The sequence below is a fragment of the Saccopteryx bilineata genome, chromosome 1, assembly GCF_036850765.1.
Source record: "Saccopteryx bilineata isolate mSacBil1 chromosome 1, mSacBil1_pri_phased_curated, whole genome shotgun sequence".
NCBI lineage: Eukaryota > Metazoa > Chordata > Mammalia > Chiroptera > Emballonuridae > Saccopteryx > Saccopteryx bilineata.
The window spans coordinates 15,150,886-15,433,467 of NC_089490.1; the positions used below are offsets into that span (position 1 = coordinate 15,150,886).

At 49.7% G+C, this 282,582-nt stretch overlaps 4 protein-coding genes, 1 long non-coding RNA gene, 2 other non-coding genes and 2 pseudogenes across 14 annotated transcripts; 5 read left to right on the plus strand and 4 right to left on the minus strand.

The window, feature by feature from the left end:
- Positions 1 to 3,626: 3,626 nt before the first annotated feature.
- On the minus strand, positions 3,627 to 4,159 carry LOC136319795 (cx9C motif-containing protein 4 pseudogene; annotated as a pseudogene).
- Positions 4,160 to 6,229: 2,070 nt separating this feature from the next.
- Positions 6,230 to 84,278, plus strand: TBC1D22B (TBC1 domain family member 22B). Its single transcript, XM_066239134.1, has 13 exons — positions 6,230 to 6,437; positions 18,404 to 18,460; positions 28,002 to 28,309; positions 32,010 to 32,189; positions 32,722 to 32,792; positions 34,073 to 34,201; positions 35,510 to 35,575; positions 40,275 to 40,389; positions 54,830 to 54,936; positions 55,802 to 55,877; positions 58,429 to 58,556; positions 58,793 to 58,888; positions 83,734 to 84,278. Exons 1-13 carry the CDS (start codon positions 6,382 to 6,384, stop codon positions 83,860 to 83,862), a joined length of 1,518 nt encoding a protein of 505 aa, XP_066095231.1. The 5' UTR covers positions 6,230 to 6,381; the 3' UTR covers positions 83,863 to 84,278.
- An 8,510-nt stretch (positions 84,279 to 92,788) lies between these two features.
- LOC136310708 (uncharacterized) lies at positions 92,789 to 101,510 on the minus strand. Its single transcript, XR_010726603.1, has 2 exons — positions 101,478 to 101,510; positions 92,789 to 93,623 (listed from the first exon to the last, which is right to left on the minus strand). It is a non-coding gene; the product is annotated as an uncharacterized lncRNA (long non-coding RNA).
- A 63-nt stretch (positions 101,511 to 101,573) lies between these two features.
- RNF8 (ring finger protein 8) lies at positions 101,574 to 147,546 on the plus strand. Of its 4 annotated transcripts, XM_066239267.1 has the most exons (9): positions 101,574 to 101,829; positions 108,479 to 108,607; positions 123,234 to 123,965; positions 126,116 to 126,175; positions 131,820 to 131,909; positions 133,538 to 133,645; positions 136,270 to 136,474; positions 139,772 to 139,823; positions 145,882 to 147,546. In XM_066239267.1, the coding sequence occupies exons 1-8, from the start codon at positions 101,719 to 101,721 to the stop codon at positions 139,804 to 139,806; spliced, it is 1,470 nt and encodes a 489-aa protein (XP_066095364.1). In that variant the 5' UTR covers positions 101,574 to 101,718; the 3' UTR covers positions 139,807 to 139,823; positions 145,882 to 147,546. The 4 variants fall into 4 exon arrangements, with proteins under 4 accessions (XP_066095364.1, XP_066095439.1, XP_066095531.1 ...); XM_066239342.1 differs by lacking the exon at positions 139,772 to 139,823; XM_066239434.1 differs by lacking the exon at positions 131,820 to 131,909.
- Positions 135,632 to 135,707, minus strand: TRNAV-AAC (transfer RNA valine (anticodon AAC)). The gene has a single exon. It is a non-coding gene; the product is annotated as a tRNA-Val (tRNA).
- Positions 147,547 to 162,828: 15,282 nt separating the features above from the next.
- On the plus strand, positions 162,829 to 162,904 carry TRNAA-GGC (transfer RNA alanine (anticodon GGC)). Its single transcript has one exon. It is a non-coding gene; the product is annotated as a tRNA-Ala (tRNA).
- A 4,324-nt stretch (positions 162,905 to 167,228) lies between these two features.
- Positions 167,229 to 218,036, plus strand: CMTR1 (cap methyltransferase 1). Of its 3 annotated transcripts, XM_066239971.1 has the most exons (25): positions 167,232 to 167,383; positions 168,647 to 168,690; positions 169,389 to 169,526; positions 181,963 to 182,114; positions 184,047 to 184,205; positions 186,691 to 186,783; positions 188,121 to 188,192; positions 189,546 to 189,640; positions 189,751 to 189,823; positions 196,950 to 197,148; positions 197,874 to 197,992; positions 200,020 to 200,116; positions 200,436 to 200,568; positions 201,584 to 201,763; positions 207,971 to 208,027; positions 208,773 to 208,830; positions 209,291 to 209,359; positions 210,301 to 210,432; positions 211,323 to 211,445; positions 212,089 to 212,180; positions 212,914 to 212,982; positions 214,303 to 214,350; positions 215,029 to 215,141; positions 215,765 to 215,873; positions 216,659 to 218,036. In XM_066239971.1, exons 3-25 carry the CDS (start codon positions 169,394 to 169,396, stop codon positions 216,789 to 216,791), a joined length of 2,508 nt encoding a protein of 835 aa, XP_066096068.1. In that variant the 5' UTR covers positions 167,232 to 167,383; positions 168,647 to 168,690; positions 169,389 to 169,393; the 3' UTR covers positions 216,792 to 218,036. The 3 variants fall into 3 exon arrangements, with proteins under 3 accessions (XP_066095985.1, XP_066096068.1, XP_066095902.1); XM_066239888.1 differs by lacking the exon at positions 168,647 to 168,690 and having other exon boundaries at positions 167,229 to 167,383; XM_066239805.1 differs by lacking the exons at positions 167,232 to 167,383; positions 168,647 to 168,690 and having other exon boundaries at positions 169,379 to 169,526.
- A 1,118-nt stretch (positions 218,037 to 219,154) lies between these two features.
- Positions 219,155 to 237,266, minus strand: CCDC167 (coiled-coil domain containing 167). 3 transcript variants are annotated; one of them, XM_066252922.1, is made up of 4 exons: positions 237,135 to 237,266; positions 221,027 to 221,121; positions 220,787 to 220,839; positions 219,155 to 219,463 (listed from the first exon to the last, which is right to left on the minus strand). In XM_066252922.1, the coding sequence occupies exons 1-4, from the start codon at positions 237,240 to 237,242 to the stop codon at positions 219,324 to 219,326; spliced, it is 396 nt and encodes a 131-aa protein (XP_066109019.1). In that variant the 5' UTR covers positions 237,243 to 237,266; the 3' UTR covers positions 219,155 to 219,323. The 3 variants fall into 3 exon arrangements, with proteins under 3 accessions (XP_066109019.1, XP_066109020.1, XP_066109021.1); XM_066252923.1 differs by having other exon boundaries at positions 219,155 to 219,468; XM_066252924.1 differs by having other exon boundaries at positions 219,380 to 219,518.
- Positions 237,267 to 262,721: 25,455 nt separating this feature from the next.
- LOC136321663 (U6 spliceosomal RNA) lies at positions 262,722 to 262,840 on the plus strand (annotated as a pseudogene).
- Positions 262,841 to 282,582: the final 19,742 nt, after the last annotated feature.

Consider the following 282,582-nt stretch of genomic DNA (forward strand, 5'->3'; position numbering starts at 1 on the left):
TACACTCTTCATTCTCTCACCCAATAAATATCAAGCACCTACCATTTGGCAAGCACTATTTTAGACGCTGAGTTTATAACAGAGAACAAAACAGGCAAAATCCCTGCCTTAGTGAAGTTTACATTCTAGGGGAGGAAGACAGGCAGCACCCTAGTACATAACACTGGGGAACAAAATTTTTGTTGCATCCACAAAAAACACTTGTTCTTATCTAATTTGAGTGTGCTGACCTCAAATCTGACATTAGATTTTTCTCTGTAAGGTACAGTTTTTTTGCAATTCAAGATTTTAGGTTTTCATCTTATTGTAAAATTTTCAACATTTAGTTTAACATAATGAAGTAGAATGTCTTCTTGGGCATCATCTTTGTGAAAATATAATAATTTATATAATGCAGTAAATACACTAATACACTAAATGATATGATTGCATCAGAATTTGTCTACAATTTCAAAATAGAACATATTAAAACATTTATTTGAATCATAAAATTTGCACAAAACTTATTTAAATTCTATTCAGGCAAAAATTTGTGTTTGTAGCTCTTGCATTTGTGTACTTGCTGAGGACAATCTCGTCTGATGCTCCAGCAGTAGTCTGCTCATCACTAACAGCCCCAAGATTTTCGGGAAACTTATCAAGGTGACTGTTCAGGAAGTGAATCTTAACGCTCATGTTACATCCAATGTCGCAGAAAGCCAACAGCATCCTTTGAACCAGAAGTTCATAATTTTCTGCTTTTTTGTTACCAAGGAAGTTCTTTGTAACTGCCACAAAAGACTGCCATGCTGCTTTTTCCTCCTTATTCATCTTCCTGGCAAATTCTTCATCACGTGTGAGGGTTCGAATTTGAGGTCCATCGAATACACCTGCTTTTATCTTCTTGAAAGACAAGGCAGGAAAAGCAGAAATAATATGTTGAAAGCATTCACTTTCTCTATTCAAAGCCTGAACAAACTGCTTCATTAAGCCAAGTTTGATGTAAAGAGGGGGGAAAATGATCCTGTCTCAATTAACTACAGGTTCATTGACAATATTTTGCATCCCTACTTCCAGAGCTTCACGTTTCGGCCACTCCTTCTATGTCCAGTGTTTCTCCTGAGCTCGACTGTCCCACAAACACAAAAAGCAAGGATACTTCGTGAAACCTCTCTGTTGTCCTAGCAGGAAATTTACCATTTTAAGATCCACACAAATGATCCAGTTATGCTCCTCATACTTCAGAAAGTCGAGGGCAATTTTTATGTCATTATAATCTTCTCACAGATGAGTTGAATAACCAATTGGAACCACTGCATAAACATTACCATTGTGTAGAAGAACACATTTCAGACTCTGTTTAGAGCTGTCAGGAAATAGCCGCCATTCTGTTGGACTGTAAGTGGTAACACCTAGCTGGCTGAGAAGACTACTGATGTCATGGCAGTAAACAAAGTGTTTGTTTTTGGAAACAAAGTCCACAAAAATTTGTTCACACTTCCTGAAATGGGATAGTTTAGCTGACCAGTGAAGAACATTCTTTTCTTGAAGCCTGGAGGCTATTAACTCAGCTGCTTTCTTTGATAGGCCCAAATCTCTTACTAAGTCATTCAATTCGGGTTGGCTAAACTGCTGAGGGGTTAATGACCGCTTGGCATCAGAAGAAGACCCTTCAGATTCTACAACCATTTACTCATGCATCTTATCAAAATACACTTGATCACCATGTTCACTTTCTTCGCCCTTAGAAGAAATAAAACCATTGAAAATTGGAACCGGGAGTGTCTCAGAGTGTGGGATAGGTCATATTGCTGAAGGAAAATTGGGATATGTGATCATATGCCGTTTTTTCAGATATATTTTTTATCAGATAATTTTTTACATTTAAAAACAACTACAATTATGTAAAAGTGATATTTGTAAAACATTTGTGGTTATGTTCAATCTAAGAGTCATTGCCCTTTAACTCCAATTTAAAAACCAATGCATGCCATTAACTGTAACAAAAAAAAATTACAATTGCATAAAAAGTAGAGCATGCACCAAAAAACAGATTTCAGATTTGGAATCAGCGATGCAGAAATATATAGAAACAGTTCTAAAACCTCATGCAACAGATAATGAAAAAAAATTGTTCCCCAGTGATATAGCAGCAGTGATAGTGCTTTAAAGCAGTGGTCCCCAACCTTTTTTGGGCCACGGACTGGTTTAATGTCAGAAAATATTTTCACGGACCGGCCTTTAGAGTGGGATGGATAAATGCACAAAATAAAATTATGCGACCGGCATAAAAACTGTGGTATTTTTAAATATAATTGTTGAACTTACGAGACAAGCGTCAAGAGTGAGTCTTAGACGGATGTAACAGAGGGAATCTAATCATTTTTAAAGTGTTCTTTCTTTCTTTCTTTATTCATTTTAGAGAGGAGAGAGAGAGTGAGAGAGAGAGAGAGAGAGAGAAAGGGGGAGGAGCAAGAAGCATCAACTTCCATATGTGCCTTGACCAGGCAAGCCCAGGGTAATCTGGTCATTTTTTAAAAATAAAACATCGTTCAGACTTAAATATAAATAAAATGGAAATAATGTAAGTTATTTATTCTTTCTCTGCAGATCGGTACCAAATGGCCCATGGACCAGTACAGTCCGCGGCCTGGGGGTTGGGGACCGCTGCTTTAAAGAAAAACAGTCCCTGGCCAGTTGGCTTAGCAGAGAGCATCAGCACAGAGTATGGAAGTCCCGGGTTCAATTCTTGGTCAGGGCACACAGGAGAAGAAACCATCTGTTTCTCCATCCCTCCCTCTTCTCTCTCTCTCTCTCTCTCTCTCTCTCTCTCTCTCTCCTGCAGCCATGGCTCAAATGGTTCGAGCAAGTTGGCCCCGGGCACTGAAAATGGCTCTATGGCCTCACCTCAGGTGCTGAAATAGCTCGGTTGCCAAGCAACAGAGCAGTGGCCCCAGATGAGTAGAGCATTGGCCCCAGACAGGGCTTGTTGGGTGAATCCCAGTCGGAGCGCATGTGGGAGTCTATGTCTCTGCCTCCATGCCTCCCTGCCTCTCACTTAATAATAATAATAGTAAAAACAGAGTAGCAGAGCTCATTATTTAAGATGAGTTGGGGTCAGGGAAGGCCTCCCCAAGGTGAAGACATTTGGGGACATACCTAAATGAAATGAAATCATCCAGATACTTGAGAGAACAAAATCCCAAGCAGAGGAAATGGCTAACACAAAGGCCTTGTTGTAGGAACATGCTTGGAGTGTTTAAGGAACAGCAAAAAGATCAATAAGTGTGGTTGGAGCAGATGAAGCAAGGAAGAGAGTGGAACCAAATCATGTAGGGTCTTTAAGGAGCTTGGATTTTATGATGGAGCCATTTCAAGGTATTGGGCCTAGAGAGGTGATGTAATCTGACTGACAATTTAAAAAACTATCTCTGGCTGCTGTGTGGGGAAAAGGCTGTAAGGGGGCCAGAGTGGAAGCAGGGAGGCCTACTAGGAGGCTGATGTAAGCATGTTGGTTGATTTAGATTTGGGTGGTCATGGTGGTGGTGGTGGTGGTAGTGGTCCCAACAATCTCAATTTCCCTAATAAAGACTGTCTAATAAGTTATTGCTAGATGGAGTGAATTTTTTTTTTCACTTAACGGGTTTATTTTAGCAGCTCAGTTTTATTACATTCTACATATTTGTTTAATATATTTCTATCTTTTCTGCATAGATGGCGTATTTATTAACTTTTATAGTTGGCTTTTTCATTTGCTATTGCTGCTACCTGGCCTGAAGTCAGGAGGACAAATTAAACTTCTTTGGTAGAAACATAGTGCAGCATTTAACTTCTCCGCAGAACTTTGATGTGGACTTCAGTGTCAGCTTTTCTACCTCTTCTTGTTCAAATCCTGAACAGACGGCAGATCTTCCTTTGGGATAGCAAGCACAACACTTACGAAGTTCTTGGATGACAGCTTGACACTTAGATTCCATGTAGTTGTTGGCTTGTAAACATTTCTGTATTTCACAGGCTTGTTTCTGGCATGGATCCTTCTGCAGCATATCCAGAAAAATGAATATAATGTTTCTTGGGCTAATTAATCCACCTCAAGATCAGCAAGGTAAAACTTCCAGGTCCCCCACCGCAGGCCAGTCAAGCCAGGATCAGGACGTGAGCCCAAGGCGAGCTGAGGGACATCCGGGGCCGAGGTCACACGAACCGAAGTTATGAGGCAAAGGTCTAGATGGAGTGAATTTTTAATGGGCTTAGATGTATGAAACAAAGAATAAGAATAATAGGGCTTCTTTGGGTTGAACAATGTTAACAGCACTCCTAGGGAATCTGTGTTATTTAACACTTCATAAACAAGAATAAGGAATAGTTTAAGACATTTCTGGGTACACACAGTGTACTCTGCTTTCTACATGTGAAATATCAAACATCAATAGGGAGCTCTGCTGGAACATTTCTAAAGCTATGTGAGTAGGCTGGAAAGTGACAGGTGACTTGCCACAGAGACAAGTGTAAGGCAGCTCAAGGGGGTGACAGTTCAGATACCTTTAAGATAATGAACTCTGAACTGCCAGTTGCAACCAAGGAAAGGGATCTAGAGATCGCTATAGATTATTCCTTCAAGACACCAGCTCTTGGAAAGTCCAAAAATGCCAGCAAAAGTTCTGTCTGTCCAGAATAAAGACAAAACATCAACTTCAAGAAAACCTCAGGAAACCCTTCCAGGCGTTCAGTGTGTAGTGCTGGTTACCGCATCGTAAGAACAGCTCAAGAAAGGCAGTGAGAATGATGAAAAGGTGATCAAAAAGATGGGAGGACCTTTTGTTTGATGGATTTAATGCCCATAAAGGCGGCTATCTGAGAGAAGATAAGACGAAAGTCTATAAAAGCATGAAAGAACCAGAGAAAGTAAAAATAGCCCTTTTTATATCATATAATCCTATGATTGTGAAATTAGGGGGCAAAAAAACTTGAAAATGAGGATAATGTCTATGTAGAAAGAGGCCACTGAAGGGCATATAAAAGAAGGTCTTTCTTTAGACAGGGTGTCCTTAGGTATTTATTTATTTATTTTAGCAAGAGAGAGAGAGAGAGACAGGAAGGGAGAGAGTATCAACTCATAGTTGTGGCACCTTAGTTGTTCATTGATCACTTCTAGTGTAAGTACTGCGCATTAACCGATTGCGCCACTGGAGGTCCATTGATTGCTTCTCATCTGTGCCTTGACCAGGAGGCTCTAGCTGAGCCAATGACCTCTTGCTCAAGCCAGAGACCTTGGGCTTCAAGCCAGACCCTGGGGTTCCAACCTGGGTCCTCAGCATCCCAGGTTGACACTTTATCCACTGCGCCACTCACTGCCTGGTCAGTGTGTACCCAGAAATGTCAAGAGAAATTAAGTCTGTTTCAAGGTATACCCTTAATCTTTGTGATTCATGTCATGGAGATATTACCTTGTTCTCGTAAGAAATGTACTTGGTAGCCTGAATTGGATGAATAAAATAAGAATAACTCCTTAATATTGTTTGTCAGCATCTGGTCCTTATGATCAGAAAGTGACAGTTACTGGTTGAAACGAATTAGATCATTCGAATTCCACTCACAGCACAAGTCTTTCAATAGTGTACAATTAACAGAGAGTCTTATGAACCAACCCTTAAACGTTACCCTCGTGTTGGACAGTGTTGAACCCTGGGCTATCGGATCCGTATTGATTTTCCTTCACAGATTTAAAACAAACAAAAATCCCCAACGAACGAACGAACCAACCAACCAACCAACTCATCAACCCATCAATCCATCAACCCATCAACCCACCAATCAAAAAACCCGAATCCAAACTAGAGGAGAAGGCGGAGGGTAATACCTAGGGTTGTTGAATTGGGAAATGTTAAAAATGGGCTGCACACAACAAATGGGCCCTTATTTTTGGGTCAAGATTCCTGTAAATCATAAGTCATATGCTCTCTTTTTCAAAAAATATTAGATGCAAAAACCTCATTCCCCGAAGAAAACAGTACCCTTTTCTCCTTCCCGTCAGTCCTTTACACGCTTCTTCGCCTCTCCTAGACACCAACTTTCAGCCACGCCTCCCTGCTGTCTAAGCGCCGCCTTCCCGGTCCACCTGTGCGCCCAGCCCCTGACGTTGCCGTTTGGCTTCAGCGGTCTGTAGGATTTTGCCTGCTGATTGGTTTGTCCGACCATGGCCTGTCCGCCCACCAATGGCAGCGGCGTTGGATGTGGGGGGCGGGGGAGTTGCCCACATCCAAGATGGCGCGCTCAGGAGGTGGACGCCGTTGACCGGCGGCGGGGAAGCGGCCTGGGTTGGCCTTCCGATTGCGGGGTCCTGGGGGCATCTCCCCGGGTACCCCCCTGGCCCGCCTAGAAGGCCTTCCCTGGGCCAGAGCAATGGCCGCCGAGAACAACAAGCAGTTTTGGAAGAGGAGCGCCAAGCTGCCGGGGAGGTGAGCCCAGGACACTGGGTGCAAGAGGGAATTGGACAGACTTTTCCAGATCCTAATCCCTAAATCCCGCGGGCCTGAGACGCCACCGACCCCGGGAGGCGGTTTTGAGCCACCTGGGCTGGGGGGGCTGGGCTGCTTGGTGGTGGCAGGGCAGCTGTCAGGCGGAGGAGAGGCAGCAAGCTTTGGGGATGGCTGGGTGTGGGAGCGGACTGGGGTCTGGGGGCGGTCGGCTCGGGAGGGGCTGCCTAGAGCCCCGGCGTGAGGGACAGTGGAGTTGGGTGAGTAGCCAGTGTCCGTCCAGGGTTAGGAGGGTCATCCCCAGAGCTGCCTCTCATTTGAAATAGATCTCCCTCATGGGGGTCTTCACCGCGCACAGCCGGTTGTTCGCACGGGGATGGCCCCTTCCCTTGCTCCGCCAGCTCAGCATGTCATGGGTTTGTTCCCTGGACTCCCACAGGGGCTCTGCTGGGAGCTTGGGACCTTCTGCCGGGAGGACAGAAGTGAGAAAATTCTCAAGCTTGACCTTATTTCATCTTGAGTTGGTCCTTTTCCATTAGGAACTCTTACAGGGTGACCACCCAAATCGAGGTTACTTCTTTAGCATTTTCCAAGAATTTGTTAAATGTTAAACCCCAAGTGACACTTTCCCCCCATGCGTTGTGACATTCCTTTTGTGCAAAAATTTTTTCACGCACTAAATTTTTTCATTCTTAAGTAGTTTGGTTGGAGAGGATAACCTTCTAAGCTGCTTTTTTTCATTCTTTTCTTTTCTTTTTGGTGTTTGTTGAGACCTTTAACAATTGTACATCTATCCATCTGCTGTTGGTTTCCAGTTTCAGTTTGTTTGGGGCAGCGTCCTAAGAAGTATAAGGATGGGTGTATGTTTCAAGTGTGAGTTTAAGATTTCTGCCAGCTACAGTCTAGTTGGTGATGAAATTCATGTTTAGTTTGCGTCCCACATGCTACCTTTCCTAACTGATTCTAGGATTATCCTTTGAACTGTGGCCTTTTTTTATATATAGCAAGAGAGCAATGAAAGTTAGTGGTAGCTATCTATATAGCATTCTTATTTTTCTGAAGATCCTATGAGACATCAGAATATAGTAGGAGTCAGCTTTGAGAAACACAGTATTAAAATAATGCAAAGGAAAGCAGAGATAGCTTCAGATTAACGTGCTGGGGAATTACAGTGTTAATATTAATGCTAAAGACTTTTATGTTTTTAGATAAGCACCACTTCCTGCCAACTGATTCCTTTTCCTTCCTGGTCTAGTGAGCTCTCCAGTCTCACTAACTGTTGTTCTCTGGGGTTTTCCATAGTGACATCATTAAAATTTGACATCCTAAGGTTATAAGCAGAATCAATGGGAAAACTGTTAAATCAGGAAGCAGTATATGAGATGTGAGACATGGCATTGGTCTTTTGTGCCTATTGACTGCTGGTTGTTACTAACAATCTTTTGTTTTCTGTATTGCCTCTTTTGGACTATAGAAACAGTCACCTTTTTCAAAGCACCACTTTTGTAGGATAGGAAGAGGGATCTCTTCCATTTCTTCAAGTTTCTGGCTTTTTTTTTTCTTTTCATTTTGAATAGGAGTATAGAGAGATAGAGGAGAGACCATTTGAGTTCAAAAGACTTGAATTGTTATTTGGACTCTCTTACCGGTGTGATCAAAGACAATGATTTGCTCAGTCTCACTAGGCCTTAGTTTCCTTAGCTCTGAAATGAAGATAAAAACACTTTCCTCAGGGTTATTGTGAGGACTAAATTAAACATCCTATTTGTAAAGAGCCATGGATAATGTTTACTTAGCATATTACAGTTGCTCAATAAATAATTAGTTATTAATTAGTATTACTGTTATTATTAGAGCAAGTAAACATTTAAAAGGATTTTTCTCAGATACTTACCCCAGCACCAAGTATTTACGTTCATTTGTTTATCCTAAGGCATTAAAATATTGCCACCATTCATAATATTTTTTAGTATTTGTTGAAGGGAAATATTGTGTAGTTGTGTGCTTTTAGCAGGGAAATCCCAGGAACCTCTGGTTATGGAAGAAAACTACTTTTAGATAGTGAGTACTTCGATTTAAGGAAAATGTTAGGGCATTTTCTCAAGAGTAGAATTTTTGCATTTGTAGTCTTTTGAGCTTAGTGAAGAAAAACTTTCTCTCGGGTGGTGAAATGACTTGGATTGCTGTGTTTAGCTCCTTTACAAGCTAGAAGTGAAACTAATTTACTTTTCTTTGCAAACTGGAAGGTAAAAATTCAGCATGATGGCAGGTTACTTTCAGTTTCTTTGATCATGGTCCAGCAACTTTAATGACAACGGATAGGAATTTAATTTAGTAAATAGCTTAAGTTCACAAGGAATTAAACATCCTTTTTAAAAAAAATAACAGCTTTTTTGAGATATAATTCACATACCATAAAAATTCACCCACTGTTCAGTGGTATTTAATTTATTCATCTGCAGTATGGATGATTTTGTATAACTCTCATCACTAATCTCAGAACATTTTTATCACCCCCAAAAGAAACCCCATACCCATTAGTAGTCACTCTCTAGACCCCACCCCAACCCCTGCCCCTGGCAACTACTAATCTTTCTGTTTGTATAGATTTATCTGTTCTGGACGTTTCATATGAGACCCTTTTGGGCTTCTTTTATTAAGCATGTTTTCTTTTTTCTTATAATTCAGTGAGAGGAGGGGAGGCAGACAGACTCCTGCATGTGCCCTAACCAGATCTACCTGGCAAGCCCAATAGGGGGCGATGCTCTGCCCATCTGAGGCGTTTCTCCGTTACTCAGCAACTGAGCTCTTCTTAGCGCCCAAGGCAGAGGCCATGGAGCCATTCTCAGCACCAGCCAGGGCCAAGTCACTCCAATCAAGCCATTGCTGCAGAGGGGGAAGAGAGAGAGAGAGAGAAAAGCGGGAGAGGGAGGGGTAGAGAAGCAGATGGGTGCTTCTCTTGTGTGCCCTGGCCAGGAATCAAACCTGGGACATCCTTACGCCAGGCCGACACTATACCACTGATCCATCCAACCAGGGCAAGCATGTTTCCAAGGCTTATGCATTTTGTGTCATGGATCAGTATTTTATTCCTTTTTTATGGCTGAACAATATTTCGTTGTTGGATATATCTCGTTTTGCTTATCCATTCATCAGTTGATGGGCATTTGGGTTGTTTCCAGTTTTTGGCTATTATGAATAATGCTATGAAATTCATGTGCAGGTTTATGTGTAGATGAATGTTTCCCATTCTTTTGAATCTGTGTAGGAGTGGAATTTCTGGGTCATGGAATTAACCTAATGGAATTAAACATCTTTTTAAGTTCTCTTCATTATTCATAAGAGCCCTATGTACTTAATACATCAAATAATCCTTGTATGGACGCCCAGGAAGATAGAAGGCAGTATGTACCTTGTGGAAACTTGCTGTTAGTAGATAAATAAGTCCTGGAGATCAAATGCACAGCATAGTGACTATAACCAAACTTCAAAGCTGCTAAGAGACTAGATCTTAATTGTTCTCACCGCAAAGAAGAAATGATGATTATGTGAAGCAGTAGAGGTACTACTAGCTCACGGTTTGGTGGAAATCAATTGCAGTGTATAAATGTATGGAGCCAACACATTGTATGCCTTAACCTTTCACCATGTTTATGTCAATTGAACTTTAAAAAAAAAAGAAAGAAAAAAAAGATACAGGCTCTGGGATCTCACTGCCTGGGTTCAAATTCTGCTACTTTCTAGCTGTGTGACATTGGCCAAATCACTTAACCTCTCTGTGCCTCAGTCTCCTCATGTGTAAAATGGGGATGGAGTATCTACCCCATAAGGCTATCATGAGGGTTAAATGACATAATGTATAGAAAGTACTTAGGAGGTACTCAGCTGTTATGAAAATGATAGTTGTAATTAGTGTCTCCTGTTTTTATTTGTTTCTCCCCTTTGCTCTAGTTTCTGAAACTGGAATTGGAAACTTTGATCAGTGCTGTGTCTGGAGTCCACAGTGAGTCCTGGGTGGAAAAAATTCCACCTATTATGAATTAGGCAGAAGGTTTATGGAAGCACAAAGAAGCCTAGTGTGGGATAGCTGTGGTGTTAGGTGTTCTTCAGCGATGAGGGGACCAGTTTTGAGCAGTGGTTCTCAATCTTCAGTGAGTCCCCAGGAGGGCTCATTAAAACACAGATGGCCAGGCCCCACTTCCAGAGTTTCAGATTCGGGAGTTGTAAGTGAGAACCTGAGAAACTGAGCTTCTAAGAATTTCCCAAGTGATACTGCTGTTGCTGGTCTGGGGGCTGCACTTGGAGAACCACTGGGAAAAGAGCCCTGAGCTGACTGCAGGAAACCCGAGTTCTGGTGCTGGTGCTGGGGGCTTTAGCCACACGATCTTGAGCAATTGCTGTATCTCACACTGAACACATCTAAACGGAATGCTTGATTTCCACATCTGCCCACTCTTGCAAAGCCTTTATTTATTTATTTATTTATTTATTTATTTATTTATTTAAAGTGAGAGGAGGAGAGATAGTGAGACAGACTCCCACATGTGTCCCATCCGGGGATCCACCCAGCAACCTCCATCTGGGACCAATGCTCAAACCAGCTGAGCTATCCTCAGTTCCTGGGCCGATGCTGGAACCAGCTGAGCTCCCCTCAGTGCCCGGGCTGATGCTCGAACCAATCGAGCCACTGGCTGCAGGAGGGGAAGTAGGAGAGAAGGGAGGAGAGGGTGGGGAAGAGAAGAAAATGGTCACTTCTTATGTGTACCCTGACTGTGGATCGAACCTGGGGCGTCTGCACGCCGGCCAGTGCTCTATCCACTGAGCCAACCTGCTTAGGGCAAAGCTTTTTTTTCCATCTCACTTAATGGTCACACCATTCACTAAGTTCCTCAGTCCCAAAATCTTTGATTTTTGTCTTTCCCTTCCTGCCTCATTCAATTTGTCACCAAGTCCTGTTGGCTTTTCAAATATACCCTGAATGGGAGCTGTTCCCACCACTTCTGCCCTTCCCACCGTAGACCAAGCTTAGTCTTCTCCTGCCTGGACTGCTGCTGTGGCTTCTAATTGGTTTTCCTACTTCTCTCCTGGCCCCTCTACAGGCCTCGCAGTTGTAGTTAGAATAAAATTCAAACTCTGAGTCCTCCAGGCCCATCGTGGTTAGAAAGCTAGGCCAAGTTATGGACTTTGATCTTTCTCCTAAGAGCAGTGGGATGCCATTGGGTGGGGCTGAGACGTGATCAGATTTACATTTATAAAAATAGCCGTTCTGGCTGCCCTGGGGAAAATGACTTGAACCAGTGTTGTCACCAGTGAGGAGTGGGGGACACATGGTTGCTGTTTCGGCTGGGTTAGTTCTGGGCTGTACTGAACTATAGGATGTTGAACATCTCCGGCCCCTGCCCACTGAACGCCAGGAAGGCCCACCAGTTACTGGGACAGTTCCCCTTTCCACGCACCCTTACACATTCCAAACACCCAGTTCCCACCCCACCCCGGACTCGCACCCATTCCCTCAGCCCCACTGGACCCAGCGTGAGTGTAGTCAGGGGCTAGTGCAGTCGGTAGGGGGAGAGGCCATGATGGCTTGGACTAGTGGCAATGGCGAGTAGAGGTCAAGTTTGAACATTTCTGCTGGACTTGGTAAATCATTGGATTTGGGGAGTGAGGGAGAAGGAGAGGCAAGGAGGTGTCACTCTCGGGTCCCTGGCTTAGGTAGTCAAGTCAGATTGTGGTGTGACAACCTTAGAGAAAAAGCCACATTTTAGGGCAAAGCGCTTAATTAAACACTCGTGCTCAGTTCCCTTCTCTGTGAAAGGAGAGGTTTGGATTAAGTGAGCCCTACGGCGCTCACCAGTTCCAAAGCTGGTGTTCAGTTCGAACTTACCAGCTCCAGCTCGTGTCACCGGCTCTCACCCCAGGCACGAGTCACAGGTGAGGGCAGTTTAGTGGAGGTGCCCGTGGTGGGCTTCTCTGTCTTGTGCTTTTGAAAGTAGCGACTTGCTGGTGCGGACAGACACCTGCGCGTCCTGAAATTGTCAACTTTTAGAATCGCCTCTTCAGACCACTGCCGGTGAGGAGGCTGAGGCCATAGAGCGGTGGTGGGTTGCCACAGATCACACAGCAGATTTCCTAACTCCCATCCCACGCTTGCTCTGCTGCCGCCGCCCCTCCCCCTTACCTCGCCTTCTGCTAAGATGAAAGCCCCCACTACCTCAGCCAGAGCACCTCATATAGTCCAGGGGTGTGGACACTCCCAGTGAGAAGATGTGGATGACACTCCAGGTAGCACAGACAGGTGTAAGCCACAGCTAGGCTCATCCGTATTGCCCGTCTTTCTGGAAAACGCTTTCCCTCTTTTTAAGCAAAGTGTTTGTTAAAGTCAAGGACTCTTTTCAGCATGAAATGCAATGGAGAAAGTGTCTAATCAGTTGAATTATTTAGCAGCTCCCTCTGTTATTTGGATCACTTTCCGTAGCATTGATGAGTCTGATCGCAGACTTCGCGTAATGGTCCCACTTGTCTAAGCAGGTGCATTACAACCTGTTCTTAGCTTGGAAACGTTTTACTAAGAAAGTAAGGGAAGATCCTGAATTAACCACTGAAACAGCATAGAGTCCCCTTTTCTGGAAGACTTTCATCTGGTGAGTGTGTGAACTTGAGTCAGCTGCCAACATGTTTGGTTTTAAATTGGATAGCTCTATTCCCGTATTTGCTTTAGCTCCTTTGTCAGCGCTGAGCAAACACATGTTGATTTTTCTGACCAAGGTTTTCACGCTGTTCCAGCTACCTACCTAATGATCTGCCAGTGCATTCTGTGCTGTCGGCTGTATTAAAGGGAAGGATGGAGGTTGGCCAGGATTTTTGCTCCTTTCTGTCTGCATTGCAGCACATTGGCTGGTGTCCTTTTCTATGTGTAGGTGATGGGATTTCCATGAGATGCGGTGTGCTTGCCGCACATTCTTAGTTCTCGAGAAACAGGAGTCAGCCTAAAGCAGAGGCCTGGGTTTTGTAGTTCTAGCCTCCACTCCGTCAGTTCTGTTAGGTGCCTGCTGTGTGTCGCCCTCTGCCGGGCGGCGAGGGGACTGCAGACAGAGACAAGCACCGCCCCTGCGCTGCGGAAGCCGAAAGTAGGCGTGGCACCGTGCCCCCCCCCCCCGCCCCCAACGTGAGGAAACTGTGTCTTCCTGGCTTTGATGGCTTCCCACTGAGCTTATGTTACTTTTGTAATCAAACTTCAAAGTGGAGCTGGGTGGAAGCACATTGTTGAGTGAGAAAAGCGAGATGTAGAACAGTGTATACACAGTCTCTTGTGTGAAGTTTTATAACATAAAGTACTGTATGTTGTTTATGGATATATAAATATATGTAAAAGTATAAAAACAAATGGGGCCTGACCAGGCAGTTGCGCAGTGGATAGAGCATTGGACTGGGATGTGGAAGACCCAGGTTCGAGACCCCGAGGTCGCCAGCTTGAGTGCGAGCTCATTTGGTTTGAGCAAGGCTCACCAGCTTGGACCCAAGGTCGCTGGCTCGAGCAAGGGGTCACTCGGTCTGCTGAAGGCCCGCGGTCAGGGCACACATGAGAAAGCAATCACTGAACAACTAAGGTGTTGCAACGCGCAATGAAAAACTAATGATTGATGCTTCTCATCTCTCTCCGTTCCTGTCTGTCTGTCCCTCTCTCTGACTCTGTCTCTGTTAAAAAAAAAAAAATGAGGAGGATTTCACACCCACTTTAGGATAGTGGTCATCTATTGGGGAGAAAGGGCAACAGGACAGGACTGGGGACCGCCATTGGATCTTCAGTAGTCTCACTCAAATGCTTTTATATTTTAAGAAAAGACATGAGACAAATGTTAACTTTTGTAAATTAGAACGTTCGTTAGTTTTCTCTGTATTTTTATTTGTGTGTGAAAATGTGAATTAAACAACAGTTTTTATACTTTTTTGGAGGAAATGTGTTTTAAATTTGTGCTGGAGCAATCAGACAGCTAACCATGAAATTAAGTAATATTTAAAGTAGCATTTATGGTTTAGAATCAAAATAAGTGATATATACAGCATGATGCCATTTGTGTAGTTTTTAAAACATGCAAAACAATACAATATGTAGAAAATAAAAACTTCAAAACAAAAAACGGGGGTGAACAATGCCAGATTCAATAAAATGGCTTCCTAGGAAGGAAGGGAGGATGCTGGCTTCAGCTCCGTCATGTCTTATTCCTAATGTGGGTGTTGAACACAAAGAGCCTTATATTATGGTCTAAATCTAGTTTATTTTTAAAAAATAGTTTATTTTTTAAAAGCAGTCTAAGCCCTGGTTTATGTATGTTGGGACTCAGAAGGCATGGGTCAGTGGATGCCGGGTCGAGTCAGAGAAAGTGTCATGGTTGGGGGAGAGGGGAAAGGTGGGGGATTTGAAGGGAATGTTTCAGGGTGGAGACGGTTTAGAAAAGGGGGTGAGGAGAAGAGCCTGGTTTAGTAACGTAGGTAGTTTGGAAGGCGGAGTGGAGACCAGCCTGTTCTGGAGTGGAGTTTGGATGTAGGAGGAGTAGAGATGGTATTAGGTGAATTATAAATGCCAGGAAGATGAGCCCCTTCGGTGCCAGGCTTTTGGCGTGTCTTCATTTAATCTCTGTGATCATGTCAGTTTCACTTCTTTTTCTGACTTCTTGCCTTTCCTTTCTGAGAGTCATTAAAAAGATTAATTGTACAGAGTGTTCCAGGTACAGATACAGCACTATGTGGTTCAAGAAGATGTTTTTTTTTTTTTTATTATTTTTATTTTTTTATTTTTATTTTTTTATTCATTATAGAGAGGGGGGAGAGAGAGAGAGTGAAAGAAGGGGGGAGGAGCAGGAAGCATCAACTCCCATATGTGCCTTGACCAGGCAAGCCCAGGGTTTTGAACCGGCAACCTCAGTGTTTCCAGGTTGACGCCTTACCCACTGCGCCACCACAGGTCAGGCTCAAGAAGATGTTTTAAAAATTCTGTTTGGGCTCTGATACTTTTGCTAATGAAGTCCATCATTTATCTTGGCCTTTCTGGCTGTGCCAGCACATTTGGCTGACATCTTTAAAAAACAGTCAGCTGTGATTTTAAATTCCCTTTCCTGGATAGCAACTAATGGCCTTTGGTCCTTGAGGCTGCATAATTAGGGTTGCTTTTTTTCTGCATAGATTACTGGAAAGTGGTAATGCTCTTTTTTATTTATTATTATTATTATTATTAGAGAGAGAGACAGGTAGTGAGAAAGATAAGAAGGGAGAGAGAGATGAGAAGCATCAACTTGTAATTGCATCACCTTAGTTGTTCATTGATTACTTCTCATATGTGCCTTGACTGGGGGGCTACAGCAGAGCCAGTGACCCCTTGCTCAAGCCAGCGGCCTTGGGCTCAAGCCAGCGAACTTAGGACTCAAGCCAGCAACCTTGGAATCATGTGGGTGATCTCATGCTCAAGCCAGCAACCCTCACTGAAGCTGGTGAGCCTGCGCTAAGCCAGATGAGCCCATGCTCAAGCCAATGACCTTGGGATTTTGAACGTGGGACCTTAGCATCCCAGGTTGATGCTCTGTCTATTGCATCATGACTGGTCAGGCTAGTAATACTCTTTTAAGGAGGGAATCTAAGGATCTAAAAATAAGAGGGGCCTGACCAGGCGGTGGCACAGTGGATAGAGCGCCGGACTGGGATGCAGAGGACCCAGGTTCGAGACCCCGAGGTCACCAACTTGAGCGCAGGTTCATCTGGTTTGAGCAAAAGCTCACCAACTTGGACCCAAGGTCGCTGGCTCAAGCAAGGGGTTGCTCGGTCTGCTGAAGGCCCGCGGTCAAGGCACATGTGGGAGGGCAATCAATGAACAACTAAGGTGTCACAACGGCAATGAAAAACTGATGATTGATGCTTCTCATCTCTCTCCGTTCCTGTCTATCCCTCTCTCTCTCTGTCCCTGTAAAAATAAATAAATAAAAAAAAATTTAAAATAAGAGGGGTCTTATTTTTCTACCCAGCACCTAACCTAACTGGCCTGTTGACATCTTCCTCAAATTTATTTTTTGATCGTTATGTATATATTTATTTATTGTATAAAGGTTCTGTTTATGTTGTGTGTGTGTGTATGTTTAAGTTATTATTAATGTTGAGAGAGAGAGAGAGAGAGAGGGAGAAGACAGAGGGAGAAGCATCAACTTGTAATTGCTTCACTTTAGTTGTTCATTGATTGCTTCTTGTATATGTCTTGACCAGAGGGCTCGAGCGGCACCAGTGACCCTCAAGCTGGTCAGCCCACATTCAAGCCATTGACCTTGGGGTTTTGAACCTGGGACCTCAGCATTCCAGGTCGATGCTCTATCCTCTGCACCACCACCGGTCAGACCATGGTCAGGCCATCCTCTGATCTTTATATTGTTCTACAAAGAGGCTTGTGACCTTGGAGAGTTCAAGTGTACTCATCTTAGGGTATTTGCTTATGTTAAAATAAAAATCAGTGGCCTCTTTGGTGTTTTTAATTTTTGTTTTGTCTAAGCCTTTTCTCTGTAAGGCAGACTTTTACATTATTCTTTGATCTTTCTTACTTTGTCTCTGCTTCCCTCTGCCTAAGAAACTGTAAACACATTAAAGTCACATTGCTTTTATTTCTGTATGATATATGCCAGGGGTCCCCAAACTTTTTACACAGGGGGCCAGTTCACTGTCTCTCAGACCGTTGGAGGGCCGGACTATAAAAAAAACTATGAACAAATCCCTATGCACACTGCACATATCTTATTTTAAAGTAAAAAAACAAAACGGGAACAAATACAATATTTAAAATAAAGAACAAGTAAATTTAAATCAACAAACTGACCAATATTTCAATGGGAACTATGCTCCTCTCACTGACCACCAATGAAAGAGGTGCCCTTCCAGAAGTGCGACGGGGGCCAGATAAATGGCCTCAGGGAGCCGCATGTGGCCTGGGGGCCATAGTTTGGGGACCCCTGGTATATGCAGTGGTTTGTTTACAGATTACTTAACCTTACAGAAAAGTTTAGGAAGTAGAGATTTTTATAGCTAAGAAGGTAGGGGACATATCTGTGACTAAAATCTATACACTAGAACAGTCCCTCTAGAATCTTAGTAGAACCCAATTTGAAAATGCTGCTTCTCATACATGCCTTGATCAGGCAAGTCTGGGATTTTGAATTGATGACCTCCGCATTCCAGGTCAACGCTTTATCCACTGCACCACCACTGGTCAGGCTGTTTTTTTTTTGGGGGGGAGGGGTTAGAGAGAGGAAGGAAGGGAGGGGGGGAGAGAGAGAGAGAAACATCAATTTGTTGTTCCACTTATTTATGCATTCATTAGTTGATTCTTGTATGTGCCCTGACTGGGGATCAAACCCGCCACCTGGGTGTCTTGGGATGTCACTCTAACCAACCAGGTTACCTGGCCAGGGCCAAACTGTCTTTTTGAAGCAGGTTGTATTACTTTATACCCCCGCCAGTAATGTGTGAGAGTCACCTTCTCTTGATACGTAGAGTTGCTATATTGTCTTTGAGTGCAAGCGATCCTTGGGGTAGGTGACATTCCCATTTTACAGATGAGAAACAAGTTCGGAGCGGTCACGTGTTTTAGTGCAACTCTGTAGAGGTGGTGGGCGCCAGAACTGGCGCTGGGGCTTGGTTCTCTCCAGCGCCGAAGACCGTTACCTCTTCACGCTGCCTTTTTTGCAGACAGGCTTCCTGATACCAGGTGTGTCAGGCGCCGAAACCTCACCAGGACAGATGAGTGTTCTCAAAGACTTTTTTAAAAGTAGGTTGCTGTCTTCTGGCGCTGGACTGGATATAGTTGTTCTTAGAGGTGACCATTTTCAAAGCCCTTTCCAATTTTGTGATGCAGATGCTACTCATCTGACATAGTGAGTGTCCTGACAACTTCTTTCTTCCCCTTGTCTTGTCTTTAGCATCCAGCCCGTGTACGGAGCCCAGCACCCTCCACTGGACCCGCGGCTCACCAAGAAGTAAGTCATGTTCTCCGTCACCCCCAGCCCCTCCCCTACTTTGTTGAAATGACAGTTTCCACTTTGACTTTTTCCTCTGCTCTCTTTTGGATCAGAAGATGGGCAATCTCACCTCTAAAAGGTCTGTTAGTAAGTGGGAAATTGACTCACCGTGAAGACTTTTTTTCTACATTGGAAGCAGATATAAGTAGGATTTGGTGTTGGAGTCTCTGTTCTGGTGATAAGGTCTTTATTGATTAAATGTTGTTCTGTGATTGGATGATTGAGGACTTTCTAGCAAGAGATCTGGTTTCTGGGGCTGATTGCGTCTGAGGTAGGTAGGTCTGCCCCCTTCTCTTCACTCGCGCTGAGACTTGGGGCGAACAGAGTGTACCTGGCTGGGCCCTCCAGGTCCTCTTCTCTTTGGGTGCTCAGGATACCCAGCCATGCGGTAGGGTTACGTGCTCCCTGGGGGCTGTTTCTCCAGAATATTGTAATAAATTATTTTCAAACAGAACAGAGACCTTCGCTAAGTCCAAGATGTGTGGATGTGTATCCACACCCCTAATTATCACTTTGTCACAACTTTCTCTAATGGGGCATCACTTAGCCACAATGAGGAGGTGGGCCATGGTCTCAGATTTTCAAAGAACTTTGGCCTCTATCTATGGGTATACTTGATCTTAGAGACTTATTTCTATGGAAGTAGTAGTTTGTCCTGAAAGCTGAGTGATTTGAGAGGTGCAGGAGACCTAGATTCTCACCCTCCTGGGGCCTGTGAAATGATATCTACCCTTTCTTCCTTCAGAGTCAGTGCCCAAAAACACATTAAAGTATTTTGCATACCAAGAAAAGTGCTATATCAAATACACATTTCCGCATTTTAATATTTTTAAAATAGCTGAATGTGTGGCAAAATTTCTATAGTTCTACCAACCCGCTCTTTTTGTAGTTTGGCCAGTATGTACATGGTACAGTCTGACTTCGGAAATCTGCCTGCTGTTCTTTCTGTGAGATGCACAGCTTTTCTATCAGAAGCCCCCAGGCTGTAAGCTCTCTGAGGGCAGGACTTTTGCTTTGTTCACCACTCTCCCCATAGTGCCTGGAACAGCATGTGGCACAGAGTGAACGCTGGGTAAACCTTTGTGGGATGAAGGAAGATAGTCCTTCATTTATTTACACAATGGGCTTTTCTTTCATGTTTTTTAGCTTGTACCTTGTATTAGCTCTTCTTAAGGGGAGCATGTTTTCTGTGATTCTTTTTCACTTTTCTTTTAAAGACTTTATTTATTCATTTGAGAAAAAGAGAAGTGGGGAGGAGCAGGAACATCAACTCCCATATGTGCCTTGACCAGGCAAGCCCAGGGTTTCGAACCAGCGACCTCAGTGTTCTAGGTTAACGCTTTATCCACTGCACCGCCACAGGTCAGTCTGTGTTATTTTTATTAAGTAGAGTGAATTCTATTGTTTCCTGGTTTCACAAACAACAGACTCTCTGGTCTGCTGGCTACTATAGCGGGCACTGTAGACCACTTACCCAACAGTCTCCTCTCTCGAGAACCAGGTAACAGGGCCCTTAGAACAGGTATGTGGGTTAGTTTCCAGTAACTCCTTGGTAATCCCAGTGACTGGTCTATGATGAGCTCATCTCACGGACTCTGGCCAGTGAGACATAGGAAAGTCTCCTGAGGGAGGTGTCTGGAAAGGTTTTTTTTTTTTTTTTCATTTTTCTGAAGCTGGAAACAGGGAGAGACAGTCAGACAGACTCCCACATGCGCCCGACCGGGATCCACCCGGCATGCCCACCAGGGGCGACACTCTGCCCACCAGGGGGCGTTGCTCTGCCCATCCTGGGCGTCGCCATGTTGCGACCAGAGCCACTCTAGCGCCTGGGGCAGAGGCCACAGAGCCATCCCCAGCGCCCGGGCCATCTTTGTTCCAATGGAGCCTTGGCTGCGGGAGGGGAAGAGAGAGACAGAGAAGGAAAGCGCGGCGGAGGGGTGGAGAAGCAAATGGGCGCTTCTCCTGTGTGCCCTGGCCGGGAATCGAACCCAGGTCCTCCGCACGCTAGGCCGACGCTAGGTTTTTTTTAATCAGAAAGATCATTTTGTGAAGAAAGCTCTTTTTGCCTCCACTCTCATTTCCTGCTTTTGAATGTGCTGGTGTGAAATTGAGATGCTGCAAGCTGTCGCAGCTAACCTGCAACCTGAGCGAAAGACCGAGAGAAGTGCGGAGACACCAACCAGCCCGGGGCCCCGACCCTAGAGGCACTCCAGCGTATTTCATGGTGACCTTCGGTAAACACACATCTCACATATGTATCTGTCTGTCTACCCATACAGGTGGCAGTGAGGTGTGCTGTCACATTTTATTCTTGAGTTAATGTCACCACATCTTGTCTGCACCTGTCATCAACTGAGTTTTCTCTGGTTCCGTATTTAAGACAGGTCTTGGGTCATATCACCATACCCCAGACTGCCAAGACCAGCTTTTTATACCCTTGTTTTTATGTTAATGATATAGAACCATGAATGTTTTCACTGATCATCCAGTATAGTTGCATTTACATACTTCCAATTGAGGTAATCACTGAGCTCTGCAATTTGGAAGGAATAAAGTTGTCACTGAATAAATTGCGACCCCTTTTCAGGAACATGGTGATTTGGTGTTAATAGTCGGCAACGCGGAACAGCATTTAGGTTTGCACCGGACTGCTTTACAATTCCAGATTGTTACTATAAAACATTTATTGCCCTTATTTGAGTGCCGTTGTTGGGACGTATTTATTACCTTCCCGCTACATGATTATCGTTCCACTTCAGACCGCCGTTAATTACTGTGTGGTCACCCCGTCGCACAGAACCCTTTATGGTGGGTCCTCAGTCACCGCAGCTGCACGGGCAAGTAAGTCATTCCCCATCTGTGTATATTGACTTAAATTTGCCAAATTATTACCATTAGTGATAATATTGCCTGCAATAATTTTCATAGCTCAGATAAAACTAGTGTTACTGTAGAGCAGCCCCATTAGCGACCTGATGGCCTGACAAGCTCCTAAATTTATTGTCTTCTGAGTTGATCACCTCGTTCCGAGTTACAGGGCTGGTTCCCACAGAGCCACAATCGCTGCCATGATGAAGGGATTCACTTGTCAATAACTTCCGCGCTTGCTTCACGTCCCTTACCAATGCAAACATCATTTTCTCAGTAAATCTGTGTTGTATTTCTATGGAGTGAACAGCCGTACCAGTAAAACAGTGTTGTATTTCGTCAGGTTACAGAATGATTGATCTTTTGTTTCCTAACCACCAGTATAACCTTAGTCACTCCTTTTCAAAATATCTGTAGGTGTTTGTATTAACATTTAAGAGGTTATTACTCGCCAAACAACTAAGTTTCTCTCAAGTGTGCCATTTATTATGTCTTCGTGAGTTTTTCGTTTCCCCTGCATGCACTTCTTGAGTTGCTTTTTCTTTACTACTTACTAGCTCCGTGATCTGGGGCAAAATAGCTTAACCTTTGGGGCCTTAGTTTCTTCATCTCTAAATAAAAATAGTAAGACTTGCCTCACAGATTTGTTGTGAGGCTTAAATGAGTATCTTTGAAAGTGCTTTTTATTTTATTTTATTTTTTGAGAGAGAGGAAGTGGGGGAGGGAGAGAGAGAAGCATCAACTTGTTCCATAATTAGTTGTGCGCCTATTTATTGCTTATCCTATGTGCCCTGACAGGGGCGCGAACCGGTGACCTTGGAGTTGAGCTGGCGATCTTGGTACTCTGGGATGATGCTCTATTCCAGGGGTCCCCAAACTACAGCTCGCGGGCCACATGCGGCCCCCCGAGGCCATTTATCCGGCCCCCGCCGCACTTCTGGAAGGGGCACCTCTTTCATTGGTGGTCAGTGAAAGGAGCATAGTTCCCATTGAAATACTGGTCAGTTTGTTGATTTAAATTTACTTGTTCTTTATTTTAAATATTGTATTTGTTCCCGTTTTGTTTTTTTACTTTAAAATAAGATATGTGCAGTGTACGTAGGGATTTGTTCATAGTTTTTTTTATAGTCCGGCCCTCCAACGGTCTGAGAGACAGTGAACTGGCCCCCTGTGTAAAAAGTTTGGGGACCCCTGCTCTATTCACTGTGCCAGAGACCAGGGCTGGAAGTGCTTTTTAAACTCTAATTGGGCATACAATTGTGAGGAGGTATGGTGAACGTATCTATCTGAGGCTAGTTTGGTTGTGACTTTGATATAGTTCTGTTTGAATAACCTTGGTTAAACTTCAAGTCACGCTGTGGCATTTTCGCACCTTGCATTAGGTATTACTTAGGTGGGACCATGTTAAAGTGAAACACCCCAAGCTTGAATCACCTGGATTGATTTTTTACTGGGACTACTGGAGTTCAAAGGAGAGAGAGACATTTCTCCTCCAAAGATCACATCCCTAGATGTGACTTCTTCCCATTCTGGTCACCAACATACACAGCCCCTCTGTGTTGCAGGAAGTTCTCCCTACAAGAAAGAGTTGGGGCCGTCAGCCCTTTCCAGTTATTCACGTGGAGATACGGCGGCTGTGCTGTTCCTGTGCTCCGCTTGGTGGCAGCCGTCTTCCCAGGGTGCACATCTGCTGGGCCCAGCCTGCCCTCCAGGGTTTCTGACAGGTAGAGAGCACGCAGGCTCCCTAGTCCAGTGGACCCGGATTTGAGCCCATGCCCTCATTAGCCTCAGTTTCCTCACCTGTACGTGGGAATAATAATAATAATAGTACTTACACATGAGCGCTAATAAGAGGATGGGTGTATGTGAGCATTATTAGCACAGAGCCTGGCCCCCCATAAATGTTAGCCATTATGGACGTATTGATTTCTATTACCCCTCTGGAGAGAACAGAATTAACTAACATGGCAAACTTCAGAGCCTTAAGTCCGCCCATCACCGTCGCTGGTCAGGGTGCTCCTGCTCTCGGGCTCCCCAGGGCTTCGCAGGCACTGCCCTGCCCTTCTGCCCCAGCCCCCGCGGCTCCTGGCAATGCCAGCCCCTCTGTGCAAGCGCCCTCCTCAGGGCAGAGCTGCCTTTTTAACTGGTTGCTTGAGTCTGGGGTCCTGTGGGGTCGGTATCCCCAAAATAATTCCTAGCAGCCTCAGAATGGTCTGCTGTAAATCTGTCTGTCTTCCGGTCGCGGGGAATGGCGGCCTCTCCTCCGCCCTTTCCCTGTGTGTGCGTGTGCGTCCTGGTTTCTCTGTGCACAGCCTTTGAGTCAAGTCCAGTTCTTAGTCTCGTTCACCTATACTGAATCTCCATCTGCTTCAAAACATATGATGAAATATTTTAAATTTGTAAACAGTGTAAAGAAAATACAGCAAGCACGTGTTCCCAGCACTCATTAATTTACCTCTGTCATTTGTAGAAGAGCTCGTGTCCGCGGGAACCTTAGGCCCGCGCGGCCAGCCCCGTGGGGCAGCTGCAGCCCAGCCAGGGGCCGCGTCCGCTCCACCCAGCAGTGTCGGTTCTGTGACCTGGCCTAGAATTCAGCTTCGCGATTTAATAGTTTATTTAGAGAATTCTCAAAATACCAAGAGGTATTTAGGAAACATCAACCAGAAAAAAGCCCAGTAATTGGTTAAGCTTGTAATCCAGAGCAGTGGTCCCCAACCTTTTTTGGGCCACAGACTAGTTTAATGTCAGAAAATATTTTCACGGACCAGCCTTTAGGGTGGGACAAATAAATGTATCATGTGACCAAGACAAGCATCAAGAGTGAGTCTTAGACAGATGTAACAGAGGGAATCTGGTTATTTTTTAAAAATAAAACATCGCTCAGACTTAAATATAAATAAAACGGAAATAATGTAAGTTATTTATTCTTTCTCTGCGGACTGGTACCAAATGGTCCATGGACTAGTACCGGTCCAAAGCCCAGGTGTTGGGGACCACTGATCCAGAGTACTCCACATCACGTTGTTGGATTTGTTCCCTGCGATCTTGAGGGACACGTGGCTTCCAAGAGGGAACAATAACAACCACATCCTCCGGTGCAGTACTTTACAGATGGCAGATCTTTCTCATATGGCTGCCTGTCTGTGTCTGCCAGACCGTAGTGCTAGGCCTGGGACCCCCTTTTACAGAGGGGAACGGCCGTAGTGCTAGGCCTGGGACCCCCTTTTACAGAGGGGAACGGCCGTAGTGCTGGGTCCGGGACCCCCTTTTACAGAGGGGAACGGCCGTAGTGCTGGGTCCGGGACCCCCTTTTACAGAGGGGAACGGCCGTAGTGCTGGGTCCGGGACCCCCTTTTACAGAGGGGAACGGCCGTAGTGCTGGGTCCGGGACCCCCTTTTAAAGAGGGGAACGGCCGTAGTGCTGGGTCCGGGACCCCCTTTTACAGAGGGGAACGGCCGTAGTGCTGGGTCCGGGACCCCCTTTTACAGAGGGGAACGGCGTAGTGCTGGGTCCGGGACCCCCTTTTACAGAGGGGAACGGCCGTAGTGCTGGGTCCGGGACCCCCTTTTACAGAGGGGAACGGCGTAGTGCTGGGTCCGGGACCCCCTTTTACAGAAGGGAACGGCCGTAGTGCTGGGTCCGGGACCCCCTTTTACAGAGGGGAACGGCCGTAGTGCTGGGTCCGGGACCCCCTTTTACAGAGGGGAACGGCCATAGTGCTGGGTCCGGGACCCCCTTTTACAGAGGGGAACGGCCGTAGTGCTGGGTCCGGGACCCCCTTTTACAGAGGGCAGCGGCCGTAGTGCTGGGTCTGGCAGGTCTGCAGGGCAGTGATTTGCCTTCTGGCTGGAGGGGATTTGTGACACTCAGATCCTCGCACTGCATTGCCGCAGCCTTGCTTTCTTTGGTTTGGGCTCTTGTTCGTTTCCAGTTATTCATAGTAAGTACTGTTACTTTGGGGATTGACGAAAGCCAACAAAACATTTTCCACTGAATAATAAAAATAATATGATCAGTTTAGAAGACATGAATAATTCAAAGAAGTATAAAAATGAAGTTAAATATCACTATAATCCCACAGCTCAAGAGATAAGCACTATTAACATTTTGACATATTTTCTTCTGGTCTTTTCCGTGCATATATTTTTTAAAAAATAAAGAGATCATTAAAAGTATATAATTTTGGTTTCAATTTTTACTTTATTTAGATCTTTTTAAAGATGTGATTTTCACTGGCAATGTAACATTCCATCTGGTGGCTGATTCCAATTTTAGGTGTTTATTATTTGCCATTTTTAACCAAAATAAATAACACCATTATAAACTGTTTTAGGTTATTTTGTTTGCTTTCTGACTGCGGGCTTGTGGTCAGAGATGCAGCGTTTTAGAGCTCATGGCATACAGGCTCCCAAACTGTCTTCTGGAAGGTTGTACAGCACACCCAACCTGCAGTATTAGGGAACTGGTCTCACTATTGGTCAGCCGAAAAGTATACATCTTTAAATCTTTGCTGACTTAGTGGGCGGGAAATGATATCTGTCTGCATCACATTTGAGCTTTTACATCTACAATGTTGTGTTCTCTCTTGTAGTCATGTGATGAGACTAGTGTTTGAAAAATAATGCCTCAGCGATATCTTACTCCTCCTTTGGTATCAATAATAGGGACATCCCAATGAGCTATGTGCATTAGCAGTCTGTATTTATCAATGTAAGTAACAATTACCTTTCAGAGTAGGTATTGGACTCATCTAGGGAGATGGGCTGGGTTATTGGACCACCCACCTCTACCCAAAGGAAGGAGTGTCTCTTGAAATTGGGGGACTTCCTTTCCCCTGGAACAGCCTTTTCACTCTTGAGCTGCCCTGCCTTCCTGGGGGGAACAGTGAGGCGTTTTAATGTTTTTACCCGTTGCGTTCCAGTCCCCGGGGGTAAACGTACACAGGGCCACCCCTCTGCTTCCCCATTTGGGGTGTGAAGGATGCTATGTAAGACTGAGCTGGCAATGTCCCAACCACGCAGTCCTCTGGAACTGGAATGAGGCCCCCAGTCCTGACGCAGAGACGGGAAGAGGAAGAGCTCAGGGAGGTAGGGACGGTCTACATGACCCTTAGGACTCGGGCTCCTTCCTTATGCACTAACCTAGTATTCCCCAAATCTTCACGAACCTCTTTGCCATTTTCTGTACTACTATTGACTAAATACGTGTAAAAAACTCATTTACACAATTAGATTTATTTTTTAAAATAACCCTTATCAGCCTGACCTGTGGTGGTGCAGTGGGTAAAGCGTTGACCTGGAACACTGAGGTTGCTGGTTTGAAACCCGGGACTTGCCTGGTCAAGGCACATATGGGAGTTGATGCTTCCTGCTCCTCCCCCTCCCTTCTCTCTCTCTTCTCTAAAATGAATAAATAAAATAAAATAAACTTTATCTCTTTAGTAAATGGAAAACCAATACCATTTGCCAAAAATAGAAAATAACCATAAAAATAAATAATAGTGAAAACTAAAACAATCTTATTTATTAAATTCTAAGCCAAGTGCTATTGCTTACACATTTGTTGGTCCTGGCCTAAAATTCAGCTTCGCGATTTAATAGTTTATTTAAAGAATTCTCAAAATATCAAGAGATTCTGAGGCTGCCCTCTCACTTTGCTGAAAAATAGTCTTATAGACAGAGGAGCACCAGACCTCACAGTAGCAGAAGGGCTTTACCAGAATGAAAAGGGTGGCTTGTTTGTTTTGGAACTCAATGTTTAATGCTACATATGGGCTACCTAAAGTTATATCTTGTTCTATCAATAGTTTACATCCTACTCTAAGGGATAGTTTAGGTTATGTTGCCATAACAGGGTAAGTCTGAACTTTCAGTGGATCGACACACCATAGTTTGTTACTTGCTCATGCTACGTGCCCGGAGCGGGGTCAGGTGGGAGTGGGGGATGGCTGTGCCTGGAGCAGGGTCAGGTGGGAGTGGGGTCGGCTGTGCCTGGAGCCGGGTCAGGTGGGAGTGGGGTCGGCTGTGCCCAGAATGGGGTCAGGTGGGAGTGGGGCATGGCTGTGCCCGGAGCGGGGTCAGGTGGGAGTGGGGTCGGCTGTGCCCGGAGCGGGGTCAGGTGGGAGTGGGGGGTCGGCTGTGCCCGGAGCGGGGTCAGGTGGGAGTGGGGTCGGCTGTGCCCGGAGCGGGGTCAGGTGGGAGTGGGGGGTCGGCTGTACTCCAGTCCTCCTGCTGTTTGCAGGCTGAGGGAGGCGCCACCACCTGGGCCTCGTCAGTTACCATGGTGAAGAAAGTTTGTAGAGAACTCACACCTGGACTTAGAAGTGATCGGCTCACTTCTCTCGTCAGCCCCTTGGCCAGAGCTAGTCGTGTGGCCTCCCCTAGGCGCCAGCGGGCTGGGAGGTGCAGAGGAGCACATGGAGTAGTTGGTGAGCGTTGCTGTCTTTGTTATTCCTGTCTGCAGCATAGCGCGGTCTAGATGCATCCAGACAAGGAATGGATATGGGTGGTTTCTGTTTGAAGAAGGTAATGATTGTGTCTGAGATTGTTTGTAATACTGTTAATATTACATTAGGCTAGTGGTGAGGATGTGTCTGACCACTCCTTGGTAATGGTGTCTCCTTTCTTAAAGCTTCATTAAAGAACGGTCAAAAGTCAACGCAGCTCCTCTGAAGAGTAAGAAGGCCTCCAGTTTTCATGAGTTCGCCCGGAACACCAGTGATGCTTGGGACATTGGCGATGATGAGGAGGAGGACTTTTCTCCCCCTGCTTTCCAAACTCTGAACTCAAAAGTTGCTTTGGCAACTGCAGCCCAAGTTCTAGAAAACCACAGCAAGCTGAGGGTGAAGCCAGAACGGTCCCAGTCAACAGCTTCCGACGTTCCTGCCAGCTACCAGGTCATCAAGTCGAGCAGTGATGCCCAGCTGTCCAGAAATTCCAGTGAGTCCACCCTGTGCCCTCCACAGCCTCAGCCGGTTCAGCAGACTACATTTTGAATACAAACATTTTTCTTTAGGACATCACTCAGATTTCCCATTAGATAGAAGAGCAGACTCAAGCCTATCGGGGGCGCCCTGGTCATCCGTGTTCTGGCTCCGCCCACCTTGATGGCTGCCTGGCCTGTGACCTGAGGCTTCACTTCCTGACATGCTCGTGTTCCCCGCCAGTCTCTTCTGTCTTTCCCTGTGCTGCGGTCCAGCGCTTCTGTGGTCTGATTGCTGCACAGCGTTAGGCCTGGTCAGGTTAAAAAATAATTGGCTAGTGTATTTAAGGTTGTTAGCTGCATTCCACAAAGGTTTGGGACTGTTGGAACAGCCCCTAGCGTAAGGTTTCTCTCTCCTGTCCCTGAGGCAGAAAGGAGCAGCTTGTGCCTGACGGCCCTGGGCACAGCTCCCTGCCCTCAGGTTGGAGAGCAGGAGGAGGTGCCCCTCTGTGTCTATTCAGGAGACTTAGTAACAGGTTGACTGGCTGGTGGCTTTGTCAGATATTTGGGGACTTTCAGTGCACACTTTTAAAACATGCATTGCTGTGTTTAATGTTGCCCTAAAAGGTCTGATGGAAGCCAGCCATCCTGAGCTAGAGCGGGAAGTGCCGTCATTCTAGTGGAAGGTCGAACAGTTGACTGGTCAAAGGGAAAGCGGGAGTTGAAGCATGTCAGAGCCCTAGAGCATGTCCTGGCTCATGGTTTTTGTGGGTTTTTCTTTTTCTTTTTTTTTAAGGTTGAGACAGACACACAGGAAGGGAGAGAGGTGAGAAGCATCAACTCATAGTTGTGTCACTTTAGTTGTTCACTGATTGCTTCTCTGCATGCCTTGACGGGGGGGGGGGGGGGGCTCCAGCTGAGCCATTGACCCCTTGCTCAAGCCAGCGACCTTGGGCCAAGTTGGCGAGCCCACTCTCAAGCTGGTTGAGCCTGTGGGATTTCACACCTGGGTCCTCAGTGTCTCAGGTCAAGGCTCTATCCACCGTGCCACCACCTGTCAGGCCTGGCTCATGTTCTTTTTTTTTTTTTAATTCATTTTAGTGAGAGAGGAAGGGAGAGAGAGACAGGAACATTGGTCTGCTCTTGTATGTGCCCTGACCAGGGATCGAACCGGCAACCTCTGCACTTTGGGATGATGCTCTAACCAACTGAGCTATCCGGCCAGGGCCTGGCTTGTGTTCTAAGAGAACTTCTTTCACAGTTTCAGGCTAAGCATGTGGTCATGAAATTAGGCAGGAAGGCCTTTGAAACCATTGCACTTTCGCTTTTTGTCACTGGTCTGGGCCCCAGCTTGAAACCTCACTGCCGTGTGCAGGTGAGCCTTTAGGGTTGATGGCCAGGTCGCCACAGCTACTGACAGTGTCTGTGCCGTGATCAAGTGTCACCAGTGTGAGGGAGACCCTCCACGGCCCCTGATGAACTGCCCTTGTGCAGCCAGGACTGCCCAGAGCCTTCCCTTTTGGAGGGTTCCTCCTGTGAGCATCTGTCTGTCACTGTCAGACGGGCACAGGGCCACGTGCTGCACTGTCTGGTCTGCGTTTTCTAGGCCTCGTGTCACACTAGGGATCCCAGCCAAGCACCGTGCGGCACTTGTTTCTGTAAACCTAGTTGTGCTGGTTGTCACTGTTTAATTCTTGTTGTGACTAATATTTTTTTTTTTTTTTTTTTTTTTTTTTTTCATTTTTCTGAAGCTGGAAACAGGGAGAGACAGTCAGACAGACTCCCGCATGCGCCCGACCGGGATCCACCCGGCACGCCCACCATGGGGCGACGCTCTGCCCACCAGGGGGCGACGCTCTGCCCATCCTGGGTGTCGCCATGTTGGCGACCAGAGCCACTCTAGCGCCTGAGGCAGAGGCCACAGAGCCATCCCCAGCGCCCGGGCCATCTTTGCTCCAATGGAGCCTTGGCTGCGGGAGGGGAAGAGAGAGACAGAGAGGAAAGTGCGGCGGAGGGGTGGAGAAGCAAATGGGCGCTTCTCCTGTGTGCCCTGGCCGGGAATCGAACCTGGGTCCTCCGCACGCTAGGCCGACGCTCTACCGCTGAGCCAACCGGCCAGGGCGTGACTAATATTTTTTAAGGCCCTGATATATACAGAATGTGAAACAGTCATGACAAGAAGTTGAAGGGCTAACATACTTTCTTTCCTTTGAAACCGCACATCCCCATCCTTTCATATGCACCTGCCCCACAGTGAGGGTCCCAACTCTCACACTTTAAAGTAAAGAACTAGTCTGACCAGTGGTGGCACAGGGGATAGGGTGTTGACCTGGGATACTGAGGTCTTGGGTTTGAGTATAGGATCATCAACATGACCCCATGGTCGCTGGCTTGATTGAGTCCAAAGGTTGCTGGCTTGATGCCCAAGGTCGCTGGCTTGATGCCCAAGGCCGCTGGCTTGAGCAAGGGGTCACTGGCTCAGCTGGACATCTCCCCACCACCTCCCATCAAGGTACGTATGCGAAGCAACCAATGAATAACTAAAGTGCTACAACTATGAGTTGATGTTTCTTATCTCTCTCCCTTCTTCTCTCTCTCTCTCAAAATAAATAAACAAATAAATAAAGTAGAGAACTAAAACCAGTTTGGCAGTATTGAACACTGGACAGTGTATTTTAATACATTGAATAAAAAGTTATAAAAATAAACAGAAAAGAAACACTCATGAAAGGACAGTCAGAATTTAAAAGTTTTTTTTGGAGTAGTGAAATAAATAAGGTTCTTGGAGTCAGAAAGATCGAGGTTGGCCTCTCGCCTCTCCTTTGCAGAGTACTTAACCTCTCTGAGCTGCAGTTTCCTCATCTGTAGAATAGTTATAAATTAATAAACTCCCGCTGTGTGTTGTGAGGATCAAAGGAGAGGTATGTGCATGTGACCAGCGCGATGCCTTGTACACAGTAGATAGATGTTAGTAACGTCAGTGAATGTTAGTCCTACGCAGCTTGTTTCTCTGCCTTACCTTCTAGTGTAGACATGTCTGCGACCAGACATGGAGTTCAGCTCGAGTCTGTGTTCCTGTTCTTTGAGATACAGCCCAGCAGAATTAAAAGCTGGTCCATTTGGTGAGATGTGAGGACCACAGAGGAACTGCAGCCACCTAAAGGGGCTGCTTTAGGCCAGATCTCAGCCGTGCAGGGCACACGGTGGGCCGAGAGCGGTTAGAGCTGGCCCAGGGTTACTGCCCCATGGGGCTGCTGGGTCGGGCTGGGGCTCAGGCGGGCAGCCACCAACTGTACTGTGGTGTGTGTCGTAGTGTCATCGTTTCTTATGTGCTCTGTGACGTGGAAAGGGAATGTGAACACAGCCTTATACGGTGTTGCCCCACACCCACTGCGAGGCACCAAGAAGGGTTGGTTCCAGGCTGGGAGAGAAGGGCAACATTTGATTGACCTTGGGCGCCACCAGAAATGTTTCTAAGTTGTTGCAGCACCCAGGTCTCCGTTAGCCCAGAAGGTGCTTTGTATGTATGATAAAGGATGCAGCCTGCTTTCTGGACAGGAGAGGGGAGCACAGCTGGGTTTCCACCCCCTGCTGCCCCTCGCAAGCCGGGCACACATCGGGCAGCCGAGGCCGCGGAGGAGCCCGCGCTGAGTCAGGGTTAAGATTGCTCAGGATCTGTGCTCATCACGCTGCCGCCTCTCTCTCCAATGACCTCAGGTGATTCCTGCCTGAGGAATGCTCTCCACAAGCAGCAGTCACTCCCTCTCCGCCCCATCATCCCGCTCGTTGCCCGGATCTCAGACCAGAACGCTTCTGGGGCACCCCCGATGACTGTCCGGGAGAAGACCCGGCTAGAAAAGTTCCGCCAGCTTCTCTCCAGCCACAACACTGACTTAGGTGAGTCCCCAGGAGCCCCGGGCAAGATAGGACCTCTTGATGACTGGAAAACCCAGAGACCTGGAAGCTGTTGCTCTTTATTCTTCCTTCTTTTACTTTTCCAGCATCTCCTGATCTGGTGCCCATTGCAGTGACATGTAGGTATTAGGTCAGAAGTATGTTGCTAGAAATTAGGGACCAAATTAGGCGGGGCTGGATTCTGGGGCCTGTAGACCATAGTGCAGTTGTTCTGGCTTTGTTCTCCCCCACCTAAGGCGCCTCGATTGAAAGCCACGCCCACTGGTCCTTCTCTTGGCCTCTAACTCTAAACCTCTGAACTGACCATCCTTGCCATAGACCATGTCCTTGGCACTTTGCCACTCACTGCTATCTTTGGGCTTCTCCCCTGTGCTTGTCAGTAGCTGGTGGTGGTGGTGATATTGGTGGTGATCATCTTACTTGAATGGTGGGAGGCGTCAGAAGGTGCTGGCTTAGGTTTGGCTAGGGCCTTGTGGGAAGAGCTGAGTCCATTGGCGCTGTTATCTGTTTGCAGATGAACTGAGGAAGTGTAGCTGGCCAGGGGTTCCCAGGGAGGTTCGACCCGTCACCTGGAGACTCCTGTCGGTGAGTTGCACCCACTGTGTAGAGAAGCGTGAGCCTCACACAGCTCTTCTTCCCTGATGAGGTTAGTCTGGACACAGCAGTCTTCCTCCATAGGCTTCTCTGGTCCTGCTGAATGTGACAGCACTGTGCCTAAGGAAGCACATTCTGGGGTGTTCATTCCCACGCGTGTCAGGGCACACGTTGGTTCCCACAGTCACGCTGTCATGCTCCTAGCTCTTGTCTGGGCAGGTGCCACAGCCCTGTGCTTCGATCTCTCCATAGGAGTAACCAAAGTGGTAGACACCCACTTTGTAACTGTGAAGAGTTGACGAATGGGCCTCCCTCTAGAGCCTGCATGGTCCCACTTTTAGTGGGCGCAGAGCACTGTGGTGGGGACACTTGGATGTCCTGAGCCTGTAAAACTCATTCATTTATTGAGCAAGGATTTATCAAGGGCCTGCTGTTTGCCCGGCGTGGTGCCAGGTGCTGGGAGGGTATAAAGAATGAGGCCACCACGGCCCCTGCCCCGTCTCCTGCCCCCTGTCCCCTGCCCCCTGGCACTCTAGGGAATGTGCTGCATCAGCACCTGTGAGAGGGAGGGTCTCCCCCGACAGCTCCCCCTCCATCCTGTACCCGTGAACCCCTGCTTGCCACTTCTAAGTTTGAATGCTGTGAAGAGTAGGTTTGGTCATAACGGAAGGAGAAAAGGAGGTGTGAGAATTGAGTGGGCTCCAGACCAGAGACAGGAATGTGAGCTGCTGCCAGAAGTCCTGTGTCTGCACGTCCCAGCTGCTGTGTCACAGGTCCCAGCCAGCTTCCCGAGCTGGTGATCCCGAATATTGCTGTGGAAAGAATGGGTAACGGGCACACACCGACATAGCACGTCACTGGGGTGGGCCGTGGAGTCGCCGTCTCCCTGTGATTCTCACAAGTGTTGCCTTGTGCACATTTAGCCCTCAGAGGTCCTGACTCGGGTCCATTTCCCTCCACCTGACCTACATTCACTGCTGCGTGTGCCGGCTCTGGGAGCCACGAGCGGTAGGAGCCCCAAGCACAGCGCAGGGCTACTAGGGTAGATAGCCTGGGGACATTGACGTGGGTTCATGGGGCATGTGGATCTCATTGAATGAGGAGAGGGCAGACTCTGGGTGGCCAGAACCAAAAAGGGATCTCCCCTGTTCTCTTGGCAGCTTTCCTGCCATTCATGCGATAGTTTCCAAGTCACTGCTCAGACTAAAATAAAAAATTAAGACTTCATCCAGCAGTATCTGTCCCCATCTGACCAGCAGTCCTGTCTGTAGGGCTACCTGCCAGCCAACATGGAGAGGAGGAAGTTGACTCTGCAGCGGAAGCGGGAGGAATACTTTGGCTTCATTGAGCAGTATTATGACTCTCGGAACGAGGAGCATCACCAGGACACCTACAGACAGGTATAGTCCCACCTGCTGCCCGTCCGCGTACAAGTCATGGTCCTAAGGTGTGCCCCACCGGAGTGCTGTTGGGGTTCAGGGTGGCCAGTTCTGCGGGCTTGGTGTGCTGGTTAGAAATTAAATTTGTTTGTGGGAGTACTCAGAATAGGTATTAGGGTCTGGGAAAAATGTATTCCCAGAACTGCTTCCCCTCTTTCTAACTCAGTGGTTCTGATTTTAGCCATTTTAAATAGATTCCCCCCTCCCCGCCCCGGCCAGTGGGAGTGCCTCGCAAACTTTAATGTGCAAACAGATCACCTAGGATTCTGATGAATCCTACCGAGGGATGTTGATAAAGCGCAGATTCTAATTCGGTGGGTCTTGGATGACCCACCTTCACTTCTAATGAGCTCCCAGCAGATGCCAGCCCTGCTGTTCCTCAGCCCTTACTGCGCGTGGTAAGGGTTATGGGGTGCAGTGGAAGATGCGTTCACTCAGGAGTGGTCTGGTCCCTCTGGACTGTGACCCCAGTGCCTGTTCAGCACCCATGTCTGTCTTTCTGTCTGCAGGAGCTGTGGCCATCAGCGGCCATGGCAGGTAGTGTTCCCCCATTGCTCATAGCGGTCCCCACAGTCTGTGGGAAGGTTGGTGGGGGGAGGAGTTGGGAGGTTGCAGAAGAGGGGGGAGGCTGGGGGAGGCAGCTGTCCCTACCAAGCCCTAAGCACTGGAGTACCCTCTGCGCTGCTGACGCAGGCCGGGCGGTTGTGAGACGGGAAGTCCCGAGGCCGACTAGCTGTGGTGACCTCTTTGGTAACAGGAACAGAACTTCTCGGTGCCAGTCACTGAAGGTCAGCTCCCGGGTTTTCCGACTTCTCATGCATCATGACCTCATGAGCAGGTCTCCCAGGGTCCGCTGCCCTCGCGTGTGTTTGCAGCTGTCCGCGCTCTTTTAGTTCCTGGAAACTGTTGATGAGTAAGATTTGGAAAGAGGGGTAACCATTTTGACCATAGTACTGACCAGCTCAGAGTGAAACAGGCTTCAGAGCAATAGGGGAAAGCACAGGGTTCTCTTAGGCTGTGAAGCCTGATGCTTTTTGAGATAAGTGGTTTTTGGGGGAGATTTCCTCACTGTTCAGTGATCTATTTCTATCATGGAGATGCATTCTGGTTGGACAAGTAGGTTTAACTAGACTTCGTGTGTCAGTTCTTTCTAAAGGTAAGTTACGCCCTCATTCTTACTCCCTTGATCCTAGTTCTTATATTAAGAAAATGACTTCTCAACAGAACGAAGTGGCATTTGTGGTTGTGGCCGTGGCTTCTCTTTTTCAGATCCACATTGACATTCCAAGGACGAACCCTCTCATTCCGCTGTTCCAGCAGCCGCTTGTGCAGGAGGTGAGGGAAGTGCTGGACGTCCTCGCCCAAGCCCCGCCCACCTCTGCGGGGCCTGCTCCGCGTGGACGCGCGCTGGAGGCCCCCCCCCCCGCCCCCCCCCCCCCCCCCCCCCCCGCCGCGGGCAGGCCTCCAGCCCGCTGTGACGGTACCTGTGTGCACGTGTGGAGCTCGGCCCCGCAGGGCACTTCCTGTGCACTCACATTTGAGTGTCATAGCAAACCGCGGGCTGAGCTTTGCTGTGAGGTTAAGGGACTTGCGGGGTCTCAGGGCATCCCTGAGTCCCCTGTCCTGTGTGTCTTCTCCTTGATCAAGCTGAGATAATGGGTTTCTTTTTGTTGTTGTTGTAAATAACACGTAACAAAATTTACCATTGTAACCATTTTAAGTGTACAGTTCGGTGACTATTAAGTACATCCACATTGTTGTACAGCCATCACCAGCACACAGCTCTAGAACTTCTTCTCAAACCCAGTGTCTGTCCCCAGTTAAACCAACTCTCTACCTCTCCCCCCCCCCCCCCCCCATAACCACCATTCTGCTTTCTCTCTCTGTGGATTTGACTACTCTCGGGACCTCAGCTAAGTGGGATCATACCATATTTGTCCGTTTGTGTCTACTTTATTTCACTCGGCACAGTGTCTTTGAGGTTCACCCATGTTATAGCGTGTGTCAGGATGTCCTTCCTTTTTAAGGCTGAGTGCTATTTTAGTATATGCAGGTAACACATGCTGCTGACCCATTCATCTATCAGGGGACAGTTGGGTTGCTTCCATGTTTGGGTGCTGTGAATAATGCTGCTATAAACATGGGCAGGCAGATATCTGTTGGGTCCCTGTTTTAAATTCTTTTGGGCCTGACCAGGCGGTGGCGCAATGCATAGAGCGTCGGACTGGGATGCAGAGGACCTGGGTTCAAGACCCCGAGGTCACCAGCTTGAGTGCGGGCTCATCTGGTTTGAGGAAAAGCTCACCAGCTTGAGCCCATGGTCGCTGGTTCCAGCAAGGGGTTACTGCTGCTGAAGGCCCGCGGTCAAGGCACATATGAGAAAGCAATCAGTGAACAACTAAGGTGTTGCAACGCGCAATGAAAAACTGATTGATGCTTCTCATCTCTCTGTTCCTGTCTGTCTGTCCCTGTCTATCCCTCTCTCTGACTCACTCTCTTCTCTGTAAAAAATAAATAAAAATTAAAAAAAAAATTCTTTTGGGTTATATACCCAGAAGTTGCATTCGTAGTGATACTTTGAGACCTAGCACGTCAGAAGCATGTGGAAGGTCTCAGTGGGACTGTTGTCTTTGCCGAGCAGTAACCATAGCTCCTGGAGGCTCAGCACTGCCTTCGCAGCTCAGAGTCACTAGGGCGCTAGGTGTCAGTGCTCTTTGAATTGCATTTTCAGGTATCTGCATAATAGGAAGGGGTAGTGGTAAAAATACTCAAAATAATTCATATTGACTTTAGATTATGTTCCTAAATCTGTTTGTTTGTTTATTTGAGAGGAGAGGAGATAGTGAGACAGACTCCTGAATGCACCTCGACTAGGGTCCACCTGTCACCCCTTGTGTGGAGCTGATGCTCAAATCCAGAGGTCCCCAACCCCCAGGCCACGGACCGGTACCGGTCCATGTGCCATTTGGTATCGGTTCGCAGAGGAAGAATAAATAACTTACATTTTTCCGTTTTATTTATATTTAAGTCTGAATGGTTTTTTTTTTAATGTTTCTTTATTTATTTTCAGAGACAGAGAGTCAGAGAGAGGGATAGACAGGAAGAGGCAGAGAGAGATGAGAAGCATCAATCATCAGTTTTTCGTTGCAACACCTTAGTTGTTCAGTGATTGCTTTCTCATATGTGCCTTGACCGCGGGCCTTCAGCAGACCGAGTAACCCCTTGCTCGAGCCAGCAACCTTGGGTCCAAGCTGGTGAGCTTTGCTCAAACCAGATGAGCCCACACTCAAACTGGCGACCTCCAGGTCTCGAACCTGGGTCTTCTGCATTCCAGTCTGACGCTTCATCCACTGTGCCACCGCCTGGTCATGCCAATGTTTTATTTTTTAAAAATGACCAGATTCCCTCTGTTACATCCGTCTAAGACTCACTCTTGACGCTTGTCTCGTAAGTTCAACAATTATATTTAAAAATACCATAATTTTTACGCCGGTCACATAATTTTATTTTGTGCATTTATCTGTCCCACCTTAAAGGGTGGTCTGTGAAAATACTTTCTGACATTAAACTGGACCATGGCCCAAAAAAGGTTGGGGACCACTGCTCAAATCAACCAAGCTATTGAATATTTTTATCACCTGAGGCCAGCAAGCTATCCTTAGCACCAGGGGCCAACACTTGAACCAACTGAGCCACTGGCTGTGGGAGGGGAAGAGGGAGATAAAGGTGAGAGGAAGGGGGAGAAAAGCAGATGGTCACTTCTCCTGTGTGCTCTGCCTGAGAATCGAACCCAGGATGTCCATGTGCTGGGCTGACACTCTTACCCACTGAGCCAACAGGCCAAGGCCTAATTCCTCTTAATTATAGATGTCTCTAGTGGTGGGATCAATCATGACTTAACAAGAGCATAAAGAAGATTTTGAGGGTGACACCTGTATTTTACCTCAGAGGGAGCTAAAAACCCACTCGGGACCCCCCAGTACCTCCCACATAGTTCCCCACGGCCCAGCCCTGCTTATTCCTCATTTTAGCTTGGAGATGTTCAGATACTTCTGCCTGTGCATGTTCACTCTAAACTTGTTTATAAAAGCTTCTCCTAACAGTGGAAGCTGACTACAGAGCAGGAAAACCAAACTGTAGTCTTGTCAGTTTTTCCCACGTCACCTTCCATCTGGCAGGCTGTAGTCCTCTTAACCAGTGAAACGCTACCCAGGCAGCAGAGGACCGAATACCCTGAATATTGAGAGATTTTCTTTGCCAACCTGGAAGGTCCTTCAGCATCACGTGGAGGCAGGCAGACCCACCCGCACTGGTGGGAGGGTGTGGAAACACCTGCGGTGCTCCATCCTCTGCTCTTGGCACGGCCAGGCTACCCAGACCTTCCACAGTGAGCAGCCTGTGGTCTCCGGTGGTGACCAGGTTTGGTGCTGTTCACTGTCCTTCCTTTGGCCTCTTCCCTCTACAGGGGGAGTGTGTCTGCACTGTCCTGTCATTGCTGTAGAGGGCTGGCCTTTGTGAAAACCAGTCTCCAAAGACTTAGGTATTCACAAGGGGCTGATGGTGTAGACTGAGGGCCCTTCAGAAGGACCAGCCTGGAAAAGCTTTTTAACAGAGACAGGCAGACAGACAGAGGCTCCGGTGTGAGGAGACAGAGTGAGTGGAGAATTCCTGGGACCTTCCTGAACACGGTGGGAGGGCGGTCTATTCAGTTCCAGGGGAGGGTGGGTTTAGCAGCGGAAAGGAGAGAATATGGGTGCGTTCCCGTCAGACTGTGGGGTCTGACACGAGTGAGGACATGCGCTCCTCCCTCAGCCCCAGAGGGCGAGTGGACAAGTCGCAGGGGCAAGTCCTGTGGGGACAGAGGCTAGCTCCGTCCAGACAGGGTTCCGTTCTTGCAGCCTGGAAGTTTCTCAGCCCTCTGCCATCTGCAAGGCAGACTCAGTGCCTGGGAGTGTCCTTTTTGTGTCTAAGATTCTCCACCTCTCCGACACCAGCTAACCAGCTCCAAAACCACACAACTGTTTCTTCTCCCCGTTCTCTCTGGGAGCTGTTCTCCCTCCGCTTGACCTCTTCAGCCTGCCCCCAGAGCCCGCTGTTTGGGGCCCTGCAAGCCCGCATGCACCGGAGGCCTTGCAGTCCCGTCTTTGTGCACGTCACCAACCCCTCTGCCACCCTCTGTGTGGTGCACAGAGTCGTGAGCAGCCCGCGTTGAGCCCAGGAGCTGTGGTCAGCAGGATGAAGCCGGGGAATGAGTAGTACCAGGCCGAGAAGATGGGGGCAAAGGGGAAGCTCAGAGGGCCTCATGAAAGCAGAGGGGAGTGGAGCTGAATGGGACATAGGCTCTGTAAAGGGACCGTAAAGGTCCCTCCTCTCTCCCCCTTCTAAGCCTCTGGCCCCTTGTGGCTAATGTGCTCAACCCCAGGGGCTTTCCCTGGAGGCCCTGGCTGGATTCTCTCTTCTCAGATCCTCCCCCCACCCCCGTAGGGGTCTGTAGGATTCGGTTTATTTAACTCCCTGTCCCCAGCAAATGTCTGGGTTGCATCCTGATATGTGAAGTGACTTCCTGCATTTATTGTCTGTCACTAGATCTTCTCCCGTCTCAGGGGGAGAAAGGAGAGGGAGGTGGAGAAGGTGTTTCCTGTCTGCATCCTGTAATGACAAAAAAGAGATTTAGCAAAAGTATCAGAACTTAGATGTCCTGATACCTGCTCCTGGAACTAGAGAAACAGTATCTACAAATGACATCCTGAGTCAGTGGCTTCCCTTCTGAGCCACGTGTCGCCATTCTTTCCTTTCCCGATTTTATGTCACAGAGACTAGATACTGAAAAGATGAAGGGCGAGAAGTATCTACCTCTGCTTAAAAACAGTGTCTTAGAAACTTTTAAAATTTCCGTATTTCATCTTGTACTATTTAAAGATTTCCCCCCAAACATTCCGCGTCCACTCTGAGATGAGTTGTGAGGTGGGTACATGGAGGGAGGGGTGTCCCGCGGGTTTAACAGTCATGTCTTCTTTCTTTCCTTCCTTCCTAGATCTTCGAAAGGATTCTGTTTATTTGGGCCATCCGACACCCTGCCAGTGGGTATGTCCAGGGAATTAATGACCTGGTCACTCCGTTCTTTGTCGTCTTCCTCTCAGAACATGTGGGTAAGAAGCACGAGTACCAAGCTGAACAAGTTGTTACTCTTTCTTGTCTTCGGTCTGTCTGCGTCTGCCAGTGCAGCCAGTCGGCGCGTCTCGCTGAGAAAGGACGGTGACCTTAGTGCACAGCTAAGCCTGTTTTCAGAGCGGCAGCCGCCGGGAATGTGTCTCTTGAGGTGGTCGCAAATCTCGCCTAAAAACACCTGCTTTGTCCCAAGGATGACCACATTGATGTGTTCTGCCATAAACAGATGGTGTGACGGTTTATTTGAGGTCATTTTAGAATTGTTTTGAACTTGTGTGAAACACAGGCCCTCGGCCGTGAAAGCTGGGACTTTGGGTTGTTGTGTGTCAGGCCTCCCGCCCTGCTTCACCCGCCATTTCCCAGTGGCAGGGTGTGGACATGCGGGACGGGGGCGGGGGGTTGTGGCGCCGGAACCGGCTCACCTGGGAGGTGACAGAATGGACCAGGGAGAGCTCCCGCACCTGGGTCTCGTATCTTCCTCCTTCGCCTCTGACCTCGCTAGGTTCTTGTCACTTGGGTAGAGTAATTAGGTGGCGTGGTGGCAGTTAGGTTTTCTCACAGCCCCAGCCTCCTCCCCTGGCCAGGCCTAAGTAAGGCAGAGTCCGAAAGGGATTTGAAGGTCTCCCCCCTCCCTTCTTTTTGGTTTGCTTAAGGGATGCCAAGGAAAACCCATCTGTCACGGCCTGGTGCTCTGTTCTCTTAATGAAAGAGCAGCTCATTTGGGAATCGGAATATGAAAAGGGCCTTAGAAAACCATTCATCTAATCCCCTTATTCACGGATGGGTTATAAGAGTCCCTGCCTTCTTATTAGTGGTAGAGCTAGGACTGGAACCTTTTTCTTTAGACTTGGGGGGGGTGGATTATTGTGGTTTTTGGAGGGCGCCAGTGCAGGGCGGTAGTAGGGTAACGGGAAGTGGGCCAGCGTGGAGACCCTTGATGGAGGGCTGAGAAATGTCCCACTGGATTCATCTCATTCAGGCTTTCTTTCTTTTTTTGACAGAGACAGAGTCAGAGAGAGGGACTGCTAGGGACAGACAGACAGGAAGGGAGAGAGATGAGAAGCATCGATTCTTCATTGCGGCTCCTTAGTTGTTCAGTGATTGCTTTCTCATATGTGCCTTGACCGGGGTGAGATGGGGGCTACAGGAGAGCAAGTGACCCCTTGCTCAAGCCAGCGACCTTTGGGCTCAAGCCAGTGACCATAGGGTCATACCTATGATCCCACACTCAAGCCAACAACTCCACTCTCAAGCTGGTGAGCCTGTGCTCAAGCCAGATGAGCCCGTGCTCGAGCCGGCAACCTCGGAGTTTCAAACCTGGGTCCTCCGCATCCCAGTCCGATGCTCCATCCACTGCACCACTGCCTGGTCAGGCCATTCGGGCTTTCTGATAGGGTTTAAAGGGGTGGATGGTGTTTTGGTCTTACATAGGCAGTCTCAAAAAGTAAGGCAACTGATTATATTGAGTGAGATACTTGAAACCATGTCAGCACAAGAAATTAAAAAAGTAATAATAATAATAGAAAGTAAGGCAATTGAACAGCACCGTGCTGGTTCCCCTGAAGTGGCAGTGACCGGGGCAGAGCTGGGAGTAAGGTGGGGGTCTGCTGCACAAGCAAGACTAGGGAAAACTTAGCTACTGGAAGCGTGTCTACAGCTTTGCTAGAGGATTGTTCATTTTCTGCTCACATAAATGTTGACTTTTGGAGGCAACTTCTGTGTGTTTAATTTTATCAAAAGCAGTACAGCCGGTGTATTGGGATTTTCTGGTTGCTCCTTGCAAGAGCACTTTCTAAAGTAGGGCCTAGGAAGGTGTTAATCCATTCATGAAGCGACATGTGACGTCTAAATGCTGGCACGAAATCTTGGTAATGGTATTCTGCCAGTTAAAAAGAACCCCCAGCAGCTGCAGCTCCAGTTGGATATTTAATTACCTTGTTAGCTGCCATTTATATTTTGTACCAAAATTGTCACAGGTGCCTATCCCCTCGCCTCAATGCTGTCAGTCTCCACCCCCCAAGCACTGTGCCCGCTTTGATAACTCGGCCTGCGTCTGGTCTCGGTATGTGGTTTGCCGCCCCCGCTGACCAGCGCCCCCTGCTGACCCACGGGTTTCTGCAGTGCAGTGTGACTGCTCGTGGTGAGCTTTCGAAGCGCCCAGTTCTGCTCTGCAGCGGACTTTGGAGTACCTTCTCCCAGACCTAGGAAGGTGGGGCCCACTCATCTTTTACAAAATTGTAACTATGTCACGTTCCAAGCAGTAAAAGATATCACACTATAAATCCTATGGACTCATCACCTTACTTCGTAGCCAGTCTTCATTCCATCTGTACCTCATTCATTCTCTGTCCCCTCAGCAGTGGGAATTATTTGAGAGCTAATCTCAGTATCAAGCATCATATCACTTCACCCATAAATATTTCCATGTGTATCTCCAGAATATAAAGGTTAAAGAAATCCACAGCCATAATGTAGTTATTATATCTAAAAGGTAATAATTGCTCCCTAAAATCTAGTTTAAATCTAGTTTCATATACAGCAGTATTTAAATTTTGCTGATTCTGCCTGACCTGTGGTGGCGCAGTGGGATAGAGCGTTGACCTGGAACACTGAGGTCACTGGTTCGAAACCTTGGGCTTGCCCGGTCAAGGCACATATGGGAGTTGATGCTTCCTGCTCCTCCCCCCCCCTCTCTCTCCTCTCTCTCTAAAAATCAATAAAAAAATTTTTGCTGATTCTCATAAATATATGTAACAGTTTGAATCAGAGTCCATGTGGGTCTCATCAGCTCCCATCGTCTCTTTCCCTATGACCTAGTAGTGCTGGCCCTTGTTTTTCTGTTTCCCACCTAGGGCTTTGCCTCGCCAAGCAGTAATATCACCCCTTTGCCATGTGCAAAGTACTTTGACGTACCTGGTTTCATGTAGTAGGCCCCAGCATTTCTTTAAGGTGGGCGTATCAACCCGTTTTGCAGATGAGAAATCCAAGCCTCAGAGATTTAATGAGCTTTTGAAACTCAAGCCCAGGTCTTTGACCTTAAGACCCACGCTCTTTATATGACTCGGTGGTGTCTCACCTCAGATCCTTGTCCTTGGACTTCTCATGGCTTCCTCTACTCCATTCTCTGCTCCAGAGCAGGTAGCACGTCCATTTCTTCTTCTTGCCGTATAAAACAATTGCATTAGAAGTACATGCTCATTAAAAAAATTGAAACAATTTATAAGTGTTATTACCTTCCCACCACTACCAGATATAACTGCTATTGAAGGTTTGTGAATTCTTACAGACCTTTTCCTGCATGTGGATAGATGTTATTTTTCTTTCTTGTGTTTGGAAAAATGGGATCAAACTGTCCATACTCCTCTATATCTTGCTTGTTTTCATTCACAAATACCGTGGCCACTTTTCCAGGTCTGAACATAGACATCTATCCTACCTCATTATTTTTAACAATTACATTTATTTTCACAACAAGGATTTACTATAGTTTATTTAACAATTCTATGGAAGGACATTTGAGTTGCTTACAATTTTTAGCTGTTATAAATAACATTGCAGTGAATATCCTTGCACATATTTTCTTGTGCATTTGAATTAAAATATACTTTTCTCTGAAAGAGAGTCCCTAGAAGTGAAATTGCTAGTTCCACGAGCATGCCTCATAGATACCACTAGGTTACACTCCAGAACTGTTTATACCAATTTATATTCCCTGTGGCTTCTCCCATCTAGTGTGGAGTGGTGGGTCACAAGCATGTAAACAAGTCATTGCAATAGGTGGGGAGGACCGGAGGAAATATCTCCCCCTTTAAGGCTTTTGGATTTGATATCTTGCTTGAGAGTCTTTCCTTCCCCGCCCCGATATTATAAAAAATACTCTCGCCTGACTTGTGGTGGCGCAGTGGATAAAGCATTGACCTGGAACGCTGAGGTCACCGGTTCGAAACCCTGGGCTTGCCTAGTCAAGGCACATATGGGAGTTGATGCTTCCTGCTCCTCCCCCTCCTCTCTCTCCCCCCTTCTCTAAAATGAATAAATAAAATCTTTAAAAAAAAATACTCTCCCATGGATCTTGTAATACCCTTGTGGGTTTGGATTTACATTCAGCTTTTAAAATTTCATTAGTAATTTATTTTCCTGTGTGGTGGGGGCAAAGATTTAAATTTACTGTTCCCACTGGATAGTTCATTGTTTTAACACCATTTAATTATTTATTTAATTCAGTGAGAGGAGGATGGGCAGAGACAGACTCCCACATGTGCCCCGACCGGGATCTACCCAGCAAGCCCACTAGGGGGCGATCCTCTGCACATCTGGGGCGTTGTTCCATTGCTCAGCAACCAAGCTCTTCTTAATGCCTGAGGCGGAGGCCATGAAGCCATCCTCAGCACCTAGGGCCAACTTGCTCCAATTGAGCCATATCTGCGGGGGGGGGGAGAAAAAGGGAGAGGGAGATGCCAGAGGGGGTGGGGTGGAGAAGCAGATGGGCGCTTCTCCTGTGTGCCTTGACTGGGAATTGAACACAGGACATCCACATGCTGGGCAATGCTCTGCCACTGAGCCAACCGGCCAGGGCCATTAACACCATTTATAAATAGTACCATATTTCCCCATGTATAAGACACTCCCATGTATAAGACGCACCTTAAATTTGGGGCCCGAAATCTGAAAAAAAATGTATTACATAAAGTTATTGAACTCAAGTTTTATTCATCATAAAATTCATACAACTCCTCATTGCTGTCAGAACTCCCATCTATTAGCTTGTCTTCATCTGTGTCTGATGATTAATCACTGTCTTCAACAGTGAGCACAAAAACAAGTGCGAAAAGCGAGAAATACAAGTAAAAAAACTATAACCATTGTTTAAGATGCACCAGTTTTTAGACCAAAATTTTGGGGAAAATGTGCGTCTTACACATGAGGAAATACAGTATATTTTTCTTCTCTGATGTGAAATCCCTCTTCGTAGTATAATATAACTTCCCTTCTTACATGGTTCTACTTCTTTCTTTCCCGTGTATCTCCATTTCTTGCATTGTGGAGCTTTCTAGTACATTTCATTATTACTCCAGGCCAGTGTCTTCATTGCCCTTTCCACACATGGTCTTGGCTCTCCTTTCAGATGAACTGCAGAACCAGCCTGCCAGGCCTGGATTGCTGAAATGGCCGAGTGTGTTTTCCCATCTCTGGTTTCATTCCCTTCGAACCCATCTTCGCCCCATTTACACACAGACTTGCCCACGCCGGTTCTCTGCTTAAAACCCTACAGTGGGCCTGACCTGTGGTGGCGCAGTGGGATAAAGCGTCGACCTGGAACACTGAGGTCGCCGGTTCGAAACCTTGGGCTTGCCTGGTCAAGGCACATATGGGAGTTGATGCTTCCTGCTCCTCCCCCTTCTCTCTCTCTCTCTGTCTCTCTCTCTCACTCCTCTCTCTCTAAAAAAAAAAATCAATAAATAAAATATTTAAAAAACAAACAAAAAAAACCCTACAGTGGCGTCACCAGCAGGTCAGTCGGTCCCGGTTCCCTGGCCTGTCGTTGTGCAAGGCCCTGGGTAGTCTGCGCCCTGGCTCCCCCACTGAACTCAGCAACCCAGCATTGACATTTGTATCAAAAGCCTTGTCCCGTGGATTATTCTTTTATCCCCTGGACTAATCCTTGCGCGTCCTTCAAGACTCCCCTTCCTCCAGGGAGCCTGCCCTGACTTTTCCGGCCCCTGCACCCAGCGTGCGCTCTCCATAACCGTACATTCCGTCTGTCACACTTCAGCGCAGTACAGGTTACTGTTTGTGCTTCCCTCCTGTCCTCTGCCGCCGGACTGCATGCTTCTTTGAGGCCAGAGACTATTTTAAACATCTTTCTATTCCCAGTGCCTTCATCTTGGTGTCCAAATTATGCATTCCGCACACGTAGATGAATGAGAAAGTGACATCTGTGGTCACTTTGCAAGGTCTCCAGGAAGCAGTACGGTTGTGCTGGGCTTGGCCACTGGAGGGCAGTGAATCACGTAGTGTTCTGGTGCTGTGCTGAGCTGGCCAGAAACGTTGCCTCCCCGGAGGGCTCCTCCGTGCCCTCCTCCGTGAGCACTAGCGAGTGCCTCCTGGGGTCGTGGGCGGCACCGGGAGACTGCCGTGAACAAAGGGGCAGAACTGTCTGCCTTTTACTTCTAGTTGCTTATTCAAGGAAAAGGAGAGCTTGTCGTCCCTACGAGTCTGTACGAGAATATTCACAGCCACTTTATTCGTACAGACAAAAATTGTAAACTACCCAAACATCTGTTAACAGGAGAATGGGTAACATTCAGTGGGAAAGTATTTAGCAGTAAGAGAGGAGGAACTACTGACACAGCCAGCAACATGGAAGAAGCCACTTCAGAAGCCATTATGTTGAACAAAAAAAGTACACAGGGTATGATTTTGTTTAGAGATTAAAAATCATCTGCGGCGATAGAAGTGAGACCAGTGGGTTGGCCGATGGGGAGTAGCTGGGGAGAGGCGTGCAGGCTTTCTGGGGTGCTGGGCGTGTTCCCTGGACGGGCGTCTCTTGCACAGTTGTGTACATGTGTCAAAACAGAACTGTGCACGTGTGTCTAGTCAGCTTTGTGTAAACTATATGTAAGAAGAAGTCTCCTACAGCTTAAATTCTGATGAACAGAAACCGACAATAAGTAGAAAGACAGGTATTTGTTGGATTGTGATAAGTGCCATCGAGAAAAACAAAGCAGGAATGAGGACAGAGCTGTGCCCTGTGGGACAGGCGCAGGTTCGAGCAGGGTGCTGAGCAGAGTCGCACGGACAAGAGCACGTCTGAGCAGAGCCCTGAAGGAGGCAAGGGGGCAAGCCGTGTAGTAATTCTTGACAGCGCTCAGATTTTCAGAGAGAAGTTCATAACGCCCACACACCCAGACGCTGTGGGCCCGCTGCCCCAGCCCCGCCCCATCCTGCCCCTGGGCTGCTGTGGATCGTGCCAGGCCCCGTGCTCTCAGTGGCTGGGAGAGGCTTCACTCTGCGCTCCTATCTGGCTCTGCACATGGTGTCCGCCCTGCCGATCCTGGTCTTCCTGGTCTTCCTGGTCTGGTGAGCTGTGGAGGCCAGAGGTGAAACTGGACAAACTAATGGTGGGATTTTGCTATCGTCTTAAAAGGACATTCCTTTTTCCTTTTTAAAATATAAATCTTACACTGAAATACGTACATATTTTTAAAAGTACATATATCAGCTTGACCTGTGATAGTGCAGTGAATAAAGCTTCTACCTGGAATGCTGAGGTTACCAGTTTGAAACCGCAGGGTTGGCCCTAGCTCAGGTCGGGAACCTATGGCTCACGAGCCAGATGTGGCTCTTTTGATGGCTGCATCTGGCTCGCAGACAAATCTTTAATTAAAAAATAATAACGTTAAAAATATGAAACATTCTCATGTATTACAATCCATTCATTACCTACTGCTCATGTTCATAGTTGCAGGTGGCTGGAGCCAATCACAGCTGTCCTCCGGGACAACACCAAATTTTTATTGGCTAATGTGTAACGTACACGGGTCGTTGTATGGCTCTCACGGAATTACATTTTAAAATATGTGGCGTTCATGGCTCTCTCGGCCAAAAAGGTTCCTGACTCCTGCATTGGTTGGCTCAGTGGATAGAGCGTTGCTCCAGCGGGCAGATGTCCCAGGTTCAATTCCCGGTCCAGGCATACAGGAAAGTGACCATCTTCTTGTCTCCCCTCCCTCTTCCCCTTCTCTCTCTCTTCCCCTCCTGAAGTCAGTGGCTTGATTGGTCTGAGCGTCATCCTCAGGCACTGAGGATAGCTCAGTGGGTCTGAGCGTCGGCCTCAGGCACTAAGGATAGCTCTGTTATTCAGCATCAGCCTCAGATGGGGTTGCCAGGTGGATCCTGGTCATGACACATGGGGAATTGTGTCTCTCTATCTTCCCTCCTCTCACTTAAAAAAAAAAAAAAAGAGAGAGAGAAAACCTGGCTTGCCTGGTCAAGGCACATATAAGAAGCAACTACTGTGAGTTTGTTTCCTGCCTCCCCCACTTTTCTCTCTCTCTCTATCATCTCTCTAAAATCAATTATTAAAATTTTTAAAAGAAAAAAGTATGTGTATCATATATGCACAGCTTGATACATTTCCCCTAAATAACCAGCACTGGAATGAGGACATGGAACGTTCCTGGTCCTACAGAGGTGCCCCGCCCCCGCAAGGGTAACTCCTCCACTGCCCTCTGACACCTCATTGGCTTTGCCCGTGTATACCGAGTCATACAGTGAGCACTTCCTGTTTTAATGCTGTTGGTTTGGAGGGAACTGGGGAGTGGAGCTGAGGGTGAGCTAGCTCGCCATATTGGGGACTCTCACCCTCTCCTCAGGCTGCCCCCAGCGCCGTGTTTAAAGATGAAGCAGGCTCAGGTGTGACAGGCAGTGGGGGCTGTCTGGGGCTCTTCCCAGCCGTAGACATGGATGTGGAGGCAGCCCAGTCAGGGTGCTGAGCACCTCTGAGGGCAGTGTGTGCGCTCAGTGGGGTGGCCAGTGCTGGCCTTCCTGTCCTGTAGCAGGTACGTTCTCCAGGGGCAACTTGTGGCTTGCCATCTCTGGGCCCGGACGACTTAGCGTGCTCTGTCCTTGGCCCGTGGCACCGGGGGCACGTGCGTGCTTGCTTTAGCTCGTTCACTCCCGTCTGACCCCAAGAGTAAGGGAGAAGTTACAGCGGAGGACAAACTGAGGAAGCCGACATGTTCAAGATGTTTGAGGAGTCCCTGGGCAGCTGACATTGGCGTCAGGGGACCCGGACTGCCCAGAGCTTGTTCACATCCACGGTGCCATGCTGCCCTCTGTGGGTGGCCTCGGCAGAAGGTGAAGTGTGTGCTGGACCTGCCCTTCCCTTGCCCTCAGGACCCGAATACTCACGGAGTTTGGGCTCATGTAACCTGAGGTCCTCCAGCCCGTTCCATGGGGCCAGGTTCACCAGTAGCCACAACGGCTGCTCAATAAGAGTAGAAGCAATGCAGAAATCTGTGGGAAATAGAGATTTGGTGGTGTGTTGGTTTTTTTACATTAATTTTACCCAGGGTATCATGACATATACGCAGGCTACCCCACACTGGCTGGTTGTTCTGAGTAATATCATGACATATACGCAGGCTACCCCACACTGGCTGGTTGTTCTGAGTAATATTTACCTTTTAGTCATTACTCTGATTGACAGGCACGGTGTCAGGAAGGGCTCCATGGTCAGCAGCTTCTCTGTGTCTTTAAAACGGCATGTCTCCTCTCACAGGGTTTGGGACCTGCTCTTCAGGAAACAGGACCGCCTCCCTCTGGGTCTCTGCTCTGTAGGGGCCTCAGGAGACCCCCCTTCCCCAGAGAGCAGGTCTGCGCAAACTAGTCTCCGTGCAGGGGGCGGGGTCCGCGTGCCCAGGTCCCGGACAGCCAGGGCTCCCCCGCCCCGCCCCGCCCCGCCCATGCAGCGCTGTCCTTGTCTCGGCAGCTGCCACCAGATATTGTACTTGCTTGAAATACTAGCTGAATAATACCCAGCAATGCATTTGTATGGCATGTGAACCATTTAAAAAAATAATTACATACTGGTAATTAGATCAGTTCCTTGATACTTTTCTTAAAACTTCTTTTGGTTGAAAAGAGCTTAAGTTTTTGTTTTATGAGGTTCTTTAGCTACATGGCAGAAAAGATTTACCATACTTTCCTTTTCTCAAACAGTTTACTTTTGTGATCAGAAAATATGTAAGGCATTCTTACGAGTTTGGTTTAAAGAGAAGAAAACAAAGACAGGAAGCGGGTAAGCCAGAGGTTCTGGAAGAGACAGGCGTTGCACTCTGGTGCCCTGAGACCCCCGGCCTGCCTGGTGGGCTGAATCTGCCCGACCCACTAAATCACAGGGTTCAGGAATTGCCCCACAGTCACAGAAGTTACTGGAAGACACCCAGATCAATGAGGGGACAAGTGACCCTGTAGTCAGTTTAAGCAAAACCTGCCTTTCTCCCAAAGCTGTCGAGGAGTTCCCAAGGCATTTGTGAGGCTGATTGTAGGCCCAGGACTGGAGTTCTCAGAAAAATAAACCCTTGACAGGAGCCATGATTCAAGTCCCTGTTATCAGCTAGTAAATGGGACTGTTCCCTTCAGGCCCAGAGCGGGCAATTCGATTTTTATAAGGAGCTTTGGGTTTCCTCTTCTTAGATGCTTTGCCTCCTAAAATAGACATACTGTATATATTTCTTAGAATCTCATTCCCTGCAGGGAGTCCTGGCTGCTGTGTGTCTGCAGCGGCGGCCAGAGCTGCCATCTGCATTCGGGACTGTGCCTGGCACGGTTTCCTATTCCAGCCCAATTACGTGTTGAATTTTCTCAAGTGGGACCTTTAATGGTCCTTCAGAGCAGACTGTTTATGCTGAATGAAGCCCTCCAGAGAGCGTTTGGGCTGCCTATCTCTGCTGCTTTTTGCTGGTGCAGTCAGCTCGCAGTGTTTGCCTGACTGAATTTCATCCTCCCAGCAGGCAGGATGCTAGAACCAACTCTCCCCACTCTCCGCAGTGCTGGGAGCTGTCCCGCTGTCTGCATAAGCCAGGGCTGATGGCAGGCCTGCTCTAGGGGAGCACGTAGGGAAGCAGCAGCCCCCAAGTCCGCAGCCCCCAAGTCCACACCCCCTAAGAGGGCTCAGTGTCTGCTCTGTTGGTCCTTCTGCTCCCTGGACAGCTAAACATGGAAATTAATGTATACAGTTACCAAGAGTGACATCTTACCAACTGAAGACCCCATGTTGTTAGATCTTCTTAAGACCAGATGGTGGAAATGGAAACTGAAAATTGACTTACTTTGTTTTTCTTTTTTTCTTTTTCTCAGAGAGAGAGAGAGAGAGGGGAAGGGAGAGAGATGAGAAGCATCAACTTGTAGTTGCTTCACCTAGTTGTTCATTGATTGCTTCTCATACCTTCTTCACTGGGGTAGGGGCGCTCAAGCCGAGCCAGTGACCTTGGGCTTCAGGCCAGCGACCTTTGGGCTTAAGCTGCCAACCTTGCGCTCAGTCTGACAAGCCTGCGCTTGAGCCGGATGCGCCTGTGCTCAATCTGTCTTATTTTTAAGGTATGTTTTGGAATTAGGGTAGGTTTGGCTATGAATAACAGGGATCCAAAATAACTGAGGTTCTGAAAGCAATGAATGAACAACAAGACAAACAAACAAAAACCCAGACACAGACAACACCCTGGTGGTTCCCAGGGGGAAAGGGGGTGAGGCAGTGTCCTGGGTGAGGGGGGTCAGATATATGGTGATGGGAGATCGGACTTTGGGAGGTGGGCACACAATGCACTATACAGATGACGTGTCTTAGCATTGTTCACTTGAACCCTATATAATTTTATTAACCAATGTCACCTCAATAAATTAAATCTTAAAAAACTGCAGCTGAAACAAGATAGGAGATTATGTTTTCCTCAATAACAATAATAATAATAGTTAACTTTACATAATGCTTATTTTGTGTCTGGCAGTGTTAGCATTTTTTATGTTAGCTTATTTAATGCTTGTAACATCCTATGACACTGGTAGGAAATTGCCACCTTCATAGATGAGGGAGTCAGGGTTTGAGCCCCGCACTCTGGCTGCAGAGTGTGAGCCCTTAGTCTATTCTGACTAAAAGCCACAGGTTGCCAGGGCTGATATGGCAGCTGTGCCCCCACATTGTTCTCGGGAACCCAGCCTCTTTCTTCCCGGTTACTCTACTACACGTAGTTCCCATTCCCAGTGACATTGCACTGCAGTGTTGTGGAATGCAGGCTGCCCAAGGTAGAAAAGACCCGTCAGATGCTTGTGGAGCGCTGGGTCCCGCTGTGGGCGATGTCTATGAGCAGTGGGAGCGGTTTTTGCCTGAGTCTTCCTTGTGGGTTTTACTGTTTCAGTACAGCGCTGTGTCCTAAAGAGGGCGCATCCGGGATGGTTAGTGTGAGCAGCCGCGCTCACTAAAAAGGAATGACACTGGTTCTGGCCAGGTAGCTCAGGTGTTAGAGCGTCATCCTGACACTCCAAGGTTGCGGGTTTGATCCCCAGTCAGGGATCAAACAAGAGTCAGCCAATGATGCATCAGTAGGTGGAACAACAAATCGCTACTTCCCTCCCTCCCTCCCTCCCTCTCTAAAATAAAAAATATATATATGTATATTTAAAAAGGAATGGTGTTCTTTCCTGATGCGCTGCTGTGAGCCTGGTCCTGGAGAGTGGTGTGCCTGCCCCTGTGCCCTGAGCATTCCCGTACCGGTGGGAGGGGACAGTGTCTCACGGCGTGCTTGTGGCAGTGGGGGTTGGAGGCACCTGGGTGTCTGTCCCTGGGGAACCGATGTGTCAGGTGGGGGAGGCACAAGTGGGGCCGTGAGCACGTGAGGACCACAGAGATGCAATACAAAGCAAAGAGGAAAAGGAGGATTCTGAGCTGGGTCTAAGAGCCCAGTATCACTTAACTAAATTACATAGTACGTATATGCCCCCCTCTACCCCGAAAACGCTACATAGTAAGTGGTTAAGTGAGGAAAAAAAGAAAGGTGATATTTTTGGAAGGTTTTTTTTTTTTCTCAATGTGATTTCTTATGTGGACCTTTATATATTATCTGAAATCTTAGTTTCTGTAAGCTTTGTGTTTTAGAAAATGTTTTTTGTTTTTTTTTAGTGATAAAAGGCAGGTGTAGTCAATTACAGCTCTTTTTTTCAAAAACAATGTTCTTTTTTATGACTATAAAAATTATGCTTATTGTAGAAATTTTGGAAAGTCTAATAAAGCTGAAAGAAAATAAAAATCCTCTATCCCCACCCCCGGGGAGTGAGCCCTATAAAGCTCAGGTGTATTTTGTCTTTGCACTGTGCTTATGTAAACACGTAAATACTGTCTGCACAGTAGTTGAGAGTGTGCCGTAAATAATTGTGTACCTTATCACAGTGACGCACTTTCCCATGCAATGGCAAAGTCCTAATAAATACACCTTAAACTGTATCATGCCTACCATGCGCCAGGCCCTGTCGTTAGCGTTATACATGTATTAACATGTATTTGCATGTGTTTTGTCCTTCAAGTTGGACTTCTAGGTCATTTCATTGTCACAGGTTTTCCGATAAAATGCCCTCCCTTCCCCTAAAGGGTTTTACAGCCCTTGATGTTCATTAAAAAATGCTGTGAGTGCAGGAGGAGAATCTGGGAGTTGCTACATGTTCACTCGAGGAGGTTCAGTCGTAGGTCTTGGTAATAATGCTCATAAATGGAAGGGCTGGATTCTGAATACATTCCGTCGGATGCCTGTGTCTCTCCGCAGCACCAGGGACTGCAGTGAAGGTCCTGTTTTCAAACAGGGCTTGTGCGTCTAAGGAGAGAAGCCACCTTTGGCGCAGAACTCAAGGGCCTGACCGTTTCCCTCTGTGGCCGCCGACAGGCATGCCAGGGGATGGCCTGTCTTGTTGGCCAAGGAGGGCCTTTCTTAGTGCTTCCACCCCTCTGGTAGGAAGGAAACATCGCGTGGCCTTCTCCGTCTTCAGGTTTCTAGAGGACTCCTTGTGTTCTTCCCACTGGGATCTCAGACCAGACAGAGGACTTCTAGTCCTTAGCGTGGCGTTTCCATGAGAGCTAATAGGTGGTCGGTCCTCTTTCAGAGAGGTCTCACGGCTAAAGAAGTTTTGAGAAGTGCTGGATAAGCAGTGATTTACTCGATGGGGAATTTTTTATAACTTCTCAAATCATTTTGTTGGCTATGAGCTTTGTGCATCTCCACAGTAGGGATTTATATTGAATGCAGCATCTCCCAAACGTGCTTGTCTGTGGACCCCTCTTTCGTGAGTGCCCCGGAGGATTCCACAGCCCATCTCAGGAACTACCGGCTCGGTGAAATTACACCCGAGCAGCTCCCACAGGTCGGGCCGTCTTTACACGCTCCCCTTCCCTTCTGAGCGGTGAGGCCATGGGTCCACTGGGCTGGAATTTGGAGATTTGTCTTTCACAGTGAACTGCAGGGGCTGATTCCAGCTGCTCTCGCTGCATGTGAGTGTGTAGCCAGCTCACCGAGCCTCTGATGTCACATTGTTTTTCCAAACCATGTCCAGGACGTTGGGTATATAGCTCATTGAACACGAAGCCTGAAGTACATTTTCCAAACTGACCAAACAAATGCAGGGAAAGAGAAAGATATTTCGGACCCAGCAGACGTGGTGTGAGAAATGGCCCATTCAGTGTCCTAGTAAGACCCTCAGGAACCTCCCTGGGCCTCGCTGGTCCACATGACGGGTTGGAGGGCAGCCCCTGTTCCCTGGCATCGGGTTAGCCTGGCTCTTCCCTGGCCGAAGGGACCCATCGAGGATACTAGACTCTATCTTTTCTCTCCATTTTTTAGAGAAGACCCTGGACTTTCTTCACCTTTTGTTTTACAGAAGAGGATGTGGAGAACTTCGATGTGGCCAGTCTGTCTCAGGACTTGCTGCGGAGCATTGAGGCCGACAGCTTCTGGTGCATGAGCAAGCTGCTCGACGGGATTCAGGTGGGCAGGCAGGGCCCGGCTGGGCGGGCGCTGCCCTCGTGGGTTGCCCAGCAGGTCCCGGGTTCCCCACTGCTCTTTTGCATCATACAGCCCCACCCCCACCCCGCAGAGCGCCTCCTCCATCCACCTGTGCTCTTTCATTAGCTTTCTAAAGAAAGTCAATGGGGCCCTGGCCGGTTGGCTCAGTGGTAGAGCGTCGGCCTGGCGTGCGGGGGACCCGGGTTCGATTCCCGGCCAGGGCACATAGGAGAAGCGCCCATTTGCTTCTCCACCCCCGCCCCCCCCTTCCTCTCTGTCTCTCTCTTCCCCTCCCGCAGCCAAGGCTCCATTGGAGCAAAAGATGGCCCGGGCGCTGGGGATGGCTCCTTGGCCTCTGCCCCAGGTGCTAGAGTGGCTCTGGTCGCGGCAGAGTGACGCCCCGGAGGGGCAGAGCATCGCCCCCTGGTGGGCAGAGCGTCGCCCCTGGTGGGCGTGCCGGGTGGATCCCGGTCGGGCGCATGCGGGAGTCTGTCTGACTGTCTCTCCCCGTTTCCAGCTTCAGAAAAATACAAAAAAAAAAAAAAAAAGAAAGTCAATGGTCTGACATCCCCTGCAGTCTCAGGAAGTCTTCATGTTGACCTGACCTTGTCACCAGAGCCTGCCCCCCCCCCCTCTGCTGGGCCCTGGGCCCCTGGGCCAGGTGGTTTGCTTGTGCAGAGCAGGCTCTGGTGGGTTCTCCCTCACTCTGCTATTCTGTAGCTTCCTTGTTCCCCCACATGCTGGCACTGGCTGGGGGAAAACAGCTCGTGTTTTTGAACGTGTTTCTCTGACCTCAAGGGGCAGTAGAAGGACTGTCTATTTATCCTGGGCCCTCTGTCATTGGCAGGACAACTACACCTTTGCACAGCCAGGGATCCAGAAGAAGGTCAAGGCGCTGGAGGAGCTCGTCAGCCGGATCGATGGTAGGTCCAGAGAACGCAGTTCTCTCGCCGTAGCACTGTGCTGTCCTGACGCACCTAGCCCGGCCACGCCCTTCCTCAGTCCCCTCCTCAGTCCTCTCCCTCGCTGTGGCCCTTTCCAGTGTACTCTGCTGTGGGCAGCCCCCATCCTCCCCGTCTCAGCAGGGAGCTGAGGTGAGAACACTGCTGTTGTCTCAGGTTCTTGTTTCCCTTAGTTTTCTGTCACTAGTTTCTGTCAGTTCTCCTTCAGCATCTCTCCCCAAATTCACCCTTTCTTCCCCATTTCCCTAGCCCCTGCCAGGGCCAGCCCTGCCTCCTCCAAGCCTCTTCTCTCCCAAACCTCCTGTCACCCAGCTGCACCTTTCGCCAGCATGTTCTGGCCACATCCCTCTCTGCTCTGCACCGGAGACTCCAGTGCCTTTAGCATCCACTCTGTAGTCTGGCCTTGTCCTTCAAGTGGCGGAGGAACTCGGGACACCTGGCTGAGCAGGTCCTCCTGCAGCTCTCGTGACACGTTTGGGTGGCTCTTCCTGAAGCAGAATGCGTTTGGGGAACAGAGCCTGACAGTAGGTGCTCGGCCCTGGCTTGGACTCATGCAATGTCAGAACCAGAAGGCAGCTCAGGAGGCCCTGCTATTGACAGGAGACTGAGGCCCAGGAGGGAAGTCGAGTTGGGTTTCATGAGGCCCACGTGGGACCTAATGCGAGGCCTACGAAGTGGGATCCGCAGCCCCGGGTGGGACCTCCCCATTTACTGCGCCAACTAGTGAATCTCAGTCCCTGGTTTTCTGTCGTGGATTTTCTGCGTTAGCTAAGCACCCCACCCCCGTACAGACACTGTCTGTCTCCATCTCCTTCCCCAGGTTCCCTTTCCCCAGAAACCTCCCTGATCGGTCCTCTCACTTCAGCTTCCTTTATGGCTCAGGATTTCAGTCCCCCTATTGGCTTATTTACAGTCGCTTCCTCAAGTGAGATTGTCTCCTCCTACCGCCCTGACCAGCAGTAGGCCCCATGGGGGCCATGTTTAGGTCTCTTGTGTCCCTCACCTGGGTTCTGGTCCAGGCTCGTGCTGCGGGGGCCGGGCACTCAGCTGGAGGGCGGGACGGCGGCTGCTGTCGCTGGTCCTAGAGGCCAGGGCTGTGGGTCCCCCCCCCCCCCCGCCCGCCTTCACACGTGCTGTCGGACGGGGGATTCAAGTGTGTGTCTTTATCCTTTTGAGTTGTAGAAGTCATACTTGTTACAAAAATTTAAACAACTCAGAAAAACACAAAATGAAAAGTAAAAATCCTCCCCCTTCCTTAAATTCTACTGACCAGAAATAACCAGTTAGTAGATATCCGTTCAAAAATTGCATTGAGTATTTATCACATGCAGGTGCTGGTATGAGCATGTTCATTTTCTCATTTTCTTCTTATGTGAGATGTGAGTGATTATCCCCATTTTGTGGGTTAGGCACCTGCGGAGGATAGTGATGCAAAAACATTCTATTCCGTATGATTTGAAGGCCTGTCGTGTAGAACGGATCAGGCTTTTGGGGGCGAGTCTGTGGGAAGGGGAGAAGCACTCTCTGGTGAGTCACCTACTCCGGGGAGGCTGCCCTTGAGCGGATTCGGCAGCCCTGTGCCGCTGGCGGGTTCACGTCCCTGCCACTGCCATCTGCCGGGGATGCCGCTCGGGAAAGCTGCCTGCAGGAGGGCGGCCAAGGTGACCCCAGCTCTTTCCCCTTCTGGCTGCTTCTCGGAGGAATAATGAAGCCACGCAGCCAGGCAAGCGCTGTGTCTCCTGCCCTGTGGCGGGAGCAGCCCTGGGAGGGAGGACAGGCCCCGCACCATCACTGTGGGTGGAGAAGTAGTTGTGTGGGGCTGTTCCCCGTGCAGCGTGGCTCTGCCATGGCGGAATCGGATGTGAAGGACAGGCCCTTGCCAGCGTGGCCCCTCTGTCTGGCTTCCCCTGGGGAGGGGGACAAAAAGAGAGGGAACCACCATTCCTGGCTCCTGGGGCTTTTGGTCGGGGTCCGGATCCCCTGGGCGTGGGCCTTCATCGGGGTCCGATCCCCTGGGCGTAGGGCTCCGTCGGGGTCCGGATCCCCTGGGCGTGGGCCTTCATCGGGGTCTGATTCTTCGGGTGTGGGACTCCATCGGGGTCCCAATCCCCCCAGGCGTAGGGCTCCGTCGGGGTCCGATCCCCTGGGCGTGGGCCTTCATCGGGTCCGATTCTTTGGGTGTGGGGCTCTGGCGGGGTCCCAATTCCCTGGGCGTGGGGCTCCCTCGGGGTCCGATTGGCCCCAGGCGTGGGGCTCCGTCGGGGTCCCGATCCCCTCGGGCGTGGGGCTCCGTCGGGGTCCGATCCCCCAGGCGTGGGCCTCCGTCGGGGTCCGATTCCCCCGGGCGTGGGGCTCCGTTGGGGTCTGATTCCCCCGGGCGTGGGGCTCCGGCGGGGTCCCGATCCCCTCGGGCGTGGGGCTCCGGCGGGGTCCCGATCCCCTCGGGCGTGGGGCTCCGGCGGGGTCCCGATCCCCCTGGTGAGCTCCGGGCCGACGACACTTCCTGTTTCAGAGCAGGTGCACAGTCACTTCAGGAGGTACGAGGTGGAATATCTGCAGTTTGCCTTCCGTTGGATGAACAACCTGCTGATGCGGGAGCTCCCCCTTCGCTGCACCATCCGCCTGTGGGACACGTACCAGGTGTGCCGGGACCCCTGCACTCTCCACGCCGGCCGTCCCCACGGCCCTCACCCTGCCCGGTGTGGGCACCGCTGCTCACAAGTCCCTGTCTCCTTAGCCTCACCTCCGGGCTCCGCTGCCCAGCCACGAGGGGGCGCTGTGCTGCCTTCCCACCTTACCGAGGGCCTGGACCCGCAAGGACTAGCGCCCCCTCCTGGTCAGGGCTGGGGCCCTGACGCTGTTCTTTGCCTTCCCAGTCTGAGCCAGAAGGGTTCTCCCACTTCCATCTCTACGTGTGCGCAGCTTTCTTGATCAAATGGAGAAAAGAGATCTTGGATGAGGAGGACTTCCAGGTGAGTGGATGGCGGCCCAGCCTGGGGTGGGGGTGGGCACCCGGCGGGGGCTGTCCCGCTGGTGGGGCTGCGCAGACAGAGGGGCCGCCCCAGGAGCCTGGCTGGGCTGTCCCGCTGGTGGGGCTGCGCAGACAGAGGGGCCGCCCCAGGAGCCTGGCTGGGCTGTCCCGCTGGTGGGGCTGCGCAGACAGAGGGGCCGCCACAGGAGCCTGGCTGGGTTGTCCCGCTGGTGGGGCTGCGCAGACAGAGGGGCCGCCGCAGGAGCCTGGCTGGGCGGGGGAACGGGGAAGGGCGCCACTCCCAGTGGCAGGGAGTCAGCAGCCCAGCGCTCTTCAGTGTGAAAGGGTTTTAGTGCCAGAAAGGCTGCTGCACACCTGCTGGGCAGCCCAAGAGCCCTCTCATTCATTCGCTGACAAGCATTTGCTCAGTGCCTGCCACATACTAGGCACTGCTGGAGGTGTAGGATACATTGGAAAGTGGAACAGACAGACATCTCTGTTCTCACAGTGTTTATATACTAGTTGGGGAGAGACTTACATAAACAACAGCATAGTAAATTATTAAAAGAATGTTAGAGGGTGATAAGAAAGAACTTTACTAACATAGAGCAAGATGAAGGCATGGCTAGGGGGTTGGGGAGCAGTAGGTTGCAGTTTCAAGCCAAAGTGTCCAGGCAGCGGGGACAGCCAGTGCAAAGGCCTATTTAAGGAGCCATTATGGGGCCAGTGCGGCTTGGAGCAGAGCAGTCCGGGGCAAGCGCAGGAGGCGGGGAAGCTAGAGGATGTACACGGATCCCGGATCACAGGACTTGGTGGGCACTGTAAGGTCTCTGGCTTTTCCTCTAAGTGGAAGGGGAGCCATGAGGGGCTTGAGCAGAGGAGGGACACAGCTTGATGTACTTTCAGAGGAGCGCTCTGTCTTCTATGTAAACTGTGGGTGTGGGCGAGTGTGGAAGCAGGAGACCACCCAGGAGGCTACTGTGGTCCTCCAGGTGAGACATGAGGGTGGCTTGGACCCGGATGGTGGCTGTGGAGGTGTGACAAGTGGCTAGATCTTGGGTATATTTTATAAGGAGAGCCAGCAGGAATTTCTGATGAATTGAGTGTACTGTATAACAGAAAGGGTGGAGTCAGCATGACTTCACAGTTTACGAGGAGGCTGCAAGAGGAACAGGTTTACAGAGGAAGATCAAGTCCAGTTCGGGGGATGCTGAACTTGAACTACCATTAGACATCCAGATGGAGATGTGGGGTAGGCAGATGAATCTCATGAGTCTGGGCTTTGATAGGCAGGTCTAGACTCGACATAGGTGTTTAGGAGCCTTTGAGTAGGTGGTCCTTGGAGCTGGGACAGTGGATAAGATCCCTAAGGCAGTGCGTGCAGAGCGAGGAGAGAGGACAGGCCTGAGCCTGGGCACACTGCTACGTGAGGAGGCCAGGGAGAAGCCGGGGGTGGGACAAAGGGCAGGCGTTAGTAATGGGGCTCCAGGCAGCTGCCCCAGGAGGCCCAGGCATGGGAAACGGGACTGAGGAGAGAGCCCCCGCTCTGTGGTCTGCAGAGAGAAAGGCCTGGGGGTGATTGTGGTCGTTACCTCTGGGGACAGTAGCGGGCTTTTGTTTTTCTGCTTTGTACATTTCAGAACTGAGAGTTGTGTTTTTCCAAATGGGCATCTATTTCTTCTAAAGGCAGGGGAAAGGAAACCAGAGAAGGCGGAGTGCTTTTCTAAGGTCTGACTAATAGCATAGGTAGGTGTTCTCAAGAGCAGCAGCGTCCCCACACTGTCCCCGAGTGAGACCACTCTGTCCTTCGGGTGGCTAACGGGCAGAAACCTGTTGAGCAGGTGGACGGAGAGCCAGGCCCGACCTGCCCACGTGTCAGGACTTTGGAAGAGAAAGGAAGAGCGGACTGCCGCCCATCGACGCTGGCTGTGGTGTCAGGGTTGTGGCATCAGGGTTGTGGCGTCGGGGCTGTGGTGTCGGGGCTGTGGTGTCAGGGCTGTGGCTGGGCTGTGGTGTCAGGGCTGTGGTGTCAGGGCTGTGGCTGGGCTGTGGTGTCGGGGCTGTGGCTGGGCTGTGGCGTCGGGGCTGTGGCGTCGGGGCTGTGGCTGGGCTGTGGTGTCAGGGCTGTGGTGTCGGGGCTGTGGCTGGGCTGTGGTGTCAGGGCTGTGGTGTCGGGGCTGTGGCTGGGCTGTGGCGTCGGGGCTGTGGTGTCAGGGCTGTGGTGTCAGGGCTGTGGTGTCGGGGTTGTGATGTCAGGGCTGTGGTGTCGGGGCTGTGGCGTCGGGGCTGTGGTGTCAGGGTTGTGATGTCGGGGCTGTGGTGTCGGGGTTGTGATGTCAGGGCTGTGATGTCGGGGCTGTGGCGTCAGGGCTGTGGCGTCGGGGCTGTGGTGTCGGGGTTGTGATGTCAGGGCTGTGGTGTCGGGGTTGTGGCTGGGCTGTGGTGTCGGGGCTGTGGTGTCGGGGCTGTGGCTGGGCTGTGGTGTCAGGGCTGTGGTGTCGGGGCTGTGGCGTCGGGGCTGTGGCAGCGGGCGGAGCTCTCCGCCAGCAGGCGGCGTGTGTGACATCCCAGGGTGCACACACTGGGGGTGCGGTGGCCATGGCTGGGGAGCTATCGATTTCGATAATGTGGCTGAGATGGAGCAGGATGTCGGGAGCATGGAGCCTAATTTAGTTGTCACGAGCCAGGCTCAGGGGGCCTTGTCATGTGTGATAAAAGTGTTTCCCAGATCAGCTGGGGGGAGAGGATTCCTGGAATGGCTTTTAGTGAGTCACAGTATCGACAGAGCGTAGAATAACAGTCTGTGACTTTAAAGTTGTTAGACATAGAGGTGTTCTTTCCTGGATAGCATATTCGATTATCTGATGGATCTGAGGTCTCTGCAACAACCTGCAGAATGACAATGGAGCCTCTGTCTGCGCAGTGGGGGCTCCGCAGTCCCACTCGGGAGCAGTTCAGTGCTTTCTCTCAGACAGATGGAACAGGCAGTGAAACCGGACAATCTGAGCAGTTCCTCCCAGCCCCACAGCTCTATACTTCTGTGACTAATAAAAGGAAAAACTTGGTCGGGCTGTGTGAGGATGGTCAGGAGGTGCCCACTAGGACAGTGGTCCCCAACCTTTTTTGGGCCATGGACCGGTTTAATGTCAGAAAATATTTTCACAGACCGGCCTTTAGGGTAGGATGGATAAATGTATCACGTGACCGAGACAAGCGTCAAAGAGTACGTCTTAGACCAGGGGTCCCCAAACTACGGCCCGCGGGCCGCATGCGGCCCCCTGAGGCCATTTATCCGGCCCCTGCCACACTTCTGGAAGGGGCACCTCTTTCATTGGTGGTCAGTGAGAGAAGCACATTGACCATCTCATTAGCCAAAAGCAGGCCCATAGTTCCCATTGAAATACTGGTCAGTTTGTTGATTTAAATTTACTTGTTTTTTATTTTATTTATTTATTTATTTTTTGTTATTTATTTCAAATATTGTATTTGTTCCTGTTTTGTTTTGTTTTTTTACTTTAAAATAAGATATGTGCAGTGTGCATAGGGATTTGTTCATACTTTTTTTTATAGTCTGGCCCTCCAATGGTCTGAGGGACAGTGAACTGGCCCCCTGTGTAAAAAGTTTGGGGCCCCCTGTCTTAAACGGATGTAACAGAGGGAATCTGGTCATTTTCTAAAAATAAAACATCGTTCAGACTTAAATATAAATAAAACGGAAATAATGAAAGTTATTTATTCTTTCTCTGCGGACCGGTACCAAATGGCCCACGGACCAGTATCAGTCCGCGGCCCGGGGGTTGGGGACCACTGCACTAGGAGACAGAGCATGGCACAGGGCACAGGAGCATCATGTGAGATAGCAAGGAACTAGCCCATGACCTCTGCAGAGAGCAGGGCCACCAGTGGGTAAATCACCATGAAGACAGCTCTGTCTGTGAACACAGGTGTCCCGAGAGGTGACAGGCCCGGCCTGAGAGCTGCCGTGACTTGGAGGAAAAGCAGATGCAGTCGCTGCAGAGGTGACAGAGTGGTGGCGGGTTCAGCAGACCAGCCCTGCATCGCTGTTAGAGAGCAGGGGAGGAGGGCGGCTGTGAGGGGAGCCAGTGGGGGTGTCGGGAAGCAGCAACCCTCCTACAGTTGGGACCATGCAGAATAGGACAGTGCTAAGCCTCAGTCCCCGGAGCCAGTCTGCTTGGTGTCAGATCCCTCTTCTAGGTGTGCAGCCTTAAGTAAATTGATGCTCAGTACCTCAGTTTTCTTACCTATAAAATGGGGTAAGAGTACCTGCCTCCTAGTGCTATTATGAGGATTATACAATTTAACACATGTCACGTGGTTAGACTGATGATGTACTGTATACATAGTCCTCAAAACCGTGGGCTTACTGTCATTGTTGCTTCCTGCAGTCTCCTGAGTCTGGGGACAGTGACGTGAAGACTTGAGTTTAGAAACCCAAGTCTGAGTGCTTTTTAGCGTACCTGAATAAACCATGCTGGGATCCTGGGTGAAGCCACCAAGCTGGATGGACAAGCACGGCTGCAGAGGAGGTGCCAGCAGTGCAGGGGCACAGGGGCAGTGCCCCAGCTATGGGGAGAGCCCCTGCCTTTTCCTCCCGTCCCCCTCCTCCCCCACTTCTCCTTCCTCCCCTCCCCCTTCTCCCCTTTCCTCTCCTCCCCTCCTTCCCCTTCCTCCCCTCCCTTCTCCCCTTTCCTCTCCTCCCCTCCTCCTCCCTCTCTCACTTCTCCCCTCCCCCCTTCCTCCCCTTCCCCTTCTCCCCTTTCCTCTCCTCCCTGCACCCCTTCCTCCCCTCCCTCCCCTCCCCTTTCCTCTCCTCCCCTCCTCCTCCCCTCTCACTTCTCCCCTCACCCCTTCCTTCCTTCCCCCTCCTCCCCTTCCCCTGTTCTCCTTCCTTTCCCAAGACCTCCCTCCCCCTCACCACTCCTTCCCCCTTACTGACAATTGCTAGCTGGCTTCCTTCCCACAAAGAGAATGTTTAACAAAATTTGGTGGTTCTGAAACTGCAAATAGAAGTCCACCAAGTCCTGCTTTTGGTCTCCACCGTTATGGCTCCTGGTTCCTCCCCTTCTGCTGCAGGAGGACCCATGACAGGCTGGTGCCCTTTCTTGCTCTCCACCCAGGGGCTGGAGACCGCTGCGGGTCCCTGGGGAAGGCGGGGCCCTAGTGATGACAGGACTGAGTGGGCACAGTGCAGGCTGTGGCCCGGTCCCGCCCCGGCCTGAGAGCTGCCCGCAGAGGCTGAGTGTCAGACTCCCAGGGTCTGGGAAGGGGACATCCCACTCAGACAGGTTTTTAAAAGGGCCTCTGTCTTCTCTTTTTTTTTTTCTTTTAACGTTTTTATTTTGAAATAATTTTACAATTACAAAAATGTTACAAAACTGCCTGACCTGTGGTGGCGCAGTGGATAAAGCATCGACCTGGAAATGCGGAGGTCGCCGGTTCGAAACCCTGGGCTTGCCTGTTCAAGGCACATATGGGAGTTGATGCTTCCAGCTCCTCCCCCATTCTCCCTCTCTGTCTCTCTCTCTCTCCTCTCTAAAAATGAATAAAAAAAAAAAAAAAAAGTTACAAAACTAGTACCTAGTTCCTATATACGTTGCCCATATCAGCTGACTATTATATCCTGTGCACCACGCTATAATTAACCAGAAACTTTGTGTCAGTAAAATGCTATTGATTTACTTTTTAAACAAATTTTTTTTTAATTTTTATTTTATTTATTCATTTTAGAGAGACAGAGAGAGAGAGGAGAAAGAGACAGGGGGGAGGAGCTGGAAGCATCAACTCCCATATGTGCCCTGACCAGGCAAGCCCAGGGTTTCGATCCGGCGACCTCAGCATTTCCAGGTTGACGCTTTATCCACTGCACCACCACAGGCCAGGCAATGCTATTAATTTACTGACCTTATTTGCATTTTTCCAGTTTTTGCATTAGTGTCCTTTTTTAGACCAGGATGCTCAGTCTTTCCTTTTTTTTTTTTTAATTTTTATTTATTGATTTTAGAGAGAAGAAGGGAGAGAGAAAGAAACATCAATTTGTTGTTCCACTAATTCATGCATTCATTGGTTGCTCCTTGTATGTGCCCTGACTGGGGATTGAACCCACAACCTGAGCATATGGGGATGACGCTCCAACCAACGGGGCTACCTGGCCAGGGCCAGCCTTTCATGACAAAAAAAATTCTCAAAATTTTTGAAGAGAGTTACCCTGGCCGGTTGGCTCAGTGGTGGAGCATCAGCCTGGCGTGCAGAAGTCCCAGGTTCGATTCCTGGCCAGGGCACACAGGAGAAGCGCCCATCTGCTTCCCCACCCCTCCCCCTCTCCTTCCTCTCTGTCTCTCTCTTCCCCTCCCGCAGCCAAGGCTCCATTGGAGCAAAGATGGCCCGGGCGCTGGGGATGGCTCCTTGGCCTCTGCCCCAGGCACTAGAGTGGCTCTGGTTGCGGCAGAGCATCGCCCCCTGGTGGGCGGGCCGGGTGGATCCCTGTCGGGTGCATGCGGGAGTCTGTCTGACTGTCTCTCCCCGTTTCTAGCTTCGGAAAAATACAAAAAAAAATTTTTTTTGAAGAGTACTGATGAGTTATGTTGTAGAATGTCTCTTAATATAGGGTTGTTTGGCATTTTCTCATGATGAAACTGAAGGTCACAGGCTCTCGGGAAAGACACCACAGAGGCAACTCCTTCTGAGGGTGTCGTGCGTGGTGTTGGCATGTCTTGTTACCGCTGCCCTGACCACATGGTTTAGGTGGGTCTGCTGGGCTTCCACTGAAAAGTTAACTATTCTCCTCTTGGGTAGATACTTTGAGACTATGTAATCACCCTGCTTCTCATCATCCTTTTACCCACTAAGTTTAACACCTGTTAATGGTTCTTGCCCATAACAAACACTGCCGCCATTTGCCCAGTGGCAATATTCTGTTTTCATCCTTCCACCTACATTCATTCATTGGTTTCTACTCAAGTATTTATTTTTATCAGTGTAAGATTCTCAGATATATATATATATTTTTTGTATTTTTCTGAAGCTGGAAACGGGGAGAGACAGACAGACTCCCGCATGCGCCCGACCGGGATCCACCCGGCACGCCCACCAGGGGGCGACACTCTGCCCACCAGGGGGCGATGCTCTGCCCCTCCGAGGCGTCGCTCTGTTGCAACCAGAGCCACTCTAGTGCCTGGGGCAGAGGCCACAGAGCCATCCTCAGCGCCCGGGCCATCTTTGCTCCAATGGAGCCTTGGCTGCGGGAGGGGAAGAGAGAGACAGAGAGGAAGGAGAGAGGGAGGGGTGGAGAAGCAGATGGGCGCTTCTCCTGTGTGCCCTGGCTGGAAATCGAACCCGGGACTTCTGCACACCAGGCCGACGCTCTACCGCTGAGCCAACCGGCCAGGGCTAGATTCTCAGATATTTATTTAACTTCATGGGTTTCCTGAAACTGTCATTCAGCTTGCTCTTCGTGTCGTCCCAGCCTTGAGTCGTGGCCGCCCCTTCAGGCGGGTCTGGGTTCTTCTGACCCCATCGCCTTTTTTTTTTTTTTTTTTTAAGTTTGGTTGTTTTTTTTTTGTTTTTTGTTTTTTTTATTCATTTTAGAGAGGAGAGGGAGAGACAGAGAGAGAGAAGGGAGGGAGGAGCTGGAAGCATCAACTCCCATATGTGCCTTGACCAGGCAAGCTCAGGGTTTTGAACCGGCGACCTCAGCACTTCCAGGTCAATGCTCTATCCCACTGCGCCACCACAGGTCAGGCCCCATCGCTTTTTAAATAAAGCGCTTCCTTACTTTCTGGGCCCACAAGGTGTTTCAGGCTTATCTTTCATTTTCTTTGCTCCAGACTGGGAGTCAACTGTTTCTCTAAGGAGCGCTGGTTAAGCCAGATTTTTGCCACTTAAACGTATTTAGAGCTGTCATGGTAACTTCGGAATAAGATGGTAAAAAGCATTTATGTGACGTTCAAGGACAGGCAACACTAACTGATGTTTAGGGTAGTTCAGGGGTCGTTGGGGAGTATCGCCTGGGGGACATGCGTCTTCTAGGGAACAGGAAGTTCTTCATCTTGCTCGGGGTGGTGCTTACCTATATGAAACGTCACCCAGCTGCACACTTAAGATCTGTGTAGTTACTGTATTTGCATTTAAAAGTAAAACAACAACGAGACGACAGGAGAGTGCGGGTGCATGATGGGAGAAGGGCACGGGGTTCCATCTGTCCTGCGGCCGCCGTGGAAAGGTGGGGACGAAAGCGGACGGGAGGAGAACGCAACAACACTAAAACCCACCTGTAGACCCTGTAAAAATTACCCAGATCCAAAGGGATCAAGACTTCCTCCTTCACAGGGAAAGGCTGAAGGGTAAATGGACTCGAGTCTTGGTATCAAGCGTGTATTTTGAAATTATTGGCAACTTGGGGGCTTGAAGGGAACAGTGTGGCCACTAGGACTCAGGGCTGACAAGTCACAGAACTAACTGGCTGTTCAGGAGGTGGTGCGGCACGGGGTGAGTTGGGGTCCTGGGCAGCAAGGGCGGCACCTCCCTGGCTAAGGGGACGCTGCAGTGGTGGTCAGAGCGGGGCTGGGCTTGGCACGAGCACTTTAATTCCCAACCCGCGGGACTCCGTGTGAGGCCTCTGTGTGTGAGGATGTGCACTAGTGCGGGAGAAGGTGGGCTCCTGTCCCCCAGCCCTGCGCCTGGAGAGGGCTGTCAAGGCCGACATGGGTCCTGAGAGGAGGAGGTGAGCGAAGGGACTCTCTGGGGAACCTGCCCTCCCCTCCCCGGTGTGAGAGCACACCAGCAGGGAGCCCTCGGCCGGCCGTGCTTGCCTCTCCGATGGCATGGCAAGGTTGGGAAGGCCATTGCAGCCCCGGACCCCCTGCAGGGGTCAGAGGTGAGGTGTTGTAGGGGGAGGGACGAGGCAGAAGCCGTGTGGCCAGGGCGCAGAGCCCGCAAGGGAGAGCCCTGCCAGGACTGCCCTGGAGGAGGCCCTGGCCAGGAGCCTGAGCTTGATTCTCAGGCATAGGGAAGCCTGCCCCTCCCTTTGCCACCTCTCCAGCCGGGCCTGAAGCCTGGCCCTGGGGTGCCTGGGCCCAGCCAGCTGAACCTAGCCAGGTTGCAACCCTCTGTTGACAGATAAAGTCACAGCAGGGAGAGCACACTTCTGACCTCCCGCTCTGCCAGGGCTCAGCCTGCAGTGTTGAGACTGGGAAAGCCGTGGGATTAGTCACCGGGAAACTTGATTCCTGACCCCCAGAGTGCACCATGGAGGCAGGTGTGGGAGTCAGACTCTGGGGGGGACTTCCCGCTGTCAACCCAGAAGGATGGGAAACCTGAGTGAGCTCTGTGGGTGTGGTGGGAGTCAGACTCTGGGGGGGACTTCCCACTGTCAACCCAGAAGGATGGGAGACCTGAGTGAGTTCTGTGTGAGTGTGGTGGGAGTCAGACTCTGAGGGGGACTTCCCACTGTCAACCCAGAGGATGGGAGACCTGAGTGAGCTCTGTGAGTGTGGTGGGCCTTCTGTGGTCAGTGCGCCCCACGTAACAGCCACCCAGAAGGAGTTGCAGGAGGGGGGAGGGAAACACCTCCCAAGCAGGGAACTCAGCGTACGTTTGAAGAGCAGGGACGAGTGTTCTAACCCTGCCTCCGGCCAGGACCTCACCAGATGCCGTCTCACATGGGACAGCCGTGGAAACCCGTGGTGGTCACATTTCATAACTTTGCTGGGGATAAAGGCTGCGTAACCAAGGAGGACCTGAGAGGACTCATGGGAAAGGAAGGCGTTCCCTGGGTTTTCACAAAGAATCACAAAGACCCTCTGACTGTAGACAAAAGAAGGGAGGACCTGGACTAGAGTCCGGCGGCAGAGTGGGCTTCCAGAGCGGCCCTGCTCTGACTGCTGGCTCCCAGCCCCCATCACCTGTGTGTAGTGCACGTGGGCAGCAGGGATAGACGTGGGCAGCAGGGATAGACGTTGGCAGCGCTGAGCAGTTAGTTACTCCGCCCTGGTAAGAGCTCCTTCCATTGGGTCCCTTCAGGAATCTGCCCCACAGCGACCCTTGTATACGGATTTCATGAGCTGATGGGACCCTTAGTGTACAAATAAAATCCCACCGCCATTCGACAAGAGAAAGGAAAGCCAGTTAAAGCCAGATAAGCTTTTTTTTTAAAAATAATTTTCTGAGTTGTTCTACTTTCTTTTTTTAATTCATTTTAGAGAAGAGAGACAGAGAGAGAGATAGAGAGAGAGAGAAGGGGGGAGGAGCAGGAAGCATCAACTCCCATATGTGCCTTGACCAGACAAGCCCAGGGTTTTGTTTTGTTTTTTTTATACTTTTTTTTTTTCATTTTTCTGAAGCTGGAAACAGGGAGAGACAGTCAGACAGACTCCCGCATGCGCCCGACCGGGATCCACCCGGCACGCCCACCAGGGGCGATGCTCTGCCCACCAGGGGGCGATGCTCTGCCCATCCTAGGCGTCGCCATGTTGCGACCAGAGCCACTCTAGCGCCTGAGGCAGAGGCCACAGAGCCATCCCCAGCGCCCTGGCCATCTTTGCTCCAATGGAGCCTTGGCTGCGGGAGGGGAAGAGAGAGACAGAGAGGAAAGTGCAGCGGAGGGGTGGAGAAGCAAATGGGCGCTTCTCCTGTGTGCCCTGGCCGGGAATCGAACCTGGGTCCTCCGCACGCTAGGCCGACGCTCTACCGCTGAACCAACCGGCCAGGGCCAACAAGCCCAGGGTTTTGAACTGGCAACCTCAGCATTCCAGGTCGACTCTTGATCCACTGCACCACCAGAGGTCAGGCCCAAATAAGCTTTTGATTTTTATATTGCTTGCATCCTCTTGCCCTCAAATTTCTTTTCTAGTTTCTATTTTTAAAAAAACCAAAACAACAAACATGAGCTTTGCCAAATTGTAGGCACTCAGAAAACAGTGCTGGGAAATTTGTGCAGTCGTCTGGTGGTGGTTCTGTGGGGGTGGGCTGGGCCTCCCGGAGAAGGCTCGCCTGCTCATCTTGAGCCCTCTGGGAAGTGGCGGTGACTGAGGGTGAAGAAGACGAGCTGGTCCCCAACAGCATTGATGCACATGTGAGGTCTTTGCTCTGATTAGCTCCATCGATGACCCGGGCGTCCACTGACACCGGAGGGACTGAACGTAATAGCGCAAGTTTGGGTTCAAGTGAGCAAGCCGAGATCACAGTGGCCGAAGTCTTCATGCCCACCGTCCTCAGTACAGCGTGGCCACTCTGGCCTGCCCATCAAGGTCGTCAAAGCTCATCAAGGTCAAGCTTCTGCAGTGCCTTCCCCGGTGTTTCAAGAGCCCGTTCCCCCAGAGCACGCAGTGAACAAGGAGCTGGCGGATGCGGGGCAGCTGCCCTGCAGAGCTTGCAAACTCGTGCCTGTACGCTCCCTCTGGAGCTGGCTTTTCCGCCCCAGCCCCACCTGGGCCTTGTTTTCTTGAATCACTGACGATGAGAAACTAATATTGTGCATTTTGTAATACCTATTTTAAATCCTTTTTAAAGAAGATTTGGACAGAATAAAGTAACCCCCAGGTAGCCTGGAAGCTACTTGACTATTACGGTGTGTCCAGGAAAAATGTGTCCTCAAGTCAGAACAGGCACCTGAGCAAATGCCTGGTCACCCTACAGTCTAAAAGGTCATCTCAGGACAGCATCTGTGGGAGCCCAGAAGAGCCAAGGACCCCACAGAGATGTCAGGGCATGTGCCAGCAAGGCCCCAGGTGTCTGATTTCGAGGGGACTCCAAGGATCAATAATCAAAATTCCTCTCACTACATGAAACTGGCAAGGAGGTCACTGGAACCCGGTGATGACTCTAAACCAAAGTAGCAGCTGGTCTCGGAAGCCTTTCCTTTCATCTTATAGAAGGGAACCTTGGAGAGAGTCCCACTCTGAAAGTGTCTTTTGTAGGAGACAGGCCAGTTTTAAAATGAAATAGTGCTACGCCAATGGGACCTCTCAGGCCTAAACAACAAACTAAATGTAAATGCATCCCTTGACCCGGATGGCGTCAGGCCACCTGTTGTACGGGAACTCAAGGGTGGAATAGTGGGATGTTGCCCGAACGCGGGCCCCGTCTTTACAGATATCCGACATGCCAGTTTGAGTCCTGGCCAGAAGAAGGGTTCCGAGAGAGCCCTGGGAGCTGAGCAGCTACAGAAAGCAGGCTGGTCGGAGATCAGTGGCGATTCCTAGACACATAAACAAAACCTGCCATGGGGGGGGAGGGTTTGACATGGCTTTCTCTGAGGGGAAACTTGCCAGATGCACTAGGTATTGTGACACTGGGGAAACCAATGAATAAGTTTGGCTCTCAGAAAGTTTACATAAAGGACACGTTTTTATTTATTTATTTATTTATTTATTTATTATTATTTTTTTTTACAGAGGCAGAGATAGACAGGGATAGACAGACAGGAACAGAGAGAGATGAGAAGCATCAATCATCAATTTCTCCTTGTGCGCTGTGACTTCTTAGTTGTTCATTGATTGCTTTCTCATATGTGCCTTGACTGTGGGCCTTCAGCAGACCGAGCAACCCCTTGCTGGAGCCAGGGACCTTGGGTCCAAGCTGGTGAGCTCTTTGCTCAAGCCAGATGAGCCTGCGCTCAAGCTGGCGACCTCGGGGTCTCGAACCTGGGTCCTTCCGCATCCCAGTCCGACGCTCTATCCACTGCGCCACCACCTGGTCAGGCAAGGACACGTTTTTAAAAATTTGTATTGAAACCTGAGGAACTGTTTTGCTACCTGACTGATTCTCAAAACAGGAAGGATTTGTTTTAAAGTACTTATTTGACTAAGAAAGTATTTTTACCTGCCTGACTACACTTTATTTACATTTGCAAAGAATGTCCCAGTATTGCTAAGTGATTCTACACCCAGAATCTTACTGAATAGTCGATATTTTACGTGGCCTTAAGTTTGTTTGCTGTCAGGTGTTTTTTTGTTTGTTTGTTTGTTTTACAGAGACAGAGAGCGAGTCAGAGAGAGGGATAGATAGGAACAGACAGACAGGAACAGAGAGATGAGAAGCATCAATCATTAGTTTTTCGTTGCACATTGCGACACCTTAGTTGTTCAGTGATTGCTTTCTCATATGTGCCTTGACCGTGGGCCTTCAGCAGACCGAGTAGCCCCCTGCTTGAGCCAGGGACCTTGGGTCCAAGCTGGTGAATTTTTCTCAAACCAGATGAGCCCGTGCTCAAGCTGGCAACCTCGGGGTCTTGAACCTGGGTCTTCCGCATCCCAGTCCAACGCTTTATCCACTGCGCCACCGCCTGGTTAGGCTGCTGTCAGTTTTTATATGCCGTGTCTTTGGTTGTGCTTGGCTCCTATCACTAGGTGAAGTTAATCAGCTCTTCCAGATTTCCGCCAGCCAGCCTCTTCTCCGACTTCTTTTCTCCTTGTCCTTTCTATGTTATGTCCCCTTTTCTTCTCTCTCCAAGGCAGGCAGGATGTAGGACGGTGGTAATGAGCACAAGTTCTCACTCACAGGCTGCCTGGTTCAAATTCCAGCCCAGCACTACTCAGTGACCCTGGGCACGTTCCTTAACCTCTGTGCCTCAGTTTCCTCATCTGTAAAATGGGCCTAATGTGTATCCCATAGAGTTGAAGTGACTTTTTTTTTAAGTGAGAAGAAGGGTGATAGCAACTGGGATCCACCCAGCAACCCCATCTGGGGCCACAGCTCAAATCAGCTGAGCTGTCCTCAGTGCCTGAAGCTGACACTGAGACCAACCGAGCTGTCCTCAGTGCCTTGAGGTTGATGCTCAGACCAACCGAGCTGTCCTCAGTGCCTGAGGCTGACGCTCAGACCAACCGAGCTGTCCTCAGTGCCTGAGGCTGACGCTCAGACCAACCGAGCTGTCCTCAGTGCCTGAGGCTGACGCTCAGACCAACCGAGCTGTCCTCAGTGCCTGAGGCTGACGCTCAGACCAACCGAGCTGTCCTCAGTGCCTGAGGCTGACGCTCAGACCAACCGAGCTGTCCTCAGTGCCTGAGGCTGACGCTCAGACCAACCGAGCTGTCCTCAGTGCCTGAGGCTGACGCTCAGACCAACCGAGCTGTCCTCAGGGCTAACACTCTAACCAGTTGAGCCACCAGCTATGAGAGGGGAAGAGGGAGAAATGGTGGCTTCTCTTGTGTGCCCTGACTGGGAATCAAACCCAGACGTCCATATTCAGGGCTGATGCTCTATCCACTGAGCCAGCCAGCCAGGGCCAAGTTGATGTGATGTTTAATAAAGAGTACATGTAAAGCATCTAGAGCTCTGGTATGTAATAAGTGCTAATAAATGATTATGTCACTATAATGATGGTTATCCTTGATTTCTCCCTCTTCATCTTCAGCTCTTCCATCTATTGGACATCCTCTAATGCAGCGGTTCTCAACCTGTGGGTCGCGACCCCGACGGGGGTCGAACGACCAAAACACAGGGGTCTCCTAAAGCCATCGGAAAATTAGGCGACCCCTGTGTTTTGGTCGTTCGACCCCCGCCGGCGTCGTGACCCACAGGTTGAGAACCGCTACTCTAATGAGTTTTCCCTGTACCTTTTCCTTACCAGAGTCTCTTTGCTTATTACCTACTATGCCTTCTCCCTTGGCCCCTTAGCTCATTGCTTTCTGTACCCCCCCCACACACACACACACACACACACTCGGACGCATGCCTGCCTCCTCTGCCACATTTCTGTTCCTTTGTGATCTGTGGGTTCTCAGCAGGTGCCTGAGCCAGGCCCTTTTCTACTGTTTCAATCACTTCCAGCTTTTCTTCTGTGAAAGCCATTGTCCCTCTCCGTCAATTTGGAGCCCTCCCTGCTGCTTGCCCCACAAGTTGTCTTCTCACCACTGTAGTGTTTTATCTGAGTGAATGTCATACTTTCAGCTCCCATGAGCTGGCTTTGTAGCAGATCTTCAATCGTTCCCCGCCCAGACAGTGTCTCCTCTAGCCGCTCGATGAAAGCACCCGATTTGTGACTAACACCTTCTTCCCTCGGCTATCATTATTCAGGTTCCATCTCTTTATCTCCTTCTCAAATTTGTCATTGCATTGGGCAGGTCTTCCCACTACAGCACTACAATGAGTGCATTCCTAGGCATGGCCACAAGGTGGCAGGGTGGTTCCTTACACCTAAGCCTTACTGCTGCCAGGGCTGGTGGGGATGTTCACGTGGCCAGGGGGTAGAATCATTTCCAGGCTCCTGAGAGGTTTCTAGCAAGGCTTGAAGAACGAAATTACAAGAAGATCCTACCTTAGCAAAGAATATTCTGTTCTAGAAGGATTGCCCCTTTGTGGGTTGCTTTTGTTTATCAATTGTATGAGTATGTCACCATTAAAGAAAAATTAGAGCCTGACCTGTGGTGGCACAGTGGATAAAGCATCGACCTGGAAATGCTGAGGTCGCCGGTTCGAAACCCTGGGCTTGCCTGGTCAAGGCATATATGGGAGTTGATGCTTCCAGCTCCTCCCCCCTTCTTTCTCTCTGTCTCTCTCTCCTCTCTCTCCCTCTCTGTCTCTCTCCTCTCTAAAAAAAAATGAATAAATAAAGAAAAATTAGAAAATACCAGTGTGTAGAAAGAAAGAAGTTCGGTATCTTAAATCTCACGAGACAAAGATGATATATTTCCTTCCAGACATTTCATTATGCAAATCTATATGTAGAAGTACATACATGTAGTATGTATGTAACTGTTAACGGAATCATTTTGTATACTTTGTTTTATAACCTCTCTTTATCACTTTACAAAATGTAGTGGATGTTCTATAATGTCAAAAAGCATAGATATACATATTTGTCACTTCCCCTACTTTTGTATTTTTTACACATTACATGAATACATACTTGTACAAAAATTTTGAAAACATTAAAATAATAACTTGGCTTCAGGGTATCTCATTTCACAGATTTACCATAATTTATTTAATGAAAGGCCACTCTGTGACGTCTAGGGGTTTCCTTTCTTGAATCTCAGGTGTGATTTTATTCCATCAAGAGGTTTTTTGGGGTTTTTTATTTTTTTATTTTTTACATTTTGTTTATTCATTTTTTTAGAGGGAGGAGACACAGAGAGAGAAAGAGACAGGAGAGGAAAGAGATAGAAAGAACAGAGGGAGGAGCAGAAAGCATCAACTCCCATATGTGCCTTGACCAAGCAAGCCTGGGGTTTTGAACCAGCGACCTCAGCGTTCCAGGTCGACGCTTTTACCAACTGCGCTACACAGGTCAGGCAAGAGGGGTTTCTTTTATTTTTTTAATTATTTTATTTTATTTTTTTAGAGATACAGAGAGAGTCAGAGAGAGGGATAGATAGGGACAGACAGACAGGAATGGAGAGAGATGAGAAGCATCAATCATCATTTTTTGTTGTGACACCTTAGTTGTTCATTGATTGCTTTCTCATATGTGCCTTGACCGTGGGCCTTCAGCAGACCGAGTAACCCTTTGCTCGAGCCAGCGACCTTGGGTCCAAGCTAGTGAGCTTTGCCCAAACTAAATGAGGCCGCGCTTAAGCTGGCAACCTCGGAGTCTTGAACCTGGATCCTCCGCATCCCAGTCCAACGCTCTATCCACTGTGCCACTGCCTGGTCAGGCCAGGCAAGAGGTTTTTAATACCTCGAGTGCCATCCCAAAACCTGGTTGCATTTGAAATCACTGGAAGTGTTTGTGAAAGGGGTGGGTTGCTGGATCTCATCCTAAGTCTGGAGTCTTTCGAGTCCCAGACTCCCGGAACGAGGCTTGGGCCCATATGTTTCTTCTAAAAGTCCCTGTGTTTGATGAAGCTCTTGCGGCCTGGTTGGAACCACTGGCTGAGATGACGGAGGGGTGACCGCGTGAAGCCCTGAGGGCCTCATTGAGTTCCAGGACCTGACTCTTCCTTGCTTGTGTTCCGGATGAGGCCAAGCAAAGGCCATTCCAGCAGAAGCTGGTTCTGAGTCAGTGAGGCATGTCCTCCAGGAATAGGACCGAGACGTGACCTCGCCAGCGAGCTGATTGGAAATGGAAGTGAGAGAGTCTATGCCAACAGAAAGCAATTGATGCAAAAAAGAGAAAATTTTCCAATGAATGAAGTTAAAAAATAAATGTTAATGTGGACTCTTGAGTGTTAAACCAGACTCTTGAGGGAAGTGTAAGAGTTCCTGTTAGCTGTGGCATGGATCAAGAGAAGGACAAGCCTGACCAGGCGGTGGCGCAGTGGATAGAGCGTCGGACTGGGGTGCGGAGGACCCAGGTTGTAGACCCCGAGGTCGCCAGCTTGAGCGCAGGCTCATCTGGTTTGAGCAAAGCTCACCAAATTGGACCCAGGGTCACTGGCTTGAGCAAGGGGTAACTCGGTCTGCTGTAGCCCCACGGTCAAGCACATGTGAGAAAGCAATCAATGAACAACTAAGATGTCGCAATGAAAAACTAATGATTGATGCTTCTCATCTCTCTCCTGTCTGTCTGTCCCTATCTATCCCTCTCTCTGACTCTATCTCTGTAAAAAAAAAAAAAAGAATCTGACAAACTTTTCTCAAGTTGGATTTACTATGAAAAAAGAAAGAGAGAGAAGGACAAGCTACAGGAAGAGCAAGAGACTTTAAACCGAGGGTCTGTGGGTCCGTGGGTCCGTGTTTAGGACTCAGGAGATCCCGGAGTGTGAATGGGAAAATAATTAGTTTTCTTTTCAGTGACCCCTAATTCAAAGTTAGCCTTACCTACAATAATGAGGATAGGCAACAAAGCACAGTGATAGTAGTCGTACCTGTCATTGTCACTAATTGTAACGTTATGTTCATTGCTACTTTAACATTATAATAGCTATTTAACTTGCCATTAGAGCTTGTTATAAAATATATTAATAACACATGGACATTGTAATATCACAGATTTGTTCTTAAAATATTTTGATACCTATATTTCAATTTAACTGGTCTCTGTCATGATTCTAGGTATTTTATGTTTTTAAAACCATTATTCTGCCTGACCTGTGGTGGCGCAGTGGATAAATCGTCGACCTGGAATGCTGAGGTTGCCAGTTCAAAACCCTGGGCTTGCCCGGTCAAGGCACATATGGGAGTTGATGCTTCCTGCTCCTCCCCACTTTCTCTCTCTCTCTCACTCTCTCTCCTCTCTAAAATGAATAAATAAATTAAAAAAAAAAACAACATTATTCCGAGAAGGGCTTCACCGGATAGCCAAGAGTCTGAGATACAGAAAAGGTTAAGACTTCTATAATAGAGAATTATATATAATATATTATATATCAGGTGTACCGGAAAGTTCTGTCCGTTTCTTCACAACAAGTTTCAACATGTAAGCACGTGTTTATTTGGCACATGTGTGCCTCTCTATTTTTTTTTTTTTTAATTTTTTTTTTAATTTTTTTTTTTCATTTTTCTGAAGCTGGAAACAGGGAGAGACAGTCAGACAGACTCCCGCATGCGCCCGACCGGGATCCACCCGGCACGCCCACCAGGGGCGACGCTCTGCCCACTAGGGGGCGATGCTCTGCCCATCCTGGGCATCGCCATGTTGCGACCAGAGCCACTCTAGCGCCTGAGGCAGAGGCCACAGAGCCATGCCCAGCGCCCGGGCCATCTTTGCTCCACTGGAGCCTTGGCTGCGGGAGGGGAAGAGAGAGACAGAGAGGAAAGTGCAGCAGAGGGGTGGAGAAGCAAATGGGTGCTTCTCCTGTGTGCCCTGGCCGGGAATCGAACCCGGGTCCTCCGCACGCTAGGCCGACGCTCTACCGCTGAGCCAACCGGCCAGGGCCTGCCTCTCTATTTTTATCACTTGATGTATACATACTGATGTAGCAAATTAACTAAAACAAAGTTGATTCACGTTAGTCTTATGTGTGAAGCAATAGTGTACCCATGGCTACTGATAAAGTTCATTTATGCCACTGTCATTTTTACGAATTTCAACAAGGAAGAAATGCTACAGAAGCATGTAGAAATTTATTGAAAGTGTTTGCTAAAGGTACAGTTTCTGATAGGACATGCAGAAGATGGTTTGAAAAATTCGAAACAGGTGATTTCGACCTTTCTGATAAGCCACGTTCTGGGTGACCATCTTTGATCGATGACGATGTTGTTAAGACCATGTTGGAGCAAGATCCTTTTCTGACAACATCAGAGATCGCAGAAAGGCTTAATTCAGCTCAGCAAACCATTTTGGACCATATTCAGAAGATAGGATTGGTGTGGAAATATTCAAGATGGGTGCCACATGAATTAAGTCAGAAGAATTTGGATGATCGAGTCGTCATATGCACATCTCTGCTTGCTCGGAACAAAATCGAGCTCTTCTTGAACCGGATGATAACTGGGGATGGAAAGTGGATTACCTACGAAAACATCGTAAGGAAAAGGGCATATTGTGAACCCGGAAAACCTAGCCCTTCCACCTCTAAACCAAATTTGACTCTGAATAAGAGAATGTTGTGTATATGGTGGGACATTCGAGGACCAATACATTATGAGCTTTTAAAACCGAACAAAAAGCTCAGAGAAGTATTGTCAGCAACTGGATAATTTAAAGACAGCAGTCCAAGAAAAGAGGCCGGCGATGTTCAATAGGAAGAACATCATACTGCATCATGATAATGCCAGGCCACACGCTGCTTTGGGGACTCGTCAAAAAATTGAAGAAGTAGGCTGGGAAATTCTGTCACATCCACCATATTCCCAGACTTAGCACCCTCCGACTATCACTTGTTTTTGTCCTTACAAAATTTTTTGAAGGGCAAAAAATTCAAAAATGAAGAAGATATCAAACAAGCACTGGTTCAATTTTTCGCATCAAAAGATAAAACATTTTTCAAAAATGGGATATACAAATTGCCCTCACGCTGGCAAGAAATCATTAATAATGCAATTATATTATTTAATAAAGTTTATTGACGGTAAGAAAAATTTGTATTTTGTTTTATTCCAAAAATGGACAGAACTTTTCGGTAGACCATATAATAGGGCACAGGAAGCAGGAGAGGAGTCAAAGGGGCCAGAGGTCAGGGAGTTCAAGGGGAGGGCCTCATACTCCAATGAAAAGAATGTACGTTGACGGGAGGGTGTGGGTAGGTAGAGAAGCACACAGACCGGTTGCTCTGTCTTTCTCTTCTTGTGGATCTGCCACCATTTGACTTACGGCTCTGCGTTCTTTTCTCACCTTGGAGATCGCAGGGACGGGAGTTAAGTGAACAAAGTTTGTTTAATGGGAGTACTCGGTGCTGGTGGCCATCTAGGGAAATGACCCTGTTTCTGGAGTGCATTTTTGGATGAGTGTTAAGTACTTTTAAATGTTCATACCCTTTGACACAGTAATTTTATTCCTAGGAATTTAGCCCAAGGAAATAATCTAAAATATGGCTTTATGCTCAAAGCTGTTTATTATCATTTCATTATAATGAAAAACCAGAAATAATCAAGTGCTCAAAACAGGCAGATGTAGAATAAATTATGGTACGTCTGCATCATGGAAAATTGTTTTGCCATTGAGAATGTCTATAAGGAGTTTTTAATATTAGAGGAAATGCCTGTGATAAATGCTTCATAGATTCAAAATGATAAAGAAAATATTTCAACTGTGTAAAATGTGCAGAAAAAGGACTGGAAGGAAATGTGCCAAAACATTTAAAAATAGCTTCCTCTTGATTATGAAGTTTTATTTTCTGCTTTTTTTTTTTTTTTTTTTTAATTTTTTTTTTTTTAATTTTTTTTTAGATTTTATTTATTCATTATAGAGAGGAGAGAGAGAGAGAGAGAAGGGGGAGGAGCAGGAAGCATCAACTCCCATATGCACCTTGACCAGGCAAGCCCAGGGTTTTGAACCGGCAACCTCAGTGTTTCCAGGTTAACGCTTTATCCACTGCGCCACCACAGGTCAGGCTGCTTTTTTTATATTTTACTAAACAAAACTTATACAGAATGTGCATTACTCGGGGAAAAAGTGTTCTGTCACAGATAATATGCAGACTGTATTGTAAAAATGGAAAACAGCCTGGCCTGTGGTGGCGCAGTGGATAAACCTTTGGCCTGGAATGCCAAGGTTGCTGGTTCAAAACCCTGGGCTTCCCTGGTCAAGGCACATACAACAAGCAAACAACAAACAACTAACATGAAGCAACTATGAGTTGATACTTCCCATTCCATGCTCCCTTTTCTCTCCTGTCTCTGTAAAACCAATAAATAAAGTATTTTAAAAAAAAAAGGAAAACAAAGAGCTTGAAAGATACAGCAATATAATGAGAAAGTAAAAGTCTCCTATTCCCAAAAATAACCACTGTCAACAGTATACCACCTAGCCTTCTAAAGTTTTTATATACATGTGTGCATATATGAATTATAAATATAGTGTGTTCCCTGGCTGGTTTGCTCAGTGGATAGAGTGTCAGCCTGTGGACACCCAGTCAGGGCACACAGGAGAAGCCACCATCTGCTTTCCACCCCTCCCCCTTCTCGCCCTCTTCTCTTCCTGCAGTCAGTGGCTCAATTGGTTCCAGTGTCAGGCCTGGGCACTGAGGATGGCTCAGATGGTCTAAGTCAGGGGTCTCAAACTCGCGCCCCACGGGCCGCATGCAGCCTGCCGAACAATTTTGTGCGGCCGCAGACTAATTCACGAAGTTCAAAATATTTTGGATAAAATTAAGTAAGCCTATGGGCCTACTTGTATTTTTCATTTCTCTAGCATCCTAGCTAGATATTAGCTTAGTTAACAGCAGTTGTGATGCGAACTACAGTTTCTGGTCGTTTTGTGAGACTGAGTAAACTGCATGTATGATTGTGCTTGTTGTACTGATTTTTTTTTGTTTTCAACTGCAGTGAGAAAAGTGTTGCGTAACAGTTGCCTTTTGTAGACCTAGTGCGGCCCGCCGAACGGCTGTGATCTTGCTCTGCGGCCCACATGCTGAGTTGAGTTTGAGACCCCTGGTCTAAGTGCATCAGACTTAGGCACTAAAAATAGTTTTGTTGATTTGAGCATCAGCTCTAGGTAGAGGTTGCCAGGTGGATCCCTCTCGGGATGCATGTGGGAGTCTCACTTAAAGGGGAAAGTGTGTGTGTGTGTGTGTGTATGTGTGTGTAGTGCTTTTTTTTTTTTTTTTTTTTTTTTCTGAAGCTGGAAACGGGGAGAGACAGTCAGACAGACTCCCACATGTGCCCGACCGGGATCCACCCAGCACGCCCACCGGGGGTGCCGCTCTGCCCACCAGGGGGCGATGCTCTGCCCCTCCGGGGCGTCACTCTGCCGAGACCAGAGCCACTCTAGTGCCTGGGGCAGAGGCCAAGGAGCCATCCCCAGCGCCCGGGCCATCTTTGCTCCAATGGAGCCTTGGCTGCGGGAGGGGAAGAGAGAGACAGAGAGGAAGGAGGGGAGGAGGGTGGAGAAGCAAATGGGCGCTTCTCCTATGTGCCCTGGCCGGGAATCGAACCCGGGTCCCCCGCACACCAGGCCGACGCTCTACCATTGAGCCAACCGGCCAGGGCTTGTGTGTAGTGCTTTTGCATTTACCTAAATGATATACATATTTTCCTGCAACTTACTTTTTTTTTTTCTCCTAAAATGTCTTAGATATCTTTCCACCTTGGCACACAGAGTCTTACTTCATTTGTTATAGGCACTACCCGCATTTCATGATGCGAATAACTTTGGCTTATCTGACTCTGCCTGTGCTGATGGAGACTTCTCTAGTGCTGTTGCCACACTGCTGGAAGCAGTGACTCAGTGAACACCTTTGCACAGGAGTGTGGCTGCTTCCCCAGGAGAGGAACCTAGGCACGGAGTCCGGGATCATACACCATGTGCTTCTCTGGTTTTGACAGCATGGCCTGTGTTCGTTAAAATAATGTAACCAAGGCCCTGGCTGGTTGGTTCAGTGGTAGAGCGTCGGCCTGGTGTGCAGAAGTCCCGGGTTCGATTCCTGGCCAGGGCACACAGGAGAGGCGCCCATCTGCTTCTCCACCCCTCCCCCTCTCCTTCCTCTCTGTCTCTCTCTTCCCCTCCCGCAGCCGAGGCTCCATTAGAGCAAAAGATGGCCCCGGGCACTGGGGATGGCTCCTTGACCTCTGCCCCAGGCGACAGAGCGATGCCCCGGATGGGCAGAGCATCGCCCCCTGGTGGGCGTGCCGGGTGTATCCTGGTTGGGCGCATGCGGGAGTCTGTCTGACTGCCTCCCCATTTCCAGCTTCAGAAAAATGCAAATAATAATAATAATAATAATAATAATAATAATGTAACCAAGATCTTAGAATAACAGTGGCTTCGAACAAGGTAGTCATTTACTTTTCTTTGAATACCAGTCTAAGTGGAAGCAGTCTGGGGCTCACACGCTGGCTCCAGGTGGCAAGAACTCACTTCTCCCAGCTTGTTGCTCTGCCGTCTTCAACACGCGACTCTAATCTCAGGGTCTGAGGCGACTGCTTCCATGCCTCCATTTATGTCTGTCTTCTAGGAAGGGAGAAGGAGACGTTTACGGCAGAACCTAGAATTCGCCAGGATGTAATCAGGGGGGCCACACACTGCAGCGACATGTGGCCAGTATGCCTAAGGCAGCTCTGTGGCCAGCTTGGTTTCTGTTCAAGAGGAAGAAGTCTCAGGAGACTCACGCAGGACCTTACACTATAAAATGTCACTAGAGGCGGGGTCTTCAGAGTAACCACCACACGCGGCTGAGCCACGGCCTCTGTACAGGGCCCCGACACAGGGCCCAGCATTGTCTGCCGGTCTTCCCGTTCTTGTTCCTGACTTGTAGGCGCCCCTCTTTGGTTATGGATATTTAACCTTTCATCTTTTAGAGGCATTATACATATTTTCTTATAATTTCTTAATATTTTTATTTTTGGAGCCACTCGACCTATTAAGGCTTCAAAATTACATGTAGTCAAATCTGTCAGTCTGTTTATGGCTCTGGGGTTTGTGTCTTGCTATTACTTTTATAATCAGAAAAATAACAAGAGTATCCAGTTCAGAAAGAGACACAGGAAAGAACTCCAAGCAGCAGCAGCAACAGCTGGATAACAACTACAGAGAGAACTAAAATCTCACATTTATTTTTATTCTAACGTCCTATTTAATAGGCTGTCCCCGTGGAGCTGTTTGAGGGACCGTGCTTTGCAAACTGAATAGGATTTAGATAGGCAGAGGAAAAAGAGAAGGTGTTCTAGGTGAGGGGAACGACACAGGCTACAGCACGGAGGCCCACATCTGGCCAAGGACGAGGACAGGCTGGCTGAGGCATGTGCGCTGGGGACAGTGGGGACGAGTGGCCTGTCGGTGGGGACAGTCTTTGGAGAGCAGGGCAGCAGATAAATGGGGTGATTACAAGTAACGTCGGTATTATGAGAAAGATGTCAAATCCAAAAGGATGTGTCGCAGTTTCCAATAAAGCTTTTTTTTTTTAAGGAAGCAAATTAAGTTACTAACAAAAGGAAAATGGTTGAGTAAATTAGGGTACAGCCACATGACAGAACATTAACGTCAAATATGGTCATTTTTGAAGGCTGCGTGGAAAAACATGAAAATGATAGGTAATTTTTTTTAAAGCACCTAAAATCCTAATTGTGATTACAACTATTTAAATAAATATGCATATTGAAAAGGCAAAATTAGGAGAGAGATTTGGATGATGAGTGATTGTTTTCCTTGTTTAAATATCCTTATTTATTGTTTCATCCTCTGTGATGTTTTTTAAAGAGGCAGGTGTTAGTGGGTGTCAGGTCAAGGCTTCCGGCAGCGCACTAGGGGCGGGGCGGGGGGCGGGGCGCGGCTTGGGCCCCCACGCGGTCTGCCGGTCCTGCGCTCTGTCTTCCCTTCCGGGATGAGAAAAGTCCTTCCTTGCGTTGCAGGGTCTCCTCATGCTGCTCCAGAACCTGCCCACGATTCACTGGGGCAACGAAGAGATCGGGCTGCTTCTCGCCGAGGCGTACAGACTCAAGTACATGTTTGCCGACGCCCCCAATCACTACCGCCGATAGGTGCTGTCTCCCCGCGGGGACCCGGACTGCCCCCATCTCTGATGGCAATCTGATCACTGTGGCCCCTGAGCGAGCCGTGGACCCCGACCAGGAACCACTCCTGCTGTAAAAAGCTCACATCCGCCACCCAGGTCTTAACTCTTCGGCGTGCCTGCCCGCCACTCCATGTCCCCGGACGGGTCTCCGGGGCCGCTATCAGTATTCATGCCGCGTGGAGGGGCCCAGCTCTGGGGGAGGACCGCGAAGGAGGTACAGGGTGGTCTGCCCTTTAACAGAAGCTGGCCAGATGAAGGGGAAGGCTCAGGGCCTTAACTGACATTGTCCCTCCAGGGACTGGCCTTCTCTTGCCTCCCAGCCCCACCCGATCCGTGTTGCTCATTGTGACTTAGTTTGATTTGATCACAGGTCAGAAACGCCTTATGTTTTCAAACACTCCTGGCCCCTCCCTCCCCTGGCCCCAGTTCCCAGCCCTGCACCGTCTGCCCTGCGCTGAACCCGTGAGGGGCAGTTCGTGAAGACCCTTGTTCTGGGGTGCAGGAGGCGCTGAGGCCTGTAACTGGGAAGAGGCCTGCACCCAAGGGCTAGGAATTTTATTTTTCCTTTTCTCACCAGCATGTGAGCCTGCGTTTCTTCGTGGGGGTGGGTGGGGATACACTCCCAGCATTTAGTTACTTGTCTGGACTCCTCTGTCCCGACCAACCCCATCACAACGACTTTGGAAAGGCCCCGCGCACCCAGCGTCCTTTGAGAAGGACCAGGCAGAGGAGGGAGAAGGGGCTTACCTAATCTCCAAGTCCTTTTTTCCCTATGATGATCCACTCCAAGATATTATGTGTAAATTGTGTTATTATGTATATGGGTAAAGATGTACAAATATACGTCCTCTTTGTAGCAGATGTGATTTTATATTTATAATGTGCATCCACATGTGAAAGCAATCTAGGTCCCTAGCCCAGATGATGTTGCCAGGCAGGTGGTTTCCGAGGGCCTCCTTGAGGGAAGTGAGTGGGAGTGGGCGCTAGAGCCCGCGTGGGGACCCGGCCAGCGGCAGCCATCCCAAACCCCATCGCAGTTTCTTCTCCTCCTCCGCCCCGCCCCCGGAGCGTGCTTACTGCTGCTTCCTTGTCTTCAGCTGATTGAGGGAGCTCCCCACCCTTCCCCCAGCAGCCTCGTAGGGAGGGCCCGCAGAGGGCAGAGGGGAAGCCCTTCTGCATGTTGATCCCCCTGCCCTTCCCCCAGAGTCTTGGGAGAGGGGAGCTTTTGTTTTTACATTTTTTCACTGTTCTCAAGACAGAAGCTGTGATCATTGTCAGTGCCAGGGAAAGGGTTTCCTATATGTCCCTGGGTTTTGGGGGCTCTTGTCAGAGAGGCATTCGGTGTCCCCCGCTGCTGCAATCACACCCCACCCGGCTCGTGAAATGTGTGACCCATGTTCTGTTTTTTGGTGTTTGGTCATGGAGTGGGTGACGCCCGTGAGTCCCCTCCAGGGGCGCCCGCCACGCAGGCACATGACCCATCTCATCTGGGGCTGTTTCTCAGGCATCTTTCCGCACCCCGCTCCGTCCCCTTCATGTGCCTCAGTCCCCTCCGCAGAGGGCTCGTGACCCGTCCTCAGCTGGACTGAAGAAAGACACTTGTGTTCCCAAGTGGTGGTTTTATTTTTTTAGTTTTTATGTTTGTATGGGAAATTGTGGGTAAAGTGAAAGAATTGTAAATAAATCATGTATTTCCTCCTCCGCTGCCCTGTCTCCCATGGATTTGTGTAACCTGGAGCCTAAGGAATCGGAGATTCTCTTCTCAGGGTTATCTGGTTGATACCAGTAAGTGTGGGGAACACACCTTCCGCAAGGCTGCAGGGGAACAAACTCTCCGAAAGGCTGTAGGTGGTCAGCAGATCAAAAGGCAGTCTCTTGCCTGACCTGTGGTGACATAGTGGTGAAGCACTGACCTGGAATGAGGAAGGATTAGCATCCTGTCCCTGGGATCATCAACATGATCCCAAGGTCACTGGCTTGAAGCCCAAGGTCACTGGCTAGAGTAAGGGGTCACTAGCTCGGCTGGAGGCCCCCTGGTCAAGACACATATGAGAAAGCAATCAATGAACAACTAAGGTACCACAACTATGAGTTGATGCTTCTCATCTCTCTCCCTTCCTGTCCCTCTTTCTCCCTGCTCTCCCCCCCCCCCACTAAAATAAAATAAAATAAAATAAAATAGAAGCCTGTGGTGGCACAGTGGATAAAGCGTTGACCTAGAACACTGAGGTCACTGGTTTGAAACCCTGGACTTGCCTGGTCAAGGCACATACAACAAGCAATCAATGAACAACTAAAGTGAACAAACTATGAGTTGATAGTTCTCATTCCCATCCCCCCTTCCTCTCTGTAAAATCAATGAAATATTAAAAAATAAAATAAAAGGCTCTCGGAGGACACAGTGGACCCTCACTGAGCACCGTGTTGGTGAAGGAAATGAACTATGGAAATGAGGGGTGACCTGGGCCCTCACAGCCGGCAGGGCACCTCACCATGTGCCCAACTCAAGCACTCTATGGGGATCCTCTGAAAGGAATATGTAACGTCATGGAGGTTAGAAGACAGATTGGAATTTCAGTGCTAGACCAGATATCTACTTCAACATCCTCACTGTTTACAGGAACCCCACCCCTCGGCCAAGCCCAGAGGATGGGCCTCGGGCTTGCCTGCAGTGTTTTTCCTACCAAACCATTTGGAACTAAAATATGTTGAAAGACTGGCCCTCATTTAGGGTCTTCATTAAGGTGTTTTTGTTTGTTTGGGGGGGGGGCTTGGTTTTGTTTTCATTTTCATTTTTTGGGTTTTTGTTGTTGTTGTTGATTGGTTTTTCTCTTAGCCACCTGACTCAGGAAAGGCAGCTGGCTACATTTTTACCTACAGTACAGATTGGAATGGTTTCTTCACCTGGAACTTCTTCCTAGGACTCACTTGGTTTCAGTCATTAGGATTAAATTCAGCTACATGTGACAGAAACCAAAAAGTACTAGCTTACACAACATGGGAACACTTCACCTTCATGTGGAAGTCCAGACGTGGGCAACCCAGGGCTGGGGTGATGAGTCTGTTTCCCAGAGCCTGTAGGAGCCTGGACTTCTCTAGGTCTCCATGGTCAAGGGGACAACTAGCGTCCTGCTACGGCATCCCCTTCCCAAGCAACAGGACAGATGAAAGAAGGGACAAAGGAGAAAGAATGTCTTAAGGAAGGTTCCAGAAAGCTGCCCCATAATACCTTCTGTTACAACTCACAGGTCAAAAGTCCCATGGTAGGTCACCCCCTACCCCAGCTGCAAGGGATTTGGGGGGATTAGTCAATTCCTGGAAATCATATCCCTGGCTCAAAATCAGGCTTCTGTTACTGTGGAGGAAGGGGAGGACAGATGTTAGGATTCAGGTAGCCATCTCCACAATAAGAGCTTAAGAAAATGAGTTGAAAATAGAGACCAGACTGTCCCAAAAGCATATCGAGGGGATCTGACTGAAATTTAAGTGACTTTTTCACAGTTAACCTTGAAATTTAACTATGGTCGTAAGACATGGACAGTATTTCCACTTGATATTATTTGGACTAGAGGCCATGAATTATTCCTGAAGCTGGTAGAAAAAATAACGAATTTGAATGTCTTCATTCAAAATTGTGTTTTTCATTTATGTAGGAAATCAAGCATTTTTCTGAACTAGGTCTGTTCGTGATTAGAAGAAAATCGATGAAAACCTTCAAATTAACTTCGGTATACTCTGACCTACAGTGGACCCGATGTCTCTGTAGTCTAAATCTCTGTCCTACTTAAACAGGCCACCCTCAGCTATTACTCATCTGTGAAGGGCTAGTGAGGGATTACTCAACAGTGGCCTCAATTGCTTCTTGAGGCGACAGCCCCTTGCTGACAGCATTTGGCTTGTCTCGGATAGGATTTTGCATGTCGAGCATCTTTGTAAAGCTTTAAGGATTGGAGTCAGAAACTGAGCCCCTGATAACCTCTCCTTGAGACTTCCCACACTCACTCAGTTCCCAGCTAGAGACTGTCAGAAGGTGGAACCAAGGTACAGTGACCACCGAGCCCAGAAGGTATCTTGAGACCAGAAAACGAGTCAAGAAAGTCCATTGATTATAACAGAATTTATTGTAGGGTGAGTTACTTACAGGGAGATTGGGTCAGTGCAGAAGGTGAGCTCACAGACGGCACAGAGACCTCCGCTGCTAGACACTTGTTACAGTGTTTTCTAGTATAGCTGAACTACTAATGATCGGCAGGACAGAGGGACAGTACCTCCTGGTGGTCTTGTGGTGGATAATTGCTTCCAGTTGACACCAGCACCTGCTTTGATATTTATCTAGGTTGCTATGGCATTTTGGCCTTTTACTGATGAATCTTTGTGGTTACATTGTGTAAGTTTACAGGACACAACTAACTTTATTAACTATGAGGCTTTGGTGCTGGCTGAGACTAGTTAGGTCAGATTCAGAACATGAAAACTGGAAAGAAATCAGGGGGCACACAAAGATGGGGTCAGCCTTGTTTACATCTACGTCTATCCAGAGAAAGTTTTGGAAGCTGCCGTAAACTCCAAATAGAGGATTTTAGACTCATGATGAAAAAGATGAAATTAACACTGAATCAGAACAGTTTTACAGTCTATCCACAGCTAATATTTTATCACCTCAAGTAAAATGTCGAAGCCTTACAACCCGTGTTTCCCAACCTTTTTTGTGCCATGCCCCACCTTAACCTTTCTAAAATTTTTATGTCCCCCCCTATGTAACATACATAATTTTTAACATTAAAAAATTGATTTGTTCACTTAATAAACATAAATGATAGGTTCTAGGAAGAAATCATTATGAAATTGTTAACAAAACACAGTAAGTAAAATTTCAAAACATATAATGAAAAACAGAAATTTAAATTCCAAATAATTTTAGTACAGATTTTTCTATATATTAATTTATTATTTTAATTTAGTGTGATCCTTGTGCTTGATGCTTGCTGCACAGAGATTTTATATTAGGTTCCAATTTGGTTAGCTTTAGTCTCAAGTCTCCACGTTGTGTTATATCCAGCCGATTTCTTTTTTTTACCAGTAAATCATTTACAGCACTAAATCCACATTCAGCTAAAAATGAAGATGGAAACGGTAGCAATAGTTTTCTTGCACATTTGGTTGAATTTGGGTATTTGATTTCTGTTTCCTCACAAAGCCATGCCATCGCTCCTTTGATATTAAATAAAGCTTTAACTGACTCATCATTTTGCAATTCTGCGAGTTCTTCTTGATACTGCATATTTGATATATCAGACAAATCCACTAACATTGGCTGCATCATCCATGTTGGGAAATCAGTTTGTTTTAAATCAGAAAATCTTTCTTTTAAATGAGCCGATAGAATATTCAAATGATTGACAATAACAAATAAAGCGGTATCAGTTACTTCACATTTTTGGAGCCAATGAAACTGTTTAAAGTTTTTGTTGTTAATATGTTTCTGACATAACTCAATATTGGTAATGAAACCAAATAGCTTTGCTTTTGCATCGACAAGAGTTTTATTTGTTCCTTGAAGTTGCTTATTTAATATATTTAGTTTTTCAAAGATATTGGCTAAATAACTCACAAATGCTTTACCATCTATTGTTAACAGATACTTCATTTCAGGTTTGTTGCTTAAAAAATCACTAAGAGTGTCAAACAGTTCCATAAATCTTTTCAAACAGTTTCCTTTAGATAGCCATCTCACTTCAGTATGAAGTAAAAGTCTCACATGGTCTTCATTTTGTTCTTCACAAAATAGCTTGAAAAGACGCTCACATTTGGCACTAGCTTTAATAGCATTAACACACTTTATTACTGTATGTAATACTTCATTCAGAACAGGCGAGATGTTTTTAGCTACCAAGTTTTCCCTATGAATAACACAATGCACAAGAATCATTTCTGGATTCGCATCTTTCATCAATTTTAAGCAGCCATTTTTCTTGCCCATCATATTGGGAGCACCATCTGCAGCACAAGATGTTATATTTTTCATTGGTATATCATTGACATCTAAGTAGTTTTTTAGCTTATTATATATATCTTTGGAAGTAGTGGTGCTTTCTAATCTTTTACAGAACAACATTTCTTCAGCAAAATGTCCTTTATCAATATATCTTACTAAGTTATCAATACTGCCTCACTGTCTCTCAAAGCTGATTCATCCATTTGCAAGGAGAATTTTCTTGTTTTCAGCTTTTCAATAAGTTGTTTTTCAATATCCTCACTCATTTCGTCTATTCTTCTGCTAACAGAATTGTTACTGAGTGGCATAGCTTTTACATCTTTGTCATCTTTTTCAAGAACCGTTTTAAGAAATGCTGATATTGACGGTTTTATTAAATTCTCTCCTATAGTGTGATTTTCTCCAGTTTTAGTGATGAATAAAGAAATTTGATAACTAGCCTCAAGAACACGATTATTAGTTGAAGTATGAGCAGTAAATAGAGACTTTAATGTTCTTTTTTCAAAATTTTTCTTTAAAGTTTTAAAGTAACTCAAATCTGAATTAATATGAGCACTATGTTTCGCCTTCAAATGCGCCTCAAGACGACCTCGTTTCATTGATTCGTTGGTCAAGCATTGCTGGCATAAAAGACAAAAAGGAATCCACTCATCGTGAACAGCGGGTATGAACCCAAATTTTAAATATTCCTCCGAATATTGACGAGTTTTTTTCTTGCTTGCACCACTCATTTTACTATGGGCTATAATAAAAATAAGATCAATTAAAAACTAATATTAAAATATGTGTTAAAATATATTCAATGTGACATAGAGTAAACGTATACTAAAAATTCATATTTATTTAAATGTATATAACACATTTACTACACTACCACCGCAAATCAAAAGGTATCTATATTTTTTCCACTTGACAAAATTTTCTGGAAAGTTATGCTTCTAAAATTCAAATTGTCATGCATGCACTATTATAGCCCCAATAATATTTATAAAATATTAATGCTTTCTAGCCCCGATGCAAGAAGTACTTAATAAAGAGTTTAATATTGATAAAAATAAAATCAAATACTTACCAATTATATCTATACAATATATATGTATATTTATTAAATCAATGAGCTTTTACAACAGTTTTGACTGACACTTATTTCAAATTAACACCAACTGAATGATGTGAAACACTACAGAAGTTGCGATGGGCCAATTAGGTGAGAATAACTGCGTTTTTTTAGCGAGTTTTTTTTTTTTTCATTTTTCTGAAGCTGGAAACAGGGAGAGACAGTCAGACAGACTCCCGCATGCGCCCGACCGGGATCCACCCGGCACGCCCACCAGGGGCGGTGCTCTGCCCCCCAGGGGGCGATGCTCTGCCCATCCTGTGCGTCGCCATATTGCGACCAGAGCCACTCTAGCGCCTGAGGCAGAGGCCACAGAGCCATGCCCAGCGCCCGGGCCATCTCTGCTCCACTGGAGCCTTGGCTGCGGGAGGGGAAGAGAGAGACAGAGAGGAAAGCGCGGCGGAGGGGTGGAGAAGCAAATGGGCGCTTCTCCTGTGTGCCCTGGCCGGGAATCGAACCCGGGTCCTCCGCACGCTAGGCCGACGCTCTACCGCTGTTTAGCGAGTTTTTAAAACGTCCGGTGCAGACGGCACGCTCCGCGGTGAACCCAGGACGAAGTTTACTTGACGACGCCAATCACCCAGTTGATATTTTGGTCTTGTCAAACAAAATTATACTTAATAATTATTTACCGCAATTATTTAAGAATTGCATTTTTTGTTAAATTTGGCACCGATATCTAACATTGCATTTAAATGGCCCGGGGCGAAAGAGTGAAAGTCCTGTCGAGTCCATTGTCAAACTCCCCTTAACTATCGAATTGCCCCCCTGTGGGGCGTGGGCCCCACGTTGGGAAACACCGCTTACAACCATATAGAGATCCTCTTACCCATCCCTTTATATTACACTTGTTATATGAGTTAAGTCACATCCATTGAAAACCTGACCAGATACTGTTACAAGGTTTGCTCTCAATAGTTACACATATTTAAAAGAACTTAAGAGGATACACTGACCATTTATGTTTCTCCCACCTTGTTTAAGTTCCCCTCTGCTATTATTTCCCTTCAGCCCCAAAGGCTTTCTTGAACAGTTCTCATAGAGCAGGTGTGCTAACAGTTCTCTTCATCGGCCTTCCTCTGATAACTGTCTTCACTTTGCCTGCATCCTTGTATATGTTTTCTCTGGATACAGTTATTTTCTTTTGGCACTTTGAAAATGTTCCATCGTTTCCAATGAGAATGCTTCCACAGTTTCTAATGAGAAGTCCAGAGTCATCGAAACCTTTGTTTGGTATTTGAGTCATCATTTTTCTCAAACTGCTTTTCTGAAAATTGTGGCAAAATGTGCCGTTTTAATCATCTTTAAGTGTACGGTTCAGTAGTGTTAAGTATACTTACATTGTTTGCAACTATCACCATTTTGCCTCCAGAACTCTTCTTCTTGCAAAACCGGAGCTCTGGGCCAGGTACACAGCAGCCCCCTATGACCACCGTAGGTCCCTCATGTAGGTGGAGTCATGAATTATTTGTCTTTTTGTATCTGGTTCGTTTCATTTAGCACGTGTCCTCAGCTTCATCCATGTTTATAGCGTCTATCAGAATTCCCTTCCCTTTTTTAAAAAATTTATTCATTTTTAGAGAGGAGAGAGAGAGACAGAGAGGGAGAGAGAGGAGAGAGAGACAGAGAGAAGGGGGGAGGAACTGGAAGCATCAACTCCCATATGTGCCTTGACCAGGCAAGCCCAGGGTTTCAAACCGGCGACCTCAGCATTTCCAGGTCGACGCTTTATCCACTGTGCCACCACAGGTCAATTCCCTTCCTTTTTTAAAGCTGAATGATGTTCCATCGTGTGTATACACCACACTTTGTTTTTCCCTCCGTCTGTCGATGGTTAGTTGGCTTATTTCCATTTCTGGCTATTGTGAATAATGCTATGCTCGTGGGTGTATAAATACCTCTTTGAGACCCTTTCTGTTCTTCTGGGTATATACCCAGAAGTCCACTTGCTGAATCATATAGTAATTCTATTTTTTAATATTCTGATGAACCACCGTATTGTTTCTCAGACTGCTTTTAAGATTTTTTTTACCTTTTTCTTTGGGTTTTAGAAGTTTGATTATATGTCTGAGTGTGGGCTGTGTGTGTGTGTGTGTGTGTGTTTTGGAGGTTTTTGTTTTTTTGCATTTATCCTATTTGGGATTTGCTGAGTTTCCTTTCTTTTTTTTATTTATTTATTTTTATTTTTTTATTTTGTTTATTTTATTTTATTTTATTTTATTTTATTTTATTTTATTTTATTTTACAGAGGCAGAGATAGACAGGGACAGACAGGAACAGAGAGAGATGAGAAGCATCAATCATCAGTTTCTCGTTGCGCATTGCGACTTCTTAGTTGTTCATTGATTGCTTTCTCACATGTGCCTTGACCGCGGGCCTTCAGCAGACCGAGTAACCCCCTGCTGGAGCCAGTGACCCTGGGTCCAAGCTGGTGAGCTCTTTGCTCAAGCCAGATGAGCCCGCGTGCGACCTCGGGGTCTCGAACCTGGGTACTTCCGCATCCCAGTCCGACGCTCTATCCACTGCACCACTGCCTGGTCAGGCTCCTTTCTTTTTTTTAAGAAGAAGGGAGAGAGAAACATCAATTTGTTGCTCCACTTTTTTTTTTAATTTTCTTTTTCCTGAGAGAGAGAGAGAGAGAGAGAGACAAGGAAATGAGAAGCATCAACTCATAGTTGCATCACTTCAGTCGTTCATTGATTACTTCTCATACGTGCCTTGACCAGGGGGTCCAGCCAAGCCAGTGACCCCTTGTACTAACCAGCGACCTTGGACTTCAAGCCAGTGACCTTTGGGCTCAAGCCAGCGACCTTGGGCTTCAAGCCAGCAAGCTTTGGGCTCAAGCCCAAATCATGTTGATGATCCCACACTCAAGCTGGTGACCCTGTGCTCAAGCTGGTGAGCCCACGCTCAGGGGGTTTTGAACCTGGGACCTCCTTAGCATCCCCAGTTGATGCTCTGTTTACTGCACCACTACTGGTCAGGCTGCTGAGTTTCTTGAATCTATAATGTTTTGTCTTTCACTAAATTTGAGAAGCTTTTAGCTATTATTTCCTCAAATATGTGTCTGGGTGTGTTCCCCCCCACACACACACACACCCCATGCCAATCTCTCACTGTTCCCCCGGACTCCGATGATATGAATGTTGGATCCACAGTCCCTCAGTCTCTGTTCATTATTTCCTCAGGCTTTCCCCCCCCCATTCTCCAGAGTATTGTCTCTTCATCTGTCATCAAGTTCATTAACTCCTTTTCTGTCATCTCCATTCTGTTATTAAGCCCATACAGTGATTTTTTTTAGTTATTTTTATTTCCAATATTGTGGGCTTTGGTTCCAGTGTATCCACTTGGTTCTTTTCAGTGCCACTGGTTCTCTGCTGAGAACTACTGTCTTTCCCTTCGTTTCAGGTATGCTTACTTTTACATCACGGAGCACAGTTATCACACCTGTTTTACATCTTCGTCTGATCATTCCAGACTGGATCCCATTGGGGATGGCCTCTTTCTAGCCTCTCATCTCATAGACATTCATCACATTCTCCTAGGTCTTTGCCTGTTGGGTAATTTTTTATTGTGTCTGAGATGTTTTGAATATAATGTGTGACACTCTGGGTCTTACCAAAACCCTCTGGAGCAGGGGTCAGAAAACTATGGCCTTTGGATCAAATCCAACCTTTCTACTGTTTTTAGAAATAAAGTTGTGTTGTCCCGGGTTTTGGCATTAAAAGAAAAAGGTTTTATTGGAAGAAGCCATGCCTGTTTGCTCACACGTGTGTGGCTTCATTGGCACCCCAACGGCAGAACTGTGGTTGTGAGGGACCACATGGCCCCCAGAGCCTGACCTACTGGCTCTCTGACCCTTATGGAAGCCATCTGCTGACCCCTGCTCTAGGAAGCGGTTTTGTTTGGTTAGCAGGCCATCAGTCCTGTTCAAACGCAAGTTCTGTCCCGTCTTCTGTGGGCCACTGTTCCAACGGCATTTTAGTCTTTCAGAGGCTTTGCTCTGAAGAACTTCGGGTTTGTTGTGACTGTGCAGACCTTGTGCCGTGTTGCACACAGACGAGGGGCTCCCCTTCCCTAGCTGGCTCCCCTCTGCGCTCCCCTGCACTTGGGCCGTTTCCTTGTCAACGAGCCAGAAAGACCGTGTTCCTCTTGAAGTGTCTGCCCATGCTGTTACCACCACTGCTCCGTAACTGAGGCCTGCCTTTGAGAAAGGGCTGGGAGAGAAAAAAAGTTTCATTGCAATTCCCCCCTCCCTAACTCTGACTTGTATGGGCTCTTGCCCCAAGTCCTCCATTAAAAAACAAACAAGACCCTGGCCGGTTGGCTCAGCAGTAGAGCGTCAGCCTGGCGTGCGGGGGACCCGGGTTCGATTCCCGGCCAGGGCACATAGGAGAAGCGCCCATTTGCTTCTCCACCCCCCCCCTTCCTCTCTGTCTCTCTCTTCCCCTCCCACAGCCAAGGCTCCATTGGAGCAAAGATAGCCCGGGCGCTGGGGATGGCTCCTTGGCCTCTGCCCCAGGCGCTAGAGTGGCTCTGGTTGCGACAGAGCGACGCCCCGGTGGGGCAGAGCATCGCCCCCTGGTGGGTGTGCCGGGTGGATCCCGGTCGGGCGCATGCGGGAGTCTGACTGTCTCTCCCCATTTCCAGCTTCAGAAAAATAAAAAAATAAAAAAACCAAACAAAAGAACCCTTACCGAAGAGGTTCAGAGAGTTTGTGGTTCGTGAACACACCCACGTGCCGGGGGACTGGGCATGCCGACTCCACAGGGGCTGAGGCTCCTGTGCTGAGGACCCTCCGGACCCCACTCTGTGTACCTGTTTTTTTTTTAAGTGAGAGATCGGGGAGATAGAGATGCAGACTCCTGCATGCACCCCAACCAGGATCCAGCGTCTGGGCCAACCTCATCTGGGGCCAATGCTCAAATCAATGGAGCTATCCTCAACACCTGAGGCCAACGCTGAGACCAGCCAAGCCACTGGCCTGCGGGTGGGGAAGAAAGAGAGAAGGGGAGGGGGGAGGGGACGAGAAGCAGATGGTTGCTTCTCCTGTGTGCCCCGACCTGGGACTGAACCTGGGACATCCATACGCCAGGCCGACACTCTTTCCACTGAGCCAACCAGCCAGGGCCCCTGTGTACCTCTTTATCTGGCTGTTCCTTTACAGTAAACCAGTAAATGTATAAGTGTTTCTCTGAGTTCTGTGAGTTGTTATAGTAAATTATCCAACCTGAGGAAAGGGTTATGGGAACTCCCATTTGTAGCCAATTGGTCAGAAGCACAGGTGACACTGTGGGACTCGTGACTGGCATCTGGAGGGAGGGGGTCCTATGGGCCTGACCTGTAGGGTCTGCACAATGCCAATGCCAGGTAATTAGTGTCAAAACTAAATTGTAGGACAGTTGATGTTCAGAGTTACACACACACACAGATGCACACACACACAGATGCACACACAGTGTCAGAAGTGTGAGTCAAAGAGAAAAAAATGAGAGTTGTTTTCTTTGAGGTTTTTCTTTTTTTGCATTTTTCTGAAGTTGGAAACAGGGAAAGACAGTCAGACAGACTCCCGCATGCGCCCAACCGGGATCCACCCGGCACGCCCACCATGGGGCGACGCTCTGCCCACCAGGGGGCGATGCTCTGCCCCTCCGGGGCGTCGCCATGTTGCGACCAGAGCCACTCTAGCACCTGAGGCAGAGGCCACAGAGCCAACCCCAGCGCCCGGGCCATTTTTGCTCCAATGGAGCCTTGGCTGCGGGAGGGGAAGAGAGAGACAGAGAGGAAGGCGCGGCGGAGGGGTGGAGAAGCAAATGGGCGCTTCTCCTGTGTGCCCTGGCCGGGAATCGAACCCGGGTCCTCCGCACGCTAGGCCGACGCTCTACCGTTGAGCCAACCAGCCAGGGCTGAGGTTTTTCTCCTAGAGTTTTTGCTGCCTCTGCTGCTATGCTGCCCCCCGCCCCTACTCTCTGGTCCAAGGCGGTGAGAGAAAAGAAAAAAGTTTGAGAATTGCCACCCCCTCCCCCCACAGATTCTTCAAGGTTGATTCCCCCGGCCACAGCTGCCCGCGTGTTTATTTTTTAGAGTTCTCAGGTGTTCTGACCAGAATGGTGTCCCAGAGAGGCTGTGGTGAGCTCTCTCCACCTTGTCTTAGCACCAGAAATCCTCCAAACGTGTTTGACCACCACCTACAGTAAAAAGCACATCTTACACTGAGCCCAGCGCACAGGCGAACAGACACACACAAACAGGACCAGCGTTTCACTCACAACACTTACCCTCACCGTGTGCCATGGCCCCTGACCTGTTCTATTGCGTTCCATTTTTCAGTAATGCTTGTCAACACTCATTACTGCGTGTTCACCTGAGTTTGAAAAACACCGCTCTAAACATTATCACCGAAACGGGAGAGAGAAGCCTGCCACCAGCTGAAATAAATCTAAGCACATTTTAACAAATCCCAAATAATAAACACCAGAGCTGATAGGGCAGTAAATGGGTAAGTTCAAAACTTGATGCGAATTGCGTTATAACCTTAGATTATAGAACTCAGGGTTCCCCCTATGAGAGACATTCCCCTGTCCCCCTTTCCCCAGTCCTGGACAAAGGTAGATCGAGTTAGGGATCTTTGTGATTTCTATAGTCCAAAAATAGCCAACTCAGAGCTGTGTGGTTCAGGTCAGTGGTGAGATTCAGCCGATTCACACCTGTTCAGCAGAACCGATACCTAATTTTTTGTAGAATTCTGTGAACCGGTTGTTAAAATGGAACTTGTCATCAGGGCTCTCTCTAAGGTGGGTGCCTGGGCAGCTGTCCAATGTGGAAATCACAAATTAACATTCCTGACTCTTCTTTAATGTTCATCTGCGCAACAGCGTATTCTAAGCACCCGTAGTCATGTTCATTCCGTCCATAGGTGAAAAAATTGCAAGTGAGGATGCCAATCAAGAATCAATATGGAGGCCTGACCTGTGGTGGCGCAGTGGATAAAGCGTCGACCTGTAAATGCTGAGGTCGCTGGTTTGAAACCCTGGGCTTGCCCGGTCAAGGCACATATGGGAGTTGATGCTTCCAGCTCCTCCCCCCTTGTCTCTCTCTCCTCTCTCTCCCTCTCTGTCTCTCTCTCCTCTCTAAAAATGAATAAATAAAATAAAAAAATAAAAAGCCTGAAAAAAAAATCAATATGGAAATATCAATAAAAGTTTTATTGTTTTTGTCTTTCTTATAATAATCTAGTTTTGTGTACCTTTTATTGTTCTTAAGTATTAAATGCATGAAATAATAAATACTTTTTGGTATATCAATTTTTTATACTTAAAATGGTCATTAGGGCAGAGAACCAGTTGTTACATTATTGGAATCCCGCTGCTGGTTCAGGTGTAAGTAACCCCGTGCCTAATTTATATTACACACTTGATACCCTGTATTGCTTGCAAAAATAAACAGCCTGAAGCCAAATCTGCAGTGAGAGAAAAGCAAGGCAGTAATAATTATTGATGCCTGATTCCCATGCCTTTTTCTCTCCCTCCGTCTTCTTCCCTCCTTCCACCCCCCCCTCCTCAATAAAATCAGATGGGTGATAAATATTTGAACTGGATACTGATCCTTGGCAAGTTAAAGGATGTGAATGCATAAAGAGACAGGAAGGGCTGCAACCAAAAAGAATGATGTGATTCCCTCCAGTACTAATTTCAAGTACCTCTAAATTTTAGAGGTACTTTAGAGTCTAAAACATCCTCCTTAATTACTGACTACAGATACCTCTACAATATGATAAACTTGATGACTCATTATAACTACTTCCAAAATATAATGAACTTGAATAAAGGTACCAGAAATATCTCACTCCATACTTGAAATCCTGTGTTTACAGAAAATAGCACTTAATACACAGCCTGTCCAAAGCAGACAGTCCATTTTCCTCTCCATGCCTACTTCTGTTTTTCTAAACCATTTCCCGTTAAATAAAAGACATCTTTCCCTGATTACCTCAGCACAGTCTTACATTTGGGGTGGGTGGAGAGGAGATGGTGGTAGAATAAATAAGGGAGAAGGTAGAATGAGTGAGGATGTGGAGTCGTGAGCCCCACCTTCCTACCCCCACCACACCCGTGATCAAGATGAACATAACAATGGTTGTTTCTGTTGATATCTTGTATCCTTAATATGACCTGATTAGAATGGCATTTTACCTTTGTGGCCCACCTCCCCAAAACCTATAGTCCCAGTCTAATGACAAGAAAAACATCAGAAACATCCTAGTTGAGGGACTGTAATGCCTGTGGCCAAGGCCAGGCAGGTCCACATTGGATCTAAGCAGGTGGTAGAAAAACTGCAGAGCCAGAAAAGCATCGGGCCATTTTAATAAAGTGTCACAGCGGCGGACAAGCACACAGGCAGAGGAAACCGCCTCTCAGGCAAACAAACAGCAAGACGGCCCCTCACAGGGACAGGCAGGCAGCCTGTGCATCCGCAATCTCCCATCTTTCATCTCTCTCCAGCATAAGCACCCGTAGCTTTATATAGGCTCTGCACACGTGCCTCTGCCACGTGCTCACGCACTAATCAAGCAAAGTGTTTGCAGCTGGTACACCAGCGAGCAAGCCTAACACAGCTGCCCCACAGGGATATTCTACAAAATACCTGGCCAGTTATTGTCAAAGTCATCAAAAGGAGAAAAGTCTGGGACTTTGTAACAGCCAAGAAGAGCCTAAGGAGATACACCAGGGAAATGCAGGGATCGCTTCTTGGTGCACTTGCTCTTCCTTAGTTCCAGAACACTAAGGTGAGGTGTAGGCACCTGCAGACACCCATCCAAAGCTTAGGGAAACGTCTGAGGGTGCGGTTATGGCACCCACCAATTTTTCCTGACCCCCCTTTGTGACATCACAGGCCGAAATCGTTGATCTGACAGCACACCCCATGGTGGGGAGTTGCAGCCATGGTTAGGAAATTATGTTCTGGAAATAGACCTACTCCACTTTTCTTTTTTCTTTTTTTTTTAAATTTTATTTATTTACTTATTTTTTACAGAGACAGAGAGTGAGTCAGAGAGAGGGATAGACAGGGACAGACAGACAGGAACGGAGAGAGATGAGAAGCATCAATCATTAGTTTTTCATTGTGAGTTGCAACACCTCAGTTGTTCACTGATTGCTTTCTCATATGTGCCTTGACCGCGGGCCTTCAGCAGACCGAGTAACCCCTTGCTAGAGCCAGCGACCTTGGGTTCAAGCTGGTGGGCTTTTGCTCAAACCAGATGAGCCCGTGCTCAAGATGGTGAGCTCGGGATCTCAAACCTGGGTCTTCCGCATCCCAGTCCGACGCTCTATCCACTGCGCCACCGCCTAGTCAGGCTCCACTTTTCTTACTTGGGAGAGATTTCTAAACCTCTTTGTGCCTCCTTTCTTATCCCTAAAGTAGGCATTATCATTGTAACCACTATCATCATGTTGGTGAGGTGCAAACTACTAAGATAAAGTATGTAGGCAGCTTGGCCCAGTACTTAGCACCTAGCTCTCCATAAATGTTAGCCATTTGGTATTGTACTTTGTATAATTTACTTAGTACAGTATGTGTATTTTCTCCCAATAGGATTTAATAAAATTGTTTAGCAGATACTGGGAAATTGAAAAGACAAAAGGAGGCACTGATTATCACAGATGAGCTCTCTACTGGGGCAGCTACCACGCACACTACATTGGAGAATCAAAGGGCGAGTTTGAGTGTTTTGTTTTGTTTTTTAAATTGATTTTAGAGAGAGAGAGAAGGGGGGAGGGGCAGGAAGCATCAACTGGTAGTGCCTTGACCAGGCAAGCCCAGGGCTTCAAACCGGTGGCCTTAGCATTCTAGGTCGATGCTTTATCCACTGTACCACCACAGGTCAGGAAGAGTGTGAGTGTGTGTGTGTGTGTGTGTGTGTGTGTGTGACAGCTTTATTGAGGTTAATTTACATGCCATAAAATCCATCCACTGGGAGTGTCACTGACATTTTAGTAATGTATACAACTGTGCAATCATAACTACAATCCAGTTTTAGAAAACTTCCATCACCTTCCAAAATTCTCTCTTCTACCTGCATTCCATCCTGGCTCGCACACCTAACCCCAAGAAACTGACTTCTGTCTCGATAGACTAGCCTAACTTAAGTTTCATATATTAAAAATAAAACAAAAGAGTCAGGTAGTAAAAGGTCATGCAAAATAGATGCTCTTTAGGAACAAACTTAACATTTAAAAACTATCACAAGCTTAAGGTCATTTAAAAGGTGGCTATAGGTTTAAACACGGAAATCGCCATAAAACAAAATGTAAAAATAAATAAATAAATAGAAAGAGGAAGGGTGAGAAGAGATTCACACATTAAGGCGGGTAGGACGAGGGTTAGTGGTTCCAGAAAAGGCGAGGGAAGTGAGACGAGGAAGTTAGATTGCTCCGCCCGGACCCCCACGCCCACCTCAGCCTGCGACCCACACACCTGCCGAGCCAGGCCGCCGCCTTCCTGCCGCGCAGGCGCAGTGGCTCCGCCGGCCGGCGGGGCGGGCAGAGCGCCGAGCCGAGCGAGAGTGCGCGTGGAGCGCGAGCGCGCAGCGATTGCTTCTGTCTGCTGTGTACTTGTAATGGAGTTGTCAAAGAGGCCGAGGGGCGGCCAGCCGCTGGGTCGGGTTCTGGCTGAGTGCTGACCGACCGCGCCCCAGGGCCGAGGGTGCTATGGGGGAGCCCGGCTTCCGGGCTCCGAGGGGGCGCCTCGGGGGCCGCAGCTGGTGCCTGCGGCGCGTGGGGCTGGACGCCGAGTGGCTGCTGCTGGAGGAGGGGCAGGAGGTGAGCGGGAGGCCGCGGCCGGGGCAGCGGGAGGAAGCGCGGCCTGCGGGGAGCCGGGCGTCCGGCCCGGGGGCGAGGGCGGGGCGGGGCGGGGGCGCGCCGCGCGGGCGACCGCCCTCCCTCCCAGCCCCGCCGCCGGGCCACGGCCGCCGCAGGAAGAGGTGCGGGGCGAGCGGATGGGGCGGCGGAGGGGCGGCAGGGTCCGTGGGGGAGGGAAGGAGACTTCGCGGATGGCGGCCCGGACCTGCGGGCGAGTCAGGGAGCGCGGGGCGGGAAGGGGGCGGGGGGAGGGGAGCGGAGACCCGGCAGCCTCCGTGGGGTCGCGCGGAGTCCCCCGCGCGAGCGGCGGGGCTGGAAGCCCAACTTACACGGAGAGCGTGAACTTTCTCCAGTTTGTTTTGAAAATGGTTGCGAGTTGTTGGTCCAAATACTCCAACTTTAACGGAGAAACGTCTTCCATTCCACCTCTTAAGGAAAATGGGCGCTGCGGGGTGGGGCCACGTTTACCCTGTGGGCCGCGGGACTGCCGAGGGCCACCCCCTGAGCTGAGCCGGGGGAGAGATTCAGCACCGGAGAGGCTGCTTGTATTGTTTTCCAGTGTGGCCATAAGTAAGAAAAAACAGAGGGAAGGTGAGGCAATTTCTTTTGGGGCCGTTTGGAATGGGGCAGTGGTTCTAAAGGGGGGGAGTGTGGAAGAGGAAGGAGGTGGTCAGCTTTCGGAGAACTGGGTGGGGACCAGTTGGTCGTAACTGGGAACTATTTGTGTCTGGGAAATAATTTATATGAAAGATAAAGAAGTCTTTTAGTATGTAAGTATGTATGTATGTTTAATTAGATTTTCCTATAAACTACACAGCCCTAATTCAGTCTCCCACGTATTTATTGAGCACTTACATTGTTTAGTGTACTATATATAAGGGAGCAAAGTATTAATAAGAATGATTTCTGCTCTCAAAGAGTTTATGGCTTGAATGGGTAAAGAGGATTTCATACACAGTGACACAGGCTGAAAAGATTGAGGCAGGTTGTATGATCAGGAGCCAAGATGGGGATTATTTAGTGTGCTCTTGGAGCAGTGGTTCCTCAATCCAGCTGAGGGCTTCACGTCCAGCCTTAAATGTTGCTAGATTAGAGGTTTATAAAGGGTGACTTACTTGTATGCTGTGATTTGGAAAATGTCTAGAAGACACCTCTTCTCACAGATCTCTCTTCTCTCCAGGTGTGGGTGCCTAAAAGTCCACATTAGGCGTTTGTTCTTTTTTTTTTTTTTTTACAGAGACAGAGTGAGTCAGAGAGAGGGATAGACAGACTGGAACGGAGAGAGACGAAAAGCATCAATCATTAGTTTTTCATGCGACACCTTAGTTGTTCATTGATTGCTTTCTCATATATGCCTTGACTGTGGGCCTTCAGCAGACCGAGTAACCCCTTGCTCAAGCCAGCGACCTTGGTTCCAAGCTGGTGAGCTTTGCTTAAACCAGATGAGTCCACACTCAAGCTGGCCTCGAGCCTGGGTCCTCCGCATCCCAGTCCGACGCTCTATCCACTGCGCCACTGCCTGGTCAGGCAGCATTCATTCTTAGAGAATGAGCATTTACCTTTACGTGCACTGCCCTTTCCAAAGTCATACACTTTGGGAAGTTTCACAAATGAAGATACTAACACCTGCATAATAGTAACCATATTTTGTATAAGATTTGGGCTTTCATGTCATTACCTAATCTGAGCCCTACATATACTATACTCCCATATACAATCCTATAAAGGTTGTAGAGGTTAACTCATTCTTCATATTAAACTACTGTGGATTAATTTATTACTTCTGAATAGCTTGGTACCACTGGGAATCTTGGTGATGGGGCGGGGAGGGACAGAAAGAATGAGAACAGCTGCGGCAAGGGCAAGAGGACTAAAAAGCAGTCCTGTTCACATTTTAAACTGTCAGATAATTTTGTGTGGGGTCGCCTCTTTGGGGAGAGACCCACAGAAACCCGAGTGAATGGCGAGGACAGGTGGGAGGTTTGGCTTGTCTCAGAGTCCTGTGGCAGAGAGGCTGGCCAGGTCTGGCAGTATGCAAGGTTGAGGGGTCTTAGGAATTAGTTGGAGCATAAATGCAGTATGTAGGAAGAGAGGCCTGAGTCAAAGCCCAGAGATGAAGTCTTACTTATTCTAATGGTCCCAGACCATAGCACAAGCTGATGTGCACATGATTTTAAGAGGTCTGCTGATGTCATTTAATTATGACAGAGGAGTAAGATCAGTGTCCTGCCTTGCCAGTTCCCTCACCGTCTCAGATTTCAGGGATAAAATAATAAAGCAAGGTTCCTCTCATTTCGCTATAGGGAATACTGTAGCAAATTATCTGCTTGAATTTACGTTTTTACATTTCTTAAACCAGGGAGTTTTCTGGAAAAACAAATTAGCTTTATTGCAAGCCAGCTAGTTTCTGGCCCTATGAGTATTTAGGCCTTTGGGAAAAAGCATAGTATCTTAATTTTCCCCTTTTTCTTCTGTTGTGTTTGGTTTTCATGAAACTTTCAGCACTAAGAGTGTTGTAAAACGGAAAGGATGGTTGGTTCTAGAATTATTTGCTAGTCCTCTGGGAAACAGGAGGAGAGTCATTCCCAGGAGAAAGGATTAGGGTTAGTGAAGGTTCGGAAGGACACGAAGATCTGGTTGACGGATGATGTCGGCAAACTCCAAGCCCTGCAGAACTGTGTGCAGCGAATGGCAGCAACCCCAGCCAAGGAGCTGGCAGTCTGTTAGCACTCAGCACCCATGGGAAAGCTCATTTTGTGTTAACGAATGATACTGGGGTCCAGGTAAGCTCACTGCAGACTGGTTAGCTGTGCTTTACTAACGTAAATGTTAGGGCCAGACAGTGAAGGGAAGGACATAAAAGAGTGTTTCCTTCCTTCTCTAGAAAGATCCAGTCTATTGAAGGCAATTTCAGAAAGAGGCACTCCCCTCCCTTCTCTAATACTTTTCCTAGGCTACTCACAACGGCAATCTGGCTGTCTCCCCTCAAGTGTTACAATGGAATATGGAAAATTTCTTTTGTTAGAAATAAAGCTAACTATGTCATATCTGGACAGCACAGAAACAAACATTTTGCCACACAATCAAGTAGTCAGATTAAGAAGTCTTTAATGGCTGCAACCACGAGTGGATTCACATCCTAAAGAACTCGCTGTCCTGAACGAACTCATGGGTTTGCTTTTAAAGGCAAAAAGCGAGGGGAAGGGGTGAGCACCTAGCCCAGTGGTTCTCAACCTTTCTAATGCCGTGACCCCGCAATACAGTTCCTCATGTTGCGGTGACCCCAAACCAAAAAATAATTTTGGTTGCTACTTAATAACTAATTTTGCTACAGTTATGATTCGGAATGTAAATACCTGATATGCATTATGTATTTTCCAATGGCTTTAGGCGACCCCGCTGGGGTCGCGACCCACAGGTTGAGAACTGCTGACCTAGCCAAAGCAGGTTAACAGAAGCAAAACAGTCATGCGGTTGTCGTCAAAACAGTCTGGGGAGAGAGTGTTCAGCGAAGCATGTTACAAAAAGTGGTTATTTTGGCCTTTTACAGAAGTGGTTAAGGCAGCATCCTGAGGGTTTTCCGGAACTAGACATTAGGCAGTATTTATGGCCTTTACAGAACTCTTTTCATTTACTCATCTGCAAATCTTACAAAACTCGTTTTGTGGTCAGAGATACGGTGTTTCTATATTTCACCTAAATGGGAATTCTTACTGAATATGGACTATGGCTAAGTCCTTAAATGTTCTATTTTTAACAGATATATATATATATTAACTCAAAGGGACTTCCATAGTTAATGGAGTTTCTGGCAAACTGTCAAAGAACTGAAAAGCTTTGGACTTAGGGTTTTGGTAGAGGTGTTACTAGAAGTTTAAAGGAGAACCAGTCAGATTGTGAGTATGTAGGCCTTTGGGGGAAAAGATTGTAAGAGGTCCTGGCTGTTTGCTGCCTCATAGTTTCTTGTAATAACCCAGTTTTCATCTTCTAACCTAAAAAAATCACCCATCTTAGAATTTGGGAGGGCACATATGCAAGGTCTCTATTACATCCTTTCACAGATACTTACAGAATATGCAGGTCCAGAAATGCAGTGGTACACAAGAGAGATAAGGTTTTTGTTCATGAAATTTATATTAAATAAAACACACAGGTTAGTTTCGGATTGTGGTAAGTGCGTGCTGATAACACAAAGTAATGCGATGAGGTGGGACAGAGGGCAGGAGGGAGCAGGCCGCTACTTTAGATAGGGTAATCAGCGTGGGCCTGCCAGGAGCTGAAACTTGGAAGATGAGAAGGAGCCCGTGTAAATGTCTGAGAGAAGAGTGTCCTAAGTAGGGCCTACAGGGAAAGAACTTGGGGAGCAGTGAGTGTTTCTGATCATCGTAGGAGATCCAGAGACTAGCGGTGGAAGGGGTTAGGCCATTCAGGGCCTTATAGGCTGTGGAAGGAAGTTTGGATCATTGGAGAATTTTAAGGAAAGGAAATGATCTGATTTCAAGTTATTACGTGACTACTCCAGCTGCTGTGTGAAGGACCAGCACAGGAGCTGAGCAGCATAACTGGAGGGGAGGCCAGGTTGTTCTGACTGAGGAAGGTGGTGGCTATAGAGAGAGAAGTGACGAGCTTGGGGCCATACCAAATTACAGCCGGTGGGATTTGCCCATGATTTGAATGTGGGGATGAGGGACAGAGAAGAATCAAAGGTGGCTCCTGAGTTTTGGGCTAAGCAGATGGTTGGATGATGGCGCCAGTTACGGAGCAGGGCGTCTGTTGGGAAGACTAAGTCTGGGTGGGAAGGGTCGTGGGGTCTTTGAGGGACTGGGAAGGGCGGACACGGTCCTGAAAGGTTTTCAGAAGGAGCAAAGAGGGCAGCTTTTCAAACGCCACAGCTCATTTGGCCTATTCCCAGGTAGGGCAGTGGTATGGGTCGTTAAAGAGGTGGCTTGTGCCCCAATAAGAACGAGCAGGGGTTCCTAAGATCTGGGTCTCAGAAGAGTTTTATTTTCCTCCTTGACGGGGTTATAATAAACTAGACTGGTCCCTCAGGAAAGTATGATAGACGTGAATTGGGGCTTCTTAAGCAACCCTTTCCAGGGGTTCTCATGCTGTCCTTGTGGACAAAGTGGAAAATGTGGGCTTGAAGCAAAGACTTTGGTTAAAGGGTGTATCCAGTAACAGGGAGCATAGGGCCAAGAAAAGAGAGGCCGTGGTAGACACTGTAGTTGTCGGGTGGGAGGGGAATTGGAGATTTTCTGGTGGTGCCCATGGCAGAGCCAGGGCCAGTGGATGGAATTTATAGTGAGAAAGATAAATGTGTGGTAGAATGTTTACTAGGCTTTCCTGGGAGCTTTGCCTTTAGCTGCTTCCTCTTTCAGTCTTGTATCTGTGTCTTGAATGAAGGTACAGAGATCATCATATCACTTTGGTGGGTAACTCAAAGTTGGAGGGAATATTGAGTATGTCTGATGGCCGATTAAAAATTCGTAAAGGTCTTGACAAGCTCATGTGATAGGGTGAACTAACAAGATGAATTTTTATAGAAATTAATGTAAGGTCCTGCACTTGAATCCAGATTTATCAACTAGTCAAGTGTAGGACAGAAGAGACATGATTTAGCATAGCAATTCTTGGGGGAGGGACAGACCAAGAAATTTAATCATTCCTAAGCCTAAGGATACCTTGGCAGTGTGATAGATCTGCTGTGAAAGCTAATGCAATTAATATGCTCCAGTGATAATATATAGAACTGGGAAATGATACTTAGATTCAACCCTGTAATAGAAATAAAGTTTATTTTTCTTAATATGGCATCCAGGCCTGACCTGTGGTGGCGCAGTGGATAAAGTGTCAACCTGGAATGCTGAGAGATCTCCGGTTCAAAACCCTGGGCTTGCCTTGTCAAGGCACAAATGGGAGTTGATGCTTCCTGCTCCTATCCCCTTATGTCTCCTCTCTCTCTCTCTCTCTCTCTCTCTCCTCTCCTCTCCTCTCTAAAATAAATAAAGTCTTTAAAAAAATATATGGCATCCAGGAATAAAAATACACTAGGAGTCTCTTCACAGACCCATTAGGGTAGCAAAGAGACCCAAACCCATTCCATGAGAGTTAGCTTGAAGAAACAGGGAACATAGGGCCAAGAAAAGAGAAGCCATGGTAGACACTGTCGTTGTCGGGTGGGAGGAGAATTGGAGGTTTTCTGGTGGTGCCCATGGCAGAGCCAGGGCCAATGGATGGAATTTATAGCGAGAAAGATGCCAAGTCAGCCGTTACAAAACTGGACCGACTCTTGCATAGAGGCTGTAGTTCTTGGCAGTGTTTAAAACTAGTTGATGAGAGTTTGCAGAAAGAATTCCTCCATCTCCTGACTTTCCAGGGTCCTACCGACCCTGATGTTCCGTGAGTAAGCCCATTCAGCTGTCTCTCTTTGTCACAGCCTCCTGCCTTTCGGTGCCTGGCAGCCCCCTGGCAGCTGATGAGCTGTGTGGGTGTCACAGGAGGCTGGTTTCAGAAGGCAGGACACGTGTATACTACCGCTCGACAAGAATGTAAAGGACCTCTCTTTCCAGCACAATGGCTGATGGTGTCTCTTATGTTGTTGTCTTCGTAGGTGACTTTAGGGCGAGGATTTGGTGTCACATACCAACTGTTATCAAAACTCAGCCCTCTGATGATTTCCCGAAAGCACTGTGTTTTGAAGCAGAACCCTGAAGGCCAGTGGACAATTATGGACAATAAGGTACCGGAATCCATAGACGCCTGATGACTTTCAGTGAATTTTTGATTTATTTTTAAATTGCCTTTTTTTTCCATAGGTAATAACATGGTACACATTTAAAGATTCAAAAAAATGTATCATCTCCCTAACCACTCTTTGCTGCAGAGATTAGATTATGCCGGAATAATTTCTAAGGACTTGTAGTTAGTTACCCTGAAAGGAACACCTAAATTGTGCAGTAGCTCCTGCTCCAGAAACTGGACTAAATTCCTAGGGGAACTGGCCCTGTGTCACTTGGGAACCTGGTGAAGACTCTGGAGCACACCTGTGGTTCAGGGCCTGGGGGGCTGAGCCCCTGCCCCGAGCTCCTTCCCCTCCCCACTCCTTTCTATCAGAGCACACCTCCCTCCTTTTAAGCCTGGATTGCTGTTCTGGGGGAGATTCCCTTTGAATAACGGGCTATCTCCTTTAAAATGCTGCCAGGCGTCAATACTAATGGAGGTGTGGTCTATATGGCCCAGAAATTTAGGAAGTGCCTAAAGTGCAGATAGACAAGCACCCAGGCATACAATGAAAGTAAAGACAGTGGGGTGAGAGGAGTTCTCATGTAGGCAATTAAGGGTTAGGAGGTATAAAATGTCTTCAGACACTATTTTGCACTGCTCTGGTTGGAAGGATTTTAAAGATAATTGTTAGAAGGAAGTATATTAAAATGGTTTGGAGCCTGACCTGTGGTGGCGCAGTGGGATAAAGCGTCGACCTGGGACACTGAGGTCGCCAGTTCGAAACCTTGGGCTTGCCTGGTCAAGGCACATATGGAAGTTGATGCTTCCTGCTCCTCCCCCCTTCTCTCTCTCCTCTCTCTCTAAAAATCAATAAATAAAATATTTTTTTAAAAAAAGACATTCTTTCCTTTAAGAAAAAAATGGTTTGGAGATGAATTCCTGCTTGTGGGGAGGGTTACCCCCACACTACTAAGCAATGCTGGGGCACCGGCTGGGTCTCCTATAATTCTGACGCTATCTTTTTTTTTTTTGAGAAAGAGAGAGAGAGGGGGCATCAACTTGTACTTGCTTTATTTTAATTGTTCATTGGTTACTTCTTGTATGTACCTTGACCTGTGAGGGCTCAAGCTGAGCCGGTGACCCCTTGCTGAGCCAGCGACCTTGGGATCACGTTGATGATACTGCACTCAAGCTGGCGACCCCATGCTCAAACCGGCGATCCAATACTCAATCTGGTGACTTCCTCGGTCTCATTCACTCTGAGCTCCAGCACTAGGCAGCAGCTTGAAAGGCACCAGGGGCATGTGGGGAGGAACTGAACTGTCTAGCATCAGGATGAGAGCTGGAGGGGCAGCTTTCTCCCAGACAGAAGGGCTGGCAGAGGCCATTGTTCCTTTTCTGGGCCCTCCCCCCTACAGAGCTGGCAGGTGAGTGCCGTATCTGTGACTCCATCAACCTGGCTATCACTGTTCACCCCGCCCCGCTGATTCTCTGAAACCCCACCTCACCAATTTATGGGCTCACCCAAGCTGTTTCCAGTGGCCTTTCCATATGAATGGCCTATCTTGGCTCATACTTCAGTCTTTCTTAAATCTCTTAAAGAAGCAGCATCTGGCTTCCATATGGCCGGTAGATCTTGCTAAGTAGCCCCAGGCTCAGCACTATCTGCAGCCCGCCTTGGTTTGCAGTTTGGTGTCTCCTGGGCATCTTCAGGCCCAGCACAAGTAGCAGCCATCTGCAGATTGCTTTGTTGCATGTGGCCCCTGGCAGAACACAGGCAGCAGCAGACCTTGGCCTGCGCCTCCCTCCTAGAGTGCCCCAGAGCCAGCACACCTGGTGGACAGGTTCAGATCACCTCAAAACATCACCCAACCACCTCCACAAATGACAAACTCAAGGGGTGCGCTCAGCCGGCACTAGAATGCCACTGAAGTAAGTCCTGCTTTGTGGGTGGGTCCCTGCACAGCAGATTCTCCATGGTGATTAGCACAGTCCACACAGCTAATCGGTTTGGGGGTTGTTGGGCAGATAAAATATATTATGCTCACTTTGTTAAGATGGCGCTGCCCACGTGGAGGCCTTCACCCAGGTGATATTAGTGTGTGTTGGGGGCGGGCTGTGGGCAGGCAGAATCCTTGTAGCCTGGGGCTTGGTTTTGGGATTAAGCCTTTCCCACCCGTTTTGATGTGGGGTGGTACAATCCCATCATGCCCCAGATAAGTGACTTTGTATTAGAGACTTCCCTATTTTGTATATTGGATTAAAGGTTTTGATTTCTACACTATAAAATGGGGGCAGAACAGGAGCTTGCTCTCTTGGTTCCTGAGATTATCTTTTTTTTCTTTTGTACTTTTTTAAAGCTGGAAACGGGGAGACAGACACCCGCACGTGCCCGACCGGGATCCACCCGGCACGCCCACCAGGGGGCGATGCTCTGCCCATCCGGGGCATCGCTCTGTCACGACCAGAGCCACTCTAGCGCCTGAGGCAGAGGCCACAGAGCCATCCCCAGTGCGCAGGCCATCTTTGCTCCAATGGAGCCTCGGCTGCGGGAGGGGAAGAGAGAGGCAGAGAGGAAGGAGAGGGGGAGGGGTGGAAAAGCAGATGGGCGCTTCTCCTGTGTGCCTTGACTGGGAATCGAACCCGGGACTCCTGCGCGCCAGGCCGACACTCTACCACTGAGCCAACCGGCCAGGGCCTGAGATTATCATTAGAGGAGCAGAGCAGAGAGCAGAGAAAGGCCACGTGGAGGAGGCCAGGAGAAGCAGCCAAGATGGCGGAATGTTGAGTGAGAAGCCAGTTTGTGCAGAGTTTGTGCAGGGAGAAGGAAGGAGATGGGGAACTGAGGAGAATAAGTCTGGTGAGCTAGGAACCCTTGATTCTAGGAAACAAGGATAAGTCAGTAGCTTTGTGAGCACTGAATGTGAGTGGGTTTTGGAGCCCAGTGTGTGTTTTTAACTTGTCTGCCGGGTGCAAGCTAGGATTAAAGATGATGGCCCATCAGTTTTTGGCTCCGTTGTTTCTTTACCGACTGTCTGAATCCAATGCGAACCTGCATGGGCCAGGCGGCTGTGATGGTGGCCATGGCTACTGGCTTTACATTTGGCGTAGTCTGTGGCAGGATTCGATACAGATCGGCAAGGAGCCGCCACCGCCTTTGAGTGGTGGAGTAGAGGACTGGCTGCTGTTATGGTTCCCCATGGCTGTCCTTTTGGGGACCATAGGCTGGCTGACTTTTACAGCCATGAGTGAGGAAACCAAGAGCTCTGTGGAAGAGGCTGCCCGGGACCTGCAAACCAAGCAGTGGAAGGAGCTGGAGCAAACATGGGAGAAACAGATGTTGACCCTGGAGCTGGAGGAAGCGCTGGAGGAGGAGGCCGACCAGGTTTGCGAGATTCACCTGTGTTGGGCAGATAAAATGTATTATGCTCACTTTGTTAAAGTGGCGCTGCCCACGTGAGGCCGTAGCCCAGGTGATATTAATGTGTGTTGAGAATCCTTGTAGCCTGGGGCTTGGTTTTGGAATTAATCCTTTCCCACCCTTTTTGATGTGGGGTGGTACGATCCAATCATGCCTCAGAGAAGTGACTTTGTATTAAAGACTTCCCTGTTTGTATATTGGATTAGAGGTTGTGAAGCTACAATATAAAATGGAGGCAGAACGAGAGTTTGCGCTCTTGGTTCCTGAGATTATCATTAGAGGAGAGAGTAGAGCAGAGAGCAGAAGGAGGCCACATGGAGTAGGTCAGGAAAAGCAGTCAAGATGGCAGAGTGCTGAGTGAAATGCCAGTTTGTGCAGAGTTTGTATCTGGGATAAGGAAGGAGATGGGGAACTGAGGAGAATAAGGCTGGTGAGCTAGAAAGCTTTGATTCTAGGAAACTCAGATAAGTCAGTAGCTTTGTGAGCACTGAATGTGAGTGGGTTTTGGAGCCCAGTGTGTGTTTTTACTTGCCCGCCGGTGCAAGCTAGAATAAAAAAAAATGGCCTATCAGTTTTTGGCTCCGTTGTTTCTTTACCGACTGTCCGAATCCAATGCGAACCTGCATGGGCGGGGCTGCCGTGATAGTGGCCGTGGCTGCCGTGATAGTGGCCGTGGCTTCTGGCCTTACAACCTGGAAATGGAGCAGCTGCTGGAGGAGGAGTCACAGGTTCGTGAGTTGCAGATTGCTCTGGATATTGTGGAGTGCCAGCAGCGGCAGGAAGCCGGGGCTGAGGCTGAAGCTGAGGCTGAAGCCAGAGCTGCAAGGTCTGTGGAGCAGAAGGCTGCAGCAGCCCGGGGCTCGAGCCACGGGAGCTGGTGTTTTCAGTTCCTCTTTGGAGGATGAGGAGAATCGGGCTGGAGTTGCAATCCGCAGTCTCCATAAGATGAGAGCCCAGCTGGTAGGTCTGTGATTTTGGGACATAGGGCTGGACATGCTCTCAGGAGCAGAGATGGAAATGCTGACTGCCATTGCCATGTGCCCCTCTTTGGGACAGTGTAAGACCTGCCAGGATGGCAGGGATGAGGGGGGTGGCTGAGGCCCCATGTGCCTGGACTGATTTCCTGGACTACGACCTGAGTGGGCACTGGCTCCTTTGTTGGATGGACTTACGGATTTTGGACAATGTGAAATACCCTGATGGGGGTGGGGGACGGCTTTGCTGGAAGCACTCTCCTGCCCTGGGAAGCTTTTCCCATAGGCCGAGGACATCTTGTGCTTTGGGCAAAGTGCTCAGAGACTGGTGAAGTGCACCTTTGTGATTATTGAAACTGTATGATTTGTGCTGTTGTAATTTGTGTAATGTGCCTAATTTCCTTGCACAGGGATGCCGGTGATGTAGATTGTGGGTAGTAAAGTGAGCATAGGGGTGGATTGTTGGGCAGATAAAATATATTATGCTCACTTTGTTAAAGATGACACTGCCCACATGGAGGCCCGTCACTCAGGTGATATTAATGTGTGTTGGGGGCAGGCTGTGGGCAGGCAGAATCCTTGTAGCCTGGGGCTTGGTTTTGGGATTAATCCTTTCCCACCCGTTTTGATGTGGGGTGGTACAATCCCATCATGCCCCAGATAAGTGACTTTGTATTAGAGACTTCCCTATTTTGTATATTGTATTAAAGGTTTTGAATCTACACTATAAAATGGGAGCAGAACGAGAGCTTGCGCTCTTGGTTCCTGAGATTATCATTAGAGGAGAGAGCAGAGAAAGGCCACGTGGAGGAGGCCAGGAGAAGCAGCCAAAATGGCGGAGTGTTGAGGGAGAAGCCAGTTCGTGCAGAGAGAAGGAAGGAGATGGGGAACAGAGGTGAATAAGTGGTGAGCTAGGAACCTTTGATTCTAGGAAACTTGGATAAGTCAGTAGCTTTGTGAGCACTGAATGTGAGTGGGTTTTGGAGCCCAGTGTGTGTTTTTACTTGCCCGCCAGGTGAAAGCTAGGATTAAAGATAATGGCCCATCAGTTATTGGCTCCATTGTTTCTTTACCGATTGTCCGAGTCCAATGCGAACCTGCATGGGCCAGGGTGCTGTGATGGTGGCCTTGGCCACTGGCTTAACAGGAAGCAAAAAACAACCAATCAGAATGCTAAAAAGAATAGAGAATTTAAAAAATGAGGATAGTGTAGTGAAGTATGGGACTTCAATGTACTAACTAACATCTGCATCGTGGAGGAAGGGGAAGGGGTGTACCAGAAGGAGAAGAGAGAGAGCAAGAAATTGAACACCTATTTGAAAAAAATGACAGAAAATTTCTCTAACCTGCAGAGGCCCAAACAAGATGAACCCAGAGAGGCCCACACTAAGACACAGCATAATAAAAATGCCAAAGGTTAAAGACAGAATCTTTTTTTTTTAAGATTTTATTTATTTTTATTTATTTATTTAGAGAGGAGAGGGAGAGACAGAGAGAGAGAAGGTGGGGAGGAGCTGGAAGCATCAACTCCCATATGTGCCTTGACCAGGCAAGCCCAGGGTTTCGAACTGGCGACCTCAGCATTTCCAGGTTGACGCTTTATCCACTGCGCCACCACAGGTCAGGCCAGAATCTTTTTTTATTATTGATTTTTGAGGAGAGGGGGAGAGAGAAACATCAATTTGTTGTTCCACTTATTTATGCATTCATTGGTTGATTCTTTTATGTGCCCTGACTGGGAATCAAACCCACAACCTTGATGTGTATTGGGACAGTGCTTTAACCAACTGAGCTATCCAGCCAGGGCCAAAGAGAGGATCGTAAAATCATAAAGAGAAGACCATTAGTTACCTACAAGGGAGCTCCTATAAGATTATCAGCTGATTTCTCTGCCTGACCTGTGGTGGCGCAGTGGATGAGGCCTCAGTCTGGAATGCTGAGGTCACTGTTTGAAACCTGGGCTTCCCTGGTCAAGACACATGAGAAGCAACTACGAGTTGATGCTTCTCGTTCCTCAGCCCCCCTTTCTCTCTCTCCTCTCTAAAATGAATAAATAATATCTTTTTAAAAAAAGACTATCAGTTGATTTCTCAACAGAAACTTTGCACACCAGAGGGGTTGGCAAGAAATATTGAACGTGATGAAAAGCGAGGACCCACAACCAAGATTACTCTACCCAGCAAAGCTATCATTTAGAATCAAAGGACAGATAAAGAGCTTCCCAGACAAGAAAGAGTTAAAGGAGTTCATCACCACCAAACCTGTATTACATGAAATGTTAAAGGTTCTTCTTTAAGAATAATAAGAAAAGATTAAAAATATGAATAAAATGGCAATATAATAAATATTTATTAAAAAGTGAATCTAAAAAACAAACAAGAAAGCAGAAGTCTTTTTTTTTATTTTTTTATTCATTTTAGTGAGGAAGGAGGGAGAGAAAGACAGAGAGAGAGAGAGAGAGAGAGAGAGGAGCAGAAAGCATCAACTCCCATATATGCCTTGACCAGACAAGTGCAGGGTTTTGAACCGGCAACCTCAGTGTTCCCAGGTCGATGCTTTATCCACTGCGCCACCAGAGGTTAGACAGAACAAACAGTCTTAAAGGTACAAAGAACAGCATATTGATGGTGCCAGATGGGGGGTGAGGTGGGGAGATTAAGTAACAGAACAGCCATGGGGATGTAAAGTACAGCATAGGGAATACAGTCAGTAATATTCTAGTAACTATGTATAGTATCAGATGGGTCCAGGATTTATCGGGGTGATCACTTAGTAAGTGACGGAATGTCTAATCACTGGAATGTACACCCGAAACTAATATAATACTGTATGTTGTCGTAATTGAAAATTAAATGAATTTTAAAAATTGTAAAGGCCATGACAAGGGATACAGATGACTATCCAATTAGGAGAGGTGTGTAGGCAGGCGATACGGGAGGGGCGTGGAACTTGCACACCCTGTGTGGGTGCACTGCTCCTCCAGCACCTCCGTGGGTCCAGCCCAGGAGTTCCTGGAACCTTATTTTTGGTTTTAATGGAGGCTTCATTACAGAAGCATGATTGATTAAATCATTGGCCATTGGTGATCAGTTCAGCCTCCAGACCCCTCCTCTCCAGAGATCAAAGGGCGGAACTTAAAAGTTCCAGCCAGCATCCTTAGGTGGCCTGGAGACAGTGCCAGAGTCACCTTATTAGCATAACAAAAGACACCTTGCTCTCTTTCACTGCTTAGGAAATTCTAAATGTTTTGGAAGCTCTGTGCTAGAAATGGGGATGGAGTCCAAATACATGCTTTAATTATAATTTGCAGTATCACAGGTGTGCTGCAGGCCTGCCCAGCAGCCTCATGTTTTCATGCATAGAACTGGTGGGTATAAGTCTTTGGAGAAGGTACCCTCCTGCACTGGGACTCAGTTGAGTTGGCACTGGGCTGAAGGAGAGGCTGTGTAAATGCTAAGTCAGTTGGGTCAGCACTCTTGGCAAACCCTGTGTGAAAAGAAATTGCCACTGAAAAGGGGACCTTAGAGATGATGTATCTGGGGACAGATGGATGTGAGGCCCGGAGATAGAAACTGACTTGCTCGATGCCTTCTACTAGCTGACTGGTTGAATGAGCGAATCAGCCCGGGCTCAGATTCAGCTGAGTCCCTCTGCTGTGCCCGGCTGTCAAATACCAGTAGAGACGCCTGACCTGTGGTGGCGCAGTGGATAAAGCGTCGACCTGGAAATGCTGAGGTCGCCGGTTCGAAACCCTGGGCTTGCCTGGTCAAGGCACATATGGGAGTTGATGCTTCCAGCTCCTCCCCCCTTCTCTCTCTCTGTCTCTCCCTCTCCTCTCTAAAATGAATAAATAAAAAAAAAAAAAAAATACCAGTAGAGGACATGCAGTTTGCAGTGCTGTTTGCATGATTTTAACCAAATTAATTATGCATATTTAAGACATAGCTGCAAAGTTTGAAAAGCCCCTGCAATAGCTTATATCAAAACACCTTAGAGAGATGCTTCCTCGTCAGAGCGGCTTGCTGAGTGACGGGTTGTGGTACTGTGAAGCTGAGCTGTCTGCGGCTTCTTCCCCTAATTATGTGCAATATGGATGTCTCCCACTTGTGGGACAGCGGATTTGAGAGGTTGGGAAGCCACTAGCTGACTGATGTTAGTGCTCCTTGAACACCAACCCCAGGGACACGGGGCAGCCTGTGGCGGCAGCAGATCGCTGTCCTCCCTCTCTTCTGGGGCTGTATCAAAAGACCCCTCTCTCAGGCCTCAGACAAGGGAAGTAGAGGAAAGGTAGGTGCCTGGTTCTTCCAAGTCTTCTGGTTTAAATTTCTTAGCTTTGATTCAGTTTGTGAAGTAACTGAGTTTGGAGAGAGGCTATGACTGAGTTGTTCTGATGGAGCAACTATTCTTACAAGTCAGCCCTTCCCCTCCCCTTTTTGCATATTTTTTTTTCTGAACAGCTGCTCCTTTCTGGCATGATGCCTTAGCAACCTCCTCCTTTTTTTTTTTTTTTTTTCCATTTTTCTGAAGCTGGAAACGGAGAGAGACAGTCAGACAGACTCCCGCATGCGCCCGACCGGGATCCACCCGGCACGCCCACCAGGGGGCGACGCTCTGCCCCTCCGGGGCATCGCTATGTTGTGACCAGAGCCACTCTAGCGCCTGGGGCAGAAGCCAAGAAGCCATCCCTAGCGCCCAGGCCATCTTTGCTCCAATGGAGCCTTGGCTGCGGGAGGGGAAGAGAGAGACAGAGAGGAAGGAGAGGGGGAGGGGTGGAGAAGCAGATGGGCGCTTCCCCTGTGTGCCCTGGCCGGGAATCGAACCCGGGACTTCTGCACGCCAGGCCGACGCTCTACCACCGAGCCATCCACCTCCTCCTCTTGATGAAAGGTTTGTATTTCAGGTGCAGGAGATCATTGTTATGGTCATATCTGAAGTCATTTGCCAAGTCTTTTCAAGATGGTGAGACGCAGGCATTGCTATTGGTTGAAAACATTTCCTTGTGATTTCACTGTATAGTCAGGGTTCAGAATCATTTAAGCTATGTAAATCACCTGGAAAACTCAAAGAAAACATTGCCCTTTTTTTAGAAGACTGAAGATAGTGAGGCAGACTCCCACATGTGCCCTAACTCAGATCCACCCAGCACCCCTGCCTTGGGCTGATGCTTGAATCAACCAAACTTTTTTTTTTTTTTTTTGTATTTTTCTGAAGCTGGAAACAGGGAGAGACAGTCAGACAGACTCCCGCAGGCGCCCGACCGGGATCCACCCGGCACGCCCACCAGGGGACGATGCTCTGCCCATCCTGGGCGTCGCCATGTTGCGACCAGAGCCACTCTAGCGCCTGAGGCAGAGGCCACAGAGCCATCCCCAGCGCCCGGGCCATCTTTGCTCCAATGGAGTCTTGGCTGCAGGAGGGGAAGAGAGAGACAGAGAGGAAAGCGCGGCAGAGGGGTGGAGAAGCAAATGGGCGCTGCTCCTGTGTGCCCTGGCCAGGAATCGAACCCGGGTCCTCCGCACGCTAGGCCGACGCTCTACCACTGAGCCAACCGGCCAGGGCTTAACCAAACTATTTTAAGTGCCTGAGGCCAAGGTTCAGATCACCTGAGCTATCCTCAGCACTTGGGGCCAATGCTCAAATCATTCCGGGAAAAGAAGAGAGAGAGAAGGGGAGAGGAGGGGAAGAGAAGCAGATGGTCTTTTCTCTTGTGTGCCCTGAAGGGAAATTGAACCCGGGAAGTCCATATGCCAGGCCAGTGCTCTATCTACTGAACCAGCCGGCCAGGGCCAAAAACATTGCCTTTTGACTTTGGGCCTCCACTGTCTTCAACAACCAATTATCAACTCAGGACAGAGATTGAGCGTCAGGTGAAGTAATTATTGTGTAAGGGGGTTTGTGCTCCCACCTTTTCCCCATTGATGGTGAAGAGACATCAGGCACGCTTTTTTGGTTATCACTTGGCTGCTGCTGCCTACATTGTTCAAACTGGTTATTTTTGAAAACCAACATCTAGAAAGGCTTGAACAGAGGTTGATTTATTTAAACCACTGTATTTGAGATCATATCCTGGCAGTACTTGATTGTTCTTATATAGGCATGGTATTTTCATCCTTTTTTTTATAGTCACCTTGTGAACAGACCTGACTCAGGGCTGTGGCCTAAATTATACCACTAGGTGTCACCAGGAAGTGATGCATGGGTAAGCAGAGGGTCCCAGGGTAAAGTGTGATGGGGAAAGGCTGAGAGCTGCTTTTCCAGGCCTGAAGGGCTCTGGAGGAGGCGAATTAATGCAGAGGTCCTAGTGGAGGCTGCAGTGTGTCTTGAAAGTTTGCTCAGCTTTTTAGGAATTCCGTTCTCTCAGGTCTTGGGCTGCTTCTGTAACCTTTCTTTTTTCTTCTCTTTTCTTTTCTTTTTTTCTTTCACCTTATCTTTGCCTTGGAGATTTTTCTTACCTTGGCATTAGATGACATATTACTTCTGTGTCATAGTACTTTTCCCCAAACCTTCTTCCTCTGTCTGTATAATCTGTTCTGATATTAATCTTCTCCTGACTCCCACCCCCTCCTTTGTCATTTTTGCACGTGTTAGCAGAGCTGGGCACTCCTCATAGTTTCTCAGGCTGAAGAGGAATGGAAAGGTTGGGAGAGGGGTAGCCAGGTGAGCCAGGTGCGGCCAAAGGTTGAAGCCGGCATTTCAGTGTATATCTATCAATATATACTATCTGCTCAGCTTTCTCTCCCTCTCCCCACTCCATCCAAATGATATAAAACCAGAAACAAGGACCTAATACCAACCAAACCAGAGCCGACATCCAGTCTCTACTCTCGTTCATCCTCTGTGCATTGTGGTCAAGCCCCCACCCTGCATATTTGGGTTGACCAGTAATTTTTGCAGCTGAAAGTAGGTAGCTATAGTAACCAACATAAACATAAATCTATGTACTGATTCAGCTGTGAGTTTCATCTCTGGCCTGTCCCCTGAAGTTAAAGTCCTTGACATTGGCACTTGAAATGCGTGCTTGTTTCTTGAAGCTCTACATTCTGCATTGGCTTCATGTGTTGTAGAACCCGTCACCCCAAGTTAGCATTCCTTAGCTAACCCCACTTTGCATGCTACTCCACTGGGTTAGTAGGCTGTGCTGTGTAACCCCACATCTGCATGTCCGGGCTCTTGTGTTTTGCTTTTCACAGTCAGCTGCTAAAAGGCGTTTCCCTGTCTTCCAATTTTGCATTCCGTGTATCTCTGCCTTGTGAGATGCTGAGTGCAGAACTGAAGCGATTGTTGATAAATCAAGCCAGAACGTAATCATGGTAGCGAGCACTTACATGACACTTACCATGTGCCATGCACTTCCCTAAGTATATTACATATGTTAGTTGCCTCACCAAATCCGCACAGACACCGGGAGAGAGAGACTGTTAGTATTACTCAGCTGTTAGATGAAGCCAGATTATAAACTCAGGCAATCTGACTCCAGGGTCCACGCTCTTAACCCCTAAACTCTATTTGTTAAAACCATAAAGTAAATAGTTATCAAGCATTTATTATATGTGAATCACTGTGCTATTTCTCATTTATTCCTCACAGGAACCATATGAAGCAGATACCGTGTTATCCCTATTTTATAGACAAAACTGTGGAGGGGCGGGGTTAAGTAAGTTGCCGAAGGCCATGCACATAACAAGCCCAAGTGATCTGAGCCCAGAGCCCCAGGTCTCAGCCACGGGGCCTCGTTGCCCCAGGGACCTCTGGTGCTATTATCGTATGCCGGGGTCCAGCCCCGGGGGGAGGATCCAGGGGTCCCACAGGAGGAGACGGCGTCGGCGAAATCGAGTGAGAGAGCCGAATTCTTTATTCTCTGGTTAGCATTTACTGCCAGGCATCTCTCTCAATGGCTGGTCTAACATTACTTTTTATGCATACACACTGAGTTACAGTCACATGGTATTTTGTTTCACCATGGTTACATGTTTCCAGATAACAGTTAATTCATATCTATAAGCTACAAGTCAGGTGGTAAGTTATTCAAAGTACAGTTATACACTAGTAATAATAATATTGGTACAAACTTCTAAAAGATTAGTACTAATTAATAACTATTTTACTCTTGTTGTGAGTCAAGGGCACAGAAAGAGATAGCAGACGAAATCATCAAGGACTAGCAGAGGACCACCGCTTGCTCAGGGAAGTAGCCTTGAGTTCATGTAGTGTCCTAATTCTTTTTTCACAAGACTACAAAAGGCTTGCTGTTAAGAAACTGACATAAGCCTGACCAGGTGGTGGCGCAGTGGATAGAGCGTCGGACTGGGATGCGGAAGGACCCAGGTTCGAGACCCCGAGGTCGCCAGCTTGAGCATGGGCTCATCTGGTTTGAGCAAAGAGCTCACCAGCTTAGACCCAAGGTCGCTGGATCCAGCAGGGGGTTACTCGGTCTGCTGAAGGCCCGCGGGTCAAGGCACATGTGAGAAAGCAATCAATGAACAACTAAGAAGTCGCAAAGCACAATGAGAAACTGATGATTGATGCTTCTCATCTCTCTCCGTTCCTGTCTGTCTGTCCCTGTCTATCTCTGCCTCTGTAAAAAAAAAAAAAAAAGAAACTGACATAGTATAAAGAGTAATTTTTACTTAGAAATACATAGAGTGCACCTGCAAGATAGCTAGTAGCAACATAATATCAGAAGGCATTAGTTGCTACTGCTGCTATGAATCCCACCACATACCTCTCTTATTCTTGGAAAATACAAAAATCTCATGAGAATGTTTTACTGAGAAAAGCCCAGCAACTGCCTTCAGTGACAAAACAAGTCTTTTAACAAAACATTTTTTACTAGCCAGCTGCACTCCTATCCAAGGCCACGCAACAGGCCACTCCACTACATTTATCTAAGATTCTAATGTCTAGTTAAACTTTATTTATTTACTATATTCATACACTAGTTAAGTTCTAACTTTATTCTTTCTAACATGATTAATAAGAAGAAGTTCTCCTACAAACTTAACCCTTTATGAGGGATATCATGGCCAGCCTCTTATGTTTATGAGCCCAGTTCAAGGGGCTTACAGGCTTTTCTGTGCAATTTACACCTTCTGTCTCATTTCCAAAGAAATTACTACAATTCTACAGGGAAAGCACGGTACTATTATCCCTGTGCTACAAATAATAGCACACTCCCAGAAAAAGGGGGGAATATAAGGCCAGATTAATTCAAAAGATTAAAGGGGGGAGTATCATTGTGCCTATCCTTTGCGGTGACTTTGTCAACCCGCAGCTATTGGTCTTACTGCGGTGACTCTATCTTCTTTTGCTGTGACTTTGTCAACCAGCAGTTGTGGATCTTCTTCTGCTGTGACCTAGTTAGCCAGCATTAGTGGATCGGCTCCCGACAATCGTAGTTCCCCAAGTATAAGACGCACCTTAATTTTGGGGCCTGAAATTTGAAAAAAAAATGTATTAATAAAGTTATTGATCTTAAGTTTTATTCATCATAAAATTCATACAACTCCCCTTCACTGTCAAAACTCCCATCCATTAGCTTGTTCTCTGTGTGATGACGAATCACTGTCTTCGACAATGAACGAAAAAACAAGCACGAAAAAGTGGGAAATGCAAGTAATGAAAATCTACAGTCACTGTATGAGATGCACCCAGTTTATAGATGCCAAATTTTTCAGGAAAAGGTGCATCTTATTCATGGGGGAATACGGTAACTAGGTCCGATCCCACTGCAGCTTGGCCCCAGGACAGGCATTGGTACTCTTCGTTTGGAAGTGCTGTGCTCACTGACCAGTGTGGTCAGGGGCGCCACTGGAGACGGTGCTCGCAGGGCTTTGCTGGCCACGCCTGCCTCCTGAGCCTCACCACTGGGTGCTGCTCGCTGTGCCAGCAGCCACGTTCTCAGTGCTGGACCATTGCCTCAGTTTAGGTCAATAGCAGCTGTTAGATTTGCGTTTCTTTTAGTGCTGCTGCATTTATCTGAGTAATGTATCCGCCAGTAATAAGATGATTCCTGCCTGTTCCATGGGCAGTTCTCTGCGGAGGAATGACTGTGAAATATAGGTAAAAAGCCAAGGGCTGTAGAAGAATGCCGTTTCTAAGGATGGTGGTTCTATGAACCTTTCTTTTCTACTTGTTCTCAAGGGTTTTCCTTCTGGAAAGATGGAAGGTTGTGCAGCAGCAGGGGAGACATTCCATTAAGAGGAGGAAAATCAGGAAGCTTATTTCGTCTTTCTTTCCCTTTTCCCCAGAGTCTGAACGGCGTTTGGCTGAACAGAGTGCGTCTGCAATCTTTGGAGGTCTATCCTGTCCACAAGGGCGACCGCATCCAGCTTGGGGTCCCCCTGGACAATAAGGCGATTGCAGAGTATGAATATGAAGTGACCGAAGACGACTGGGTGAAGTTGTCTCCTCGTCTTGCCCCAACGAGTGAGCGGATGGTGGGAAAAAATAAGGGCTTGAGAACTAAAAGGAAATGTAGTTTGGGTGAATTGGAGGGTCCTGAAGCGGAAGGCCCCTCCCATTTGAAATCCAAAATGAGTAAAGAGTCTTGTGACCCCAGTCGACCACTGAAGTCCCATGGGAAAGGTGAAGCGGCCAGTCAAGCCTCTGAGCGTTTGGGACCCAAGTCGGAGCCAAGCGAGAGCAGCGCAGGGGCCCGAGCCCCCGCTGGCCCCGCCGGAGTCCTGGTGCCTCACCATAAGAAGCAGAAGGCCTCAAACCCACCAGTGTCTCAGGGCAGCTTAGAGATGTTTAAGTTGACCATGTCTAGGATTCTGAAGCTCAAAACAGAGGTGCAGGAGAAACAGGTAGCAGTTCTGAATAAGAAGCAGCAGCCCCAGAAGGGGGACCTGAAGGTCGTTGTGAAGATGGAGCAGGAGCTGCAGGAGCTGCAGTCCCAGCTGTGCACAGTGCAGGCCCAGCAGCAGGCCCTGGTGGAGCAGCTGGAGAGGACCTTCCAGGAGGGGCAGCAGCGTCTCCAGGTACCGTCCGGGGAGCAGGCCCTGGGTGAGCCCCTGGCCAGGGCTCTTTCTGGGTCAGGGGCCAAATATGAGTTCCAGGGGCAGGAGGTGGAATGGGAACAGAACACTAGGGAAGAGAGGGGGTTAGGTCAAAGGTTAAGGCTTCAGCATGATGTTCATCAGATCAAGAGCCGGAGTTGGGGGTGCCAAGATGGGGTCAGGTGACTGGTGGAGGCAGCACCAGGGTATAACTGATCTCAGGACGTAAAATCGAGGCATCTCAGAGCTGAGGGAAATTCAGACAGCGGTTGGATGAAGGTCAAGATGCCACAAAACCACAGTACACCCCATTGCAACTAATAGTTGTCCTCAGGAGTTATTTTTCTTTGCGGTGCGGTCAAAGCCAAATCAGCCCAAGGCAAGTCCAGGTCAGCTGGTGACTCTGGCCTTGGTGTACCTGGCAGCTCCTTAGCTCTGTAGGTAACCTACCTATGGAATAGGAGGCTAAAAGGGCAGAAAATGCTTTTCTTTCTGTTCTGAGCAGCCAGCATGGGAGGGGACAGGTACACCATGACTCAGTTGTTGGGTTGAGTGATAAGCAATCCTCCACAGTGCATTTAGTGGGGGAGACAAAATAACGACTCTTACCTGTGTCAGGATAAGGCCACACATGACCCTGTCCCGGGTCGCTGTCTTAGACGACAAGCTCTTGCACTAAGCTTCCAGGCGAGAGCTGGTCCCGGTCCTGGCTCAGAATGTCAGCTCCCGTTTGGCAGAAGCTGCACGTTTTACTCCCGCCTGCTTGCTCAGGGGATACTGAATGTCAGGAACTCCCCCCCTGTTGACTTAGAACTAACAGTTAGGATGGAGGTGAAGAAGCTTTCTTCTTTTATTTACTTTGTTCAGGGCAAGGAACAACCAGCAGTGTTCACTTATTTCTGAACAGTTCATAGACTTCATTCTAATCTCTCATCTCCTTGAACTGGCGCTGTTAGCAGAGGCCATGGCTTAAGTAGGTCTTTCTGAAGGGACGCGCTGCTTATGTGTCCCTTCTTGCTTCCCTTATCCAGCCTGGACTAGTTCTCGGAAACCATCGAGGGAGCTTTATCCCTACGTCTTTGCGTGCCACCTTTCGTGGAGCAGAACCCTCTAAGGGCTAGTATGTTCAGGAACAAGAGTTACTGTTAATATTGTGGTGCTCTGGGCATGCTTCAAAGTATAGCTATAAAGTCGTTTTTTCATTCCAAAATCATAAAGTCAGAAGGACTAGTTTAAAAAATGTCTTTAGGTATGAGCGGGTCCTATATACGTTAAGTGGCTCAAGCATCTCATCCTGTTTTTAAAGCTGAATCGCCCTCTGCCGTCCAGCGAAGAGAGCTGGCCTACCCCAGTTACTTGTTCAGAAGCTCGTTCTGACACTCCCGGCTTCACAGCTGCTTTCTTTTTTGAGCTCCCATGTTGCCTGGTATCATACTTGGGTTGGGGTGGTTGTAAATGTATTATGCCCACAGAATCATCATATGAGTCTTAAGTCAATATATTTAAAGAACAGTTTCAAGTTGGCATAGTAAGTGAATGGGTAGATAATTCTTAAAGTAAGGAGGAAAGGTCCCAGAGGTTCCTGTGGGAGGTGCCGGACGTGGGGTGCTGAGGAGGGGAAGGCGCCGGATGGAGGGGCCCACGGAGGAATGGAGCGGAGGCTCGGCCAGGTGGGCCAAGGAGCAGTCTGGGCTGGAAGTCGTTGGCAGGAGAGCCAGAGGGCGCCCAGAACCCAGGGAAGGCGTGGAGGAGCCCTGAGCGCCAGCCGGGATTATGTCTGTGGCTCAGGACCTTTTGGTTTACATCCTCTTTGGAGTCTCAGCCTTTGTAGCAAAGGAGATTCAGAGTGTTAGCCCAGAATTTCTCCAGAACAGCCTGAGTGGGGGTGTGAAAGTGGCAGCCTGAGGTGAGCAGCATCTGAGCAGTTAACTCTGCTTAAATCCCTTCCTGCCAGCAGCTTGAAGTGAAATGGGAAGTCTTCCACCTGCCTCCTGCCCCCCGCTGTTTCCAGATGCTCACGCTGGCTGGCTGGCTGGCTGGCTGGCTGGCTGGTCGGTGCTGCTTGCGGCTGCACTCTGTTGCCTTTGCCCCTCCCTGCAGGAAAATCTGCCATTTTGTTTCTGGCTTTGCAGGGTTTGGAGAAGGAGCGAGAGGAGGACCTGAAGCAGCAGCTGGCCCAGGCTCTGCAGGAGGTAACTTCTCTCTGGCCGTCGTGCTGAGATTCTAGTGGCTCTGGCACGGGGCCTCCGCCACTGAGCGCTCGCCTCTGCACTGCCTCCAGTCCAGCCAGAGCAGGCGGCAGCTGCTCGCATCTGTCAGGGCGGAGACAGCCTCACAGACATGCCCGTCTGTCCCAGGACATCTTCCTCGGGACATCTTCCTCCGGGGCTGCCCTGGGGAAGGCGGGTGGAGCCTGTAGCACCTGGGAGGCCCCTGGGGAAGTGCGCGTCAGGCAAGGTGAGGGCCGCAGAGGGGATTGCCAGCTGTGCTCGGCCACCCTCCAGGCCTGCCAGGGTCCTGTAAGGCCAGAGGCCGCCCTCGTGGCCATTCACATGCAGGTTCTGACTGAATTTGGGCGGATGGTAAAGAAACGGTGGAGTCGGAGGATGGTGGGCTATCCTGTTTATTGGTGTCTCACCAAGACGGGCAAGTCAGAAGAAAAGCCAAAGGAAAAGCAGGAAACCTGCTTTCCTCATAGACAGCAAGGGATCAGGGAGGAGAGAAAAGGAAATCCTCCTGCTCCTCTGGGTGGTGGGGCAGAATCTCTCTTCCAGCAAACATTATCAGGACAGTGCCCCCCCCCCCCACTCAGGAAGGCAACCCTCAACCTCACAGACCACTGTACCTGGCGCTGCCCCACCCCCAATGCAAACTATAAGTGAGCAAACATATACATCATATTTACAAACTTATTTGACCAACAGGCCCCCATTGCCTCACCTTTCCCGAGTGAAAGCCATCCAGAAACCATTCGAGAATGTTCCAGTTAAGCATGTTAGGTCAGGTCGAGAATGTGCAGTTTAACAGCAAAACACAGTGATTTATAGGAAGGTCAGGGCTCACAGGAATAAAAAGCTCCTAAAAACTAACCTGTAGTCTATTTCATTTAACTTGACTACTTTTCTGATTATTTTTATAAAGTTTTTTGCATCTTTAAAGCCTGATTTGTCTTCTGTCCTTTATATGGTAAAATTGGTAGTTTGATTCAAGTTTAGTTCCGTTAGTGGGATGGTTCATATGTCCTTGAAGACAGTGCGCAATTGCATTAGAATTTATTTAGGATAGTTTATCCCTACATCCGTTACTGGTTACTGCGTTACTGCTCCCTTCCTCCGGCCTCTTACTGTGCCAGCAGTCACGTGGTATTAAAACCTTGGGTGGTGCCTGCCCTGATTTCCTTGCAGGGGCACGAACAGCTTTGGAAAGAATTAAGTGAAAATTAGTTGTCTTTCTCGGATTTTATTTTATTTTCTAGGGTGGGAGGGTAGATATGTTTCCCATTTAGAGCATTATTAAAAAATATTTAGGTATTTGCCTGACCAGGCGGGGTAGCGTTGGCTAGAGCATCAGCCTGGGATGCTGAAGACCCAGTTTGGAGGTCGCCAGTGTGAGCACAGGCTCACTAGCTTGAGTGTGAGATCACAGACTTGACTCCGTGGTTGCTGGCTTGAGTCTACAGTTGCCGGCTTGAGCAAGGGGTCACTCGCTGTGCTGGAGCCTCCCAGTCAGGCACATATGAGAAAGCAATCAGTGAACAGCTAAGGTGCTGCAACAAAGAATTGATGCCTCTGATCTCTCTCCCTTCTAGCCAGTCTGTCCCTCTCTGTCTCTCTTATTTAAAAAAAAAAAAAATTCAGGTTTTGTTTTGACATTAACTGGCAAAGAGTGAGGTTCTTTTTTTTTTTTTTTTTTTTTTTTTACAGAGGCAGAGAGATAGACAGGGACAGACAGACAGGAACGGAGAGAGATGAGAAGCAGAAGCATCAATCATCAGTTTCTCGTTGCGCATTGCGACTTCTTAGTTGTTCATTGATTGCTTTCTCACATGTGCCTTGACCGCGGGCCTTCAGCAGACCGAGTAACCCCCTGCTGGAGTCGGCGACCTTGGGTCCAAGCTGGTGAGCTCCTTGCTCAAGCCAGATGAGCCCGCGCCCAAGCTGGCGACCTCGGGGTCTCGAACCTGGGTCCTTCCGCATCCCAATCCGACGCTCTATCCACTGCGCCACCACCTGGTCAGGCGAGGTTCTGCTACTTGGGAATCCCTGAGGGATCACGGACTCCCTGCACCCACCATTCCTCACGCTCTGCTGAGACAGACAGGAAGACAGTCATTTAGCATGAGGTCCTTGGCCAGTCTCCTTCATCACCCTAAAACGGGTGGTCCAGGTTCTGTAACAACATGCCCGGGGGACACACTGCTCTCTCCGCTGAAACGTAGCTGTGTTTTGATCATCTTCTTGGTCCCTCCAAAGCTATTCTTTTTCATTTACCAGATCATTATAACAACTTCATTTATATAGAGCTCAAAAAACATTTCTGAATACTTTCATATGTTATTTTATTTTATTTTATTGTTAACCCTGATGTGAGAGAGGAGCCTGTTTTCCCATTTTATAGATGAGAAAGTTCAGACACACACATCTAATTGGTGGTCAGGGTGAATGAATGTACAGGCGTTCTGATGTATCTGCTTTTCTCAGAAAATCGCACATTTTAAAAGTTGTTTCTTGAATAATATCTTTTCAGAAATACCTTTATTCCACCTTTAAAAAAAAAGAATTTGAGGTGAGATTTATAGTATAAGCTATACTTAAGCATGAGGGAGCTCAGAAATTATGTTTCATGAAAGTGGAACCTCTTGACATTTGGGTAGGCAGGTAGTCACAAAGCAGAGCTGTGCGCTGGTGGGCGCGCCTGGTACCACCCCCTCCCCCCGGTTTAGGCAGCGCTGCTTCCTGGGCATGGAGTGTGTGACTTGTAGAATAAATAAGTAAAGACTTTTTTTTTAAGATTTTATATATTGATTTGAGAGAAAGGTGGTGGTGGCAGGGAGCAGGAAGCATCAACTCATAGTAGCTTCTCGTATGTGTCTTGACCAGGCAAGCCTGGAGTTTTTTTTCTTTTGTTTTATTTTTTATTTTTTATTTTTATTTTTACAGAGACAGAGAGTCAGAGAGATGAATAGACAGGGACAGACAGACAGGAACGGAGAGATGAGAAACATCAATTATTAGTTTTTTGTTGCGACACCTTAGTTGTTCATTGATTGCTTTCTCATATGTGCCTTGACTGTGAGCCTTCAGCAGACCGAGTAACCCCTTGCTCGAGCCAGAGACCTTGAGTCCAAGCTGGTGAGCTTTTGCTCAAACCAGATGAGCCCACACTCAAGCTGGCAACCTCGGCGTCTTGAACCTGGGTCCTCTGCATCGTAGTCCGATGCTCTATCCATTGTGCTACCGCCTGGTCAGGCAAGCCTGGGGTTTTGAACCAGTGAGCTCAGCATTCCAGGTTGAAGCTTCATCTATTGTGCCACCACAGGTCGCGTATAAGGGTCTTACTTTATTTTTTTATTTTTTTGTATTTTTCTGAAGTGAGAAGTGGGGAGGCAGACAGACTGACTCCTGCATGTTCCCAACTGGTATCCACCTGGCATGCCCACCAGGGGGCTATGCTCAGCCCCTCTGGGGCATTACTCCGCTGCAACTGGAGCCATTCTAGTGCCTGAGGTGGACGCCACAGAGCCATCCTCAGCACCCGGCCAACTTTGCTCCAATGGAGCCTTGGCTGCGGAAGGGGAAGAAAGAGAGAGAGGAAGGAAAGGGGGAAGGGTGGAGAAGCAGATGGGCACTTCTGTATGCCCTGGCCGGGAATTAAACCTGGGACTTCCATATGCCAGGCCGACACTGTACTGCTGAGTCAACCGGCCAGGGGTAAGGGTCTTTTTTATTTCAATGAAAATGATTATCTAGTTTCCCTGAATTCCATCCCTCCCTGATTATTTCTTAAAAGCCACTCCCAGTGCTAGGTAGACTCAGAGTTAATTATTAGTTTTTTGTTTTTTTGTGGGTTTTTTTGCATTTTTCTGAAGCTGGAAACAGGGAGAGACAGTCAGACAGACTCCCGCATGCGCCCGACCGGGATCCACCCGGCACGCCCACCAGGGGCAATGCTCTGCTCACCAGGGGGCGATGCTCTGCCCATCCTGGGTGTCGCCATGTTGCGACCAGAGCCACTCTAGTGCCTGAGGCAGAGGCCACAGAGCCATCCCCAGCGCCCGGGCCATCTTTGCTCCAGTGGAGCCTTGGCTGCGGGAGGGGAAGAGAGAGACAGAGAGGAAAGCGCGGCAGAGGGGTGGAGAAGCAAATGGGCGCTTCTCCTGTGTGCCCTGGCCGGGAATCGAACCCGGGTCCTCCGCACGCTAGGCCGACACTCTACCGCTGAGCCAACCGGCCAGGGCAATTATTAGTTCTTGAGCATTGGTTTTTAGAGTCACTTGGGTGGGTTTTTTGGGTTTTTTTAGAAATACTAACTTTTGGCTCTGGCCAATGGGCTCAGTAGTAGAGCGTCAGCCTAGCATGTGGACGTCCCGGGTTCAATTCACGGTTAGAGCACACAGGAGAAGCACCCATCTGCTTCTCCACCCCTCCCCTTTTTTTTTTTTTTTTTAAACACTTAGCATGCATTCATCTCTAATTTTTTTTTTTTTTTTTTTTTTTATTTATTCATTTTAGAGAGGAGAGAGAGAGGGAGAGAGAGACAGAGACAGGGGGGAGGAGCTGGAAGCATCAACTCCCGTATGTGCCTTAACCAGGCAAGCCCAGGGTTTCGAACCGGCAACCTCAGCATTTCCAGGTCGACGCTTTATCCACTGCGCCACCACAGGTCAGGCCCCTTTTTTTCTCTCTCTCTCTTTTTCCCCTTCCAAAGCCATGGCTTAATTGATTTGAGGCTTTGGCCCTACCCTAGGCGCTGAGGATGGCTTCATAGAGCCTCTGCTTCATGCACTAAAAATAGCTCGGTTGCGAGCATGGCCCCAGATCAGCAGAGCTTTGGCCCCAGATGGGAGTCGCCAGTCAGGGCACTTGCAGGAGTCTATCTATCTCCCCTCCTCTCACTTGGTAGAAGAAGGAAAAGAATTAAAAAAAGAAAAGGCTAACTTTAAAAAAATATTGATTTTTGAGAGAAGGGGGAAGAGAGAATGAGAGAGAGAAAGGAACATTGATCTGTTCCTGTATGTGCCCCGATTAGGGATCATACCCACAACCTGCATGTTTTGGGACAGTGCTGTAACCAACCAAGCTATCCGGCCAGGGCATTTTTAATTTTTTTTTTTTTTTTTTTATCTTAAAAACAGAGGGAGAGGGAGAGAGAGGCATTCATTTGTTGTTCCACCGAGTTTTGCACTCACTGGTCACTTCCTGTATGTGCCCTGAACCGGGATCAAATCCACAACCTTGGTGTTTTGAGTTGACACTCTAACCAACTGAGCTAACTGGCCAGGGCCTTGGGTGGCTTTTTAAAAAACTGCACATTCCTGGGCCCCAAGTGAAAACTACAGAGTCAGACTCTCTGGAAGGCGGTTCTTCAGTTGATTTGGATGGCTGTGGAGGTTGGGATATTTCCAGAAAGATTAATAGATTTTATGGCCTCTCTCCCTATTCACCCCTTTCCCTGAAAAAAAAAAAAAAAAAAGCAGAGGTAAGTGAGATGTCCTGGAGGAACAAAGGCATTATTTTACTCCCATGAACCAGCGCCCCCAAGGTGGGGGGTGACCTGAGTGGCCGAGAGGAAGGCAGGCCCGGTCTCGTCCTGAGTGTGTCTGCTGTGTTTCTGCAGCACCGGGCTCTGATGGAAGAGCTAAACCGCAGTAAGAAGGACTTCGAAGCAATCATTCGAGCCAAGAACAAAGAATTGGAGCAGACCAAGGTACTAGAGAGAAGATGAAGGTTAGAATTTGGTTAGTACGTGCAACTCAGCATTTTCAACAGTGCAAGGGTTGCTATGGTGAATGGAGAGACAGTATGGCTGTTCCCAGCCTCAGGGGAAATAAACTGTAAAATTACTCAGGCCGATAGAAGGTTCTGCCTGTGAGACAACATCTGTTTCCTTCCCTTAGAAGCAAAATGCTAGAAATAAGACACTCTTGCCCTCAGTCTAGTCCATTGTCTGTGGTAGCTGCTTCTGCAGCGTGTCCCGCTGACGCAGGCCAAGGAGTGGGCTAGTCAACATACAAAATAGTTCATCCTCATGCACATGTAATCACCTCCCACATCAGATCGGCAGAACTCATAAATTAGGGGTCGGCCTGGTAATGGACGGGAGTCCTGTCTGGTGATTGTGGGGGCATGGAAGGGCCTTCTCCCCCCAGCCCCGGGGCAGCTCGTCTTTGCTGTAGCCAGTTGTTGCCACCCTGAAATGCAAGTCCCAGTATTGTCAGATCTTCTGAGTTTTCCGCAGAAGATGGAAATAAATGTTTCCATAAACTAAGCAAGTCTGTCGGCTGGCTCCAGTCCACAGGCCGTCAGTTTGCCACTTCTGGCCTGAAATGAACGCTAGGGTCTGACTGCTTCCCGCTGCCCACCTCACTTTCAGACCTGGTGCCCAGAACGGAAAGGAGGGGCTCTCTCTGCAGGTGGTCTGATGTCCTTACCCTCTGATTAAATCACAGAGCCTTCCCTCCAGCCTGCAGGAAAGTGCCACATTTTTTTAAACCCAGCAATTTATAAGTTTTCAGGGAACCTGACTCTAGTTAGAAATGGGCCCAGACCTTCCTCACAGCCATGGGCAGTCTGACAGTCTTTGCTTTGATTAGAAGAGAAGAAAAAAAAGGAATCAACTATATACCCGAAATGTCGTTTCCTCTCTCCCTCAGGGGCTCCTGACGCTTTCTTTTGGGGGAGGGGCTGTGAGGTGCTAACTTAAATACATACCTGCTTCAAGAGAGCGCAGCTGGGATGCTGCACCTGCAAAGGGGGCCACCAGCAGGCTGGCCTCTTGGGGAAGCACAGGGACATGCCCCGCAGCCTTCCCTCTGCAGGAGCAGGAAGTGGCCAGCCTGGGCTCGGAGAGGCCACCATGCCACAGCCTCCAGGGAGTACAGGGATTATCCCTATTTTACAGAAGGACAACTAAAAAGCACAAGGGACCCCCTATACTAACCTAAGCTTCCTGCACCGTGGACTGTTCTGTGTGTCTTCTGTCCAGCGAGTCCTTGGTTTGGGGGTCACTGTATATCACTTCCGAACTGCAGTGTGCTATGGGGATACTTCATGTCTCCTTCCGGTCTTTGGTGGTTGGTGGGCTTTGTATGTTATCTTCACTTTTTCTCATTTGCTTAGTTTCGGGAAGATGACAGAAACTGTAGTACAAATACTGAAAAGGCAGAGGAAAGAAAGGAAAGCAGTACCCGTGTTGGAAAGCACTTCTGAGTAACAACAGCCCTTGGGTTAGACTCCTGATTCCTCCTCCAGATGACTAACCTTGCTCCCTGTCCTGTTGGAACCAGCGTCCTTGCTGGTCACCCTGAGTGACAGGCGGGCTGTGTGTCTTTGCAGGAGGAGAAGGAGAAGGTGCAGGCACAGAAGGAGGAAGTTCTCAGCCACATGAATGACCTGCTGGAGAATGAGCTCCAGTGTATCATTTGCTCAGAATACTTCATCGAGGTAATTGTGAAGAGTGGCTCACGCGCCTTGCCCCCTCCCAGCCCAGAATGGGGCCTGGCGACACGCTGTCGCTGCTCTGGGGGAACGTTCTGAAGAGCTGCTTGCAGGAACTTCTTGTAGCTGTCTGGCTTCAAAGTGACCTCTAGAGGTGGCCACTTCCCATTTGTCTTTGTAGTCTCCTGGAAGTTGACTGTCCGTTTTCCTTTTCTCTCTTTTTTAAAATTTATTTATTGGTTTTAGAGGAAAGAAGAGAGAGAGACAGAAACATCAATCTGTTCCTGTGCATACTCTTTGTCCTTTTTCTTATTTTGTTCGCTCTTGAGTATTTATTTGATACAATCAATATTTCCAGCTACAACAAAGCCTGTATCTTTGTTGTTGGCGGGTGTTTGGGGCCACAAGGCATTAGACTTCTGAGATATCAGAATAAAGCTGCTCAAGAGCTCCTCTCTCCCTACTCCTGTGAGCAGGGTGCAGAGCGGACGTGCAGTGCAGCCTCTCAGCACACGGTGACAGCCGTCGACGTGTGCTCATTGGGAATTCAGCACACACATGGAACGGGTTTCAGGGCCTCTGCGGCTCCTTTGGGAAATGAGACGTCTCTCTCCTAGGGGACTATTGGTTACCTGTCCTATTTTTTGCACAGATTTATATTTTGCCAGTTCTACCATTTGTGACCAGTCCATCTTATACCACAAGTTTAAAATGTTCAGGTTCCTTTACCAAGGACACGCCTACTGACACTGCTTCTCTTTCCTGGCGGTCTCAGGAGGATGAGTCTATTCAGTCTCTTCTGAGCAGGCCTGCTTCTTTTGCTCTGGGTCCACTTTGACTTCTGTCATCGACTTCCCCCATAATTTCTACTCATTTGATTCCCTACTTAGGAGAAGCTCGGTTAGTGTTGTTTGGATGGGGCTCGTGGGCTCTGCCAGAGGAAGACGGGACAGGGCCTGGAGCAGGCGCAGGGGAGCCAGCCTGAGCATGCACACGGGCAGGCCGGACAGGCAGCTTGGCCTGGGCCTTGTTTGCCCTGTGCTGCCTGACCTTTTCTGCTGGTCACCTCATAAGGCAGTTGGAGAGGCTCCATTTCAGTCAGACAGGTTTTTAGTCCTGTTTATAAGACTTGACCCCCTATAGTAAACAGACTCTCTCCTGGTTGGCTCAGTGGTAGAGCGTCAGCCAGACGTCTGGAAGTCCTGAGTTCGATTACCAGTCAGGGCACACAGGAGAAGCGACCATCTGCTTCTCCCCCTCTCCATCTCCCTCTCCCTCTCTCCCTCTCCCTCCTCTCTTCCGGCAGCCATGGCTTGAACAGTATGAGCAATTTGGCCCTGGGTGCTAAGGATGGCTCCATGGCCTCACTTCAGGTGCTGAAATAGCTCACTTGCCAAGCAACGGAACAATGGCCCCAGATGGACAGAGCCTGTAGGAGGCTTGCCGGGTGGATCCCATTTGGGGCGCATATGAGAGTCTGTCTCTTTGCCTCCCTACCTCTCACTTAATAGAAAAAAAATACATAATTTCTGTGTTACTTTCCACTAAAAGGAGTGAAGATTTTTGAGCCTCGGAAAAAGCTGTCTCTTAGGAGATGGACATAAACAAGAGTAATGAAGAGAATGGTTTCTATTCTTGGGGATGAAAAGCACCCTGGCAGGAATCTGACCACTGGGTTTGCTCAGAGGAGCCCCTCAACACAGATCCTTCTGCTTTCTCTGTTTTTTTGTTTTGTTTTGTTTTTTTTCTGAAGCTGGAAACAGGGAGAGACAGTCAGACAGACTCCCGCATGCGCCCGACCGGGATCCACCCGGCACGCCCACCAGGGGCGATGCTCTGCCCATCCTGGGCGTCGCCATGTTGCGACCAGAGCCATCCCCAGCGCCCGGGCCATCCCTGCTCCAATGGAGCCTCGGCTGCGGGAGGGGAAGAGAGAGACAGAGAGGAAGGCGCGGCGGAGGGGTGGAGAAGCAAATGGGCGCTTCTCCTATGTGCCCTGGCCGGGAATCGAAACCAGGTCCTCCGCACGTTAGGCCGACGCTCTACCGCTGAGCCAACCGGCCAGGGCCACTTTCTCTGTTTTCATGGGTTTATTTACTTAGGGGTTCCTGTCCTTTCAATGAACTCATTATATTTTTTTCTTTTTTCCCTAGCCTTTCTGGTTGCCTTTTACCTTTATTTTACTTTCTTGGTTTCTTTTGAATAGATGATGCCTCTTACCATTCTGTGTTTTCAGTGTGTGCCCCCCCTCTGTAGATTAGAATGGAGGTTCTGATGACACACCATTAACAAGCCACACATTTGCTTTTCCTAAGAGAAGTACTGATGTCTTTGTACTGAAAATTCACATGCTTACTAGTCCTACCTGTGTCCAACGACATTTGGTAGCAAGGTAGCTAACCCATGTGGGCAGTGGCCTGAGTTGGTAGAACAAAATGGACAAATCAGCCTCCCTGAACTTAACTTTGAGAAAGAAAATGACTCGTCTAGCTTGCAGCGTGACATTTCCCACCCCTAGGAAGGATTCTGTACCCTTGTAAGCTGTACCCTTGCCTACCTTTGAGATCACAGCCACCCTGGGAAAGTAAGTGTGACAGCTCTTGACGTGTGTGCTCACATTCCCGTTGCAGGCGGTCACCCTGAACTGTGCGCATAGTTACTGCTCCTATTGCATCAATGAGTGGATGAAGCGGAAGGGAGAATGCCCCATCTGTCGGAAGGACATCAAGTCCAAAACTCCCTCCCTGGTTCTGGACAATTGCGTTAGTAAGATAGTAGATACTCTGAGTTCAGAAGTAAAAGGACGACGGATTGACCTAATTAAGAGACGAAAAGGTGAGTTGGTATGAACAAGAAGGTGAGGGCCTTCAATGAAGGACTTACAAACTTTGGCAGATATTTGGTTGGAGAAGAGAGTCAGATGAAAGATTCTTGAGCTAAAGAAGAGGTGGAAAAAGTGGTGAAAAGTAAAAGGAGTTAAAGATAATACATGAGAAAGAGATGAAATAGAATTAACTCAGTTATTTGAACAGTGGGAAAGGGGGAGGCTAATGTGTTTGTGCCTTGGTTATAGGGGTGAAAGATGTGATTAGAAACACATGGTCAGACAGTTTGCTATACTGATCGCTAGATGGTGCTGCTGTTCAAGACAGTTTAGTTGCTGTGCAGGTGTCGCAAAACTGTTGGGTTGGATGTTCAATCAGTTATAAACGGAATGCTTAAAAGTCAGATTCATAACTTGAATGCCTGAAGAAAACACTTATACAGGTTTTCTAAGAGTTACAGCTTGATCTCACAAATTGGGCATAATGTTAAACCAAAGAGAGAAATCTAGTCCTGCCGAGTTAACATTGGGGATCCTAACATATCTACCGACAAGTCTCCCAGTTGGAGGAAAGTTAGATAACGAGATTGGGGAAGGGTTGGGTGAGGTTTCCTAAGGAACCATACTTCCATAGTGAATATCTGCTTATTTAACCAAGTGATCCCATCACACCTGCAACCTGCTGTGTTGAGGGTTGAAAAGCTACTCTGGTTAAGAGTTGAATGTCCTGGCCCTGGCCGGTTGGCTCAGTGGTAGAGTGTTGGCCTGGCGTGCAAGGGGTCTCAGGTTCGATTCCCGGCCAGGGCACACAGGAGAAGCGCCCATCTACTTCTCCACCCCTCCCCCTCTCCTTCCTCTCTGTCTCTCTCTTCCCCTCCTGCAGCGAGGCTCCGTTGGAGCAAAGATGGCCCGGGCGCTGGGGATGGCTCCTTGGCCTCTGCCCCAGGCGCTAGAGTGGCTCTGGTCTCGACAGAGCGACGCCCCCTGGTGGGCAAAGCGTCGTCCCTGGTGGGCGTGCCGGGTGGATCCCGGTCGGGTGCATGCGGGAGTCTGTCTGACTGTCTCTCCCGGTTTCCAGCTTCGGAAAAATACAAAAAAAAAAAAAAAAAGAGTTGAATGTCCTTGTGGCAAAACCGCATGTCCTGGGGCAAAAGCACTGGGGCCGGAGTAGATCAGAAGGGTTGGTTATTGGCAGGGATGAGAGTGCACAGAAGCAGGGTGGCTTTGATGACCACATTAAGTTTCTTTAATAATCTAGTACAGGGGTTCTCGGGTTACAACTCAGTTCTGTTCCTATGACAGTGACATAACCCAAATTTGGTGTAAGTCGAAACACACTCTAGCCTAAGTCACTTAACCTATCCTAACACGGTTGTAAAATCATAATCTAGAACATAAAAACACAAGCCATAGAAAAAGACAAGGACATAAATATATTATACTGTAGTAACAGAAAAAATGACAAAATTGAGTATAAAAAAAAATTCCTTACCTTTATTCCTGTGGTTGGCTTGCACACTGGAAGGGACATTGGAAGGCAGGAGAGAGACCTATTGGGAGGAGGAAGCTGGAGAGGCAGGAGAACCTGCAGAAGGTGCTGGAGATATGGGGTCAGGTGAATCAGGATTGCCTAAGGAGCATGCAGGAGAAGATTCTACCTGTACGACAGGTGTTTCATCTAAGAAGCAGCTGATGTAGAGGGTATAAGATCTGTTGCAGGCCTTTGTGTGTGTGTGACAGAGACCGAGAAAGACAGAAAGAGGGATAGACTTGGAGGGAGAGAGATGAAAAGCATCAGTTCTTTGTTGCCGCACCCTAGTTTCTCAGTGATTGCTTTCTCACATGTACCTTGACTGGGGGGCTACAGCAAACCAAGTGACTCCTTGCTCAAACCAGATGAGCCTGTGCTCAAACTGGCGACTTTGGGGTTCCGAACCTGGGTCCTCAGTGTCCCAGTTCGACACTATCCACTGCGCCAGCACTTGGTCAGGCAGCTTCTATCTTCTTAAAGAATTGTTCCACGCTAGTTATGTTGATAACTTCTTTTCCAAACCAGTTCACCCACATAGTCTGTAAGTACCATGCTAACGGTATAAGCCGAATCAGGTCTCAATTTTTAGATTTTTGTGGGAGTGAGTGCTGTCAACTTGAAGCGTTTGTCGAGACTCGTAACCCAAGGACCCTCTGTATGGCACTGCTTCTGAGAAAGCTTCAGAGTCAAAGTGCTATGGTATCCATCGGCTGTACACAGAGGCTGTCAGAACTAGTGCTTGCTGCCTTTACAGGTGTTTCCCACCAACTGGCCACTGGGAATCCATAGTTGTGTGTGTTTTGCGATGTAACTTTCTCTAAGTTCAGAGAAGCTAAAGGCTTAAAAGCCGCACTACTCACAGTAAGGCCTCCCTTCTCCTATCCCTGCAGCAGGTCTCAGCCGCATGAGCGGAGCTGGGAGGCCGGCACTGGCTTGTGAGCCGCTGTGGTGTGAAACTGGCCCTCCACTGGCCGCCCAACGCGGGGCAGCGAGCTGGCCCGGAGCCTAGTGCTGAGCAGGGACTGCGCATGCGCCGTTATCCTCCGGCAACCTGTGAAGGAGTGGGGCGGTCCCCAGGTGGTGCTTTAGAAACAAAGTATTTTTTCCACGTTTTTGACAGCTGTGTGCTGTTGGGTTTTGTGCCAGTTTTAAGCACCCCCTGAGATTTTTTCTCTCCCGTGGGCCTGCGGAGGAACAGCAGAACGGGCCAGGGCCGAGCGGTAAATGGGCACTGCTGGGCGCTCGCCACACCCGCGGTCTGCGGAGGAGGCAGGGGGAAGGAGGTGGTGTGGTGGCTCCACAGCGGGCGCCGCGGGACTGCAGGTGGAGGCGTGGGGGAAGTGTGCGGGAGGAGAGCCCTGCCAGGGGCGTCCTTAAGGTTCCCTGGGGGTGGCTCTCCAGGCCGAGGAGTCGGCACACGCAGAGCACCAAGGTGTGAGAAGCAGTGACCGTTCGTTCCGGCAGCCCCTCGTGGTCCACACGGGGCAGTGTCTGCACGGTGCCAGAGCAGCGGGGGACAGCCAGGGATTGGGAGGTGGCAGCACGGCCTTGTGTGTGCCTTCTTTCCTCTTCCCTTTCGGAGGAGCAGTGCCCTGGGAACCCAGACTTAACCAAGGTCAGCCTTTGAGTGGAAGTGTGCTGGGACTGTGTGGGTGGGGACACGCAAGTGCTTCCTTCGCCTAGGACGTTGACTAGGTGTCTTCTCGCAAGGCCAAGCTCAGCAGGCTTCATGCAGCGTTGGAAAGGCAAAGACCATCAAACTCCCTTTTCTCTCCAGGGTCCAAAGAGGGCCGCTCTCTGTGTCGCCGGTGACAGCAGGAGCCCGCACGGTGAGTGAGCCCAGTCAGCTGCTTCGTGCAGCCGTTGGCTGGGGGCAATCCTGGCACCGTCACAGCGTCTGCGGTATCACAGCGGGTGCAGCTTTGAGACTTTCTCCAGAGACAACAGGCACCGAGGCCCGGGGTAGGGAACCGTGTGCAGGGCCATCAGCAGCCTCCCTGGCCTGCGGTGTGGGCTCCAGAGCGCATTTCAGTTCACACACCAACCTTCCTTGCCAATTAGAAGCTGGTTTAATCCACAGTGCATGGCAGTTTTAAAAAAGACCAAATTGTGGATACAGGAACTAGGATCCACAAGCCTGGAGTTGTCCATCCTGAGTCCTGACCGTGGGGGTTCGCTCTCCCCAGGAGCCGTGCTCCGGGCACTGGCTCAGAGAGGGCGGCCAGCCCCCTGGGCAGCGGGACGCTGGTTCCCCGAGAGCAGCCCCGCACCGGCCTCCCTGGCTGGCTGGCGTCTTCAGGTCCCGTGTCCCCCGGGTGGCATAATCCTCATGACGGATGAGCCACTGATCCCTTGTACAGTCTGGGAGGCCAGATTGTCGAGGAGAGGGGCGAGCGTTTGGATGCCAGGTCCTGAGTGGAAGGCAGCGAGCTCTGGGGCTGGGGCAGATAAGCGACATCGGCGAGTGCTTGTGGCGTGAGTAATTGTCACTGTCTGGGATCCTGACACGAGATTTTTCTGCAGGGAAGACATTTATCCCCGGCAGGCTCCTCCTCTGGAGCCGGAACTGCGAGGCACTGGGGCAGAGGCTCTGTCACTGGCTCCCCTCCCTCTTTGTTCTGTTCTCATTAAATGTGGGTCGGTTAACAAGATTAACATTCTGGCTTTTAGATTTCCTGAGCACTTTGTTTGGGTTGTGCTCAGAAAAGGAAAAAGCAGATTATCTAGAAATAAAATCTTGTTGGTCCTTTGGAACAGTGATTTCCAATCCGGGGGCTTTTTCAAATTACATTCCCCACTCCCTTGATACTACTATACTGTTGAACCGAGGCCACCGGTGGGAGTGTGTGACGGCCTTCGGCTGTGCCGAGGTGGGGAGAGAGGTTATGAACCATACTTCCTGAGTCTGCGAAACAGGTCCCTCCAGAGGGTGGGGGTCTCTAGGAGGATCGGCCCAGGTTGGACCACATGGCGTGGGCTTCTTGCACTTCCTGGAGGCTAGCAGGAGGGTGACCCAGACACGGGACACGAGAAACTTGCAGTCTCCAGAGTATCTGCCTGCCCACCTGAAGGCTTTTCCTGACATGGCCATCAGCCCTTGCTGACAGAGCTCAGTAGAGGAGTGGGTATGTGGGGAGTGGCAGCAGTGACAATGCCTGGCAGGGCGACCTCCTCCAAGAGAATCCTTGTTGCCAAGTACCCTGCCACTAGAGAATCTAGAACGTCGTGTGCCTGGCGTCTGTGCCTGCCTGGCATAGGACAGTGTTTGTCTGCGGGACAGTGGCTCTTAGCAAGGGTAGCATGGGGTGGGGCTATCCACGTGCATGCATACAAATAGTGGATAATGCTGGACTCTTGAAAACTTGACTTTTTGGCTCTGGACAGTTAGCTTCAGGTTGATTAGAGCATTGTCCCCGAACACCAAGGTTGTAGATTCGATCCCCAGTCAGGGCACATATGGGAAGTGACCAGTGAATGCACAACTAGGTAGAATGATGAATGCCTCTCTCTTTTTCTCTCTCCCTCTTCCTCTCCCTCTCTCTCTCCCTCTACCCTCTCACTCTCTCCCTCCCACTCCCTCTCTCTGTCCCTTTAAAATCAATCAATAGCCCTGGCCAGTTGGCTCAGTGGTAGAGCGTCGGCCTGGCGTGCAGGAGTCCCGGGTTCGATTCCCGGCCAGGGCACACAGGAGAAGCGCCCATCTGCTTCTCCACCCCTCACCCTCTCCTTCCTCTCTTTCTCTTCCCCTCCCGCAGCCGAGGCTCCATTGGAGCAAAGATGGCCTCGGTGCTGGGGATGGCTCCTTGGCCTCTGCCCCAGGCGCTAGAGTGGCTCTGGTCGCAGCAGAGCCACACCCCAGAGGGGCAGAGCATTGCCCCCTGGTGGACAGAGCGTTGCCCCCTGGTGGGCGTGCGGGGTGGATCCCGGTCTGGCGCATGCAGGAGTCTGTCTGACTTTCTCTCCCCATATCTAGCTTCAGAAAAATACAAAAAAATAATTAAAAAATAAAAAATAAATAAAATCAATCAATAAAAGAAATTAAATTAAAAATAATGATTTTTGACTTTTAGAAATTTATCGTTTGCAAAATTGTCATGGGATAGAAAATTAGCAGACTTAATTATTAGAAATTTTTTCTTTTTTTTTTTTCTTTTTTTTTTTTTTAATTTTATTTTTTATTTATTCATTTTAGAAAGGAGAGAGAGAGGAGAGAGAGAGAGAGAGAGAGATAGAAGGGGGGAGGAGCAGGAAGCATCAACTCCCATATGTGCCTTGACCAGGCAAGCCCAGGGTTTCGAACCGGCGACCTCAACATTTCCAGGTTGACACTTTATCCACTGCGCCACCACAGGTCAGGCAGAAATTTTTTCTTAATAGTCCAAAACCACCCTCTATTTTTTGCCCCTCCTTTCCCCCTTCCCTTCTCTCCTTTTGTCTCCTATTGTTCTTCCTTTGCTCATTCCTTTGTTGGCATCTCGGTGTACACTGTGGGAAATGACAAGGGCAGCACAGAGACTGTCACCCAGTAGGGAAGGGACTAGGATATCAGAAGTCAGCTTCTAAGATATTGGAATATATGGAGGTTCAGGAAGTTCTAGAATTTCTTGTTGACTCTTAGTCCTTGAGATTTCTGAATGGTCCTTCCATCTGGGGGTCACACACCTGTTCTGACTAGTGCTCTCCCCTTCACCAAAGCTGCCACCTCGCCGCAGGCCGCTGGACAAGCTTCCACAGCTTAGGAGACGGGCCTTCCTAGAATAATGACCCTTCAGTGCACCCCCAGTGCACACGTGGTGGGCTTGAGGGAACCATGCTGTTTGTGCCAGCCTGGAGAGAGCCAGTGACCTCTGCTCACCTGCCTGCAGAGTTGGGAGCGCTGGTGAGCACCCCCCCCCCATGTTGCACTGAGGGCAAGACCAGGACTTGCTGGCCAAGGCTTGCCACAGCAAGAGAGGGGGCCCAGGGAGGACCCTGCGCACACACGCCAGACGTCAGGAGGGCCGAGTATGAGCAGCTCTGGTCATCTGTGGGGTCCGGCAGGGGGGACTTAGGTCACTTGTTGCTGTTTTCCACAGCAGAAGATTCTCCTGGCTCTTTTGTTTTTTGTCTTTTGTAAAGATAAAAGAGTTATTAGGGCTCTCTAAGAAATGAATTCTCTCTTCCCACCACTGTGCAGCTTTATGAGTTCTTCTCAGACGTACTTCCGGGAACCTCTTATTGTCAAAGACCACTTGTGTAAATACAAAGCAGTGTCATTACCAAGGCAGCTGTCCCTTGAGAGCTTCCTGGTTGCTGCACTTAACACTGGACCTACACAGAGTATTTTTTTTTTTTTTTTTTTATTTATTTATTTTTTTCATTTTTCTGAAGCTGGAAACAGGGAGAGACAGTCAGACAGACTCCCGCATGCGCCCGATCGGGATCCACCCGGCACGCCCACCAGGGGCGGTGCTCTGCCCCCCAGGGGGCGATGCTCTGCCCATCCTGGGCGTCGCCATATTGCGACCAGAGCCACTCTAGCGCCTGAGGCAGAGGCCACAGAGCCATGCCCAGCGCCCGGGCCATCTTTGCTCCAAAGGAGCCTTGGCTGCGGGAGGGGAAGAGAGAGACAGAGAGGAAAGCGCGGCGGAGGGGTGGAGAAGCAAATGGGCGCTTCTCCTGTGTGCCCTGGCCGGGAATCGAACCCGGGTCCTCCGCACGCTAGGCCGACGCTCTACCGCTGAGCCAACCGGCCAGGGCCCTACACAGAGTATTTTTACAGCAGGCTCACACAGTCTGGCATTCTGGATTTCCACGAACTAGTCATGGAAATCTTTTTTTCTTTTCCCTCCCCCACGGGGTACCTTAGAATTAGAACCATCTCCATCCAGGCTTCCCTGCATCAGCCGGATGTGCGTCCTGTCCTAATGCCTGTTGCCGTCGTTCCTAAGAAGTCCTGGAAGACCAGACAGGCATGCGCCTGTTTCTGGCTATAGTTTCTGCTTGAATTGCTTTCTGCTTTCCTATCCTGGAGAATTTGGACCTTCTACCCTTAGCCCTTGAAATCAGAACCAGAACCAACCCCAAAGAAACATCTTCTGCTTCCTTTCTCTGGGCCATCCCTTTTTTTCAAGGCCTTCCAGGTGTCAGGTGCTGGGAAGAAGTGGCTGGGGCAGAGCAGCCCGCCCTTGGGGCACTCCGGGCCAGTGCAGGGTCCAGGCTGGCTGTGGTCACCACTGCCCAAAGAGAGAGGAAAGGCGCAGGAAGGCACTGAAGGGGATGGAGGTGAAGGGGGTGGGTACACGTTATAAGTAGACAGGCTGGGAGCAAGGGCCGAGTGGCGAGACTGTCGGGTTGGAAAGCGTGTTGAGCAGTGAGGCTGGATAAGCAGGCCGGACGGAGTCACAAAGGGTCTTCCAGACTGTCCTAAAGTGCTCAGACTGGCGGCTATGGGGGGGCGAGAAGGTTGTCAGTGGACACATGACTGCGCACGTGTGTATTTTTCTGGATGCATTCTGTAGCCCCGGGAAGATAAAGGGCAATGGGAACCAGAGCAGAGGCCGCAGCCCAGGGCGAGGGCCGGCTGGAGGAGTAGCAGCGGGGCAGGGGGAGCTGCGGACCTGGGCAGGGCTCGGAGCTGGGCCCACAGCACTGCGCAGAGGGGCCGCCACGAGGAGTGCAGGGCTGCCGCTGCTGCGATGCGGGTCACTCCTGGTTCTCTCGGGCATTGGGCGGGTGATGGTGCGTTCACTGAAAGGAGGAGTGGGTTGGCAGGGAGATTAGTTTACTTTTAGACTAAAGTAAGTTGAGAGCGCCTTAAGGCACTTAAATATGCGGACTTGGAGCCTAGAGATACTAGATCTGGGGACCCTCTCTGTGGGTGGTAAAAGCCAAAGGTCAAGTCCTCATCCCGGATGGACAGGTGGAAATGGGGAGGGAGAGTTGTGGGACAGGAAACAAGACAGATGGTGTACACTGACCCTCTGACCACAGCCTGGTTTGGCCTGGCCCCTGCTTCCGCCCTAGACACCACCCTGTGTATGTCTTTCAAAGACTTACAAGATGGAGATTGTATCTGTTCACGTGTTTTTGCCCCTCGATGTACAGACTTGGACCGTGTGTCATCCTCAGGGCCTAGAAGAGTGTGCAGGAGGTCTGTGGCAACTGCACATTTCGGAGTGATTATGACCTCGGGTCAGCAGTGTGTGACCCTGCTGAGAAGCTGAGGGCGAAAAAGTGCCCTTCGAATGTAGCGGGTGTGGGGCACTGAGGACTGATCTAGGACAGGTTTGGGGACAGCTATCGGAAAAGACTAGAGCCAGTGAATAGCCCCTTCGCCCCTCCCTGTCTGGACGGTAGAAGCACTCCCCCTCTCTGCCATCACCGTGCATGCAACCTCTTCTTCCTTCAAAGATACTCACCGAGGGTGGTTCTGTGCCAGGCGCAGTTCTAGTGCAAGTAACAGAAAGAAGTGAAAATCTGATTGGTGCGATGGGATCGGTGGTATGAGGAAAACAGTAAGAGAGGGTCGGGTGTGATGGGGGGCACGGAGGGCACAGCAAGAAGGATGTGAGGGAGCTCTGCAGGAGGTGGCCCTGCCACGTCTGGGGAGTGTCCTGTGCCCAGAGGATCGGAGGGGGTGCTTCCTGGAGGAGGCCCGTGTGGCTGCAGGCGAGAGAGTGACCAGGAAAGGGGCAGGAGGCAGGTTGTGTGGGGCTTTAATAGGCTCTTAACTTGAACTTTTAACTCCGGGAGCAGTGAGGAGCGGGTTTTCCGCAGTGACAAGATCTGACCTCTGTGTTCTCTTTGTCGCAGCTGCTGTGTGAGGCAGAGACTGGGAGTGGCGGTAGGCAGGCCAGAGTAGGGACACACAGGCTCCTCTTTCATTTCTCTCCTTCCTCCCCAAAGCAAAGAGGCTGGTGTGAAGACTGCTCCAAGGGCCTTTGAAAGACCGCCAGGTGACAGGAGCTGGGGGTGATCTGGAAGATTCTCCGTGGACTGGAGTTGGGCTGCGCTGAGACCGAGCGTGGGAGAGCCGCATGGAACTGAGTCCGAGCTGAGGAACGCTCCCTCCGGCCCCCCACGCCGGCCAGCCCGTGGCCCCCACTGTCCTAAGCTCCGCCGACGGCTGCCGGGTGCTCACCAGACCAACTCTGCCTCACTACTGTTGAATGGGTTTTATAGTTCTGTTTGTTTATAAGTTTGTTGTTTTTGTTCTTGTTTTTGTACCTCAGAAGGCCTCTGTTGACGTTTGTTTTGGACCCTTTGAATGTACCCCTGGGGCTGCCCGGAGAGCCGGACAGCCTCTCTTTGAGAAGACGGCATACCTCTTTGTGAAGACAAGATGTCATTTCCTGGAAATAAAATGTAAAACCGAACAGTGTTCAGCTGGGCTTTGGAGTATTTATCTTCCTTCCCTTCCAGTTCCCAGACAGTCTCGCAAGTCAACACTGGCAGCTCATAAACTGCAACCAAGAAAGGACTGTCAGATGATGGACTCGGAACGGCCGCTACGGAGCCGAGGCCATGGCCGCAGCGGACGGGCTCTGGGAAGCCCCCGGGATGGGGTGCGTCCCCTTCTTCAGCTGGGGTTTAGGAGCAGTCTCCAAGCCTATTTTACTCAATGTCAGAAAACACGGGCAATGATTTTATGTGTGTGCTTGAAAAAAAAAGTCATCTCTCTTGCCACCTCTTAAACAGAAAAAACTAGTTTGATGTTTGAGAGCTAGACCCGAGGGGAGCCTGTGGTATCCTTGGTTACCAGCCGTGCGCACGAAGGGCTGTACAGGAAACGAAGAGCGCTCATTTGAATCTGGAGCCTCTCTAGTAGGCTGGAGACTGTCTTATGTCCTTCGGTGGTTTGCTCCCAGGGGGAAAGGTGTTTTTCCTTTACCTCTTTATGCCTACCTGGGGAGTCATTCTTTGTAGTTTTTATAACTACAAAGGGAACTATTGACAAGACAGTGTTTTTGGGATGGTAGGTTTTTCCCTTTGTGGAGTATGCTGTGAAATTGGGATTCCAGAGGTCCTGGGCTTCATTGCCGTCCTTCTCACCACGTGCGCTGGTTGGAATACTGCGGTCAAGGAAGAAGTAAATAAACAGAAAACACTTTAAACATATTTATTATCACCATATCATAAAACTTCTGGAGAAACGAAAGAAAAGATTGTTGCCAGCTTGATGTAATAATCTGTTTCTCTTAAGTATACATGTGTTTTGTTTGTATAATTGCATGGGCATATATAAATTTTTACTTAACTCAATTTTTTTAAGTACAGATACACATTGAATTTTTATGAATTTGTTTAAGTCAAACTGAATGTGCCAAGGAGCAAGATCTCAAGTGCCCCCCCCCAGTATGCATTTTTAAAATATGTGATAGGGTCACAAGGTTTGAAATTCAAAGGCACAAGAGGACCTAAAGTGAAAGCCTGTCACTGTCCCAGGTGACCCTGCACAGAGGCAGTGAGCATTGACCAGGTCCCTGTGGCCTTCCAGAGATCTCTATGTAAGCAGATGCACATGTGGTCTTTTCTTTGCATAAACGACAATAAACTGTACACTATTCTGCACCTTGCTTTTGCTGATCCTCCCATGTTGATACATAAGGCACTCCCTCCTTTGTTACGGCCACCGGTCACTCCCTTCTGTGTTTGTACCATCATTTGTTTCTCCAGTGTGTGTGTGTGTGTGTGTTTCATGTAGCTCGAAGTGCTATTAAATAAATCTCAAAAAAATACTTTTAAGTAAAACAGCAAAAATGACAAAGACAAAAAGTTACCCAGACCCCCAGAAAGTGAAGAAGGGGAAGGAAGCCCTGGAGCTCCATGCCCTGGGGGTTCTCTGAAAATCGGGGAGCCTCACATCTGTTTCTGTAACATTTATGGAGGTACCTTTTTCTAAATGTTTTGCTAGTGATAGTTCTGTAACTCAGGTTCCATAGTAATATATAATGTAATTACTTCCTCCCAAAGGCCCAACAATCTGCACTGAAATAAGAATGAAGTAAATAAGGCTTCAAATTCCCTAAAACCCAGAGTCCGGAGTAAAATCAATCCACTCCCAACCACCTGAGAAAGGCTGCAGCTGCTGCTTTGTATGAATAGCCGTTTACTTTTCGACAAGATATGAGCTTGAGAAACTTAACTTTAGACCCTGGCCAGATTCCTCAGTGGTAGAGTGTTGGTCCTGCCTGTGAATGTCCCAGGTTCGACTCCTGGTCAGGGCACAGAAGCATCCATCTGTTTCTCCACCCCTCTCCCCTCACTTCCCTCACTCTCTTTTCAACTTCTGCAGCCATGGCTCGATTGGAGCAAGTTGACCCTGGGTGCTGAAGATGTCTCTCTGGCCTCTGCCTCAGGCGCTAAGAAGAGCTCAGTTGCTGAGCAATGGAGCAAGGCCCCAGATGGGCAGAGCATCACCCCCTAGTGGGCTTGCCAGGTGGATCCTGGTCAGAGCATATGTGGGAATCTGTCTCTGCCTCCCTTCCTCTCACTGAATTTTTTTTTAAAAAGAAATTTAACTTTAAACTCTTGTCAAATTCCTTATAACTTCTTTTGGGTGCTGGAAAACGTACAACTGGGAAAACAGGAGCTCTGTATTTGTAAGGTTAACTGGTTCTTGTGGGACATTTGTTTATTTAGATATTTACATATATATTATCCCACTTTGCGGTCCTCACACTTGTTTGGTGGCGGCAGCAACACTGCTAGGCCCCATGGTGACTGACACAAGCCACAGAACACCCACATCAGGGACCAGTGCATCTCACTTTCACAAAGCGGTGTGGCAATGGACACCTGTATACATTGTCAGAGGAAAGCTCCTCAGTGAAGAAACACCTCGACTCAAAGACCCTTGGAAGCCTTTTGCAGAGACTGACCTCCCAGGCTGACCCATCCTCTCCCTGGGCAGCTGGACGAAGAGTTCCAGCCTCTCCCTTCAGAACACCACGTTCCTCTCAAGTGTGCCACACGGGTTAAGAAAGGGAGCTCTTGACCCTGGCCGGGCAGCTCAGTTGATTGGAGCACCATCTTAATACGCCAAAGTTGCTGGTTCGATCCCCTGGTCAGGGTTCCAACAAGAAAAAACCAATGAATGCATCAATAAGTGGAACAACAAATTGATGATTCTCTCCCATCCTCTCTCTAATATATTTTTAAGTGAGCTCTTAGATCCGGACATTTTTTTAAAAAAGAAAAGGAAACATTTAAAATTGACTACTAGGGTTTGATTCCCGGCCCTGCCATTTGTAACTGTGACCTTGGGCAAATTATTCAACCGCTCTGAGTCTCAGTTTCATCTCTAAAATACCCCAATATTGCTGTTGCAAAGCCCTAACTAAATCGTCTAGTTAGTGCTCTGCTCACAAACAAAAAGCCTGAGTGTCCTATTTAAAAAAAAATAACCCAAACTTTTGCATTATTTCTCTGAGCTACAGCCTGTTCGTTCCCTGGAGAGAGATCTGACATTAAACTCCCACCTCCCTTTTGCTTGCCTAGAAAAATACACGGTAATGTTTCTGCCTTGCAGCACGGAACCGCAGTATATAGCTGAGTCCCACCACTGTGCAGACCGGCTCTAATTAGAGGCATATTCTCTACAACAGGGCCCTGAGCAACTGGGTAAAGAGGGTTTGTTTCAGATTCTGGCTTTATTAAGCAGATGAATGCAGCCAGCCAGCTCTGTGAAGCGCTTTGCCGTGAGTGGCAGCTGTCCCACATCCATCTGATTACGTTCACTCAGAAAGGGCTCGCTCTCCTCCCGCGAGCTTCATCCCAGCGATCAGGCTGTGTCAGGGCAGGGACTTTGCCCTTTGTGGGTTGGCTAGCTGTATACCCGTCCTCTGTTCTTCTGATTGGAAGCTACTGTTTTTCTAGAAAGACCTAAATCCCCTCATTATCTCCAGCCCTTCTCTTTGACGACCTTTCCCGGCTCTGTGAACAGTGATCCAGGCAGTCACCAGAGCTTCCCGAGTGCCTGGGATGGGCGGCTCTCTCTGGCTGCCTGTTGGCTTTTGACAGCCTGAGTCTGAAGAGCTTCTTCCCACTTCTTATCTAAGGATAACCCAGGCGCTCTGTGGTGCCCACGGGTTTTAAGAGAAGGACCTTACATTGTGGTCCTAACCTAAGAAGAGCCTGAGAAGATTAGGGGAATCCTGAAATGCAGGGTCCCCAAACTACGGCCCGCGGGCCACATGCGGCCCCCTGAGGCCATTTATCCGGCCCCGCCGCACTTCCAGAAGGGGCACCTCTTTCATTGGTGGTCAGTGAGAGGAGTATAGTTCCCATTAAAATACTGGTCAGTTGTTGCCTGACCAGGTGGTGGCGCAGTGGATAGAGCGTCGGACTGGGATGCGGAAGGACCCTGGTTCGAGACCCCGAGGTCGCCAGCTTGAGCGCGGGCTCATCTGGCTTGAGCAAAGAGCTCACCAGCTTAGACCCAAGGTCGCTGACTCCAGCAGGGGGTTACTTGGTCTGCTGAAGGCCCGCGGTCAAGGCACATGTGAGAAAGCAATCAATGAACAACTAAGAAGTCGCAACGCGCAAGGAGAAACTGATGATTGATGCTTCTCATCTCTCTCTGTTCCTGTCTGTCCCTGTCTATCTCTGCCTCTGTAAAAAAAAAATAAAAATAAAAAATAAAAATACTGGTCAGTTGTTGATTTAAATTTACTTGTTCTTTATTTTAAATATTGTATTTGTTCCCGTTTTGTTTTTTTACTTTAAAATAAGATCTGTGCAGTGTGCATAGGGATTTGTTCATAGTTTTTTTTATAGTCTGGCCCTCCAATGGTCTGAGGGACAGTGAACTGGCCCCCTGTGTAAAAAGTTTGGGGACCCCTGCTGAAATGGTTGTCCCTTGCCCAGAAATGCAGGCTTGTTAACAAGTGCAGGGCCTGACTCTTAACAGGCCCTCGTCACGGAAGCCCCAGGGTATGCTCTTCTGAACACCAAAGTAGTGCCTTTTAAAGAAAGAAAATTAAACTTCCCCCATGGTCAGCTCTTTCTGATTTTCCCCATAATTGGGAACTGGGGCAAGAGGAGTAGCGGTTCCTGAGGAAAAGACGGGGCTTTATGTTTGTTACCAGAAAGGTCGGACCTGGCCCTTCCGGTCTACCTCTGGCCGGCAGGGAGTATGTGGGTTGTTGACTTCATGCAGGAAAAATTTCACAACACGAGTCCAGGTGATTCTGAGAGCAGGGAACAGTGCAATTAGGAAGGGCCTAGAATGGAAGAAGCAACAGCAGCGTCTGGGCGGGGCCTGGGCTCTCCAGAAACCTTATGGGAAAGAAATGAGCCTACCCTGGGAAGTCTGACAGAAGGGGGCTATAACGCTGGTGGCCGAGGCCAGGCAGGCCCCCACTGGATCCGGGCAGACGGTAGAGGAACCGCGGAGCCGGAAAGCAGTGGGCCATGGCTGTTTAGTAGAGTCTCGCAATGGTGGACAAGCCAAGAAGCAGGGAAAACCGCTTCTCATGCAGCAGGCGAATGAACAGCAGAACAGCCCCTCGCAGTGGCGGGCAGGCAATCCACGCCAAAGGAAAGCACCTGTGGCCTTACAGAGGCCACACACGCGTGGCTCTGCCACGTGCTCACGCACTAATCATGCTAAGCGCAAGCAAGCAGGCCTGACACAGCTGTTTCCCCTGCCGGGGTCTTGGAGACAGGTTCCAGGGGGTTAACCCAGAATGAGCTGCTGCTGCCCATCACTCCCCTGGTTGCAAGTCTCATGGGGACCCTTGGAGTTTAGGAGACGCACACCTAGAGGGGAAGAAGAGGGAAGAGGGAAGGGGAGTCCAGGGTGTGTTCCCTGGGCGGAGAGTACGCTGGGTCCTTTGTATTGAGGGTTTTTAAAGGCCAGGGGTTTAGGGGAGGATTACAATAGAATATTCATCGGTACTTCTAGGTGTGCCCTTCCAGGGTGTGCTCTCTACTGACCGGTCAGCCCCAGCCAGGGCAGGGCGTCATTAGCCACTGCAGCTGGTCCTGGTGTTGCCCACCTGGTTTTGCTGCTTCTCTGGGCCTGAAGTTGAAATACAACTGAGGTCTCGATGATTATCTCTAGGGAGGAGACCTTCTGTGTCTGGCTGGAAACTGCTTGGCCGGTTTGTTCAACTGTCTGTCTCAGTTTCCCCATTCTACCTGCCAAGGAATTTCTCTAACTTCTTACTGTGCTGCCTCATGTTGACGGAAAAGAATTGTTTTGTGCTGCTGATTGTGCAGTTCAGAAGAGCATAGGAATCCTAAGAAAGGGCTGGGCCTGCAGTAGGTGCTCCGTAAAGACTCAGATGCTGTCACTCCTTTGTCTGCAGGCTCCCCAGGCAGGACCCACCGCGGGTTGTCTGAGTTCACTCACCTCCAAGCAGTGGTTCTCGCTTGCTGTTGCTTCAGCAAAGCCTCACCCAGATTCCCACCTCAGATCCAATCTCCAGACTCACTAACCCTGCTGTCTGTCCACTTCCCTTCAGGTCTGTGAATACTTTCATCTGATGTGACTTTGTCATCCAGGGGCCTGATTCTGAATTTTAGATTTTTCCAGTAAAATTCAATGCAGCAATCTGTCTTGGGAAACCTCATTCTTTACCAGGCACTGCTGTAGGTGCTCAGGGCACAGCACCAAACCAAACAGGAAAAGGGGTTGTGAACCTACATTCTAGTAAGAGGTCACACAGGTCAAAAGCTCCCACAAAGGTTTTGTTAGGTCCTGGGGGAGTGGCTTAGCTGCTGTCCATCACATCACAAGCTCCAGGCAGAGAGCCTGTGGGCTATGCAGGGGCCACACCAGGACACAGCTGCCATTTCACACCTCCAAGAGCTGGGTTGCCAGAGCCCTCTCAGTCTGCTGCTCTTTTTACTTCCCCTTAGGATGTAGGTGTTAGGGCAAAATGTATCCCTCAGGGCTCAAAACTGCCCCCTCCCAACCGTTCATCGGTCAGTACTAGACTAACTGTACTTAACCTTTAAGTTGACCAAATAGGAGCCCATTACGTAAGGCAGGAACCAAAACAGAAGACCACAAGCGCAGGTCAGAGGCCTGGTAACCAGCATCAACAGCAGCGTTGCCGGAAGGAGGCGCAGCGTATAAAACAAACCCTTTCACCCCTGCTCGGGCCTGACTTTTGTGGGACTCAGCCCACCTGCTCCCAGGTATTGCCAATACATCTTCTTTGCTACCCTTTGGCCTCTGTGTGGTCGATGCAGCTCCTGCCGGTCCCAGACCTTCCGGTAGGGACCGGCTCTTTGGAGATCAAGCTCTCCCAGCTCCCTGGGGCAGGTTTGGGCCCGCAGCATCGAGCACGGGCCCTGAAGACCCCCTCAGCACCGCACCCAAAGCCCACGGCCCTGTGCTGGCAGGCGCCCCAGAGCCCAGACCACCGAAGGAGCTCCAGTGACACGACTTCCGCCCGGGTGGACGCCGCCAAGTGCCTCCGAAGTGAACATGGACACCAGACTTGCCCTGGCGATGGGTGGGGCCGGACAGGTTGGACATTCTAAACCAAATGGGTTTGTCGGCTCTTTTCTTAGACCCATTCTCTTTCTTTCACAAACTTTGGGTAAGACTGAGACAGTGAATGTTCCAGAAGCTAAAGGAGGTGAGAGACAAGAGGGAATGGAAGGAGCTCCCTGAAACGTTAGGGGGGAAGGCGACACACACATCCCGAACCTCAGCCGCTTGCAGGCGGCCTGTCTCACAAGGAGCTTCCTCAGAGAGCACACCCCACGCACCGTGAGCTCCAGGCCTTGGACAGGACGCACGAGGACTCGGGTCTTCCTTCCCACCTCCTCAGATCTTTCAGCAGCTCCCTGACAGTCTCCTGGTCATTGCTCTTTCCCTCTAATCCATTTTCCACACCTTATCCCAAGGTGGCTTTCTGAAGTACATGTGAGATCATGTCTTAGCCAATGATGTCTTGCTCTCTCTTAAAATTTCTAAACCTAGTCTAACCAGGGTGGCAAAGTGTATAGAGCATCAAACCTGGGACACTGAGGTCCCAGGTTCAAAACCCGTCTCTGGCATGAGTGCAGACTCTCCGGCTTGAGCATAGGGCCACCGGCTTGAGCATGGGACCATCAATATGAATTTATGGTTGCTGGCTTTGCCCAAAAGTCACTGGCTTGAAGCCCAGGGTCATTGGCTTGAGCAAGGGGTCATTGGCTTAGCTTGAGCCCTCTGATGAAGGCACATATGAGAAGCAATCAATGAACAACTAAAGTGTCACAACTACAAGATGATGCTTTTCATCTCTCCCTTCCTCTTCCTCTTTTTCTCTCTCTTCCTCTATCTCAAAAAAAAAAAAGGAAAAAAAATTTTAACCTCAGTTCCCTCATCTGTAGAGTGAAGATAATAATACCTACCTCACGGGGGGTTGTTGTGAAAATTGAATGAAACTGCAGCATAGTGCCTGGCACATGGCAAGAGCTCACCAAATGTTTGCTATTATTAACATTATTGATATTGCAGAGAACTTAGATTGCCCCTGCTGCAGAATAAGCTAGAGGTCATGAGCATTGGCTGGGCAGGCAGATGTACTTGGGTTTGAATTCCAGCTCTTTTTTTTTTTTTTTTTTTTGTGACAGAGAGAGACGGAGAGAGGGACAGATAGGGACAGACAGACAGGAACAGAGAGAGATGAGAAGCATCAATTCTTTGTTGTGGCACCTTAGTTGTTCATTAATTGCTTTCTTATATGTGCCTTGACTGGGGGGCTACAGCAGACTGAGTGACCCCTTTGCTCAATCAAGCCAGCGACCTTGGGCTTAAGCTGGTGAGCCTTGGTCAAACCAGATGAGCCCGCACTTGAGCCAGCGACCTCAGGGTTTTGTTTTTGTTTTTAATATTTTATTTTATTTATTCATTTTAGAAAGGAGAGAGAGGGAGAGAGAGAAGAGAGAGAGAAGGGGGGAGGAACAGGAAGCATCAACTCCCATATGTGCCTTGACCAGGCAAGCCCAGGGTTTTGAACCAGCCACCTCAGCATTTCCAGGTCAATGCTTTATGCACCACGCCACCACAGGTCAGGCGACCTCAGGGTTTTGAACCTGGGTCCTCCGCGTCCCAGTCCGACACTCTATCCACTCTGCCAGTGCCTGGTCAGGCTCCAGTCCTGTCTTTACCATTCACATGAGCTTGAACAAGTCAACTAATCTATCTTCTGACTCCCCTTCCAGAGAAAGAAAATAATAAAGTCTTTCCTCCCAGGGTTTTTGTTAAGATGAAATGAAATAATGTATGTACATTAGAATTAGGTTAAGGTAATTAATACAGAGCCCTAAAAAGGCCACCCCACCTCATTCAAGAAGGTGAAGGGAGGCTCTTTTGTTATTAAGGACTCAGGTTCTTTCTTTCTCCTTTACCACTCTTTGTGGTTGCCTAATAATCCAAGACAACAACTATCTGGGAAATTCTAAGACTTCCCAGAAGTTCTATCTAACAACTTCTACTCATACCTCATTAGCTAGAACACAGTGCATGGTAACACCTAGCTGCAAGGGAGGCTGGGATTACAGTTTTTTGGCTGGACAAGTTGCCACCCATAATGAAACAGAGCTCATTAAAGTGAGGCTTCTGCCAAAAGCTGCATGAGTGAGCATGGAAGTGAATTGTCAAGCCTTTAAATGGTTGCAGTCCTGACCAACAGCTTGACTTCAACCTCATGAGAGACCCCAGCCAGTACCACAAAGATAAGCTGCTTCCAGATTCCTGACCCTCAGAAACTTCATGAGATAATATAAGCATTGTTTTAAGCTACTGAATTTGGCGGCAATTTGTTATGCAGCAATGTGGTAACTAACAAAGTGGGTAATGAACCCCAATAATATTATTACTGTCTTTGACTTTGTCACCAATAGAAACCATAGCTATTTGATTGATTGATTGATTGATTGGTGGATGGATGGATGGATGGATTGATTTTAGCAAGAGAAGAAGGGGGCCTGACCAGGCGGTGGCACAGTGGATAGAACGTCGGACTGGGATGTACAGGACCCAGGTTCAAGACCCCGAGGTCGCCAGCTTGAGCGTGGGCTCATCTGGTTTGAGCAAAGCTCACCAGCTTGGACCCAAGGTCACTGGCTCGAGCAAGGGGTTACCCGGTCTGCTGAAGGCCCGCGGTCAAGGCACATATGAAAAAGCAATCAATGAACAACTAAGGTGTCGCAACGAAAAACTGATGATTCATGCTTCTCATCTCTCTCTGTTCCTGTCTGTCTGTCCCTATCTATCCCTCTCTCTGACTCTCTCTCTGTCTCTTTTAAAAAAAAAAAGAGAGAGAAGAAGGGGGACAGAGAGAGAAAGAGGAACATCGAGCTGCTCTGTATGTGCCCTGACTGGGGATCAAACCAGCAACCTCTGAGCTTCCAGACAATGCTCTAACCAGCTGAGCTCTCCAACCAGGGCAACCAGGGCTATTTTCATATCACACGAAAGTTGCTGTAAATATCAATATTTCAAAATATCATTTCTACTTATAATTACATCATAACTACAGTATTATTAGATCCAGTGAAATTGTTACAGACAGAAGAATTAGTCAACCCAACACTAGCAAAGCCAAACACTGAACACCAAGAATTGCAGTGGAGAATTATTGGCTATTTAATTATGAATGGTGCCACCCAGGAGGACTGGAGACTAATGCTCAAAAACCTGAACTCCCTGATCCAGGGTTCTGGGCGAGTTTTTAAGGCTCTCCTGGGAACAGGTATGTGGAAGTGCTGGAGGGACAAGTTTAATTGGAGGACCTTGGAGCTTGGTCATTATGGTAAGGGCATTAGCACCGGATCCTTCTGGGCAACAGACCCTCTGCTTCTGAAAGGGTTCTACTGTTCAAGTTCCAGTGATGTCCTAGTCCCTTGGTTGTGTGTGTGTGTGTGTGTGTGTGTGTGTGTGTACGGGTGAAGGGGTGGTGGGGAGACTTTGGTTCCAGGTGCTGCTGGAGGTCAAAGTTCTCTCTGTTGTCCATGCTCCAGCTGCATGACTTGAGGTTTTGTTCTCTTGTCTCCGAAAAGCAACAGTATCTGGTTAAACAGGATAGGACCATTTTGAGCTGGTTCTGTGGTCATAGAATCTCAGCGTAAGTGAACAGTTCTATGAATTTAAAAACGGTGCCGTGAGTTTTGACAATGCAGGTACCTGGCAATCACCAAATCAATCAAGATGTAGAACATTTCCAGCACCCCAGAAAGTGCCCTCACAACATCTTTTAGTCAATTCCTCTGCCCCAGAGCCAGCCACTGTTCTGAAATCCCTAGAGATTAGTTTTGACTTTTCTCGGACTTGATGTAAATGGAATCGTAGGCTATGGACTCTTCTGCGCTTGGTTTCTTTTGCACATATCACATTTTTGAGGTGATTATGAATAAAGCTGCTATGCGCATCTCTGTACAAGTCTTTTGTGTGCGTATGTTTTCACTTCTCTTGTAAATGCATAGAGGCGAAATTGAGTAGGTGTTGGGAAATTGGGGGAGGGTGCCGAGAGACCAGAGGAAGAGGCTGACAACTCTATCATTACATTATGAGTTAATTAAGGGAACTTACATATAAAGCACATCTCAGACAGTGGAGAGGTGCCTCGCACATCCTCTGCACGGCTTGGCAGGCACTAAGGGATTGTATAGGACAGGGCAGGATGGATAAGGCATGACCTGCCCCAGAGAAGGGGGAAACACCAATCATGCTTGCCCAGGGCAGGGCAATGGCCTGTTCCAGAAACCAGCACAAAGCTGCACGCTCTGGGGTTTAGGGAAGGGGCTGATCAGATAGTCTCTGAAGGGATTTAGGGAAGTGCTCTGTGTCTGCACCCGCTCTGGCTGCTGGGCCCAGTAGCTCTCAGACAGTGGTCATGTCATGGAATAGTCTTTCCTCCACAAGGGGTATGTTTAATTTCATGAAAAAATGCTACACCGATTTCCCAGCCATGTATGAAAATTCTGGTTGCTCCGTACTCTTATCTTGATTTTGCCTGTATATTTAATTTTTGCCATTCTAGTGGATGTGAAGTGGTATTTCATTGTGGTTTAATTTGCATGTTCTTGATAACTAACAACATATGTAGTTAAACTGGCTATTTGGTGTACAGTTCTGTAAGTTTTAACACATGTAGATTTATGTAATCACCACCATAATCAGGATACAAAATCTGTTCCATGGCCTAAACCAGGGGTCCCCAAACTACGGCCCGCGGGCCACATGCGGCCCCCTGAGGCCATTTATCCGGCCCCCGCCGCACTTCTGGAAGGGGCACCTCTTTCATTGGTGGTCAGTGAGAGGAGCATAGTTCCCATTGAAATACTGGTCAGTTTGTTGATTTAAATTAACTTGTTCTTTATTTTAAGTATTGTATTTGTTCCCGTTTTGTTTTTTTACTTTAAAATAAGATATGTGCAGTGTGCATAGGGATTTGTTCATAGTTTTTTTTATAGTCCGGCCCTCCAACGGTCTGAGGGACAGTGAACTGGCCCCCTGTGTAAAAAGTGTGGGGACCCCTGGCCTAAACGATCTCTCATTGATTCTATTTCTAACTCCTAACAGTCATTGATCTATTCTTTATCTTTTTTCTTTTCCTTCCTTTTATTTATTTATTTATTTATTTATTTATTTATTTATTGTATTTTTCTGAAGCTGGAAACGGGGAGAGACAGACTCCCGCATGCGCCCGACCGGGATCCACTTGGCACGCCCACCAGGGGCGAAGCTCTGCCTACCAGGGGGCGATGCTCTGCCCCTCTGGGGCGTCGCTCTGCCGCGACCAGAGCCACTCTAGCGCCTGGGGTAGAAGCCAAGGAGCCATCTCCAGCGCCCGGGCCATCTTTGCTCCAATGGAGCCTTGGCTGTGGGAGGGGAAGAGAGAGACAGAGAGGAAGGGGGGGGGTGGAGAAGCAAATGGGCACTTCTCCTATGTCCCTGGCCGGGAATCGAACCCGGGCCCCCCGCACGCCAGGCTGATGCTCTACTGCTGAGCCAACCGGCCAGGGCCTCCTTTTATTTTTAAGGGAGAGGAGGGAAGATAGTGAGACAGATACACGCATGTTCCCCAACTGGGATCCACCTGGCAACCCCCATGGGGGGGACGATGTTTGAATCCAATCAACTGAGCCGTCCTTAGCGCCCAGGGCCAACGCTGAACCCATCAAGCCACTGGCTGTGAGAGAGAAAGAGAGAGAGAAGGGGAAGAGGGAGGGGAGAGAGCAGATGGTTGCTTCTCCTGTGTTGCGTGACCATGACTTGAACCCGGGATGTCCATATGCTGGGCTAATGCTCTATCCACTGAGCCAAACAGCCAGGGCCTAATTTTCATTTTTTTTTTTTCTGAAGTTAGAAACAGGGAGGCAGTCAGACAGACTCCCCATGCACCCGACCGGGATCCACCTAGCATGCCTATCAGGGGGCAATGCTCTGCCCATCTGGGGCATTGCTCTGTTGCAACCAGAGCCATTCTAGCACCTGAGGCACAGGCCATGGAGCCATTCTCAGCGCCTGGGCCAACTTTGCTCCAATGGAGCCTTGGCTGCGGGAGGGGAAGAGAGAGACAGAGAGGAAGGAGAGGGGGAGGGGTGGAGAAGCAGATGGGCGCTTCTCCTGTGTGCCCTGGCCGGGAATCGAACCCGGGACTCGGGCACGCCATGCCACGCTGACACTGTACCACTAATTTTCATTTTTAATTTATTGTATTGACATGGTTTCAAGTGTGCCACTCAAGGTAATACCCTCTATACACTGCATTGTACCCACTCATGTCCCACACAAAGTCTCTTTCCACCCCTCCATCCATGCTGTTGCAAAAAGTAAGATTTCCTTCTTTTTTATGGCCATATGGTATTCCATTGCATAGATGTATCACAGCTTTTTTATCTACTCATCCACTGATGGATACTTGCGCTGTTTCCAAATCTCGGCTATTGCAAACAACGCTGCAATGAACATGGAGGGTGCATTAGTGTTTTGGGATTCTAAAAGTGGGATAGCTGGGTCAAACGGCAGATCCATTTTTAATTTTTTGAGGAAACTCCACACTGTTTTCCACAGCGGCTGCACCAGTCTGCATTCCCACCAGCAGTGCAGGAGGGTTCTTATCTCCACACCCTTGCCCTCACTTGTTGTGTGGTGATTTGTTGATGAGCACCATTCTGACAGGTGTGAGGTGGTATCTCATTGTGGTTTTAATTTGCATTTCTGATGATTAGTGACATTGAACATTTTTTCATATGCCTACTGGCCACTGTGTCCTTTTCGGAGAAATGTCTATTCAGAGATCCTTTTGCCCACTTTTTAATTGGATAGTTTGTCTTTCTGGTATAAAAATTCAAATGATTTAATTTTATTTATTTATTCATTTTTAGAGAGGAGAGAGCGAGAGAGAGAGAGAGAGAGAGAGAGAGAGAGAGAAAGAGAGAGAGAGAGAGAGAGAGAGAGAGAGAGAAAGGGGGGAGGAGCAGGAAGCATCAACTCCCATATGTGCCTTGACCAGGCAAGCCCAGGGTTTTGAACCGGTGACCTCAGCATTCCAGGTCAACGCTTTATCCACTGCGCCACCACAGGTCAGGCCTCAAATGATTTATTCATAAATTTTTTAGAGAACATTTTTTTTTTAGAAGAGAGTTTATTTTCTTTTTCTTTTATTTTATTTACCGAGACAGAGAGAGAGTCAGAGTGAGGGATAGACAGAGACAGACAGGAACAGAGAGATGAGAAGCATCAATCATTAGTTTTTTGTTGCGCATTGCGACACCTTAGTTGTTCATTGATTGCTTTCTCATATGTGCCTTGACCGCGGGCTTTCAGCAGACCGAGTAACCCCTTGCTTGAGCTAGCGACCGTTGGTCCAAGCTGGTTAGATGAGCTGCGCTCAAGCTGGCGACCTCGGGGTCTCGAACCTGGCTCCTCAGCATCCCAGTCCGATGCTCTATCCACTGCGCCACCGCCTGGTCAGGCGAGAACATTTTTTAAAATTTAATTTTATTTGTTTATTTACTAATTTTAGAGAGGAAAGAGAATGGGGGGGGGGGAAGAGCAGGAAGCATCAACTCCCATATGTGCCTTGACTAGGCAAGCCCAGGGTTTTGAACCGGCAACCTCAGCGTTCCAGGTCGATGGTTTATCCACTGCACCACCACAGGTCAGGCTCAAATCATTTATTTTTAAAAAATAAAAATTTATCTTCTCAAGCTGCTTCTGACTTGGTTTTCTGATTGGGAAACCAGGAAGGGTACGGGAGGCGGGGGAGAGAGACGGCTCTGCATGGCCGCTTTGCCATTTCATTCGCCTACTTCCAAAAGGAACAGGAGGGGCTGTTTGCCGGCGCTGTGCATTTCTTTGTGTAAATTCCACTTATTGTTCAGTGTCCTTTCTTTAGCCTGAAAAACTCCCCTCTCTAGGTCTTGTTGTTCTTGTCGGGCCACTGGTTTTACTTTATTCCCTTTCACACTCAGCATTGTTCTGTATTAATTTCAGATGTACCGCTTAGTAGTTAGACAATCACACATTTTACCAACTGGTCCCCTGACATATGAGAAAACAATCAATGAACAACTAAGGTGCTGCAACAAAGAACTGATGCTTCTCATCTCTCTCCCTGTCTGTCTGTCCCTATCTGTCCCTTTCTCTGTCTCTGTCAAACACACACACACACAAAATAAATAAAAATCCAGGAAGAACAAATCACACAATATGTCAGATGTGTTAACTGTATTTCAATAAGATTTCCTTTGTCATCCTATACATTTTTTTTATTCAGTAAGAGGATGGGGGGTAAAGATAAACTCATGCTCCCTGACCAGCTCCACCAGGCAAGCCCACTAGGGGTTGATGCTTTTGCCTATCTAGGGCATTGCTCTGTTGCTCAGCAACTGAGCTTTTCTTAGTGCCTGAGACAGAGACCATGGAGCCATCCTCAGTGCCTGGGGCCAATTTGTTCCAATTGAGCCATGCTGCAGGAGGGGAAGTAAAGAGAGAGAGAGAGAGAGAGAGAGAGAAAGGCGAGAGGGGGAGGTGTGGAGAAGCAGATGGGCACTTCTCCAGTGTGCCTTGACTGGGAATTGAACCCAGGACATCCACACGCTGGACCAATGCTCTACCACTGAGCCAACTGGCCACGGCCATTGTTGGGCAGATAAAATATATTATGCTCACTTTGTTAAAGACGGCGCTGCCCACGAGGAGGCCTTCGCCCAGGTTATATTAATGTGTGTTGAGAATCCTTGTAGCCTGGGGCTTGGTTTTGGGATTAAGCCTTTCCCACCCTTTTCGATGTGGGGTGGTACAATCCAATCATGCCTGAGAGAAGTGACTTTGTATTAGAGACTTCCCTATTTTGTATATTGGATTAAAGGGTTTGAATCTACACTATAAAATGGGGGCAGAACAAGAGTTTGCTCTCTTGGTTCCTGGGATGATTAGCATGAGAGAGCAGAGGGAGCAGAGCAGAGAGCAGAAAAAGGCCATGTGGCCAGGAGAAGCAGCCAAGATGGTGGAGTACTGAGTGAGATGCCAGTTTGTGCAGAGTTTGTATCTGGGATAAGGAAGGAGATGGGGAACTGAGGAGAATAAGGCTGGTGAGCTAGAAACCTTTGATTCTAGGAAACTCGGATAAGTCAGTGGCTTTGTGAGCACTGAATGTGAGTGGGTTTTGGAGCCCAGTGTGTGTTTTTACTTGCCTGCCGGGTGCAAGCTAGAAATAAAGACTATGGCCCACCAGTTTGTGGCTCCGTTGTTTCTTTACCGACTGTCCGAATCCAATGTGAACCTGCATGGACCAGGAGGCTGCTGTGATAGTGGCCCTGGCTGCTGGCTTTACAGCCATCCTATACATTTTATTTTATGCCCTTCAAATAATTATTTTGAAAATGGACCTCTAGGCCCTGGCCAGTTGGCTCAGTGGTAGAGCGTCGGCCTGGCAAGCCGGAGTCCCGGGTTCGATTCCCGGCCAGGGCACACAGGAGAAGCACCCATCTGCTTCTCCACCCCTCCCCGTCTCCTTCCTCTCTGTCTCTCTCTTCCCCTCCTGCAGCCGAGGCTCCATTGGAGCAAAGTTGGCCCGGGCGCTGGGGATGGCTCCATGGCCTCTGCCTCAGGTGCTAGAATGGCTCTGGTCGCAACAGAGCGACGCCTCAGATGGGCAGAGCATTGCCCCCTGGTGGGCATGCCGGGTGGATCCCGGTCGGGCACATGTGGGAGTCTGACTGCCTCCCTGTTTCCAACTTCAGAAAAATACAATAAATAAATAAATAAATAAATGGACCTCTAGCCTGACCAGGTGGTTGCGCAGTGGATAGAGCGTCAGACTGGGATGCGGAGGACCCAGGTTCGAGACCCCGAGGTCGCCAGCTTGAGAGTAGGCTCATCTGGTTTGAGCAAAGCTCACCAGCTTGGACCCAAGGTCGCTGGCTCGGGCAAGGGGTTACTCGGTCTGCTGTAGCCCCACAGTCAAGGTACATATGAGAAAGCAATCAATGAACAACTAAGGTGTTGCAATGAAAAACTAATGATTGATGTTTCTCATCTCTGTTCCTGTCTGTCTGTCCCTATCTATCCCTCTCTCTGACTCTCTCTGTCTCTGTAAAAAAAAAAAAAAAAAAAAGGACCTCTAAGTTTTATACAATTACTAAAGGTATCCAAGGCACAACACGTAAAGAATCCCTGGTGAGATGGAAAAACACTCAGCTTTAGAACCAAAGAGACCTGGGGTTTAAATGCTAACTTGCTATTTTCTAGCTCTGTGACCTAGGGTATATCACTTAATCTTCATTTATATTCCATACTTCCACAGATTCAGTAAATGTCTATTGAGCACCTACTACAGCCAGAAGATTTTTTTATTTTTTATTTATTTTTTATTTTTTATTTTTTTAGAGACAGAGAGAGAGTCAGAGAGAGGGATAGATAGGGATAGACAGGAATGGAGAGATATGAGAAGCATCAGTTTTTCGTTGCGACATCATAGTTGTTCATTGATTGCTTTCTCATATGTGCCTTGACCGTGGGCCTTCAGCAGACCTAGTAACCCCTTGCTCGAGCCAGTGACCTTGGGTTCAAGCTGGTGAGCTTTTGCTCAAACTGGATGAGCCTGAGCTCAAGCTGGCGACCTCGGGGTCTCGAACCTGGGTCCTCTGCATCCCAGTCCAACGCTCTATCCACTGCGCCACCGCCTGGTCAGGCTTTTTTTTTTTTTTCTTTCAATTTTTTCTTTTTTTTTTATTAATTTTTTAGAGAGGAGAGAGAGTGAGAGAGAGAGAGAAGGGGGAGAGAGGAGCAGGAAGCATCAACTCCCCTATGTGCCTTGACCAGGCAAGCCCAGGGTTTTGAACCGGCGACCTCAGCGTTCCAGGTCGATGCTTTATCCATTGCGCCACCACAGGTCAGGCAGCCAGAAGATTTTAAACAGACACAGACATAAGTTTTCCTGTACCCAGTTTACAACTGAATGGGGCAGGCAGATGAGTCAGCAGGTCATTACACAGTATAGTACTGTGGTAAGTGCTTTGATAGCAAGAAGATAGCATGCTGAAGGGGTGAGACTCCCAGCCCAGACTTGTGAGGACAGGAAAGATTTCAAGATGTAAGAACACTAACTTGATAAGTAGACATTAGCTGAGCAAAGAGTGGGGAAGTGTGATCCAGGCAGTGGAATGAACCCGTCATGGACACAGCTTGGTTTGGAAACTGAGAGAAACCAAGGTAGGTAGAAGGGGTCAGATTACAGGGTTTATTTTTTTATTTTTTTTTAAGGCACACTCTTAGGTAAGAGGTGCTTTTTTTTTTTTTCTTCTTCTCATTTTAGAGAGGAGAGGGAGAGACAGAGAGGAGAGACAGAGAGAGAGAAGGGGGGAGGAGCTGGAAGCATCAACTCCCATATGTGCCTTGACCAGGCAAGCCCAGGGTTTTGAACCGGCGACCTCAGCATTTCCAGGTCGACGCTTTATCCACTGCGCCAACACAGGTCAGGAAGATTACAGGGTTTTGTAGTCATTTTAAGGACCATAACATCTTCATCCTAAGAGAAGTGGCAAGCATTGATGGGTTTTAATCAATGACAGATTGTGACAGTGTCAAGTCAGTAGCCACGGCCACCATCAGAGCTGCCTGGCCCATGCAGGTTTGCATTAGATTCAGACAGACGGTAATGAAACAATGGAGCCAAGAACTGGTGGGCCATTACCTTTAATCCTAGCTCACACCCGGCAGGTGAGAAATGCACAGTGGGAAAACACTTCCCTTTCCATTCAGGGCTCCCAAAGCCACTGACTCATCCGAGTCTCCTAGAATCAAAGGTCCCACCAGCCTTACTCACCTCTGTTCCTATAAGGCCAGAAGCCGCCATCGTGGCCATTCACATGCAGGTCCACATTGGATTCGGACAGTCGGTAAAGAAACAATGGAGCCACAAACTGATGGGCCATAGTCTTTAATTCTAGCTTGCACCCGGCGGGCAAGTAAAAACACACACTGGGCTCCAAAACCCAATCACATTCAGTGCTCACAAAGCCACTGACTTATCCGAGTTTCCTAGAATCAAAGGTTTCTAGCTCACCAGCCTTATTCTCCTCAGTTCCCCATCTCCTTCCTTATCCCAGATACAAACTCTGCCCAAACTGGCTTCTCTCTCAGCACTTTGCCATCTTGGCTGCTTCTCCTGGCCTACTCCACGTGGCATTTCTCTGCTCTCCTCTGCTCTCTCATGCTAATCATCTCAGGAACCAAGAGCACAAACTCCCGTTCCGCCCCCACTTTATACTGTAGCTTCACAACCTCTAATCCAATATACAAAATAGGGAAGTCTCTAATACAAAGTCACTTCTCTGAGGCATGATTGGATTATACCGCCCCACAGCAAAAAGGGTGGGAAAGGCTTAATCCCAAAACCAAGCCTCAGGCTACAACGATTCTCAACACACATTAATATCACCTGGGCAACGGCCTCTTTAACAAAGTGAGCATAATACATTTTATCTGCCCAACAGTTCCCCATTCCTTCTCTCTGCACAAACTGGCTTCTCCCTTAGCACTCCGCCATCTTGATTGCCTCTCCTCTGCAATGCTGATGGCAGGATCTGAGCGAGAGTGCCCGTCTTATTTTATGGTATAGAAATTAAAGCCTTTAAGCCAATATACAAATAAGGAAGTCTCTGATACAAAGTCACTTATCTGAGGCATAAATGGGATTCCTCATAAGAGTGCACCACCCCACATCATGTAACAGTCAAGGGTGTGGGGAAAAGCTTAGTTTTGAGAAGATCTTAGTATTAGAAGGATCTTGAAAAGATCTTAGTATTAAAAGGGTGGGAAAGGCTTAGTCTTAAAACTAAGCCTTAGGCTATGAGGACCTTGCCAGCTTACAGCCTGTCTCCCACATTCAATGCAAACTGTGAGTGAGCAAACATAAACATCATATTTGCAAACTTATTTGACCTACAGACAGGAATTGGAATAAATATTTTCAGAAATCACTTTGGTTTTATGGAGAATGCACTAGAAGGACTGTGACTAGAGATGGCACGAACTGGAGGTTATTGGAGTAGTCTTAGTGAGAGAAGGTAGTGGCAGTCGGGTGGGAGAACGGATAGATTTTAGGAGGTAAACTCGATGAAGTGGATATCAGCGGCTCTGGAAACAGAGAAAGATGGAGACTCCTTAGGTGTCTGTTTGGACCAACAGAATGAATGGTGGTGGGAGAACATAAGGTCAGATTCTCATTTTGGGTGTGAAGTGACTTGAGGATGTTCCACAGACTTTTGGCCATATTGGCCTGAAAATTGGAAGAGTGGTTTGGGATGGTGAGCCATCTGTGTCCATATGGTAAGTTGCCAAAGGCGGCATTCCTTCCCTCTTCCCGACCTTCGTTCAACATCTGTTGAGGATGTAGTGTATTCTGGATGTTGGGGATACATCAGGGAACATGACTGGCATCTGCCCTCGACCAGTTTAACCCGACCTCTTTAAATTTGTTCTTAATCCGTAAAATGAGTATCATGAGATTGAGATGAGGTGATGTGACGGCGCCGGGCCCTTTTAATATTTTATTTTATTATTTTTTTGTCCCCAGAGCCGGAAGGGACGATAGATACTCGGTTATTTTTGCTTTTGTATTCTTTCCCGGCGGGTTTCTCCGCGCAGGCGCCCTGGACCCCCCGTGTAGGGGGTGGGGAGGGCCAGAAACCTAGAGGTCTTCTCCCAGGCCAGGTCCCAGCCGGGCGGAGGGAGCGGCTGCCTCGTGACGTCATCAAGCTGCGCTACCCGTAGGGCGGGGCTGAGCGCGACGGCGCGTTCGGCGCACCCAGGCTGGCTTGGGAAACGAAAGTGAGGGAGGAGCTGGCGGCTCTGGCAGCAGCAGGGCCGGGCCCGGTGGCGGCGGCGGCAGCGGTGGCCTGACCGCCCCCCTCTCCGCTCCCTGGCAGCTTGCCCTCTCCCCTCAGTGTGAGTGCCGACGCGCGGCCCGGGGGGAGCGAGCGGGCGGGCGGGCTCAGCATCCTCCCCTCCACCGGCGCCTCGGCCCCCCAACCGCGCACGGTCTTGACCCTCACGCCTCCTCGGCCCTTCTCTCTTCCCTCCTCCTTTCCCTGCTCCCGGGAGCCAGAGCGGCCGCTGACTTCGTCTCTGTGCGCACATTCACACATCCCCGTTATCCTCAAATGAAAAGACTGGTCTGGGCAGATGCGAGCTCGCCATCTCTAACCTGGATGCATAAGGGCGGCAGCGCGAAACCGAGGCCCGGGGAGAGGACCCCGGAGAGGGGGTTAGGAAGCCTTTCCCTGGGGAAGCCGCAGGTAGAACCAGGCCTTCTACCTGCTTAGAAGGCCCCTTCCAGAACATATTCGGGCCCGTGCAGGTTACTTGAGCTGGGCACCAGTTAGCAGTGCGGCCTTACCTTCTCGGGCCTCAGTTTTTTCCAGTGGAAAAATGAGAGGGTTGGATTAGATGATTTGGAAGGCTCGAATCGAAGGTGGTGTGTAGAGGCGCGTCGGCATCTCCAGCCTTGCACACAACTATTTCCTCTCCTTTTCTTGAGCCCACTCCGAGGCAGTCCACATTGAGTTTCCCCTGCTTCCAGTCTCCCCCAGAGTCTCTTAAGAACCAGAGGGGCCTTTTTGCTTTTGTTATGAACCATTTGGGGGGGATGGGGTGGGAGGGATGGAATTGAGATGGGTTTAAAATGAAAGGTGACTCAGCTGGGTCTTGCTTTCAGTTTGTTCAGTGTCTTCCGTTTTTCCTATGGCCCCAGGTTAGGCCCTGCCTGTGCCTTGTTAGAGCCTGCCTCCTTAGGGAGGAAGAGATTATGCATTGCGTTGACGCGCTCATCTTTGAGCTGGAGATAAGTGAGACACGTGATTCAGGGTTTTGTGAGGTTGATGGGATCAGTGGTGTCTTTGGCTTGTATTGTTCTCGTGCTGCTGTGACCCATACTGTAGGCCTGTTCTTGGGCCCTGCACATCTCCCCTTCCCCAAGGATTGCAGCCCAGCTGGTCACCCACCTGTTTGCTCCTATGTTTTGAGTCCGTATTCTGAGTTCTCTTACAACCAGTCAGTTGTATGTAAACCACACTGTATTATTCACTACTGCTCTTGCTTGCTCTTTAACTCGATCATTTCTTAAGATTTCAGAGTCTTCATAATCTTTGTTCCATCTCATTTTTTTTTCCCTCATGCTTACCCCTCATGTACAACCCATGGGCATGGAAGATGGTGGCATGGTGCCTGCCTGTTTTCATTCCTTTTTTGTGGAGGTGGGTTCCAGTTCTTAAAATTACTGCCTTTGTACTTGAATCCTATCCTGTGGCTACTTCTAGTTCCATTCACTTCCCCACTTTTTATTTCCTCAGTCCTAAGTCAACCACTGCTTCCATTCCTACGCTGGTGAAAAAGTTCCCCAATTTTTTCATGTTTTCAAACATCCTGAAGTAAATAAAGAACAACCAAAAAACAGTATTTGTATTATATTATGTAATGCGTTAATTGTCCTGGTAAAATAATAGTGATGGAACAATCATTCTAGGACAGTCCCTTCACCTTGGAAATACTGGTTAATATTCATTAAGTTTCATAAAAAGTGTCCAATGTACATTGCTGTTGTGCATGGTCAGTGTTGCATCAAAAGTATAGAATAACAAATTCTCAAGGCTTTTCCCTCTGTGGCACGTGGAGTGACTGTGATCTGTGACTTTTTGGTATCTGACACCAATGGCCCGGAGGTCTCTGAGTCTGAGTACCACATTTTCCAGTGAAACTAACAGCTATTTTTGAAAACCAGAGCTTGGCTAGCATCCGTACTGGACCTCTGAGGAAGAGGCTATTCAAGTACTGGCACTGCAAGCTGTGTGGAGTTGCCAAATCCCATCCCATTTATGACTTACACTTTAGAATCCCTGCTCTGAGCCTGGTGACTCTGCCTCGAGCAGCTGATTGTCTGGATTTATGGTTGCAGTAACAATGAAGAGGAGAAATGATCCAGAATGCACTGCCCCGATCAAGAAACAGAAGAAAAGAGTTGCAGAGCTTGCCCTGAACCTCAGCTCTACATCCGACGATGAACCTCCCTCCTCTGTCAATCATGCAGCAAAAGGTACGCTTGCCTGTGTGGCTGAGGCCACTGGTCACCTGGTTATTTGAACCCCTGGAGCCTGCACTGGGCAGAATGCAGTCCACTGCTGCTTGAGGGAAACTTAGGCAAATTCTGCAGAGATATGTTGGCTGTAGACTCTTTTCCCTTCTGCCATTCTCCTGATAGGAGTGGGGGACTTGTTTTAAGTAGAGATTGGACTTCTTACATAAGGGCATTAGATTTTTTTTTCTGGTTCTTCAGTAGGTGGCACTGTTTTGCTGCCACAAACCAGGTGGAAGTACAGGCATGCCTTGGAGATGCTGTGCGATTGGTTCCAGACCACTGCAGCAAAGTGAGGCGCAATCGTTTTGCTGGTGGAGGGTCTTGCCTTCAATCTGTAAATAACTCAGTAAAACGAGGTATGCCTGTAGCGGTGAGCATTGAGTGTTCTGTACTCTTAATAGTTGTTAATGATCCCGGGGCTCTTTGCTGCAAGTGATCTGACCTAATTCCCCTTAGGTTTTTGCACTGTTCTCTTAAGTCCCTCAGCAGTTGTGATCAGAAATACCCAAATGAATTGGAAAATGCCTGTATTCACTGTTTAAGCTCAAAGGATTTCGTTGATGTGGTTGAAAGTAGCATTTTGCTTTGCCGGTCTTTTAGGGTTATGGACACACAGTTTCCACAGATGCTTTCTGTGAGAAATTAAGTGTCTATGAGCTTGCCTCAAATACCAATCAACTGGAAGTAGCTCCATTTGTATCTACCTTGACTTACTAGTTGTATTAATTTCCTATGACTGCTGTAACAATTTACAAACCGGGTGACTTAAAACAATAGAAATTTATTCTTCACAGTTCTGGAGGCCTTGAACTCAAGGTGTCAGCAGGGCTGTACTCCCTCCTAAGGCTCTTGGGAAGAATGCTTTCTTGCCTCTTGTAGCTTCTGGTGGTTGCTGGCAGTCCTTGCTGTTCCTTGGCTTATAGCAGCATAACTAGTCTCTGCCTCTGTGGGTGTCTGTGTTCATATTTCCCTCTTCTCATAAGGACATCAGTCATTGAATTATGGCCCTCCCTAATATTACTATGACCTCATTTAATTTTATTACATCTGCAAAGACCCTATTTCCAAATGTCACATTTCTGGGTGCTAGATGACATGACCTTTTGGGAGACACTATTTAAATAGCTGTCTCGCATTTTGGATCGTCTGTCGGATCACTTGTAAATTGGAATGAAATTTGGTAACAGATTGGTAACTGTAAGGGTGTGAAGCATCCTTTGAGATGGTAGAAAAGACAGTTTATTCATAAGTGGTAGGCTGACTGAAGCGAGATGTGCAGGGGAAGTGCAGCCACTCATCAGCTGTGCGGAGAGCTGGTCCAGAGAGCGGGCGCTGGACCAGGTGGTATAGCCAGCAAAGCACTTGGTGTGGCTGTGGTCCTGGCTGGATAAGAGACTCCCTTATAAACTTGTGTGTGGAGATACGTGTGCCTTTAATGTTGCCAGGATGGGTGAGAAAGGCTATGTGTAACTGGGGTTACTAAGTGGAAAGGTAAGAATCATGTTGGGTGCATTTGTTCTAGTGACTATTGAGGAAAGGGAGTTTTAGTTCTTGCCTGGGATTTGAGCAGCTTGGTGGTGAAGGTAGAGGGTCTCCTTGAGTAGGTAGGGCTCTGGGGTATTAGGAGAGAGAGGCCTATAAGAGAAAAAGGAGAGAGTGTCTGGGAATAAATGACACTCAGGTGGTGGCGGTATCTAGTTCCGAGAGGATCTCGGGGAACATTTGCTCTCAAGTAACGTCTTTTTGAAGCGAGGAGAGGATAACTTCCAGGTAGAGGAAGATAAGTGTATATGGTTAAGGATCTTTCAAGGGAACCAGTCTGATTTAAATTTCAAGCTTTTAAAAATGTGATTTTGAATTGAGATTAATTACCTCCTTCCCCCTCCCAGACTCTCTTTGATTGTACCAAATCGCTTTAACCTTTTCTGGAAGTAGCACCGCATGACTTAGAATTGGCTGTAGCTGTTGTGTGTGCAGAATGGAATCAGAGGTGGCCAGTACTTTGTATGCTTCTGGCAATAGGCCATTTGGTCCCTTTTATTTGCAGAAAAGGAGGCAGGAGGTGAGGCAAGCCAATCTCCCTAGGTTTTCCTGGGACAGTTTATTTTAGGAGGGGGCAGCTCCGTATTGACACAAAAACCGAGGGCTGGTGTCCAGTGTCTTCATCAGCAAGGTGGCTCCCTGTGCCTCCCCCAGCCCCCAAACCTATGCCAGGCATGGAGTTAAATGCTCAATAAATATTTACTGAATAGAATTGATAGAAGGCAACAGTAGTATCTTTTCCAAGAAGCTTAAACTGCTTCACCTCTTTCATTTTGTCTCTCTCATCCAGTCTACAGAAGATCATTTCATTAAGTATTTACGAGCATTTATATCATTTCTGTTCTGTATTGGCTCCTCTAAGGCCTGTGTGCCCTGGTAGTTTACCAGCTCGCCAGAAACTACTTACTCATTCAAGTCATAGCATTAAAGTGGGTGTTTCCTTTGGTTCCAACCACTTCTACCTGGACGTACTGTTTAAATGGGTGATTGAAAAATGCTCTTTAGTGTTGGCCTGGGACTCAGAGGACCCAGGTTCAAAACCCTGAGGCTTGAGCTCGGGGTTGCCAGTTGGAATGTGGGATCATAGACACAATCCTATGGTTGCTGGCTTGAGACCAAAGGTCGCTGAGCCCCCCCCCCCCCTCGCCCCTGGTCAAGGCACATATGAGAAAGCAATCAATGAACAACTAAAGTGCTGCAACTATGAGTTGATGCTTCTCATCTCTCACCCTTCTTGCTTCTCTCTCTCTCTTTCTCTCACAAAAAAGAAAAGAAAAATACTCTAGGGAGTACAATTAGAGAAAAAATAGTAGTTACTGTGTCTGTCGGTCTGGTTCTGCTTCTGCTAGATCAGTGGGAGGACTCATCAGTAGATCTAGTTCAGTCAGTTTATTTTAAATTATTGACAGGTAGCTGTATTGCCAGGTCAGAGACTGACATCTGACCAGAGTAAAGAAGAAAAGGGTGTTATTCTGATGACCACTGTAATATCGTGTGATTTTTTTCTTTGAGTCTTTTAAGAGGACTTTGAAGCCATTTTCAGGCCTAAATAAACTGTTGGAAACTTACTATTAAATAACAACCTTTGAAGCAAAGAGAGCCAGATGGAGGTCATTTTGTTCCTTTTGGTCATTTTGCACAGGGAAACTGTGATGTAGGCAGTAAGGTGATTTCCTTTTCTCCTTAGCTGTGCCCACAGCCGGGGCTTCTGGCCCTCCCACAGGGCTTGCCTTGGAAGCTGCCAGGGTTCTTCCCTAGCACCACACTACAAGTGCCTTTCTCTCTACCGGGTCTAATTCTTCCCCAAATAGGCTATTTTCCCTGAAACACCATTGCTTTCCTGCCAGTCTAGATTCATGACCTTAATCAAAAACTTCCTTTATTGCTATCTGTTTAAATTACTCTTAACGAGTTACCATTTGTCATGAAGGGGAAATTGAGTCTTTAAACAGGAATGAGGGCTAGTTTTTGCTCATTGGCTCCTTCGAGTCAGGTTCACTTACAAACAAGAATGAGTGTATTCCACAGCAATTGTTAGGCAGGATGGGATGTTATTAAATCCATAGTTTATTCTTCTGTATCTTGGTGCTGCTCACCTTGGCCACTAGTGGTTGGATCTGCCTCTCTTTGTGTGTTGTCACTGTCATTTCTTTTTTTTTTATTTAAGAGGCAGGGAGATATAGTAAGACAGATTCCCCCCTGCACCCTGCCTGGGATTCACCTGGCAACCCCTGTCTGGGGCTGATGCTTGAATCAACTGAGCTATTTTTAGTGCCTGAGGCTGATGTGCTCTGACCAACCAAGCTATCCTCAGAGCCCGCAGCTACGCTCAAACCACTTGAGTCACTCACTACAGGAGGGGAAGAGGGAGAGAAGGAGTGGTAGAGAAGCAGATGGTCGCCCTGGCCGGTTGGCTCAGTGATAGAGTGTCGGCCTGGCGTGCAGGAGTCCCGGGTTTGATTCTCGGCCAGGGCACACAGGAGAAGCGCCCATCTGCTTCTCCACCCCTCCCCTTCTCCTTCCTCTCTGCCTCTCTCTTCCCCTCCCGCAGCCAAGGCTCCATTGGAGCAAAGTTGGCCCAGGTGCTGAGGATGGCTCCATGGCCTCTGCCTCAGGCGCTAGAATGGCTCTGGATGCAACAGAGAAACGCCCTAGATGGGCATGCTGGGTGGATCCCGGTTGGGCGCATGCGGGAGTCTGTCTGACTGCCTCCCCGTTTCCAGCTTCGAAAAAATGAAAAGAAAAAAAAAAAAAAAAAAGCAGATGGTCATTTCTCCTGTGTGTCCTGACCAGGGATTGAACCTGGGCCATCTATACACTGGGCTGGTGCTCCATCCACTGAGACAACTGGCTAGGGCCATCACTGCCATTTCTGATCTTCACATGTTTGTCGTACTGTTGTTCTATTGCCATGTGAAAAATTTTGCCATTAGCTGAGAAACCTCTGATTCTTCTATAAAGTGAACTTTACTTTTTAAAAATGACTTAAAAGTAATGACCTCTATTAGGTAGAGAAGAAATCTTAAATGAAAACTCTAAATAATGTTTTGGGCTCTCTGGTAGGTTTTAGAGGGGGAGCTCCTGAGGAGGTAAATGGGAATGCCACCCAGCTTTGGCAAGTTCTTAATGAAACTAATGATTTTAATAGACTGACCTTATTACTCCTGTTAATTTATACCCTCATTACAAGAGTGTCTGTTCAGTGTTTGCTGAATTTTTCTCAGTCTTGGAACAACCTCCTCTTTGGTTTCTGCTGCAGCCCTGACAATGGTCTCCTGTTCATCTGAAAAGAGAGGCCCCGAAGGCCCAGGGGTAGGGATGAGCAGTGGCTGTGATCGTCTGCGGTCCTGAGGACCAATCTGGGGAACTTTGTCTTAAATCATGTTAGGCCAAGAATTGGTTTCCAATACCACCTGAAATAAAAGAGAAATAAAGTTGGTCTGTTTATCCATCCCCCCTTCTTGATCTCACAGAGAAATGTCTAGTAGGATACTGTTTAGCACCCATCAACCTCACACTCAGAGCCTGGACATTAGGTGACGCCTAGGGAAGAGCAGTGGGCCAGAGAGAGCTTTGTTCTAGAGCCTGGTGGTGGGATTTTGCACCAGAGTCATCATTGCTTTGCCTAATGAGTCTTCCACCCAAATTTGGTTCTTTCTCTTATTTTAGTCCAAAAATGTTACGAAGGAAAAGGAAACAAGTCTCTCTGCGATCTGCGGGTGGCAGGGACCCTGCATGCTCAGGAATGAGGTTCACACTATTAATGGGTGCCCATTAATGGGTCTTCAAGCAAACTTGACATCCAGGCAACTCCCTAGAGCTGGACCAAGAGCGCATGCTCTTTTGAGGATACCAGGTTTTCCTACCCCTTCCATAGATTGACCTATGAGTAGCCAGATAGCTGGTGAAAGGAGTAATAACGGATTTTCTTTTTATTTACCAGAGAGAGAGAGATGGAAAGGGAGAGAGATGAGAAGCATCAACTTGTAGTTGCGTCACTTTAGTTGTTCACAATTGCTTCTCCTGTGCATCTTGATCAGAGGGCTCCAGCCAAGCCAGTGACCCCTTGCTCAAGCCAGATGAGCCCACACTCAAGTGGTAACCTTGGGGTTTCGAACCTGGGACCTCAGCATCCCAGGTCAACACTCTGTCCGCTGCACAACCACCAGTCAGGCTGGAATAATAACTGATTTAACATTATAGCTTCTGGTTAGTCAGGACCCTGGATCTCTGGGCTGCCCTGAAGGAAGCTTTAGGCCTGAGCAGGAAGCAGCCCACATTCCTGGCCCCACCTCTTTCTGCCATAGGCAATACAGTGGAAGGCCTGGAAGTGCTGAGTGTAGAGCAGGGGTCAGGAATCTTTTTGGCTGAGAGAGCCATGAACGCCACATATTTTAAAATGTAATTTCGTGAGAGACATACAACGACCTGTGTACGTTAGGCATTATCCAATAAAAATTTGGTGTTGTCCCGGAGGACAGCTGTGATTGGCTCCAGCCACCCACAACCATGAACATGAGCGGTAGGAAATGAATGGATTGTAATACATGAGAACGTTTTATATTTTTAATGTTATTATTATTTTTTTATTAAAGATTTGTCTGCGAGCCAGATGCAGCCATCAAAAGAGCCACATCTGGCTTCCCGACCCCTGGTGTAGAGGATCTGCACCTTTGGGAGGGTGGTTCTTTAGCACGTGGGCACTGGTGTAGAGTCTCTTTCTACCTGTGGGAGACAATAGATGAAAGGCCCATGCTTAGTCTACAGCAGGGGTCTCAAACTTGCGGCCCGCCGAACAATTTTGTGCGGCCCGCAGACTAATCCACGGGCTTACTTAATTTTATCCAAAATATTTTGAACTTCGTGGATTCGTCTGCGGGCCGCACAAAATTGTTCGGCGGGCCGCGAGTTTGAGACCCCTGGTCTACAGCCATCCGGGAAGTCTTTTCCCTCAGATCTGCTATCCTCTGAAGATCTCTCTGGAAAGAGCCACACTTTTCCCAGGGCTTCAAGTGGCACTCTATTTCTCTATAGCTTTATTTTACTTTCTGAGAGAGGCAGGGAATGACAGAGACAGGAATAGTCAGCTGCTCCTGTACGTGCCCTGACCGGGGAATTGAACCGACTACCTCCACGCTCCAGGATGATGCTCCAACCAACCGAGCTATCCAGCCAGGGCTTAATTTCTTTTTTTTAAATTGATTTCAGAAAGACAGAGAGGAAGTGGGGGAGAGGGAAGGGAAGCATTTGTTGTTCATTCAGTTGTGCATCCTTCGGTTGCTTCCCCTGTGTGCCCTGATGGGAGATTGAACCCACAGCTTTGTTATTTCAGGATGACGCTCTTAACCAACTGAGCTAACCAGCCATGGCCTAGCTTTCTTTTTTTCTACCTTAATTTTCAAACTAGTATACTCCTGTTTCTCCCAGAGAAAAGCAGAAAAGTGCAAAACAAAATAAATACCACTTCACTTCTCAGTTTCCATGGTTACTCGTTGTTAGCGTTCTGGGTCTCCTACTGAGTGGCACTCTGGCACTCCGTTGTGTGTTGCATTGGTCTATGTAGAGAGCTTGGCTCCTTATTAAGGGAATCGGCTAGCTGCCTTAAGGGGAAGGGGCCAATTTGGTGCCTCTCGTACGCAGACATTCTCAAACAAATTCCTCCTTGCTAACCCCTTAGGAGCCAGGATTTTGGTTTTAAGTTTATTCTGATTTTTTCACATATGTTCACCTGCCTTTCTTTCTTTGGAAGATGTTCTATCTTTTAAAAATGTATGTTTATCTTAGCTATTAGATTTTTAAGCTCTCATAGGGTAGGATTGTTTCTCTTGGATAGTACCACATTGTATGTAGCATGAACCTTTCACAGAACAGGTCCTGAACCAGACTTTTAGTCTGATCTATTAATACCAGTATTTTAGACTGACAGATCTGACAAATTCCATATTTCAGCCTCCTGGGGTGGTGGGGGGCTGCCAAGTAATACAGTTAAGTAGAACCCAGTTCTCGGTCCTGGCCGGTTGGCTCAGCGGTAGAGCGTCGGCCTGGCGTGTGGGGGACCCGGGTTCGATTCCTGGCCAGGGCACATAGGAGAAGCGCCCATTTGCTTCTCTACCCCCACCTCCTCCTTCCTCTCTGTCTCTCTCTTCCCCTCCCGCAGCCAAGGCTCCATCAGAGCAAAGATGGCCCGGGCGCTGGGGATGGCTCCTTGGCCTCTGCCCCAGGCGCTAGAGTGGCTCTGGTTGCGGCAGAGCGACGCCCCGGAGGGGCAGAGCATCGCCCCCTGGTGGGCAGAGCTTTGCCCCTGGTGGGCGTGCCAGGTGGATCCCGGTCAGGCGCATGCGGGAGTCTGTCTGACTGTCTCTCCCCGTTTCCAGCTTCAGGAAAGTACAAAAAAAAAAAAAGAACCCAGTTCTCTTTAGGATGTAGATATAGCCTGACCTGAGGTGGCGCAGTGGATAAAGCGTTGACCTGGAACACTGAGGTCACCGGTTCAAAACCCTGGGCTTGCCTGGTCAAGGCACATATGGGAGTTGATGCTTTCTGCTCCTCTCTCTCTCTCCTCTAAAATGAATAAATAAATAAAAATAATTTTTTAAAAAATTGCAAAGGATGTAGATATAGTTCATCCTTTTCTTTTGTTTTTAATTTATTGACCAGTTTATTTTTCAGACATAAACTGAAAAATTCATTTTATAGTGGGAAGGAAAGCCCCCTCCAAACAAAAAATCCTCTGTACCATCTCAGTGACTTGGATTAATGACCCAAGTGTGACATGTGAGATTGTATATGAGAGATGCAGCTTAAACATTTTGTTGGTGTTTTAAAAAACGACTTCAGCCCTGGCCGGTTGGCTCAGCGGTAGAGCGTCGGCCTAGCGTGCGGAGGACCTGGGTTCGATTCCCGGCCAGGGCACATGGGAGAAGCGCCCATTTGCTTCTCCACCCCTCCGCCGCGCCTTCCTCTCTGTCTCTCTCTTCCCCTCCTGCAGCCAAGGCTCCATTGGAGCAAAGATGGCCCGGGCGCTGGGGATGGCTCTGTGGCCTCTGCCCCAGGCGCTAGAGTGGCTCTGGTCGCAACATGGCGACACCCAGGAGGGTCGCAACATGGCGACGCCCAGGATGGGCAGAGCATCGCCCCCTGGTGGGCAGAGCGTCGCCCCTGGTGGGCGTGCCGGGTGGATCCCGGTCGGGCACATGCGGGAGTCTGTCTGACTGTCTCTCCCTGTTTCCAGCTTCAGAAAAATGCAAAAACAAAACAAAACAAAAAAAAAAACGACTTCATTTGTTTTTTAGAGCAGGTTAAGGTTCCCAGCAAACTTGAAAGGACAGCACAAAGGTATCTCCTGCGCCCCCTGCCCTACACAGGCACAGCCTCCCGTCATCAACATCCCTCACCAGAGGGGCGTTTGTTACCGTGGATGAGCCTACACTGACATCGTTATCACCTGCAGCCCAGAGTGGAGCACGTCATATATGTTAGGGTTCCCTCCCAGCTAGCATACTCCGTGGATTGGAACAAATGTCATAACGTGTTCTTACGCTTCTGAGGGCGAGGCGTCTTGCACTACTTATACTTGCAGAACTTTACCAAGTGATGTAGGAGGAACTGCCTTAGGAGCTGTGCACTCAGTAGGTGCTTAGCAAGGATGGCAGCTGGATGAGAGCTCCTTAAATTCACGACAGTCAGCACTTAATTCTTTTCTGTTAAGTACATAGAAAGCCTCAGTCCAGGTGTGGGAGATAGAAAGTTGACTGTGACACACAGTCTCAGATCTTTAGGAGTGACCTTGTCCAGATGATGGGCTCTCGGCAGTGTGGTGAGTGCTGTGCTGATGGGGGGATCGGGAATCAGGCCCGGGGGCAGGGGCGGTGTCCTTCCCCGATCTTGGCACTGAGCAGATTTGTGTTCTCCTCGGGGAAGGGGTGGTTCAGGGCACAGGAGTTAGGATGCCATGCTTATGCGTATGTTCTCGCACTTCTTGTGTTCATTTGACTGTGTGTCTGGATGATCTCTCCAACACAGAGCAGAGGTTCCAGAATTTTCTTGGGTCTAGGCCCCTTAGGCCACCCTTTTTTTCCCCTTGCCCCTAGGCTGAAAGAAATACCTAACAGTTCAATTTATTAAGTGTTTAAGTCTAAATAATAAGCATTTATAACCTTACAACTAATAGCTATTTCAAGGAACAGTACTCAAAAATTGAAAAAAAAACATCATTTTAAAATCATTTTTATTATTTTTTATTTTTTTATTTCTTTTTTAAGTAAGAGGAGGGGAGCTAGAGAGGCATACTCCCACATGCACTCTGACCAGGATCCACCGAGTAACTCCCATCTGGGGCCAATGCTCAAATCAACAGAGCTATCCTCAGAGCCTGAGACTGACACTCAAACCAGCTGAGCTGTCCCCAGCACCTAGGGCCAAAACTTGAAACAGCTGAACTACTGGCTGCGAGAGGGGAAGAGAGAGAAGAGGGGGAGAGGGAGGAGAAGAGAAGCAGATGGTTGCTTCTCCTGTGTGCCCTGACTGGGAATCAAACCCAGGATGTCCGCACGCCAGGCCAACCCTCTATCCACTGAACCAACTGTCCAAGGCCTTTTTTTAAAAATTAAAAAACATTTATTTATTGATTTTAGCCAGAGAGAAAGGGAAAGACAAACATTGATCTGTTCTTGTATGTGCCCTGACCAGTATCAAACCAGCAACCTCTGTGCTTCGGGAAGATGCTCTAACAAACGGAGCTATCCAGCTAGGGCAATTATTTTTATTAATTAATTATAGTTGACATTATTGTATTAGTTTGAAGTCTATAACCCAGAGATTAGACATTATGTAACTTACTAAGGGATCATCCCAATAAATCTCACACCTGTCCACCACCACACATAGTTAGACTATTACTGACTGTATTCCCTATGCTGTAGTTCATATCCCCGTGACTATAATGTAACTACCAATGAGTACTTCTAAATCTCCTCACGGTTTTCACCCTTCCCCCCAATTCCCTCTCATCTGGCACCCAGCAACATGTTCTCTGTAACTACGAGTCTGTTTCTGTTCTGCTTGTTCATTTATTTATTTACTTATTTTTAAGATTTAGTTATGGTTAGATATGTACAGTATTTATTGCCTTTTATTCATATTTTAAACTCTTTTCCTTTTTTGTTTTTTGGCATTTTCCCAAAGTTAGAAGCAGACAGACAGACAGACTACTGCATGCACCCGACCAGGACCCACCTGGCATGCCCACCAGGGGGCGATGCTCTGCCCATCCGGGCTGTTGCTCTGTTGCAACCAGAGCCATTCTAGCACCTGAGGCGGAGGCCATGGAGCCGTCCTCAGCACCTGGGCCAACTTTGCTCCAGTGGAGCCTTGGCTGTGGGAGGAGAAGAGAGAGATAGAGAGAAAGGAGAGGTCCCGGGAAGGGTAGAGAAGCAGATGGGTGCTTCTCCTGTGTGCCCTGGCCCAGAATTTAACCCGGGACTTCCACACGCCGAGCCAACGCTCTACTGCTGAGCCAACCAGCCAGGGCCTCATTTTCTTTTTAAAGAAGACCTTTTAACATTTCACCTAATACTGGTTTGATGGTGATGAACTCCTTTAGTTTTTTCTTGTCTGGGAAGCTTTTTGTCCTTCGATTTTAAATGGTAGCGTAGCTGGGTAGAGTAATCTTAGTTGTAGGTCCTTGCTTTTCATTGCTTTGAATATTTCTTTTTCTTTTTTTGGGGGGGGTTGTTTTTTTTGTTTTAATATTTTATTTATTGATTTTTAGAGAGAGGGGATAGAGAGAGAGAGAGAGAAGGGGGAGGAGCAGGAAGCATCAACTCCCATATGTGCCTTGACCAGGCAAGCCCAAGGTTTCGAACCAGCAACCTCAGTGTTCCAGGTTGATGCTTTATCCCACTGCGCCACCACAGGTCAGGCCTGCTTTGAATATTTTTTGCCAACCCTTTCTGGCCTGCAGATTTTCTGTTGAGAAATTAGCTGACAGTCTTAGTTGTGTTGTAGGTAACTGCTTTTCTCTTGCTGCTTTTAAGACTCTCCTTGTCTTTCACCTTTTGCATTTGAATTATGATCTGTTTTGGTGTGCACCTCTTTGGGTTCACCTTGTTTGGGACTCAGTGCTTTCTGGACTTGTATGCCTATTTCCTTCACCAAGGTAGGGAAGTTTTCAGTCATTATTTTTTCAAATAGGTTTTCAATTTCTTGCTTTCTCTTTTCTCCATCTGGCACCCCTATGATGCTAATGTTGGTACACTCCCTCTTCCTGGTCCTTCCTCTCTTTCCTCTTCTCCCTTCTCCTTTTCATTCCTTCCCTTTGCTCCCCTCCCCCATCCCTTCTCCCTTGCTTTTAGCCCTGTGTTGCGCCTGTGAGAAAGCTCTTCTCTTAGGGCTGTGTTTTATACCCACCCTTTTGCCTGTAGGTGTGAAGGACTGTGAAAACAAAGGAAACTAGGAGATTAAACAGAAGCTGTTAGTCTGACAATTACATCTTCAGTAAATACATTTTCTATTTAGGAGTGTCCTTTAAATATGTACATGATTTCATTTCATATTCAGACAACCCTGTGAGGAGGTATTGCCATCCTAGTTTGTGGGGGAGGGAACTGAAGGGTGGGAAAGGAAAACTGATATCTTTGAGTCCCCATTGTATGTCAAGTACCATTAGGAACTTTTAGTGACTTGCCCAAGATTACACATTAGGAGGCAGAGAACGCATTTGAACCTCGGTCATTTAATGAGCTTTATGTGTGCAATGCTTGTACTAAACACCAGTTGAATAAATAAAATTGGACTTCCAGAGGCTATTTTGTGCCATAAACTCACTGAAATGTTTTCCTTTTTTCTTGTCCAGTACCTGCCATAAGCCTCAGCGGGTCTGACAGTGAGCCTGAGGGGAAGCAGCGTAGCTCGGGCTCTTTCGAGGATGCGTTCAAAGCAGACTCGCTCGTGGAGGGAACTTCCTCTCGCTACTCCATGTACAACAGCGTCTCCCAGAAGCTTATGGTATGTTGGCACTTGGGTTGGGTTTCTAAGCTTCACCAGCAAAATGAGAGGAGGGGATTTGTATTGGTGGGAAAAGAAGAAATGCTAGGGCGTGAGTTTTTTCTTTGCTTTTCAGCTACTGCAATTTAGTAAGAGTGTGGCCCTCTGCTCGGTAGAGGTATTGATCACATTGGAATCATCCACGGGAAAATGGCTCCTCAGGCCTGCTTCCCTTGTCCCGTCCAGAGCTGGATCACTCTTAGGTCTTCTGAATAATGAGTTTTTGTTTTTTTGTGTGTTTTTTTTTGACAGAGAGTCAGAGAGAAGGATAGACAGGGACAGACAGATAGGAATAGAGAGAGATGAAAAGCATCAATCATCAGTTTTTCGTTGCGACACCTTAGTTGTTCATTGGTTGCTTTCTCCTATGTGCCTTGACCGTGGGGCTACAGCAGACTGAGTGACCTTTTGCTCAAGCCAGCGACCTTGGGTCCAAGCTGGTGATCCTTGCTCAAACCAGATGAGCCCACACTCAAGCTGGTGACCTCGGGGTCTCGAACCTGGGGTCTCGAAACTGGGTCCTCCGTATCCCAGTCCGATGCTCTGTGCCACCGCCTGGTCAGGCTGATTAAAGAATTCTTATTAGGAGCATGTGTGAACATACTTTTCTACCACGTGGATGTGTGTCAGTGGGTAAAGGGGCTTCATGCTGTGAATTTTTTTTTTTTCATGCTGTGAATTTTTGCTCTAGTGAATGATCTTACAATAAATGACTAAAATCCTGCTCACTCCCAGGGGCCTAAAGTAAATGGGAGTAGTGCAGTCTTAATTAAGTATCGCTTCCAAACGAAGACCCCATTCTCCTTCCCAGCTCCCATCCCCCACTGATGCACCCAGGAAGGAAGGTGCATAGGGAGACCTGCTTACTTTCCACACCAAACTTGAGTGTGTATGTAAAGACCAGAGAAACCTGAGCTTGCCTTCGCCAGGCTTCTGGGGTGTTATAGTCAACTCCTCCATTTTCTGTTGGAGCCGTTTAAGAATGAAAGTTGCCACTTCTGAAGTCACAGTCTGGATTCTAGTTTGAGTGCCGTAAACTTTGGAGAAGTAGAAGATGGGGAGGTTTGTGACTCACCTGTGACCTGGGGAAAGATTTGTTGCTATTGTAGGGATTCGATCCAGCTCTTGAGCAGACAGTGTCCCTTCCAGATGGAATACAGACCCTCTAGGGGGAATCAGATCTTCTTAGGATCCAAGTTCTTTTATTAGACAAGGATCTATAGGGTTTGGAATGCAGGTCTCTTGATATCTGTGGTGTGTCAGTGGACCCAGTGACTCTAGGGTTCAGAATGAGCTTATAGACAACTGTGACATTTAAGAAAATGATTCTGTCTACGATCTGATAGTACCTCCCATACCTCAGTTTTACGTGAGGTGAGTTTTTGGTTACTCTCTTGATTTGGGCTCCTGGAGACCCTCATTGTCCTTGCCAAGTATGGCTGTTTGACTGGCTGAGGGTAAGGCAGAAGTAGCCGCTCGAAGTGGTTCCATTTTAAATTATGTTCTCTTATCAACACTGCTATAGGTCTACTTCTCACTTAATCAGACACATTAGCTGGAAGGGTGGCTGTGCAAATGTCCAGTGACATTCATTAGGTACTGTTGGTACTTTTAATTACAGCTGTGAGGTCCCTTCTCATTTATCCAACTTCTGGCTGTCCTAGACCTTCACTTCCAGAGTAGACAGCCGCCGGGCCCACAGCTAAACGGCAGCTGTGTCTTACGCTTCCTTTTTTATGAGGCCAGAGGGAAAACTTTAGTTCTCATTTTTCTATATTTTTAGGGTTTAGCACAATGTCTGGCATATGATAGGGGCAAATAAATGTCTATTTGTATAAATGCTCCATTTTATCTGTTTGTTTATATAAATGCTCCATTATTGCTTTCTTTCAGGCCAAGATGGGCTTCAAGGAAGGTGAAGGATTGGGTAAATACAGCCAGGGCCGGAAGGACATCGTGGAGGCCTCTAATCAGAAAGGCCGAAGAGGCTTGGGGCTGACCTTGCAGGGCTTTGACCAGGAGTTGAATGTGGACTGGCGAGATGAGGCAGAGGTAACTGGTGTGGGGAGGAGGCGGCGGAAAGTGCCTTTAATCGTCATTAACGAACTAGAAGTCTCTAGAGGCGGTGTGAGCAGGTGGTTAGAGGGGCCTGAACTAGTTTCTTAGATGGAAGGTTTGGGGATGTCCAGAATGGAAACAAGACTGGGGAAGGGGGAGGGAATGATAGGATGTGGATGTGTTTCCTGTTGCTTCGTATGGGACTCTCTAAGATCCAGTGGGTAGAAGATGCTGGAAGGCAGTTTGCCTCCACAAAGATCTTAAATAGATACAGCTTTCCACTAGCGACTAAGGCACCTCACACGGCACCGAGTTCCCTCTGCTGAATGGGTTCAAGCGCCGAATGAGGACCCATTGTGTGAGTGACGGGATTAGGTGCTCTCTAATGTCCTTGCCACTCCACAGCTTTGTGACATCCTTTCTAAACAGGTGTTTGTCCATGCCATTTAGTCTGCTTACCTGCTTGGGTACCAGTTTGTTTTGATTCTGAATCCCAAAGGAGACTCTTAACTTCTTTTCATGGCACAGATAATGTTGAGATTTTATTTTTATTCACTTATTTATGGCCTGTCTTATTCCACAAAGGATTTGAAGTAGGTATAATAAAAATCCTTAAAAATAGTGATGAAATATTACCATTATGGAGTTGAAACTAGAGAAAATAGAAAACAAATGTCTGGTCTTCTGCATAGTTGCTATAATTCAGCTTCATATGTGTCTCTCAGCTCCGGAAAATAGATACTCTGTTTGTCTCTCTGATGTTGCAGTGCGGGAGAAGACTCTCATGACCCCGTGCATGATGAGTCTAATCAGGCTTCAGGGTAAGAAGCCGACAAGCCAGGAGCTAACGGGTCCGGGCTGGTCCTGCTTTGTCGCCTTGTCGTTGTGAGGAGATGGGGCCAGCAGACCGGCAGGCGAGGCAGTGTGGGACAGTGTGTGTAACTGGTGCTAGATGTAGGTCTGTCCCTCAGACATGCTGGGTGCTCCCTGTGTCCTCATTTGTGTGAGAACAAGAGTCCCGATCCCCTGAGTGGGGCAGAATCGGAACTACCTCTGCTAAACTTGAAATAGGAAATTTGCCCATCAAATCTCCTCTATTCATGGAGACAGGCTGTTGAAATCCCTTTTTGAGGAAAAGCTGCCTGAATTACTATCTATAATTCAGTTTTTCTCTTACAAAAGATGCCCTACCTTTTGGTTAAGAGTTTGGCTTAGCTATGAGGTGGTGACCACTTCAAGGTAAATGAGTCTGGGTGGTTCTGGAGCCCCCACAGTGAAAGTGCCCAGGGCCACTGGCCCGGGAGCGGAAAGGGCGAGGCGGGAGGCTTCGGACAAAGCCCACTTCCCTGGCAGCCTTTTATTTAGACGTCCATGGGGAGCTTGAGTGTCCTTTTTTTCTCCAAAGGGGTATCCAAAGTGTATATGGACTTCCTTTTTTTCCCCAAGAGTTGATAAATCACAACCGTTGATGCTTACAGGTGATGGATTTGACCAAGAGGGAAGCCAGGATTCACTGCCAGAGTCATTGACAGAAGGCTTCAGTAATTTTTCTTTTCAGCTTTTCCTCTGTTGATGGTGGTTGGCTTGCCCTTGAGACCTAGCTTTGTGATACCGTTTGATGCCTTTCAGAGCATGTAATATTACCTGGAGCTCTTGCTTCAGTTTGCAGTGGTGAGTCCCTTCTCCACACTGGCTCAGCAGGGGATGTGTACGGTGGCCCTGCCGGCCAGCGCCTGTTTAGGTTTCATGATCCATGTCTCTCTAGCCCAGTGAACTTAGCCCGCCTGCACGTCAGAGTCACCTGGGGACTTCTAAAAGTGTACCTGCACCCGGTCCTCACCTCAGACCAACTGAACCAGTACTCAGGGTAGGGCCCAGGCATCAGTACCTTTTAAAAGGACCACAGATGATCCTAATGTCCAGCCAAGATGAAAACCACTGTTGTAGCTTGATAAGGAAAGTAACTGAGGAGTTAAGAGGAAGCAGTACTTTAGGGATGCCAGTTGCAGCCCTGTCTTAGCATGAACAGGTGAGGAACCCTGTTCATTTTGTAACACTGAAAGGCATCGGGAGGTGAGCCTCGTTGTTCTGTGTCTTCTGCTGTGGTGACCTCATCACAGACACGTGTCCTCTGTGTGCTTGTCTGTGTCCCCACTGCCTCCTGGGCCCAGGACGGTGTCTCTTTAACTCTGCATTCTGAGCACATAGTCCATAGTAGCTACTCATCAAAAACATTGGAACAAATGAAAGACATTTTGAGGTTGGAGAATTTTCTAGGGACTCAAACCAGAATTGGACCTGGCCTTCAGAAGTCACACTTTAAAAGTAGTTCTCAGGTCTCGTGTCGGACCATGGCCTTTGGCCTCAGCTTTCCACTCTTTCCGAGCCCTCTTGATTGTTTTGGGGAAGCCAGGATGAGTTGGGGCATAGCCCTGAGGGTCTGTCTTACCCGACTTACTTCCCTCTCTTTTGTTTGTAGCCCAGTGCCTGTGAGCAGGTGTCATGGTTCCCAGAATGCACCACTGAAATTCCTGACACTCAGGAAATGAGCGATTGGATGGTTGTGGGAAAGGTAGGATTTCAGAGAAGGCACCCTGAAACTGTTGGCACTTATCTCTGACTTCTCTTCGAGTCGGTGTGTGTGTGTCTGTACTTACACGTGAAAAGTGTGAATCTGACCGTCCTGGCAGGAATGAAACTGCCAAGAGGGTGTATCAAGAGCCTTATAGATAAGTTCCTGGAAGATGTGGCAGACAGGGTTTTCTTGTCTCCTAGCCATTTAACCTGCAAGACAACACAAAATGCCTAACTTTTATCTTCCCCGTGGATGCTTTTTAGAGGAGCTTATTATACATGTGTGTTTATTCTAGTCGCTACTGGGCACTGTTCCGGGTAGATGAAAAGGCACTGTACCTGGCCTCAGAAAGTAATGAGGGGGAATTTGTTTCGTGTCCTTCTCTTGAATTGAAAGAATAAAGTAGATATCTACAAAATCAGTATGGTCTAAGAACAGTTCTCAAAGTGTGGGGTCCTCCAGGGATCTCCGAGACACTTCCAGGGGGTCCACAAGGTCGAAGTGATTTTCATAATGATGTGGAAAAGGGTTTTCACTCTTATTTTCTCACAAGGTATCCAGTGGCGCTTTCCAGAGGCTGTGATGCGATGTCACAATTCAGAAAGGACAATCTAGGTGTCCTCTGTGAAGTCAGGTGTTAAGAGATATGCAAAACTGGAAAATAGTGCAGTTCTTCTCACTAAATTATTTTTGGAAATAGTTTTCATACAAATATTTATGTTAACACATTGATTTTTTTAAACTGAAGTAATATTTTGAGTTTTTCTCACCTCTCCCACATAAGTAAAAGCTCTTGGGTCCTCAGCGATTTTGAAGAGGGTGAACCTGAGGACACCCCGTGTGAGCAGCACTGGCTTAGAGGTGGCCTCACTTAGACATAAGGGTGGACCCGATTTTCCCGTGAGGCTCTCTCGAGCCCTTGTTTCTAAGGCGCCACCAGGTCGGTGTCTAGTGTCCTGCGTTCCTGCTCATCCCAGAGAAAGAGGCTTGCTGCTTGGCGGACAGGCTGGATCCTGGGCTAGCCCCATCCCTCTGCCCCTGCCCTGGTTACATACAACTGGAAGGTCTCCTTCCCCTTGGCCTTCTCAGCCTCAGCATCCAGGAGTCTTATGTCCCTTCGCTGCTCTAGTCAGGGCACCCGGGGGGCTGCTTTGGCTTAAGACACCTGGCGTGCAGCCGGAGGGCCGGCGTCTTCTCCTTACGCCTCTCAGGAATGGCTGTTCCCTGGCAGAGACTCGGGCCCTGCTCTGCTCCCTGGGAGCCCTAGTTTCTCTGTCCCTCCCCCCAGGGACAGCCGCGCATGGCCATGACTGACCACTTTCTCCTCCCCATAGCGGAAGCTGGTCATCGAAGACGAGACGGAGTTCTGCGGGGAGGACCTGCTGCACAGCGTGCTGCAGTGTAAGGTGAGGCCGTGCGAGGGCCAGGGCCGGGACCAGGGCTTCGGGGGGCCGGGCGGCTTCCCCAGCTCTTCTGCGCTGGGTGTGCGGGGCTTCAGGTCAGCGGGCGCTTTCCTGGAGATCAGGTGTGCAGCCTGTACATTTCTTCACGTGTCCTGCCTTGTGTGTGCTGTCCCTGTGGTCTGTAGCCAGGAAAGGGTCCACTTAGTCTCAGTGCGCGGGCCACCGTGTTCCTGGGGAGGCTGGTGTGAGAGAGGTTTGGAGTCATTCTTTAGCATCAGATTGGTCTGCATTCAAGGCCTAGTTTTGCAGCTTTTTTTTTCTTTGCTGTGTGACCGTGAGCCCATTGCTTTAGCTTCTCTGAGTTTGTCTTCCCTCATCTAGAAGAGAGGGAGAAAATACTTCCCAGGGCTGCTGTGAAAGTGAAATGAAACACTGGGTGTGAGGCTCCTAGGTGCTGGGTGAACATTAGCCATCACTTGGTGGCTTGGGGCCTGATGTTGGGGCCAGGAAGTAAGCACGAGCCAAGGACACTGAGGAGGCCATGGCCGGAGAAGCCGCGCGGCCTCAGACCAGCCTCTCAGAGCGCGGTGTTCTGACAGGCAGAGGGTTGGCAGTGTCCTTACGGTGACTGGTGCTCATGTGAAGTGAGGCATTTTTTTAGAGAGAGGAAATTGGAGAAGGGAGGAGGGATCCCTGCTGTGTGATAGGAGCCATCGAAATCCGGGTCCTGGTTTCCTCACCCTTTCTTGGTGAGGCCCAGTGGAGAGAGGCCTCGTGTCAGACTCGAGCAGTCCCTTGGGACACTGCAGCTGGAGTGGAGGGACAGCCTTGCTCTGAGGGTTAGCAGTGCCAGGAGGGGCCCTGTGAACAGCCACAGGGGCCATTTATCAACCACTTTCCACGTGCCAGGGACGGGCTTTTATTTATTTTTTATTTTTATTTTTTTAAAATTATTTTTATTTATTCATTTTTTTTTAGAGGGGGGAGAGCGAGAGAGAGAGAGAGAGAGAGAGAGAGAGAGAGAAGGGGGGAGGAGCAGGAAGTTTCAACTCCCATATGTGCCTTGACCAGGCAAGCCCAGGGTTTTGAACCAGCAACCTCAGCATTCCAGGTCAATGCTTTATCCACTGTACCACCACAGGTCAGGCTATTTTTTATTGTTTTATCGGGGATGTAGTTGAGGGTCAGAGTGATTGAGTAACTTGTCTAGGGTCACACAACCAGTCGTTTGAGAGCTGGGATACGCAGGAGCTTTGCTCTTTGGAGGGCTGTTGGTTGGGCTCCGCAGGCTGTAAGAGCCCTGTCCCATCCCCGGGGGGTAGGCTCACCCTGGGGCTTGTAATTCTGTCTGGGCAGAGTGTGTTTGATGTCCTGGACGGCGAGGAGATGCGGCGAGCTCGGACCCGGGCCAATCCCTATGAGATGATCCGGGGAGTCTTCTTCTTGAACAGGTCAGAGGACGTCTCCCACCCCCCCCCCTCCCCCCTAGGGACCCCTCTGCCTTTCCTTTGAGCCTCGATGTCTGGTGCTGAGTTGAGCAGCTTCTCTTTCTTCGTTGCAGGGCGGCAATGAAGATGGCTAACATGGATTTTGTGTTTGATCGCATTTTTACAAATCCACGGGACTCTTACGGGGTGAGAACACATTTCTGCTTCTGAACTGATAATGTTAAAATGGGCTTAAGCTTCAGTGGCTCAGAAATTGCCATTTGTGCACAGCAATTATACCTACTATGCGGTGGAGTTAGTTTTTGTTAGAGGCCTGTTTTGCCCTGAGCTGCTCGCATGGGGCCGCACAGTGCTTCTCGAGGTCCCAGAGTGCCCAGTAGGCATCATCTCTAGGGTTTCGGGCCCAAAGCCCCAGCGCCCGACTGCAGATCCTGTTGCTCACTCCAAGTGGCGGTGGACAGGGCTGCAGCAGTAGAGAAGGGCCATTCCCGGGATAAACCAACAGCTGTGGCATCCAGAGGCCTAGGGAGCAGGGAGCTGAGGCCACTAGTGACAGCATGGGCCCTCCTCCTGAATTCATTAAACAGCATTTGTGGAGCTCCTCCTTTGCACCAGGCACGGTGCTGGGCACCAGGAGTGAAGCTTTGAGTGAGACAGATGTGGTCTCTTTCCCCCAGGCGTGCGGTTCTGGACATTCTGGTGGACTGGAGAGCCGGTGAGGGTGCAGGGCTGGGATGTCTGGAAAGCCTTTCTGAGCTTGCCGGGGCGTGGAGGGCCAGTTGTGACGGGGGGCTTTCGCCTGCTGCCTTTCTACCGGGGAGGAGGTAGAGTGGGCGGGTGCGTGTGCAGTCCTTACAGGGAGCTGATGTCATCTGATCTGGGTGCTGTTTCTGGTCTGAAAGGGCAGTGTTCTGGGAAATGTGTGAGTTGAATGGAATGTGGGCATCTGGATCTTTCCATGGGTCCACTTGCCATCAGTGAGGGGGACGTGGACTGGAGCACTTACACACAGGGCGTGCCACGTAAGTTGATACCTGCCTTGTCTCTGACATTAGCCCTTCTAACCTCCTGGAGGGCCAGGGTAGGAGCGAAAGGCTCTTAAGAGCTGTTCCAGCTCTTAGGTCTGCGGTGTTAAACACGGCCACGTTCCCCTCCTGCCTCTTAGAATGAGCTTTGTGCAGGATCCTGGTCATCAGGCTGTGGCCCTCCTCAAGAAGGGATAAAGCAAAGTGATTTCTGCTCTGCCACGTCCCTTTGCTCTGAACACAGACTCTCCGTGATGGCAGAGAAAGAATAAAGAACATTTCATTCTAGCATTCTGGTCAGGGTTTCAAAGCAGTTCTGCCCAGTTATGGAAAGTTTGTTCTCTGTGCCTGTTTCTGCTGTGCTCGCCTCCTTCCATCAGGTCCCTGGCTGTCCACATACTAAGAGAACGTCCTTTCCGGGTTCTTGAGTGTTTCGGCTCCACCTCCCTCCCTGCTGGCTCCCTGCTGCAAGGCTGGCACGGCTGGCATGTAGCTCTCCCCACCTTTAGTCGTTTCTCCCTCCCCGTTTTCCTGCACCAGCAGGCAGCACAAAAGGGCTCTTGGAATTAGCATCTTGAGAAGATTAGGTTGATGTAATGTTGATTTAATTTTCCGAGCTCCAGATGATTTTAAACCCCGCCTGGCAGAGGAGCTCTGTCAAGCTGCTGGGAAGCCACAGCGTCATTCTGGGCTTTTGAATGAAAACGCCTCCAGCAGCTCGTCTCTGGTTATTGTCTTTTGCTGTCAGGAAAATGAAGTAGGCACCAGGGTTGTACCACGCAGGTGGAGGGTGGAGCTGTTAGTCACATAGGAAAAAGCGGCCATGTTTGTGAGGCTTTGGGCAGCTTCTTGACCTGAAATGATTGTTAGTGGCCATGGAGAATTGCCCTCTCCAGAGATGTTTCTCTGCACTCCACTATAAAAAGGGGCTTCTCTCCAGCCCCTAGTGGTTTTCTTCTTTCTTTTCATCTCTGTTTTCCTCTGAGGACCAGAGTGACAACCAAGGCCAGCAGGCTTGGTGTGTTTTGCAGGTGAGCAGAGATGCTGTAGAGCGTCCAGGGAGAGACGGGAGTGGCTGGAGCCCCGGGTCCATGCGCAACACAGGGATGGGAGTGGACGAAGCCGCGGGCACACACACACACACACACACACACACACACACACCGGGATGGGAGTGGCAGAAGGCCTGGGCACACACGCACACACTGGGGTGGGAGTGGCGGAAGCCGCGGGCACACGCATACACACCGGGATGGGAGTGGATGAAGCCACGGGCACACACGCACACACCGGGATGGGAGTGGATGAAGCCCCGGGCACACACACACACACCAGGATGGGAGTGGCCGAAGCCCCCAGGCCCATGCGCACACTGGGTTGCCAGGCTCTCTGGCTCTCATCAGCAGATAAGAGCATGTGGATGCAGAGCGTGAAGCTCGGGTGGTGTGGAGAGGTTAGAGGTAGACAGTGGGAGGGGACACGACTCAGGTTTTTCTGTGTGCATCTGGTTGTGCAGGTTGTGGTACAAGTTGGAAAGAGACTAGGGCAGGGAAATAAATTGTAGACAAGAAATGGAGGAGGCCGGGACAGAAGTGAATTTAGATTCCTTGGGTACATTAGAAACCGTACATAACCTAGCGTGAGGAATTTGTGTGCCCGGGATGCTGCTGCAGTGAGAGCAGGAGACAGAAACGGAACGGGGATCCTAGGTTTCAGTGCCGTTTCAGAGGAAATTAGATGGTGGAGGCAAAGAGCCCACGGAGACATTGCACACAGAGAAAGATGGGAAAGGACGAGAGCTGTGACTCCGAGATAGTTGATCTAGGTGAACCTAATATCTTACATTTGCTTAGTATTTTACGATCTATAAAGGTTTTGACGTATGGTAATGTATTTAATCTTGTAACAGTTTTAAGAAATAACCTACATTAGCCCCAGTTTGCAGTTGAGGAAGGTTGAGCTTGAAGACGTAAACTGTGTGCTTGCCCTTGACTGCACGGCCGGTATGTGGCAGAGGTGAGCACCCAGCCCTGAGAGCTCCGTGTCTCGAGAGCTTGTCTGAAGCTCTAGCCTGGGAGTGCAGCCACCCTATCCCCTTGACCAAAGAATGGTCCTCCCTTCTATTGGGAACGGTTGTCCTCGACCAGGCGTGCGACTTGGGGAGGCGCACGTGGAGCAGTGAGGAAGGAAGGGGACACCGCCTAGCCAGCCAGATCGCCCTCACAGCTGAGGGCACCATGTCTTGGGATCACAAAATGAGATCGTATCTATGCCCTCTTTTGGAGGTGAGATGTTCTTGTTGATTCATTCCCCTTCCTCCCCATAGACTTCCTTTGGGCCCGCGGCTCACCCGGAGGGAGAGGCTGGGGCCGGGCCAGTCCAGGCCTTGACCTTGTGACCCCTGCCTGTTACCACCGCGCTGTTAGGAAAGTGCTGCGCAGTGTTCTTGGAGAATGCCATTAGGTCTTCTTTTGTGTGCAAATGAATATCCAAAAAATATGAACTACCCATGGCTCAGGAACAAAGACTGCTGGGCTGGCGTGTTGGGGAAGGAGAGAAAGGATTTACATATTTCAGCTTGCCCGAATGGGCTTCTCAGGGGAGGAAGAAGTTTGTTTTAAGCGAAAGTCACTTTTCCCAGAAACTTTTTTGCTGTTTTGATAAAGCTAGGTAGCTATCCTCAGGAAAGGCCCTCGTCACCTAGAGATGGACTGGATGGTGAACACCAGTTTTCCCATGTCTGTCTTAGAACTGTTTCCCCTAAAGTTTTCTTTTCTTTTTTTTTTTTTTAGTGAAGAGCCAACAGGTCTCTGAAATCTGGCCCATTTAAAACATGTGTCCCCAGGAATCAGCTGGTGTTTTATACTTTCTATTTAAACTCTTAATATCAATAATCCTTAAAACCATTGCTTCTTTTTTTTTTAAATTTTATTTATTTATTTTTTACAGAGACAAAGAGTGAGTCAGAGAGGGATAGACAGGGACAGAGAGACAGGAATGGAGAGAGATGAGAAGCATCAATCATTAGTTTTTCATTGCGCGTTGCAACACCTTAGTTGTTCATTGATTGCTTTCTCATATGTGCCTTGACCGCGGGCCTTCAGCAGACCGAGTAACCCCTTGTTGGACCCAGCGACCTTGGGTTCGAGCTGGTGAGCTTTTTGCTCGAGCCAGATGAGCCCACGCTCAAGCTGGCGATCTCGGGGTCTCGAACCTGGGTCCTCTGCATCCTAGTCCGACGCTCTATCCACTGTGCCACCACCTGGTCAGGCAAAACCATTGCTTCTTAAACTGAAAAATGCATGCAAACTACTTGGGGATCTTGTTAAGGTGCAGATCTGGTTCAGAGGGTCTGGACAGCAACAGAGACTCTGTTTCTGCAAGGCTCCTGGGTGACGCCCATGCTACTGCCTGCAGGCCACACCAAGTAGTAAGACCGTACAGGATGCAGTGTTATGGAAGTCATTGGTAATGAGTCACAAAGACCGGCGTGAGTTACATGAACAGCTCCTTAATCTACTGGGGTGACGGCTCTTTTTTTTTTGTATTTTTCTGAAGCTGGAAACGGGGAGAGACAGTCAGACAGACTCCCGCATGCGCCCGACCGGGATCCACCCGACACGCCCACCAGGGGCGACGCTCTGCCTACCAGGGGGCGATGCTCTGCCCCTCTGGGGCGTCGCTCTGCCGCGACCAGAGCCACTCTAGTGCCTGGGGCAGAGGCCAAGGAGCCATCCCCAGCGCCCGGGCCATCTCTGCTCCAATGGAGCCTTGGCTGCGGGAGGGGAAGAGAGAGACAGAGAGGAAGGAGGGGGGTGGGTGGAGAAGCAAATGGGCGCTTCTCCTATATGCCCTGGCCGGGAATCGAACCCGGGTCCCCCGCACGCCAGGCCGACGCTCTACCGCTGAGCCTGGCCGGCTCTCTGAAGATAAGGTTAGCTCTCAGTGGTGGGATTCAGCCAGTTCACACCAGGTCTGGCAGAACCGACACCTACTTTTTTGTTGAGTTCGGTGAACCGGTTGTTAAAATGGTACTCGTCATCAGGGTTCTCTCTAAGGTGACACCATTCCTCACTCTTTTTTAAGGAATCTGTGGAGCAGCGTATTCCAATTCCCATTGTAATGTTCATTCCATCAACAGGTGCAAAACATTGCAAGGACGTCAATCGAGAAGCAATATTTAAATATCTTAACAGTTTTGTTTTTTGTCAGTTATTTAATATTTTTTCATTATTATTTTGAAACTCATAAAAAATCTAGTTTTATGTGTACTTCTTTTATTGTTCTTATTTAAGTATTAAATGCATGAAATGATAAGCTACTTTCAGTATATATTTTTTTATACTTAAAACGGTTGTTAGGGCAGAGAACCGGTTGTTAAATTATTTGAATCCCATCACTGTTAGCTCTCCTCCCTTAGATAAGGGGATTGACAGGTGAATAAATACATTGCATATTGCAAGACAATGACACTCTAGGGCAGGGGTCCCCAAACTTTTTACACAGGGGTCCAGTTCACTGTCCCTCAGACCGTTGGAGGGCTGGACTATAAAAAAAACTATGAACAAATTCCTATGCACACTGCACATATTTTATGCAACTTTGCGGCGCTGCCACATACAGTACTCCAGGAGCACAGGATGCACTCACTGACCACCAGTGAAAGAGGTGCCCCTTCTGGAAGTGCGGCGGGGGCTGGATAAATGGTCTCAGGGGGCCGCAGTTTGGGGACCCCTGCTCTAGGGAGATCAGGGAAGGCTTCCAGGAGGAAGCGATTGTCTCAGCTGGGGGTGTAAAGAGCTCAGAGGGTAGAGAGGAGGAACAGACACAGAGAGGCAAGTCCCCGCACTCATAGCTAAAGGTTAATTGGGGAGACATAATTGGCCATATATTTTAGAGAGTCTTCTGACTGCTGTGTGGGAGTCAGCTAGAGAGGAGGTCAGGCAGGACCTGGGTGACAGCTCTGAGTGCCATGGGAGAGACAGGGAGGGTCTGGACTGAGGAGAGAGTGGAGAAGCAGGTTGCCCCCAACCCGCGGCTGTGGTGCCTGGCGCCCTTGACTGGCACAGTCATGCGAGTCCCCTAACGCTTTCTGACCTTTCTGTAGCAGTCACAGAACTGGACTAGCCATCAGCCACGTCAGCCTGTAGAGACCAAGGCTGAGCTGCCCAACCCCCTTCCTGCTGGGTGCCCGTCAGGGTCCTCTTCTGCCAGCCGTCTCGAGCTCAGCCCCTTGTCCCCAGTGTAGATGGCACCTCCTCTCCACTCTGGAGGGGCGGGACAGGCACACTCAGCATCTAGGGCCCGGGCCTGTGAAAGAGAAGTGCGAACACACAGTACAAATCAGTGCTGCACTCAGCGTAACTTTTAGTTAAGAGTGAAAGCTACTCAAGGTGCCAAAACTAGAATCCGATAAAAATTCAGATGATTGTTGTAAAGTAGTTGTCCCTGAGGTGGGTGTGGGCTCTGAGGGCTGCCTGGAAGGTGGACATCAGGTCTCCTTTTCCCTCCATCTGCTCTGGTCAGCTCTCGCTGTGCCAGACCCCCTGGGGGGGGGCAGGGTGTGAGGAGGGAGGAGACCGGAGGCGCTGGGGTGTCTTGGATTGGATCTGGAGTTTAGTTAGTAGTAGTGTGCCAGTGTCGGGGTCTTACTTTGACCAATGGCAATGTAAGATGTTAGTAAAACTGGAGACTGGGTGAAGGGTGTATGAGAACTCTGTCTTTGCAACTTTTCTGTAAGTGTAAATAAAACATTGAGAAGAAGGGGAGAGCCTGGGAGGCAGGGGAGCAGGGAGCAGAGGCTCTGGGCTGGGAAGGCAGGCGCTGGGGCCGAGACGGGGTGTTGTCAGAGCCCGCCAGCGGGGGCTGGCCAGGACACCCGGGTCTAGCAGTAAGGCGTCTGGATTCTGACGGAGCTTCGAGGCAGACCGGCCCGAGGCAGGACACTTGGCGTCTTGGTGTGTCTTTTGCCCTCTCTGTAACGTAGGACTCTTGTAAGGCAGGATGTGGTGAAGACAAGATACTGGAACTAGAAGCAGCACACTCGGGTGCCCATTGAGATGCTTTTGTCAGGAGTCCGAGTGAGGCCTGGTGGGGGGAAAGGCGTCAGGTAATTTGGGGTAGCGCTGGGCAGCACCCGAAGGTGTTGACAGCAGAGGATGCATTTCCTGGGTGTGGTGGCCCTGGCGGGGACTCTGCACTATGCTGGGGAAAGGCTGCCTTCTCCGTCCTGCTCCCCACTGAGCCACCCTTTACCCTTCCTCCTCGGCCGCCACTTGGCTCCACAGAAACCACTGGTGAAGGACCGGGAGGCGGAGCTTCTGTACTTCGCAGACGTCTGTGCAGGCCCAGGGGGCTTCTCGGAGTATGTGCTATGGAGGAAGAAGTGGCACGCAAAGGGCTTCGGGATGACCCTGAAGGGCCCCAACGACTTCAAGCTGGAGGACTTCTACTCGGCCTCCAGCGAGCTCTTCGAGCCTTACTACGGTAGGGACCAGAGAGGCCTCGAGGCCACGGACTGTCCCCTGTGGGGACCTTAGGCCAGAAGCAGCTGTCACCCGCCTGCCATGCTGTCCTTTCCCAGTCTCTCAGCCTGCGGTTCCCTGTCCACGTCGTGAAGGTCTTGGTCCCCCTGCTCTGTCCCTTTTTGCCCCAGGCCGGCAGGGTACAGGTTCCACACTCCACCAGGCAAACTCTCAGCCAAGCCATGCTCACTCCCCTTGTCTTCTCTCTGGTGACGGGAAATAGGAAACTGCTGGCAACTGGTGGGGTTACTGACAGACCCCACGCCCACCTCCAGCCAGGCTGCCTCCTGCCGGGCAGGGGTGTGGAAAGCCCTGGTAACGGACAGCTCGGCAGCCCACTGCAGTTCCCTCCACTCTGTCTTGACCATTGTGAATTGACAGCACATCTTAAGTCCTTTCCTAACAGTCCTGTTAAAAAAGTCAGTATTAGTTCTGAAATAAAGGCTCGTTAAACAACTTTGGTCTTAAGCAGGAAGGCCCCGTTGCAGTGGATGGCTGTGGCTGGTTAACTCCTTTTGTCTCTGCTTTGTCATGTGCCACGGACCCCTGTCTATGCCTCCGGGTCCTGTGGGAGCTGCTTCTCGCAGGGGCTGCTCTCCTGGCCCGCGAGGCCCGCCTGGTGCCTTTTACACAGCTTGTGGGGTGCACGGGACTGAAGAGATTAATGTGAGTCTTGTGTCCTGCCAGGCGAGGGTGGGATCGATGGAGATGGAGACATCACCCGCCCAGAGAACATCACTGCTTTTCGGAACTTTGTCTTGGATAACACAGATCGCAAGGGTGTCCACTTTCTGATGGCCGATGGGGTAGGTGATCTGCTCTCCATAGGGTGATGCTTTAGTGATCTATCATATTAGAGGCTTGGGACTTGTGGGGGGTTTTGTTGTATTTTATTAGCTCTTTAGCTATTCTGGAAGGTTCAGATAGTAGGGGAAGTTTGATTTATGGTCTTGTTCTTTTGTACTTATTTTCAGTGATAACTTTGTCAAGGCAGTGAACGTGTTGGACACCTTTGCTTAGAGCAGCTGGTCCTCCTCTCGTGCTTCCAAGGGCCTGGGCGGGCCGTGAGACACGGTGAGGGAGGACCGTGCCCAGGGTGCACTAGACGGCGCTAACCAGGAAGAACACTTTCGTCGTCTGTCACCGGGGCGCTGCTCCTGGCAGAGGCTGTCTCTGCATGGTCGCTCCTAGGCCCCTGGGTGGGCTGCCTGATGGGCCCAGAACCGAGGCAGCAGTTCTGGGAGCGTGCAGGGGCTGGCAGTGGCCGGGCTGATGTGGGTATTCAGGGAGCCCATTCCTGGGGCAGCAGCTGGAGGCCCCCCGGGGGAGCCTGCTACAGCTTTCTCATAAGTGTCCTGATGCACAGGAGGTCCCTGGGAGTCAGCTACCGCTGAGACCAGAGGGACAGTGGCAGTGGCACCAGTCATGCATGTTGGGGACAACTATAAATTTGGAAGATATTGCTAAACATTTTTGATTCTGGGTCATTTAGCTGTTACCTTCATAAGATTGAGTCGGAGAGACCTGGCTTGGGGCCTGCGTAAGGGACAGCAGCCTCATTTACCACTTTTTATTATTGTGATAAGAAACATATAACATACATTCACCGTCTCAGCTGTTTTTAAGTGTACAGTTCAGTAGTGTTGAATATATTAACACTGTTCGGAAACATCCTCAGAATGTTTTCATTTTGCTAAATTGAAACTATTCCTGTTAAACAACTGCCTTTTCCCCCTCCCCCGGCCCCTGGCCTCATACTTCCCTATGAAGTGGGCTCTGTGCTCCCTGCTGGGCTCTCACAGGGGGGGGAGGCCACTTCAGGAGCAGCACCTTGCATTTTTTTTTTTTTTTTTTTTTTTTGGTGAGATCAGTATTTTACTTTATTTTTTGTATTTTTCTGAAACTGGAAACGGGGAGGCAGACAGACTCCCGCATGCGCCCGACCGGGATCTACCCGGCATGCCCACCAGGGGGCGATGCTCTGCCCATCTGAGGCGTTGCTCTGTTGCGATTCTAGTGCCTGGGGCAGAGGCCATGGAGCCATCCTCAGCGCCTGGGCCAACTTTGCTCCAGTGGAGCCTTGGCTGCGGGAGGGGAAGAGAGAGACAGAGAGGAAGGGGAGGGGGAAGGGTGGAGAAGCAGATGGGCGCTTCTCCTGTGTGCCCTGGCCGGGAATCGAACCTGGGACTTCTGCATGCCAGGCTGACGCTCTACCACTGAGCCAACCAGCCAGGGCTGGCAACTTACATTTTTTAAACAAACACCCTGGCCAGAGACCCTGCCAGCTAAAGGGAGAAGCTTTGGGGTCTTGGGACTAAAAAGAGGTTTTTTTGAGTAAATCCTTGTTCAGCAGAGAAAGAGAGATCACTGATTGCAGAGTTCTGCTAATGTTTCTCTTGTCACTACCCTGGGACCCGTTCAGCGGTCAGCACAGAGGCTGGTGGGCCCACACGGAGCAGTCACACCACACGTGTTCCTGGTCTTGTCAGGCCCACTGGGCCCTTCTGCTTCCTAGCTTGTAGTTGGGGTGTGGCTAGCCAGGGCTTTGCCTCTGTTCTGCCTTACTTTTCCCTTGGATTCTTGAGTTTTATAACTTTCTGGACCGTTTTTGTGGAAAAGCAGATTTGGTCCCCCCATGGGTGAGATAGAGCAGGAAAGGGCACTGGACCGCCATCGGGCTGGCTTCTGCTGATAATGAGCCGTGTGACCATGGCAACGCCGTTCAGAGGCTGTATCTCATCAGGTAGTGGAGATGAGTGGGGACGCTTGAAGAAATCTCAGTGGCGATGAGGTAGGGCTGCCTTTTCAGCCTTCACCACTTGTCCCGTTTCAGGGTTTCTCCGTGGAGGGACAGGAGAACCTGCAGGAGATCCTCAGCAAGCAGCTGCTGCTCTGTCAGTTCCTCATGGCGCTCTCTGTTGTCCGGACAGGTGACCCTCCCTCAGCTGTCTCCCCACCCCAGCCCCGCTAGAGGCCCTGCTGGATAAGAGCATACACAGGGTTGGCTCAGAAGTTAAAAAAAAAATCTGCTTAGATCAGGTGACGGGTGGCAGAATGAGGGATTTAGGAAAGACGGAGCTATAGAATCCCCACAGTCCCCTCTACAGCTAAGTCTCCCCCTAAAATTGCCTCTGGCTTTTAATGGACCCCAGAGTCCCTGACTTGGTCATGTTCACTTCCTGAGATGACCTTATTCACCTCCGGGACTAGAACCCACTGACCGCTCCTGGTGTTTCCTGTCTCATCCAGGAGGCCACTTCATCTGTAAGACCTTTGACCTGTTCACACCCTTCAGCGTGGGGCTCATCTACCTGCTCTACTGCTGCTTTGAACGAGTATGTCTCTTTAAGCCGATTACCAGTCGTCCAGCCAACTCAGAGAGGTGAGGTTTCCCTCTCCATTTTAGGTGTGTTTTTTTTTTTGTTTGTTTTTTTATTTTTCCGAAGCTGGAAACGGGGAGGCAGTCAGACAGACTCCCGCATGCACCCGACCGCGATCCACCCGGCATGCCCACCAGGGGGTGATGCTCTGCCCATCTTGGGGCGTCGCTCTGCTACAATCAGAGCCATTCTAACGCCTGAGGCAGAGGCCACAGAGCCATCCTCAGCGCCTGGGCCAACTTTGCTCCAATGGAGCCTTGGCTGCAGGAGAGGAAGAGAGAGACAGAGAGGGGGAGGGGTGGAGAAGCAGATGGGCGCCTCTCCTGTGTGCCCTGGCCGGGAATCGAACCCAGGCCGAATGCACGCCAGGCCGACGCTCTACCACTGAGCCAACCAGCCAGGGTTCCCTCTCCACTTTAATCAGTTTCATGGGCTAAATGTCAGAACACAAATCTTGGTGCATTTCTCTGGCATGGCTACTCAAGCTATGTTATAAACCTTGACTTTTAAAAAAGTGACTAAGCCAAGAGGAGTCAGGATTTGGATCTTATTGGTTCTATGATACATCAGTTCAGCCCCTGCCTCCTCCACAGGCCTGAGTCACCACACTTATGTGGAGGGTCCTTGGTGTGGCCCAGGAGGGAGAAGGTGACCAGGAAAAGGGAACCTGGAGAGACGTGGGTTGGCAGGGGGGCCGCCAGCCGGAAGCACTGTTAGCATCCTGGGTGAGGCACAGTGCCTGTGCACAGCGTGAGAGAAGGTGCAGCCAATCCGAGCTGCTGGGTGGTTTATTAAAAACACACGACTCTGGGCCCCGCCCCTGGAGAGTCTGATGGGTGGTCTCTCCGGGCCCTGGTGACGCGGCCAGCCTGGCATGTGCAGGGGAACCACTGCCATCGAGTAGAAACACAGCCCAACGTGACGAGGAAGGATTTGGCGTGAATAGGCTTAAGGCTGGTGAGCTTCATGACTCAGGGAAGGCCTCGCTCAGTGGACTGATGCAGTTTCTCCTGCCAGGTACGTGGTGTGCAAGGGCCTGAAGGTGGGCATCGATGGCGTGCGGGAGCACCTCTTCTCGGTCAACATTAAACTCAGCCAGCTGCGCAACACCGATTCCGATGTCAACCTTGTGGTCCCTTTGAAGGTGATCAAGGGAGACCATGAATTTACCGACTACATGATACGGTCCAATGAGAGGTAAGCAAACCCGGTGGTTTTGCCAGCACCGCTCGAGGCGGGCGGGGGTGGTATCAAGACCAGAGAATGGAGGACTAAATGCTGGTTCTCGGTATCACTTTGTCAACCCTCAAAAATTGGTAACAGAATTGGTCTGCTTGTTCCAGGGCTCCCTGGGACTTAGAGTGCCTTGGGGACCCCCAGCCATGGGAGCCTGAAGGTAGGACAGTGAAATCTAACAGCATCTTTGTCCAGTGCCCCTGGAGGCAGGAGGACTTTCCCCTCACTTCTGTTTGTGAAGGGCCCCACGGTTGTTGCCTTGCCGAGTCCCGTGTAGAGGCAGGAGGTAGCTGGGAAGCGAGTGCGCGGTGTGCTTTGGACGTTTCTGGTACCAAACCTGTGCCTTTCACGAGTTCCCTGGATGTGCCACCTGAATGGTGTTATTGTTGTTAACCTTGTGTAATCGTCCTTCCTCCTCCCTGTTAGTGGTAGTAAAGTGAAGCTGCGACAGTGGCTCAGTTTTCTGAGTGGGCAGGCATTAGAAGTGTTTTGAGGTCGGTTGGAGAGCTGTATGGTAGCACAAGTCAGTAGAAGTGCTTACTTGGGGGGTCGTTTTATCCATTCGCTGGTCAGTGGACATCTGGGCAGTTTGCACATCTTGGCTGCTGTGCGTAGTGCTGCAGTGACCATGGGGTGCTGATACCTTTCCTAGATCCCGACTTCAGTTCTGTTGGATAAATACCCAGAGGTGCACGTGCTGGATCCTAATGGTAGGTCTGTTTTTGGTTCTTGCCTCATTGCACTTGCTGGTTCCTCCAGTATGGTGTTGAAGTGCTGAGAGCGGACACCCTGGCCTTGTTCTGGACTGGAAGCGTCAAATGTTGAACCGTTAAGTATGATGTTGGCTGTAGGTTTTTTTGTGGATGTCTTCTATCAGGTTGACAGTTTTCTTCTATTCCTTGTTTGCTGAGAGTTTTTATTATAAGAAGATGTTTAATTTTGTCAAGTACTTTTTATGTATCAATAGATATTATTTTTCTTTTTAATTTCATTCATAGTGAATTACATTGATGATTTTCAAATGGCAAACAAATATTGCATTTTATGATAAACTCTAGTTGGTCATGGGTTATCACTCATATATTGCCATATTTAATTTACTAATATTTTATTAATGATTTTTGTGTTTATGTTCATAAGGGATATTAGTCTCTAAATATGTATTCTTTTGAAGTTCTTGTCTGGTTTAAATATGTATGTCTATTTAAATGCTATAAATTTCCCTTTATAATCTTGTTATTAATACATAAATATATTAAAAGAAAAAGAGTCTAAAGTCAAAGAGCCTAGAAAAAGAAAAGCAAATTAAACCCAAAGTAATAAGAATAAAGGAATTAATAATTTTCTTTTATTTATTTAATTACTGATAGCATTTGAATATATCTATATTGAATTCTTTAGCTGAATCTCCCACATTTTGATATGTTACCATTTTTTCATCATTATATAGTTCAAAATATTTTTTAAATTTCCCTTATGATACGTTCTTTGATTTATAGATTATGTAGATGTGCGATATTTAATATCGATATTTTGGGATTTCTAAGATGCCTATTAGATTTTGTCCCACTGCACTCAGAATATATTCTGTGTGATTTTCATCCTTTGAAATTTATTAAGGCTTTTTTTATGGCCCATCATATTATCTATCTCAGTGAATATTCCAACTGCAGTTATTGAGTATAGTGTTCTGTGAATGTTAATTTAGTCAAGTCGATTCATAGTGATTTTCAAATCTTCTATCTTAATTGACATTTGACTAATTCTATCATTAGTTAAAAGAGGGCCGTTGAAGTTTTCAATTATAATTGTTCAGTTATGACTTGCCTTATTTTTCCCCCATTGATTTGAGAGAGAGAGGAAGTGGGGTGGGGGTGGGGGTGAGGGAGGAGAGAGATAAACATCAACTCATTGTTTTACTTAGTTTTTCCATTAGTTGTGCACTTACTGGTTGTTTCTCTTGTGTGCCCTGACCGGGGATCAAGCCTGGGACCTTGGTATGCTGGGATGACACTCAGTCCACTGAGCCGACTGGCCAGGGCCTATATGGTTTATCTTTTTATGTTCTTTTATTTTCAAGCTGTTCGTGTGTGTGTGTGTGTGTGTGTGTGTGTGTTATTGACTTGAGAGAGAGAGAGGAAGGGAGAGAGAAACATCGATTTATTGTTCCCCTTATTCGTGCACTCATTGGTTGTTTCTTGTATGTGCCCTGACTTGGGATCGAACCGCAACCTTGGTGTGTGGGGATGCTGCTCTACCCGGCCAAGGCTTGTCTTTGCGTTTGTAAATAGCATGTGCTTGATGTTTGGCCGTTGTGGCCATTCACATTAGATTCAGGCAGACGGTAAAGAAACAGTGGAGCCAAAAAATTGTGGGCCATTCCTTTATTAAAGTCTTGCACCGGCCAACGAGCACCACACGGGGAAATCACTTACCTTTCACTCAGGGCTCACAAAAAGCCCTGACACATTCTCCAGTTCCACAACCAGGAGAATCTTCTCTGGTTCCTTCTACAAACTATAGAAATGATCCCTGAAAGTATAGTCTTTCCGGTTCCTCCTAGAATCAAAGGCCCCACCAGTCTCAGCGGAGCTCGCAAAGCCCCTCAACTCTGATTCCCCATCTGTGTGACTTCTCTCTCTCAGCACAAACTGGCTTCTTCCTCAGCACTCTGCATTCACTCTGCTCTCACTCTACAAACATGGCTTTTTCTGCCTCTTCTCCAGCGAACATTAGCAAAACAATGGCCGTTCCCGAGCAGGAGGGTAATTCGCAATTTCACAGACCACATATACCTGGCCCTGCCCAGCCCTCAATGCAAACTATAAGTGAGCAAACATAAAAATCACATTATAAAACTTATTTTACCAATGGTTGGGTCTACCTTTTTATCTAGTGTGACAGTCTCTACCTTTTAATTGGGGTGTTTAATATACTTACTTGGACTGTGATTGTTGACATATTTGGGTTTAAATCCTCTGTCTTGGTTGTTTGCTGTCTGTTTATCTTGCCTTCTCTTTGTTTCTCTCTTTCTTCCTTCCTTTTTCAGGAAGTGAATTTAATATTTTTTAGTAGTATATCTTTTTTCTTTTTATCTTCTTGGTTTTTTTTCTTTTTATGCCTTTTGTGTATTATGTTTTAGTTGTTAACTCTTGAGATTACAATGTGCATCTTTAATTTATCAAAGTCTATTTTTAAAAGTATTCTGCTTCACGAACAATGTAAGAACTTTATCACAGTAAATGTGCATTTACCAACCTCCTTTGTGCTCGTTTTCTAGAAAACCTTACTTTACATTGCCATTATTTTTATTTTAAACAGTCTATATTCTTTTAATGAGATTTAAAGATATACACACTTATATGGGTATATCTTTTTTTTTTTTTTTTTTACAGAGACAGAGTCAGAGAGACAGGGACAGACAGACAGGAACAGAGAGATGAGAAGCATCAATCATCAGTTTTTCGTTGCAAGACCTTAGTTGTTCATTGATTGCTTTCTCATATGTGCCTTGACCATGGGCCCTCAGCAGACTGAGTAACCCCCTGCTCGAGCCAGCGACCTTAGGTCCAAGCTGGTGAGCTTTTTGCTCAAGCCAGATGAGCCTACCTACGCTCAAGCTGGTGAGCTTGGGGTCTCAAACCTAGGTCCTTCCGCATCCCAGTCCGACGCTCTATCCACTGTGCCACCGCCTGGTCAGGTCATTCTGGTGTTCTTCATTCCCTCCTGCAGAACCAGGTTTCTATTTGGAGTCATTTCTCTTTACTCTAAAGAATTTCTTTTAGCCTGTTTTTATAGTGCAAGTCTGCTGGAGGCTAATTCCTTTAGCTTCTTTTGAAAATATTTTTATTTCTCTTGCACTTTTGAAGGATATTTTCATAAGATACCGATTTCAAAGTTGGCAATATTTTTCGGTCAGCACTTTAAGGATACTTACTGTTCTCGGTCTTGGCCATTTGCCTCAGTGGATAGAGTGTTGGCTCGGAGTGTTGATGTCCCAGGTTTGATCCCGGCCAGGGCACATGAGAAGCGATCTTCTGCTTCTCCACCCTCCCTTCTTTCTCTTTCTCCTTCACCTCCCACAGCCAGTGGTTCGGTTGATTCGAGCATTGGCCCTAGTTGGAGGTTGCCAGATGGATCCCAGTTGGGGTGCATGCAGGAGTCTCTATCTCCCCTCCTCTCACTTTAAAAATAAAAATGATACTGCTCTCTGCTTTTCTTATTTTCTAATGAGAAGTCAGCCATTATTCTTACCATTGTTTCCCTGTATGTCACATGTCCTTTATTTGATCACATTGATGAGTTTTTTTCATCTTTTGTTTTTAGCTTGTTTACCATTATGTATTTATATGTATATATTTTAAATTAAAAAAAGATTTTGTTGCCTGACCAGGCGGTGGCGCAGTGGATAGAGCGTCGGACTGGGATGCGGAAGTACCCAGGTTCAAGACTCCGAGGTCGCGCGCGGGCTCATCTGGCTTGAGCAAAGAGCTCGCCAGCTTGGACCCAAGGTCGCTGGCTCCAGCAAGGGGTTACTCGGTCTGCTGAAGGCCCACGGTCAAGGCACATGTGAGAAAGCAATCAATGAACAAACTAAGAAGTCGCAATGCGCAACGAGAAACTGATGATTGATGCTTCTCATCTCTCTCTGTTCCTGTCTGTCTGTCCCTGTCTATCTCTGCCTCTGTTTAAAAAAAAAAAAAAAAAAAAAAAAAAAAAAAAAAAAAAAGGTTTTGTTTTTTTTTAGGAAGAGAGGAAGGGAGAGAGAAAGAGAAACATCACTTTTTTGTTCCACTTATTTATGCATTCACTGGTTGATTCTTGTATGTGCCCTGACTGGAGATTGAACCCGCAGCCTTGGCGTCTCAGGTGTATGCTCTAAGCAGCTGAGCCACCCAGCCAGGGCTTTTCTTTGCTGTTGTTGTTATGGATTCTGCTTGGGGTTCTTTCACCTTATGTCTATATATTGATTTCATTCATCAATTGGGGAACTTCCTAGCCATTATATTGTCAATATTTTTGTCCTATTTTTTCTTTCTTCAGCTTCTGAGATTCCAGTTACCATATATTTATGTTAAACTACTTATTATTGTGGTATCGCTTTTTTCTCTGTGTTTCAATTCGATTTTCTGTCCTCAAATTTCTGATTCTTTACTGCGTTCAGTCTGCTGCTAAGCCCATCAAAATCATTCTTCATCTCTAATATCATATTTTTCATGTCTATAATTTTTTTTTTACAGAGACAGAGAGAGAGTCAGAGAGAGGGATAGACAGGGACAGACAGGAACGGAGAGAGATGAGAAGCATCATTAGTTTTTTGTTGCGACACTGTAGTTGTTGATTGATTGTTGTCTCATATGTGCCTTGACCGTGAGGCTACAGCAGACCAAGTAATCCCTTGCTCAAGCCAGCGACCTTGGGTCCAAACTGGTGAGCTTTGCTCAAACCAGATGAGTCCACGCTCAAGCTGGTGACCTCGGGGTCTCGAACCTGGGTTCTCCGCATCCCAGTCCGACGCTCTATCCACTGCGCCACCACTTGGTCAGGCTCATGTCTATAATTTTTATTTACTTTTAAAAAATATGGTATCTATTTCTGCTGATATTCTTCATCTTTTTATGCATATTATACACCTTTTCCAGTAGATCCTTTTATTTTAAAGGCCTGTTGATAATTCCAACATTGGGACCATCTCTAGGTCTTGTCCTGTTGGGCTGTTTAGTCTCTCATCAAGAGGTCCTATTTTCTTGCTCTATCATAGTTTTAAGTGAAATGCCAGTGTATGTAAAAGAGCAATGGAGACTGAAGCAGAAAGGGCAGCTGTAGGTGTGTTGAGTCAGCAGTCTGCAGACTGGGTCTGGGTTTTGCCGCTCCGTTTCTGATCAGCTCACTGCTACCTTCATGTTAGTAAGGGTGGGCGCAGAACCTTCCTTTAGCAGGACTCGGGAGCTAGTGCATGAAGGGTGTGACTCATTTCTCCTACTTTCCCCACAGCCTTCAGTGGGCCCATGAAACTGTGCTTTGGGGTGCAGTCAAGGGTGTTCTCTTTTCTCCAGCCCTTCCCCCAAATATACATGGTCGCTGCTTCTGCTGAACTTTTCTGTCCTGATGGCTCCTGGCTCTGTCTTTTGGTAATCCTTCTGAGATCAACTATTTTTTCTCTTTTAGCCACTGTAGTCTGCAGATCAAAGCTCTGGCCAAAATCCATGCCTTTGTTCAAGACACGTGAGTCCTGCCCACTTTCCAGAGTTCACTTATTTTAAGGGAACCTCTCTTCGTTCTGCTCCTCCCCTTGAGCTCTTTATTTTATTCCAACAAACATTTAAGAATATGTACCCTTTTGTCTCCTACTCCGCTGTGGTCTCTGAGGCATGCCAGAGAAGCGTCTGGCAGGAACCTTGCCCTGGAGTGGAAGACTGTACGGTGTCTCTGGGAAGCTGAGGGTATCCTAGGAAAGGGTACAAGAAAGTTACTAGCAGTGTGTTGGGGAGATATACAGAATACATAACTCGGGACATAGAATGCAGAGTGACCAGAGGGGGAGGTGGGACTGGTGAGGGAACACCGCCGGAAGGGGCCAGCAGAGTAATCAGCTTTCTGGGGCACGGTGATGGCCACTGCATTGGACTTATGGGGCTTGTGTCAGCGGAGGAGGAGTCAGAATGTACCGCTGGGGGACTGGGAGGCGGGTGGGTGGGGAGCCCGGGTCTAGGCGGTCAGCAGGGCAGGCCCCCCCCCCCCCCCCCCCGTTGTGGTGGTGAAGACACATCCCTCTTCGTGTACACCTGCACTCCCCCGTCAGGAGCAGGGCCTGTGAGTGTGACAAGCACTCCGGGCGAACGGCAGCGTGGCTCCGAGTGTGCCCACGGTCATGCTTGCGGGCCTCCTCTCTGGGCATCTGAGGGGAACAGAAGGCACACTCCTTGTACCTCATGGAGGTTTTCAACACTTGCTGCCTTCATTTTCCCAGGACCCTGAGTGAGCCTCGGCAGGCGGAGATCCGGAAACAGTGCCTTCATCTTTGGGGGGTGAGTGTCTCCCCAGCCCGTTGTTGCTCCAGGGCAGTAGGCTTGCCCCATCCGTGTCGCCTGAAGGTCCCCTGCCCCATGAGGAGCCTGCCTGCCCCCACAGCCTCCAGAGCTGGAAGTCTCAGCATTGTGGGTGTCAGTCAGCCCCTTGGCCTGTCACTGCCAGCGTGGCCTGCAGCTGGGTCATAAAGGACGGGGTAGGGGAACGAGCTTTGTGGTGCTGCTGGCGGCCCCGAGTAGCAGCACTGGCCGCACAGAGCCCCAGGGACAGGGCAGTGGCACACAGGTGTGCTCCCGGGGGCCGAAAGGGAGAAGGGACTGCCTTCTCCTCCTCCATCCCCTCTTGAGCCCGGGCTGTGTGCAGGTCCCCAGGCTGACCCACCCCCTCGCCTATATAGACTAACACAGCTTTGGTCAGAAGTACATTTGAAAATCAAAGCTCCCTGCTGTCTGTTTTCAGATCCCTGACCAGGCTCGAATTGCTCCTTCTTCCTCAGACCCAAAATCTAAGTTCTTTGAGCTAATCCAGGTAAGTTTTTATTTTCACTAGTTATCTGGTGAAAATAAAAAGGCCTAATCTAGACCCCAGCTGCCTGGCCTCCAGAGGGCTGTGCAGGCACCACTGGGCTCCAGGGGGCTGGCTGGGAGGTGGGAAGCTGTGGTGTCGGGTATGGGGTTCCCCAAGAGCCCGTCCGGCGGCCTGAAGACTTCTCCCCAGATCCGCTGTGCTCAGCATTCCTGCCGCCCGGAGTGTGGTGCAGACTGGCACTCCCTGGCGAGCGTAGGTCCCCTGAGACCTGCCTGCAGGGGAGACATGAAGTGGGGGTGGAGTGGGGGGGTGACCGGGCAGGGGAGCTGGCAGAGGCCCAGAGGGGCTGCCAGGAGAGCTCTGTGATGGGCCTGGCCTAGCCCTAGGCTCCCTGTCCTGTTTCTAGTGAGCTGGGCCCTGGAATTCTTCTGCCTTGTTTTTTTCGAACACCCGACTTCCAGCTTTTCCCTGGGTTTCATTTAAATCCGCCCAGATTACCAAAACCACTGTGCTGGTTTTGAAAATGAGATTGAAGACGGCCTCAAAAGAATAGCATGTGTCTATTTTTCTGAATGGGGCGGGAGAAGAGTTAATTGCTCTCAAATCAACTGCTGGCGAGTCCTCGCCTTCAGTTTTATTGAAGGGGCTTTTGTATTCTGGTGACATTTCCTTACAGTTCAGGTAAATCTGTCTGCACCTGGAGATGTGGTGGCGTTTCCTTTCCCGGGTTCCCCTAGGTCCTAAAGGACACTCCAGGCAGACAGAGTTAGATCCCATTAGTGCTTGGTCAGAGAGGGCAGGGGTGCAGGGGCCCTTTCAGAGAGCAAGTGCTTCCTGTCCCTCACCTCTACCAGCCTGCCCCCACTCCTGTACAGGCCCCCACACTGAGCGCCTGTCCCTTCCCCCAACCCAGCCGTGTTTTCTCTGACCCGGGGCTGCAGGGCACTGAGATTGACATCTTCAGCTATAAGCCCACACTGCTCACCGCCAAGACCTTGGAGAAGATCCGGCCAGTGCTCGACTACCGCTGCATGGTGTCCGGCAGTGAGCAGAAGTTCCTTCTCGGCCTGGGGGTAAGTCTGCAGCTGGCTCCCACCGGTGAGGGTGTGGGACCCTGCCTTCTGTCTGGGAAGCTGGACAGCTGCCTGCCACACTCAGTGCGTGTTTACTTGGCACCGAGGAGCGGGCGCTGTGACCCCAGGGAAGGTATTTCTTGAAACTTTCCTTCCTTCCTTCCTCTGAGTTAGCCTGCATTTTCATTCATTCATTCTTCCTGTTCATGTGTTTGCTTGTTCATCTGTGTGCATTGCTAAAGGGAACACTGCCTCTTTCTTTGAGATAGGGAGCTTCCTGGGCTGGTAGGATGGTCAGCAGGCTAATCTGGCTTGAGCCATGGGCCATGTTTTGGTAGCACTGCCACCACCCCATGCCATCTCTTCTTGCAAAGACACTGCCTGTTTCCTCTGGGCCCTGGAGTCGAAGGCGAGCGGAAGGCAGGCCGTGGCAGGTGGCATGGTGCTTGGTCGGGTGAAGTCGTTCCTGCTGGTCCATTCCACTCTGACCTGTCTCCGCACAGCTTTCTCTCTCCTTCCTCACTTTCTGTCCTCTCACACTTCTCCTTTTACTTCCTTCCCCGTCTGCTGTCTGGAGCCCTTACCAGACGCGTCTCAGACATGCCCGCTAAGCTGGATCTGTCTTGAGGGCCACTTACTGTGGACTTGAGCCTCTTGAATGGCGCCCTGAGGTCTGTCCCTATACCAGGGCTGAACCCGTCTCTGCTTCCCTCCCACTGAGCTGCTGGGGACAGCATTACCTTGTCACTGAAGTATAGCCGGCTGACCTCTCCTAGACATCTGACATTTCCCAGCCCCATCAGCTTATAGTTACCAGCTAAAAGCCCTTTTCAGAGCTCCTACCCCTCTATCTCTGTAGCTGCCTGACCCAGCCCTTTCTCTGCCTGTAGAAGTCGCAGATCTACACGTGGGACGGCCGCCAGTCAGACCGCTGGGTCAAGCTGGATCTGAAGACGGAGCTGCCCCGCGACACTCTGCTCTCTGTGGAGATTGTCCATGAGCTGAAAGGCGAGGTCAGCGCTGGTTCTGCTCATGTGTCCTGGCCGTGTCAGTTAGGGACCTGGGACAGCGAAGCCTGGCCCCTTCTCCCTGAGTTAACGGGGTGACATTGTGTGTGGCGTTTGACAGGCCAGGGCCAGGGGAGGCTTGATGATTCCCCTCCCCCTGGCGCAGTTGTCTGGTGTATTCAGGTGGGAGGGGCCGCAGTCTCCACATGTGAAGGAGGAGACCTCTGTCATCTCTGCGCCAAGGGCCCGACTGGGCCTGCTGCGTGGTTTTTGGCTGCTGACTTAGTTTTTGACCAGGGATCCCATGGGAAGCAGCAACTTTCCCACGAGCTTTGGATGTTACAGCCATGCGATGACTCTCAGAATCGTCAGCGGGACAGTGGACAAGGGTGGGAGGCCAGGCCTTTGGCTGGAGCACCACGGTGGAGTCTTACTGGGTTTGAGATTCGGGGGGGCTCATCACCCAGCGCCTCAGATCTCTGTCTGCTCCGAAGCCTGGGCCGGTCTGGTGCTGAGAATTAGCTGGAAGGGAGGTGGAAGAAATACCCTGTGTTTAGAGCCCGTCCCTTCCCTGGCTGTGGGCAGAGTGGTGGGCAGAGCGGACCCAGGCTGATGCCTGGCAGGGCGGGCAGCATACTTGTCCTTCTAGGGGAAGGCCCAGCGGAAGATCAGTGCGATCCACATCCTCGATGTCCTCGTGCTGAATGGCAGCGACGTGCGGGAGCAGCACTTCAACCAGCGGTCGGACCGGGCCCTGGGGGGCGGGGGGGGGGCTGGGGCGCTTCTCTGGCAGCGGCCTCCAGGGCTCGGCCCCGTTGTGGGCCCTCTCAGCTTGAGGCTGTCCTTGGAATTTTCCTCCTGCACCCATGGGCTACGTCCAGGGGTGGAGGGAGAAGTTGGCGATGGCACTTCAGTTAGCACTTGGGCCTTGCTGGTCGGAGACACGAGCACGCTCCTGTTTGCCACAGCTGTTCAGATTGCAGGGGACATTTGCATTAAGGTTGAGCAACAGGGTCACATGGGGAGGAGAGTCTTCTCTGGAGAACATGTCTTATGCTTGGACGGTCCCAGTTAAGCCAGTTTATCTGGAGGCACTCTGTTGGTGGCTGCATGTCTCATGAGTTGTCACAGAGGGGGACATCTTGCGCCGCCATGATGCCGACGTCATTCCTCAGTGGCCTCATCTGAGTGAGTGTACTGTGGTGGCTGTGGTTTGGGTGATGGAGCAGACATTTGCAGTAAAAGCGATATTGAGGTTCTGGATGCAGCTGGAGGTACAGTTCAGGGAAACCAAGATGTAGCAGAACTAGAGACCAGAACCCAGAGAGAGGGAGGGCGTGCAGGAAGGCTGCTGGAGAAGGGCAGGCGTTTCCTGGGGGCAGAGTGCTGCTCTCCCACTGGCGTGAGACGCCCTGGCGCGGGTGCTGATGGAGGCCTCTTCGCTGGCAGCTGAGCGAGTCTGTTTGGATTGTAGGATTCAGCTTGCTGAGAAATTTGTGAAAGCTGTTTCCAAGCCTAGTCGGCCTGACATGAATCCCATCAGGTGAGCACAGCATCTCTCCCTCCCAAGCCCCCTCCCTGTCCCACTCTCCCTGTCCTGTCCTGTCCTGTCCTGCAGGGGATGGAGGGCTCACTGGAGGGGACCAGGCGAGGCTGGTGTTGGAGAGAAGATGCTCTCGATGAGTGACTGTTTGGGGTGCTAGGCAGGTGGCTCCTGTCCCCAGAGGAACTCCCCATCCTGCTGGGCCTCCACGGAGAGTCATCCCCAGGGGCTAAGGTGTCCTCCTTTAAGATGCTCGCACTCCCCTGTGAGTCACACTCAGGCTGAGTGTCATTAGCATACCACCTGGCCTTGTCAGTGAGAAAGGTTCCTAAGGGAATGGGAGGTTTCGAACATGAAGGAGAGAAGGATGGTTTGAGGGAGTGGGCTCCCTGGGCTTGGGGAGAAGGCCGGTGTGCTGCCGTGTTAGGCTGTGAGCAAGTTCCAGGGTCCTCGGGGAGGAAAGGAGAAGGAGCAGTCGGGAGCAGACAGACGAACAGACTGCTCGTGGCTTGGCCAAGGTCTGAAGTTAATACCTCTGGGGCCTCATACGACTAGAGAATAAGGTGTCTATTTATACTTTATCAAGTACTTTTTAATATGAATATGCTTAGTTAAAATTAAATCTAGGACTGAGAATGCTTTTTATAGAAGTCTTCTGAAAATCTAAAAGCAATTTCATTCTGTGTTTGCAAATGGCCAGTCAGCCTGGTCCCGAGCTGCAGCTCCCAGGGACTCGGCTTCCATTGCTGTGGCCAGGTTGCTGGGTCCCTGGGGACCTTCCCCAATGGGAGTTCCCAGGTTTTTTCAGTGGTCCCCAGAAGTGGAGGGCTGGCCACCAGACAGGTGGGCTCCTGTGTCCTGGGTAGAAGTCGCCCTGCCCGCTATGGTAACAAGCCTAGAGGGACTGTGTAGAAGTTACTGCTACAAGAGGGCCTGAGGTCCTGCAGTTGGACATAGACAAGAGCTTGGATCTTGGTGCTCGGCCTCTGGTGGCGGTGGTGACCAGCTGGGGTGGGATGCGGGCAGAGACGCCTGTCTGCCACCCTCCTGCGCCCTCCTGTCGGCCGTAAGCACAGCTGCACTCCCCAGCTGCCCTGGGGTGGGCCTGAGGGGACGCTGGTGGCTTGAAGACCTAGGGTGTGTCCACGTGGGACAACAGTGCAGGACCGCAGAGTGACAGGCTGGGTTCACGTTCTTGGGAGGTGGGCGGTGTAAGGGCCTGAGATGGAGGGCGAGGACAGGCACGGCCTCTGCCAACCGACCGCCGCCGCCAGGACAAGTACGTCCCCAGTAACCCTTTGTCCTCCCCCCGCCCTGCAGGGTGAAGGAGGTGTACAGGCTGGAGGAGATGGAGAAGATCTTTGTCAGGTGAGTGACTCAGGCTTGGCGGGCGTTGAGGTGGGGGGCATTGCAGTGCCCAGGAGTTGCGGAGATGGTGGGGGGTTGGCGCTGGCAGCTGCCCGCCCCGCCTCCCTAGCCTCGGTGCAGCACAGTGCCGCACAGCCCAGAGCCCCTGGCTGCAGCTGATTCAGCACCCTGTCAGGAGGGAAGCGGGTGCGTGTGTGTCAGGCAGAAATATGGGCTCATTGGGCTGTAATAGTTACGATTGTCCCTGCGAGGGGCAGAGCGGCTAGCTGCTTGAAACGCCATAAATCCCAGCTCCTGGTGCTGACAGGGACAATGCGCCTGGAGGGGCAGGGCAGCGGAACTGCTTCCCGGGACTCTGAGCTGTGGGGGGTGCTCAGACCTGTGGGTCTCGTCCCAGGTGTGCGCCCGTGTCAACCGGCACCCATGGGCTCAGCTCTTACCCTGATTGATGCCACCCTGAAACACTTTAGCACTAGGTCAGGGCTGTGCCATTCCCCTGCTCCATAACTGAGCCCAGGACCACACTCTCCCGCCGGCACTGTGGCTGGGAGCAGCACACGCTGGTCCCTGCCTCGGTTCCGATGTTGAACTGAGGTGAATGCAGTGGGCAGTGTGATTCTGAGGACAGCACAAGTGACGCTGGGGCTCTGTCTCATGCACGCGCCTTGGGGAGACCAGGTTGGAGATGAAGGTCATCAAGGGCTCCAGTGGCACCCCGAAGCTCAGCTACACGGGGCGGGATGACCGGCACTTCGTGCCCACTGGTCTCTACATCGTCAGGACAGTGAATGGTGGGTGAGGAGTGGCTGGTCCCTTTCCCTGTCCCTGTCCCCGTCCCCACTGCCCAAGCAGGCTGATTGGCCCAGACCCTGCCTGAGCCAGAGCAGAGGGTTCCCTACGAATGTGAGGAGCAATCGGACGGGCATTTCTCTGGGGTGTGTGGTGCGGGGGATTGTGTGCCCTGAGCCTCTCTTTTCCTTGGTGGGTCCTGCGGGATAGGTTGGGGTTGGGAAGAGAGAAGCCCACCTCGTGTATGCACGTGGTGTCTTCAGGGCGGGAAGAGGACCTTCCCATTGGACAATGGCGGGTCCAGAAAGTCAGGCTTGGCCATTTGCACCCCCTGTGGAATCCCTTCTTCAAAGCCCTCTGGTTAACAGTCCTGCTCCCTCTGCCGGGTCCGAGGTGTTGCCTTGGTGCAGGTTGGCAGGACTGGGTGGGCTTGTGAAGTAATTATCTTAGTTGTCCTGTGCAGCCCCTTTGGGCTGGTGATGAAGGCTGTGTCCTCTCGTTCTCTGTGGGCACTTTGGGGGAGGGGAGCGGAGGAGCATGAGTGGAGGAAGGCAGACCTGTGTGGCCTGACCTGTTGCCCATGGGCATCGTGCCCTTTCTGGGTCGCTCCTCTTCCTCCCATCAGAGCCGTGGACGATGGCCTTCAGCAAAAGCTTTAAGAGGAAGTTCTTCTACAACAAGAAGACCAGAATGTCCACCTTTGAGCTCCCTGCAGATGCCATTGCCCCGTTTCAGTAAGTGGCCCTGCTCCAGGCCTGCACCTTGGCGGCCCCAGGCACTCCTGCCCGGTGGCTTGCCAGCCCTTTGGGATGCAGCCCGGGTCCCCAGACCTACTGCTGCCCGTGCAGGGGCTCCTGTGAACAAGGGCCAGGCTGTCTCACAAGCTCGGTGAGAGGACAGTGATGCCGGACCTGCTGTGATGGCTGGGGGTCCTGGGTGGGAAGGTCCCATGGAGCAGCCACTGCTGGCACAGCTTCCTGACACTGTCCTGGTGGTGGGGACATGCCAAGTGCCCACAGCCCACCCCTCATTAACTCAGGGTCCCAGCTGTCCCTTGTCAGGACCCATGCCCATTTGCCAGTGTTGGTCATTGGTTCCAATAGCCACCGGTAGCCCTACTGTGCCTAAAATTAGCTCGATACTAGTGTCAGTCACTGCGCTAACACTTCTATCAGAACAGCACGGACAGATAGGCCGGGACTGGCGGTAATTGTAGAAAGGCAGTGAGCAGCAGCTGTTTGTTGGGAAAAGCTGATTCTAGGAAGCAGGGAGGAGGAGCTGGAGCCTTCTGAGGTGCTGGCTGCAGAGGGAAGGCCCGCAGGTGGGGTCACTGATAGACACCACCCCCCAGAAACACTTGCCCCTAAACCCCTAAGCTACAGTTGCTGGGACTGTGTGTGTGTGTGTGTGTGTGTGTGTGTGTGTGTGTGAGAGAGAGAGAGAGAGAGAGAGAGAGAGAGAGATATCTCCTGGTCCTCTGCACCTGATGCAGCCCTCTGACCTCCCTCCCTTTTTCCAGCATCTGCTACTACAGCCGGCTCTTCTGGGAGTGGGGGGATGGCATCCGTGTCCATGACTCCCAGAAGCCGCAGGACCCGGACAAGCTGTCCAAGGAGGACGTCCTCTCCTTCATCCAGACGCACAGCGCCTGAGGGCCCGGGGACGCCCGCTCCTGCTGAGCGCCCTGTCCTGTGGGTGGGGGGGCTCTGCTGGGGCCACAGCACCGGTCCCTTCCCCTCCTGGAAAGGGACCTCGGAGCAGACACTGCAGCCTGGCTGTGCGGGGCGGGAGGTCTCTGTTTCTCCTGAGGGGCTCCGCTGGGGGCCTGCAGAGGACACTCGCGTTCCTTCTGGGACACCTTTTAGACTTCCCTCCCCAGAGACCTGCCTGGGAACTCGCTCCCTTCCGGAACTCGGCCCGGAAGCCGCTGCTCTGAGGCGGGTTTGGGCCAGGACCCAGGGTGCGGACAAGCAGCAAACGGCGAGGCTTTGGCTGTGCTGGCCTCCGGCAGCCTGCGGACTCGCTTTTCTGAGTTCCTGCACGGCCCTGAGGGTGGCCTCGCCCCAGCTGGGCCCGGCTTGGCACTGGGCCCCCCGGGTGGGCGGAGGCCCACTGTCAGGAGCTGGCCAGGAGCAGCTGCTGTACAAATCGAGGTTTTATTTCTCTGAACTTGCTGTTTTGTTGCCAAGTTGACGATTTTCTTGTCTCGTCCCCCACCCTGTCTCGGTCTTCCCTGGAGTTCACAGCCTAGACCTCTGACAGTCCCGCCGGCCGGGAAGGGAGGTGTGCGGGCCACGTCCCTGACACCACGTCAGGGTGCAGCAGGTAGCGCTGTCCTTGGTGGATGTGACTGCCTTCCGGGGCGATGGAGCCTTCCTGGGCCGCATCCCCCTTGGACCTGAACCTGGGGCAGCCCTGGAGGGGCAGGCAGCGTTCTCGAAGCCCTGTGTCTGTGCCCGGCAGCAGCGGCCGCACTGCGGTGAGGATGCCTCACCCTCCTTGGCCACAGCCACCTTGCTACCCTTCCCCTCCTCCCCAGTAGGGTACAGTCACTTCTGTCGTTTATGGTCACTCCATTTCCTCCACGGTGGTGGTGCAGGGGCAGAGGGGAAGATGGGCAGTGCTGGGTGGGGAGGCCCCTGGGGTGGTTTGGAATGGGAAACCCCCGAGATGTTTACGCAAGCTCCCTAGGGTCCCATCCCCGTGCTGGGCTGGTTTCCATGGAGATAGGGTGGAATGGGCTCCACCTGGGGGTGGTCTCCAGCCAGCATCCTGCCCCCCCCCCCCCACCGGGTTGGCAGCAGCACTGCTAAAAATGCTGTATTTCCACCCAGTTCTGGGTATATCTTGTGTGTCTTGCGGAACCTTGGGTCATTAAAGATAAACATATTTTTATGCCTCTGTGGCTCTGGTGGGGCTGCTGCTGGCTGGCCCCAGTGCTGTGTGGTCTGGGGCTGGTGTGGGCGGACGGTGGAGGGGAGAGGGTCTGTTTAATCAGAGCCTTGTCTAGCTCGGCTCCCGGAGCTGCTGTTTGCTCCACAGAGGGGCCTGGGGAGCCGGGCAGCGATGCAGCTCCTGCTGGAAGCCAGGAATGGAGGATGAACGAACCCCCGGCCCAGAGGAGTAGGGAGGCCCTTTCCTGCTACGTGAATCACACAGCTCACTGGTGGTGCTGTGACAATCCGGGATCGGCCCGCTAACTGCAGTAACAGGTGTCAGACCAATTAGTGCCACTAGACCAGAGGAAGAGCGAGGGGGAGATGGTGTCACTGGTCCCTGGCAGCGTCCCTCCCTCCCATGCCGTCACTGGGGGCTGCGCTGAGGTGGGGGACATGCAGGTACTGAGGGCGCCTCCTGCCCCTTTCCCAGCTGATTCCCCTGCCGCCTGCCCAGGCCTCAGGGCTCTCCTGAGCTTCCACACAGCTCCCTTCCTTGTTACCTTACAGGGTGAGCTCAGCTCCCACCAGTGGGCCCTTCAGCCACTGGGTGGCCCCACTCCACCTTGTCCCAGCTTCCCACGCAGGACGCTTGGGCTCTGTGCTGGGGGCAGTGGGGGTATCTATCTGTGGCCCCGCCTGATTTACTGGCCACTGTCACCGTATGTCTGGTCATTGCCATGGCTCCTGTCGCCCACTCACTCTGCCAGTCCTCACCAGCCTTTCAGGCAGATTAACTTCTTGTCCCTGTGTGGCTGCCATGCGACCCCTCAAGTCCCCAAGTCGCCCTCTGCTGCATAGGCTGCATTTTTTCTGCCATAATCTCCGGCAGTGGCTCTGACTGGAGGGCAAGACAGTGTTTGGTGGGGGTGGTGGGCACACAGCTCAGTGCCCACGCCCTGGGAAGTGGCTCCCAGCATAGTCCTCACTTGGAGAGCGCTTCCTGCTGTCTCCTTACTCCCCACTTAAGCTGGGGGCTCATTTTTGCAGCCCCCCCTTCCTCTTTCTGAGTTCTAAGCCAAGAGCTTTCCCTTGAACATCTCGACTCCTGAGCAGCCGCGTCAGACCATGACAATTACTCGGCAGCCTGGCTGTTTATTGCCTCTCCCTCCGGCTAAGGGAGGGGCCACACGGTCCCAGAGCCCCAGGTCCACAGCAGGGCAGGAGGCCAGGCCAGCAGGAAGCCCTACCCCTGAGTGGGTGGGGTGGAAACACCCCATGCCTTGGTCGTCTTGAGGCCTGAGGGGTCTACTTGGCTGTGCCCAGGTTGCTGACTGGAGAAGCCAGGCTCACAGGGTCAAGTAGGCGTAGATGAGGCTCAGGAGGATGAAGATGGCCACAGACAGAAGCATGTTCTTCCGGTTCTCCTGCCGGAGCAGCTTCAACTCCTTCTCTGGGAGGAAACAGTTGGGCGGGTGGTTGGGGCCCATCTGCTGCTCGCCCCTGCCCCGCCCACAGACGGTACACAATGTGAGGGCAGAGCTCTGTGCCACTGGTGGGCTGTCTCTACACTTCCTCACCCAGGAACATTTCTTCCTTGACCCTCACAACCTGGCTATGGATCCCAGCCCCCAGAGGTCCCAGCGCTCAGTGCTGCTCAACCATTTCTCCTCAAATGTATTGAAAGTGTAGGATGGAATGTGTGAGGGGTCACCAAAAGGGCCACACATGAAAGCCAAGCTATGTGGTGGCATGGCGTCACTGAGTCGATTCCATAGTGCTTGACCTTCCAGGGTGTCCTGACCATCTAGAAACTGAGGGCAGCTGGCACTTCCTGGGGCCTTACACTGATAGGTCCAGGGCGGTGCCACACCACCACCACTCCCAGCTCTGCTCTCTGCTGGAGTCCCAGCCAGCGGGGGGGAGGGGGGTGCCAGGAGAGGGTAGTCGGGGCACCTCTAGAGGAAGCCAGTCCTACTTTACAGCCAAGGTCTGCATCCTCGGGTGACACACAGGGGGTGGTGCTCTGAGGCCTGAACTAAATGGTGATGCTATGGTTGTGTGTGACAATGGCCAGGCTGGAGGGGGACTGGTCCCCCAGCTCTGCTGTGTGAGGGGCAGGGGCGCCTGCGGCCCACTCGGGCAGGACTGGGCCCCCACCTCTACCGTGTGAGGGGCAGGCCTGGTCCTCCACCTCTACCGTGTGAGGGGCAGGCCTGGTCCCCCACCTCTACTGTGTGAGGGGCAGGGGGCGCCTGTGGCCCGCTCAGGCAGGCCGGACAGCCCAGGGCTGGGTGGGAGGTGTGCACACATGCCTGCACTGGGTGTTTTCTCACATGTCCCTCTGGGAAGTTCCCTGCCATGTGGACCATTCTGGGCTGGTTCCTGGCCAGGTTGGTCCATCAGGGAGAAGAGGACAAGTGGTCAGAGGAGCCTCTGCGGGCCATCTTCCTCCCAGGCCCACAGAAGGGGTGGTGGTGGGCCCAGCCGCTGCCCCTGAGCTCCGTTCCCTGCCGGGGCTCCACCTGACTGTGCCCCCAGTGCCCGGAAGGTGGCAGCATTGCTCCACCGGTCGCCCTTCACAGCGCCCAATTGGGAAGTTCAGCCTCCTTCACCATGGACCCCCCTCCCATCACAGGGCTTGTCTTTGGGGGTGGGTTCCTGCAGCCTCCTGGGAACTGACTCCCTCCCGAAGAACCCCCTGGATCCCTGTCACCTTGTAGGCTCCCTGGGACTGCAAGGTAGGGCCGCTAACAAGGGAACTTTCTTACCATAGTTGGAGGCTTTGTTTATCAGGCTGTTTTTCTGCTTCTCCAGAGACTTCCTGTGAGGGGAAGGAGCGTTACGGCGTAAGCCCTTTTCCTTCCCACCTGAGGGGCAGCTGGCATACCAGGGCAGGTTGGACAAGGGCCCAGGTCCCTGGTGGCAGCTGGAGTGGAGAACAGAGCTCAGGGCTAGGGCGCAGGTGAGATCTGAGGGACTGAAGGGGGGTTGGGGGGCAGGTGCATTACCTGGCCTCCAGGCTCAGCTCGGCCCCATAGAGCCTGGAGGTCACAGCCTCCAGGTCCCTCCGACACTGTGACAGCTTCTCCTCCAGCCCATCGATCTGAAACACAGCACACGGGCAGCTGGAGACGGCAGCAGAACCCTCCACTTCCAATCAGGGTTCTGGGGCGGGGCGGGGCGGAGCGGAGGGGGCCTGAGTCCGGGGAGGTCTGCATCACCGCTAACGTTTCTGCTCCGCTGTGCTCTTCCTCCTCATGGGCCATCCGCAGCTCCCCTGGAAATGGCTGGGGGTGTTGCTCAGGTTCTCACATCTCTCCTGACCCAGTGGGCCAAATCATGGGTTGGGGGCAGATAGGAGCAGCCCCCAAATCACCATCCCCCCAGCACAGACCGCACTGGGACCCCACAATGGGACTAACTAGAGCTCTGAACATGGCAGACACCCGCCACATAGGCACACCCTGGGACGAAGTGAGAGGCCATGGGAAGGCGCTGCTGTCTAAAGCGCTCCCCACTGAGCGATAGGTGATTAGACTTCTAGGGACAGACACGTGAGGTGTTTCTCCCACTGATAACACTTCATCTTAAAGCAGTCTAAGTTGCAAGAATATATATTTTCCATATGAATCAACAGAAAGTACTGAGTGTAAAAAAAAAAGTAGCTCAATCTTTCTTTCTGACTGGGGTTTGAGCAAAACCAATGCCGACCATCAAGGTAGCTGTAACTTGTGGGGCAGAACAGCTTCTGAAAAGTTGGTTGCTAGAGGTATCAATTTTCCTATTTGTTTTGATTATACTTTCAGAGATGTGTACTTGGTGACATAATTTGAGTTGTGGGAAAATGTCACATAAAATACTAGACTAGATCATCCAAGCCTGGGTCCTGCTTTCATGCATTTGGCCTTGAAAGTCCAATCCATCTGTGTCTATCTGTCCCTAGGTGTCTCTAATTGGCCACCTCTCTGGGCCTGGACCTGCTGTTCTCAAACCATGGCCCTGCCTCCAGGAGCCTAGATTTCAGTGGGTCAGAAGGTTCAAAGGGCTCCATAAGGTTCAATTTTCCATCTGTCTTAACTCATTCTCATCATGTCCCTGGGTGGAATAGCAAATACGACCTGTTTCACAAAAGGGCCCCCAAACAGAATCACTTCTCTGAGGCGTCAGTGGAACACTCCTCTCCTTACTGGTCTCAGTCAGTGCTCTGCTCTAGTTCCTTCTGCATTGCCCCTGGCAGGAGCTAATGATTGCAAGTGCGACTCCCAGAGTCCTAGGCACGTGTTCTGGGGCCAGTGTCCGTGTTGCACTTGAAGTCCCCGGGGCCTCTGCCCCTCTCCCTGGCCAGCACTCATCCTGGGTTGGCCACTTGCCCTCAGCCCAGTGCCCAGCACAGTTGGTACATCTCTCCCTTCCGTGCAGCCCAGCCTGCTGCCAGGTCCACCTCCGGAAGCAGGACCCTGTGGGAGGGACCAATGGCACAGCGCTGAGTTAATTACCTGGGTAATTGTGTCATTTCTCTGCTAATGGGTACCGAAGAGGAAGAGCCGGCTGTCCTGGGAAATAGCCCCAGCCAGGAAACGGGGCCTGTGCATGGGGAGGCCCAAGGCCATCCTCGAAGAGGTGCCATGGGGAAATGAGCCCAGGGGAGCCAGGCTAAGGGAACAGCCACAGCCTGACGGGACAGTGGGTGGACCAGGGGGCCAGGGCTGAGAGGAGCAGGCGCTGCAGACCACTATGAGGCCCACTGTTAGCGGTAGCCCCAACACAGCCCAGCCCCTCTGGACCCTGAGACTGGCTTTTTCTATTCCATGGTGTAGAAATGCCGATTGGCACCAAATCCCACACGGTCCCAAACAGAGCTTAATTCTTGATGCTCTACCTCCAAGAGGCCTCTCTGCTGGACAAGGACTGCCTCAGGTCCCCAGCAAATCAATCAGTCCTTCTCTCCTGAGCCTGAGCACCACTCTGTCATTCCAGCTTTGTGTGTACACACTTCTGTTGTGGGCAGAGAGAATTTGCTATTCTATCCAGGGACATGGTGAGAATGAGTTAGGACAGATGGAAAATTGAGCATTATGGAGCCCTTTGAACCTTCCGACCCACTGAAATCTAGGCTCCTGGAGGCAGGGCCGTGGTTTCAGAACAGCAGGCCTGGGCCCAGAGAAGCGGCCAATTAGACAAAAAAACCCTCATCTTCACAAACACTGGGATCCGTGAAGGCAAATGCTGTAAACTGGCATCCTGGGTTCAAGTCTAGCTCAGATTTGCCCATTCCACTCACTGCCTGGCTCCCAGGTATGTCTGCAGCTCCTGCCCTAGGCAGCATGTTGGCCATTTGTCTCTGGCCACAAGACCTGGCCCACTGTAGTCTTTTAGCCATGGAGTAGGGCTAGGCATGCCTGGGGCCCAGGAGCTGGGGACAGATTTAAGCCTCACGTAGCAATGGTCTGTGAAACCCTGTTTGTGCCTGTAGAGCCGGAAGAAGTTAGGAGAAGTGTGTACACAGATAGGGACTTTGTGGATCAACCTAGTCACTAGGTCCTAGTGCAAGTATTAGTCCTAGGTTAGATGTGTCCCTGCCACCCCTTGAGCCAGGCCCTGGTCTGCATGTCTTTCTGGGGGGAAAAAAGGTTGGGGGTTACTATCTCCAACCGCCTCTAGAAGGCTACCAGGTACCCAGACAAGCACTAACTGACCCGGAGCAAGGCCAGGAGCTCATACTAAGCAAAATCTTTAAATTGAGGCTGGCAAACTACAAGTGGCCAAGCCAATCTGCCGCTGTGCTCTGGGCAGGGCCTGCAGAGCTGGCAGGCAGAGGCCTTTATCTGAACAAGCCCAATTTATCTGCAGTTCCACTGAATACCCCACTTTCATTTACCACTTTTTAATGAGGCTTAAATGGATGAACACAAATCAAGGTTTTAGGGACTCAAGTTCTAACCTCCCTCTATGAATATTTATGTCCTGCTGACAGCTCTCTCCGATTCCCTTCTAAATAGCGAGTTCCCTTTCTTTATAACCCAGCTGCTTGACGTGGGCTGAGTGAGGGGAGGCTGAGGCTGGCAGGCGGCTGGCTGGCTCTCCAGAAGCCCACAAACCCATCCTCAGAAGTGACCCCGCTGGCAAACACCCTGCAGCACTCGCTGAAGCAGGAGCTGGCTCTTGGGTGCTGTAATAACAGTGCCCAGATGCCCAGTGACCTGGCCACAGTGGCCGCAGAGGGGGCAGGGTGCACCCTGTAGCTGAGACGGGTCAGCAGGGGTGGCTACAGACCGACCAGAACTGACAAGATGGGCCCTGAATGTGGGCCTTAAGGAAGCTGCTCGTTGCGTTTCCAGTCACCTCTCAATGACGGGCACACGGATTCTGCACGTGCAGACTCCCCAGTGCAAATCCCTAGTCCTTGGCTCTCTCTGCCCACAACAGAGAGCTAGATAACCAGGACGGTGAGGGGAGACAGGGTTAGGACCACAGTGAGAAAACAAGATTCTAGAAACATAAGGGTCAGAGCTGGACAAGCAGTTGGAAGCCAAGTGCCTAGAAGCCTGACAGTGTGGTCATACGACGTGCGGGCTGCAATCAGGTGCCTGGAGGGTCACTTGTTCCTTAATCCTATATCTGAGTGTGTCCATGTGGAAAACGTTTCATATTTCAAAGACCTGTGAGTATGTGAAGCAATCACACAAGGTGCTCACACAGAACATAGTTCTGTGTTGGCTACCATAGTTATCGGAGGATAGATTTCACTGGTCTTGGGGAATAAAGAGTGACCTTATTATGGCAAGAGGAAGAGAAGGAGCTAGAAGTGGGGGTGTGCGGTGGACAGAAATCCTCCCTGGGCAGTGGCTCTCAGCCATGGGAAGGTGAACCCCTCTGGCTTCTCGCCCTCCTCTGAGTCCGGGGAGGGGGTCAGCAGGGCAGGGACCCTCAGGCTAGCCAATCAGAACAGCTAGGGTTCTACAGCCCCGCCCATTGAGCTGGCTCGGACACGGCCTGCTAAGACCCTCATGGCAGGACTGGCAATGCAGCTGGGCCGGGGCTCCGGAGCCACACCAAGTTGTAGAGGCCCGGGCGTGGTGGGACCCGAGGACCACAGGCCTAGAGCAGCGCCTGAGGGCTGAAGAGACTCAGGACGTGGAATGCAGGTGGAGCCCAGTTTACCACACTGGCTCCACCGGGCCCGGCACCCCACTAAGCCGGGAGCATGGATGTGAAGCCCAGGACTAAGACAGAAAGAGGCCCCAGGAAAGAGATCCAACACCAATGGTTACAATCTGGAGGCCACGGGGGATCCCAGGACTACTGCCCAACGTGCTGAATGGAAAGGTCAATGGGCAGGAAGTGTGTGGCGGGTCCAAGACTGGCTCTAGTGCTGGGATTTTCCTGGAGCTGTAGGCGGGAAGCCACGGTGGCAGTGATGGTCACAGGCAAAGTGGGTACAGCCACGGTGGGGACTGAGCCAGGGAACTCACTCAGACGGTGTGGGGGCGGGGCAGAGGTGCTCCTGGTGTACAACAATATCAAGAAGTGCCCATACATTGCGTTTACATTCAGAAGACCAAGTGCCCGTTTTGATACAGGGAATGTGGACACTTGAAGTCACTGAAATCACAGCGGGCAGCACAGCAGCTGCGAAGGAACCCAAGGAAGTCAAACAGGCAGTGGTGTGAGCTCCCTACATGTTAGCAGACCGTGCCTTCTTGCACCTCAGAGCTGAGGACCTGGAAGGTGTGTAAACTTGTCTGCAAGCAGGTCATAGGACCAAGGAGGGGGGAGTGTGCAGGGTGTCCTGGTGGGTAAGTCTGTGATTTGACCCCAAGACCAGCAGTGGCTAAAACCTGCACTGGTGACTGAGGGTCTGAGCCCAAACAGGTAAGGTGCAGAGCCTGGGGTGGAGGAGGAGGAGGAGGGAGGGGCTCAGAGAGGTCTGTAAGGCAGGGAGTGGGAAGTAGGAGATAGCTGGGGGTCCCAGCAGGGGCCTGGAGCCAGGACCCAGGACGGTGTACTATAACGGCGAATGCCTACAAGCCACTGTGCCACAGAAGTACAGGCACGGATGGGGCACCGGCACCCGCTGGGGGGTTCCGCACGAGCAGAGGGGCAGGCTCACGGAGTCTCCAGAGGCAGATGTGTCCTGTAGGAGAACGCCGAGATCAGAAGTCAGCCTGACAGCCGGGGTCGGTGCAGGCCATCACCCCAGCGGAGTGGGCCACTGTTCCTGTGGGCTGGTGCCAAGGGAAGAAAGGGCTTCTTCACAGTCATCAGGGGCAGGCCTCCCGTGGCCTTTGAGGGCTCTTGCTTGGATGCCCCTCCGTATGCTCGGTGGGCAGCTAGTAACCTCGAGCCAGCTATGCAAAATCCCTGCCACGACTTGGGGAATAACACCTTATTCTCAGAGCTTCAGGGAAGTCTCCCCGGGGTCCTATACGCCATAAAACCACTGTGTTAAGAGAAACTGTAAAATTCGGCTCAGAGCCCCAGAAGGCATCTTTTCAGGAGTATAGAGCCTCCTGGAATCAAAGTCCTCAATGAGACTTCTTTGGGGACAAGGAACATGAGTGCTAGCTCACACGCAAGCTGCCCGGCACGCTGGTCAGGTCAGGCCCCACGGGGGCCACTCCACGTCTGGCTGCTGCCCGGGCCTCTTGTGCAGCTATTATTCTGCTGACAAGAACAAGCCTCAGGGTCTCCGATTGAAGGTGGCTAAATGGTGCTCCCACGAGCATCCTGATAGTCTGGGAGGCGGCTCCCTGCCCACTTCCCGAGGAGCCATTGTTGAGGGCCTGATTTTCTTCTGGAAAAGGGCAGAAGACACCCTCTGGGCTCGGCACTGGGCCACGGCTTTCTAGCTTAGGAAGCCATTGCTGGCCTTGCTGGCCTTGCTCTTGGGAGTTTTGGGCCAGTGAGCGACAGAAATGGCTGGGCATGCGGGAGCCCAGAAGTCAGGTTCCAGGGCACACCTGCGCTTGCCTGGCCAGGTCCTTCCTGGGCACCGAGACCTAACGGAGAGCATGGTGCTGGGGCATCTGAGCCCAAGGCCAGTCGCTGAGCTTCGTGTGTCTGGTGTCTGGATGGCACGAAGTGAGTCAGAGCAGCCTCACGAAGTCCCAGTGCAAAATGAAACCACCACAGTGCCAGGAGCAGCAAGCCCCGCGGCAGTGGGCACCCAGACCGGGCCTGCTCGCGCTGCCCTCGGACCCCTCACGGAACACTCACAAGAGAAGAGCCCTGGGAGTGAGAAGTAGCGTCAGGGTCTGCATTCTGCAGCTGAGGACACTCGGGCCACGGAGATAAAGTGATCTGTCCAGGACCACACAGCCAGTCCACGGGGGAGCCAGGCAGTCCAAGTCTCACTGTGGCTGCCAGCCCACGTTGAGGAAGCAGAGAGCCCCCAGCCCCGACACGCTGAGCTCCCGGGGGAACCTGCGCTCCTTCACCCTGGGCTAGGGCGCGGCAGTCTGTGGGCAGCTTGGTGTATGCTGCCCACGGTCTCCGTCAACCTTGCAGGGAAGGGGCTGCCCCTGTTTTACAGAGAAGCGAACACCGGGCACAGAGATCCTAAGCGACCTGCCCGAAGTCATGGACCAGGAAGTGGCAGAAGCGGTGTCTGATTCTGGGCTTTTCTGCTCCAGAGATTCTGCTTGTTCTTTCACATCCCTCATGGGAACACTCGTGACCAAGAAGGGTTCTGCGGGTCAGGCCACATCCGGTCCAAGTCCACCTGAGCTGGCTCCGGCAGAGTCTCTGCTCTGGATAACCTTGCACAGGGCTTTGCTTGGTCTCCCATCTCCAGAATGGACAGCCTCTGTGAGGGAGGAGCCGGTGACACAGGCAGCGAGCACCTGTCCTCCCAGTGAAGGCATTCCCCTCACCCTCCCGGCCTCCCCACCTCCCAGGCCCCCTGCCCAGCTCACATAGAGCAGACCGGTTTTCCTGGAGAAGGAACAGGGGTGGGCTAGTGGGCCAATAGCTTTCTTCCCCAACGAGCAGCAGGGCCTGTCTTTTCACTTGTTAATTCACAGCCTAGGAGTGCTATCAGCTGTTTCATCTCTAGCCCCACAGCCTGGGAACAGGATTTCTGGAAATCCACTCATTTTCACATGTCAGGGAGGCCCAGGATGTTTGTCATAACGAGGAAAGAAACCAGACCGCCCGCCCAGATGGTCTTTGGCAAGAGCGCTGGGGCCTTCCATCTGGCTGTAGGCCGCATAGCCAAGTCACATGGGGTCATGGGCTTCAAACCCCAAAGGGCTGATTACTCTGACACTGCTTAAGGGGTGTTTTTCTGTGGCTGCAGCCCACAGGGCTCTGTGGGCACAGAAAAACCTATGTCCAGGGATCCCAAAGCATCAGGCCCGGTGAGAAGTCCCTTGCCTGGGCTGAGCAGAGGAAGACCAGCAACCTTTCCAGTTTTTAATCAATGAACACGTTTCAGGAAAAGCAGAGAACCCAGGGATTTGTCATCTTTGGAGTCACCCTGCCCAGGGTTAGGCACGTGAGGGGCCCTGCTGAAGCCCACACCAGCTCCAAGACCTTCGGGCCCGCGGGGCAGCAGCAAGGAGACACATATCACTCTGCCTGGAGCCTTCGTCTGTCCCTGGCCAGAACGTTGTTTGGGGCTTGCTTTCTCTTCTTTCCCCAAATATATTTTTTGATAAATTAGCAAAAGCTTCTTCATCGCTGAAAGGCTCAAAGCATCTTTCAAGAGCTGGCATCCACCCCGCGCCTTATGAATCCATTAATTAAGATGCTGGCAAACAGCCATTCGCACATGCTGACACCCAGCCGTGGTAGGTAATGAGGTTTTAGTCTCCTGACCCCTGTCAAGTGGAGCGGAGCCAGACACAGGCTGCCGCGAGAAATCACCTGCCTGATGGTGACCTGTCACCAGTGCCTGCAGCAGGTGAGGCTCATTTAATGGGCAGTGGCCCCTGAACAGTCCCCACACGCTGTGAGCCCTTTCTCCCTGCCCCTGGCTGGGCAGCACCCCTGCCAGACAGCCTCCCACGGCCAGCTCCACTGTGGCCTCCGAACCTCTGACCACTCAAATGGGCCCAGATGTCAGGGGCAAGGGTTCAAGGGCCTCCTCCAGCCACTCAAGCCAATTCGGTAAATATTATTGACAGCCCACTAAGCTGCTCCGAGCCCTGTCTCAGGAAATTGGTAGCTCCAGTCAGCTGAGGCCTTCCAGTCCGCACTCAGCTCCGGCTGCCCCCTCCCCTCAGGGAGCTTATGGCAGCAGCAGGCTGACGTTAAACAAACAATTACAAATGTCAAGGCTCCTTCCCTCTGGCGCTCATCCTGTCTGGGCCGTTTTCTCCTCTTAATCTAACACCTCAGCTTAATTGTCACTGATCTTGGCCTCTTTTCCTGATAAGGATTCCAGTACATTTTAAACGACTTCCATTACCTTTTATTCCCTCTAGCAAATACTATTAGTTGGCCAACACAGCACCGATTCCCACCGCACCCTACACTGCCCCCCGTTGGACTCCTGTCCAGAAGTTAGAAACGCTCAGCAGATGCTTTCCCGGCCTCACTGCAGCTAGGAGTGGTCACGACCCAGTTCTGGCCAAAAAGATGTTCCAGAAGCCATCTGCAGGATTCCTGGGATGGCCTATGCTTTGCTTACAGAAGGGACAAAGAGTGTCACGGTTCCTCTCTTCTTCTCCCTCCAAGTTGGATATGACGACTGAACTTGGACAGCTATCGAGTGACCACGAGGAAACAGCTAAGAGGATGCAGAAATACCAGCCCTGATGTAGCTGAGCTTCTGAACCAATGCCACTAACCTCTGCATTTCCTGTTCTGGGGAAAAAGTATATTCCTATTAGTTTAGGTCTCGGAGGTCAGTTTTCTGTAACTTGTAGCTAAAGCTTTCTAAAAGGGTGGGTTTTGTACTAGGAAACATCCAACCAAGTACCTCCTTTAAGATGTCAGCTAAGACGTGGCACATCTTTTGAAACAATTGGCTGTTCAAACATCTGGAGACACCAAGCTGAATGGCGTAGCTTCAAAAGAAAAGCACAATGACCAGGTAACAGCTCACTACTTACTGTTAGAGCTTAAAAAACAAACAGGTTTTACACCAGCCAAAATCCTATCACTTTAGACTGAAATGTAACCTTTCCCTCAGCCAGAATCCGCCTATCAGTTCAGACAGAAAGGGAGCTTCTCCCTCCTCCCACGCCCGTTAGAGCCAGTCCCAGAGCAGGTGATTCTTTCTTGCTGTTCAGAATTAACTCTCAGAAGCTAAAACTCGTAGCCAGTTTTTTTCCAACTCTGAGGTGACAACTCCAAGGTGACAAATGAGTTCGATAAAAAGGTTTTGAGAGAAGCCATGAGTCAGGGGAGGCTAGGAGGCTTGTTTGTCTTGGGAGGTGACTGCCCGGTCCAGCTGGCTGGAGCCAGCCCTCAGGGTGAGTGCCGCCTGCTGGGTAATTGCCCCATTACAACAAGCGGAGACTGTTTTCAGATGCTGAGATCACTCACTTGTGTGGGCTTTATTGCTCTCGTCAGATTAACAATCATTTTTGATTAAATCACCACTTCGTTGGCTCTAAACACAGGACTTTTAATGAGGACAGTATCTACTGCTCGTGAGCCTCAGTGAACACTCAATACTCGCTGCTGGGGGTGGGGGAATGGAGGAACAAAGTGAGGAGACAGCCAGCTGCCAGGCTTTCTCTGAGGTGGTTACAGATCGCAAATTTTAGACTATCCAAGCAAAAAGTAACCTTAGAGATCGGATGGCAAATGTAAATATCTATATTGTTTTATATATATATAAAATAAATTGGCAAATGGGACTGGTATAAGGTGATATTAGAGTATATATATATACGATATATACCCCACCAAATTCAAAACACGTTTAAAACCCGTGTCAAACAAAAGACATCTGTGATCTGTACTTGGGCCACAGTGAGTCTGTAACCCTTGGTGAAGTTCAAGTCCTCCGTGGTACAGGTTACAGGTGAGGAAACGGAAGTCCAAACAAGGGGGTTGACTTAGCCCTGATAGAAAGATGCCAAAGAACCAGAAAGGTCGCTAATAGGAGCACAGTCTGTTGGGCATAATGCCGCCAGGCACGTGTTAGGCACTTTATTATTTTTTAAAAATTTTTTCTAGATATTTTTATTTATTTTAGAGAGAAGAGAGAGAGAGAGAGAGAGAGAGAGAGAGGAGGGGGGAGGAGGAGCAGGAAGCATCAACTCCCATATGTGCCTTGACCAGGCGAGCCCAGGGTTTCGAACCAGCAACCTCAGTGTTCCAGGTTGATGCTTTATCCACTGCGCCACCACAGGTCAGGCGTGTTAGGCACTTTAAATAGGTTTTCTCATTTGATGCCCAATGCCACATTGTGAGATAAGTCACAATCTGTGTAGACTGTGGGATGTCCACTAAAACACACTGGCCCCTTCTTCCATAGCAATCAAGCTAGAGTTGGGCAGATGGCCTCCAGTTGATGAATGCATTGCTCAGCTGCCTCCTGCAGTTTGGTGAGGCCTCGCTTCTCAGCTGGCATCTTTGCCAATGGAAAGTGGGCACTCTGGGCCCAGGACTCTGAAGACAGTGGGTGGGCTTCCTCCACTCTCGCTTTCCCTGCCAGTGGACACATCACTGGGGTGCAGCCTGGTTTCATTCATGAGATGACAACAAGGTCCTAGGGGAAGGCGACACCACAAGATAGGAAGGAACTTGGCAGAACCACTACTGGCCTAGTATGCTAGACATGGGTTGTCAAACTAGTCTGTGGGCTAAATATACCCACCACCTGTTTTGTTAATAAGTTTTAATGGAACATAGCCACACCCATTGATTTACATACTGTCTGTGGCTGCTTTTGTTGCTAAGACAGCCTGAGTACATAGAGTTGACTCATGTTATTTGTGGTGGTTATGTTCTTATAAAGTCACCAAAAGTGAATTAGCAAATACTGAGCCAGGTTAGGTTTCTGTGAGTCACTGGTCACATTATTATCAACTAACCATTACAGAACCTTGCTTTGTAAGTGTTTCTGTTTAAAAAGACCTAATGTTCCGAGAGATGTCGGAGAGCTTACTGCCTATGTTTTCTTCTAAGATGCTTATGGTTTCACGACCTACGTTTAAGTCTTTTATCCATTTTGAGTTTATTTTTGTGAGTGGTGTAAGCTGGTGATCTGGTTTCATTTTTTTGCAGGTAGCTGTCCAATTTTCCCAACACCATTTGTTAAAGAGGCTGTCTTTACTTCATTGTATTTCCTTACCTCCTTTGTCAAATATCAGTTGTCCATAGAGCTGTGGGTTTATTTCTGGGTTCTCTGTTCTGTTCCATTGATCTATATGCCTGTTCTTATGCCAGTACCAGGCTGTTTTGAGTACAATGGCCTTGTAGTATAACTTGATATCAGGAAGTGTGATACCTCCCACTTTATTCTTTTTTTTTTAAGATTGCTGAGGTTATTCGTGTTCTTTTTTGGTTCCATATAAATTTTTGTAATATGTGATCTATATCTTTGAAGTATGTCATTGGTATTTTAATTGGTATTGCGTTGAATTTATAGATTGCTTTGGGTAATATAGTTTAATGATGTTTATTCTTCCTAACCATGAGCACGGTATATGCTTCCACTTGTTTGTATCTTCCTTGATTTCTTTTATCAATGCTTTGTAATTTTCCGAGTACAAGTCTTTAGTCTCCTTGGTTAAGTTTACTCCTAGGTACTTTATTTTTTTGGTTATAATAGTGAAGGGGATTGTTTCCTTAATTTATCTTTCTGATTGTTCATTGTTGGCGTATAAAAATGCCTCTGATTTCTGAGTATTGATTTTATATACTGCCACTTTGCTGAATTCATTTATCAGGTCCAGTAGTTTTTTGACTGAGACTTTAGGGTTTTCTATTATATATACAATATCGTATCATCTGCAAATAATGATAGTTTTACTTCTTCTTCTCCAACTTGAATGCCTTTATTTCTTCTTCTTCTTGTCTGATTGCTGTGGCTAAGACTTCCAGGACCATGTTAAATAAGAGTGGTGAAAGGGGGCACCCCTGCCTTGTTCCTGATCTTAAGGGGATTGCTTTTAATTTTTGCCCATTGAGTATGATGTTGGCTGTGGGTTTGTCATAGATGGCTTTTATCATGTTGAGGTATGTTCCCTGTATTCTCACTTTGCTGAGAGTTTTGATCATGAATGGGTGCTGGATTTTATCAAATGCTTTGCTGATTTATCTCCACGGGGCAGTGAAATAAAAGACAGCATAAACAAATGGGACTATATCAAACTAAAAAGCTTTTGCACAGCTAAAGACAATAAGAACAGAATAAAAAGACAAACTACACAATGGGAGAACATATTTGACAATACGTCTGATAAGGGGTTAATAACCAAAATTTATAAAGAACTTGTAAATCTCAACACCAGGAAAACAAACAACCCAATCAAAAAATGGGAAAAAGAAATGACACTTCTCCAAAGAGGACATACAGATGGCCAATAGGCATATGAAAAAATGCTCAACATCACTAATCATTAGAGAAATGCAAATTAAAACCACAATGAGATATCACCTCACACCAGCCAGAATGGCGCTCATCAACAAAACAACACAGAATAAGTGCTGGCGAGGATGTGGAGAAAAGGGAACCCTCCTGCACTGCTGGAGGGAATGCAGACTGGTGCAGCCACTGTGGAAAACAGTATGGAGATTCCTCAAAAAACTGAAAATTGAACTGCCTTTTGACCCAGCTAACCCACTTTTAGGAATATACCCCAAGAACACCATAAAACGGCTCCAAAAGGATAAATGCACCCCCATGTTTGTGGCAGCATTGTTCACAATAACGAAGATCTGGAAACAGCCCAATCCACCGTCAGAGGACGAGTGGATTAAAAAGCTTTGGTACATCTATACTATGGAATACTACTCAGTCATAAGAAATGATGACATAGGAGCATTTACAATAACATGGATGGACCTCGATAACATTATACGGAGTGAAATAAGTAAATCAGAAAAAACTAAGAACTATAAGAATCCATATATAGATGGGACATAAAAATGAGACTCAGAGACATGGACAAGAATGTGATGGTGCCTGACCTGTGGTGGTGCAGTGGCTAAAGCGTCGACCTGGAAATGCTGCGGTCGCCGGTTCAAAACCCTGGGCTTGCCTGGTCAAGGCACATATGGGAGTTGATGCTTCCTGCTCCTCCCCCTTCTCCCTCTCTGTCTCTCCCCTCTCTAAAAATGAATAAATAAAGAATGTGATGGTAACAGGGAGTGGGGTGGAGGGGTGGGGGGGGGCAAGGAAGGAGAGAGAGGGTGGGGGAGGGGAGGGGCACAAAGAAAACCAGATAGAAGGTGACAGAAGACAATGTGACTTTGGGTGAGGGGTATACAGCACAATCAAATGTCAAAATAATCTGGAGATGTTTTCTCTCAACATATGTACCCTGATTTATCAATGTCACTACATTAAATTTCATAATAATAAAAAAAGACCTAATGTAATATATATTCTTGATCCACTAACATTGAACTCACAGCCAACAGCACTACACTGCTCAGACACGAACAAAGTAAATTCCTCTGTGAGGCACATGAGCCCTTCTTGCCCTTTGGCAAACTAGACGGCCTCTTCAGCACTGTACTCGAGGGCCATTTCAACAGCAAAATCACCAACAAAATGCACAAAAATTACAAAAAATGTGGCACTAAATAGACCACCAAAAAAGGACACTTGTTTACCATATAAGAAATGAAACAGGCCCTGGCCGGTTGGCTCAGCGGTAGAGCGTCGATCTGGCATGCGGGGGACCCGGGTTCGATTCCCGGCCAGGGCACATAGGAGAAGCGCCCATTTGCTTCTCCACCCCCAACCCCCTCCTTCCTCTCTGTCTCTCTCTTCCCCTCCCGCAGCCAAGGCTCCATTGGAGCAAAGATGGCCAGGGCGCTGGGGATGGCTCCTTGGCCTCTGCCCCAGGTGCTAGAGTGGCTCTGGTCGCAGCAGAGCGACGCCCCGGAGGGGCAGAGCATCGCCCCCTGGTGGGCAGAGCATCGCCCCTGGTGGGCGTGCCGGGTGGATCCCGGTCGGGCGCATGCGGGAGTCTGTCTGACTGTCTCTCCCCGTTTCCAGCTTCGGAAAAATACAAAAAAAAAAAAAAAAAAAAGAAATGAAACAGGTCCTGGCCGGTTGGCTCAGTGGTAGAGCGTCGGCCTGGTGTGCGGGAGTCCCGGGTTCGATTCCCGGCCAGGGCACACAGGAGAAGCGCCCATCTGCTTCTCTACCCCCCCCCTCCTTCCTCTCTGTCTCTCTTCCCCTCCTGCAGCCAAGGCTCCATTGAAGCAAAGTTGGCTCGGGCGCTGAGGATGGCTCCATGGCCTCTGCCTCAGGTGCTAGAATAGCTCTGGTTGCGGCAGAGCGACGCCCCAGATGGGCAGAGCATCGCCCCCTGGTGGGCATGCCGGTGGATCCCCGTCGGGTGCATGTGGGAGTCTGTCTGACTGCCTCCCCGTTTTCAGCTTCAGAAAAATGAAAAAAAAAAAAAAAAAAGAAATGAAACAAGGCAAAGTACTGCCTTGTTCAGCCTTAGAGGGACACGTAGGTGACTCAATTTTTTTGCTGCTTCGAGTTTGTCCACGAGTTACTGCAAAGCACTGCAAGTATTGATTCTGGAGTTACAAATACATTTTAGTAAGTAGGCAAATTCACAAATACAAACTCTATGAATAATAAGGACCCCCTGTTGTTGCAACAGAGACCATATGGCCCACAAAGCCTAAAATATTATCTGCCCATCCTTGCTCTATCATGTTAGAAGAAATTTTTCTTGTTCTTGAAGCCACTGACTTTTGGGGTTTGTTACAGCAGCTTATCGTGTCCTAATACAGACCATATAGTCTATGCTATTCCCATTACATAGCGTCTTCTCATTTTACCATCTACATTCTCTTTCAAAAGGAGACTCCTATTCCCAACAACCTTTTTTTCCCGGTTTTTCCCAAGTAAGCTGGTATTTCTCAAGGGGTGGTACTAAAACCTCCCACTTCAGTATGGCATGCGTAGCTTGTTAAAAAACACCAATTCTTTGTTAAAAAAAATACACCTCCCACGAAAAATAAAAGTAAAAATACACACCCAAGTCCTATTGAATTACCCGAGTGGGGGAGAATGCGACTTTTCTTTGTAATAAGGTCTACGAATGATTCTTTATGCAGCCGTGTGAGAAGCACTGAACCTGGTAGGAAACCCAGGACTACTACCCTCTGTCTCTTGCAACGTCAGGGAGGTGATCTGAGGCAACTGTAACCCATCAGAAACAAGACGCATTAGAAAAGGCAAATCACCTGGCTTGAGTCTCAGCCCCACCACGGCTTCAACCTGGGCTCTATTTGAAACTTGTTTGTTCATCTGTAAAAATCTCACGGGGCTTGCCGTGAGGATTTCTCAGCAAGCACACGAAGTTGCATATAGCCGTTGCTCAAGATGCATCAGTTTTCTTTGCCTCCCATACGCAGCAAATTATTTCTTAAGCAATTTGGGAGCATCACCATTCCACAGTTCTCTACACATTCCCACAGGTTCCCCAAGTAATTTCCAAGCTACAAGCGTCGGTACCTTAGAGGGGAAATGTCCCGTCTCAGAGGAAAGTTAAGCCACTCCTAGTACACAAAAGCAGCATGAGCTTCCTGGCCTTTGTGGGGGGGGGAGGTCCCTCATCTACGGGTCTCTAGCCTTCTACGGCCCCCTCGCCTCCGACTACCCGCCCCTTTGGGGTCATTGAACGTCTCCCTTCAGGGCCTCTTTATTTCCTTGTCCCACCCTGTTTGGGGGCTCCCATTCATCCGCATGTCCCTTCCCCTCTGGAGGTCCCTTCACCTCCAGTTCCCCCTTCTGGTGCCCTCCCCCCGCGAGTTCCCCAACCTTCGGTCCCCACATCGAGCCCCTCAACTCCAGGTTAACCACATGGGGCCCTCTCACGACCCTCCGCCCCTCTCCCAAACCCGCGTCGCCCTTAATGCCCGCCTTGGGCCTCTCCTCCAACCTGCAGCCGGGCCGACCCACTACCCGGCCGCGGGGAGAAGGCCATTAACGACGTGGCCCACCCTTACTTCTCCCCTCACCTCCAGAGCAACGCCCAGATTCTCCCGCTTCTTTTTAGTCATGTTACTTGCGGAGATCCCCCCGTCATTATTGGACGCGCCCGTTGTTGGTATCACGCATGCGCACATATTCGTGCTTATCCCTCATTGGCCACCGAGGCGGCGGGAGGTGGGACTACTGGTGGTCGCCATTTTATTGAGGGGCATGGCCTGTATGGAGCGGCCATCTTTATGAGGGGCAATCCCTAGTTTGAGGCCTCAGCCTGAGGCTGGGAAGAGGATAGGTCCGCTGGATATCCTGGGAGAAATAAGGGCCCCCCCGGGAGTAGAGCTGCCCCTTTTCTTATTAATTCAAAGCCACTTTACAGCATTGAGGGACATTTTCCCCACCCCACCTTCTTCATGCCCTCCATCTCTTTAGTGACCACCCCCGCGTTCTCTGAGGTGCACCCCTCCCCCCATTCAAATCCTGTCCAACCCTCAAAGCCCATTGAAAGCACTGCTGCTCCCGGAAGCCCCATCTTGAGTCCCTTGGCCTTTTGGGATCTGATAATGACCTTCTGTTGTGATTTCTCCTTTTTGTCTTATGTTCTCTTTCCTTTTACTGGTTTTATTTTATGAACAGCCCACCAGAATCACAGAAAACCTCAAGTAGCATCCTTTATTCTACCACTCTTAACACCTTTCCTATATTCTTTTTTTTTTTTTTTTTGTATTTTTCTGAAGCTGGAAACGGGGAGAGACAGTCAGACAGACTCCCGCATGCCCCCCGATTGGGATCCACCAGGCACGCCCACCAGGGGCCACGCTCTGCCCCTCCGGGGCATCGCTCTGTTGCGACCAGAGCCACTCTAGCGCCTGGGGCAGAGGCCAAGGAGCCATCCCCAGCGCCCAGGCCATCTTTGCTCCAATGGAGCCTCGGCTGCGTGAGGGGAAGAGAGAGACAGAGAGGAAGGCGAGGGGGAGGGGTGGAGAAGCAGATGGGCGCTTCTCCTGTGTACCCTGGCCGGGAATCGAACCCTGGACCTCTGCACGCCAGGCCGACGCTCTACCACTGAGCCAACCGGCCAGGGACCTTTCTATATTCTTGCAAATGCCCCTGCCCAGGCTTCCTCCCAGACATAATATTTTATATTGTTGTCATCCTGTTGAATAGTACACTGTAGACCCAGGCACTTTGAAATATTTTGACAGTGACCCCGTGATAAAAAATGTCATTCTGTATCATGGCCCAGTTACCCATATAACTGAAATAAAAGTTTCCTGACAAACACTTCTACCACCTGTGATGCACTCTGATATTTCTATTCTAACCTATTTTATTTAAAAAGAAGTTAGTGGCAGGAGACCTATTAAGTTTATCTCATAACCCATTAACGGATGTTGAATTGCAAGTTGTAAAACACTGCCATAGACATTTCTCTGCATCTTCGAAATCATTTGTGATGGCGGTATATGCCAACAAGTAAATACATCCCATTCTTATATTGGACATCACTTCCAAATAATGCTAAAGCAAACATCTTTGTGTACATAGCTCTGTCTTTCTGAATTCTTTATGATAAATTTGTACAAGTGTAATTATTGGGTCAAAGAATATGAAATCAGAAATGAAGCTCCTTATTTTCTGCCCACTTATCTCTCCATTGGAGCCTGTTATTTCTGTGTGAGTAATAACCCCAACTTAGTGTTTGGAGAAAAAGCATTTTCAGATCTCTGTTCTTGTCTTAATAGAGTCATTGAATGATGGAGCCGGAGGGGACCTGAGATATCATCTCGCCCAGCGGCCTGACTGAGGCCCGCAGAGGAAAAGTGTAGTAAATCCTGTCTGAACAGTAAGCAGGCTGTCGAGCAGTTGCTTAGTGCAGATTTCAGCTTAACACTCAGCACAGGAGAAACTTACTCAAGAACGTTGTCCATCAACTGTCAATCAACAGCATTTATTGTCAGAACACTTCATAGCATTGGTTCTAATCCCAGAAAAACCAGACTCTGCTTCCCAATTATCACAGGCACGGGCCCAGGGGAAGTGAGAAGAGGAGGAAAAACACTGTGTTCTTTTAGAAGTGGCTCCTTCTGCGTTTGTTTGGCACCATGAAAAAGCCACGGAGATCTGGGGGAGCTTCGCGGTGATGTCTTGTCTCCTCCCCCACTCCCCGCTGGGAAATCATGGGCGAGCTCTCACCTGCTCCCCCAACAACTTCGCGTTTTCTTTTCTTTCTTTCTTTCTTTCTTTCTTTCTTTTTTTTTATTTTTTTTTATTTTTCCGAAATTGGAAACAGAGAGGCAGTCAGACAGACTTCTGCATGCGCCTGACTGGGATCCACCCGGCACGCCCACCAGGGGGCAATGCTCTGCCGTAATCAGAGCCATTCTAGCGCCTGAGGCAGAGGCCACAGAGCCATCCCCTGCGCCCGGGCCAACTTTGCTCCAGTGGAGCCTTGGCTGCGGGGGAAGAGAGAGACAGAGAGGAAGGAGAGGGGGAGGGGTGGAGAAGCAGATGGGCGCCTCTCCTGTGTGCCCTGGCCAGGTATCAAACCCGGGACTCCTGCACGCCAGGCCGATGCTCTACCACTGAGCCAACCGGCCAGGGCCAACCTTGCGTTTTCTAACCCACACCTGTCTCCTGGTTCTCATAATGGGACCAGTACTTGAAATGTGACTGGAATAGGGTTTTTGGAATGAGTCTGACCTGGATTCCAACCTGCCATTTAGCAGCAGTGGATTAAGGCAGCTGAACCTTAATCGGTTTCCCAGTCTGTAGTGCAAGTTGGTTGTGCCAGGCTTGTAGGGCCATTGTGAGAATTCCTGAGTGGATAGTGCTTGGGCTTGGGAGTGACCAGGAGAGACTCAGCAGGACTAATATGCCTGCCACCAGTTTTTCATTATAAGGTTTCGCTTAGCAATTGTTGCTATTTGTATTTTGATGGTTGCTTTGATACTATTTTCTATCAGCTTTGATGCTATTGTCAAGTATCTGTTGTTAGGAGTTAAGGGCAAATACTTGAGTTGTTTCCTGCCATCAAGGGTGCATGGTTCACTGCAAAAGGCAGACCCCAGCATACGCAAGTGTCTCTCCCTAGAGCGGAGATGCCCTCTCCATCTCTACTCATCCTTCCTGCCGAGACCATCAATCATGGTTCCCTGTGCCCAGACATCATGGACAGTGCTGACCCCTGTGGTGCTGGGGAAACTGAAAGAGCCCCAGGTAACCTGCTGAGGCCCTTTCATCCCCCTGGTACATACAAAGACCAGCTTTGATTCCCACCAGGGCTGTTTGCAGAGCCTGCTGCAGCTTGGCCTGGCTTTGTGCTGGAAATTCTGCCCACACGCAGATGGATTACTGTGGCCCAGCTGTCTGTCTGTCTGTCTTTGTTCTTTAGTGAGCTGTGGTTCTGAACTTTCTCTTAGAGTTTTAGAGAAAAGTTGTTAAGGGAAATAGAGCACTGCATTGGCAGGCAGGAGAATGGGGTTTATTCCTGGGTAGGCCAGGTTCTCACTGGATGACCTTGGACAGGTCAAGCCTCCTCTTTGGCTCTCATTTCTTTGTCTGTGAAATGGGCACAGGGGGGAGAACTAGAAAGCTTAGACACCCTTGCATTCTATTTTTAATGACTTTGTTACTTGTAAAGCACCCAGACATAAGGCACTCTTGATGGCTACAAGGTAGACATATAAAATAAGAAATGATCATTACCCCCAAAATATTGTCAATCTAGTTAGAGAGACAGACTGACAACATGAAAAAGTGAATACCAGACGTCATGTAACTAAATGCCAGCTGTGTGGTACTTACTGTTGATGAATTAGGAGCTCCAGAAAAGAATGCTGTGGGTATTGTCACGGCTGTGGGTCGTGGAGAATAATCTGGATTGGTTTGGGTGAAGGTGGGGAAGAGATCACCCCAGGTGGGAACCCAAGGGGTTTTCTGTGCCTGCAGGGGGCGCCCTTTCCAACAAAAACACTGCATGGGTTAGCCACAGCCCTGGTTTATCTGCTAGGAAGACCCTGGAGTCAATTCTTCCATCCCTTGTCCCACCCTGGGCTTGCCTGACCTGTGGGGCCCAGACCGGGCCCCCCACCGCCGCCCCGAGGGCACCATCTCTGAGCAGGAGTGGGGGAGAGTGGAGTCATTCACTGTCAGAAACATTTCAGGCAGGAAATGAAGAATTTCGTGGGTGGTTAAAAATACAGTGGAGGTTGATTTATGTTTGAATTTGTTCCAGGGCAGCCGATTATGGTCCAAGTTCTGAGGCACAGGCAGGGTCTTTACGGCCTGCTTGGATCAGTTTTATGTCTTGGTGATTTTTATGTTCCAGCTTTGCCAAGATGCTCAAACTTTTTGTCCCTCCTTCACTGGGGAACTCATGTGCCACTGCTTGCACTCAACCTCATTTGACCATAAAAAAGAAAAGAAGGCAGGAAAGATGAAAGGGACGATTTTGCTTGGTATTTAATTGGTATCTAGTCTTTAAGCTAAATTAAATCTAATCATAAATAGATGATGAATCCACGTGAGACCCTGAAGTAGATGTCAGGTGACATCATGAACACAAAAGAACAGGAATCTAAATATTGTTGAATGGGCATATTCATAATATTTTCTTGATGAAAAGACATTTTTATTAAACGTCATTGCCAAGACCAAGTCTGCGGTCTTTTCCGGCATGCTGACACGCTGTGCCCTCTGTCTCCAGCGCCGGCTGGAGCTGGTTCTGCTGCCCACTCCTCTGTTCAGGAGGAAGCTCAGACCGGAATTTGTTTGGGAATTTGGGGCACAGCTTCCCAGGCGCTAGCATTTTCCCCGGCTTTTTCTACCCTTGTTTTCCCTTATGCTCCATCACTTTATTTTTGTCCCACTGTCTTGTGTGCATTTTGGTGAACTACCTCAAATCCTTTTTTTGGAGCACACAGCAGCACAATAAATCAGTAAGTACATCTCGTGTTTGTAAACACGGCGCTTTGTTCTTTCTGGAGCAATTTTCGCATCCATTATCTCTGCGGGTCCTCACAGCGCTCTGTGAGGAAAGTCAGGCAGGCGCAGTCACCCCCATTCTGCAGACAAGGAGGCTGAGGTACACCTAGGAGAGAAGTGGCTCGCGGAGGCAGACAGACCCCCTCCTCCATCTGTATGGAAGACCACCTCAACCCCTCTGCAGAAGGAGACAGGACTATGAAACCCACAGCCCCTCAAGTGACGTTTTATTAGTAGATGTGGATTGACAAGGAGTTGGGGTTACTAGTTAGGGCACAAATGGAGGTGACCACTGGTTTCAGAGGTTCCCCCAGAATCCATCTCTGTGCTGCCATATCGACCTCCCCCCCCCCCATCCCTGTTTTCTGATAACCACACTCACTGGTCACATGGGTGGGTAGGATCCAAACTGGGCAACCAATCACAGAACCACACTCTGATTGGGTCAGAGGCCAGGACATGTGACTTGAGCTGGACCAATAAGGAGTTCTTCACTGAGACGTTTACTCTTTACCTGGAAAAGGAAATCCCACTTCAGCTGCGGTTGCAGAGCTGCTGGGATGTGATCCTGGGACTCCTGGCAGCCACGCCCCTTCCATGAAGAGGCTCCTGTGGGATGTGGGAGAAGGCAGGCTGTGCGCATGGGCATGAGGTGGCGAGAGGGAGCGCCCTGCGGATGTTTGGAGCTCAGGTTGCAGGTGCCTGATTCTTGCCTCTCCCCAAATGAAGGCCAATAAATCCCCCCTTTTTTTGAGTAAGTTAGTTTGAGCTGGGTTTCTTTCACTGATAGCCCAAAGATTTCTTAATTCATGTAGTTTTTAAACTGATTTTTCCCCCCCAGAGGGAATAAACCCTCAATTTCTGATTCTCTGGAATTTAAGTTTGGGTCTCATAGGTCTATGGGTCTGGAACCTCAATGCTTAGCTTATCCGAGAGGGCTACGTCCTGGGAAGCAATAATAGTAACTACCACCCATCGTCACGCATCCTTTATAGCTGGGCCGTAAACGGGCAGTAGAGCTCAGTGCTATAGAGTGTGTGGCACCTGACTCTTGCTCATCAACTGCATGACCTTAGGCAAGTATTTAACCTTTGAGCCTCAGTTTTCTCATCTGTAAGATGGGAAAATAATAGTAAGTATCTCATAAAATTCTTGTGTGGATTATACCAAAACAAAAATCTTAGCATACCATAAATGCAGTTCAATTTATTTAACAATTGGTATCCTTCAAACATTGCTCTGAATGAGGCAGGACAAATATGCTCATATCTGTTTGGCCAATGAAGACTCTGATATTCAGAGGGGTTAAGTGACCCACCCAGGTCACATAGTAAGTCTCTTAAGAGTCTGGATTCTAGACACTGGATTCAAATCCAGGGTGCTCTCCTTTGGACCATGCTTGTCATTTAGCACTGTGTTGGCTATTGTCAGGAGCTTATAAAGGTCACTATCTCTCTAGGGACAAGAGTCCATTAGAAAAGCCAAATTCCATCTCGAGGGCTGCTTGGTGAGGACAGAAGATTGGCACTAGGAAGACGCCCAGAGGAAGATTGCTTAGATTGGCTTCCTGGGGCACCTCCAGCCAGTGTCTGCCTACCTTCCTCTCCCTCCTCTTCCTCACTGTCAGCTCCCAGCACCCACGCATCTCACATATAAGAATTCTAGAAGACACACTATCAGAATCAGAACATAATACAGAGATTGCTCTAGTCCACTCATAATTCAGCACACATTTGTTAAATATATGATATGGCAGGCATAGTAGATGTAACAGTGAACAGGATTCAGATCAAATCTCTCATTTCACAAAGGGGAAGACAATCCTGGGAAGGAAGATGGCTTTTCTAAGGTCTACAGTACATTAATAACGTTGTTAGACACCTTCTAGGGATACCTGCCTACCTCACAGTGGCCCCCTTTTTCCTGCCATTTATGTGATCTCAACCTTCCTCATCACAGCTGATTGGGCTGGATGGAGAAAAGCACCTGACTGAAGTTGGGCCAATCAGATTTCATCTCCCAAGAACCTGACCCTGGAATGAGATGCTGATCTTAGCCTAGAGAGAAAGGCGCAGAATGAATGCAAGGTCCTATCAAAGGTCCAATTCTTGGTTTAGTCCTTGGGTGTCCCGCCAGCACTGCAGCTTTTCTCTCCACTTGAGGAGTTTTGAAGATATTAATTTTTTTTTCTTGCAACAAAAATAACCTAAATTAAGACTGTGGCTGAGCTTGGATTAAGACCAGAGTCTCCTGGCTGCAGACCTGTTTTCTTTCTATCACGCTGAACAGCCTCCGAGATGCCCTTCTCAAGGGTCTCTCAGAACTCTGACCTATGGATATGACCTTGGCTATACCAAACAAAACTGTGCCATCCAAAGAGGTTCTCAGCGCTTCAGGGGAGGAATCACCGGGAGGTGCCAGGCTCCTTGATCTCTAAAGCAACTGCCTTGAGATGTGTGTGACGATTTCCAGAATAGCAGCAGGGAATGGTGATTAAGAAGTTTTAGGGCCTGAAGCCAGACTGCCTGAGTTCAAACCAGCTCAGGTCCTGTACTCACAGCTTTGGGCGAGTTGATTTTCTCCGTTTCCTCCTCTGATGGCTGCCCCCTTGGGTGGTTGGGAGGCTCTGAATCTGTGTACAGTGCTTAGAACAGTGTGCGACAAACACAATCTATATTTGGTATTCCCTGCTTGTTTTCTATTGCATTTGGTCACAAAACATGCCCGGACCCTTAGGATTTAGCTTTCACTCACTTCTCTAGCTACTGCTAGTCTCCTGAGATCCATCTGGGTCTGATCACATTTTAGCATAAAAACAAGTAGCATTCAAAGCCCGAGTCAGATACCCACATGGAAAGCAATTAGCCTCCGATCTTTCACCCACCTTGGTGGGTGTATGGTACTTGTGATGAGTCACTTGTCTCAGCTGGTACATTCCCCTACGGCAGGGAGCTGACCAGCTTGATTAAGGTTTCTCATCAAACGTCTATTCAACAATTATTTACTAAGTGCCTGCTATGTGCTGAGCTCTCTGGGGCTGGAGGACAGGGGCTCCCTGTTTGGTGACAGACGAAAAGGTAAATACAAGGCCATATGACCGGTACTGTAAGGGAGGCAAGCAGAAAGAACTAAAGATGCATTGAAAACGTGTATCTAGTTCAGAGTGGGAGCTAGGGAAGGAGGCTCAGAGAAAGGGGAAAGATGAGTGAGAGTGAGCCAGGCTATGCAATTTCACACCCATCAGATCGGCAGACACCTGACAAAACCAAGTGTTGACAAGGATGTGGAATCAGGGAGACACTGCTGGTGGAGTGTAGATTGGTACCAAACTTCGGCAAACAAATCAGTGTTAACTAGAAAAGTTGAAGATGCAGTGGTGGACCAGTTGATATATTTCAAGCGTGTGCGTTGTTGCAATACCAAAAAATTACAAACAACTTAATTGTCTATTGTATTAGTTAGCTACTATGGCAGTAATGCCGTGTAATAAATAATCCTAAAAAAAAACCCTCAGTGACTTACAGTAACATTTACTTCTTGCTCATAGTGTTTTGGGTTGTCTGGGGTGGTTCTGCTCAGGTTCCCTCTGCTCCATCTCTCATCTGGGGACTCAGGCAAAGAGACAACAGCTCCCTGGGAGCACGTCCTTCTCATGGCAAATGGCAGGACCGTGACAGGCCAAGCTAAGCCATACAAGTACACTTAAAGCCTCTGTTTGCACGCATCACGTTCTCCAGCATTCTGTTGGTTAAACTTCGTTAGGCCAAACCCACAGTAAATGGGGCAGGGATATGTTCTCCAGCTTGCTGCCTGCTTCTGTGATTAAATTCCTATTGGAACACAGTCACGTTTGCTCATTTGCGTATTATCTGCGGCTTTCACACCATAATGGCAGAGTTGAGTAGCTGCAACAAACTGTTGTGCCCACAAAGTTTAAAATATTTATTATCTGTCTCTTCCAGAAAAGTTTGCTGAACTCCGATCTAGAGCTACACACACCAACATGAATAAATTTCGCAAGCATAAGGCTGGAGGAAGAAACAAGTGACAGAGGAATGTAGACCATACAGTATCATTTCCCGGAAAGTTTATCAGTCTTTCTTCCCATTTTAAAAAGTGGTTTTAGAAAAGAAGGGGAGAGAGATAGAGAGAAACACTGATTTGTTGTTCCACTTATTTATGCATTCACTAGTTGATTCTTGTATGTGCCGTGAGCAGGGATCAAACCTACATCCTTGGTGTATGGGGATGATGCTCTAACGATTACCAGCTGAGCTACCCGGCCAGGGCTAAAGTTTAAAAACATCTAAAATATTCAGAACAATATAATATGTTGCTTAGCTATTCAAACCCATGCGGTATAAATAGTAAACATGAAAAAGAGCGTGGTGGTTATCCCAGTAATTGGGGGATGGGTGTGACCGGAGACAGGTGCCAGGGGCCTTCTACTGTTTGGTAGTGATTTATTTCTTAAGTTGAGCGATGGTGGCAGTACAGGGTATTAATTGCATTATTATTTATAGCTTTTATTAGGCCCTAAATATTTATTTATTTTTTTAAGTGAGAGGAGGGGAGATAGTGAGACAGACTCCCACATGTGCCCTGATCGGGATCCACCCAGCAACCCCCATCTGGGGCCAATGTTTGAATCAACCCAGCTATCCTCAGTGCCTGGGGCTGACTCTCAAACCAATCAAGCTACTGGCTGCGGGAGAGGAAGAGAGAGAGACAGGGGAGAGAGAAGGGAAGAGAAGCAGACGGTTGCTTCTCCTGTGTGCACTGACCCGGGATCAAACCTGGGACGTTCACACACCGGGCTGATGCTCTGTTCACTGAGCCAGCTGGCCAGGGCCAAGATGTTTTTTTATTTATTTATTTATTTATTTATTTATTTTTTTCATTTTTCTGAAGCTGGAAACAGGGAGAGACAGTCAGACAGACTCCCGCATGCGCCCGACCGGGATCCACCCGGCACGCCCACCATGGGGCGAGGCTCTGCCCACCAGGGGGCGATGCTCTGCCCATCCTGGGCGTCGCCATGTTGCGACTAGAGCCACTCTAGCGCCTGAGGCAGAGGCCACAGAGCCATCCCCAGCGCCCGGGCCATGTTTGCTCCAGTGGAGCCTTGGCTGCGGGAGGGGAAGAGAGAGACAGAGAGGAAAGTGCGGCGGAGGGGTGGAGAAGCAAATGGGCGCTTCTCCTGTGTGCCCTGGCCGGGAATCGAACCCGGGTCCTCCGCACGCTAGGCCGATGCTCTACCGCTGAGCCAACCGGCCAGGGCCAAGATGTTTTTTTTTAATGCTTATTTTATTTATTTTAGAGAGAGTGAGAAAAAGACAGAAACATCAATCTGTTCCTGTATGTGCCCTGACCAGGAATTGAACTGACAACCTTTGTGCTTAGGGATGATGCTCTAACCAACCGAGCTATCCGGCCAGGGCAGCCAAATATTTCATAATAGAAAAAAATGAGTTAGAGTAGCACAGCAGATGGGTGGAGAGTGTTCTAGGCCCAGGACCCAGGATGCAAAGATGACAGCATGAGGAAGACTAGAACGACTGAGCAGGGAACGCATGGGAAAGGAGCAGACGAGGAGAGGAGGCTGGGAAGTCAAGTGGGGTGTCTAGATTATTCAAACAGTGTGATTTCCTATGAAGGCAGAGGAGCTCTCGGGCAGTTCTGAGCTTCAGTAGGTCGGATTTGTGTTTTAGAAGCACCAGCCTGGTTGCCGACGGAGGAGCAGAGCTGCCACACAACCCTGTGACTGAGCACCTCCATACGTCCCCTCCCTCAGGCACCTCACTGAGCCCACTCTCCCCCCCAGCCCTGGTCTGCAAGGGAAGGAGGCTGGAGGCAGTGGTCCAGGGCTGAGCCAGGGCAGTCACAGTGAGGCTGAAAAGGCGGCATTTGGAAGCGCTACGAAGGAGGTGATTTAAAAAGGGATGTGCAGAGTCAGAGGGGGGAGAGTCCAGGAAGCCACCACCTTTCTGCCTCAGGCCAGTGGATGGTGTTGCCATTTGCTGGGACAGGAACACCAGGCAGCGTGGATGATTTGGGAAGAGCCGTGGTGAGTTCAACAGGGTGGTTGAGGGAACCTGAAGGTCTTTGTTTCCTCTGCTACAAAAGGGGCGCAGTGGGGACTGGAGTGGGCCCCGCAGACGCCGCCCATCACATACCCTCAGCGTTCCGCCTCTGTTCCAAGAGACCCGATTTCCTCCAGTAGTCAGTGCACTCAGCCCCGAGATCAGTCATCATCGGTACGTCGATTATGACCATCTATACACCTCCGCCGCTGATTGGCACAGGAGTAGATGACTGGCCTCAGTAGCCAGTGAGACATAGGGAGAGTCTGCTGCGTCTTCCAGGAAACTCTTTTCCTCCATGTGAAGAAACATAGGTGAGGAGACAGCCTCCCTGCCCTCTCAGTGTACATACACAGTTCTCTCTGCCTGAGCCTTTTGTTTCTACTTGGGGAGCTCTTGGGTGGGGTGGGGGGTGTGAGGCTTGGAACTGCAGCAACTATCTTGTCACCACGAGGAGACACACTGAAGACGGCAGAATGAAAGAACAGGAAGAGCCTTGGTCCTTGGTGACATCTGTGAACCGTTACACTAGCTTTGGGACCCGCTACCTCCCGACAGTCGTCCGGTACAAATATATATATGTCCTTATGATTTGAGCCACTGCCCATTTTTTTTTGTTGTTGTTTGCTTCTTACAGCCAAATGCACCCTGATCAGTACAGGGGATTTGAAATGTTGCAATAATTAAAGTGTGTCTAGGAAGAAGGAGACCAAGCAGAGTGTGGAGGGTCCAGGGGAGGATGATTATCTTGTGATGTTATCACTACAAGGTCTTCCGCACTGAATCCCCAACTAACCCTCTGGTGCCTCCTCTTGTTACTCTCACTTGCTCACTCCAGCCCAGCTACACTGGCCTTTTGCTGTTGGTCAGACACACGAGCCACACTCCCACCCCAGGGTCTTTGCACCTGCTGTCCCCACTGCCTGGGATGCTCTCCCTCCAGATGCCTGCATGGCTTCCTCTCTCAGCTCCTTCAGGTCTTTACTTGGAAGTCACCTTTTTGATGAGATCCTGTCTGGCTACTTTTTCCTGACTGAAGCCCCTCCCAAGTCTCCTTATTCTCCTTCTTTTTCTTGCATCGCATGTATTATATATTTTGTTTGTTGTCTCTCTCCACCAGAATGTAGCTCCATTTCACTCGTTGATGCATCCCCCGGGGCCCAGAATAGGGAATATAAATAGTAGGTGTTCTATAGATACTTGTTGAATGAATGAATGAAGTTGTTAGGACTCCAGGACTTACAGGAAGGTATCCTTTTCTCTTGTTGACCTCAGCAGGCTGAAGAATAAAAGCCAACGGCGGGGCTGATCCGGGAATGTGACTGTGCTCAGAGAGGGCAGCCCAAAGACAGCAAGGGGCAGGTGCTGGCCGGCCTTCTCCGGGGTAGGGCCTCTGTCTGTGGTTATCAAGACACACGGTGCGGTGCCGAAGAGCATGGATTCTAGGGCCTGTATCTGGCCCTCCATGCTGGGTCGTCTGGCACAGAGACCGCCCTGCCCTGCCTCCCTCCTGGGTGATGTTACTGTCCCAGGCTCTGCTGTAGACCTGGGTACCCCCTCTCCCCCAGAGTGCTGACTCTCCAGTGCTGCTTAGTCCCACACACACCCTGTCTCCTCCGGCCCAATTCCCCCTCCTCAGAATTCCTGCACGCTGACACCCGTTTCCCTTTCAGAGTTCTCAGTTGTTGCCTGTTTGTTTGATCTCCAACCCAGCTGCCAGCCTCCAACCCCTCCCGGGCTCCATCTGCATCCCCTCCTGGCTCCGCCCTCCATCCCGGGCTCCGCCCTCCATCCCGGGCTCTGTCCTCCAACCCCAAGGCTGAGTCCGAGGAGACACTCAGTAACCCCCTAGGGAAAGGTCCTGCTATTTCAATGAGACACGTTTAGAGATGAGTATTCCTTTAGGGTGTTCCATAAAGGTGGCACTTGCCAACCATCCTCTGCGTCTTCTGGGGAGGAACATATGCGTTCGCAAGAGTTGTTACATTGACTCTTCCAAGAACCGCACTGAGTGGGTGCTATTATTGCTGCTTTCCAGATGAGGACACTGTGGCCCAGAGGAATGCGGGAAGCTGCCCGGAGCTCCACAGCTAGACAGCTGCAGAGCGGGGCCTGGAGGGTTCTGAGCTTTCCCAGGGAGGAGGGGGGTGGGGGAGAACTCCTTTCCCCTCAGCCTCCCGCCTGCCTCTCTCGTTCAGAGCCAGAGACACCAGAACCCCCTGCTCTGGAAGGGCAGCCAGAACCCGATCTCTATTCTGCGGTGAACAAAGGCACGGGAGCTCTTCCTAACAGGTTTGCTGGAGGCACCAGCGTTTTCATCCGTGGCCTCCGGTCTCCCTGGCCGCGGCTCTCTGAGGTTGTCAGGGATCAGAGAGCCAGCGCGGCCCCTGCACTCCTTCCTGGAAGGCTCGGGCCTGGCCTTAGCTGGGCCACTGCTCAGGTGCGGCCCCTGGTCTGGCTGGGGAAGCGCAGACTTCCTCCTCTGATGTTTCACGTGGGCCTGGGTCCCCCCAGCTCCCTCCTCCAGGCCCCGCCCACCCCTCCCCACTCCTGAGGGGTGCCTGAAGCCGGGCTGTGGGGGGCCAGGGGCCCTGCGGACAGAGGCGAGGCCTTTCCAGAACAGTGCTCATTTCTGGTGCTGTGCAGGTCACCTCCCCTCTGTCTGTCCAGGTCCTCGGACACCACCTTTTGACACCCTGTTCCCTGGCCTGGAGGGCTGCCCTTTCTGGAGGGCTCCACTTGGGTTTGGGGGGAAAGAGGAGAGTGAGGACAGGGAATGTACGGCCTTAGCTCCCTCATTGCGAGGTCACCAGGGCTTGGCTGTGCCCCTCTACCCACTGTGACCCACGGCCAGGCAGCCCTGCCCACACCGCTGCCCTCTGTCAGCTCCCCACTCTTGCCCCAACAGCCCTGTCGGCTTCCCTAAACCCTACCTACACCTTTGTAAACAAACTAGTAAGCTCTCCTCCCCGCCTCCAGGGTGTGGCTGTCACCTGCTGGCTCCCAGGGCCTGAACAAACGCAGTACTGGCCACTTGGGACGGGGCTGAATCCCCAGCAGGAAGTGCGGGTGGAGGGGCTGCCTCAGTGAGCAGGGGACTTCCGGCCACTCTCTGGCCATCGGTCTCAGGGATGGAGGGACCCTCCAGTGAGCCACCAGTGGGAGTTCAGTCAACTCCATCTCCTCAGAAAGCAGATTTTCTAAATGCTGCAGCTTTCAGGCTTGGGGGGTGGGGGGGTGGGGGGAGAGCAAACGCTGACAGCTACTGCCCTCACTTCTCCCCAGGAAGAGGAAGACCGCCCAGATGGGTCCCGACTCCCGGGCAGGGCACCGATGAACCACAAATGGGCACCATACTGTGCAGAAAACTATGATCTCCAAATATTTTGATCACACACCCCTGTGGGCAGAACATTTTTGAGGATGTGCCTGTGTATCAGTCAGGGTCCCAGCAGGAAACAGATGTCACGTTTAAATTAATCCATGGGGGCTGTTCTACAGAGGACTCTTTATAAGGGAGTGGGTGTAGCAGAGCCACCAGGACAGGCAGACAGCAGAGTGGTGACCAGTCCCCTCAGTCCACAGGGGAGGGGGTGGAGGGCTTATCAAAGTTTGGAAGGAGAGAGCTAATCGATGGGGAGCTTCCCAGTAAGGGACCCAGCCACCTGAGGTGGCCCTGGAAGGGGGGGGGGTCTTCGGAATAAATTCCTGATTGTACCTCCCTCCCCGCCAAACCCTTCCATTAGCCAAAGCCTACCTGAACCCCCAGGGCGAGTTGGAGGGGGGCGGGGCAGACCAGTGGAAGAGCAGAAGATATTCCGCTCTTATCCCCAGCAAATGTGTGTTTATTTATTAACAAATTCTAAACAGGCACAAATGTGCTAATGTATTATGTATATTCTCAAGTATACACAAAAAGAGAAGTGGAAAAGGATGAGGCAAAACAGAGAAAAGTGACGCCCCAATAGACTATTTCACGATCCCTGGGGGTGTGGGCTCCCTGCTCTGACGGAGACTGTGTTCCAGGCCCGCGCCCCTGCAGGGACACTCTGGGTGACGGAAATGTTATCGTGAAGTGTGTGGCGATTGTAAGAGGGTACACATGTGTAAACACCGGTCAGGTTGTACACTTAGGATTAGTACATTTGACTGCATGTAGTGCGCATGTCTGGGCCCCGTGGGCTTGCCGTCTTCGTCCAGCACCCACCCAGGAGGCTGGGGCAGCCTGTTGATTCAGGGCTCCTCCTCCCTCCCCCTTCCTCTCTTCTCCCTCTGTCCTCTCTGTCCCCACACTGCTGACCACGTGCCTGGCCCAGGGCACTTTCTTCCCAGAGGAGGCCCAGCCTCCCTGTTCTTGCAAAATAATAACCAGTCCTACTTACATAGCTCTTACCACATGCTGGGAACCGCTGTGGGCATTTACCGCTCGTTAACTCATTTAATCCCCGCAACAACTCTGTGAATTGTTGGTACCGTTTCCACCTTCGTTTCCCAGATGTGGAAACTGAGGCACAGAGAGGAGAAGAGACTTACCAGGGTCACACAGCTACTAAGTGGTAGAGCGAGGATTCGTCCCAGGGTCTGTGCTCTGACCCGTAGCGTGCAGCTTCCCTTGACTTCAGGAGGCAGACTTGGGTCCATTCTCATATGTTGGTACATGAGGATACTACGTACTTCAAAACTCAAAATGAGTTTTGACATTGTCTTGTGGGCTCACACTCAGTCACCAGAAGTTTTCCATCATGTGCACTTCTTTTCTTTCTTCCTTTCCTCTCCTTTTCCTTCCTTCCTTCCTTCCTTCCTTCCTTCCTTCCTTCCTTCCTTCCTTCCTTCCTTCCTTCCTCCTTCCCTTTCCTTTCTTTTCTTTTCTATTTTTGCTAGAGAGAGAGACAGAGACAGACAGGAAGGAAGGGAGATGAGAAACATCCAATTGTTGTTGTGTCAATTTAGTTGTTCATTGATTGCTTCTCATATGTGCCTTGACTGGGGGGTTCCAGTAAAGCCAGTGACCCCTTGCTCAAGCCAGTGACCTTGGGCTTAAACCAGCCACCTTAGGCTTCAAGCTAGTGACCACGGGGTCATATTTAAGATCCCATGCTCAAGCCAGTGACCCAGCGCTCAAGTTGGGGACCTCATGGTTTGGAACCTGAGTCCTCAGCATTTCAGGTCAGCACACTTTTCCACTATGCTACCACCTGATCAAGCTTTGCTGGTTTTTTTTTGTTGTTGTTGTTGTTTGAGAGAGAGAGGTAGGGAGAGAGAGAGACAGGAACATTGAGCTGCTCCTCTATGTGCCCTGACCAGGGAATCGAACCGGCAATCTCTGTGCTCTGGGACGATGCTACAACCAACTGAGCCATCCGGCCAGGGCTTGCACATGCATTTTGTGATCAGAATACTCCAAGTATCCAGGATGTTTGGGGCTGACATCTCCCCTCCCTTCTGAAGAGTGTTTGCTGAGAGCTGTAGCAACTTGACAAGACCCTGCTGAGTAACCACAAAAGAAACAGTGGGCCCAGGCTCACGAGCAGCAGGAGCCGGGGTCGGGGGGCAACCAGACAGGGCAGTGCTTACAAGGCCGGCTTCTCTGACCGTGAGCCCCTGAGTGCCCACCGGGGAGAGAGCAGCCGCCCCGGCCTCCGGAGCCTCGTGTCAGAAGGCCCTGGGCACACTGAGCTCTGCTGCCACACTGGACAGGTCATCTCCCTCCCCTGCTTCCGAGCCTCGCTGGAGCTGTTCTCCTGTTCCTGAACTCCTTGGGTATTGAAGTCCGGGCGCCTGACAGCTCTGGCAGACAGCCCCACAGCGCTCCGGGCAGACACGCTCTGCCTTAGAATTCAGCCCCAGCGGCATCGGCCTCTGCGATTGGGTGGCATTTGTGAGCACAAAAGGGAAGATGTGGGCATGCAGGAGGCCCTTTCAGAAAAGGGCTCCGCGGGCCTCCTGGCTGAAGTCCCTGAGGGTCCTGTGAGTCTATTTTCATCCTTCAGGCAGTTCTGCTTGCTCCTGACCCCTGGAGGAGGGGGTTCTCCGCTTGCCTGGGGACTGGGGGTAGGGGCTGGCGCAGAGACGTCCCAAAGCTTCCCTGACTGGAGCACTGGGCGGTGGCTGCCCAGAGCTGGAGTTCCAGGCACCCTACTTGCCCATTCTCTCACAAAAGGGGTGACTAGGGGGGGTGTGTGGCATCCAGAGGGGTCAGTCCCCCGCTGTGGTCGGTTGTGTGCATCCACCTGGCCTCCCTCTTTGCAGGCCCCACGGAGAAGTGAGCCAAAGCCGCCGTGCAGAACTGCAAGTCAGCAATAAAGGGCTGACTCCCTTAATTGGTGCCTCATGTGATCCGGGGCTGCTTTGTCACCCACATCGTATCTGTAGTGCCAGATCAAAGCTCCTCTGGCTGTGCACCAAGCCCTGCTCTCAGCAGGGAGCGGAGCAGGAGCCAGGGAGGCTGACAGATGACACTCAGTGGGAAGGCCTTTTCCTCTGCGACTGCCTGGTACACCCCCACCCTGCTCCCTGCGGGCCCCGCCCCTGACGACAATGTTGTTTCTATCTAGTCCTGGGAGAAGTGGGGGCTGTGAAAATTCCACCCAGAAAGGTGCATTGTTCCCGGCATGCCCTGTGGCTGTCGGTTGTTGATTTGAAATCTGTTTGCCCGGGAGTGCCCGTTCGGCTCAACAGACAGCAGTATTTGCTTATTAATTTGCTTATTGATTTACTGGGCTGTACTTGGGGCTTCTCCTGGGAAGAACTCCAGACGCGGAGGCTGCCCAGCATCCAGCCATCCATCAGACTCAAGTTCGGGCTTCCTGTGCCACAAGGCCTGGAGTGGGCAGCCTTCAAGCCAGAGGCAGGCCCCAGAGGGCTGCCAGGCGGAGCAGTGGGGCACTGGAGGCCTGAGAGCCGTGAGTGAAGAAGTGGACCCACAGCAGCAGCTCCAGGGACCGAGGTGCGCTGAGCGCTGTGGAAACAGTGCCCCCTGGAGTTGTGCAGTGCGCACTCCTGCTGCGGGCCTCTCCCTGTGGGGTGGTATCACAGACCCCTGGCCAGGGGGAGAGAAGGGCACCTGTCCACCTAGGAGCGGTTCCTCTCCCCCCCCCACCTCGGTGGTATTTAAGAGACCATTGGGCCAGGGGATAGAGAACCGTCCAAGGCCTTTGGTGCCTGAAGGCGCTCAGATCTGTGCCCTAGGATGGCTCTTCCCAACGTGCCGGGACTGAGTAAGGCAAAGGGTGTTTCTAGCAATTATTTTCTCAGCTCTTGCATAATATTACATTAAAAAAAACCCTCTGAGGACGTCTACGGCTCTGTCGCCTCTTGGAGGCATATGTCGACTACAGATTGTGGTGGCGGATGGCGGGGAGGAGCCGGGAGGGCGGGGGGAGGAGCCGGGAGGGCGGGAGGGATGCGGCAGCAGCCTGTGAACAGGGTTCTGTCTGTCATGGGTATAAAGGTCTCCGACACAGAACGGGTAAGAGCGAGGTGACCGTGAGTTTGGGCTTGGGGGTCACACAGCCAGACCTAGGGCAGGGCCCGGCTCCATCATGTATGAGCTGGGCCGCCTCAGGCAAGTTAGTGACCGCTTCTGAGCCCCATCTCATCTCTAAAGTGAGGTGAGAGTGTCAGCCCCACGTGTCGGTGGTCGTTACCGCCCGCCCAGTCCTATGCACGAGGTTAGCAGGGCGCCGTTTCCTGACCGGTCTCACCCCTAAAACGGAAGGAAGACGCTGTCTGACTAAATCTTGTGCCCCCCTTTGCAGATGGGCCTTTCTCGTGCTCTGGACCCCCCTGGGCCTCCGCGGAGCCCCTTCTCTCCCCTGTTCCCGTCAGGACTGTAGGAAGACGGCCGGAGATTAGCATGCTGCCCTGAAACAAGTCTTTGGTGCCAACCTTGGAACACCCAGTTCTGGGGGGTGGGGGGACGCTGCCCGGCAAGCACTGATAAGATTGTTTAAAGAAGGCGGCTGATACCTATAGCCCTTTTCTGCATACCTGAAAGGTATGGTTAATCATGGTTTTGGTTAATCATCCTTCTCTACATCTGAACCCAGGCTCTGCTAATTTGCTTGATGATGAAAGAAACAAATAAATGCGACGAGGCTGCAGAGATCTGGGCTCTCAGTCCAGAGGCCGGGGGTCCCCTGTAGCCGTCTTTTCTCTATGTTGTGTCTTGTGTGTTTTTTCTTAAGCCCTGCAGCGCCTTCCTCTCATGCACACCCATGGCCGAGCTGGTCTCAGCAAAGACAAAATCAGGAGCTCCTGGTGTTCCTGTAAGTCATGCCAGCACTTCTTTGTGCCCACAGAGGATGCCAGGTGTGTATGTGTGTGGGTATTGGGCAGGGCGGAGAGTACGCTCTGAGCAGCCCAGAGCTCTGCGAGAGCATGCAGGGTCTCAGAGGCACGAGAGGACTGAGGGGTCCCACAGGGCCTCCCATCCCGGCCCCCTCGTTCGCTGCTCTGCAGCCTAGAGCGAGGGGTTCAGTCTCCCTGTGCCTGGCTTCTGTATCTGCAGAAGAAGATTGTCGTGAGAGCACCTGCCTCAGAGGGGGGTGGTGCGGTTCAGAGAGTTTATGCGTGTTATGCACTTAAAACACTAGGCACCTGGTACCCAACTTCCAAGTCTTACTCCATGCTAGGTTTAAGGCACTCACAACTCATGTTCCGTTACTGCATCCACATTCCTGTGCACACGTGCTCAAACCCTGCCCTTCAGACCTGGTCTCTGCTGCCCTTCAGACCTGGTCTCTTTCCCTTTGCACTTGCTGTTCCTCAGCCAGGAATGTCCTACCTACCAACTTTGCTCTGTGAGAAAGTTCTTGTCAACAGTCTGGCTTCATCATTCTAGAAAACCGTGCCTGATCCTTCAGGACAAAATTTCTTTCTTTCTCTCTCTCTTTCCCCAGAGCTCCCCAAACTCTGTTTATGTCTCAATTATTTCACATTCACCCTTATCCCCCCAATCTCGCCATCCTGGGGGCAGAATGCCTGCTGTCCCTAAGGAGGGTTCCAGAAAGCTATCATTTGACACTTCCGTTTACACATTATCAATTAGAATTTAGTCACGTGGCTATCTATGTCCAGCTGCAGCAAAGGCTAGGAAATGTGTCTATTCCATCTGGCCACATGGCCGGCCAAAAGTTCCAGGAGTAAGGAAGGAAAGGAGAATGGAATGGGGACAACTAGCAGCCTCTGCCCTAGGGTCCTGGCCTCCTTCATCCCTGTGTCGTGACCTGACCACTCCACAGCACATTTCCGGGCACTCAGACAGGCTCATATACATAGTCATAAGGTGTGTGTGTGTGTGTGTGTGTTTAACGAGAGAGAGTGGGGGGGGACAGGAAGGAAGAGAGATGAGGAGCATCAACTTATAGTTGTGTCACTGTAGTTGTTCAGTGATTGCTTCTCATACGTGCCTTGACCAGGGGGCTCCAGCTGAGCCAGTCACCCCTTGCTCAAGCCAGAGACCTGGGGCTTCAAGCCAGCGACCATGGGGTCACGTCTATGGTCCTGCGCTCAAGCTGGTGAGCCCGCACTCAAGCTGGATGAACCCATGCTCACGCCGGCAACCTTGGGGTTTCAAACCCGGGTGCTCAGCATCCCAGATTGACGCTTTGTTCCTTGCACCGTCACCTGTCAGGCAAGGCGCGTGTGTTTGCCTTGCCAGCAGAACAGGTGTGTGGCAGCCTCTGACGGGTCTGTGAGTTCCCCTCCCTGACTCACTCATTCAGAAATCCTTGTTGACGCCTCTTATGTTATTCTAGGTGCAGGGGTAAAGTGGTGACTCGAAGAGACAAGTCTGCATCCTCTGAACTTACATCCCAGTGGCTTCTGTATTGATCAGGAACTTAAATGTGCTAAGTTCTTTCTGAAGATGAACTCACCTGAGAGGAACACCCATGATCGTCTCTCCTTGACAGGTGAGGACACAGGAAGGTCGGGTGACTTGCCAAGGTCACACAGGTTAGAAGAGAGCAGATGGGATTTGAACCCAGGTGGTCTGGCTCCAGAGCCTGTCCTCTTGGCCTCTGTCGGCTATCACCTCTCCACGTTTGTGACACTGTTATTCTCACTGCCCAGACTGTGCTGTGCCCTGCTTTCTGCCCTTAACCGAGCCACGGACTCTTGTAACTTTTGTAATCACCATTGGCTGTGGCCCCGGGGGTGGACGGGGCAGCGTGGTTGTGGTCTCCGGGTGTGAGGAGAAAGGAGGGGTGCCTCGTCCCTGTGTGCGGGTCAAGAAGGATCTCTGCACCTGACAGGGGGAGCCTGCTGGCGTGGGTCCCCTCTGCTTTCTGTTCCTCTGGGCACATCTGTCTTCGCCAGCCCTTTCCTAGCCCAGGGGCGGGGGGGGGGGAGAAGGTAAGAAGGCTCTGGAGGAAGGCAAGCCGTCCCCAAAGATGAGCTGCTGGGGCTCACGTCTTCTCCCCGCCCCGCTTCACCTCTCCTCGGTCACCCTCCGCTGTGCTTCGGGGAGGGGGGCGAAAGAGAAGGGAGCAAACCTTCCGCACCCTTACACCCTACGTGCCCTGCCCTGCCCTGCCCCGCCCTGCCGTGCCCTGCCCCGCCCTGCCGTGCCGTGAGAACGCCGCATTTCACAGCGAGGAGGCTGGGGGTCAAGGATGCCTGCTCCCCGGCCCTGTGTCCCTGGCCAGTCAGTGGCAGGTGGCAGGGTGAAGATGGAAGCGTTGCCGCTTGTGTGGTGGGAAGGAGGGAGAAGAGAGTGGTACCAATTTGGCAGATGGAGTCAAGCTGGACCAAGGCCGCAGGCTGCGGGGCGAGTCAAGGCTGGAAATCGGGTCTTGGGGGCTGCTGGTCCAGGGCAGGCCCACCTGACTCCATCTTTGACCCCACAGGTTTGGTTTCTAGGACTCCAGGAATCTCAAAGCCCCTGGTTAAACTCGAGGCAGGCCTGGCAATCTGCAAGTGTCTGTGGCCAGGCTGAGTCCCGGCAAGAACTGGGTGAAGTGCTGAGGAGGGGTGCAGAGGAAGTGAAGACGGGATCCTTATTTGGAGGTGAGGGTCGGGGGCTGTTCCCGTCGGGCTGGGGAGATGAGCTCTTAGAAAGCACAGCTAACTCTCAGTTACTACAATGTGTGGCGATGCCCCCGGGGCCTTGAGAGCCAGGGTGGACTGAAGCCGTGAGCGAAGCTAGGTGGGAGAGGGGGATTGGCTCTGGACCTTGAGGAGGAGCAGGTGTGGAACTCGGACACGGAGGATGGAGAGGCGGCAGGAGGGTGGGGGCCCCAGCTTGAGTAGAGGGGCACATCCATGCCAGGTATGATACAAGTGGGGCGACATTGTTAAGGCGCAGTGGGCAATGACGCTGGAGAGAGGCCAGACTTGGGAGGGGTTTGAAAGAACAGCCAAGGTATTTGCACCGAATTCTGAAATCGAAGGAGAACAGCTCTTCAGTGCGGGTGCCTCCAACCTCCCTCTTTCATTCGTGAGAGACACCACTGAGCAACCTCTCTCTTGAAGTTCGTTCTCTCTTGAAAGTTTGGGCTCTACCGAGGCTTCTCCTTTCTTGTTGCTCTCCTTACTGGGCCACGTGGGGCCTTAAAGTTCTTTTCAACCCACAGCTCCGTGCTGCTCCTGCCTAGCACTTGCGACCAAGATGAAACTTAGTTGTTGTGGGTAGTTGGGAGCCGCTGCGGGTTCTTGAGCAGGAGAACTTCAGAACAGGTTTTGCATTCATGGAGCTCATGCGGACTGCTTGCCATCATCCCAATCAGCTTTGCTTCACCACTGTTGGGGGCAGAGGGTTGGGGGCCTCTGAAGACCACAGGGCAATGGAGCACCTGTCTTCACTCCTATAAACTCATCTAGTTCATGTCTGCCCCTCTGGGGAGAGGGTCCAGTTTTTCTCATCATGGAAACTGAGCAGAGAGAAAGAGAGAGGGAGAGAGGCAGTCACACCATTTAGGTGAGATTGCATTCTGAACGAGGCCCTGGTTGCCCCGCCCCTTGCCGAGGGAGAGAGGAGGCCAGGTCAGGGTTGGGTGGGTGCCACCACCGACCCAGATTCTAATTCATGGAGTTGAAATGCACCTTTAAAATGCATAGAGGTCTGAACAAAGCTCATCTGTCATGGTTTTCAGTGTGGGAGAGATCCATCCATCCATCGCAGATATGTGTGTGCGTGCATGTGTGTCTGTGTGTTTTCTTTTCCAAAAGTAAGTATTGATTCTCCGGGACTGTAAACAGGCCATAAGAATGCTCTCCGGCCTCCCACCGTCTGATCCCAGCCATGCAGATATGACTCTGAGATGACACACTCCTGCGGTTCTGGTCTGTTTGTCATCGCTGGGGTGCGTGCGTGTGTGGCGGGTTGTGAGAAGCACAGGGACCAGAAAGGTGGGGATTAAGAGGAAATTATTCCATCTGCCCAGAGCTGCTGTGGACACCGAGAGCAGGTGTTTGTCTGCTGTGGGTCTTGGGTGCTGGTTGATTGGGAGGCTGGCATCTCGGGGCGGGAGGGAGCGGAAGTTTCCTTGCTCTGCAGGCCCCTGACCCCCACCCCGCCTCAGGCTGCAACCTCATCCCCAGCGGGGAGGCGTGGTGATAACCCAGCTCCCTGGCAAGTGCCGGGCCCGCGAGTACCCTGGGTCCGCAAGCAGCTGAGAGAAAGGTTTATTTCCTTTTAATACTGTTCAGGGTTCAATTTACCCAGTGGCATGCTAGTAAATAAATAAGAAAACCAAACATCTGACAGGGGAAAATATGGAGTTTTCCTCTTATATTCCTGAGTAATATCTCAAAACTTTGTGACTCACGAGGGCCTGCAGTGTTTGGCTAAAGGGCGGTGGGGGGGGGGGAGAAAAAAATCACCTTGTTTCTTATATATTTGTCAACAGCTCTACAGAAAGTGGAGAATATTCTGTATAATGTGGCCCCACACACACACCGTCCGTGCAGATGCCAGGCTCCCCGAGGTCTGTGGCCGCGACTGAAGGCGGGCAAGTGTGACCTGCATAATTGTATCTCTGCAAAGGGGCCGTTTTCTATGCGCCCAGAACCTATTACCCACCAAATCTCCTGGCACTAATCTCCCAGCCTCCGAAATCTGGGCATTGGGGGTGGGGAGTTATTGCACAAAAATCGTTCAAATGCTCCAGCTTGGAACACAGCAGTAGTTAAAAAAGAAAGAGAGAGAAAAAAAAGGGGGGGCGAATGAAAGAGGAGCTGTTACAGGCGAACGAGGCAGTCCGAGGGGAGACCAGGAAAGTGGGGGGTGGCGGCTCTGCCTTCTGGGGTGTGTTCCCCTGAAAGGCTCTGTGGGGACCCTCTGTGCCACGCATGGGCAAGGCATCGGGAGGGAGTGACAGCAGCAGCGGCAGTGCAGTCACGGTAACAGTGATAAGAAGTGGGCCGTTTCCTGGGCACTTCCTAGGGGCCGGTTGCCGTGCGGAGCACACTGTCTCCCAGTGGAGGAGCCAAGCTCCGTGTCCTCAGGTGAGGTTGCAAGCCGGTGGAGGACAGGGGAGCAGGACCAGCTATTCACCGAAAACTCTCGGATTTCCGCCCTTGCAGGGTAGCCGCGAAAACACCAACTTGGAGAATTTTTATAAATTTTCGAATGTGGGTTCCGGTGAATGTCGGAAATCTCAGCCTTGTTGCTTTGAGGGACGAAAGGCCAGGGCAACCAGGAACCCTGGTAGTTTAGGTTTTTATGGGAAATCTTGCCCGATTTAGCACAGAGGGGATGGGCAGAGGGGTGAGTAGGGGCGGGGGCTAGGAAAATATGATGGGGAGGGAAGGGGGCATTCGGGGCCCAGGGAAAGACGGGGCTAGGCAGGAAGGAAGGGGGGGAGACGCTGACCACGAAGGTATGAAATGACTGAAGCCTGTGACATGCAGATGAGGCTGAGCGTCGGGATCCCTCCTCCCAGGGCACAGTTCTGAGAAGGAGGGCGGTGAGGGCTGGCCGGCCGGCTGGCTGGGCGGCAGGATCAGTGGTAGCCGAGGTCTTCTGCATCCTGAAAGGGATCAATGAAGGCATCCGAGAGTGAAATTGCTCCTTCAGGTGCGGGACAGGATTTGAAGATGTGCCTTCCAGGGAGGGAGAGGGGAAGGAGGGCTGTGAGTGGGACCCAAGGGGCAGCAGGTGAAGGGAGATAGTAGGAAAATAGTTGTCCTCAGAGGGCTCCTGTCTCTGGCCTGGTTGGGAGATTCACACGGAACGGAGATGCTGGGAGCTGTCCCGGGCCCAAAGTGCTGAAACCGATCCCGGGAAACAGCTCTTTTTGACCCATAGAAGCCGAGACAGCCTCCAACCCAGTGGTTCTCAAAGTGCAGTCAGTCCCTGGACCGGCGGCATCTGTACCACCCAGCAAGCTAGCTAGAAATGTAACTTCCCGGGCCTCACCCCCGACTTCATGAATCAGAATCGTGTGTGTGCAAAAACAACTTGTTTTTTAACAAGCCCTTGAGGGGATTCTGAGGCCACTCAGTTTGAAGAACCACTGCTCTAACCGATAACTTTTCCACCACAGTCAAGCCCTGTGCACAGTTCTGCTGTGGCACTCACCACCTTGCCTTTAAAACATCCCTATGGTGCTCGCTTCGGCAGCACATATACTAAAATTGAAACGATACAGAGAAGATTAGCATGGCCCCTGCGCAAGAAGAAAAAAAAAACAAAAAAAACAAAAAAAAAAACATCCCTATGTTTTCTTTCTCATCCGTGCTAAGCTCCATGGCGGGGGGGGGGGGGTAAGAGGGGTGGGGCGGGGGGAGGGGAGTAATGTCCTACTCCGCTCCAGATTGCCAGTTCCTGGCATGGTTGGCAGAAAGTAGGTGTGCACTGATTCTTGTTATGAATGGATTGAAGGCTACATGGGTGAATTCTAGAGAGGCATCTCAAGTGACCTTTAAAAACATAAATGAGCTCTTGCTTTAAACCCTCCAAAGGCTCCCAGAGCATTTAGCATAAAAGCCAGCTCCCTACAAGGCTCTTTGATCTGTTCCCCATGGCCTCTCCACCCTCATTTATCTTGTTGTCCCCCTTGGCCAACCTTCCAAACACCCCGAGTTTATTCCCACCTTGAGGCCTTTGCCTGGCTGTGCCCTCTCTCTGGAGTGCTCACTGCCCAGATGGTCAGATCGTGGGCTTCCTCTAGCTTCTCAGGGCTTGGCTCCCACAACCCCTTCCCAGAGAGGCCGTCCCTGAGGACCCATCTACAGCATCACCTCCCTCCCCGTTCCGTTCTCTTCTGGGCTGGTTGCTGACTGGTTGATTTTCTTCTGCACGGCACAAATACAGATTCCAAGGGTGTATTGGGAAGGATTCTCCATCTTTCCATATGTTTCTCCCAATGTCTGCCCATAGAACAGAAAATTATCATTCATATAGATAATAGACCTTGCCTCTGTTAAAAAAAAAAAACCTCTTATATTTATTTAGATTTTTATTTTTTTCTGAAGTGAGAAGTGGGGAGGCAGAGAGACAGACTCCCGCATGCACCCGACCAGGATCCACCCAGCATGCCCACCAGGGGGCAATGCTCTGCCCATCTGGGGCGTTGCTCCATTGCAACCGGAGCTATTCTAGCGCCTGAAGCGGAGGCCATGGAGCCGTCCTCGGCACCCGGGCCAACTTTGCTCCAATGGAGCCATGGCTGTGGGAGGGGAAGAGAGAGACAGAGAGAAAGAAGAGGGGAGGGGGTGGAGAAGCAGATGGGCAATTCTGTGTGCTCTGGTCGGGAATCGAACCCAGGACTTCCACATGCTGGGCTGATGCTCTACCACTGAGCCAACTGGCTAGGGTCAGTATTTATTTAGATTTTAATTAAAATCACTGTGTATACTTAATAACTACAGCTTCAACACGAGTTCCCTTCTAGTCACCCTGCTGCCTCGAAGTCCCTTTGGGTGGGTCTGCTGGAACAGCCACATGCCAACCCCTTCAGTCTCGCCATGGTGGGAGTTACAGGCTTAGGGCAAGAGGAGCTCTGTGACCTAGGGTGTTTCATTTTGCAAAAAGAGAAATGGGCCACTCAGGAGGACCCAGGGATTATGGATGAAGATTTCACACATGCAGAGAAGGAGGGGTGCTTTGGGACAGGAGTGCAAGTTTCCTTACAGATCATCAGAGAAGGCTTCCTGCCTATGGGAAATCTGTGTTGCATCACGGAGTTTTTTTGTTTGTTTTTTTTTGTGGTTTTTTTTTTACAGAGAGTGAGAGTCAGAGAAAGGGACAGACGGGGACAGACAGACCGGAACGCAGAGAGATAAGCATCAATCATCAGTTTTTCGTTGTGGCACCTAGTTGCTCATTGATTGCTTTCTCATATGTGCCTTGACCATGGGCCTTCAGCAGACCGAGTGACCCCTTGCTCAAGCCAGCGACCTTGGGCTCAAGCCGGTGAGCTTTGCTCAAACCAGATGAGCCAGCGCTCCAACTGGCAACCTCGGGGTCTCGAACCTGGGTCCTCCACATCCCAGTCCGACACTCTACCCACTACGCCACCGCCTGGTCAGGCTGCATCAGGGAGATTTTAGAGAGACAAAGAGGACTGAGATAACCGTAACAAAAGTGATTCTGTTCAGTGCTTGACCGCCTGCCAAGCACTGTTCTACACACTCAGATTCGTTGAGTTTTTACCAGAACCCGATGAGGGGGTTGCTCTTTTCACCTCCATTTTGCAGATGTGGAAACAGAGGTACCGACACTTGAAGTAACCTCTCCAAGCTACCCAGGTGGGAAGAGGGTGGGGCAGGGAATCTAGTCCAAATCTCCAAGAATGACGTCAGCAGTGCTTGAGGCTTCTGCACAGCTTCTGCGCCCACCGGCCCCATACCCTACCTGGGTCTGAGTGCCCATGATGTGGCCAGGGCCGGCGTTTCATCCCCGTTGTCCGGGTGAGGGTGCTGAAGCTGGCGAGGTGAAGCAACCAAACCACCCGAGCCTCCACTAAACGGGAAGAGGCAGAAGTGGGACGCGCACCCTTGCCAGCAAAGCCCAGCCACCTGTCTGCAGGAAAGAAAGCCTTTGGGGTGTCGTCTTTCTTCTCACCGCAGTCAGCAAGGTCTGGCCTGGGCGCGCAGAGGGCACTTGGGAAATGACATTGAAAGCCGGCAGGCGGGCAAGCAGGGCCCTGTTCCCTTCCTCAGCCCACCCTCTCCCCCCCCCCATAAGATATATATAGCAGCAACGGAGAAACGAGTCATGTGTTTGTCTGCAGCCCCTTTCTGCAGATCCATCACGGAGCAGCAGCGCTTGGTGCAGATTTTGCAAACAGCTTGAGATTACTGAATTAATTAGAATAAAATTAATCAAAACACCCACCACAAAGGAACCTGAGCGTGTGGAGTGTGACTTGGGTGAGGGAGGAGGTGCCACAGAGACAGGGCCGCACAGGCGGGGCTGGCTGTTGGCCCAGAGCCCGCCGGGGTGGGGCTCTGACTCCCATGGGCTGGCGCACTCTGGCATGCTCCCGGGTCCCACGCGGGGCCTCAGAAAAGGAGAGGACCCTGCCCCTTCTGTCCAGACTGTGCATTTCGTGGGGACTGAAGCTTGGGTCCCGTAAGAATGTTCCAGGATGTGATGAATGGGAGGCTGGGGGAAAGGCAGGAACAATGTACCAGATTAGAAGTCAGAGAGCCTAAGTCTCTGAGCATCGTTATCCCAGTTTCGGTCCTTGTGAATTGTACGAAATAAACAGCAGGTTGGTTAAGAGAGTGGACCTTGGGCCGGAATGTCTTGCTTCCAAGCTTGGCTCTCCCGCTTACTCGCTGTGTGACTTCACTGTGTAACATGTGCAGTTTCTCTGAGCTGTGGTTTCCTCATCTGTCAAGTGGGGATGAGATAGTGTCCCCCTCGTGGGGTCTGGTATACGGCGAGTGCTATATAAGTGCAAGCTGTTATTATATCAAACTGGTCAAACGGCCCTGCTCTTCTTCCTTTAACTTGATTTCACATTCCCTTTTTCTCCCAACTGCCACTATCTCAGTCAGGTCTTCATCACTTCATTCATTCATTCATTCATTCATTCCATTAGCATTTATTAGCATTAAGCTCTCCTTATGCACCTGACACTGGGGATGCAAAGATAAGACCCAGCCACTGCCTTCGGGGGTTCCCCAGCTAACAGGTGTAGATACACCAGGTCAAATCCCAGGGGTCGGAGAATGCTTCACAGAGAGCTCTCAGCTCTAGTTTTCCAGGTCTGCAGGCCCGGGAAAGGCATTCCAGGCAGGGGAACAGCATGTGCAAAGCATTGCCACCATAGTCAGTATCCCAAAACACAAATTTGGTCAAGTCATAGTCTGGTTCAAGAACCTGCAATCACCTTGTTAGCTCACTGGGGTCCACGTTGTAGTCTGCATAAAGCCCTCTGCTTGGGTTGCAGGCTTCTCCCTAAATCCTCTCCAGTTACATACTAACGTGCTCTCTGACTCTCAGAACCCTTCCTTTTTTTCAGCTGGGGGCTGTAAGAGTATAGGCCTCTCATGGTTATGGGTAAGCAGCAGGTGCTGCTTGGTCAGGCTCTCCTGGATTACGTGTGAGCAGGAGGCAGCACTGGACAGCGTTCAGAGCACTGAGTCCCGGCCCTGCGGTCTGCAGAGCAACTTCTAGTGCTGGTTTTGCCTCTTAGTGGGCCCGACTGTATTCCCGTCCCTGCCCCAAGGGGGTCCTCCCTTTGTTTCCTCTTCCGCAGGATAAAAGGCTCCAGAGTTTCTCAGGAGGGGCTCTCTGGGCGTTTTCAGAGGAACAGATCTTTATGAGACCCTCCCATGCAGGGTGGGACAGATGAGCAGCCCAGTAGTTCCCTGAGGTATTGGATCAGCCAGAACCATCCTATCATATTTCCAACCCCTCTCTCCCGGCTCCTGGCAGAGGTCCCCTTTGAAAAGCACTGTGTGGTTCTTTCCAGCTCTGATCTCTTTGTCTCTGGCCCCTCAGTTATATGTTTAAAGCCTCGGATCTGCTTGTGTAACTCCCCACAGTGCCTAGAGGACTTCAGGGGCACGCAAGAAGGCAGGAGACTGGAAGTCAGTGACAGCCTCCTGGGAGAAGCTACAAACAGCCCAGGAGCGCACTGAGAAATTCCACATTCGGCTCTGCTACTTCTGGGCGTGATGCTGGGAAAACTGCCCAACCGCTCTGAGCTCTAACGCCTGGTTCATCCATACAGTGAATAACGATGGTAAGAGTGACTGCCTCACAGTGCTACTTGGGAGGATTAGACAAGATAATAAATGCAAAACACTGAGCACAGAGCCTGGCATGTATTTAATGCTCAATAAAAGGTTTATTGGGTCATCATGGGCAAAATGGAATCTCTCTCAATTTCCCCATCAAACCAGGATAATAACATGCCACCCTCCCAGGGCTATTGTGAGAGCCAATCAGCGTGGCTCTCACATACGCAGTTGGCTCCCAGCAGGCACACAACTGGCAACAGTGTAAACAACTCACCATCTCTGACGGTCAGTGTGACAGCATCTTTCAAATGACAAATGCACGTGTCTCTTGCCTCAGCCCTTCCATCTCTAGATACTTTTCCTGCAGACATACTTCCATGTGTGCAAAATAACATATGGTAACATAGTTTGCGTTAGCAAAAGTTCGGAAATAAGCCACATATCCGTCCATTGGGGATTGGTTAAATCAGTTATGGGCTGCAAACCAGTGTGGCTAGTCATTCCAGGTCCTGAGTGGGAACAGTGTGGAATTAGAAAATAGGCTGAAAGACAAAAAAGGATGGGCTGCAAAAGGCGAGTCTCCAACCCCCTACTTGTTTTATTTATAGGGCAAAGTGAAGTCATTAACAAATCAAAGAGATCATTAAAATAAAGTCACATTTCCAAGGCAACCCAAGAAGTTTCCCAAGTGCAGAAAACTCCCACCATACATAACATCTTAACTTCACAAAACAAAGGATAAAAAGAAAAAGCCTCTAGTCTTTCCGAGGGACATGGGGGATAGGAAGAGTACAAAGAATCCAGCATCACAACTAACATGAAGATGTGGAGAAAAACTTAGCCTTTAGCAACTTAATCAAGCAAGTGAGGTGGGGGGTTGGGATGAGTACAAATACTCAGCTCCATTACCAATATGGAGGAGTGGGGGGTAGAACTCAGCCTTTATGTGAAGTCTCAAACTTACAAAGGCTTTGCCACTTGCAGTCTCCCACAGTTATGGGTCATAAATGCACTGGAATACTAAGCAGCTATAAAAAAAGAATGAAATTCTTTATGACTCATACAGAAAGATCTCCAAGATACGGAGATACGCTGTTCTGGAGGGAAAACCCCGGTGCGCTGGATTGCGTGCATTGTGTGCTTGTCTACTGGAGAATGTCCCTGGAAGGATTCACCGTGAATTAGCAGCAGTGGCTGCGGCGCTCACGGTGGGAAAGTAGGGTGCAGGGATGGGACAAAGTCTTCCCTGAATTTGCAACCGTGTGCACACAAAAGCTATTGATAGGTATGACTCCCTTCTTAAAACCTCAGGAACTAGAAAATGAGCCCTGTTCAGAAGGGAGGTCCTCTCCAGGGGGGTGACTGTGAGGCTGGGCTCCTCCAGCCCCAGGCAATGGCCAGTGGCTCCTGAGATGGAGTGGCGGCTGGGCTGGGGGCCAGGAAGCACGGTGCACCCCTGGGGCACAGCACGCAGCCGCTCAGGACATCCCCAGCACCTTGGGAGGCCGCTTTCCCCCAGGGGTCCCCACATGTTAGCAGTGAATCTGGAGCTGTGATACGGAGAGCCCGGGTGCCCTGCCCAAGACTGTGCCGCCCCGGGGCTCTGCGGGAGAGCCCGGGTGCCCTGCCCAAGACTGTGCTGCCCCGGGGCTCTGCGGGAGAGCCCGGGTGCCCTGCCCAAGACTGTGCCGCCCCGGGGCTCTGCGGGAGAGCCCGGGTGCCCTGCCCAAGACTGTGCCACCCCAGGCCTCTGTGGGTGTCGGTGTGATTGGAAAGCGAGTCCCTGGTGGCTGCCAGAGAGGAAGCTTCGCAGGTGATCCTGGCCCTGAGCCCCCTTCCCCTGCCTGGAGCAAAGGAGCTGCCGCTGCGGCTCTGATGGAGTGAGGTGCCTGGCCCTGGAGCAGGATTCAGCCTTTCAGAGGGAGAAGAGGGGGGCAGATGGACAGGTAAAGTCTATGGAGGCAGACACGCCTGAGTTCAAATCCCAGCTGGGCCATTTGCCTACTGTGCGCTCTCGGGCAGGACACTTAACCTCTGCGGGCCTCCGTTTCCACACCTGTAACGTGGAACAATCACACTCCCTTCACAGGGTGGCTGCAACAAGTGAAGGCAATGTCTGTAAAGTGCATTGGCGCGGGTTAACAACTGAAGCAAGGATCTGAGTGCAGGGAGTTTATTTGGAGGGCGACCTTGGGAAGCCCTGGGCAAGGGAGTCAGGGAAGGAAGGAAGCCAGCAAAGGGGACGTTGAACAGCGGTTACCACCCTGGATCCTTGGCTCAATCCTGCTGGACCTCCAGCAGACTGTAGAACAAGCCTTCGATTTATCTCAACGGGAGACAGGTTGCCGGGTGTTTATATGTCAACTCCCAACAGCCATTGGTTGAGGGTGGTTCTGGGCACTTAAACTCATTGCACTTCTCGCCTGTCTGGAGCTCAGGGCAAGCAGGCTGGGGCCAGGGGTGGAGTGTGGCTCAAACAAACCGTCAGGCAAAGAAACACGGGTGCTCAGAGCTACAGGAAGTCCAAGAACCATGCATGGGACCAGTGAGTGCTGCGGGCATGTGGTAGGGCCATCATTAGCTCTGTCCTAACTGCTTTGGCATGTGCTTGGCACTGTTTAGGTACTTTACAAACATTCACTCACTTAATCCTTACTACAGCCCAAGGAGGTTGATAAAAACACTCAGGCACAGAAAGCTTAAGTAACTTGTTCAAGTTCATCCAGCTAGAAGGGGGAGCCAGGATTTAAGCCGAGGAAATCTGATTTATTAGGGTCTAAAGGGAGCTTAGAGACCCCCTAAGAGGGGTGGCAACTTGTCCAAGGTCACTCAGCTAGCTATCAACTGAGTCGAACTTGAACTTGGGTCTCCCATTCTTTCTCTGACCCCCCCCCCCATGCCCCAGGCTTAACTTGAGCCTTTTCTTCTCTGGATTAACAATCTTGGGTGGGGCAAGAGGCAGGTGGGGGGTGTGGAAGGTGGCATTCTGCAGAGCCCTGGGTGCCGTAGTGTGGAAGCCAGGGGGCCATTCTTCGGCGGGGAAGGCAGGCACGGCAAACTCAGACTATGATGTTTAAGACGCATGCTTTGAATCTCAACACCAGCAAAGACATCAGGACCCAGAGGAGGCCCGTGCTGCCTGTCCCTGCTTTTTAACCCGGGGCTGGCGTCAAAGAGGAAGAGAGGAGCTGCGCTCACTAGGGTGTGAAATTTCCTTTTTGTCTCCTGGGGTGAGGAGGGAGAGATGAGAAATGGTGGTGTGTTCCATGTGTAATTAAAGGCGCTAGAATTTTTTGAGGATTATGTTGCTCAAAGAGACAGAGAGCTCTGGGTGGTATAGCTGGGCCCTGGCTGACTTGTTCCTCTAGGTAAGACTAAGGGAGGTAAAGAGGGTGTGTGTGTGTGTGTGTGTGTGTGCGCGCGCGCGCGTGTTCATGCACGCGTGCTTGGATCAAGAGGAAATCACAACTGACAAGACATAAACTAACTCTTGCAGCTTCTTATTTCTTAGAAAAGCCAGAGCACGAACAGGCTGACTTGCCCAGAAAGAAGCTTCTAGAATTTTTACCCTTGAATTGCCAAGGGGGTGTCAAGGGGTGTCCTTGCCAGACTCTCAGTGGGGTGCTGGTGACATGGCTGGCATGACAAGGGTGACCATGTCTCATTTTGCCTAAGACTATCCCAATTTTGGCAGTGCAAGTCCTGCATCCTTGGAACCTTCTCGGTTCTGGAAAAATCAAGATGGCTATTCGCCCTAGGCATGGCTCTTCAGTCTTTACCCCTGCTGAGGCTGAGCCAAGAGGGGCAGCTGTATCAGAAGACTGGGCCTGTCCAGGCTGGATGAGGGCAGGGCTATGGGCAAGTGCCGGCCACCCAGCCTGGTGTCCAAACTGGTTTCCAGTTTGGTTCCCCTTGCCTTTACCTGATTGCTCCCTCAGGTCAGGCCTCAGACCTCTCAGGAGCCCTTCCTGCTATGAGAAGGGGCTCCGTCACTCCGTCGTGGGCCGGCTGAGCCCGGCGAGCAGAGCTGCATAGCTGGGAAGGAGCCTGGAACGGGGACAGTGTGGGACAGGGACGGGGCCAGGCTGTGAGCACTGTATAACCTGAGAAGGTCCCTTTCTTTCTCTGGGCCCAGATTCAAATGAAGGAGTTAGACTAGAAGATTTCTTTTTCTTTTTGAGGGGTGGGGAGGGGAAGATTTGTGTTTAAATTATGAAAGTAATGCAACTGCTGAAAAAAATTTAACAGTACAAAACTTTAAGCATGAGAGGTTCAAGTGCCCTTCTCCTCCTTATCCCGCGGGACAAGCACTGTGAGCAGTCTCTTTTATCTCCCAGACATTTTCTATGCATATGCATGTGAGTATATACAGCCTTTATTGAAGATGTAACACAATACAGTTGTTCTCTACCTGCTATTTTGCAACTTGCTTTCTCTGTTGAACACGAGATCCAGGACATCTCTCCACACCCATATACCTCTCCCTCATTGTTGCCGGCTGTGGAGCGTTCTGGTGAAAGATGCATCGTGGCTTGTTCAGCCAGAGCCGCTGGTTTCTAGGGGCACCCCAGCTCACTGCCCAGCTAAAGAGAAACCACCAGAGGCTGGCACGGGGTTGGGGAACATCAACAGATTGTTAGTCCAGAAACGCCTACCGTTGCTGCATCTCTTCACTTCACCGAGGGATGAAAATGCTTTGGAGAGGGGCGAGGAGGGAACGGCAGCTCCTGGTCCTGACGAGTGGACACAGGGCTGGGGGCACCTGAAGATGCACAAAACAGCCCCTGGGGCACCCAGGTGGGGCCACAGACACAAGGCTCTCTGCTAATGCAATGTGACAGGGCTGCAGGGCCCGATAAGTTTTTCCATTTCTTTGTCTTTGTTGAGAGAAGCTCATGATTATCACCTTCTAGGTCACCGGGAGCGGAGCCCCAGAGGGACAGTACACAGTTCCTGCGCTTCCAGCTGGCTCCCATCAAGAAGTTAGAAGGGAGCCTGCAAACACATTTCCTGTTATCATCTCTCCACCCCAGAAGGACTTTCTTTCCTTGCCTGGGCTGGGGGAGGGGAGGCGGGCAGCATGGCCCTCGGGAGAGCCTGGGCAGGAATATTAAATGCCGCAACTACATACTTCCTAGCGCAGGACAGGGAGGGGCCTCGGCCGAGCTGGTTCCTGGGAGGGTCTGGAAGATGGTTGCGGAGTAGTCTGTGGGAGGGACCGATCCTCCTGCTCGTGGCAGGGCCGCTCAGGTCTTAGTGACAGAGAGTCCCCGACACACCGCCCGGGCCTTTCTCGGCTACCTGGGCGAGAGGATGGGCGCTGCGCGCCGACACCCAACGTGTCCCGCGGCGCGCGCCCAGAGACATGGCTTTACTCCCGGCCCGCATCCGTCTCGCTGGATCTAGATAGATAATACAATCTCTCTGCCCACACCCCATTTGCTAGGAGACAGCCTGGGCTTTTGAATTTTTTATGGCTTCACTTAAGCTTGGAGGAAATCCAGAGGTCAAAGCCGGCGCAGACGCTCCAGTCACCTTGCCCGTCCGGGCGCTCAGCCTTTCCGAAACCGGTTCACCCATGGGGCCTTAAATTACGGCGATTACACTGCAATTCGCCGCGCGATATTACTTTGATACACTACCTGCTGCAGCCGGGACTGGGAGGCGTGCATTATTTACCAGGGAGGCTGCCCGCGCTGCGCACCACAGCCGTCAGCGCGCCGCGGGGTCCCTCCTGTCACCGCAGCCCCGCCCCCGCCCGCAGGGTGCAGAGTCTTGGAGGGACGGGGGACTGGAGTAGCTGCCCTCTTTATGAGTGACCCTTTCCTGACTGCAAATATAGGCCGGGAGAGGAAGGAGTGACAGTAGTGGCAGCTGGCGATGAGGTTGGGGGTGGGTGGCTGGGAGCCCTTGTCGCGCGTCCTGGGAACACGCCGGGGGGCGTGCCCAGGGCGCACAGATGGTTCCCGTTCCCTGGCCAACTGCTGGCAGCCCATTAACTCCTCGGCCTGGCTCGGGGATTCGGTCTGTCCCGGCCGGTGGCAGAGGTGGAGGGAGATCAGGTTACCCCCTTCCCGAGGTCCGTGGAAGGTGCGGAATCTGCCGCCACTGATGCCTGGTTTCACCCCGGCCGGGGGCTGGGGGCCGAAGCTGGGCAGCCGACCTCTCTCCGTCTCCCCCCGTTATGGTTTGGCATCAGCATCTAGATTGTAGGTTCCTTCTGCTTTTATCCAAAGCAGTCCTTAAGGGAGATGGATTTCTGATTGAAATCCAGTCAATTGGTACCGAGGCTGGCAGGGCGCAGCATGAGTACAATTCTGGGGAAATTGCCCTGGGTGGGGAGGAGGGCGGGGCCACGGGCCAGAAGCCCCGGTGCCTGCGCCGCAGGGTGAACAAGCCTGGCTTTGTTAGTGCTGGTTGGTGTCTGTAGGGTTCCCGACAGAGACTCTGCTCTGCCCTTCCAGCTAGGGGGGCCGTGGAGCCGGGAACCTCCAGCGGGATCCCCAGAGGTCGCTGCATCCAGTCCCTGGCATCCAGACAGTGTGTGGTTAAGGAACCCCAAGAAAGGGACCCGAGTCGGTGAGATGGGGGTGTCTGTTTTTGAGGGTGAAGGAAGGTGGTCTTCAGAAGTAGGTCATGGTGGTCATCTGTCCAGATGATTATAGGTGAACATCCCCCTTCCTGTTCTCCAGGTCCCTGTAGCTCATGCTGGCTGAGGACAGGCCTGCCATGGGTGCTTGGCAGAGGGGCTGCCCGCACCTTTCCACGTGTGCCCAGGTTCCTGGTTATCTGTCCCCTCCCCGATGGTGCCCTCACCTGCAGCCCAGCTGTCCCTTCCCATCAGGGAGGAGCTGAGGAGCCCAGGGGGGCATCTCTGACTGGCCCCCCACCCCATCGCTCTACATCATCTTGAAAGTCCCTAATGTTGAGGCTCTGGAGTCTAGACTGAACCTGGCCTTCTAGCAGAGCCTGACTTAAAATGCAAATTCTGGCCCTGGTGCAGTAGCTCAGCTGCTTAGAGCATCATTGGCCCGACACGCCCAGGTTGCAGGTTCAATCCCCAGTCAGGGCCCAGACAAGAATCAACCAGTGGTGGCATGAATAAATGGAACAACGAATCGATGCTTCCCTCTGTGCGTGTCTCTGTCTCTGTCTCTCTCCCTTCCTATCTCTCTAAAAATCAATCTATCAGCCCTGGCCGGTTGGCTCAGCGGTAGAGCGTCGGCCTAGCGTGCGGAGGTGGGTTCGATTCCCGGCCAGGGCACAAAGGAGAAGCGCCCATTTGCTTCTCCACCCCTCCGCCGCGCCTTCCTCTCTGTCTTTCTCTTCCCCTCCCGAAGCCAAGGCTCCATTGGAGCAAAGATGGCCCGGGCGCTGGGGAGGGCTCTGTGGCCTCTGCCTCAGGCGCTAGAGTGGCTCTGGTCACAACATGGCGACGCCCAGGATGGGCAGAGCATCGCCCCCTGGTGGGCAGAGCGTTGCCCCATGGTGGGCGTGCCGGGTGGATCCCGGTCGGGCGCATGCGGGAGTCTGTCTGACTGTCTCTCCCTGTTTCCAGCTTCAGAGAAATGCAAAAAAAAAAAAAAAAAAAAATCAATCTATCAAAAAAAAGAAATGCAAATTCTCCAGGGGATGGGGTTGGGGTGTGAATGTGCACCACTTTGAATCTTCACTGCCTTCCAGTGGAGGAGTTTATCGGCCATCAGGCAGCTGGGGGAACTTCCTTCCAAGTGTGGGGGACTCCTGGAAGGAGGGAAGAGGCCCAGCAGTGAGGGATGACAAGTGCCCGAGCTGCCCAGTTGTTCGGGGAGAACGTGGCGTGGGAAGAAACACCGGACCGGAGGGTAACACATTCCTGGTAGTCCAGACAGGTCCAGAGCTCATTCTGCCTGCTGCTTCTGGTCAGCAAAGAACGTATATATCATCTGTGTCCAGTCTGGGACCTGCCTGAGATGAACACATTTTTTTAGAAGGAACCCCAGCTGCTGCAGGAGCAAATGGTGCTGTGGGGGCAGCCAAGGGCGGAGAAAGGGCATCAGCGTGTGAGTGGGGAGCCCTGGGGCTTTGACGCGCCCCTGCCCTCACCACTGGTGTGACGGTGGGCAAGTCGCTCCCCACTCTGGCTCAGGTTCTTTTTTTTTTTTTTTTTTTTTTTTTTTAAGGGTATAATTTTATTCAGGGTAAGGGCAATGAAGCTCTAAGAGAGTTGAGGCAAATAATTTTTATTTTATTTATTCATTTTAGAGAGGAGAGAGAGACAGAGAGAGAGAGAGAGACAGGGGGGAGGAGCTGGAAGCATCAACTCCCATATGTGCCTTGACCAGGCAAGCCCAGAGTTTTGAACCGGAGACCTCAGCATTTCCAGGTCAACGCTTTATCCACTGAGCCACCACAGGTCAGGCTGGCTCAGGTTCTTGAGTGGAGGGTGAGTGGGTCCCCTCAGTGAACTGGGTGAGCCCAGGCGTCGCTCCTCTGTGGCGGTGAGGATGGAACCGCCCCGCTCAGCAAGGGAGATTTGTTTTCCTACTTACTTGTCCTCCCAGCAGCAGACAGTGGGGGAGTCTCCCAGGCCTGTCTGCAGCAGACCTGGCTGTGTCCCCCTCCCCTGCTGCAGCTGTTTGCCTGACTAGTGGCCTCCCTGGCTGTGGCTGGGTCCCTGTGTCCTCCTGCCCATCGGGCCCCTCCCTCTGGTTAACAGCCCCAGAGGTGGGGACGGAGGAGACAAAAACATCCATCATCATCACTCCCTAACCCTTGGGTTTGTTCAGGATCTTAAGGGCCCCTGGTCCAGCTGTCACCTGGTGCTTGGGGCCCTTCCCCAGAGGGTCCACCTCACAGTGGGAGACTCGCTGCTTCTCGCTAATCCACTCTCTTAGGAAATCGATCCTTTTCTAGAACCAAAGTCTAATCCTTGTATCATCTCCCCTTAATTCTAGCTCTTCTTGGGGCAGCACACAGAAGGAGTGAATTCTACAGGTGTTGCGGGGCAGCCATCTTGTCCACACCGCAGGCCTCCAGCTTGGGGTGAACCCTGCCCAGTGTCCTCACCCCGCAGCCTCCGCGTTGCCTCATGATCTTAGCTCTGACAAGAACTGATGGAGATTCCAGTCTAATGGTGGAGGCCCTGATCTTTAGGGGGCTCCCAATCTGGGACATGGTTTTCCTAGAACCGAAAATAGTGAATAACAACATTACACGGGCATTTGGGACTGTTGTATTTCCAACTGGCAACGGTCAGTTTCTAGGCTGCTGGTCTACAAACTCCTAAGAGGTGAGTGAGTTTGGTCAAGCTGTCCCGGAAAAGGAATTTTCCAGTTCTCTCTGAAACAGCTGTCCTGTCCTTTCTCTGAGAGGGTGGGATCTCCAGGTGCTTGGAGGGGGTGGAGCCTGTCCCGGGGCCCCACCCACCACTGGGAGGGAGAAAGAGACAAGTGGGAGAGAATGCTCTTCAATCCTCCGCTCCAGACCCAGCCCTCCTGCGGGACGGGGACTCACTGGCTATCGAACCACAAATATGCAGGGTCCAATAGATACGTGACCTTGAAGAAGCCCCCTCTGCATCTCAGACCGCAGCACTCCCGCGAATCCTCCTGACTCATGGAAGATGTTCCTGGAAGGGCCAGTGTTCACTGGCAGAGTGGGCCTTCCATCGTGTCTTCCTCCACCTGCCTCCAGCTCTAATTTATTATTAACTCTGGAACTCTGACTTTGAAATTATGGAGGACCATGTTTTTCTTTCCTCAGCGTCTCTTACGGTCCCCAAGGCGAGGGGAGCTGAGAGCGCCAGGTACACAAATATACTGTGAAAACCTCCTATGAAAACCCCCGGATTTGCAGTTCTGGCGAGGGGAAGGAAACGAGCTGTAATAAGCCACTGTCACCTCCTCCGAAAGCCTCCAATGCAGACTCTCAGAGGGGCTCCCTTCCTCTGCTCTCCCTCTTCCCGGCCACCTGGCTGGAGACCTCTGTCTTCATGTCCCCCTGCGGGCCAGGGGCCTCCTTCCCGCCTGGTCCTGTGACATCATTGATGGGGACTGTCAATATTCCCCAGACCTGGGAGGAAGAGGAGGAGGAGGAGGCCACAGGCACACAAAGAAGCTGTTTCTGGCCTCTCCCTAAGCAATTAGCTTGAATGGAAGGAGAAGCAGGTGGGAGTCAGTTTCCATTCTCCTAGAATTACAGGAAGAGAGGTGTTATTTAGAAGTTTCTGGGAGGTGAAAGGGATTCATTTGGCCTTCAAATAAAAGGATCAGTAGGTATCTGGCCTTTCCTTTTTCTTTCCTGAGGGGAACCAAGGGCTAAAACCCTTAAGTGACTACCCCACAGCAGCAGCTGCACTTAGGCAGAAAAAATAGACTGGGCCGTGGCTGGGGTGATGGAGGGAGCTAATTCTAACCTCCTCTTCCTGCCCCCACTGGCTAGCAAGTTGGCCCACCACAGTCTGGCCTCTGGCTGCCTCTCTGGCTTCTAGTGCAAAGAACATAACTCAATCATGTGGCAGATAGGATATAATGTTCATTGAACTGAGTGGGTTAGTTTCTCCTGATATCTTATTGTGTGACCTCTGGCAAGTCAACTAACCTCTCTGAGCTTCAGGGTTTTTGTATATGAATGGAGAACATTGACTGAGAATGAGTGTCATTCTGGGGAGGAAGGAATGTTTTATAACTGGGACCCAGACACACTTTCTGCCATGTCTGCCCGTCAAAGGGATGTGTTGTCTGCCATGGCCTTATGGATAATGTCATTACAGGGAAAATTGTACACCCAAAGGGATACTCCTGATTTTTTTTTTACAACTGTTATCTTTGTGATTAAACAAAGCTAAGTTTATTGAACCCTTGTCAATAAAATGGGTCCTTGCCAATGTATCTCTTTACTTCTTTAAAGTCACCCCTCCCCCCTCCCCACACACAAATACACACCCAGAGAGACAGCAGGATGTAGTGGTGAAGAACTTGAGCTCAGAAGCCTGTCTATTTGGATGTGAATCCTGGCTCAGCCACTTCCAAGCTGTGTGACCTTGAGCATGTTCCTTAACCTCTCTGTGCCTCAGTTTTCTCATCTATAAAATGGGAGGGGGGTTGTCACAGGGTATGTGACCCGAAGGGCTGGAACATAGTAAGTGCATACCTGGTAAGTTTTGGGTACTATTACTATAGTCAGAGAATGCCTTTAACTGCTTCTTAGGGAAGGTGGGCTATTTGTTTTTATCATGTTACGTCTTGAATCTTCGCCAGAGCGATGAATTAGAAACAGATGATCTGAAATCCTACCCACAGGATGACTTTATAGGTACGCTTCCAGCAGTGCTGGGGATGGGACGTATGTGTGTGTTCCTGGTTAATAGAATATTCTGGCTAACCCATTGCTTTTAGTTTCATTCCCTTTGTAGTTGAAAATGTGTTTGAAATGCACAACCCCTTTCCCTTGCTTTAGTCAGCAGGGTAATTAATATTCCTTTCTGTGAGGGCCTCAAGGTACTATTGGAAAGAGCCAGGCTCAGCTCTGAGAAGGCTGCAGCAGCCACCACCCTTGGCCTCTGCATCTGTAAATGGGGGTCATGATACATGGAAGGTCTGAGGGCTCCACGTGACTTTTGTAAACTGTAAAGCCGTGGGCACTCAAAAGGGTGCATCACTGTCGCCAGGGAGCCTCTGCTCCCAGGAAGCCCATTTCCAGGACAAGAAGTGCCCTCATTCCAGACCACGAGAGGGGGTGTCCAGGAGATGGCCGGCCTAGCGCTGCTGAGCCTGGGACTTCACCCCAAGGAATGGGATGTTGTTTTATTCCTTTTTAATGTTCTTTTCTGATCTTGCTTTATCCTGAAGTTAAAACACAAATCCACGTAATGAACAGTCCGTGAGCTGAGACTCCAGAGGAGGGATGTGTGTGCCTAAAGCACGCAGTGCGCGCATGCGGCGGCGTCCTCTCGTCCCGTCAACATCCTGTCAACTTCCCATCAATACCGCGTGCCTGGTGGATGTAGACATTCATTCACCTGACAAGAATTGATGGGAAAACAGAAGCCATTCTATGGGCTGGGGAGACAGCTACGAATAGAACGACAAGATCTGTGCCTTCATGGAAACCGCACTGAGGTGGAGCCGGGTATAAATGGAGAGATAAATAAGAAGGGGTTTAGCCTGACCTGTGGTGGCGCAGTGGATAAAGCATCGACCTGGAATGCTGAGATCGCCGGTTCAAAACCCTGGGCTTGCCTGGTCAAGCCACATATGGGAGTTGATGCTTCCTGCTCCTCCCTTCTCTCTCTCTCTCTCTCTCTCTCTCTCTCTCTCTCTCTCTCCTGTCTAAAATGAATAAATAAAGTCTTTTTAAAAAAAGGGGGTTTAGGCTGTGACAAGTGCCACGAGGAAAGTTCCACAGGGATGTGCGGTGACTTAGGGACGAGGGCGCTTCCTTGGGCATGGTCAGGACAGGGCAGATTCTGCTAAATGGGCATTTTTATGTAACAGGCTGTCCTGAGCTCTTCCTCTTTAATAGAAATGCGGCTATCACATATAATAACAATGCCGGTAGTCAACAATCACTGACCACGTGCTGGTACCACACCCTGTTCTGAGTGGTTTGCAGGGATCAGTTCATCTAATCTCCCCAACAGCCCCATGAGGAAGGTATTATTGCCCCCACTTTACAGATGAGGAACCCGAGGGACAGAGAGGGTAAGGAAGCTCCCTCAATATCGCACAGCTTAGTAATGAGTGACGCTGGCATGTGAAGGTCCTGACGAATCTATCAATACTGTTGCTTTGGGGGCTACAGTATAAGTATTTGAACTGTCACTTGAATAGTTTACACTCCATTAAGTCGTTTCCATTCAATTTGACCCATTTTCCAAATGCATTTAGTAATTGTAGGTTTTAGTCCGTTTTAGTGACCAGGGCTTCCCTTGGGAATGGGGAAGTTGGAGGTTCAGAGAGGTGTCCAGGGTGGTAGAGGAATCACAAAGCCGAGGGACAGGAAAGCTGCAAAGGCTGTGGGGACCATCGGGCCCAGGTCACTGATTGTGGAGCGAGAGGGTGAATCCGGAGAGGGCGTGAGTGGCCCAGAGGTGCATGCGCGCATGCGCACACGCGCGCACACACCACACTTGGGGGCCCCCTCCCTCCAGACTCCTGCACTCATAAGGAGCGTGTCGGATTCCATTAAGAGTAACCAAGCACGGTGTTTGAACACCGTTTTGGCCTATTCATCCAGGGACACCACAGCTTTGGAGGCAGTAGGCATGACCATTTGTTACTATTTTCAAAGATGGTGTACGCCAAACATGGGCTTTCTGTAAACAAATTAAAAAGTAATAAAGTGGCCCCATCTGCATACTAGAGCACCGCACTTCCATTTTAATGAAGCTTGCTATGGCGAGGCCATTTTGATGGCTTGTCAAACACGCTGCAGCCCATGGTTCAACATGGAAACGTGCTGTCGTCGGTGGGGCCCCTGCCGTGTGCAGATGGGGCTGCCGAGGAGCTGGCCCGGCCCCTTGGCTGTCTGCTGCACCAGGGAGGCCGGCGACGTGTGCGCACAGTGCTGAACGATCAAGGTCAGACGTCACATGAGACAGGTGACCCATATGAGACACACGAACAGTAATAATAGTACAGTCGCCCAGGACCCCCCACGGACACCAAAATCCATAGATGCTCAAGTATATAAAATGGCATAATACCCACATATACCTATGCACATCCTCTCTTATACTATAAGTCGTCTCTAGATTACTTATACACCTACTACTATGTAAATAGTTATACTGTATTGTTCAGGGATCAACTAATCCACAGTTAGTTGTATCTGAAGAGGTTGAACCCGTGGACACGGAGGGCTGAGTGTAATAATAGTTCATTGGTGCTGAATATCTTCTGTCTGCTCCTCCAAATCTACTGTCTGTCTTCTTCCACCCTGTGGAAGCTGACCTCTATGGGTTGCTTCCCTGGGCTCCCGTGACCTCCCCTGGCTGGCGCTGCCTACTGAGATCCACCACTAGGCGACAAAGGAGGGGAGGGGAGGGAGTGAGGTGAGGCAGGTCTTTTGGGATGCTCAGGGCTTGGGGTGCCTGTCTGGGCCCCTCTCCTGCTGCACAGCTCTGTCTCCAGGCCCCTGCAACCACCTCCTCCCCATGCCACTAGGGGCCTAGGGTGCTAATGGTGCCCCACTGTTGCCAGCCCTGGGGTCCTGCACCATCCCTTGTTGTTTTATTCAACTCTGCCCGTATCTCTGCAAACAGCCCCTCTCCTCAGTGATTTCCTGCCAGGACCCAGAAGAGCACAAACAGCCTGAGCTAAGCCTTTACAGAGGTGCTGGCCACCCTCCTGCAAACAACTGCCAGCGAGGGGCTGTTATGAGCCCCGTTTACAGATGAGGAAACTGAGGTTCAACTTGCCCAAGGCTGAGCAGGTAGTGAAACTTGAATCCACTCTGTCCATCAAGAGAGAGAAGCTCTTAATCCCTGTCTCACCTGCTGGAGAGGAAGAACACCTCCGGTCCTGTTCACCTGCAGGCACCTTTGGGATCGGGCCACCTGTCATGCACTCGTTAAACATGCACTTGTTATAAAACATTTATGGAGCATCTGCTATGGGCCAGACATGGGGCTAGGCACATTGGTGTGAGGATTGAGCGATAAACGATAGCTTCTCCTTTTTCTGGAGGAGACTGCAGCCTGGTCGCTTGGTTCCTGGGTTCTTGACCTTGGTGACATGTCAGGATCACCTTGGGAATTACACAGAATCAATGCCGATTAAATCAGCATCCCGAGTGGTGGAGCCTGGGCTTTTGTATTTCAGGGAACTCCTCTAGTGAGTCCAGACAATGCCAAGGTTGGGGTTGGAGTCAGGCCTCACGTGAGTGCAACAGGATCAGAGAAGGCTGAGAGAATGTGAAGCTGGGCTGGTTGGGAACGTGGGCCCGGGCCTTGGAGGATTTGGAAGAACGGAGGCTGGCAGCAGTGAGCTGTCCAGGCTGGGGGAATATCTGGCTGGCATGTCTGCAATTATTCATTCAACAAACATTAGTTGGGCAGCAACTCAAACTCAAGCAGTCTGTGTGATTCACATGCAAAGATGATCCTTCTGGCTCCCACAGCACAGAAGCTTCCCCTTGGGGCTCTAGAAAGGGCTGAGTGTCGGGGAGCCATCCACCCACCCCCCGCCCCTGAGGCCAGGGACAGGTCTATGAAAGGGGCCATCCGCTGCTGGAGCAGGAACAGGAATGAGGGTGGCCCCCACCCCCCATCAAAACATGGACTCCA

Excerpts from the sequence above, each read along its gene's own strand:
- TBC1D22B (XM_066239134.1), top strand. The coding sequence starts at position 6,382 with ATGGCCGCCGAGAACAACAAGCAGTTTTGGAAGAGGAGCGCCAAGCTG. Across the intron at positions 32,190-32,721 it reads CAGCCACAACACTGACTTAG|ATGAACTGAGGAAGTGTAGC; the intron begins GTGAGTCCCCAG and ends ATCTGTTTGCAG. Across the intron at positions 35,576-40,274 it reads AGCAGCCGCTTGTGCAGGAG|ATCTTCGAAAGGATTCTGTT; the intron begins GTGAGGGAAGTG and ends CTTCCTTCCTAG.
- RNF8 (XM_066239267.1), top strand. The coding sequence starts at position 101,719 with ATGGGGGAGCCCGGCTTCCGGGCTCCGAGGGGGCGCCTCGGGGGCCGC. Across the intron at positions 126,176-131,819 it reads TGGCCCAGGCTCTGCAGGAG|CACCGGGCTCTGATGGAAGA; the intron begins GTAACTTCTCTC and ends GTGTTTCTGCAG. Across the intron at positions 136,475-139,771 it reads CCTAATTAAGAGACGAAAAG|GGTCCAAAGAGGGCCGCTCT; the intron begins GTGAGTTGGTAT and ends TTTTCTCTCCAG.
- CMTR1 (XM_066239805.1), top strand. The coding sequence starts at position 169,379 with ATGGTTGCAGTAACAATGAAGAGGAGAAATGATCCAGAATGCACTGCC. Across the intron at positions 197,149-197,873 it reads GCTCTTCGAGCCTTACTACG|GCGAGGGTGGGATCGATGGA; the intron begins GTAGGGACCAGA and ends GTGTCCTGCCAG. Across the intron at positions 210,433-211,322 it reads AGTTCCTTCTCGGCCTGGGG|AAGTCGCAGATCTACACGTG; the intron begins GTAAGTCTGCAG and ends CTCTGCCTGTAG.
- CCDC167 (XM_066252922.1), bottom strand. The coding sequence starts at position 237,242 with ATGTGCGCATGCGTGATACCAACAACGGGCGCGTCCAATAATGACGGG. Across the intron at positions 221,122-237,134 it reads ATCTGGGCGTTGCTCTGGAG|ATCGATGGGCTGGAGGAGAA; the intron begins GTGAGGGGAGAA and ends GCTGTGTTTCAG. Across the intron at positions 219,464-220,786 it reads AAACAAAGCCTCCAACTATG|GAGTTGAAGCTGCTCCGGCA; the intron begins GTAAGAAAGTTC and ends CTCCCAGAGAAG.